This window comes from Lepidochelys kempii, chromosome 3, assembly GCF_965140265.1.
Source record: "Lepidochelys kempii isolate rLepKem1 chromosome 3, rLepKem1.hap2, whole genome shotgun sequence".
NCBI lineage: Eukaryota > Metazoa > Chordata > Testudines > Cheloniidae > Lepidochelys > Lepidochelys kempii.
The window spans coordinates 155,771,543-156,059,900 of record NC_133258.1 but is presented as its reverse complement, the minus strand read 5'-3'; the positions used below and the strand labels follow the sequence as shown (position 1 = coordinate 156,059,900).

General features: G+C 42.5%; 1 protein-coding gene across 10 annotated transcripts; it reads right to left on the bottom strand.

The window, feature by feature from the left end:
* Nucleotides 1–63,460: 63,460 nt before the first annotated feature.
* Nucleotides 63,461–269,409, bottom strand: LCLAT1 (lysocardiolipin acyltransferase 1). Of its 10 annotated transcripts, XM_073338649.1 has the most exons (8): nucleotides 269,224–269,409; nucleotides 238,713–238,760; nucleotides 231,806–231,888; nucleotides 184,343–184,511; nucleotides 174,873–175,071; nucleotides 160,153–160,299; nucleotides 137,191–137,307; nucleotides 63,461–67,658 (listed from the first exon to the last, which is right to left on the bottom strand). In XM_073338649.1, the coding sequence occupies exons 4-8, from the start codon at nucleotides 184,505–184,507 to the stop codon at nucleotides 67,156–67,158; spliced, it is 1,131 nt and encodes a 376-aa protein (XP_073194750.1). In that variant the 5' UTR covers nucleotides 184,508–184,511; nucleotides 231,806–231,888; nucleotides 238,713–238,760; nucleotides 269,224–269,409; the 3' UTR covers nucleotides 63,461–67,155. The 10 variants fall into 10 exon arrangements, with proteins under 10 accessions (XP_073194750.1, XP_073194747.1, XP_073194752.1 ...); XM_073338646.1 differs by lacking the exon at nucleotides 238,713–238,760; XM_073338651.1 differs by lacking the exons at nucleotides 137,191–137,307; nucleotides 238,713–238,760.
* Nucleotides 269,410–288,358: the final 18,949 nt, after the last annotated feature.

The window sequence follows — 288,358 nt, the reverse complement described above, 5'->3', positions numbered from 1 at the left end:
ACACCCTACGGCTGGCGCAGGGGACATGTCCAGGAAAAGGCAATGTGGGCAGGCCTTCCCTGTACTTCAGGGATCTCTGGTTGTCAGAATTGCCTGTTGGAGTCACTGGTCACTAAGGTCCTCTTGAAAGTTGCACTAAGCAGCCAGGCCAGGTTCAGGGGAATGAAGAAGTGATTGTGAACCATTATGGTGCAGACACCAAATATCTCTATTCCTCTAACCCAACGGTCTGCCAGATCCCTCTGGACACATGGTCATGGGCATGTTAACAGAACCAAGGTAGAAAGAACAAGTATCACTGCCATTTCACCCAGGCTGTGTCACAGCCGGTCATCTTCAGCCAAATCCCTCTCCCTATCACTGTTCAGCTAGCCACTAACGGCCAAGTTTTGCAGCTGTTATACCCATGTAAATCTAGAGTAACTATTGGAGCTGGTGGAGTTGCTCTGGAGTTACACCAGTGTGTAACCCTTCTTCCCGTCAGAGTTGGCAGCAACAAGGGCCGGGTTCAATATCTAGGGGTTCCATTCCAATAACACAATGCAAAACTGGCTCGAGCCCCCACCCAGTGACCTGGGACAAATATATACCACCCCCGCTGGGCGCCTCCAAGAGGCAATACTTCCCCTCTCGCAAGCACATAGTCTGAGTGTAGCAAAAGCCTTTTAATAACAGAGAGAAACAATGTGGCATTATGTTGGGGAAACACCACCAACAGGATTCATAACACAACCCATGAGCAAAAAAAAAACCCACCCCAGGCAAATTGGGGCATGCCCTTTTCCCTTTGGTTCTTGAGTCCAGCAACCCCAAATCACCCAAAGTCCCAAAAGTCCAATGCCCCAAAAGTCTCTGTCCCTGGTCAGGGCAGCCCCAGAGTTCGAAAGTTTATCTGCAGAGCTTTACCTCCCAACCTGGGTGGAAATGGGACGGGGGTAAGAGGCACCTTACATGATCTGAAGCTGACCGCCCCATAGCTCCATAGCGGCGCTCCGCTCCGCCAGCCGCCCCACAAACTCCTTCGCTCAGCTGCGCTCCTCTCCGCCAGCCGCCCCACGAACTCCTTCGCTCAGCTGCGCTCCGCTCTGCCAGCCGCCCCACGAACTCCTTCGCTCAGCTCCACGGCCCACAAGCAGCTCCTGCCATCCACACACTGCTCCGCGCCGAACTGCTTCACCAGCCGTCCCGCAAACTGCTCCACAATATATCTTCAGGCTCCCCCACTACTTAACACAACACTCAGTGATTTCAGCTCTTAGGTGAATTCAGCTTGTAGTAGGGGAGCCCCAGTGCTGGTGCACTGTCAGCCCAAAGTGAGCTCAGCAGCCTATAACTAGACTTCTAATGAAATCAAAATTAGCTCTGATATTCCACAGTGGAGAGAGGAGGAGGAAGTGCAATTAGCATGTAAGGCCCTCACCAAGGGGCCCATGCCACCAAGTATTAATACTTGTCCCCAGCCTCTCTCCATTCACACAGTTTCGGAATCCATGACCCTTGCCTAGCGAGTGCTACTTAGTTGATGGTGAATCCCTCCATCATAACAAAAGGCCACGTACAGTTCCAAGCACAGTTCCCATAATCAGGGTAATAACAATTTATTCTTCCTGCCCCAATAACAGAGACACTGGGGATCCCACAGCAGCCAAAGTGACCATTTGGGCAGCTATGGTCTCATTCTAGGCGTGGTGGGTGTGCCTATGCAAATGAGATCGGCCCCTGAAGTTCTTTTCCACAACTTGCCACACCTCACCACCAGATGTCAGGGTGGAGCTCATCCTGACACTGCTTACAAGTGTAACGGAGAGCAGAATCTGACCATGGGAGAATGAGTCTATAGAATATGCTTTTGATTAGATGTAGAGTAGGCTGGGTAGAAGTGGAAAACTATTCCCCCACATGAAGGCTGCTTTATTGTCTGTGGAAATTGCGTTAGGTGGCCACACCCAGTTCCAATAGAAGAGTGTCCACAACACAAAACCACAACCAGCACTAGTAGCCACCCCTTGCTATCATGATAAGCAAAGAAGCCAAGGTCTACTTAGGACTTGGAGAATGAATTCTCCCCAGCCCTCCATCCTCTCCCCCCGCCCCACCTTCTGAATGAGGTTGGGATCAGGGGTGAAGAAATCTTGCATTGCTTCTGCCAATCCTGCATCACTTCTGTGGTCAGAGGACTTCATTCTCTGTCGCTGGGAGAATGGCACTGTCCACCGCACTAAATTCACTTAAAAAAGGAAAGCAAACATCATTTTGAATGTTGGAAACAGCCATCTCTGTCCAGAGGAGAGAACCTTCCTTCTGCCACCAAATCCTTCATTGAGATCCTTTCTCTTGCTGCACAAGGGTGACTGACAGAGGTACAGTGGAAGTGAGTCACTGCTGCTGACTTCCCAGCCACATTGCCACATGTAAGCTGTTGTCTGGTCATCTCCTGGGAACACTTATGATTGAAGGAAGTTTCTCCAAGTGCTGAAATATAAAAGAAGCCAAGTATCTTCTGGGGAGAGGCTGGAAAAGAGAAGAGCCATCATTGCCAGAGCATTCAGACGGCTCTCAGCGCAAATGAAATTTCCCCACACCCATTATTATGTATTATAGCCTATAGTTTTGTTCGACTGAAAGAGAAAGGAACCCATAATTATAGCTGCTGGATTTAGCGGAAAGAACAACACAGAGATTAAGAGTGAGAACTGCTGCTGTGGAAATCAGCCCTCTACATTATCCACATGTATCAGAGGCTAAAGAAGCCTCTTTATTCATCTGTGATGGACAGAAGTTAGGTTGGCCATCCATGGAACAGAAAGGTGTATCATTCACTGAAGGCAGCTGGGATCTCAAAGCCTTAAAACAGTTATTTGTCTAAGGATCCGCTTGTGCATGTTATTCTCAAGACACAGACTCCATGTTGTCTCAGAGGTGACAGGTAGCAGACATGGGGAAGAAGTCTTAACTGGAATGGTCAAGTTGCCTTCTCAGGTTTGGTGTTAAATTGTAGTGTTAAAAGAGAGGGATGATCTTGACTAGGGCTGGTTGGAAAGTTTCCATAATACATTTTTGGTAAAAAAAAATAATAAAATAAAGGATTTGACAAAACTAAGGATTTCATGGAAAGCATCTACTTTCCTCAAAGTTTTTTTGAGTTTTCATTTGAAACTGAACACTTTGGGACAAAAACCCAAGAACTTTTCAGGTTTTAGCAGATGTTTTAAAGTCAAAAGCTATTGCTTTTCCTAAATGAAAAGTCAAAATTTTCCACTGAAAATTCTGACCAAAAAAAAAAAAAGTTAATTTTCATTGACATGTTCTATAAGGTGAGGGAGGAACATGTAGGCGGGGGAGGGGAGGGAATAAAAAAACCAAACAAACCCAACCACACCATTTTCCAGCCAGCCCTAATCTTCACCTTAAAAAGGACAAAGTGATTTGCTGCTATTTTACCAACTCAGTCACACACTATAGCTCTCAGCTTGCCAAGGACCAAGTACAGGTCTAACACGTGTCAAAGCCCCACACTGAGGGCACACAATTATTCATTCAGAAAACATCAAGTGCTGTGGGATTCCTTCTCTTTTGAGTTTCCACAGTATATCAATTCACCAGTCTACTGCTCTAGGCACAGATACATGTGGGGGTGAGGGCAGAATTGCATTAACCAACAGCTTGCCGACCCAAGAGGTTCAGAGAAGGTTCAGCTACATTTTGGGGTTATTATTCCAACCAGCCCTCCAAGCCTTTGGACTCACCCATCACTAATTACAGCACATGTAGCATGCAGCAATCAAGCCATTCCATTCTCTATCCTCTCATGCTTTTCATTTCAGGCATTAAAAAGAAGCCCATGTAGGTATAAGTCTCGAACAGCTCCTGGCCTTTCTTCTATAAAGAATCAGAGATCTCATTCTAAAGCAGGCCCTTAGCCTCAAAACATCCTTCGATATATATTCATATAACATATTCATAAAACATATTCGATAATAGCTTCCCCTGCACCTTTGCCATTTATATCTTCCACCCAACCTCCTGAGCTCTCCTATTTCAGTGAGGGTGGTGCTCCGGTTAGATAAGGTGGTAAATATACACATCCAAGGAACAAAGTCAATCCAGAGCATTTCATCAGAATTCCAACTAGAGAAGGCAAAGGGGCCTGATCCAGAGGCAAATTGATCCTATCAATATCAAGGGGCTTTGGATCAGGCTCTGGAAAGAGTTACAAAGTTCTGTTTAGCAAATGAAATGGGGCATCAGGACTCATGGGTTCTAGTCCTGGATCTGCCAATCAGTTGTTAAATTATCTTATGGAAGTCCTATAGAATGTGGTGTTTCCAGAACTGCTAAGCATTCACAACACCAGCTTAAGTCAAAGGGAGCTGCAGGGGGTCTGTACACCTACAAATCAGGCCTTTATTCTCTGTGTTTTATCTGTAAAATGGATATAATACTTCACCTCTCGGGGGGAGGGTTGTAAGTATTAAGCAAAGACTATTTGTTTAAAGCTTTGAGAGCCTCCAGTGAAAGGCACTATAGAAATGCTGACTACTTTTGTTTGTTTATGCTTCCTTATTTAGTATTAAGGGAATTCCAGAAGTGGCATAGGAAATTATACGTAGGAATTGTGGAGACAAATCACCTTAGTTTACTGGGTTCTGCTTTCTAGAGACCGTAACAGCAGAGAGAAAGGGCCCGGGGGCTTAGAAAGGTCAGCTCACAATCACCACTTTCAGGTGAACTAGATCAGCAAGGTGGAGCTGGAGGGATACAGGTGAGCTATTTACCAGTGCCATCCCTGCATTCCCAAGCAGCCTAGCCTATATGTTTTCTTGGTTAGCAATTTCATGAATGCACTACTACACATCACAGCTGATCAGTGCTGCTTGTCAAAACTTGGCCAACCAGATGTCATGGGTTGCTGAGCAGTATGAAATGTGAGGATTATTGTAGAAGCACCAGCTAAACCTGAAGAGAACAGAGGAGGGCTCAGGAAGCAAGGGGAGTGGTGCCTTAGAAATACCCAAGATGACCAGAGAGAGAGAGAGACAGACAGATCAGGCATGCGTCTGCTCTCAAACCACTCTAACGCCATTGGCTTTATTGGAGTATCTGCTGTAAGCAAGAGGAGAATCAGGTGCCATTCCCAACCAGCTCTAAATAAAGCTTAGACCCTGTCAAGGTTCCTTCCCCACTCTGAACTCTAGGGTACAGATGTGGGGACCTGCATGAAAACCTCCTAAGCTTACCTTTACCAGCTTAGGTTAAAATTTCCCCAAGGTACAAACTATTTTACCTTTTGCCCTTGGACTTTCGCTGCCACCACCAAACATCTAACCGGGATATTTTATTGGGAAAGAGTTCGTTTGGAAACGTCTTTCCCCCCAAAATCCTCACCAAAACCTTGCACCCCCCTTCCTGGGGAAGGTTTGATAAAAAATCCTCACCTATTTGCATAGGTGACCACAGACCCAAACCCTTGGAACTTAAGGACAATGAAAAAGCATTCAGTGTCTTACGAGAAGAATTTTAATAGAAGAAAAAGTAAAAAGAATCAGGATAGTAAATACCTTACAGGGTAATTAGATTTAAAACATAGAGAATCCCTCTAGGCAAAACCTTAAGTTACAAAAAGACACAAAAACAGGAATATCCATTCCATTCAGCATAGCTTATTTTCTCAGCCATTTAAAGAAATCATAATCTAACCCATATCTAGCTAGATTATATACTAAATTCTAAGACTCCATTCCTGTTCTGTCCCCGGCAAAAGCATCACACAGACAGATCGAGACCCTTTGTTTCTTTGTTTCCCCCCCAGCTCTGAAAGTATCTTGTCTCCTCATTGGTCATTGTGGTCAGGTGCCAGTGAGGTTATCTTCGCTTCTTAACCCTTTACAGGTGAAAGGGTTTTCCTCTGGCCAGGAGGGATTTTAAAGGTGTTTACCCTTCCCTCTATATTTATGGCACACCCCATAGTTGGGGATTCCAAAGGTGCAAAACTTAACTCCCTTAAAGAGCCCAGCCCCTGCCTACAAGGTCAAACTTACTCTCTTCTTCAGGCTAGAATTTATTGATAATTCAGTAATACTAGAGCACAAACCTTGACCTGTTCTGAGGGTTTCCTACAGCATCCATCACTGCCCCGGCTCTTTCTGAAATCAAACAGTCACACCCTCCTCTTTTTCAGTCTGTTGGAATCAACAAGCTACACTTGCCACAATGAGTCAGCAGAATTTACTCAACTGGTTTAAGCCAACAGGGTGGGGAACAGAGGAGATTGTATGTGTGGTCAGAAATCCTGCCATCCTGTTACAGGCTCTGCAAAGAATATCTACAATGTGCCAGAGCTGCATGGCAGGTGGATAGAGGCATGTTCTGCCACCAGTCTTTGCTGCTTAGACCTTTTACCTCTTTTCCATTAAACAGCACATTATGCAAGTTAAGCATCTCCCTAACTGGGCTGCAGGAACATTCTTACATAGGGTTACGTGCTTCTAAAGTCAAGTGTTCTGAATGAATATAAGCAGTGAAATTTGGATGTGATAGAACAGAACAGACCTGAACCCTTTCCATTAAATGGCACTTTTGTAAAAGTAGATGGGTCAGTTTCAGCAGTCTTGATGCATTCTAATAATTTAGATGCCCCATCTACAATGTCAACTCAAAAAGGTATTTTCATTTCTTGTCCCAAACTCAAGCAGCATTGCTGAGTACGGTTGAATGCCAGTTACATTACATCCAATAACAGAGGTAACCCCACTTCAGTGGTGAGTGAAATGTGAGCATGGTTATCTTTGCTGAACCAGGAGAGTCCCAATGTGAAAGCAGATGACTATAATCTACTTGTTTGTACTTGTGGTGAAGGAAAGGTTTGGGTAGCTAATGCATGCATGCAGATCCCTCCCAGCTAGTCCTCTCAGTAAGTGTTCTCTGTGTTGTTGTGCCATGCAAAGTGTTGGCACATGTTCAAGAGTGACCCAGTTTACAGGGATCCATGAGTCACTCTTGAAAAATCATCTTTATAATGGCTAGACTGCTACCTCTGAGGTCAGGGGTATTTTTCCCAATGAGACACTAAGAAAGAACGACTAGAAGTTATAATGCATGCAATAATGTACTTAGCTCTTTCATAACAGTATCCATCCATGGATCTCAATGCACTTTCAAATAAATTATCACTATTTTAAAGATGGGGAAATGTAGGCATAGAACGGTGACAAAACCTGCTCAAGGTCGCACAGTAAGTCAGTAGCGGAGCCAGCAATAGAAACCAGGGCCAAGATTTCCAAAAGTGTCTAAGTGACTTTGGTTGACTAAATTGAGACACTTTAAAGAGGCTGATTCTCAGATTGTTGGTACTCAACAGTTTCTGAAAACCAGGGCCCTTTAAGATGTTTCAAGTTGGGCACCCAAAATCACTAGTCACTTCTGGAAACTTGGACCACGTTTCCTGATGATACAGCTAGTTGGATTATCCATCTCTCCAGAAAAAGCTGCACAAACATTTTTATGTGGGAAAGGGTTCATGAGCTGGGAAAAAAATATGTTCTACAGCATTTATGGTCAGAAAATTGACCATGGGGAAATGACACCTCCTTATCGAACTATTTTGCTTCTTCTTGCATTTAGAGTCATATCTGCTTATTTTACCAATTAAAATACATTGGCTGCTTTTTACTCTTGCAGAATCCATGATGTGGGAGAGTGAATGGGCTTCTATTCCATTTCATGCCAGATCAGTTCATTACCAGCAATATTGCATGAGTCAGAAAGCACATCAGTTGGATTTCAGATCTCAGGTTGAGTTTGCAGGGCTGGGATGTTGGAACAAACATTTTAGTTTTACTTGTACACTGGGCAGATTCGGTTTGAACCACTGAGAAACTATAAAGCCTGGAAGCCTATGATGTCATGTACACGTCCCAGGGTCTCCCCTCCCATTGATTTATGTCTGCGATCCCTCAGAGTTGGAGAATGATTGTCTTCCATAAAATGATAGCCAGTTATTGCTGGTGGTACACAGGTGGCTAATGAGACTGATCTGGGATCCACAGATGGGACAGACATTTCCCCATGGAAGGGGTAGATCTGGATTGCTGAGTCGGGCTGTGGCGCGTTCTTTCCGCCTTTCCCATTTTTCCATTTCCTGTTGTTTTCAAAGGGGATCCCTCTGGATGCAGCTATCCAGTCAGGAGAAAGCAAGGCAGACTATGTTTGGGGCACTTTTTCTAGCTCCCTCCCCATGTGGGGTGAGCAGTCGGTCCTAAAAATCTGGTCCAAATGACCATCTGACAGCCACCGCCTCCGTGCCAGTCCGCAACTAAGAGCTTCCGGTCAGCACAGTCCTGCCCCCATCACCACAGGACCGGGACATGAATATGGAAGACACCTGTGCATGATTTGTTTTTAACGTGGAGATACTGTTGGACACCAGTGTCCACACAGTGCTTGACAGGATGAGGATCATACTCCAGTGGGGCAAGGAAACACTGTTTGATTTATGATTCGAATGGTCTATGCGTGTTTCATCTCTCCTTGTGCATTTGCCAGGCAAACCATTATTTTTTCAGCATATACAGTATATGCTCATTTAAAAAAACAAACAAACAAAAAACCCTGTATCTCCCCCATGGAGAATTTTAACACCAACACTTTCTTTGGAACAAACAATGGCTTGTTTAGGCTAGATTCAAAAAACCATTGGCAGTTCAGATATGACCCTGCAGATGGCAGAATTGAACTGCACAGTCAGTGCCCAGATCCCGTTTGGTCTCACAGCGACTAACAAAATACTTTCAACAGCAACAAAACCATGGGCAGCATCTCCTAAACTGAGCAGTGAGCTAAGCTCAGCACACCCCTCCCTTTGGCGATCTTTAAATCCCCGTGACAAATATATTATCTAAGCAGGAGGGATGCAGGGTTGCCAACTCTCATTATGTGTATCGGGAGCGTTACGATTTTTGGTGGTTTTCGTACCATCCGAGCCTCTGGAGTCAAGTGATTACATGAGAATCTCGGCTTTCAACCATTAATCGTGTCCATTAACCAGGCTTGTGCCCCGGTTTAAACAGACATTGCTGTTCTATCTGCAGTGCTATGACAATGCCATCATTAAAGCAAATAGAACAGGAACCGCAGCATCTCACTGAAACTTTAGCTGGTGAAGTGACAAGGCTGACTAACTATTGGCAATGTTTTTTTGTTACTAACAGCCTGGTGCAATAACTGATTAGATACAATGCAGGTGACTGTATCACTGATTGCTCTGGTTTATCCACTCTCTGGCATTGGCCAAAGACCACTTGCAATTATTCGCATGTATTTGACATTAGGATTTTAATTTGGATTTTTTATTTTTTTTTTAATTAAAGGTGATCGGGTTTGCAACCCATTGTCCCCTGGCCATTCTGATAAATATGCACATCTCGTGCATGGACCAGTTATTCAAGGTTTAATGTAAGGAATGTGCAACTATTATGCCTTGTTAAGGACTCATTTGCATATTATATGCATGGTTTTTGAGTCATGCATGGGTAATCCCAGTGCTTTGGCTAACAAGGTTGAGAGTCCTTCTCAAACTTGGCCTTAAGAGCCCCAGAAGTGATGCGTGTTAATTATGACATGCAATGTCTGACACACAGTGAGAAGGGCCCTCATTTCTGACCCTGAAGGAGGTGGAATCAAGAAAAAGGTAAAGGGTTAAGCAGTGTTCAGAGGTGAGAGATGTGTATGTCCCCTGCTCATGAGGTGTTGCTGGGACACTGGAGGTGGGCAAGTGAGCAAAGGGAGAGTCTAAAGACCTGAGGGGGTATAAGGCCTGGTAACAACCAGCTTTCCTCCCACAGGAGGAAAGGAGGATTCCACAGAGCAACACTGGAGAAGAAAGGAGCGGGGCAGTGTCCAGCCATTTCACACAACAAAGCCCAGGACAGTTATTTTTAGGCCCAAATTCAACTGCACTAAAAAGGCAGAGAGGCCTAGTGGCTAGAGCATGAGACTGGGAATCAGGACTCTCTGACACTGACTTACTGTATGACCTTAGGCAAGACTGTTAACTAGTCTGTGAATCACTTCCCCCCACCTGTAAAATGGGGTTAATATTTCTTTTGTGCCATGAGAATGAACTGTTTTAATGTGCTGTTTGAACCACGCATGAAGGGCACTATTAAAGGGCAAACCATTCATATTTATTCATTAGTTACAGAAAATTAACATGCACATACACATATTTCTAGTCACTTTGCTCTGGTCCAACTCAGTAAACCGATACTGAGCCAGATCAGCTGTTTCATCTCATTTTATACTGTAGCTAGAGAAAAAACCCACATGGTGAGAAAACTATCAAGAAAAAAAAATGACAGGCTTGATTCTCATATACCCTCAGGCCCCTTTACACGGCTCTGGCAATGGAAAGGGGCTTTTATGCTCACGCCAACTTCATGGGCCCCAGCATAAATCAGAATCAGGCCAAACTGATGTTTTCTTTTTTCTCATATGCTCTTGGGCAGAGTCCAGTAATTTCATCTACACTCCAATGGGGAAAGAGGCCCAGTCTCTTCCCTAGTCCAGCCTTGGCCTTCAATGTTGGTCCAGTGCTGACTTGGCACTGCAAGGAACTCATGGAAGCATTCGGACCAAATCAAGACAGCAAAGATGGATTTTCCCTTTTGCAGCGTGCACTGGCCTTTTCCCAGGTCCTTTATAATCTCTGCTGTCAGTGCCCAATTTTGCGTTCTCTTAAATTTACTCAAATCCCACGGCTAATTCTTTGTGGGGGGACAGAATTCTATTTATTGAACTACATTTTTATAATTGCATTTGTCTGCAGCCAGCATTCTAATCCTGCAGTCCCAAAATCTGTCATAGTCATGTTGAAATCCATATACCGCTGCCTGTGTATGGGCATGTAAGAGCAAACAAGTCAGCATTAGTGTACTGGTCAAATTCTAACTCCAGTAGCTACGTTCCTCCAGGCTAAATTGTCCCACAATTTCAAATGGGTAAAGTATTTCAGTTCCTGTCCTAAACGGTCATGGAGCATGGCTGTGTGCTGTTAAACAGCTGCCATATTCTATCCTAGAGGCTGCTGCATTTTTCATGGTGAGCAAATGTATTTCTCTACAGAATACCCCATATCTACCTCCCAAGGTAGTATATGATTCATGTTTGTAAGCCACTTTGAAATCTCCAGCTGAGAGGCATTGGAGAAGAGCCAGTTAATTGTTCTTAGTGTGCAGATGTAGACTTGTTTCATTTTGCTACTACAGTACACTTCACTTCAGTCCTGTCTGCAGCACATGAAAAGCTGTAGTGTACACAGACTAGATCCGGGTGAATTCTTCTCAGCAAATGGCAAATTTACCAAACAATACGTTTCCTGAGAACAGAACCTACTTGTGAATTCAGCAAATAGTTTCAGCTGGAAAATATTTTTTTCAAAAAAGTCAAAAGTTCATTTTGATCATTTCCAAACAAAACGTGTTGCCTTTACATTCCAAAACATTGCATTTAACTAAATATTGATACATTTGCACACAAACAGGTAAAAAAACACCCCACGCTTAAATGAAATCAAAGACTGAATACAAAAAATCCCAAATAATTTGTTTGGTTTTGGTGAGGGGGAAAAAAAGAAGTTTTGGTTTGAACTAAACCAAATTCAGGGGGAGGGGGATTTTTTTTGGTTCAGACCCTAAAAACTAAATTATTTACTCAGCTTTAGGTAGGACCAAACAGTCTCTGGAATCAGGTTAAAACCAAAACGTTATCCACCTTTGAGATACAGTTAGGTCCCATTTAACTACAATTTTTAATCATACTGGGCCTGATCCAAAGCCTTGTGAAGTCAGGTCTGGTCTACACTTGGGGGAGAGGGGGGAGAATCGATCTAAGTTACACAACTTCAGCTACGTGAATAAGCTGAAGTCGATGTACTTAGATCTACTCACTGTGGTGTCTTCACTGCGGTGGGTCAACTGCTGACACTCCCCCGTTGACTCCGCCTGCGCCTCTCGCTCCAGTGGAGTACCGGAGTCGACGGGAGAACACTCGGAGGTCGATTTATTGTGTCTGCACTAGACGTGATCAGTCGACCCCTGCTGGATCGATCATTGCCTGTTGATCCAGCAGGTAATGTAGACAAGCCCTTAGAGTGGACCTTTGTCTCAGGCCCATTGTAGTGTAGGCAGAGTAAGCTATCCAGAGGTGGCCTCTGCAGACTATAGAATATGGACATCAAGGGAAGTTTCTATGGCTGGTGCCTTGGCTAAACCTGTTCTGCAGATAACTAATATCTAGCTCTCCAATAGCACTTTTCAAACATCTATCATAAAGCACTTTACAAAGGAAGTCAGTATCATTATCGCCATTTTACAGAGTGGGAAATGGAGGCACAGAGCAGTGAAGTGATTTGTCCAAGGCCACGCAGGAAGCCAGTAGCAGAGCTGTGAATATAACCCAGGTATCCTGCCTCCTAATCTGGTGCCCTGTCCATTGCCTCATACTGCAGTGTTTATAGAGAATTCATCCTGTGACCCATGCTGGGTTGTTTTGTCTGGTTGGTTGTTTTTACAGCATTGGGTATAGCCTGTAGGTCATGTTAGTCCATTCCAGGCTTTGGGTTTTTATTGAAGTTCAGCTAGTTATGGCCAAGGAAGGTGCGTGCTGTGTTCTGCAAGTGGCAGGATTAAACACGTAGTCTGTGGAATCTTAATTTGAACCTATTTACAGTGTCTGTGTGATTCTTTCCAGAAGCTCCTGCTCAGTTACGACACAACACATCCTGCTCTAAAACACTCCAGGCCTTAAGTCTCCATCCCCTTTATGCTGCTCAAGTAGCATACAGTGGCTTTCAAGTGGAAGAACATTACGTTTACACCCCTTTAAGGCTGCTTTGCACAGCCAGAGCAGTGTAAAGGGGCCTGTGTAGAATGAGAATTCAGGCCCTCGGGGACGAGAGCTATCAGTCCAGCATCTTCCTCATGCATTGAATCCAGTTCACACATTAAAATAAAACCTACTGATTTCTGCATGAATAAAATATTTAAAGGGAAAAAATCTGCAGGCACCAGGTTCTGGGCTGGTTCTGGCCACTGCTCAAAGAGAGAAACACAGAGAACAATTCACCAAATCACTGCCAGCCCAGGAGACATTTGTAGACATGGCTCCTTCAATCTGAGCATCAATCATCGCTTCATGCTCTGAATACAGATGCTTTAAAAAAGGTAGATTACTGAGTGGAATCTTCCTGGGAAAGCGTATGTCGAAGGAACAGTTATAATTGTCCTTGTTTGGTGTCACTTTGCCTGCCTACTACAAACGGAGCGGGGGAAATATGCATTCTGTAAAATGCCACGGCTTTCAAAATGAGGTGTTGCCTGTTTGCTTGCTACCTGCTGGCGCCAAGACAACAAAGCAGCTGTTGCACAACACAAAGCTGTGAGACACTGCAGGCCATGAATACTTTATGCTGCTTTTCCTGGTGAATTGTGTGCATTTTAGGTGCAGTAAGGACTTGGTGTTTCACAGTGGGGTGATTTGAGGACTCATGGATAGGGTTATATTTGGTGCCAATCATCTCCTCCAACGGGAGCTAGTTTTCTCAGGCTATCAATGCATATGTAATCTCTCTCTGATTTAATGAGAGGTGGGCTCGTTGTTTCAGTAGGAGCGGGTCACCGAACTGGTTCTCTGTCCCTTTGAAAATCTCCCTTTAGGGGTGGATGAACTTCAGAGAAGTGTCCTTAAAGTTCAAGAGCATATCTGAGTCTCTAAAAATGGACCAGGGGCTTTCACGGCCAAACATAGCTAACCAAACTTTTCTGATTCAGTTCAAGGTTTGGTTGGTCATTTAGAGCAGGCTTTAGCTGCATAATTGCCAGCCCCTGCTTTGCTGCATGCTTCCAACCCCTTTGATCTAGTCTGACCATGGGAATAACTGTCAGGGTTTAGAGCTGATCACAGGATATGCTGCTGGATTCTTCACTAAAATCCCCCTCAATGCTGCTGTGTGGAGCTGTGAGCTTGTCAAATAGCCCCAGCTAAGCACTGGTAGATTGGGTCAGGACTTAGCTGGGAAAGTACCTAATATTTCTTCTGGCAGTGCTGTTGCTGCATAAAAACAAAAGGCCAGATTCCAGTCTCACTTAGCCTGGTGGAGAGTAGAAATAACTCAGTGGAGTTACACCAGTATTAAACAGTTTTAAATGAGATCAGAAGTAGTCCCAACTCCGATTTTTTTTTTGTGGGGGGGTGTCCTAAAATGTGGTAATTGCTAGAGAACCTCCACTCTGGTTAGAAGCTCACCTTCAGGTTGAGGACTGTTGGCCTAGAGGAATCCACACAAGGCTCTGAGTGCTAACCTTGCTGAATGTACGAGTTGTGCAAGGAGTCTGCATGTCCATTAGAAGCTTCCCAGGAGTGAGTTTGTTATTCCCTGACTGGTTGAAGGAAGTGAAATGAAATTCAGGTACTGCTGACAAGAGTCACCATTACTGGTATATAAATCACACTCATGAAAACTTAGGACCAGAACCCTTTTCCTACGGTAGCAAAACTAAAGCCCTCTGACACTTTGGCTAGAAAAGAACCTCTCTACCTGTCAATAGTATCCATGCTGCGATCGCTCACTCATTCACAGCTACTCCATGACAGTGTATACTGGCAGCAGGGGACTTGCTGGGTTGCGACCTGTAAACAATTACCGCATTGCACACTGGTGGGGCTGCCTTTCATCACTGATTAATATTAATATTAGTTTAATCAGTGTGGGATCTGTTAAGAAGGGAAACCATGATATAAATGTAAAGCTATATTGAATAAACCTGGGTAATTGTTAATATTAGAATTGGGATTATTGAAGTTGAAACGGTCAAAGAATTCACCGTCTGATAAGGCTTACAGAGAACAGTAATATAGGTGGAAGGGCTGGTCACTAGAAAACAAAGTTCTTTAACTGACAGCAGAACAGGTGAGAGTAGTCTAAAAAAAGTGAAATATGGCTGCGAGGCCAACTTGGAGCCAGCTTGCTGTCCTCCTTGTAAGAGATCAGAAGCCATGAAAGCTACAGACTCTTTACCAAGTCCTCATGTTCTGCCTTCAGATACCCATGAGAATCACACCCATGTATTTAAGATCAAAATCCATATTCAGCCAGAACCAGGGGACAGATCTAATGATTGTTGTTGAAGTAGACTTTCTTTAACAGACCTTTCTGCAAGTCAACACTCTGAACATTACCATCTGCAGGCCAGTAGAAGTCAGGGATAGAACATGGACCCTCTTTCCGGTAGACCTCACAGTGATATTCCCCAGCATTGGCTCTTAGACAGCAGCTCCTGTGGTGATTGCTCCAGATTCCTGCTGTTCTTATACCAGGCATAAGCAACAGGGGTGCTTCTGTTAAAATCACATGTCAATGTTGTGAGGTCTCCTTCGCTTCAGTTAATCCCCAGGGTAGCAACACCATATACTGCAGGCGCTTCTAAAATTGGGGGCGGAAATGGTATATTAACTAAAGCCTCATCTATGAAAGGCAAGTATGGTGTTTACAGCTCTTATTCAAGCCCCTTGATTGCTTGAAAAAAATCACTTTTGCCTTATCAGCACTACACTTTATTTGGAAAACTTCCATCATTGCATGGACACCAGTGAACATATACTGCTGGTAGCAATCATGGGAGCACTAATGTAATGTAAAGGAGAGGGAATCTGGGTGGCCTGGGCCAGAGTAAACATGGTTTGCCCTACTGGTGTCTGGGGCCAAGAATAGGCAGGGTGGGCAGTGTAATGATATATTTACTACAATATATTATTCAACCACTAGATATCTTTATGTGCTGTCTAGAGTTCCCAGCAAACAGTGATCCCTGGTAAACAAAGGAGACAAAAGCAGAACTCAAGCTGTGTGGAAATGTTGTTTGTGATGGCAGGTTGCTTGCTTTGGAGCCAGTTCTTTTGCAATCCTGCCTGGCTCCTGTCCTGCCTGAGGGAGGGACTCATGGTGACCCTGTCTGTACTGGGCTGTGAGGAAAACTGTTCTCTGCCCACACAGCCAGACATCTCTGTAGGGAGACACCTGATAAGGGCATGAAGCAGAGACAGACTTTTTCCTTTTCCCTCTGGCTTGTCTTATCCTAGTTCTCTCCCTGATGCCTGTAGGGGCACCAACCACTAAACACACTTCAGAAGGGGAAGCAAAGTTGGGCGCGGGGGAGTCTCTCCAAAAATCAAATGCAGCCCTGGGACACAGCTGGGAATTAGACACATTATTGAACTGAATTGTTAATCTAAAAATTTGAAATCCAGTTTGGATTTTCCCTCAGAGAAGCTCTGTAGTTGGGAGGCCTGGCTGAGCCTCCAGCTGCTGGGGAGACAGAGGAAACTGGAGGGAATCCACCCCTTGGATTTTACACAGAGCCCAACATAAGTTAGAACAGGACTTTAATCAGTGTTGGGTGGAGGCCCTTGCGGTCTCAGTGCCTTCCTTTTAAGAAGCTCCCATTAACCAAAAATACATCCAGAGAGCCTGCATTTTTCAGCCAGAGGGACCCCAGAACTCAATTCACGTCAGGGATCAATTCACCCAGGACTAAAATGCAGCCACCTTGGAGGTCAAGTGAGGTATCTGTTTAACCATCCACACATCAGTGCCACCCAGGGATCACTTTCCCAGTGCTGGAATGCAGACATCTCTTGGTGACATATGGCAATTAGCAGCAAATCCATGCAACAGTTTAAGACAGAACCGGAAGAAAGACCGTGTATCCACTTATTGCAGGACAGGGTGGGACAAGGAATTTTAGGAAGGAATTATCCCAATGGGAATTGTACACCTTGTCACCTGATCTTCAACCTCTGCAATAATGGTGTGACAGGACCCTGGCTCTTGGTCCTGGAACCCTGTGTTGAGCTGCAGGGCTGTTTTGCTGACTCACACTGACAGCCAGACATAGGTGGGTTTTAATAGTCCTGAGTTGGAGAGAATAAAAGGTTTGTATGTTTCTCATAAGCAGAAGATAACTATGTTACCGGGGTTTTGTCATCCCAAGCTGGGACCATAACCAGAATATTCTGATTCCAAGGCCTCTAATCACTAGATCACACTCCCTCTCAGAGCTGGGAATACAACTCAGGAGTCTTGACTCAATCTCCTTTGCTCAAACCACTAGACCACACACATTCTCAACACAGGAGTAGACTATAGTCATTTGAAACAAGACAGTAGTGAACTCTGTTTAACAAGTCAGAAATAGGGGATGGGAGACTTTTAAAAGTTAACATCCGACATTAAAAACAACTGGTCTAAAACTTTGCTGATTACTGATCACATTGAGCCATTGTCCATGTTCACGGCTCCAGCCACAAGCTGTAGTCCTGGAATGAAAGTAGGAAGTGCCCTGATCGCTCTTCTGGATCATGCAACATGCCACTTAGAAATTGGGTGCATCCTTTATAGGCAGCATATATCCAAGTGTCCTGTGAGTAATACACAATTGCATTCTGGCCATATTTCCAGACTGCAGTTGTAACATTCTCCTGCCGGGCTTTGGTGTATGAGCAAGGAATTGCCACACAGATGCCTTCCAAACCAAACAGAGGCCCTGCTGGATGTGTTACTCCTCAGCATTGACAGTGGCTGCCTGTAGAAACAGCACAACAATAGAAAAGTCGAATCCAGAATGTCTCTCTTGTAAAAAGAAAAGGAGTACTTGTGGCACCTTAGAGACTAACCAATTTATTTGAGCATAAGCTTTCGTGAGCTACAGCTCACTTCATCGGATGCATACTGTGGAAACTGCACAGTATGCATCCGATGAAAGGCAGTTTCCACAGTATGCATCCAATGAAGTGAGCTGTAGCTCACAAAAGCTTATGCTCAAATAAATTGGTTAGTCTCTAAGGTGCCACAAGTACTGCTTTTCTTTTTGCGAATACAGACTAACACGGCTGCTACTCTGAAACATCTCTTGTAAAAATATCTACTGCCTGTATGTTCTTGTATTACTACAGTATGTAGCCCATAGAGCTAGCTTAAATGTATTTTGTGTGACAGTAACACAAGGAACCTACAGGCCTGTATCCTGTGAGGTATAAGCTTAAGCAATTAGTATAACACTTAAAGGCCTATGAACTTTGGCACAAATAGATGGCCCGACAGTCACTCTGAGTGTTGGGGGGAACTGGGCAAGGTATGTTCAGGGGTTTACCAAATAACCACAAGAACATTGAACTGATACCAGCTTTGGGATAGTGTAACAGGGTCCTCTGCCCGTCCCTCTTGCTGGGGCCCGCTGACTGCTCCAATAAAGCTCAGAGAGGCTTCCTGTTGTGCAGCACCCGTGGCTTTATTTACACACACAGTTCTCCCACCACCAGTGTTCAGCTATTTACCAGGCTTACAGGGTTAGTTCCCTCTTTGGCTAGCAGTCAGCCCGCAGCCAGGAGACTGCCCATTCTCCTGGCAGCCCCCCTTCGTACTGGCTCCCAGCCCTTATAACTGTTGGCTTGTCAGGCCTACAGGTGGAGCCAATCCCCAGGCCAGGCATCATGCCTGTTACACCAGCCCCAGTCTATTTCTCTTGATTGGAGCTGGCTGAGCAGGGGCTAATTAGGTGCTTTTGCAGCAGCACCCTGCTACACACCTCCCCCCTTAAGCTGATGCCAGGCCTGGTCTTCCTCAGCCCCACTTCCCTCGGCTGCGGGGGTTTACTCTCGGGATCAGGCCCCTGCCCAGTGGGGTGATCCCTGGGCTCTGTCTCATGGGGTTTCGGCATGCCCCATCCACAAAAGGCACATTGGGTAAGGGGCGGGGCACCCCACAGGTCTACGCTCACCCAGAGGTCTTCACACCAGTCGCACAGTTGGGCTGGCTGCCCCAGACGCTCCCCTTTGTTCTCTGGTGGGGGAGACGGGTCAGAGCTCCCTACCCCAAGCCTGGCCCCGATCTCATAGAATAACAGAGTTGGAAGGGACCTCTGGAGGCCATCTAGTCCAATCCCCTGCCCAGAGCAGGACCAATCCCAACTAAATCATCCCAGCCAGGGCTTTGTCAAGCCTGACCTTAAAAACTTCTAAGGAAGGGGATTCCACCACCTCCCTAGGTAACGCATTCCAGTGTTTCACCACCCTCCTAGTGAAAAAGTTTTTCCTAATATCCAACCTAAACCTCCCCCACTGCAACTTGAGACCATTACTCCTTGTCCTGTCATCTGCTATCACTGAGAATAGTCTAGATCCATCCTGTTTGGATCCACCTTTCAGGTAGTTAAAAGCAGCTATCAAATCCCCCCTCATTCTTCTCTTCCATAGACTAAACAATCCCAGTTCCCTCAGCCTCTCCTCATAACTCATGTGTTCCAGTCCCCTAATAATTTTTGTTGCCCTTCGCTGGAGTCTCTCTAATTTTTCCACATCCTTCTTGTAGTGTGGGGCCCAAAACTGGACACGGATCGGGCCCTCCACTCCTTGGAGTCTGGGTCTCCCCCTCTTGGGTTTCCCCACTCTGATCTTTCTGTACCCTCTTCTCCGTCTCAATCTGTGGGATCCCCTCCGCCTCCCCTGATGGGTCCTGCCCAGGAAGCCTCATCCCCTCCTTGGTCACTCCCGTAGGATCCCCAACTTAGCTGTGTTGTCGAGGAGTCTCAATTTCTTCCCCTGGAGGTTGTGGGGACTCCGCCCTCCCAGGGCCCACCTTGGTACAGGCCTTGTCCCCTGTCTCCAGGGCTCTCTCTCTTTCCTGTTTTGGGGGTCTCCTCCTCGGGCCCCCTCTCCCCTTTGGGGAAGGGTTCCAGTCCACCCCCAGGACCCACGGGGTAGGCCAACCCCCCCTATTACTCCCACCCGCTTCCAAGCGAACCTCCCCTACACCTCCAGAGGTACCTGGGCCACGGGACAATACTCCTTATCTCTGCGGATGCATTCCACTAGCATCCTTTCACCAGGGATAAGCCAATGCGGTTTCACTAAGTGCCGCTGTATAAGGGAGCAAGCGGAGGCCGTATCCACTAGACCCCTCTGGGGTCTTTTTCCAACCCACACTGGGATAGCGGCCAGCCTGCAGCTCTTTTTCCGCCCCCTAATCTTAGTCCAACCACAAAATTCAGCCGCCCCACATTCCATCACCAGGCAGTTCCGGCTCTTATGTCCTGGCTGTCCACACCACCAGCATATGAGCTTCCCCGAGCGGCTGGGGGGTCCCCTGGGGCTCCTGCCGCCGCTTGTCTACCAACTTCCCCCCCGGGGTGCTTGCGGGTTTTCCTGCCCCCCTCTGTGTCCTGCAGGACCCGATGCTCCCTTGGCAGGAAATTGACCTCTGCATATTCTTCCATTCTTTGCACGACGGCTTCTAGGGTGGCTGGCTGATGTCGCCTCACCCAAACCCGCACACTATTGGGTAGACACCGTACAAACTGTTCAAGAACCACTTGATCCATTATCTGCGGCATGGTGTGAGCATCAGGCCTCAACCACTTCGTTGCCCAGTCTGTTAACCTTTGGGCAAAGGTCCGGGGCCACACCCCCCCACACACACGCACTGGGCTGCCCGAAACTTTTGCCAATATTTCTCAGCCGAAAGTCCGTGGTGGTCCAGGATCGCTGCCTTCACTGCATCGTGGTCCCTAGCTTGGGCCTCCGTCAGGGCCATGTATGCTGCCTGTGGCTCCCCAGCCAGAGAGGGGGCCAGCTGTAGGGCCCAGGTTGCCCTGTCCCATCCCGCGCCCAAGGCCGCCTGCTCGAGGGTGCCCAAAAAGGCATCAGGGTCATCGGCTGGGGCCATCTTACAAAGGCTGAGGCCCAGGTGCCCTCTCCCCCTGCAGGACTCACCAACTTCTGCAGGAGCTGCTGCTGCACCCTTGCCTGCTCCTTAATAAAGTCCTGTAACGCCCCTTGCTGCTCCGCCGGCCACGCGAGTAGAGCTTGCCTCTCCACCTGGTGGGACTGTTAGAACGCCCGAAGTGCTTTCTGCATCTCTCCATGTTGTTCCATGAGCCACTGCAGGGTGCCTTCCACTGCCAGGTCGCCAAACTGTATCTCTGGCCTCAGATCCCGGATGAGCCCCCACGTGTAACAGGGTCCTCTGCCCACCCCTCTTGCTGGGGCCCACTGGCTGCCCCAATAAAGCTCAGAGAGGCTTCCTGTTATACAGCACCGTGGCTTTATTTACACACACAGTTCTCCCACCACCAGTGTTCAGCTATTTACCAGGCTTACAGGGTTAGTTCCCTCTTTGGCTAGCAGTCAGCCCGCAGCCAGGAGACTGCCCATTCTCCTGGCAGCCCCCCTTCGTACTGGCTCCCAGCCCTTATAACTGTTGGCTTTCAGACCCACAGGTGGAGCCAATCCCCAGGCCAGGCATCATGCCTGTTACACCAGCCCCAGTCTATTTCTCTTGATTGGAGCTGGCTGAGCAGGAGCTAACAGGTGCTTTTGCAGCAGCACCCTGCTACAGATAGAAACATCCACAGATATCTGATCACAAGAGGGCCATGGCAACAAATTGACATATGATAATAAACTGAGGTCATTAATAGACCTAATCTATGGGATAAGGGCACCCCAACATTAGCAGGGTGAGGAAATACAAATAAGGGAAGGGGAGGAAACCCCTACTAAATATACATTAGGCATAGTGGCACCAGCATAATGTATTATAAAAGTTGTATCCCAGCCTGTGTGCTTGGGGAGAGAGAGATGGAGCCCTTGGGGGCGTCAGTGCCAGGATGACAGGCACTGGTGATGAGGAAGACAGTGACTAACATTTCGGGGTGTTCTGCAAGGGCTGGAGAGAGTATATGGCTGTTGAGCTGTACATTCTGTATTAGCTGTATCTGCCTTGCTCGGTTAGAGTGTTGGTGACTCTGTGAACAGTACTAATAAACTATTACAGATACAGAAGGGGTTTCCTAAGTGAGAGTGTTGAAACTATGCACATCAGGGTACCCAACTGAACAGTAATTTTAATACTGGGGCTGATCTTGGGACAAGAACCTATCCAACCTCAGAGTATTAACTGGGAAGTCTGACGTAATCAGTACAACTAATACACACTCCATAGATCAGGCAACAAGCGTACCAGAGAAACCATGTCCAGCAATGATAGTGCCGCCTAACACCACACAGGTGCACTGGGGTCAGAGTTGGAAGGTGTGTAGTGAATGAGGCTCGGGATTGCAGGAGAGACAGGGTGGTGTCATGATTAAGGTAACTGAACGACACCGTCCAGCACTAGATTCTTTCCCCGCTCTCTGACACAGAGTTGCCATGTGGTGCTGGGCAAGTCATTGAAACCAAACTGTTCAAAGGTGGTCACGAAACGTGTGTGCCTCATTGTCATGTACGTCATGTACACAGTAGGTTGCAGGGCTGCCACTAGCAGCTCCGACTCATATACCAGAGCTTCCTTTCTAGAGAAATATACCAGTTGTCTCTTCCAAGAGATCCAATGCACTCCTGGCTCAGCTAGTTTTGCGGATACAGACTAACACAGCTGCTACTCTGAAAGCTCAGGTAAGGCATGTGATACCTGACACCACCAAGTGGTAGAACAGGATAATACTGTTTAGCATTCTGTTACGACCTCCAAGCCATCACCCGATTTCTTTTATTTATACAAGCTAAGTTTCATCCCTCAATTATTGTGAGGCAGACACTGTATACTAGAAACCAGCAGAATCCCTGTTCTATGCAGGATATTGTTCTTGCAAGCATTAGATAATATCTGATTTGTTTGATGTATTTGCTCCATGATTGATGGGACTGAAGATAGAGACAAAGAACAGATCCAGATAACATATCTGAGCTTCATAGCACAAGAAATAGGATGTATGTGTGTGGGGGGAGGTTAGGGGGTAAGTGTCAGTTCCCCAGTGACCTTTGCTGAACTCCATTGTGTGTGAGAGATCCTTGTCTGAGTGCAGCTGTGACACTAGGGACCCTGAGCTTGTCTGAGCTCCCAAGCTAAAACACTGATGGGTTTGATTAGAGTTTAGCTGAGAGATCTCTACAAAAACACAGGATGCTTCTGGCAGTTGTGATCGTGATTCATTAAGAGGCATTTCCCTTATGAGTCCTTACTGACCCCAATCAGGACCCCATATGTTTTGGGAGTGGCTTGGGTGGAGCCTGATTTTGCCATTACTTCCAAGGATGAGGTTGGGATGAAACAACTGCAGAGGTCACTGATCTACACTAGAAAATTAGGTCAATTTAACTATGTGGGTCAGGGATCCACACCCCTGGCCAGCATAGTTAAGCTGACTGAAGCCCCTATGTAGACAGAAGAATTCTTCTGTCGACCTAGCTACTGCTTCTCAGGGAGGTGGAGTAACTACAGTGATGGAAGAATCCCTCCCATCGATGTAGGTAGTGTCTACACTGAAGCATTACAGTAGCGCAGGGGCAGTGGTGCAGGTGTGCCATTGTAGTGTTTTAAGTGTAGACAAGCCCTTACACCACCACCACCACCCTCCCATCCCTTTGTGAGGCCGAGAGATTTTATATGCCTAAATCCATTGCTGGGGAAAACGCCACATGCTTCACCCCTTTTATGCTAAAGGAACTCAGCTTCCAGGAGGACTGTGATGATGGCTTGGAATGGAAACATGGACTGTGTCTTCACTGCCAAAAAAGGTGGATTTTTTTTTTTACTGTAAAAAGTCCTAGTGGAGACAAGGTGCTGGAAGTTTTTACCCGAGTGTAGCTAGGTGAGACCACAACTATACCCCCTCCTCCCGACCTCACCTAGCTACCCTGCAGGAAAAACTACAGAACCTTGTCTCTGCTAGCAATGGCACCCACAGCTTTATGCATGTTATGCACGGTGCATACCATTGACAGGAGCAAGGCAACCAATGTGTCAGGGAAGACAATGGGGTAGTTTGTGACCTGGATTACTGAAATTTGGCCCTGTGACACCTCCATCACAATGAAAGGGCTGCTAGGTCAAGCCTGAGTGATGCTGCAATCCCATGCAGCAGGTCACAATGCCACTCACTGACATTTGGCCTGGTGGCCCCAATGTCACAATGGGAGGTGTAGCCAGCTCAAACCTGAGCAGTGCCATGCTAAGTCAAGTGAGAGTGGTTCAGCTGTGTGTTCCATATGACACATTTCTGGGGATGCCCTTATCATCTAGGATTTTACAGCAAGATTGCTGTTAACAACAGGATACCTAACATGTAACACACCCCTTTTGTGGCAGTGAAGGCCTAGCCAGGGATTCTCACTATGGCCATACAAGAAGGTCAAGGCCAGGCTCTCACTCACCAGTGTAAGGAAGCTGTATGTGAGCAATGCCTAGAAATGGACTGAGGGGGCAATGCTCAGATTCCAGATGAAGCTGAGTCAGGGCTAGGGTTCAAATTCAACCATGCCAAAATCTTATCCACTTTCAGCACCACATAGTAGACATTTATGAGCATGTCAACCACCTCTCATGAGCACCCCCTTCCGGTCAGGTGTGTCTGCAGTCTTTAAACAGGCCCAGCCCTGGTATCAGGCTGTACCCCCAGGATTTCCTTCCTGGAGGAAATGGTTTCACCATCTCTAGTCTGTTCTGGCCCCACCTCTACAGGTGGGCTTCTTAATGGTTCAGCTCTCCTTCTGGGGAGTTTATCACTGTCCAATTGTAGGCCACTTCCCCAGTGGCCTACGTGGGGGATCCAGACCCACCTACTACTCCGGGTCCCAGCTCAGCGACCCTAAGAATAGCAGCCACATACCATCATGTCTCTTTAACAAAACTGCTTTCTGTTCCCTGGGCCACTTCCAGACTTCACCAATGTGAACTTCACCCTTACCTCAGGTCTCTTATATGTTCAGGCCCAACAGCCAGCCAAGAGCTCTTCCTCACTCCCCCAGCCCCTGCCAGCAATGAGCTGTCCATGATGCCACAGTTCCCTTTAGCCAGCCAGGAGAACCATATATACACCTCTGACTCCAGCAAGGAACTGCCTGTCTCTGATATTGCAACTCTTTTTTATATGGCCCTCCTGGGCCCTGATTTGCTGCTCCCTGCAGTCTCTCTGATTGGCTAACCCTTTGCAGTCTCTCTAGGCCATTTGAAAGACTTGACTCCACTGGTCCTTTCCTGGATGGGTGTGGCAGAACCCTGAGGCCTCCAGCAGGGGGCCTCTGGGTCCAGTCCACCCAGTCACAGAGACCAACTCATTTTATGATATTTCTGACATAGGCTTCATATAAACTGGAACTAGATTCTCATTTTAGATCCAATCCCAAAACAAAACCTTATGAGCAGGTGTGGGTTTGGGGAATTACAATCCAAGCCCAATACTCTCCAGACCCCCAAATGCAAAGGTATGTCTTATCAGAGCACGTGTGAGATACAACCCTCTGGTTACGTATTTTTTTGACTATTGCTTCATACTGGAAGAAAAAGGTCTTGAAACATCTCTGGGGTACAATTTAGCTGGCAGTTCTGTGCCTGGGCATCACAAAGGCTTTGGGGCATGAAAGTGACCTCATCTCTTTGCTCCAGAGGAAGGCAGGAGGAAAAATAAAATGACCTGATTGGGATAAAATAAGAACGGACTCAACTTTTACCCTAAAGTCAAGCAGGATGTTTTCTGAGGTTCAGCAATGTTCAAATAACGTTTTTTTAACATTATTCATATTGTGCCTTTCTGAGTCCTAGCCAGGCCTGAGAGCAGCATTGCTAAAATATCATGAAAGCCTGCTGAAATGAGATTCCTAGTGCATTGCAGTGTGAACCTGTTTGGATGGTATGGGTAAGGATCCAGAGCTCTGGATGCTTATCTGAACCAAATCCCCAAACCTTTGAAATTCAGCTGATCAGTAGTCTTTGCTTACAGCCCAGTTTCTCTTTTACACCAGAGAAGATCATGGCCTTGTTCTCAGAGCCTTTCTCACTCTTTCAGATGTATCCTGCTCAGTGGTGGCCCAGATTTGCTGGTTGCACCACTTCCTGGATTGCAAGCTGAGCTAGGATGAGATTTAATTTGCAGCCCTGACCTTTTCTCTTATGTTAATGTAATCTTCATCGCAAAGGGTCACAACCTGAATTTAAGACGAAAGGGAGGGAGGATGCAGCTGTTTTAATTTGCAGAACTACAGCTTTGCATTTCTGTAGGCTCAGTGCATTGAAGACGAGAAATGTCAGCATCAACGTGTGAGTCTCCTTGAGGGAAGGGGGTTTCAAAATGCTGGATGAAATCTGTCAGGCTACTGGCGACAGGAAGGCAAGGAAGGTGGGAAAAAAAGAGGTTCATCACCGCTTCTTGGGGTCTCACAAAGAACCACAGCTTTCTTGACATCCTAGAAGATGTTAGAAATGGAAAAGGCCTAAATTTGTTAGAGAGGGACCTGCACTGAAACCCTCATCCAAACACCTTCCTGAGCTTTGGGGGAAGTTCAGAAGCTGGAATCAGATTCAAACTTTGCAGGTGTCTTAGAGGACCAAGCCCAACTCCCCCAGACTTTGGGAAAATCCTGACTGGATCCAAATGCTCTGTCCGTCTATCTGCTGGTATTTATCTGTCTATCAATATCTCTCCCCACGCCCAATATATACATACCTATCAGTATTTACCCATCTATCTACAATGAGGGCCCTTCAGAATTTACCAGTTGTCTAAGATAACAAAGGAAGTATCTGAAGTACTTGAGGTATTTCCCAAAGTTATTACAGAGAAGTATAAAGGAATGTGGCAGAAGGTGAGGTAGATACCTTTATCTATCTTAGGTAAAACTGGCATGTGTTTTAGGGTCAACTATCTAGTTTATTTGGCAAGTCTGGTCATATGTATCTTGGGTCTGTGCTCAGTTGTAGCTTGTTCTAACGCTGAGTTCTGTCACCATCAAGGACTAATGTCAAGCCCAAATTTCTCCATGTTTAGTTTTAGACCGGGGAGAGAAACATACAAGCCAAGGGCTGGATGTGGTCCACACAATATATTTTTGTGGATCACATAACCTATTCAGATTCACCTGAATCTAAGCTTTCATTTAAAATAACAAGCAAGTTTCTAGCCCTCATGGAGACAATGATGACCTCCCAAATGCAAACCAAGTGTAACCGATACAGTGATATCTGCCTGAGTCTGCAGACAGCCTGAAACAATGATATAGAGGGGTGAACTCCCCTGTCCCTATACATAGTGCAAGTTTATAGCCCTGCAATTCCACAGGCCTTTATTAGACACAGAATCTGTCCCCCTCCTCCAAATGAGTTTGACACCTCTCTTTTAGGACAGTCCTCTTTGCATGGCCATCTTCTTCATGGTAACGTGAAGCAAACAAGGAGTCTCACTGACTTTTCAGGTTACGTTGAGTAGGACTTTCAGGTAAGATAACTGACTAACTCTTTGCGCCTCGTTAAAAAAAACCTTTCAAAATTACCTCAGAATAGGAAATGACCTCAGACCACAACCATCACTCAGCTGGGAGTGAGCGGCATCCTGGGTATTTTACAAAATCCTTTTGACTCCTCATGTCACAGTAGCGTCTCGCTTAAACTAAGCCAAAGCCTCTTGGGAACTTGTCCTAGGGAGAGGTCTTTCACTTCCCCTTTTCTTATTACACTGCCTAGCTGCCTTGAAAGCAAGGGAGACCAGCTGGATCATGGGTTTATATAACAGGTAGTGAAGGGGAGATCAGTGCCACCTGAATTGCCTGAAGGAACTTTTCCCCAGTGAGAAGCAGGGCAGTGAGCTTTAGAGCTTGAAACAAGCAGACTGTAATTAGAGAGAGGAATCCAATGCTCCTGCTATGAGTACAGTGCTGGTGTGGGAGAGGGAAGGAGGGAAAGCATTGATTTTCTTGAAGAAAAGAGCTACCATTTGAAGAGAGTGAGTCAGAATGATCTCAGTACAAAAATATCCTGACTCGCTCTCTCTCATGGATAAATATAGACCTATATGTTATCTGAAGACAGCTTTCAAACATGTACAGAATGAGCAGCCTGGGGGGTAAATCACTGCCACTTGCTCTGACCCTTGTTTTCGTCTTTTATTTCCCCAACTCCTTTCATCTTCACCCCTCACTTCCCTCAAAGTATAGGCATCTCACTGACAGCTGTCAAGAAAGCAGCTCAGACCAGTTACACCCTGGGTGCATCTCCATTGACTTCAGCTGATAAATCTGTCCTTTCCTCATCCCCAACTCAGAGCTGCCCTGTTAGGAGTGGACAATGCATTGTTAATATTTGCATTACGTTACCCATAGACTCTTAAACCAAGATTGGTACTCCACTGTGCTGTATAAAAACACAGGAGAGACAGGCCAACACTAAAGAGTTTTCAATCTAAATAGACCCCACAGAAACTAACCCCCATTTTACAGATGGGGAACTGAGACAGCGAGATTAAGAGACTTGCCCAAGGCCACACAGGAAGCCTGTGACAAAGGAAAGGCTAGAATCCAGATCATCTGAGTTGCAATGTAGGCCCTTCATCACATGGCCACCTTCCCTATCTCTAGCCAGTAGTGTCACATTCATGCCATTGGTACCCTTCTTCTCTCCAGACGAGTTGATTGAACACATACCCAGAAGTGTGTGCAGCAGAGCAGACAAGGTCATTCAGGTAATTGTGGGGGGAGGTTTGCTACTTTCAATGGCGGGAACAAGAAAATGAGCTGCAGTTGATCTGAAGTAGTCAGAATTTTACTCACAAATTGTCCTTTGGACTGTTTCCCCCTGCCCACATCATAACACCCCCCAATCACAGGGCTCCATCTTCAGAGCAGGAACTGTCTCTTCCTCTCTGCTTGGAGAGAGTCTGGAACAAATTAGGCACCACCGTAATCTTAACAACTGGTTCCGCATCCACTGTTGCATCAAATTCAAGCTTGTTATCACCACAGTCAAAGCTAACTCTGCCCTTGACACGAATTGCTGTAGATTCTGATCTCACATCTTAGGCAGACAAACGTGTACTTTCAATACATGACGGATCACTCTGCCATAGTAGCTATTTATAGCATATGCTAGCTAGGCTTCATTTGTCTCCCACCTCTCTGCTTCATCGCTATCTCTTTGTTAACTCTTTGTGGTGACCTCTGTCCTGATTAGAGTTCAGGACAAACTGTGCTGCTCAGTAGTACATCTTGACCACCTTCAGCCTACAAGAGGAGGATGAATTATCTTCTCCAGTGCTAATGGAAACATCAAAACCTTGTGCAGCATGTTCCATCATAATAGATCAATCTCATAAGAGAGCTAAGGAGGTCATGACTTCTCTCCTAAGACTGTTTGGAGACCACGGGATTGCTAATGATGCACAACAGCCCTATGCTTGTCCTCAACCTGGTGTAGCCGTGAAAAACAGGAAACTGTTTCCTTCTGGTGAGGGTGAGGCTGGTGAGGGAACCTCTTGGGCACCTCACAGTCCAAGAGAACCACCTTAAAATTGCTCAGGTCAGAATAAATAGTCAAGAAAATACTGACTTAGCTCACACCTGTGTATTTGTGTTTACCAAAGGTGACCCTACTGCTCCAAAACAAATAGGCAAATTCAAATATTTCTACCCTCAGGATTTTTTTAAGAATAATAAAACAGTGTCCTACATTTTCAGAAGTAACTAGTGATTTTGGGTGCCTCAATTTGCCTGACTTGAGACTCTCTGAAGAGGCCTGATTTACAGGGGGAAGGAACTCAGCACTGATGCAAACCAGACCTCATTAAAGGGTCTAAAGTGGAACACCCCAAAACTGAAGCATTAAAAATCACTAGTTATTTCTGAAAATGTAGGGCAATGTATTTGGTGGATTTGTATAGTACTGTAATTTTTTTCCTGTGTGCTCCTCTTTTGTTACCTCTGCACTGACAAAATACTACTATAAATAATAAATACTTAGCATTTATATATACCTGCTGACATATTTACCCTACACCAGCTACAGGAGAAAGCTGCTGAACAACAAATGCCCCTCTATGTTGTCTTTCTCGATCTTAGAAAGGCATTCGACTCTGTCAGACACTCTGCTCTCCGGTGCCTTCTTACGAAGTTTGGCTGCCCAGACAAAGTAATCAACCTTATACGCTGCCTCCATGACAACATGCAGGCCCATGTATCACTGGGGCTAACTCATCTGATCCCTTTCCTGTAGCCCATGGGGTTAAACGGGGCGGTGTCCTTGCCCCTACGTTATTTACTTTGTTCTTAGCTGGAGGGCTAGAAGTCACTGCACGTACCACCGCTACGGGTGTCACTCTAACAACATGATTCGATGGCAGACTTCTAGCTTCGAGGCCAAAAGCAAATCCCAGCAAAGTGAAGTAAAGGATCTACTGTATGCTGACGACTCGGCGTTTGTCGCCCCTTCCGAGAATGACCTGCAACATTTGCTGAATTCTTTTGCCCATGCTGTATCCCCCTTTAGCCTCTGTAATAATGTAAAGAAAACAGAAATCCTGTACCAACCGTCTCCCGGCAGAAACCCATGACCGCCATCACCACCAGAAATACAATGGAACAGCTGCCAATTAAACAATGCCAAGTCCTTCTGCTACCTAGATAGCCCAATTACTGACAACACCAGCATTGACAAAGAACTTTCTGCATACGTAAAGTCCGCTGCCTCAGCCTTCAGTCATCTACAAAAAGAACTATAGACAAGACGGGAGATCAAAGTGTCCACAAAATGCCAAGTTTACAGAGCTGTTGTGCTCTCTGGTCTTCTATAGTCGTTAGAGACCTGCCCTCTTTACTGTCGCCATATCCAAAAACGTAACTGCCGGCAACAATGCCACCTACGCCGCATAATGGGTATCAAATGGTCTGACAATAATCACCAACATGAAGTACTACGACTGGCTGCCATGCTAAGTGTGGAAGCCATGCTAGCAGGGAGGCAAATGACCTGGGTTGGCCATGTCATATGGATGGGTAACAATTGACTACCTAAGTGAATCTGAAAAAGGCAGTAGGAAGGTTGGCCGTCCCAAACTCCACTACTAGGATTGTATCAAGAAGCCCATGCAGTCTGCTGGGCTGGTCTTAATGACTTGGGAGGATACAGCCCAGGACAGCCGAACTTGGCACTCTGCTACAAAGGAAGCAGAACAAGCAACAGAATATCGTCACGCTCTCTTGGCCGACAGTTGGAGAGAAAGTAGGTGCCAGCTTGCCCTGGTGTGTCTCCTGAACCCTACATGTGGAAACTGATTTCCTGTAGTAGTCATACTCTAATATGAGCAGCAGTCAGTATATGTACCTGAGGCTTTCAAAGCATCTTACAAAGCTGAGTAAATATTTTATTACCATTTTACTGCTAGGGAGAATACAGAAGTAGCTTTAAGTTGGGAACAGAACCCAGGTCTCCTGCCACCCCAACCTGCATTAACCACCAGACAATTCTTCCTCTCATTCAAGAGGAAGAAGCACAGGGGAATGAGTAACCAGCTACTTCCTCAGTGAACAAGTGATTATCCTTTCATTTCTTTAATTGCCCAATCAGTGTTAAATCAAGCAATGAAATCAAGACAATCAATGTGAAATTCAACTTTAAAAACATCCTTCAGTTTGTATATATGAAAAAAATCATAAATAAACAGATTAATCTGTGACAACTCTGTAAGGGAGCATATCTGAGGGGGAGAATATTTTCACAGCCCAGTCTCAGGCCAGATCACAGAGGGGAATCTATCAACAATTTGGAACAATGGGGTGGTTCCTCTGCTATGCTGATTTACATCAGCTGAGGATCTGGCCCAATAGCCCCTGGAGAATGTATCTTGCGCTTTGGAGAAAGGGAAAAGCTTGACAAATGACTGGGTAGGGAATCTGTTATAGGATAAGGAGCTTTTCACTGAAATCAGTAGTTCCCAAACGTTTTGGCTATCTGACCCCATTTTGACGCTTTATTAATTCTTGCACCCCCCCACCACAGGCAGCATGGAGGTCGCCATTTTGTAGAGCAAAATGGCATCCTCCACACAGCGTGACCACACCCACACTATCCATGTGAGGTCATGCCATGTGAAGGACCCCATTTCGTTTGTAGAGCACACTCAGGATTGCAGCCCCCTTCTGCTGAAAATGCTACCCCACTTGGCACCACGAGCCATAGTTTGGGAAGTGCTGATCTAAAATGGTCGCTGGCTTGAACCCAGCCCTAGTTTGCAGTAACTGGAATGAATTTGTTGCATCTCAGCCTATCTCCTAGTGGAGAAGTGTCTACCACAAAAAATTTGCCATCACAATATGCTGACAAAGTTGCCAAAAATTTCAGTCTTAACACAGAGAAGCATGAGGACTCTCAGCACCCCTACTATAAAAATTGTTCCAGCATCCCTCCCCCACCCCAGCCCCAGCCGCAGGTCCGCTCCACCCCATACTCTGGCCCCAGCTCAACTCTGTCCTCATTCCCTTTCCAGCTCCAGACCAGCTCCACCTCTAGCCCCAGCCCCTGCTCATCCCCAGCTCTGCCGTCAGCCTCCTCTGCTGAGTCAACTGTGCGGTAATGGGGCCTGGGGCATGGACAGATTGCATTACTGGGGAGGGGGGAGAGAGGAGGCCAAGACAGGTAAAGTTTGGGCACCACTGCCCTACGGTCAGAGGAAAGAGCTAGGAGAACGAGTTGAGAGATGGAACTGAATGGACCTGAACTTTTGCTCAGTGCTGGAGATGCTGAATTTTTCGATCACTGTTATTATTTGTTTCAGAGCAGCAGCCGTGTTAGTCTGTATCCACAGAAAGAAAAGGAGTACTTGTGGCACCTTAGAGACTAACACATTTATTTGAGCATAAGCTTTCGTGAGCTACAGCTCACTTCATCAGATGCATTCAGTGGAAAATACAGTGGGGAGATTTATATTCACAGATAACATGAAAGAATGGGTGTTACCATACATTGTTTCATGTTCTCTGTATATAAATCTCCCCACTGTATTTTCCACTGAATGCATCCGATGAAGTGAGCTGTAGCTCACGAAAGCTTATGCTCAAATAAATGTGTTAGTCTCTAAGGTGCCACAAGCGCTCCTTTTCTTTTTGTTGTTATTTGGTTTTGTAAGTCTCTGCATTTCATTAGTTCTGCCCAGGACTGTGCAGGAAAGGCATTTCCCATAGTATTTGCAGCCTGATTAGAATGATACTTTGCCCATCTCTTGCACCTTCCAGCCAAGGATCTCAAAGCACTTTCAGTTACTGATTTTGTCCTCACAACACTTTTTAGACAAGCTCTTTGCCGCAGGGACCCGCTTTTTGTTTGGTGTTTGTACAGCACCTAGCATAATGGGGTTCTGGTCTATAACTGGGGCTCCTACATGCTGTGGTAATACAAATAAACAACAACAACATCCTTCTGAGATAGGTATCATCATATCCCTATTTTATATGAGACACAGAAGACAAGTGACTTGCCCAAAGCCAGAGATACTGACAGAGCTCGGAATATGATCCAAGAGTCCTGATTCCCAATACCCTGCTCCAACCACTAGGCCATGGCGGCAATGGGTGTAGATGACTCAAGTTTTGTTGACTTACCATGTTGTGCTGCAAAAGGAAGTCAGGAAGAAACGAGAGCAATGGGGTATTACAACAAACATGGACAATAAAGTCCACCAGATGGTGAATGCTAATAGTCTGAAATGTGCACAAAGGAGCCAACGATCTATTAAGGAGATGCCTGGATCTTTCTTTGTCTGGATCGTTGACTTCAGTTCACAAATGTTGCTTATCTTCCAGACGAATTCTGTGTTGGGAGAAAAAACAAAAACCCAAAGGCCTCGAATGCAGTTGTGTAAGATTTCCAGGAAATCAATCAGCCAAACCAACCAACCAAGCAGATCAATTTTGAAGCAGAAAGATTTATTTAACGAGTCCTTTAAAAAAAATGCAACAACAAATCGCCTCCCTGCAAATATCAGACCTGCCCAGGAAATGTGTTTCTGGCCTCTCCAGGCACTGCCGTTGTCACTCCCAGTGGGGAAGCAAACTAATTCAGCTCCCAAGTTTTCTATGAATGAATTGGACAGCAAAGCAATTAGAAAGGAAAGAATAAACCATTCATCCAAAAATAACCACTGAGAGACTAGCTGTTGTAAACACGTGTGTTCCCCACGCACACACATATACCTCCCCCTACGCACATATTGTCACAGACATTTAACTAATCTGAAAGAGCCAGAAAGACTATGAATCACTTGGATATAGTGTATACAGCCAGCTATAGATGTAAGCAGAGTCAGGATGAGTTCCACCCTGACATCTGGTGATGAGTTGTGGCAAGTTGTGGAAAAGAACTTCAGGGGCTGATCTCATTTGCATTTACACCCACCCCATAGCATGAGCCCATAGCTGCCAAAATGGTCACTTTGGCTGCTGTGGGATCCCCAGTTTCTCTGTTACTGGGGCAGGAAGAATAAATTGTTGTTATCCTGATTATGTGAATCAAAGACAGTGGAACTGTACTTGGCCTTTAGTTATGATGGAGGGACTTGCCATCAACTAAGTAGCACTCGCTAGGCGAGAGACATGGGTTCCAATTCTCAATGAATTGAGAGAGGTTGGGAAGAGGTATTAATACCTGGTGGTATGGGCCCCTACATGCCAATTGCACTTTCTTCTCACTCCACTGTGGAACATCAGGGCTAATTTTGATTCCTTTAGGAGTCTAGTTACAGGCTGCTGAGCTGAGTTCACTTTGGGCCAATGGTGCACCAGCACTGAAGCTCCCCTACTACAAACTGAAATCACGAAAGAGCTAAACTTACTAAGAGCTGAAATCACTGAGTGCTGTGTTAAGTAGTGGGGGAGCCTGAAGATACGTTGCAGAGCAGTTTGCGGAACAGCTGCTGGAGCAGCTCATGGTGGGCTGGCAGAGCAGAGTGATTCGTGGAACAGCTGCTAGAGCGGAGTGGAGCCCCATGGAGAGGTGGGGCAATCGACTTCGGACCACGGAAGGTGCCCCTTACCCCTCTCACCTACACCCAGGTTGAGAGGTAAAACTCTGCAGATAAATTTTCGAACTCTGGGGCTGCACTGACCAGGGACAGAGACTTTTGGGGCATTGGACTTTTGGGACTTTGGGTGATTTGGGGTTGCTGGACTCAAGAACCAAAGGGAAAGGACATGCCCCAATTTGCTTGGGGTGGGTTTTGCTCATGGGTTGTGTTACGAATCCTGTTGGTGGTGTTTCCCCAACATAATGCCACATTGTTTCTCTCTGTTATTAAAAGGCTTTTTGCTACACTCAGACTCGGTGCTTGCGAGAGGGGAAGTATTGCCTCTTGGAGGCGCCCAGCGGGGGTGGTATATATTTGTCCCAGGTCACTGGGTGGGGGCTCGAGCCGGTTTGCATTGTGTTATTGGAATGGAACCCCTAGATACTGAACCCGGCCCTTGTTGCAGCCAACTCTGACGGGCAGAAGGATTACAAATAATTGAATAGAAAAGATCTCTCCTACCCTTTTGACAAGTGGCCTCTGGTTTTGAGAGCTGAGGGGTTTGTGCCTACAAATCAGCCTGTGGATTGTATATTAGTGTCGCTGCTAATGACTTGATTGCACCCACAAGAGGTTTACCTGCATTTGTGGGGACAAAACTGCAGGTGCGACACTAGAGGCAGAAATGAGGCAATTTTGAAAATGAGGGCTATGATATAAAGTTTCAGTCCCTTCTAGAACAATGCTTCATCACATGATAAATTAAGGCTACAATTTAGTCACGGGTATTTTTAGTAAAAGTCATGGACAAGTCATGGGCAATAAACAAAAAGTTACGGCCCATGACCTGTCCATGACTTGTACTACATAAATATCCCTGACTAAAACTTAGGTGCTCTGGGAGGGGGGCTCCTGCGGCTGCTGCTCTGGGAGGGGGGCTCCAGCGTGCCACTGCTGCCCCCCAAGTAGCCGCCCAAGTCACAGGGAGCGAAAACTCTCAGCACAACCAGTTTCCACACACACAAATGCAGGCAGTAGTTTGGAAGTTTGGCCCAGAGAGGCAACTGCAGCAAGTCAGGGGAAGCTTGCTGCTCCCCACCTCTCCTCGACCCCAGATTCTAGGGTCGATAGGCCTTTAGAGGCCTCTGCCTCTCCCCTGGCTCAGACCACGCAGAACACATGGGCTGGGCCCGCCAACCTCCTCCCCCAGAGAATAGCCCACAAGGTCCCTGCTTCCCTGGACAAAATCAGAGAGAAGCATCAACAAGAAGGGCAGTGGGAGAAGCCAGGCCAGCTAGTCAAGCCCGACCCTTTCCCAGACCTCTGTCTCTCCCCAGAAATGAAAATTTTTATTTGGAAATGCTGACACATGAGAGTTGTATTTTGGGTGCCTCATGCCCCCATGAGGCGCCAGGCTTCCTGCCTGGCCTACATCTCCCACAAAACACCACAGTTGCTTCTCTTGCTGAGCACAATGGGAATCCCTGGCTGTGGTGCATCATGGGAGATGTAGTTCCACTAGGGAACCTGGCCTGTAAAGGAAAATGGAGGCATAAAGCAGTCAAACCAACACTCCCATGAGGCACTGCAGCAGCATTTCTGAATTAATTGTTTTGTTTTCTTTTGATGCGTTTGGATTTTTTGAAGAAAAGTTGAAAATTTCCATGGAAAAGAGACACTTTTTGAAAAAAATAAATGTTTAGTTAGAAACTCAATTTTCTGACAGATTGAAAATTTTCTGTCAAAAATTTTCAACCAGCCCTGATAACTACTGCATACCTAATCCAAACCACTAGGGCCAAGCAGTGCAGCATCCTGAGCTGATCAGTAGGAGCCAGGTGCCACTCCAAACATATTTCTCTGGGGCTGTGCAAAATCGACACAGAAACAAAACAATGGGATGAAAACTCCAGGAAAAGAATTTTAAGGTGGAAATGGGAAGGAGAAGGAAGAGGAGGAGCCATGAATGAGCTTTTCACAGCAGGGGAGAAGGGTGTGGCGAGAGAGGAGAAGGGCTAGTCACAAAATCATACCAGTGGCAGCTTTTCAAAAATTTGCCAGAACCCCTCAGAGATATGTCCCCAAGGAGAGTTTTTCACATACACAACCCCCGAAAGCGGACAACTAGATATCCAGGCAGGCTTTTCCAGTCCACTTCATATACACCTAGAGCAGCCATCAAATGAGTAACTTGCAGAGTGACCATGGTTCCTGAAAAGCAGCAAAGAGCATCTAGAGTCAGAAGATGATTCATTCTTGGCTCCAAAGCAAACGTTAACAGGAAATGACTATTAAGATCTGAAACTCTACCGGCGTCAGTGCCTAGAAAACTTGCATCCCAGCTGACTGAGAAAAAGCATCACTGGTTTGCTGAGTTGGTTTTCAAGCTTTTCTGTATTTTCCTGGCAAATAAAAAAAATAAATTTTGAGCAATTTTCTTTTTTGCCTTTTGAGCAAACACTGAATAAAAAACGGTTTAGTGAATGCCAGATAGCAAACATTGATGAGGACTTTCTTTATTACCATCACTGACATGCAGGGGCTGTTTGGAGAATGCCGTCTCTAAATAACATACAGCATCCTTGAGAAATGGTCCATGCAGCCACTCAATACAGCTTTGGGAGGATAAAAGCATGCAGATCAAGCTCCTTGTAGTTTCCTTCATCTGCATGTGGATCTGATGAGGGGAAACCCGAGAAGCAAATCTGTCATGGTTCTTCTAATGCACTTCCTCACAGTCAGGCAGTTCTGTGTTTATGAAACCGCAAGTGAGTTTCTTTGAGGTGTTTATTACTATCAGCGCTCCTTAGATGTTGTGGCAGGGATGTGTGGATAATTCAGTCAGGACCCAATCCTCCCTCCCTGTGCAAAGCAAAAGTTAACAGGCTTGGGCTTTCTGTTCTGTTATTGCACAGGGGCCAAATTTTCCACCCACAAACTGGGGCACTGCCCCTCCGCTACTATTATAGCCTCCACTGCCCCTGGGCTCCTTTAAGCAGAGGTATTTGGCTGCTTGATCCAAGTAGTTATGGTTCTACTGGTCATGCCAAGACCCTTCACTTTGCACCTAATGCATCTCCTCTGAGCTAGTGTTCAAGGAGCACAGTTCCATTCCATTCAGGGCTTGCAACCTCTCCCTACGCAGACTATCTACAACTTGTCTCTCCCTCCCCTTCCCACCTGCAATGACACCCAATCACTCCACTGCCTTTCAGGACCTACTTGCTCAGGTGGGGAGGGGAATAGGATTTGTGAATAAAATAATGGTCTCTTCCCAATCTAGTGGGCAGCTTCCTGCCCACGCTGCATTCAAGGCCAGTGAAGTCCTAGACCCAAGAGGATATGGATGTTTCAGGAAATGAGAAATGGAATATTAAGCAAGAAGTAAATCACCAGTTCTAATCCAGTGACAATGACTGAAAGTTGTTACTATTTGATGAGTGTTTATTGACTTTTGCTAAACAAGTTGCTGGGCCACACAGGGGTCCAAAGCACAAAAGCCATGACACTGTTGCGTCTTTTGTTGGTTGTCTCAGCAGAAATGGGCCAGGAGACTGAATCCCTGCCTCCCCTCCCCCATCATCTCCAGGTTGTCTCTCGCGACCATGGTGGAGGCACATTGATGGAGAAGTGTGAAGAAGTTTGCCCTGCCAATGCTGCACCTGTTCTGCAAATAGATTGAGCCACCGAAATTGTGCCTGTATGATCTTGGTTCAATGTTAGAGTCTCAGGATGTGACCAGGCAATCAGAGTATGTTCCGATGTTGTAATGTCCCTATCTTTTTCTCCTCTGGTTGTGTGAGCTGTCCCTGGCCATTCCATTGGACAGTGAAATGGGTGGGGGGGGGTGGTATCTGAAAGCCCAGAATTTTTGCTCCCAGTTTTGCAATTAAAATAAGATGTTTATTAAGCTCACTTGTTATATTTCTAATTTTGCTCCTTACTCTGAGGGACAGATTTTCAATACCTAGGTGCCACATGGCAGGTGCAAAAACATATGGTGTATTGGGCTGTAATAGACTGGCTGAGGTTGTGTGATCATGTCTCACTCTAGTGGACAATCTGAAGAATTATACATTCCTCCTCTTATTCTGGAATCAGTTACTTCTTTAGCTTAAGTGCTAGAGATGCACGTTTAGATCTGTAACTACCAGAATGCTTGGACCATCATCAGAGTTTGAATTTGTGACCGTCTCAACTACAGGTATAAGCTTCCCCTGCTTAAATTAAAGGAGAAATTCCCCTAGCTGACAGCCTGTAGTAGCCTTTATCTTCTTTTATCTTCTGGACCAACCACCAGAGAGGAAAAAGACTCCCATGATCAATGTGGGCTACATGTGCGAATGGCCAATTAGGCACCTAACTGGCCATCTGTGCATGCAAATATCCCATCTGCAGTAATGGTGCACACAAATTCAGAATGCAGCTGCCCCTCAGAATGCTGATATTTAGAAAATGAGACTAATTTGCAAGTGACCCAAACATAATAATAGTGTTAATATGTCCACTAGTCTACTTCTCCCATGGGAAACACGAGGCACGATTTGAGACAACCACAGAAGGTACTTTAGTATTTTACTCTGCTTCTGATCTATTTTACCCCAGATAAACACAATCAACAAAAGATAAACATTAATCAGGACTATAAAAGGGTTCTGGGTATATTAGTGTCCCTAAGCACACTAAGTCTTGGGATCAGAACTAATCTCAGAGAAAATAAACCATTTTATACAGAACTGGCTTCTTCCTCCATAAATCCACACTTCATGCTTCCGATGTCACGGCATAGCCAAGGGGGAAAAAACCCACAAAACCAAATCTCATAGATACATCAAAAAAGATCAGCCAGCACAGGAAACAGGCACACATTTTACATCAGCATGCATCAGGTTGCTAGGGACTAGGAAATCAACGTTGTTGCCATGGTGATGTCACTTCATCACCATTCAACACACAGATCAGATGAATGCAGCTAGAAGTGAATGTGCACAGGCCAGAATAGAAAAGACAGGGAGAAGGAAAGGGTTTCCCACCTCTGGGCAGTGGGTTCTGTAAGATCCCAGGGGATCTGTATGTTTACGTGGCTTTTTGGATCACTTACCAAGTAAAGCTGGGGAGAAACAGAGAGATGTGCTGTATCTTAGTTTTGTCTTCTATTTTATAATATTGCTGACCACAGCTGGGCCCAGTTCTCTCTGTTCTACTTCTGTCCCCTTGATACTGCCTAAGTGGCTTGAAGAATCCAGAATCTGGCCACAGCTGGCTGGTTGAGGATTTGTCCCGTGTGGGTCTCAGCAGCCATAATGTTGGCAGAGCTAGCTTCTATGCCCACTCTCCCCTCCTCTCAGAGTAGGGGGCATGGCAGAGCAGAAGACCAGCCAGCTGGGGATGGATGCTCCACTTGCGAATTCCCAGCTGGTATGCAGTCCCTTAAGGCTCATTGCCATCTGTCATCAGTTATAGCAACATACAGGCTACTGTAACTTGCACTGGAGCAGGGAAAATTTGAGCATCAAGGAGTCATAACTGACTCCCTAACAGCCCTTCCCCAACTAGCTTTCAGCACAGGAGAGACTTGTCCCATGATCTTCACACACACATGAGAACACGAGAGAGAACTCACAAGAATTTTAGCTGCTGAACAGAAAAAGGTCCTTATAAAAATATACCACTGAGTTTTACCATCCTAAACACTGCAACTTAAAACAGTGTTCCTACTGGGCCAAACATGGAAGTACTTGTTTCATTTTTGTTTGATTTGTTCTCTGGCAAACTCCCGTTCATGTCAGTGGGGTTTTACCTCAGTAAAAACTAGTGAAAAACTGAGCACAGACTTCAGGGATTTGGCCTCACTGATTCCCATGGGAGCTTTATCTCTAAGATCTGAGCTTTTCTCTCTGTCCAAACATCAAAAACTCTAATCCTCAATCCTGCCTTGATTTATTGTGACCTCTTCTTTTATTGCCCCTCCCACCATAATCCATGCAAAATGCAGTTGCCAAGGTCATCTTCCCAGCCCCTCGAACTGACTGCATCACCCTCTGTTTGAATCCCTCCTCTGGCTTCCCACTTCTCTACCACATCAGACTCCAGTCATCTTGTCACCCTGCAGAAGGCTCTCCATATCTCTGGCCCTGTCTATTTTGCTGGCGCTCCATGTCCCCCTCCATTCTGCCAGCGAGGACAACATTGAAATCCTGCTCATCCTACTATCCCACAGCCGTCTCCGCCTTTTCTTCCACTCTGCCCCATAGGCAGCCAAGTTGACACACCAGGCTGCTTCCCTCTTATTGGTCAGACCCCTCCCTCAAGCCTGATGTGTCATGAAGCCTCCAAGAAATGACCCGACTCATTGTCAGGAGGCAGGACAGTTGGGGAAAGAACCAAAGTGCGTGCCAGCTGCCACTCCCACCATCCTGCTTGTGTGTTGTGTTCCCTGCCACCACCTTTTGGCTGGTTCTGTCTTGCAGACTCCAAGCTCTTTGGGGCAGGGCCTGGGCCTTCTTACAAGTTTGGAAAGCACCAAGCACCTCATGGGCACAACTGCAATCTAATGATGGTAATCAGGCAGGGATGTGTACAGACTCAGGAATTAGCTCATTGACCTCAGGGAAGTTTGGTCTGTAGGGTCTTTGGCTCACAGCACTTTGGACATGGCCTGTAGGCTATTTCCATACATGGATGTGAGGGAGGAATATCCTGAAATGCCACCAATAGCGCAGGGGCCCTAATTCACAATTTTGTCCTTCTTTTCACCATCTCTGTGATGGTCTCTGGCTATTCCACTTCTCATCACTTCCTTCTAGCCCTGCTTTATTTCAGGTTCTATTCAATGTCACACAGAGGCGTCAGCTGCAGAGGTTCACGGCTGGATAGCAGCCCTAGCAGTGGCAGCTCTAGGCCAGATAGTTAATCGGGACACTGTAGCCACCCTTATCTGCATGCAGACACCGATCACTGTGCCCAACGCTAAGGCTAGGAGCCATAATACACTAAGAGAGTCTGAGCCTGTCCCCCTCCACTGGCTGCTCCACATAAGAGATTTACAGGTCTGCTATTGCTTCCCACTAGAGGATTTAGTCCTTTTGCTCGAGCTATGAAGGCTCTTTTCTTTTTCTTTTTTTTTCAGGTCTAACAGCCCCCACTTTCAACCCTACTGTAAGCCTCGGTGTGGGTTAGCTACATGAGCTCAGTACCTAAAGGCACTTTTGCAAGTGTCCCTAACATATCTGCTGAAGTTGCTGGGTTGCTTAAGTTCTGGCACTTTAATGACGGGCATGCTGCTTTGGAGACCCCCTCGTGGGTCTGGGGCACTGGAGCAGTAGCTCATCCCCAATTCCCTCACATGGATCCTTCCCCTGGAAGACAGAAGCAACAAAGTGAGAAGCTAATAGCCACGAATGGTGCATAGAACAGGGAGGAAGGTAAATGTATTTTACTTGATCATTATTTGGTTATCTTTCTGAGTAGGGCTAGGGCTCCAGGTGCCCCAGTAGCAGATCTGCCACTGAGCTGTGGGCTTTATCTAGACTGGGGGGCTTGCTGCCATTTCAGCCAGCAGTGGCCAGCCAGGGGTTTAGCTGCTCCAGTGCAGCCCCTAGGCAAAGCTGCCTTTTGTACCAGTGGAGGTCACCCCTGGCTGAAATGCTCGGGAGTTGCACTGACAAAGCTATATTGATTCCTGAAATTGAGGCAAAATATCAGTCTAGACAAGGCTTATGGCTAAGAGGATGAAACTGCAGCCTCTCTCTTGAGGAATGAGCAAAAGGGATGAGAGTGCCGATCTTCTAGCTAGTTCTTTTGTCATTGTCTCATAAATAATGTCTTTATGCTGCAGAGTTTCCCCTCCCCACTTTCAAATGATTCAACTCCCAGAGCTCATAACTTCAGCCTCAACTTGCTCCCCTACTACTACTTATAAATTAATTATTAGGCACAATGAGAATTTTTAGGGAGGTGAACGGCAAATGAGTGTATCTGAGCACCTAAAATGCAGGAATTCTGTGGAGGGTTTAACAAAACTGGTTACCCAAACCTACAGAGTTGGTTCGTGGTCAGGATTTAATGGTGACTCATGGGGAAATTTGCAATGGTGGCTTTCCTCTTTTTATGCATCAAGCTCTTGTGGGTTGGGAAGGCTATTTTTTTTTAAATCCCCCATCACATAATACTGATAGATAATAATAATAATAACAGCAGCAAGTAACTGAAGCAACTGTAATTAAATATAACTGTAATGGTTGCCTACATCCAGGAAGCCAGATGAGGCAGGATCCTTTATGTACCAACTAATACAATTCTTAATTCTGTGCTTACTGTCTAGTTACTGCAGTGTGTGTGTGAGATCGAGAGAGAGAGATGTTTGGAATTAAGGATATTGTTGACTTAGCTTGTCCACAGCCTTGGTATCGGGCACAGTGATCAGCAGAGCCCGTGATCACGTTGTAGGATTCAGACTTGTGCAGAAATCAAACAGTCCTCCAGCAGTAACTGTCCCCCAGCTATTAGAAGCAATTGCCGGGGAGCTGAGGAACACTGAAAACACCTTGAATAGCCTCCCACCTCTCTTCATTTGCCAGACAAGCATCAGAGCCACTGTCAGCTGCATAAAGAGTATCTGCTGCAGGTGTCTGAAGAAGGGAAAGAATCACAAGCAGTAAGGGGGAAGGTTATATAGAAGAAAATCTTGCTATGTACATTTAATGGCTAGTTTTGGCCATGAACACAATTGAAGAGATTAGAATTGGTTCCTGCCCAATGTTCAAATGAAAAAAAGGCTAAATTCATCAGCTGATTTATTCTCAACTAACATTTGACCAGCCCTACAGAGGGCAGTAGAACAGGAGACATTGGGAAATACTAGAGTGACCAAAAACACTGCATTGGGTCCTAGAGCATTTAGATACCAAATGTAGATTGAACATGGGCAAGTGCACCTGAGGGAAAAATAATCCAGACTACAGGGATTCAGTGGGCGGGGGGAGCTAAAAACAAGTAAATCTGAAAGGTTAAATCAAAGACGAGGCTGCAACCCAATATGGCAGCAAAAAGGGCCAATGTGGTTCTGGTGCGCCACATTATGGGAAGGATATTTATCCATCTGAAATGCAGCTGTTGGGTCAATTGATGTTTGCAGGGAATGGACTGCATGATCTAATAATTCTTTTCCATCTCTAACACTCAGGATCCCACCGGGTCTGCCTCTGACAGTGGGCTAATGGGGGGCATGGATCAGCTTTCATGTAGTGCTTCCCATCAGTACCCGGCCTGGGCCGGGGAAGCGAATGAGCCAACCAGCGAACCAAATTCAGGGATGAAACCTGGTCACGTGCCACCTGAGGCTACAAAGAAGTGGGCTAATTGAAGCTGTTTCAGAGAGAGGTAATCCACTTTCTGCCTACAAGGGGTGAAAATCACCTCTGTTCAGAGAGGCAGCACACGGGCTCTGCATCACTTAAACCCCAGAGGGGCTATGAGCCAAACACCTTAGTGTAAAGCCTAATCTGAATAGCTTCTGTAGCTGACTTGTACCATAGGCTGGACCAGGTCAGAAGAACCTGCAGTTTGGGAAAGCTCTGCTCCAGGTCCGGCTCCGAGACACACAGCAGCGTCGTTTGTTATGGCGGTAGCAGAACGGCAGCACATCCCTGGCCTACAGACCACTAGCCTGGGCAGTGCAGCAGCTGCACCTGACAGAACCATTTCAAAATGGAGAACATTTTTTCCCTGGTGTTCTTTTGAAATAAGATATTAAACATCATAAAAACAAAATCAATCCAGGCATCCTCTTTCCAGACTCTGGCCAAGTTACAGATGGGAAAAAAATGAGGCATGAACAGGTGAAGTGAGTTTGCCAAGGGTACACAGGGAGTCAGTAGCAGAGCCAGGAACAGAACTCAGGTTTCTGGATTCACCAGCCTGTGCTCCAAGCACAAGATTCTCCTTCATAAGTAAAGAAGGTGGGATGCTCTTCTCTGGGAGGGAAATTGCCTCCCAATAGTGGAATGTGATTGTGCAAGGTTAAACCAACATGGTTCTAATGGATAACCCCTGGGAAAATAATTCTCCAAGTTATTTCCTCCTTTGGATTCCTAGTTGGTCCTGTCCCCTCTGTGTTGGTCTTCTTGATCATAAACTGCTCACAGCAGGACCCATCTTCATTGTGGGCCTGACCCAAAGCCCTTTCCCATTGACTTCGGTAGGCTTTGGAGCTGGTCCTTTGAGTCTTATACAGCACAAAGAACATTTTGAGAATAGTTATTATTACTTGTATCGCAGAGATCATATTCAGGATCAGAGCCCCATTGTTTTAGGTGCTTTGCAAACACATAGGAAGAAAAAAACCCCTGATGATAAATAATAATCCCTGTTCATTGCCCCAAAGGAAGGTAGGAAAAGGAGATTTCCTAAAGAATGTTTGTACTGGAGTATGAATAACAGCTGTTGCTCTGTGGCTATTTATTGTGCCCTGGTATACTGCAGAACTCTAATTCGTCTTTTGTCTTCTCTCTCAAGTGTACAGAGCCTGCATATGTGGTAAGCATGTCCCCAGGAATAAAGAAAATGGAAAAATTCAAATAATTTGCCAGTTAACTCATGTTTGGAGCAGCACACGTGGTTTAGGTTTAAAAATAAACCCCTAAATCTCATTTAATGGCTGCCATCAAAAGCCTATCTGAATCCTAATGCAATTTTTTTCCTTCCCCTTTTCTACATCCATCTAGTCCCAGAGAAGAATGACAAAACATTGTCATTACATGTCCTTCATCTCTCTGTGTAGCTCTGTGTAATTTAGATGGCGTTTGACTCAGTTGTTGAAAGAGCAAATCCTAACACTGCACATTCATGCTTCTTTTTTCACAGAGAAGAAAGAAAAATTGCTGGCATTATACAAAGAGTCTGTATTTTGGTTTCCCTGTGTATTTTCCCCTTTGCTTTCTGTGGCTTTTCAAAACTATCAGACTCACCCAACCAACACAAATCTCTTTTCTTGCCTCTTTTGTCTTGAGGGAGGCTGTGTTTTTCTTTCCACCCTGGAAAGCCACATGCAGCCCGAACAGGCTGGCTTCTGCTACCCCCCTGTCCTTTGAATATGCTCTCCACTTTCCACTGAGAAAATGTAGGCAGTAGAGCAAGAACCGAAGGCATTGGGCCAATCCTGTTCCTCTGCCTTCACTAGGAGCAGAATTGGCTATGCTTTTTACATTTTAGGGGGGATATGGACTGAAGAAACTCTTGTACTGCTGTCACAAAAGCAAAGAAGATGGGACGTACCAAGGTGTTCCCACATCACAGGCAGAGATTGAACTGGGGGAAGTAGTAGTTGGACTTTCCTAAATTGTGCCCACAATCCAAGCTCCACCCAGGTGAGATGCCACAAGGAGATCCAGCTCATAGCAGATCTTGGGAACCTACTCGTCCCTCTTCTTCCTTTGACCAGCAATGAAATAGTCAACAATGACATGTAAATGATCACAGATAGGTCTCAGAGTTAACAACCCACCAGGATGAATTGATCAGTTTGCATTTCTGAGAGCTCGCATTTCAGGCTCTGGGCCATATATTCATCATTGCCAACCCCAAACATTCCAAAATCATGAGTCAGCCCCCCACTTCCCCCCCCAGATAATGGTTTGGGTCTTTTTTATTTGCCATCTAGCTTCACGGGTTGAGTTTTCAAGCTTATCCTGCAGCCACAGGGATTAAAAGCTCATTTTTTTTTTAAAAAAAAAGAATTTCTGAGGTAGTCACATTCTGCACGTCCTGGGGCTTTAAGAAAAACATCACACCCCACTAGATTCCTGATCAACTCGTGACAGTTACACTGAGCTCAGATTTGAGGTCAATCTTCTCAGCTGTAAGGACTAGAGATGCCATTTCTTAAAAATAAAGGCTGAGACTATGGAGCACAAGTGGGCAGCCCCAAAACACAAGCTACTGCAAGTCAGCTCAATGCACCCCCATCCTCATGGGCGATTGATCCATTGGGACACACCCACCGGATCCTAGCAGATGTAGCTGGTTTTGTTACATCTCTACTCATTGCTGCAGGAAAAGGCAATGCCCCCCCCCCCAACACAAGGTCAACAATCCAGGTGGAAATTCCTTCTTGGCCTCAAGTTTAGTAGCCAGCTGAACCCTGTATAGGTGAGCACAAGACATGAAGCATCTAAGCCCAGACTGACCCTGCAAAGCTATCTTTATTGCTATTGTTATTAATTGTTAAGTGCTCCCAATGTGTTTAGACCTGTGCAAGGCAGAAAAAAAGCCAATCCCTGACCCAAAGAGGTGACAATGCCAAGACAGGCCCAGGGAAGACAGAACACACTGGGAAACCCAGAGAGGGGAAGGATTTGGTTTATTAGCAATTTATGCCACATGGTGTTTTCAGAAGCTGTGTTATAGATTCCCCAGGGCCATCACAGAGGAAATGCATCTTTAGCGGGAACTTGAATCAGGAGAGAGCAGTGGCTTGGTGAGTGATCCACCTGTTTGCTCAGATTTTGCACAGGAATGAACAGGGAATCCCGGGAGTTTCACCAACTTTTTTGTAGGCTGTGCAGAGCCACTTTCACTCTGAAACACTGAATAAACTGATGCATACATGTAAAATGACCAACACCCTAGCTACGGAAGCAGCTCTATTTCTGGTAACCAGTTTGATGTCTTCAGCGTCTAGTCCTCATTTCTTTTTTTCCAGCAAATGGAACTGGGTTCTCATTCACACTGGTTTTATGCCAGTGTTGTGCCACTGACGTCAGTGGAGTTCCTCCTGATTTGTTCCAGCTTCAGTGAGATCAGAATCCGGGCCCATTTCTTCTTAAGGAATTACTGGCTGGAATGCAGTACGTGCTTTCAAGTTCATATTGTGCAGCAACCCAACAACACTGCTGAGAAGGGCTGACTCCATTAAAAACCTTTTGCTAATTTATGCCAGTTGAACCACACCTACAGCATGTGACAAGAGGAACAGCACTCTGAACCTAGCCCTTCCCTGCCTGGTTAGTGGCAGCAACCCACACAAAAACCAGCACTTAATTCAAAAATGAAATCAGCTTTGCTATTCACCTATTAGGTGAATCTTTGAATCCCTACCATTCAGGGGAGACGTATTCCCCAACACTGGAGGAGGTCCATCCCTTAAGAACCAGTGGTACACATTATCAGCCAGCGCACTACATCATGACATCTCAACAGAGCTAGTCAGTGGGAGGACAGCAGAAACGAGATGGAATCTAGGGGAACATATTGGTAGAGTGCCTTCATCCATCTCTTTATAGCAGGTACCTCAACACCAGTGTACCACACTGGTTTCTATTTTATGATCTCCAAAGCTTCCTGTGCCATTTTATGGGGAGCCAAAGGAACGTTATTCAGCTGTGCTGACCCCGAGCAACAACAGAACCACCCACTGACCAGGTCTAGCCAGCTGGCAGACTCACTTGACACTTCCCCTGATGGCAAAGAGTGGCAGTGTGGATTTCCTGTGTGCCATATAGCTCCCAAGTGCTCCAACAGGCCATGAAATCTGTGCTGTCAAGCTTTGCACAATAGCTGTATGATAGCAGAGGAAAGCTCAGATATGGACTCACAGAAATGGTTTTCAACAGCTGGCAGAGGGGAAAAATAGCTCTGTCGGTGGATACCTATGAAAAGATTTATATTTAGTACTTTCAAGAAGAAAATTGACTCCATTACAGCGCAGTTGCTTGGTGCCTTCAGCTGTGAATTGCGCGGACACTGTCTAATTCACAGAGAAATGGTTTTGATGGCTTTCAGGACGTTTCTTTATCAGTGTGAGTGAAAGTGTTTGCAGCGAAGGCATTTGACCACCTGCTCTCTGGACCCTTGCCTTCCGCAGGCATGCCTGCCTACATGGGCACACTGCCATTGCTGCAACAATTATTCATTCAGTCATAAATCTTCCCTTGGTTTCTCTGATGTTGTTCCAACTACTTTTGAGACCACAGACCCTCCATCTCGGTTTCCAGCCCGCTGTTCTTGTCCTAGATACCTGAAAGGGCAATTGCAGAGCTGTAAAGCACTTCCAGGACAACAATATATACCATCATTTTCAAGTGGGCCACGGTACACTGAGTTGACCTTGGCTGGAATATGTAGTTGTTTTTCTTGGCTGATAAGGGTGTTTGGTTGTGGGTTTGTGAGTGACCTTTGATGTGGTGGATCAAGGGGTCTCACTGGAAGAAAGCAAAGATAATGGATCCTATATGTGAGGTAGGATTTTTCCTGGTGAGACAAGGTGTCCTTTGTATCACTGGTGGACTCTGAATTCTTTCCCACTATCTTCCACCATGGATGGCCCTGTAGTCTAGTCCCAGCATGCTCCTAGTTGAGAATGACTAACTGAGATGCTCTTTGAAGCCTGTCTGTGTTGCTCCTTCAGTTTCCAGGGATGCTGCTGTTGAGCAGTGAATAGCATATCCTCCCAACTAAGGCATGATAGTGCTACCATCTAGCGCCTGTAATTTGAAGGAGGAGTGGAGCGTAACTGATACATGAGCATCTGCTACACTTAATATACCACTGAATTTCCAATTATAAGAACAACTAGACAACAGAATAAGCTGCAAAGTCACATAAAGGACATCTAGTGTGTCACAATGACAAAAGAGGAAGGAGGTGATCCCTTCCCAAACTTGATGCATTCATCTGAACCTGCCCAAATACCAGTTTAGTTTGTTAGTTCCTGAGCTGTTCAGTCTGTTAAGACCCACCATGTGTTCATCAAGGCTCTACACAGATGAGAGACAGTCTAGATCTGGATATAGATTTCAAACATCCCAGAACGAGAGGTTGATTTGATGGTGAGGTTGGTTTGGTCTGTTACAGACACAGGGGCCATTCATGAAATGTCAATGTGGACTTGAGACTGGCTTTTGCAACACTCCAAATATGAGAGGTGCTGGTGTGGAGATATTTGGTACAAGCCCATCTCTAGTTATAATGGATCAAAATTGCTGTTGGTGTAAGGGGTGCACTGAGGTAAAGTCAACAGAGCTATACCCATTTATAACAGCAGAAAATGTGACCCAGTGTTCAGTCAAATGCCGATTACATATCGGCAAAAGACACTGGATCACGCAGATTGCTGCATTTGAAATAGCCTCTACATTGGCTACCTCCACAATAGGTGTAATTTATTTTTGTTATAGTCACACCTTTCACATCCTGTGACTTTAATCTATCGCAGTGTGTATGTCCACCAGGAATATCCACAGGAAATGGATGCAATTGTTTTCTCCTGTGCAGTTATTGTCTTTCAGAAGGCTTCTGGGGTACAATTATTGATGGAGAATGAGGCTTTGGTTTTCATTTCAGGGCAGCAGTCCTAGCAAGCAGATGTAGCAAATGAGGCTGACATTTAAAGCAACTACTAAGATTACATTACTGAGATGATATTGAATATGAGTGGCCAAATCTTTCAAACCAAATCAAGGTTCTTTTACTTAATAATACTCGCAGCACATTTTAATGAAGGCTCCTCTAGGCCGAGGGCCTATTTGTCTGCAGTCATTTTGTTCTGTGACATCGCTGTCTGCATCAGACCAGGCATGATTTGATTTTCATCTGTTTCTATTGAATTTAGTGCGTTCACGTCTTTGATTTGTCAATTTCCAATATGAATTAATCAAGAGATTCTTAGGGGGAAATATTTCTGTTGCGGGGCGAAGGGGACTTCATTTAAATGTTGCGTCACAGTTACTTTGCATGAACATGCTCCCCCGCCCCTGTTCTGCAGGCATAGAACCTGGTACCTTCAACATCAAGAACACAGCACTCTACCACTTGAGCTAAAGGGTAGTCGGTAGGGTGACCATATTTCTCAAAGTGAAAACAGGACACCGTGGGGGGCTGGCCTGAGCCATTGGCCGAGCCCCCCGCCACGTGGAGCTGGCCCAAGCTGCCCACCCACTGTGCAGGGCTGACCCGAGCTCTGCCATGCGGGCCTGGCCCAAGCCACCTGGTATTGCTGCTCACCCAAGCCCCGCCGCATGGAGCTGGGATCACCGCTCCCACCCCCCCCCCCCGAACATTCCTCAGCACCCCATTAAGGGGGCACGCCCCATTTTTTGGAAGAAAATGGAGCAAATGGGACAAATGGCCAGTTCTGCCAAAAAAACTCAGGACGTCTGGAACAGGGCTTAAAAAGGGGGCTGTCCTGGCCAGAATGGGACGTATGATCACCCGAGTAGTAGATTATGCATGTCCTCTCCTCCACACAGCAGCTGCTACTGCAAAAAAAGGCCCCTTTCACCCAGATTCTCCTGTTTTAATTAGAATGGTCTTTACCAGGGTCACTCCTCATGGGTGCGTTCTCACAGAGTGAGAGGCAAAGGAGCAGAAGGGTTTGTATTTTTTAAGCCGTACGTCATTCACACGAACGCCATGATCAATGCAGCGACGCAGTGTTAGCCTAGCACCCTGCAATCTACGGGATGTTCAGAAATTCAGGTCTGGAGCCACCTGCAGCACGAGCAGCCCTCCGGGCGGGTCTGGAGTCCCATGAGACACAGACGGGCAGGGCCAGATGGCTTTGAAGCATACACAGTCCAGCATTCTCAAGGAAGCAGAGTAGGACAGCAAAACACCTGCAGCCACAAGAGCATGGGGGAGGAGGCACAAAAGGCTCTGTCATTCCAGTGAGTGCAGATGATTTAGGGATGGCTGCACTCCTTTGGATAATACAAGAGCCATCCTGAAAGCTTTACCCACTTAGCGAGCCAAATTCCAGCCTTTTCTGGAAGATGGCAAAAGGTCAGTTCATGAATTAGATCACAATAGACTCAGAGTGAAGTGCCCATGTACTGACTCACCTCCAGCACTTTGAGTTTAGCCATAGGCACAGCTCCAGAATATTCTAGAATACAGCGTATGGGCCCAAAGCCCTGCACTCTCTTTATCCTAAATGGTGACATTTTGCTCCCATATTGTAGCATAGTGTGATATTCTTTCCTCAGGGCTTAGCCAAATCAGCTCAGCCACCCTTATTTCTAGCATGGCGAGTGCCTTTTTTTGTGTGTATTGAGGTTGGGTAGATGTTCCATCTGTCTTGTATCCAAGTGACAAGTGAGTGATCGCTGCATAAGTGACATTCAAGGAAGGGGGGAAAAGGAATAAAGCACAATATGCTGAAACTAGAAGAGCACTGAGGAGTGAAGCGTCCATCCTACAGTGACCGGAGCTGTATAAATGCCATAGATAAACAGATGGTTTGGATAAAATCAGAGGCCTCCCTGAACCTTCACCCTAGACTCAAAGAAAGTGTCCTTGAAGTGTAGGAAATTTGGGATAACATTTGCCCCTCGCCTTTTTTTGATTGACATACAGACCTGGTGAGTCCTGATTCTGGCCACAGCCAGAAGCAAAAGCCCCCAAATGCCGTGAGGCATGCTCATATCCTCTCAAGCTGTATTTACTATATAACCCTGAGCAGGAAGTAGGAGAAAACGTACAAGGAAGCCTTTTGTCATAAAATGTAGAAGCTAATTTTGCAGCTCCAATGAACTGTTTGGTACTTAGTTCAGCCAAACTGAACCTCACATGTTCATTCACCACTGCATGCACAGGAGACAGGGGCATTTGGTCCAAAACAAACCTCCAGGGACGAATGCCTTCAGACACTCAGGATCTAAACGTTGTGGCTAGCCATTCTCTGTGTATACCAGGGCTGAACCAACCCCCCAGATCTGAAGACAACTGACCTTGGGGCAAGCTTGGTTCTGGATCCAACCGTTCATCAGAACTCATTTCCCGCAGGCATCTCCTTGGACCAACGCTGACGAAAGGCAGGGGGCCTGTGAGTGCGAAAGAACTCCTGCGTCAGTGTGTAGGCTGCAAAATTAAAAAGGGGGATTATTGAAATACAGCCTAGAAATAGCAAATAAGATTGCATAGCCTGTAATCTCTTTTCCCTGCAGGAACTTTATTAAAGTACAGTACTAGGAGAAAACCTGCCCGTTGCCACAGGGCTCTGGTGAGAATGTATTCCCCTCCCTTTACCCCTTTGCAGGGGAGAGGAACAGGCTGGTAATTCTTGTTGCTCAGGAGAGACACCCCCATAAGGGGTGAGGCAGCCTCCTGGAATTCACATGCTATTGTAGATGGGAACGGGGCCAGCTGCGTGTCCATTGTGCAGCCACTTCTCCCTCTTTCCTCACGCGTGTCACCTCCCTTTCGACGATCGGCAGTTGCGTCGGTCGGAGACACAAAGCTGCAGGGTCCGCAGACGAACGATAAAGGTGGCTCTTCTGTAGCCCAGGGTTTTAAAAATAAAAAGCAATTTCAGCAGCTGTTGCAGGAAAGGACTCTTTCGTGCTGGGAAAGAGTGGAGGGAGGAGGGGACAACTGAGTTATCTACAGAGAGAATGGAGAGGGAAGAGAAAAATTTGCAGTGAGACCTCAGAATAAATCACATTGCCCAAGAAACATGCACCCTACAGAACAGCTTCTGTGCCTGTTTGAAAGAAAATGCTCGACTCCCATCGCTCTGGAACCAACCCTGCGCCCATGGAAGTCAGTGAAAAAGGCTCAGGTCTGGCAGGCCTGATCCCGTGAGATGCTGAGCAGCCTCGTGGCCTGTGGATGTCCGGGGAAACGGAGGGGCACATAAAGCCTTGCAGGATCGGGCCCGACAGGTCAGTTGTAGTGCACAGAGGGAGCTGTGCAAAGCAGGGTCGCGGCAGCATGGAGCACAGTCCAAGCCTGGCAGGTGCTGAGAGCCCTCCGCAGCCCGGAAATCACCGAAAATCCAGGCTACCTTGCTCGGGTGCTGTGCTGATGCAGCCCTAGGAACAGCAACGAGGGCCTGATCCGATGCCTACGGAAGTGAATGGAAAGAGTCTCACTGACTTCAGCAGGTGCTGGGTGAGACCGTATAGTACAGATCGCGGGCAAACAATGGCAGAGCGACAGAGCTCGATAGGCGCCTAGGAAGGCCTTCTGAACACCCATCAGCAATACTCCACCTCTTCTCCATCCCTTTTCTTCTGCCTGGAAGGGGAGCGAGCAAATAAGAGAGCTGAAGTAGGAGAGCAGGACGCTCCCCACAAAGAGAGAGGAGAAGAGCCCTCGGGAGGAGTGAGACATGTCTGCATGTTTAGTACAGCTTGCTGAAATCTTCATACCCCACGAAGCAGCCAGGGATGGCATTGGACTTCCACAGTGAAGAGGAAGGACGGGCTTGGGCCAATATTTAGGAGATCTTAGCTACTTATATGGCCCTGTCACATTAGGATCTGAGCAATTCACAATCTTCATGCATTTATCCTCAAAACACCCCTGTGAGGTAGGACAGTGCTATTATCTCCATTGTACAGATAGGGAACCGAGGCACAGAGAGGCCAAGTGACTTGCCCAAGGTCACACGGAACGTCTGTGTCAGAGCATGGCATTGACTCCAGGGTTCCCAATTCCTAGGCTACAGCCCTAAGCACTGGACCATCCTCTATCAGGGGTCAATCCCCAGCTCTACCCACAGCCTCCCTGTGTGACTTTGGGCTGGTCACAGTCTTGCTATTCCGATTTCTATCTGGGGCAGAGACAGTCTTACGCTGCATTTATACAGCACCTAGCACAATGTGGCCCTTATCTCTGCTGGGCACTAATTAACAATAGTAATCACAGATGTGGGAGTCCCCACTGATCATTTATGGGGGCTCCCTTCCACCCTGAAACTCACAAGGCAGGACTGATTTTCAAACAGATGTATTTTTTTTCAAAACTTCAAAAAGGGTTTGCGGTTCCTGCTTGGCCAGAATTTGGAGTGGAGGTTTGGAGTCTTTTCTTTTGTATCCCCCAATTAGCAATGAACATTTGGGGTGTCTAATGCCAGTTCGGCCATGACCAGTAACTAACCAAATGGCAGTACAAGATGCCTCGCCTTCATGTGTACATTTTTCAAGGGCCTCATTGCACAGCTGCAATGAATGGCTTAGTGCTGCCCTGTATCTCGCAGAACCAAATCTGAACCATCTTTAATAAATACACTCATTAGCTTGTCCCCTGTGATGGGCAGGATGTTGAAATTAGTTAAGTGGCACCTGAGCTCAGATGGCTGAAGAAATTACTGACAGAAGAACAAGGATGTACAGTGTCTTACAGAGATTTAGAAGATTAGCAAAGACTCGCAAACGACTCTCCAGGGTCCAGATTCTGCTTTCTGTCACAGCTCGGAGGTCAGTGGGTTTGGCCAAGTATAATCAAAGGCAGAATTTAGCCCAGTATATGTAGCTCTGCATACTTAATACTCAGAAGCTTGAAAGATAACATTTCAGACACTAGAAACTGCCCAGGTACAATATAAAACTGCAAAGGGAGGGGTGTTCTTTGGTCTATGTTTGTATAACACCTAGCACAATCAGATCCCGGTCCATGACTGGGGCTCCTAGGAGCTATTGTCTTTCCATAGGCTTTAATACACTTTAAAGGGGGCCCTTATTAAGCGAGAGGTCATCTGAGCCTTGGCCAGATAAAACACAGTGTTCCTCAGGGGTCCATACTGCTCCTGTTCTGGTCAGCATTTAGAGCAGATGCTTCCCCTAGATTCGGTGGCTTTACCTTCTGCCAGTTTGCTGGGCAAAACTTCGTTCTAGGCTCATCCACTTCCGAATACACACTCTACATCTCAGCTAGTGCCACACCTGCCATCTGGCAGTGCCCTGGATCCCTGGGTACTTTGTCTTCTCGCCCACGTACTGTTTTTCGCAGGTTTTCAGTACCCTACCTTGAGATGATCCCTGTTCACCTGTTATTGAGTTGCATCTGGTCACAGCACTCTCCTCACTCTTCCTCCTCATAGTTTATCAGGGGATAACAAATTCCTGTTTGGTTTTCTTGGCCAGGGAATAGGATCACATCTCTGAGCCTGGCAGAAGCTGCATAATTGGCTTACAGGCTTTAAGCTTCAAGGCAAACAGGCCGTACTAGTCTTCATAATATGGTATCTTCTCAAATGCAACATGATCAGACTTCTCGCATGTGGCTCCTTTCAAGTGGGCTGAGCAGCTGTCAAAATGGCTGTAGATTATAGTATGCAGTGTAGTTCTAGCTGTGTTGGTCCCAGGATGTTAGAGACAAGATGTGTGAGGTAACATCGTTTATTGGACCAACTTCTGTTGGTGAGCTTGTCTCTCTCAGTAACAGAAGTTGGGCCAATAAAGATATTACCTCACCCACCTTGGCTCTGTAGGTCATAGGGCATTCCCAACAGGGCGGGACGAGGAGGTACGTAGACAGACACCCAAAAGCATTACCTAGATCACGTCATACCAAGATATAGGATGCTGTAAAATGAAAAGTTTCCTGTCAACAAAGTTAGGAGAAAGGAGCACAGATTGCGCTAATCAATGTCCGTCCATGTTTGTTATGAATCAAAGGCTGTCGTGGTCCCTAAATAAGCTTAATCATACCCTGTGGTACCACAGGCTAAAGAGGAAGTCGTGGCCCATTTCTATTTAGGTTTCTTAGCAGCTTGTGTTCTGCAGAAGAAATGCAGACTACAGGCTTTGCTCTGGGGATCTGCACTGAGATGTGGAGCAACAGGCACCGTGGCACTGATAGTGTCACCAGACGCGTGTCTCCAGCAGACCTGTCACTACAATGCTGCACCTTTCTGTGGTGCTGACCACTAGTCAGAGACTGGGCACGGAACTAGATGAAACCACCAGTCTGATCTGGAATGGGACTTATGTTCCTAAGAATTAGGCAAATCTCGCACTCTTCTTGCAGACCTGCGTGCCATCAGTTGATATAGGTGTGAGATATTAAAAACTACCATGGCCTTAGTAGATGGGCAACCTGATTGTTTTCAGAAAACAAGATGATACTAAATGGTTTTCTCTTGCCATCTAGGATGCCCTGCCCCCAAGAATTGTACAATATAACAGAATTCTCTCCTTGGTTCACTTAGTCACAGTCAGAAAGTACACAGGTAAATACTCCCTCTGCATATAATTCATCCCTGGAGAACCTGCGAAGAGCTGTGATTCTGTCTTCCCCCAAAGGGAGAAGTTGATTAGAAGTGAAATGGAAACACAGTTATGACACCTTTCATCAAAGGCACTGATATGAGTATTTATTTGTATAATGGTAGTGTCTACAAGCCCTATTGTGCTGGGTGATGTACAAATAGCAAGGACCCTCCTGCCTTAAAGAGCTTGCAAGCTAAGTAGACTAGACAGTTGGGGAACTGCTGCACGAAGAGACTAATCAGCTTGCCCAGGGTCTCACAAGATGTATGTGCAACAGCCAGAAATCTAACCCAGAGCTCCGGAGTCCCAGTCCAGTGTCTTAACCTCTTTAACGTCTATGAACATCGAGCAAACTTCACAACATTCATGTAAGAGACTTGTTAGCCTCAATTTATAGATGGGCCAAATAAGGCCCAGAGAAGTTTAGAGCCTCATTTTTCTGAGTTGCTGAGCACCTAAGTGACCTCTCCATGGCCCCAGGTACCAGTACCAGAGATGGGACTAGGACACAGAGTTGTCTTGACATCTAGTCCCCTGCTCTCTGCACTAGGCAATGTCCTTCTGGAAGCGAAACCCCTGTTTAAATTCTCCACTGTGCTGATTCAACGCGTGAAACTAACATTTTCCCCATTTCCGGGTATTTGACTTTCGATCTGCGTGTGTTATACGATCTTGATAAATATAGATTCGCTTAATTAAATATCCTGCCTAATAAGCACCTTCCATGCTGAGTGTGCCATGCAGGGGAATACAAATAGGAAGTAGCTATGCCAAGGGTATGAAGTGAAGCCTCGCTGGCTTTTTGAATACCTTACACTTTCTATGACTTCCTGTCATATTTACCTAATTAATGACTCAGTAAATTCGGTACTCCAGGTTCAGCGTTATCTTTGTGCTCTGTGCAGGAGCAGCAGAGCTCATGTTGGAACGAGACCATGAATACTATAAGCCGATTGATTAAGCTGGGTGACTGACATCAAGATGGAAAATGGAAACACTACAGCTCAAGTGCCATACAGAGACACTGTTTGTTTGTAGGGTTCCCCACACTCTTCCCTAAACTCCTCGGTGAAATGCTTTCTCCCGAGTTTGGGAATACAATTCCTCTACCTCCCTTTGTCTATTTCTACTAGGCCAAGATTGATTTCACTCCCTGGTTTTAAATGCAGCTGAAATTAAAAGTGATCTGCAATAACTTCCAGACACACAGGCAAGCTGGGCAGCTTGGACAAGCATAAGATACACAGCTAGCATCAGGAGGGCACTGTAGCTGCCTCTAGAGCACTTTTCATCTAGGGATCTCAGAATGCTTGACTGACATTAAGCCAGCAAGCCTCACAAATGCCCTGTGAAGTAGGGAAGTACCATTACCCCCCATTGAGCCAATGGTGACGCTGAGGTCCCAGTTCATACAGTGAGTGACAGAGCCAGGAACCTAACACCTTATTAATGCCTCCTGCAAAGAAAACAACCTCAGCCACCTAGAGTGCAATAGTGTGGCTAATTCGGAAGACACTTGACTTCTGGCCTGTCTATTTAGTCTATGGGGCGCATTTGCTCTCTCTGTACCAGAGAGGTGGAAGTAAAGGGTGTGCCCCAAATTCCAAGGCCCAGCCCTGCCCCTGACTCTGTGTAGAGCTGCTGCCAGGCAGCTCTAAGTTACACCAGTGGAGGGTTCGTGAAGAGGAGCTCTGCCATCCCCCTTCTCTAGCCCCGGTGCTGAGGGAGGTGGGGCCAGAGGCACAGGTCCTGGAAGTGGCATAGATGACTCGGGGACTTCCCTTATGCCAGGGGAATTCTCTCTGGGGCATTTGCAGCTGTGTTACCACACAACTGTGCCGCCTTGGTGGCTCACAATCTGGCTGTACAAGCCCACTGGGAACTCTGGGTAATTACCCACAGGACTAGCCTATGCGGAAGCGCACGCTGCCACAGCATCACTGCTCCAGGACATAATCTAGCTAGAGTACAGCTAGGTCAGGTATACACAAGGTGCAGTTACACCCGGCGACTGCAGTGTAGACATTCCCTGAAAGGCAGCATCACAAGTGCTCCCCAACTCTACCCTTGGGCACTTGTTCAGTACTGACTTAGGGGGAATATCGCCTCTTTGGGGGGCCACTGACACCACTTTCTGCAGCATCCTGGATTTTCGCTTGGAGATCTCCATCCAAGCAGTGACCAAGCCTGCTTAGCTTGTGACCGGCTGAACTCACCACTTGTAGTGCTAAGGCTGCAGAAATAGCACACTATCCCTTCGCTTGTTCATTGTTCTTTATTACCCACGTACAGTATATTGGCCGACTCTGACGTCAGAACAGTCCTGAGGTCAGGTTTTCCCTTGCATCCTTATGAGTTGCTAATCCCAGTTAGCTGCGACACAGCTTTGCTGGAGAGGCTAATAAAGATTATCTAGTTCCCAGTGACTAATTCTCAATTCAGGGACTGACTCTCCTTTCCCCCTGCACTCTTCCCCCACTATTATTCTTCCCTAAAGACTGGGACAGGAACTCCGTCTCTGAAATTGTACAAGGAGTTTAGCCACAATAACAAGAAGGGAGAAGAAGAAAAGCAACACTTTGTGAGGGCCTGGCTCAGAGTTTCTCTCGCAGACCAGATGTTCAGTGTTAGCCCCTGTACTTTGTACAACAGCTGCACTCTGCCACGTCATTGAGCGATGAACACCACAGCTAAGGTTTCAAAGGGAAGTTAGGTACAGTTGGTCTTTCGATGACATCTCAGTGGGAGTGGGTGCTTAATTCCCTTAGGTTCCTTTGGAAACACCAGTCTACATGTCTATGGTGACAACATACAGCCCAGAGCATCAAGCCTTTTTTCAAGCTTGCTACATAAATGTATATGGATAATTAATGATGACCTGCCAAGGTACTGCTTTTATCTGTCATCTACACTAGTAATTGTCAATAAGGCTATTGTAATCTGCCTTTCCTAATCAGACACCCAGTTTGGCCATTGTTCTTGTGGAACCCTAGCAAATGATGAAGTGCTTTGCTTTTGTCTCCACTGAGCTGGGTAGCAAGGCCCCCTGCCTTCTCTCCTCCTGACATTTTCTTTCCAGATCTTGCTAATATTGCATCTTACAGACTTTTTCCCCCAAGTCAGATTGGAACAGTGTAATGGGCTAAAGTTTATTCCTCTCACCCCCAATTGCCTGTGCAAAGCATTGCATACAAGAGGCAGGAACACGTTTTTGCCTATCAAAAGATGGGGGGAAAGGAGCAAATAGAAAGGAACGTTGCCTAGATTGTTAGGCATAAAAATTGAACTGCCAAGACAAACAATTCGAATCCTTGCCCAATCTTCACTGCATTTGAACATTTTAATGAATTCTCATGACACTTCTGGAATTGGTATTGTCCCCATTTGAAGTGTGGTGGAACTGAGGCAGAGTGATTAAGGCCTCAATTAAGCAAGGCAGATCAGCAGGTGCTTAACTTTAAGCACATGTTAAAGTCCATCCTTGGGCAGCAAAACATTAAAGCACATGCTTAAAAGCATGCACATGCTTAAATGTGCTGTTGAAGCAGGGTCAAAGCGACTTGTCCAAGGCCACACAGTTGATTGCAGAACTGGGATTAGAATTTGGGAGGTTCTTGGCTTCCAGGCGTCTGCCCAGTCTACTAGACCTCTCTGCCTCTCAAGAGGCCAATGAAATTTGGGGCTGAAAAAGCAGCAGCAAAACCGCAGACAAGATCAAGTCCAGATGCAGAATTAGAATCCTTTCGTCCTTCCCTGCAGCTGATTACCTCATTCACCTCCTCCCCATACTTCACTTTTTCAGTAGCTCTAACTATTAATCTCTTTATTTCATTGCGTTAATAATTTTTCTAACCAGCAGAGTATTTTTTGCTCATCATCAAGCATTCCTCTTGCTAGCTGATCTGCAGGGAAAGTGACTGAAGGAGAGGACCACTGCAGGCAAGTAAGGGCAACAAAATCATTCAGGGTGTTATTCCAGAGTCCGGTCACTGAGGAACATGACAGGGAGTGTCACTCATGCTTTCTCCTTCTAACCCCACAATGCATCTCACTCCCTGCTCCATCCACCTTCTTCTCCTCCTCCCTCGGGATTCTTGTCCATGGAGACACACTGGAGCAAAGCAGCTTTTGTATCCCTCTGATGGCTATGGGATGGGGAGCAGGAGCCAGGGCAGTGGGGAGCTTTTGTCCTGCCTGGTCCTTCCCTCGAAAGGACCAGGGGGTTATTTCTCTTTCTTGCAGACCAGGGGAAGCTTTCTCTTGCCCTCTTCTCCTCCCCACTGACAGACAAGGTGAGAAGGCAATTCAGGCCAGCCGGTTCTGGCCGCCAGAAACGTTGCACTCAGCACTGGTCTCTCCACATGTTCTCACTTCCCTCCAGCCCAGGATCTGCTCCCACTAACCTGACACATACTTGGACAAGGTTCGGGGCAGGAAGGGAAGAAAATGCATTCACTTCCTGATGCTGTGTTGGTGAGCAATCCTTGTTGTAGGAGTGCCAGGCCTGCTAGCACCTGTTCCCAACTCCCGTGCAGAGGTAGCACATCCTGGGTGGGTCAGACAGCCCCTTTTTCATTGGTTCTGGTGAGGTTGCTTTTCGAATATTGCACGCAGTTCTGGGAACCTCAGCACCTGACAGACAGACACACACATTGGATGATAATGAGAAAAAACAACAACATGTAGGGGCTGGATAGATTGACTTATGAGGAAATATATGTAAAAATTAAGGGCCTAGTCCAACTCCTACTGATGTTACTGGGAGTTTTGACAGAGATTTCAATAACAGCAGCACTGAGCCCTCTCTATATATAGTTTGACTAAGCAGAAACATAACAGTTGACAGCTACTTGACCAAAGGTGAGAGAAGACTTTCCTGGCATAGTATAAAGAATGACAAAGTAGGGCTAAGGATTACATTTTTTTTTTAAAGGAAAATTTAGGCTGATTGTTAGTCAAGGTTTCCTAACGGTGAAATCAATGAGGCAGTGGAATAGTCTCCCAAGGAAGTTGTGGCTCACGTAAAACAAGAGTGCAAAGTACATGGGAACATAACTGTAGGGAACAATTCTGAGCTAGCAGTGAGGCATGAGAAGAACAGGTAAGAAAGCATCTGGCTCATGCCCTATTCCCTTGCAATAAATCAAGGAAAGGGTCAGTTTCCTTTTTCATATTTAATGCTGTGGCAAAGTTTTTTTTTAATTAAGAGAAATGTTACTGGAGTCCCGTTGATGATACTTAGAATACAGGGCAGTTGTCAGTCTCAGTGGCTTGTTCATCCAGACGATCTAGGCAATCCTTCCAACCGAGTTAGAGATGGACGTGGAGGCTGGCTGTCATCTTTGTAAGAGCTCAGCAGTCAGCTGGCTGCAGACTCTTGCACATATCTGTGGTTGGGCAACTAATAGGAACCAATTTTTTCCTCCCTCGTCGGGAAGCAACCAACTCCTGTGTGCAGAGACCGACATCCACAAATTCATCTGGGAAACATGTCTGACCTAACCAGTTTCAGTCAGAGCTGATGCTCCTGGGGACTGAAGGGCTCACCTGCTACTGGTTAGCAGCAAGGAATTTTAACAAGTAAAAAGGGTTTGGGGCTGTGGAAAGCGGGACCCCTGGGCTACATCAGTTTTCTTGAATGTCATGTGAAGCAGATGATCTACAGCACCCAAGATGCTACCTGAAACTGAATCTAGGCTGAAAGGGAGGTAGCAGTGTCTTCTCAGAGGTGAGAACCCATTCAACGGTACAGCAGCAATTGCTTTGTGTTGAGTTATTTGAATGCCCTGAACCTGTCAAAAAGTCCCAAGTCATTAGATTTTTTCCGTTTTTAAAATAGCTAGGAGGGTCCTCGTTCCTTCTACTTGAGGGGGCAGGACTCCTCTAATGTGGAATTGCCAGTCATGTCTGTGGTTAAGGATGAGTTTTGCTCTTGACACAGAGATTCAACCCCTTTGTTTTATATGAAGAACACAGTGCATCCCCCTCGAGCACTTACTCTTTGGGTACTGAATTAATTTTCTGAAAATTGACAGGTAAATTAGTTAATTAATTTATGAGTTAAAATGAATTAAAAATGGGGTTTTTAATAATTTTAGAACCTTTTCGCAGACTTTTTTTGTCCCTGATGCTATTGGTAACAATAAGACAGACCCTTTTAACATCCCATAATGAAAACACATTGAAGTCTCATGGATAGGATACATCTGAAACAAGATGCTTATCTGTATGCTGATAGCCAGCATGATCTTCCAGGCCACAGCTGTTTCCTGGCAGTTTTGGTGTCTCAGTCCTGGGAACAAAGCTCAAAAATTGGAGCTGTACTTGTGGGATGCTCTGTATTCTTTTGTGTCGGGTTTCCACAAACAAGTTAAAAGGAAGACTTTAGGTGAGACCGTGTCTCTCTCCGCTTCATATTTATTAACTAAACAGGTATATAATTAAATATCTCAACAGCCATACCCTATTGACTGAGGCTCTTAATAGCAATCACTCTCCATTAATAAAAGGCTGTAGGACTGGAGAGAAGGTTTGTCCCTTAGAGATGTATGTGGAATACTTTCACCCGATATAACTGATATTATGCATAAGAAAACAATTAAATGAAACATGTAAATGCACTAAGCCTTTATTGTTGCTGTACAGAAAGTAACAGATACATGGCTAAAACATTCTAACGTATCGGTGGACTTTGAAAACTAAGGCTATTCTGTAGATTTGTTCTATCCTAGTGTTTGTTTTCATACAACGTACTTATAAAATGAAGCTATAAAAACACAGATTCCTTTTTGGAAACATCTGAGATTGGTGTAGTGCACAGAACTACAGACTACGTTTAGTATGATCAACACAACACGTTACAGACCCACGAATGGTTCCTGTGTTACTAACATTCAACACAAAAAAGATCAGTCTCAGACTGATGAATGAGCTTGGTGACAAACATAGACTGAACAGTTCAACCTTCTGTCTGAGCGAAGAGAAAGAGACCCATAATTCTGATAAGGAAACATTTGACTAAGGAAAATGAAAGCACCCTTAAAGGCAGGTTAAGCACATCATTTATCTCAAGAAATGTATTATCTAACAGACATGTTAACCCAGTAGAGTGACGGTAAAACGCACAGGGCATAGCTATTGGGAGGAAAGAGAACGGTAGCTCTGAGAAATTGTGCTAATGAAGTGAGAGGTCTCTTGCTGCCAATATGCTTCCCTTGAAAGATCAGTGTGTTTGATTCCCAGAGCACCAGAGCCTTCCAATCCAGCAGCAATGGAAACATTTCAAAGGAAAGAGATGTTAAAAAGAGAGCGGTCTGGCAGTTTTTGTGTGTGGAGTTTCAACTAAACAAACAAGGTGGAATGAAAAAAACATCTCTTGGAAGTTGGCCAGATAAAAGTGACATTTCAATAAAAAGTGGAAAATGAATATTTTCCCAAAGAGTTTTCCCCATTTTCTGATCAAATCTATTGAGCAACGCTTCTCCTGCCTCCTACCAACTTTCTCTTTTTTTATTACCTGGGCTCCAAACAATCTCTCCTTCTTACGTCTCAAATTGATCTGGAAATAGATGTGGCTTTCTGGTTAATTTCCAAGTTTGTACATCAGCCTCAGAAATGAGTTCAACTCTGTGAGAAATGGGGTTTTTACTTAACTTGTGCAGCACTGTGTTGTTGGGTCAGGCAATCCTAACATGTAGTATTTACATGCCACTAAACTTGTGGCTCTTCATAAAAATAAATAATAATAATAAAAAAAAAAGAATGGTGAATACATGAGAGAAATTCAAGTTACAATTTGGAGGTTGGTTCCCACATTAAGGAAATATTACAGATTTGGCCTCAATGGGATGTATTTAAAGGCCACTATCCATTACAGTTTCATGTTAGAATTTTGAAGAGTTTTTAACTCTAACAAAATAGACTTAAAAAATGTAGTAGAAATGTGAGCGAACAAGACTCCAGCTTAGGTTTCTGATTCACTTTAAGACATCCCAAAGTTCATGTAAGGGCAGAAAGGAATGCAGCTGATCTGTGTGTTAATGATGAGAAGTCTGCACTCTGCAATCCTCACTCGGGCTCTATGTTACGGCTCTAGGAGCAGGCAATCGTTATTACAGGCATGAATGAAGAGCCCAAGCCTTGGACAGGTAAAAAGCCTTTAAATTAGACAAAAAAGACTTTTTTTTCCCATTGCAGGATGAGATAGCTGGAAATGCAGGGAGTTGACCAAAACTGAGTGTTATCTTAAAGAAAACGATGGGATGTAAATGCAACCAGCAACCATATTTTTGCTAGAATAGAACTGCATTAAAAACATCGCCCCCCTCCAAAGTGTAGAAAGACCTTCCTTTTCTGCTGCATTCATGACAATGCAATGCCAGCTATCAAGCTATTTATTCATGCATTTCTAAATATAACAAGAGGAAGTTTGTTAGGAGACTTAAGCCTCAATTAGAAGCCATTTTTAGAAAGGAAAAAAGGTTTTAAAAAAATTCATGGAGTAAAACAGATGGCTTCAAGTACTTGTGCATAATAACTAATTAGTCGCTATGAGCGGGGATTAAAAACAGCTGTCACCTTGGAAAGGATAGTTAAATATAGGTAGGCAATTTCATCCAACAGTGGCCCTAGATTCAAACGCATTGAAGAACATGCCTAGTATTGAGATTTAAAAGAAAAATGATTTGTCTGCAATGATGAACCAATATTTGAGTGGTTCTGCTTTATACATAACAAACTCTTGATTGCACATGTCTAGATTTCAAAGTAATATAACTCCGCATAGTGAGCCAGACTACCTTGATATAGACAAGCATTTTCGACGTCTTTTGTGCAGCAAGTTTAGTAAGTAAGGGGTGTTCTGTGGCACTGGAATATACAAAGCAATACATTGTTTTGAGGTTGACCGCCAAAGTCAGGCAGGGGAATTTAAGTGCTGGAATTGTTTATTCCATATACTTTGCTGCCATGAATGTTATTCCTATTATCTGACAAGGAACCAGCCCCATCAAAAAATCCAGCATCTGCTACCCTGTAAGGGTCTGAAAGGCCTAAAACCTTTGATTTCTCTGACTTTCCACCAATGCCACATAAAAGGAGAGGGCCGTGGATAAATTTTCAATGGGAGAGTCTAAACAGTGAAAGATTGTGCAGAGGAGTGGCCTGAGTAGAAGAGGAATGACGTGATTGGGTAGTCAAGAAGGATATTGTGTTTGGGAAGAGAAATAGTGTAGCTTGTCCTGTGCTATAATAGGCTGAGACACTTCTCTTGCCATATAACCGTAGATAACCAGCTGTGGCTTTGGCTGAATTTTAGAGGGTCACATTGATGTGCAAACAGAAAAAAGCAGTCTTCCTACTGTAGACATTAAAGATTAAAACGACGAAGAAAACATTTTAAAAGCCAAAGTAGCAGCTTCAACTAAAAGACCTCTCACTTTCTCCAAAAAAGATATATTGTTTTCAGACAAGTTTCTTCTATACAGAGAAATTGTTAACATCTGCTCGCTGTTTAGCAAATGCAACATGCCCCCAGCTGGTTTTGCTTCAGCAGAAGGACCAACTCGAAGTACGACAGTACGTGCAAGTCTCCCAGAGGTAAGGGCTATTACACAGGTGACGGCCATACAGCACACTGAGGGAGCCAAACCCAGAAATGTAGGTCTTGCAAAAAAATCAATTTAGAGTCAGAGTGGGGCAGAGTGGATGGCCCTACCTGCACCACAACATGACACACCCGAGTTAGAATCCCCATTTAGTTTCTCACTTTTTCGCTGGGTTGGGTAGCAGTATGCTCAGTCCTGTTTGGGGAAGTGTGTGGGAAAAGGGTTTAAAATAAATGTGAAAATGTTAGGACTGCACGTGCGCACACGTTAGTTGCTAAATGAGCAAGTCTGGTGCTTAGTTTAGGCCAACGTGATTGTACAGGAACCACAGATCTGTCTCCCTTAGCTGAACAGTTTGGATCTGCAGTTTTAAAAAGTTCAGCGTACCTCACATTTATTAACATCGTAATGATTGTTAAATAATCCAGCAAGTTGTTTCATAGCTACAGTATGCAGCAGTTGCTAGCTGCTTGCAAGAGCAATATAGAAATTACATTCAAAGATAAAAACGATAGTTTTCACACATAGCAGTAACTAATATTTCTTTTTCACAGAATAAGTGCAAAATACCTTTAACAAATAATGGCGGTAGTGTAAAAAAAAAAGACAATTTTCATGCAAACACACTTCCCTGTTTACAAAGTCTGTGGTAAGTCTCAAAAACATCCTTTACCTCCTTCTCCTATAACAGCACTAGACTTATTATTCTGTTTTCCTGCCATATCCATTCTGTCGTTTATTAAAATATTGATGACGTGCAAGTTCAATTATTTCCAGCCCACCAAATATTTTTTGTTGCACAACAAAAATGACAACTGCAGTCACACAATACAATCGCACAAAGCTGTACAAGTACAGCAACACAAACATAGCTAGTGTGAACAATGTCCAGTACAGAAGCGAGATGCATTTAACCACTAGGACCCTGAGCTCAGATTTACAAGGTGGAATTATGCTTCGCCCTGTTACATCAAAGTACTTTTCACCTTCGTAGAACAACTGGAGTCTCTCTTCTTTCTCTTCCCAACGCTTCTGGCACCAGAGCTGCAGCTCTTCCCTGGAAGTTGGCAGAGTCCGTACTGGATACCTACGGACATGAAAATGTATCTCCTTTGGGAAGTTTCCATTCAGAAGGTGCTTCTCTGTTTGCGGAATGTTTTGAGGGTATGCCACAGTTATGTCATGGATAGCATCAAGGTTATTACCTATAGGAAACATTTTTGAGAACAAGATAAATATAGACACTACAATAGACAGTTTCTATGACAATTACCATGGATTAGAGCTTCAGGGTACAACTGAAAACTCAAAATCATGGTAGAATTCACGAAGATTCATTAGCAAGTACAGAGTATTCTACTCATATAAATATAATATTTTAAGGCTAGCAGGTCAATATTTCCTAATCACTGTTCTGTTTTTTCTGTCTCTGGGTTACAGCGAAGACCTGTAGGGACAAAATAACATTCACTAGAAGAAATACTAATCCAGGATTCTAAAACAGAATAGGTAAAAGGATAAAGTCTTATTTCAATGAGAGATTAGGATACACATGCCTGATCTTTTTCAAATCAAAATAGGGTTTGATTCACTGTATTTTACTGTGGTCACATACTTTTGAAGAACATTCATTACATTGCAAACTGAAATTATCTTTGACCTAACAACTGTAACACACAGTACAATAACTATAATGGTTGTAAAAGAATCCAGTTTAAAATTTGACTCAAAGCAGTACAAGTACAATTCTAATTTATTGCCGGTCTTGGGGGGAGGAGAGCACATACAAATATACAGCAGAAAAATGATCAGAAGTTCATTAAATCAGGAGTCTCTTTACTGCATTTTAGAAGATGGGGGACAGCTTTGCAAGGACTGTATTGCAATTAACACAGCCCCTTTACACGTAAAAAGTCAGTGCTCTGAGTGCCAGCTAGAAATGGCCTTTGCTAGAGGCTGAAGACTCTTCATGGGATTCCAGATTAGGAGAACCCAACAACAAAGTACAAACCTGGGAGATAAAGCTTTGGTTAACCTGGGTATAGCTAAGTATTTGAATGCACTTTTAAAAGCAATTGTGGATTAGCAATTAAAGGGGGACACTGACAAAAGGACCCAGCCCTTCTATCATTATGTCTAATCTAATCAATCCACTTGTGTGGACCCATGTTGTTAAGATGAGTTTTACTGCTGTACCTGTGCATTAATACTAATCTTTAGAACAATGCACTATTCCATATATCCTCTCAGCCTGCTGCTTCATACCAGACAACATTCTTTTTAGATTTGATAAAGCAAACTTGGCTAGTCTAGAACTGATCTAAAAATAGGTGCCCAGTGCCCTCGACGTGACATTAAAGTTAAGTTCTGCCAGCACTGTAATTTATCGGGCGTTGCTGCTTTTATTTTGTTGGTTGTCTCAGAGCAGAATAGGCTGAGTTAGAAACTAAAAAGACGAAGGGTTGTTCGTGGGTGCAATAACTATGACCAGATCTGTATCAGAGGAAAGGCCTTAAGGCAAGAGCGCCTGAACACCACTGCTCAATGCGAATCCAACTTCGGAATGGACCCAGCAAAACCCTTAACAGGCAAATACTATACCAAGGAAGAGATACCACTCTAACTGAAGACACAACAGCTCTCCACTCCCTCTCCATCACTTCCACCATGTGTCTGCTGAGCAATCATCACCCTTTCTAGATGGCATGATGCAGATGTTTTTAATAATCAAGATACTACACAAATAATAGATAATATTCCACACACATTGTGACATCGTTTTATTTATTGTACCATGCTGTGTACTAGCCTTTGCTGAATATCCATGTATTATTACTGATGCCCATTCTGTTCTTCTTACAAAACTCGGCACTGCTATTTTGTTAAATTCCCCACCTGCTTTGTTGCATCACGTCTGACATTAGACAGAAACCTTCAGAGCAGAGACCAGGTCTTATCTATACTGCAAAGTGCCGAGCTTGCCTTTGGTTCTGTAAATTAATGATATAGTGCAGATCTCAAAGCATTTTACACAAATGGGACCAGTAATGTTTAACTATGCTGTAGATGGGGAAACTGAGGCAAAGAATGGCTAAAAGACTTACACAGTGACTCAGGCCAGAACCCAACTCTCCTGACTCCCAGTCACATGGTTAGACTACTAGACCACTGTTTCCCCAACATAGCAGGGTGATAAGCACATCAAAGCGACTTCAGAAGAAATGACTCGGGCACTTCAAAGACAGGCTCAACATGCCAAAAAGCATAGAAACATATCAGATATAGGAAATACAGACATATACGATTTAATATGCAGAAGGATTAGAGCCTTCTAAACGTGTCCCTTGTCTTGGAGGGTTTAATTTTCTGGCAGGCCAAGCATGTGGCGATGGCAATTTCCAGCCAATTATTTAATAGCTATTGAAAGGAGCGTGCCTTCTCCTATTATTGTTTGCAGTAAGCTGCTGGATCTACACTGCACACTTTAACAAAAAGGTTCTGAATGTTTTCCACTGATTCATCAGTGACATCTATTAACATGAAAAGGGCAACACTATCACAGCCAGGTGCTATCTGAACGAACCTGCTTTCAAATGTTACTGCAACAGAAACTAGAAAAACCCTTTGGAGGGGGTGAAGCTCCTTTAATGACAGCTGCTAGGGCAGTGAATTTTTGAGCAGGGCACCCACCTCAGCACACTTTCACAGCAACCATTTCCTTATTGCTGCCTCTGTCTCCCCCCCCGCCAATGCAGGCTCATCCCACGTGTAGAGTGGAAACTTACTAACAGCCTATGGATCAGAATGAATGGAAATTGCCCGTCATCCAACAAAAGAAGGAAGGTGACAGTGGACAGAGTGGGGTATCGGAGAGCTGCAGGGAACCAGAAATGGACAAGGCTCAAGATACAATGGGGACATGTCGTATTCTAGAAGCAGCTAAGAAGGGATTACAGTGGTTAAATAAGGAATGACAGATGGGAACAACCAGAAAGGGGAGAGGAGACTACGTACAAAGGAGAAAACTAAGCTGTAGCTCATCAGAATTAATTTTTAAAGAAGGCAGGACACCCCAGGAGGAGAGCGGTATTAGGGCTGAGTACATGGAGAAGTTTTAGATTACTGGGCTTTGTTTCAGTTCATGCATGTTACATCCTATATCTTACCGTATCACTCTAGAGGATGGCCCACATCTCTATTAGTATGGGAAGATAGCAGAGTGGCCTCGTAAGTGGGGCATTAGCAGAATGTCATTGATGAGAATTGAATCAAACTGCAGCTTACTGTTACTATGGGGCACACAACTAGGTTAGTCAGGCAGCAGGTAGTATTTTCCCCCACTGAATTTAAATCCCTTCTTGAGGGACCTGCTTTCGCACATTTCAAGTGCAAGACATAATGCGGCTTAAGAGTCATGTTGCTCTAATTACCACTAAGACTGTTTCCAATGAGACAATAACTGAAAGACAGGACTACTTGTTTATAGCTCAGACTAGTTACCTGTGCCTAATGAGGCAGGCTTGGGACAACTGGCATTTATTAACTTCTGAAGATCCTTCTTTACTTTTATGCAGCTATGAATATTATTACTGGGTGGGGCGGGAGGGGGGAAACCAAATAGGTGTTTCACATCTGAAATCTAATTTTAACAACTCTCTAAATTAAGATAACCACAAAAGTGAGAGTAAAAGTTGATGGACGGGTATTTCAGCTGATCAGGACACACACATAAATTTCAGCAGCTTTCAGAGCCCTCTAAGACAAGGATTCTCAAACTTTTTTTTGCTGGGCCCCCCTTCGAAAATACTTGAGGCTGTGATGACCCTCCTCCCCTATCCCAGGCCACCCTTACTTCTGTGCAGCTGCTGGTGCTCTCTGGTCGCCCAGCTCTGAAGGCAATGCAGACGTAAGAGTAGCAATACTGTGACTCCCCTCCAATAGCCTTGTGGGCTTCATTTGGGCCGGGACTCCCAGTTTGAGAAATACTGCTCTAAGACAATAATTGGAATGAGGCTCCTTATTATCAGCGAGTGATGCTGTTCTCAGTGCATTGGGATAGAAACTGCTGCAGAGAGATGCTAACTGATTCTGAAAGCTTGTTCATCATCATTCCTACACAGCTAAGAAAGCCAAAACAGTTGAGTAATATGTATCTTAGTCTCCAGCTACTTAACAGTTACTAAGCTGCAAAACATCCTGAAAGCCTAGTTCTCCATTTCTTTCTATAAATATTTCTTTGAGATATACTGGTGCTCCACTTAAAGTTGTTCATATGCCAGGATTGACCAGTGTGTGACATTTCTCTTCAAATAACTGCAATGCGAAGTCAATAGCTTTAGGCCTTATAGTCATAAGTTGGTAAAAGTGATACAAGTAATTCCGACTGGGCTTGTGGCCAAAGTTATAGCATCAGCAGTAAAACTTCACTTGCTCTATTTTAAAAAAAGTGTTTTTATGAGGGAGAGAAAAAGGCATTTTTTTCTTTCATTATCCCAGATGCTCGATTCAAATCTCTCTCTTCTCAATCTTTATAACCAAGGGCCTCTTACTAGACTCAAAACAAACTTATCTCAGGCAGAATGATATTACATTTAAATCTCTGTGTTAAATAATGTCAGCCTGACTTCTAGGGAGCTTTTTTTAGCATGAAGACAGAGTCAGGATTTTAAATATTTTAAACTTCTCTCAAAGGTGTTTATCAAGAGAACAACACAGAGCTAGTATAAGTATTGTGAACTGCTTAAAGCAACATTCAGCTCTTAGGGAGGAACCCTCAAGATAACACAATCCAGAGACCATGCAGACATACAGGAGAATGATTCCATGGACCTATTATGTGTGGTATGAGGTTCAACTGGGAGTTCGAGCACCGACAGGAGTTCTTCAGATGTGACTCAGGTTACCACGAGGGGCATTTTTTGTAGATACTTGTAAGTGACCAACACCGAGCTGGTCACTGCGAAGTAAAAGGTTTGTTTTATAAGCAGATATTTTGAGGGCATGCTGAATAGACGTTCTCTTCCAAAGTGCCCTTCAATGAGCCCATAAATTAGAGGTGGACCCAAGCCTAAACACTGGAATGGAATTATTCAAAATGTTAGAGGTTTAAAATCTGAGTCCAAATGCTGTGCAGATTTCTAGTGTAAACAATCACATTGGTGGCTATTCCATCTTCAACCCAGGTGAGGCCCTCAGAGGTTATTTGTCCCTACATTATCTGTCTCTGACACTATGTTCAATTTCAGTCACATATATCATTACTAAGGCTGTGAGTCTGTCACGGAGTGTCACAGATTCCGTGACTTTCCGGGACCTCCATGACTTCTGCAACAGCCAGTGTGGCTGGCCCGGGGGACGCTAAAGTAGCTCGGCCAATCTCTGGGCCAGCAGCACCAGCTGCTGCCACGTGCCCCCCCCCCTCCCCTCAGCGCCCCTTAGCAGCAGCTGGGGTCCTGGGCTGTGTGCTGCAGACTGCCCCTCCCCCAGCAGCAGCGGAGATCCCGGGCCATGTGCTGTCGCCGCCTCCCCCAGAACACCCGCGGCACCCCCTTCCCCAGAGCACCCACAGTGCCCCCAGGCTGCCCCCTGCCCCAGATCACCCAATGTTTAGTCAAAGCTATATAGTACAAGTCATGGACAGGTCAAGGACCATGAATTTTTATTTATGGTCCATGACTTTTACTAAAAATACCCATGACTAAAATGTAGCCTTAATCACGACCCCCCGGGTCAGAGCTGATCGTGATACTTCAGATCTTATTCCAATTTTTCGTTACATCACAACGTGGTACTTGATACATGGTCACGTTGATTCCAATTTGTATGGCTGCAGGGCTCTGCATTGTATAGCTCACATGGTGAAGTCAATGTGTCTGAGTTTTTCTTTTTGCGGGGGGTGGGATTTTTTCTTTTTTCTTGGCTACATTAATGCCATGAACCCTGTGTCCAGATAGGGTTCTTTAGGCACTACCACAATTAAAAATGTATACATATGACTGTCAGATTTAAAAAGTGGAGCTGGTCCATGCATTTTGAGGCATTCCTTTGAACAAACTGATCAGTTACATAATCAAAACATAGATGGTAACTAGCAGAGTGAGGCTAATTGCTATCTGACAATATCTGATTTAAGATTGTTATGTCTTAACTTTGAACCACACACGGTGTTGGGTATTAAAACAAAAGCTATCAAAACCTGCTTACTGGAAAACGTTACTGCCTTGGCTGCTGAAAGACTTTCGGTTATTTTCCTTTATAAACACGGAATCTGAGGGGAGCAACTTCAAGGATTTACAACCACCGATGGATAGTATAAGCTTTGGGAGGATTTATAACTTCAAGCATCCCTCTTTAAAACAGCCATGGCAGTCTGAGTTCATCTCAACCACTTTCAATTCAATAGTTATTGGGATTCTTTTCTGTAGAAACTTAGCAGTCAAATAAGCAAACAAGAAAGGCAGAATGCTAATGCTAGCCTTGATAAACAGAACACAGGAAGTCTCTGTACCAGTCCGGACTCTAGAGCGATCAAGTGAACCTCTTCAGTTTTCCACATCCGCAGCAACATGATGGCTCCGAAGATATTCCCACCCGCCTACAGGAAGGAGTTCGAAGAAATGAGGCCTGTTCTCTTCCAATATGGAAAATTTTGACTATTTTCACTACTGGTGAAGAAGAGGAACTGTACACTTATAAATGTGACTATTATAAACTGTAACTGTATGTCTCCAGACTAGATGTCAACAAAAGATATATGCTATATCCCAAATTTGCCTTGGCTATCAGCATACCTTTGTGCCTGCGTCCTATGTTAAACAAATATAAACAGCATGTAGGCTTTCAGTCTAACACCAGATTTAGCAGTATGTAAATCAGAACTACCTCGGTTTGAAGCCAGCCAGGGGGAAAAAAAGAAAAAGAAAAAAAAAGAAATTATACTAGGAAATTATACTGATTTTGAAGTCCATTATAAAACCCCTCATTTAGTAGATTTTCACAGATTCCAGTATCAGAAGGGACCACTGTGATTGAATCTGATCTCTTGTATAACACAGGCCACAGAACTTCCCCAAAATATTTCCTAGATCAGAGCTTTTAGAAAAACGTCCAATTTTGATTTAAAAACTGTTAGCGATGGAGAATCCACTGCAACTCTTAGGAAGTTGTTCCAAGGGTTAATTGCTCTCACTTGTAAAACTTTATGCCTTATTTCCATTCTGAATTTGTCTAGCTTCAACTTGCAGCCATTGGATCATGTCATACCTTTCTCTGCTAGACTGAAGAGCCCATTATTAATTATTTGTTCCCATGTGATCAGAATGCAATCAAGTCACCCCTAAACCTTCTCTTTTTTAAGGTAGATAGACTCAAGGAGCTCAAGCTATCACTATAAGGCATGTTTTCCAGTCCTTTCATCTTTCTGATGGCTCTTCTCTGAACCCTCTCCAATTTATCAATATCCTTCTTGAATTGTGGTAACCAGAACTGGACATGGGATTCCAGCAGTGGTTGCACCAGTGCCAAATACCGAGGTAAAATAACCTCCCTGTTCCTGCTTGAGATTCCTGTTTATGCATCACAGGATTGCATTAACCCTTTAGCCACTAAATCAAACTGGGAGCTCATATTCAGCTGATTATCTACCAATACCCCCAAATCTTTTTCAGAGTCAATGCTCCCCAGGATAGAGTCCCTATCCTGTAAGTATGGCCTGTATTCTTTATTCCTAGATGCATAGATTTACATTTAGCTGCATTAAAATGCATATTGTTTGCTTGTGCCCATTTTACCATGCAATCCAGATCGCTGATCTGTCCTCTTCATTATTTACCCCTCCCCAAATTTTTGTCTCATCTGTAAACATTATCAGTGATGTTTTTATGTTTTCTTCCAGGTCACTGATAAGTGTTAAATAACAGAGAGCCAAGAATCGATCCCTGTAGCACCCTACTAGAAACACACACATTCAATGTTGGTTTGCCATTTAGATTGATAAAGAGCAATCTGGACCACGTGGTAAGCTTGCACAAGCAAACAGTATGGGGGGTTTTAAAGGGAGGCGGGGTAGCTTCCGGCCTCTATAACCCCTGGGCAGTGGAGTTCACAATTGTGACCAGAGCAGTCAGTGTCAGGCACTGTGGGATGTCTGGTGGAGGACTGTTAGGGTCAACATAGGTAAAGCAGCATCTACACTCACGTCATGTTGACCTCAGTACATCGACCATGGCTAATCACCATTCGGGGAGGTGGTGTTCCTGTGTCGCCGTTACAGGGCACATACTTTAGGGGAAGACAAATTTAAGTGTAGACAAATGCATGACTAGGGCGATGCAAGATGGCTTCCATCAACTTAACTCCTTAGGGGTTTGGAAAGGGTCCCATATGAGGGGAGATTAAAGAGGCTAGGACTTTTCAGCTTGAAAAAGAGGAGACTAAGGGGGAATATGATAGAGGTCTATAAAATCATGAGTGGTGTGGAGAAAGTGAATAAGGAAAAGTTATTTACTTGTTCCCATAATATAAGAACTAGGGGCCACCAAATGAAATTAGTGGGGAGCAGGTTTAAAACAAATAAAAGGAAGTTCTTCACTCAGCGCACAGTCAACCTGTGGAACTCCTGGCCTGAGGAGGTTGTGAAGGCTAGGACTATAACAGGGTTTAAAAGAGAACTGGATAAATTCATGGAGGCGAAGTCCATTAATGGCTATTAGCCAGGATGGGTAAGGAATGGTGTCCCTAGCCTCTGTTTGTCAGAGAGTGGAGATGGATGGCAGGAGAGAGATCACTGATCATTACCTGTTAGGTTCACTCCCTCTGGGGCACCTGGCATTGGCCACTGTCGGTAGACAGGATACTGGGCTGGCTGGACCTTTGGTCTGACCCAGTATGGCCCTTCTTATGTTCTTACGTTCACCTACCATTTACAGAATGAACAAGAAGGCTGGGTTACAGCACTCAATTCAATTTGCTGAGCATCATCTCACTTGTTCTATTAATGTCTATTCCTCTTTTTTTTTTCCTTCGAGAACCTGGGCCTTCTGACCAGACTATAGCCCATACCACGGTCAACTTGCCCACAAGAGCATGCACTGACAATTGTCAGCTTTGCAAATCCAAGCTGCCTTTAGAAATGTACCTCGTGCAGTGTGAAAAAGAGACCCTTAAGGGCAAGTGGGAGGGAAGAGTTTCTGGAGAGTGGTGAGCTGGCTGCTCTGCTGTTGACACAGTGGTTGCATTTATGAGAATGACAACCTGGCAGCTGCACTTTAGTCTTCAGAGCAATACTCTCTCCTTCCTCCCTGTCTCGGAAGTGCTACTGTATGAATTACAGAGCCAGAGCTGATTGAGGCATAAATAAAACACATGGGGAGAGTGTGGGAGGGGGAGGGGACAATAAAAGGAGCACATTATTTTCAGTCACTAAGGATGACCAGGCATAACTAAGTCGCTGGTCTTTACTCTATCACTTGTAAGCTACATTTGTCAATCCCAGATAATGAAAATATCTTGTTTATCCCCCCCATGTTGTGTAATTGCTCTTTCCCAGCCTCCCCTGCTGAATGTCTATTTTACATACATATATATTATAAGGTTTTGTAAGATAAAAGCTTTCATAGCCCCGTTACATTGTCATCTCTAAGAACACAGTATGTCCCTATTACTATCACAAACTAATTGTGGAATGTTCTCTATTAATAAGACGGTGATGTTTTACCTGAGGACTAGTCAGATACTGAAGTATTGGTATACATCTGCCCAACTCTCCTAAGTTTTAATATGAATTGCCTGGCAAACACCCCATAAACTCAGATAAGAATAACTGTGATTAATTCACTTTACTGCAATACAATCCTTGCAAAGAGTCCCCAGATTTACACCTGCACCCAAACAGAAATATTTGTAGAAGAATATACAAAATGAAAAAGTTGAATAAAAAAGTTAAACTGGGAATTCCAGGTATTTTCTTAAAATGCAAGTACTGTAAAAAAACCAAATGAAGAAACCATTCTTCAAGAGTGATAGATGGCTACAGATATTTAATCACTAAGACCCTGACATGTATAAACAACTCAAGCTTATTCTTCGTTTAATTTTGTGAATTTCTGGGAACAATGTCCAGGGCATTACTTTATTCCTCTCTTGTTTTATGGTACTGATTTCAAAGACATGTATTTGGCTGATCAAGTCCACCACCCATTCCGAATCCTTTCCCCTCTGCCAGTGCAACCAGTCACCTTACACCAATAATCCTGTATACTGAATTAAGCTCACAAAACTTTAATGGTACCACTCTTTGGAACTAAAACACACAGTAAAAGTCATTGGAGGGTAATTAAATGGTATTGTTATGCACTTGTTAGAACTAAGAGTTCCACTTTCATTTCTGTCTGACCTCACACTGTTAATGGTTAAACTCAATTGTCTGCTTTGCAAAAGGCTGGATACACAAAGACCGATGAAGTTTTCTTTTCTGAAAAAATTATATAACTGCCATATTAACCATGTTTAAAATCAGAGATCATTTTCACTTTGTTAACAATACCTTTTTTCCACTGCGTGAAAGACAGATCATCACACTGTATTACACAGTGAAAGATAGCTTTTACTGTTCCCAATTAAAATAAGCAGAGTAAAATGGACTACACTTTGTTCTGATTTCCCTGTTCAGTCAATAAAATTGAATTAATTTTCCCCGACTTCCTCCAAAACCACTCCCGTCAGATACAGTTACCTTTTACAGTTCTGAGATCCAGTCACATCCCGGTTAAGAACTTCCTGAGTGTATCTAATGTACATGTACAGAAATGTTTTTTTTTTTAATCAGGGATGACCCTTTAACCTATTTTGTCCCTTGTCTGTTTCAAAGTCATTGAAAACTTGGGGGGGGGGGGAAGTGGGGGCAAGGTAGCAGAACTCACACCTGGAGTTGCAGCTAGCAAGAGATGTCAAGAGTAACAAGAAGGGTTTCTTCAGGTATGTTAGCAACAAGAAGAAAGCCAAGGAAAGTGTGGGCCCCTTACTGAATGAGGGAGGCAACCTAGTGACAGAAGATGTGGAAAAAGCTAATGTACTCAATGATTTTTTTGCCTCTGTCTTCACGAACAAGGTCAGCTCCCAGACTACTGCACTGGGCAGCACAGCAAGGGAAGGAGGTGACCAGCTCTCTGTGGAGAAAGAAGTGGTTCGGGACTATTTAGAAAAGCTGGATGAGCACAAGTCCATGGGGCCGGATGCGCTGCATCCGAGAGTGCTAAAGGAGTTGGCGGATGTGATTGCAGAGCCATTGGCCATTATCTTTGAAAACTCATGGTGATCGGGGGAGGTCCTGGATGACTGGAAAGAGGCTAATCTAGTGCCCATCTTTAAAAAAGGGAAGGAGGAGGATCCTGGGAACTACAGGCCAGTCAGCCTCACCTCAGTCCCCAGAAAAATCATGGAGCAGGTCCTCAAGGAATCAATCCTGAAGCACTTACATGAGAGGAAAGTGATCAGGAACAGTCAGCATGGATTCACCAAGGACAAGTCATGCCTGACTAATCTAATTGCCTTCTATGACGAGATAACTGGCTCTGTGGATGAACGGAAAGCAGTGGATGTGTTCTTCCTTGACTTTAGCAAAGCTTTTGACACGGTCTCTCACAGTATTCTTGCCAGCAAGTTAAAGAAGTATGGGCTGGATGAATGCACTATAAGGCGGATAGAAAGCTGGCTAGATTGTCGGGCTCAACGGGTAGTGATCAATGGCTCCATGTCTAATTGGCAGCTGGTATCAAGTGGAGTGCCCCAAGGGTCGGTCCTGGGGCCGGTTTTGTTCAATATCTTCATTAATGATCTGGAGGATGGTATGGATTGCATCCTCAACAAGTTTGCGGATGATACTAAACTGGGAGGAGAGGTAGATACGCTGGAGGGTAGGAATAGGATACAGAGGGCCCTAGACAAATTAGAGGATTGGGCCAAAAGAAATCTGATGAGGTTCAATAAGGACAACTGCAGAGTCCTGTACTTAGGATGGAAGAATCTCATGCACCGCTACAGACTAGGGACCGAATGGCTAGGCAGCAGTTCTGCAGATAAGGACCTAGGGGTTACAGTGGATGAGAAGCTGAATATGCGTCAACAGTGTGCCCTTGTTGCCAAGAAGGCCAATGTCATTTTGGGATGTATAAGTAGGGGCATCGCCAGCAGATCGAGGGACGTGATCGTTCCCCTCTATTCAACATTGGTGAGGCCTCATCTGGAGTACTGTGTCCAGTTTTGGGCCCCACACTACAAGAAGGATGTGGAAAAACTGGAAAGCATCCAGCAGAGGGCAACAAAAATGATTAGGGGACTGGAACACATGACTTATGAGGAGACGCTGAGGGAACTGGGATTGTTTAGTCTGCAGAAGAGAAGAATGAGGGGGGATTTGATAGCTGCTTTCAACTACCTGAAAGGGGGTTCCAAAGAGGATGGATCTAGACTGTTCTCAGTGGTAGCAGATGACAGAACGAGGAGTAATGGTCTCAAGTTGCAATGGAGGAGGTTTAGGTTGGATATTAGGAAAAACTTTTTCACTAAGAGGGTGGTGAAACACTGGAATGTGTTACCCAGGGAGGTGGTGGAATCTCTTTCCTTAGAAGTTTTTAAGGTCAGGCTTGACAAAGCCCTGGCTGGGATGATTTAGTTGGGGATTGGTCCTGCTTTGAGCAGGGGGTTGGACTAGATGACTTCCTGAGGTCCCTTCCAACCCTGACATTCTATGATTCTATGATTAGAGGGAAAAAACAGCATGGTACAGATCTTCAGAAGAGAGTGATCCTCGCAATTACTGTATCAGTAAAATAATGGAACAAATATTGACCAGGACACAAGAGTCACATTATTCTTTTCAGAAATAGGGTTGCTAACTTTCTAATTGCACAAAACCGAACATCCTTGCCCTGCCCTGCCCCAAGGCTCCGCTCCTGCCCCACCCCTTCCCTGAGGCCCCGCCTCTGCTCACTGCATTCCCCCCTCCCTCTGTCGCTCACTCGCTCATTTTCACCGGTCTGGGGCAGAGGGTTGGGATGTGGGCGGGGGTGAGGGCTCCGGGAGGGGGCCAGAAATGAGGGGTTCAGGGTGCGGGAGGGAGCTCTGGGGCAGAGGATTGAGGTGCAGGGCGGTGAGGGCTCCGTCTGGGGTATGGGCTCTGGGATTGGGCCGAGGATGAGGGGTTTGGAGTTGAGGAGGGGGCTCTGGCCTGGGGCAGGGGGTTCAGGGGCAGGAGGGGGTTCTGAGTTGGGGCAGGGATATGGTGCGGGAGGGGGCTATGGGCTGGGGCAGGAGGTTGGAGCATGGGAGGGAGTTCGGGGTGAGGGCTCCAAGTGGCACTTACCTCGGGCAGTTCCCCAGAAGCGGCGACATGTCTCTTGGCTCCGAGGCGGAGGCGCAGTCAGGCAGCTCTGTGCGGTGCCTCCGCCTACAGGAACTGCCCCTGCAGCTCCCATTCGCTGGGAACCATAGCTAATGGGAGCTGTGGAACTGACACTCAGGATGGGGGCAGTGCGCGGAGCCTCCATGGCTATGCCTCTGCCTAGGAGATGAGGGACATATCGCCACTTCCGGGGAGCCGCGCGGAGCCAGGTAGGGAGCCTGCCTTAGCCCCACTGCACCGTCGACCGGACTTTTAATGGCCCGGCCAGCATTGCCAGGGTCCCTTTTTGACCGGGTATTCTGGTCGAAAAACAGACACCTGGCAACACTATTCAGAAAGAGCCAAGGAATTTTTAACTTCCATCAGACACACAGAAGGAACTTTAGTTTAACACATCAACAGAAGGATGTCACTCTGAATACTGCACTGCAACAATAAGCAAAACAACCAGCCTATGTAGAATTAGATTTTAAAACCCTTCTAGTATGATTAAGTTAATTCCCTAGAAGACTCCAGATATGAACTTCACATTTGATTTTTTTTCTGGATTTTTCTTTTATCTAGATTTCCAGCCAAACTCTTTATCTCTTCTTAACACCTCATCCTTTGCTTTAAACTTCTTTCACTACCCCAAGTCAACCACTAGAGAGTACTCTTTAGCTACCCAGTGACCTTACACTGTTTCAAACCGTGCCCTCTTTCACTGACTGTCCCAAGCCTCACTCAAGATCAGTCTAGCCTTCAGGAGCCCTACAGGGAAAACCTGAATCAGCAGGAAGTTTAGGCACTGCAAATTATTATAGATGGGCTAAAAGCAGTGATTTTCAGACCTCAGTGGTTCAGGAGCCAAATTAGTGATCAACGTTACCTAAACAAGTGGTTAATAACATAGTAAAAAGCATCCTGATTCGTTAATAACTTAGATTGGTTAATAATTAAATCACACAGTGTTTTGAAAGCAAGTGCTGCAAAGAGCTTCAGGAGACACATTAGGGAGCCACTTGCATCTTGCGAGCCTCAGTCTGAGTATCACTTGGCTAGAGGATGTCTACAGTGACATTGCATTTGGCGTACATAAGCAGCAGCAAAAAACACTTTCAGATGCAGAGAGGTCCAATGTTAAAAATATAGCTGATACTGAGTCAAAAACAAACGTGAACTGCTGAAAAAGAAGTAGATGTGAAAAGATGCTAGCAGCTACCTCAAATGTTCACACTGACTGTCTCCACCAATGTCCTGAGCTAATCTGTTGAATTTCATGCCTCACCAATTTTCTCTAATTCCCATTCTTGGCCACAGTGGCCTTGCTTTCATTTCAGCATACGCAGTGAGAAGAATGCAGAACAGCACCCATAATTATGAAAACACAGAGCATAATTTTGGTATCTGATCAATCATAGGCTTATAACATCTCTCTCTCTCGCTCTCTGAATGTATGTATGTATATTAAAAACAGGTCATCTTTTTGCCCTTCCTTCTTTTAAATGCGGTACAAGCATTTTGTTCTGAACACATTCCATACTCTTCCACTAGAAATGCCTCTAAATAAGCACGTCTGTTTAGTAGCTTGAGTTCCCAGCTGAGCTGCATTTACACACAAACAGGCTTATCTATGCATCTCCCTGAATTAAATCAGTTTTAGGCAGATGAAGCACTTGAGCTTCAATTAACTCGCAAACTTCTGGTGCTGAACTAGTCAACAGAACAGATCCTCTAAAATCACTTAACACTGAACTCTATAAAGATATGCTAATGTCAACACACTCCCCCTTCCACCCTCCCACCCCCCCCCCCCGATTTTCCAATGCAGCCATCATTTCTACTCCATATATGCCTTTCTTTCTGATGATTGACTGACTAGGTATATGGTACACTTGCCTGACAATATAGAGTGACACGGAGTACAGTTTATATAACATTGCAGATAAAGGACAGTTAGGTCCATGACAGGATGGACGGAGAGATGATCTTGTCCTTAATCCTCTGGTGCTAAAACAATTTCTACCAGACCACGATACATGAGTGCACAAATCTTACTAAATTCATTCAATCAGTCTGATACTTGGGGAGCCATCTTAATCAGAAAAGCATTTAATGAAAAGCCTCAGTTACGATGAATACTCTTTAATTATGACTGACTAATATTTGTCCACAAAGAAGAATTTGTTTCAAGTTTAGCCCGAGACCTGGAGGAAGCCGAAGACATCAATTTAATAATGGAATGGCTAATTAAACTATAATGGAATCCTAATTGTGATATATTGCTTTGTAGGCACATGATTTATTTAGTACAATTGCTTTTCACTAGGCTCATTAGGGAAAGTAAAACAAAATGCAACACTAAAAAAAGAAAAAGAAAAAAAGTCTGACAAATTGGAGCTTCTAAAATGAATACCATCTGGTGCTAAAGGTTCTCTCTCCCCCCGCCCCGTTATTTCTGTTAAACAGGGCACTGCTAATCCTACAGGTATATTTTTTTAAACCTTAAAAGAGGCAGTGGCTATACATTCATTTTCCTTACTAAAAAGTAGGGCCCCCCACTCCAGCTGCTTTGTGCTTGTCCACAGGTGTAAACCAGCTATAAACCTAGAGGATACAGCTGCCTTAGGATTCCCCCAGCATGGTGGAAATCCACATGTTACAGACACAAACACTGAAATAAGCTTCTATTCTGAAAAGGCGCTATGCAAAAATGAAACTTATTCAACATATATATCTGGATTCCTGTGTATATTCAAAATTTTAACTGTTGTCCTCAGTGACAAATATTTTTTACTTTTCATTCCTATTGGCACAACAGAGCCTAAATATCTATGCAGGATGAGCTAGTTTCTATTTTGGTTCATGCACACAGTTGTTAACTAAGTAGCAATTGAAGAGCCAAAGGTGGACTCAATTTCATTTTTGCAAACTCACTGACGACAAAGTTTCCAAAGGTGTAATTGAGGGCACCTTTTGGAATGTAGAATTTTAATTACTGGTGATGATGCACAAGAAGGAAAGAACCCAGCTTAACTCTCTGATCACTGGCTGAGTTTGCAGGACTAGTAGTTTGGAGGGTAAAGGGAGTGGGAAGAAACAGTTTTACATGTATACACAGCATATTTGATAGGGAGTCATTGACCTAGAGCACCACAATGCTATTTTTACAGAATCACTTTTCAGAGAATTGCACTTTAAGAAGTAAATGAAGACATTGCTATTCAGATTAAATTTTATAAAACAATTTTTAAAATCAAGTCTTAATTTTGGGCCTAGAGCTACTTTTAAATATAAATCCAAAGCTGATGGGATGGTTTGTAGATATTTTATGTTTTTAACTTCTGCTGTTTCTGTTTTTAACTGAATGCAAAGTTCAGTTCCTGGCCACAATCTTTAACTATCGGCACAATAGTCCTTACCAGTTTGATCACCACATGGAAATATGCTATTCAGGGTCATGAGTTCAGATTAAGGAGTTTATTGTAGTGTGTCCTGGTTTTATTTCCATAAACTCTAAAAAGCACCAGCATTAGGAAATCAAACAAAAATCCCCAGTCCACCTTAAGTTTCTGCTACCAAGTGAATTCTCGCCCACATGCAGTGCTGCCAATCCAGCAAATTTAAAAGTCATGAAAGAGATCCCCCACAAAACTCAGGGAATTGGCTTAAAAATCATGATTTATTTTTAAATGAATTTTTGGGGGTCTTTTCTGATTTTTTAACTCTCTGGGTAATTGCTCCTTTGTGTGTGCGCATGCATCCCAGGGGACGCAATCTGAAATATACAATACTCACACAGGAAAACATACACCCCCCTTTCCCTTCTGACTGATTGGAAGGACTTTTCCCCAGCACCTTCCTGTGTCCCCCTGGGCATGTCACCAACGCCCCCACCCTGCACCTGCCCCGAGGACTTTCAAGCTGTTCTTTCCACAGGGTGCTGCCCTATGCCCTGGTTCTGTCCTCTAGGCCTTGCCCTGCTGAGCCCCTTCCCTCCAATGGACTCGGTCTCCTGCTCTGCTCAGCTCTCTTTGTCCCCACCCAGGCCACTGTCCCTGCTCCCTCTCATAGTGGATATTATGAGCCTAGTGATAGTGCAAGATGTGAGAAGAGCACATTTGGTCTGGAAAGGAAGGGGCTTGCTCCTGGGTTCCTACTCTGAACCCCCTCCCCACTAGTCGCCTTTGCTCCTCACTCCCCACATAGTGCTGTACTGGGGTGGGAGAAGGAGCTGCCTTTGCAGCTTCCCCCATGTTCAGCCAGGGCACAGGCGCCGCAGGATCTGGCAAGGGTTAGCTTTCCCTGCTGGCAGCAGTCAGAACTGCACGCCAGTGCTTGCAGCTCAGACTACCAATAGCTGCATCCAGTGATGAGCTGCCAAAAGCTGAAGAACTGGTTCCTTCAGTTGTTCCAGGTCTTTGGCGGCACTGAAGGACCCGCCGCCAAAGTGCCGCCAAAGACCCGGAGTGCCGCTGGGTGAGTAAAAATTAAAAAGGGATTCTCAGGGGAGCCTCCCCGGGTGAGAGCTCAGGCGAGCTGGACAGGACAGTCCCGTGGGCCAGATATGGCCTGCGGGCCGTAGTTTGCCCACCCCTTTAACAACCGGTTCTAAACCGGCTTCAAAATTTAATAACCGGTTCACGCGAACCGGCTCCAGCTCACCACTGGTTGCATCAAGATGCCAGAACTGATGCATTATTTCTAGCTCTGTCAGAAATCCTGAGCTGCAAGAAACCTGTCCTGAGAAAGCAAGGAACCGAGTGGGGGGTAGAATGCTGCAATTCATAGGACCCATGAAAATATCAGGCAGTTGGCATTGCTACCAAATATGTGAATGCGTGATCATAAGCAGTTTATACAAACAGCAGTGGAAAAGTCTGTCTGTGTAGAAAAAAAATATTCTGTCTTTGGTGTGTTCTAACGCAACGTTGCACTCAGCAGTTCCTTTAAATTAAAACAACTGAAGCCTGCTGAGAGTGCCTAAATGGTTATATCTTTACCAGACAGAGGTTAATTTCTGGGCCTCGATCTTCCTTTGTTTTCAAAACTGACACTGTCAGAGTGCCCATCTGGAAAGGAAAGAAAGAGCCTCTATTTCAGTGGTGGCCAAAGAGCAGGTCCTGGGCTAAATATACATCTCTTAGTATGGCCTCATTATTAGACGAGAAGTGGCAAGGCTTAGAGAGACTATTTGTCCCAGTACACAGTGTTCCCTCTTGAACCAAGTGGGTCGGGTTGTTCAGATCAAATAGAATCATTCCCTGTCAGGTCTTACAATCTTTGGACTGTCCCCTCCATGTTAAAGATGTGGGTGGTGCTATCTGCTCCATTTTAATGAAAATTAGTTGATGACTTCAGGCTCTAGCCAAGCTAGATTCACTTGGGAAAATTTTGGGTACTATTGTTCTCGAGTCATCTTCAAACAGAATTCAAAAAAACTTCACTGTGTTTAATGAAAACACTTGCTATAAACTCACATCTTTCTGAGTCCAGATGGGGCATTGTAGCCTACCTGGCTTGGAACCCCACAGCTCTAAAGGTGGTTAATAGCAAAATGTTTATCATATATTTTTCACACAATAGCAAATATATATAGTATACACATATATAAAACCCCTAAATTACTATGAGAGTAAGGCCCTACTTAATTTGCAATATTGCGGATCCCGCAATATTAGGCTTCCATCACAACTTTGACTTTAATTAGCTTACTTTGCACAGTCCACAATTTTGCATACATTTTGAGGTTTGCAAGACACTTTTTTCCCTTAGTACTGTAGAACCCGATTTATCTGAGCTGACAGTGGTGTGGATCCTGCCGTCAGCCCCACACATGACTGTAATATAGTTACAACAAAATGTCTGGTTATCCAAAAAAAAAAAAAATTAGCAGGCATCACATAATACTTGAGTGTTTATATTATTCCAGCAAATTTTTCTTACAACACAGGTCTTCTCTAGCTTTACCAAATTACCGCCAATTACAGACAATAAAAGTCCATTATTACTTTCCATTATTTTCCACATCTTGTTCTCAACTCAGCTGCAATTATTTGACAATCATTCTGCGATTAAAGTAGGGCCTTAACTATAGGTGAAATCAATTTGGGCTTTGATTCAATTTAGTTCATAGCAATTTGAGATGGAAATGTCCTGTTTAAGTTATCTAGTCTATCCTGTTGATGTCGGATTGTTTTCCACTGTCTAGATATATTTAGCTTTACCAAAAAAAACATGTCCAGTGGACATGTGACACTTCCCTGGGGTAATAAGGATCGTGAGGCACCATTCTACCACCTGCCCTTAGTGTGAGGAAGCCTTGTCTGTTGCCTGCCAAGAACCAGCTCTCTGACTTCACCAGCCATGGACACCACAAGTGCTCCCCTCTTAGCCTAGGCAGGCTCTGCTCCTTTGCAGGTTAGCAACAGATACATTGCAACCGTGGAAACTTTGGTTGCTTTGATCTACTTTCCTAAGTGAAAAAATTAATCTAGTTCTGGGGGAAGAAATGTCCAGTTAACAGTGCTGGAAAGGGAAGTCCTCAGGATACTTTCTGCATGAGCAATGGCAATGCAAAGTAACTCCACAATCCTGTCAACATGTGTCCCCTCTGTTTTGGGGGGCACTAAAATAAGAGACATAGGGTTGAGAGAATACTTTTATCTGCTCTCTCATTCAAGTCATTGACATTAGCTGTAATTGTTTTGATTTTATTTTTTCACCGAAGTAATACTGGAGTGATCTGAAACCTGCAAGTGGGGCAAAGGCAATAGATATAAGAGGGACTTCCTAATATTTTTCTTCTCTCATAATAGTATCACTAGAGTTAAAAACAGATAAGTGGTTACAGCAACTTTAGCTATGGTATATGATCTTAAAAATGGCCTTTCAAATGTCAAGGCTGACAGCAAAATCCATTTAGCACACTAATAATTTCTGTTCAAATATCATAGTACTGTGTGTTTAAGTGGACTTCATACCAAAATGACAAATTCTCGATCAGTTTCTAGAATATATTGTATGTCAAATACCATCTAATCAGCATCTAGCTTTAGTGGGGTGAATACGCATTGCTGCAATAGCAGACGTCTCACATAAAGAGACTAGATAATGGAATATTTTTCTAGCATACCAGTGCTATGAACTTGAGAGGTCTTCACAGCATTATTTTTACCGAGTGTGGTAATGAATGAATAATTCCATCAGAAGACTAAAACCCTGGCACATATTTGCATTTTCAAGTGCCTAGTACATTGAATTATGACAGTGTTCATGATGAAATGACCTTGTGGGCAGTAAACCCAAAATGGAATAAGGCTGGCAAGAGTCCATGGGTTTGCACCAACTTTCAAAATAAAAAGTCTTATCTTTTATTTAGTGACACTCTAGATAGACGTTTTTTGCTCAATTATTTCACCTCTTCCCCCGACCTGGGAAGCAGCTAGTACTTTGATAACAATTGCAAAGCTGTCGAGTTTTTGTTGTTGTTATCCTTCGTGACCTGAGATGATGCTGATGATGGTTTTATATCCTGCGAGTACGGTTGTGGCTAAAAGACCGATGCGCGAGTGGCAGTCCTTTCTGCATGAAGTGCCTCGGTAGCTTGATGCTGAGGAAGGGATTGTAATCTGTAACTGCTGAGTCCTACCTCTGTTTACAACTCTGCCTCTGTGACTGAAGATCCATATGGCGGGTAATCTCAAACTCTGTCACCCCATTGTTGCCTACTGCTTGCCAGTGTGAGCTGTCAGTTGCTGATGACTCTCAGTTGTCAACGTTGCACTGTTTCAAGTTTGGCTTCAGTGTGTTCTTCAAGCGTTTCTTGAACGCTGCCTCATATGTGGCGTCCCACTTTCAGTTCACAATACAGCAACTGCTTGGGAATTCTGGTGTCATCCATCCTCGTAAATGACTAGCCCGGCTAAGCATGGCTTCAACCCCTGTGGCATGACTGTGTTCCAGAACCTCATTACTGTTAACTTTATCCTGATACACTTGATACAAAATAAGTTGTACATGGAACTTATCCAGAAGCTTAATGTGATGCCTGTTGCATATATACAAGTTGGACAACACAACCACTTTAGAGATATTTAGCTTAGTTTGAATCTTAATACCATGTTGCTACCAGACTTTGCCAGATAATCTGTCAAATGATTAGCTGGCTTTGTTGATCTGATTTGTCAGCTTCTTATCTATAGTAACATCATTTGGTAATACTTGAAAATTTCTGCATGAATGCCATCAGATCCAGGGGCCTTGCAATTCTTCATGACCCTCACTGCAGTGCTGACTTTGTTAAGGGATGAAGCTGTGTCCATGTTCTCATTACACATTGACTGATCACCTTATTTGTGCCTTGTCTGTGATGTTGGACCACGCATTCAAAAGATCACTGAAATGCTGTCACCACCTCTGAAGGATTTCTCCTTTGTCAGCGATCAGTGTTAGGTCATCCACGCTCTTCAAAGGCACAGTAGTGGTATGTGTAATACCATATACGCCTTTTATAGCGGCATAGAAATCTTTGGTCTCATGATGGTCAGCATAGCACTACATTTCATCTGCTGTGGCATTTCACCACTGATCCTGCATGTCTTTAAGCTTAGATTGGATGTCATATGTCATAACTGTGCCGAGAGGGACATAGGATACAAGAATTGGACAATGCATCTCACCGTTTTTAGTGAGTATCTGTTGAATTTCTGGATCATTCTAGTCAAACCAATCTCAATGATGTCGTTTTGCTGTACCCAAAGTTGTGAGAATATACCAGGTTGAGAAAAGTCGCCCACTCACTATTTACATTAGCACTAGTAGTCAAGCCAGCAAGATCAGACAAAGCTGCTGTAATGTCATTAGAGAGTTGTGCTCATTAGCTTCATCTTGTAATCACTTTCCATTGAGCCATCTGATTGGATTAGATGATGACTTGAGATGCACTAGTCTAATTACTAACAAAAGTTTGGAGGGGATCATGCAATGGTCTGTCCAACAGTTTTACTGTAGTTCCTGTACTCGCCACTGTATTGTCTCTTAAAGGCTATTTTGGCAGCTTCTTAAAGCAGCGAATATATGGCACTCCCCAATGGAGATACCCCTATGCCAGCTACTTAAAAGAGAACTAGAAGAGAAGTAGAATCATCTGGTGACTAAATGAGAGACCAGGAACCAGAACCCCCCTATAATCCTGTTTCAGACTGTGGGCAGGAACTCTTGAGCCAGCCCTCTGGCATGCCAGCTCTAATTAAGGGAGGTAAATTGGAGCTGGCTAGAGAAATCTGCCCCCGATTGGCAAATGGGAAACAGCTGCCAGTCTAATTAGCCTGGGGCTACATACAAGCCCAGAAGAAGGAAGGAAGAGGGGAAGCCAGAGAGTGCAAGGAGAGCAGTAGCTCTTCCCTCCTGCATGCAGAAGCAGAGAAGTCCTTAAGGCTATAACCCAAGCTGTATATGGTGAGAAGGTGGTGGGAGTGCATGCTGTAAATAAACTGCACCAGTGATTGCTGAACCTCAAGGTCTCGGAGTGGTTTTTTAATGCAGCAGAGGCAGGAGCTCCACCCTGCTACGCGACACTAAGTGGTCTTGGACAAGCACATAATCTCTCTGTCTCAATGTTACCATTTTTAATAAAAGTATACTACTTATCTAGATACATCACTGATATACTGAAAGGAATTTGTTTGTACACCACTTTGAAAATATATAAGAGTGTTCCATATTATTGAGGGATATGGGGAGAAGGACAGAAGGAAGTGTGGCTACTTTTCCTCTCCGGCATTGGAAGCTTGCTTCTGTCAGAAGCATCTGAGCTAGCTCAATGAGTTATACATTTGAAATATGCTATAGAAATGAAAATGTTTTACAGAGTTAAGCAACAGAGGAAGAAATTAAGTGTGGCCAGAGAGAAAGATATATGTTGTCAGAAGATATTTGAAAATTGATGGAGAGTTTGAGGACACCATTCTGTCCAGACATCAATAGGTTCTTTAAAAAAAATGCAGACATAAAAGTTGACTTATGTTGATCTTTGATTTATAGCGCTTTTTCCTTAATGATCCATTGTTGTCTGAACTGGTTAGCCAGTAACACTACTTGTCTCATTCTTTGAGCACTTTTTTTTTTTTTTTAAAGTGTGTGTGTGTGAGGGGGAACACAAATACCATTATATGTATGACATTCTGAATTCATGAATCTTGATAAATTCTCAAAGGGCTCACCGTTTAAAAAATATTTACATTTTTGTTGGTCTGACAAACATCCTTTTACAGCAGTTTGTAAAAACAGGAATGGTTAAAAATAGCAATATAGCAATCAAGGAAACCTAGGGCAATAAAAATGAATATGGCATGCAGATTTGTCTGGTTCGGAATAAATCTGCATATAGTGTCCTGCAGCAGCACGTTTTACAAAGGGAATTAAAGTCATGAAATTAACATTTTAATGAAGTAGAGAGACCATTGACGTCAGGACTACTCACTGATTGCTGCTTCCAGGTGGCCTAATGAGATGAAAATGAAGTTTATATCCTCAGCTAGTCTAAGCTAGGCTTGTTTTGTGACTATGATTGAATATAAATGAGAAGATACTGCTGTGTGCAAACATGTCTAGGCTGGTAAGTAGCCTTTTTAAAATATTTAAGTTAAAAAAGGGACTTCAGTCTTATTTCCTCCAACACATTTTTCAACATGTAAACAAAGTCATTGTATGCTATGGAAAATGATAAAGCAGCAGCTCTTCTGGTTTCCAGCAGTCCCAATGTGGGGCTTAACTGCAAGATATGCTCATTCATGTATCAATACAGAGAAACACTCCTCAAAAAGAACAGGAGGACTTGTGGCCTTAGAGACTAACAAATTTATTTGAGCATGAGCTTTCATGGGCTACAGCCCACTTCATCGGATGCATAGAATGGAACATATAATAAGAAGATATATATATATATATATACACATACAGAGAAGGTGGAAGTTGCCATACAAACTGTAAGAGGCTAATTAATTAAGATGAGCTATTATCAGCAGGAGAAAAAAACTTTTGTAGTGCTAGTCAAGATGGCCCATTTAGACAGTTGACAAGGTGGTGTGAGGATACTTAACTTTGTGAAATAGATTCAATATGTGTAATGACCCAGCCACTCCCAATCTCTATTCAAACCCAACTTAATGGTATCTAATTTGCATATTAATTCAAGCTCAGCAGTTTCTTATTGGGAGTCTGTTTTTGAAGACTTTCTGTTGCAAAACTGCCACCCTTAAATCTTTAACTGAGTGGCCAGAGAGGCTGAAGTGTTCTCCTACCGATTTTTGAATGTTATGATTCCTGTCAGATTTGTGTCCATTTATTCTTTTGCGTAGAGACTGTTCGGTTTGGCCAATGTAAATGGCAGAGGGGCATTGCTGGCACATGATGGCATATATCACAGTGGTAGATGTGCAGGTGAACGAGCCCCTGATAGCGTGGCTAATGTGATTAGGTCCAATGATGGTGTCACAGAGCTGAAGTGGGAAATCATAAATCCAAGTTAGCCTCTGTATAAATGACTTTTTTGGCACAGAAAGTGTGTCAGACACTAGGATTGACTGATGGAAACGCACAACCACCAGATACTCTTAAGTGCTCAGCTTCAACATAACCTCAGCATACTATACATAGCACATTGTTCTTAAATGTCTTTAACATTTTATTACTTTTCTATCTTCATAGAGATGAATAAATACATTTGTTCCCAAGCATTAGACTTCAACGTTGACATCAAAGTAATGATGCTGGTGGATACCTTTAAGAATATGGGTGAAACTTAGTGAAGAAATTTTACACTATTTCACCCTCTAGCATATTCTTCAGTCTCACAAAACAGGCTTAATCATTACAGGCCACTTCCTCCCACCTTTCAATTTAAAATTAATTCCGACTCTGTCCCCACTTTTACAGGTCTATGATGATGCAGTCCCAATCCCCCAGTCATCATTTGTCACTTCATGAGGTGTCCTGGCATGCAGTCAGCTGCTGCTACCACAACCAATCAGCACTATAGAATGGAGCATGATAAGAGAAGTAAAGGAAGTTTGTTGATTCACCCATCCATGCCAGGCCCTTTCGAATCTCCACTCTGTAGTGCTGATGAATGGCAATGGTGATATTGCCAGCAAAGTCTATTCTACATGTGGAGTCTTTTCCCTTTTACAGAATAGGGAGTTGTACATTCACAGAGCTGGTATACAGAGAACTGAGCATAGCTTCTTACCAGCTCTTTGCTGCTTTAAAAATTGGATTTCACAGAAAACTTCCTGTGTGAGCCCTGACTTTCTCTGTATGCTATAGCTGCTGCTGTTTATCACCTATAGCAGATTGCTTGCAGGTCTTCCATGGACACCAGTCTTCCAGGCAAGAGCTACCAACGACCATAAGCGCCAACTTTCCCCGGCACTGGTGGATACTCGCGCTCCCCCGCCCCGGCCCCGCCCCGACTCCACCCTTTCCCTGCCCCACCCCCATTCCAACCCCTTAACCAAAGTCCTTGCCCCAACTCCATCCCCTCCCTGCCCCATTGGATCCCTTCCCCAAATCCCCACTCCAGCCCTACCTCTTTCCCGGGCATGCAGCATTCCAGCTCGTCCCCCATCCCTCCCAGAGCTTGCCGCGTGAAACAGCTGTTTCGCGGTGCAAGTGCTGGGAGCTAGGGGGAAAAAAGTGGGCAGATGGCATGCTCAGGGGAGGAGGCGGAGCGGAGGGGGGTGGGGCGGGGAGCTGCCAGTCAGTGCAGAGCACCCACCAATTTTTCCCTGTGGGTGCTCCAGCCCCGGAGCAGCCACGGAGTCAGCACCTATGCCAGCAACTGCTGTATCTTGTGCCTCTGGAGACTGGAGAAATGCTAGCACCTACATCTGCATTCCCCTTCTTTAGAGACAGAGGCAAAAGCACATAGCTGGACTTTAGGATTCAATAATTAGATTTAAAGGACGTCAAGCGTGGTAACATAGCAACATTAATACAATGCCAGAAGTAACTTCCAACATCTGATACCATGCAGTAAAGGGAGATTTTCCTACATGTCAGTTGGGTTTCTGGGATTCTCCAACTCTAGCTAGAGATCTCATTAGCAAGGCTGAAAAAGAAAGTTTGGAAGAAATTTGTGACAATCACATTGGGCCCTGAGATAGAAATTCCAGGGATCAGGGGAAGTGACTATCTGGAGTAAGCTGTCAGGAGGAACAGCTGGGAGTTAAAGGCCTTCTGATGCCAGCTACAGTATTAGTAAAACTACTGATTGTTTACACATGCAGATAAGTCCATCTGACCAATGGATTTCAATCTAGCCCATGGGACAAGCTTGAATGTGAAGTCCTCATATCTGGTGTCCTCATATTAGAGAGCTGAGGCTACTGGGGAGCTTGCTATGTCCTGGATCTCACATCTGTTCAAGTGTGATGTAAATAAAAACCCATATACTATTTAGACCTGTCTTGTCCCACTTCAGAAAACACAGTTTTAAAAATTTACATTCTTAGAATAAAATGCTGGTGGTTGCTTTCACCCCACAGAAGTGCCCCAAAGCCCAAAACATCACTCACTATTGTGGAGTATGATACTGCTGTCCACACATGGTCCCCTTTATCACGGATTTATGTACTTCACTACAGATCTCTGGCAGCGGACGTGGCTAGTGGAGAGAGCAGAGGATTCCTGACTCCCCTTCTCATGCTTAACACTAGCTTACAACACTTGGACTCCCAATCATTTCCTGTCAGCCCCCTTCCCAGCTCTTTTCTCCCCCTCCCGCAACATAAGGCAGAATCCCACTCACCCATTAAGCTCTCTTCCCTCCATCAGCAGTTCCTCGTGATCGGGTCCTGTCTCCAGTGCCACTAGATTCAGCATTTCCAGTACACTCTCACACGATCCCCTTCACCCACCAAAGAGGTTTCGCATTCTGCAAATGTGGGAGCAGCCTGGTCTTTTTATGGCAGGGCATCCAGGCTCCAGCTTGTAGCCTCTGTGCTGGTGGACATAAAGTGCAGAGAGATGAGCAAAACTTTGCTCTCTCCTACAGTGCACCTGGATCTTGAGTTGGGAAACAATTTTTCTTTACTATTTTATCATCTAGAATCACATCTGGAACAAGCAACATAGCTGGAGCAGAGGATGGCCATTAGTGTCATTGGCTCACAAGGCCTGATTTTCAGAGGTGCTGGACATCTGCTGCTCCCAGTGACTTCATTAGGAGTCACAGGGGCTCAATCTTTCTGAAAAATCAAGCCTGTTGTTACTCACACACAAAGCATGTCACTGCATTCTGCACCAGCTTAATCTTCTCGAGGCTTGTCAAGAGCTGCTCCAAGGAGAACATATTATACTATTACAGCCTAGGAGGTGATAAAGACATGAATAAACATGGCAAAATCCATGTCTGAGAAGGAAGGTCACAAACTCCTGACTAGCCACAGATGCATGGGGAGAGGACGGCATTGAGAGCAACTGCTGCTACATTTCCAGAGGCAGTGAAAGATGCAAGAAGCCCCCCAGGCTGCGGACCATAAGAAAAAAGAGCAGCATTCCTTCCCAAATCCAATTGAAGGTGTAGGCACAATCCTATTCCCCCCTCTCGCCCCCACATCACCACATTAACTTTGTGCAAATTCAATCACACCTAGTTTGCTCCCATCCACGTCCAAATCTCAGCACTGAAAGCACAGAAACGAGAGCGTGAGTTGGATGAAAAGGAAACAGGGCTGGGAGGTATCCAATTAGTAGTGATACTGCAGTCCATAATGGTTTGCAATCCAATATCCTTACATGTACATCGAACAAGAGGGGCGATAATTTCAAATTCTGCAATATCCTGCATTTGAGAGCCCCTAGGGAGAAAGTAAAATGGACTAAACACCACCTTTTGTAAACTCTTTATACAAGCAAAACTCCTACTAAAGTCAAAGGGAGTTTTAGGTGAACAAGAAATAAAGACCAGGGCTTCCTGGAAGGAGCTGAACCAAGGCAGAGCTATGTTGTCCCCTCCAAGAAGAAACTGTGCTTTGCCTCAAACACAGTTTGATTTTTGTATATTATTTGATTTAAAAATCTCTGTGTGGGGCAATTTTTCAGGCTTTTCATTCCTGGCCCTTCAGTTGGCAGGGAAAGCTAGGAATGCTAAACTTGCTTCTGTTTATAGTCCGATTATTTTTTCAAAGGCAGTCTTGCAAATTGTGATGTTATGTTACAGGACCGCTTACTATAATTTCTGAAATGTAGACTATCAGCTATCAGTCATCCTAGTGTTTCACTACAATCAATCTCTAACATGATCTGTGATTTAGTGTACCACATAAGGAGTAAACAATGTGATGCAGTTGCAAAAAAGGCTAATGTTCTGGGGTGGGTTAAGAGGCGTGTTGTCAGACAGAGGAGGTAAGTGTCACGCGCTACTTGGCATTGGTGGGGCCTCAGCTGGAGTACTGTGTATTTCTTGGTGCTGCACTTTGGGAAAGATGTGGACAAACTGGAGAGTGTCAGGAGGAGAATAAAAATGATGAAAGGTTTAGAAAACCTGACCTCTGAGGAAAGGTTTAAAAAACTGGCCATGTTTAGTCTTGAGAAAAGAAGACTGAGGGGAGACTGGATATTAAGGGGTGTTATAAAGAGGACTGTAATCACTTGTTCTCCATGTCCACTGCAAGAACAAGGACAAGAAATCTGCAGCAAGGGAGATTTAGATTAGATACTAGGAGAAACTTTCTAACTATAAGGGTAGTTAAGCTCTGCAATAGGCTTCCAAGGGAGGTTGTGGGATCCCCACCATTGGAGGTTTTTAAGAACAGGGTGGACAAACACCAGCCAAGGATGGTCTAGGTTTACTAAAAAAGAAAAGGAGGACTTGTGGCACCTTAGAGACTAACCAATTTATTAGAGCATAAGCTTTCGTGAGCTACAGCTCACTTGCATCTGAGGAAGTGAGCTGTAGCTCACGAAAGCTTATGCTCTAATAAATTGGTTAGTCTCTAAGGTGCCACAAGTCCTCCTTTTCTTTTTGCGAATACAGACTAACACGGCTGTTACTCTGAAACCTAGGTTTACTAAGGGAGCTGGACTTGATGACTTCTTTAGGTTCCTTCCAGAACTACATTTCTATGATTCTGTGTCTATGAAACTAAAAGTAAGTTAATTATATAAAACCCAAACCTGATTCCTCTTGTCCATGCGCTGATCCTGGAGTCAGTAAGCACATGGATGGCCCTCTACATCTATGCAGAGCCGCAATCACAGACCTGGTTGCTAGACTGGGGTCTCAATGCTTGAGGAATACTTTTAAAACCCTCATAATTGTACCTGTAAACTATTATTTACATAAAATCAAATTAAATGACTCGAATACTTGGAAATGGAAAACTGCGCTCTCAACTACCACCTAAGGAAAAAAGCAATAGCATGAGCCAAATATCCACTTTTGAAAAAGAGCAATTTGAAACCCTGTCATGCATTTACATGGACAGCCACCGCTGTCTTGATCACCATGTTATTTCCACTTAGACTGTGTTTACACTACACCCAAGGATATAATTTTCAGCTCCTTTAGACCTATCTGCACAAGCTTTAATCTAGCTCACTAAAACTAAAAATGAGGCCACTGCGGTGCAGGCTTCCAGCACGGGCTGTACAAGCCTGCACAGCCACTGGGGTATGCTTTGCTAGCCCCTGCCACCAAATCCTCACTTTTGTTGTTTTTAGTGAGCTAGCTAGATTAAAGGTAGCATGATTACATCTCCACAAGCTGCAAATCATGCCCCCAGCTCCAGTGTACAAGCTTTAGTTGCTTCTTCATTTGTACTGTTTAAACTACATCTTTCATTTCTCTGTTTTTCCTGTCATTCACAAATAATGCAAAACCTGAAGTAAACCAATACAGAGACAAAAGTTAATGGCAGAGGCATTGAACTGTGTAAATCTTATTCTCTTAAATATTATGTTAGATTTTTGAGGATGGATGCACATAGTTACATATGAAAAAATACAATCATAATTTAACACATAATTTGCATATGCAGTTACTGTCGTTAAGTATGGATTTTGGGTAACTACATGCACAATGGGTCAATTATATACTATTGGCTATTTGTGTGCACGATCTCAGAATTTTCATGTACAATCATAGTAACTACAACTGCAAATTAGCTGTGCAATTTTGAAAGTGTTACACGTTAAGCATACTATCTTTTGCCAGGCTTGATTGTCTCTCAACAAGCTTTACTGCTGGAAAGAATCCTAAACCATTGCTTTTAAATTCATACTCTTAAATTCTATCAGCAGGCAGAAAAGCCTTCTCATCTTTTTTTTTTTTTTTTTTTAGTTGTGCAATGAAAAATTTTAAAAAATGATTTCCTAATCAAATCTTTAATCTACACTAAATGGATCTGTATTAAATCATCAAACCAGACAATGTTGATACACAGAAGCTGAAGAGGAAAAGTTTAATATATATATGATATGATTCAAATTCCAGCCAAAAATGGTGACATTACTCAGCCTCCAACTGGTCTCCTCCCACTGATGGCATACTTCAGTCCATAAACAGGAAACAAATGGTTAAGAATCCTGCAGGATCATATGTTGCAAACATACACATCCTGGCAAATTTATAGCCAGTGTGGTTTTAATAATAGGCTATTAAGCAGTTTACAGTCCTAAATAATGTTATGCTAAGCCACTATTAAAGTGACACTCAATGACAAGTTTTTTAAAAAACAACATTTTACTAAATGTAAATACCAAGTACTATTGGGGAGTACAGGAGGTGGAACACTTTTGCCTAATGATCAGGAGACAAGAAGTCAGTAAGGACATAGCTGGGGATAGGGGCAAGAGAGAAGAGAGGAGAAAAGGCCATTTTCCAGTTTTTAATAGACTATAACACATTTTCCAGAGAACGTAATTCCAAAAGTATTTGGCAAAGGCTCAGGGCATCCATCAGCACAAACAAAATGAGGGTCAGCTGGCCATTCTGTGAAATATGAAGTTGAATATTTTATGAGTCATAAATTTAATAAGATGTGCACGCGCTAAATTTACCCCGCGAAGTCACACCCTTTTTGGTAACCTCTGTCTTGGAGCGATACCCTTCAATACGGTATCTACAGTGGGAGGCCTCTACTGGTAAAGTCAGAAGAAGTAAGATTGAATAAAAACAGACAATACATGAATATTAACATCCCTTTTAAGGCCAAAAAAACCAACCAACAAAACAAAACAAAAAACATAGGAGGAAGACAAGAAACAAATTATTTTGAGACAAAAAAGCAGAACTCTCAGTTGTGGGGCTATAATTGGTGATGGGTGAAGCAGTTTGGAGAAATTAAGAACCAATTCAGATCTTTGCCATTCTCTCAAACACCTTCAGTTCTCATGGTCTTTCCAGCAAGAGTTCAGGCTCTTTGTACGTTTGGTAGCCTCCGCTGGGTATTTAGCAGCTGTTATATGGGATTCTCAATTAATAAATGCTTTTATTCCTTCATACTTCTGGACGATCAAATAGTAGCAGTGACCAGAAAGTGCCTCTTCCATCAGTGTTTGGCCAAAACATTGCAATCTTTGCTCTCAGATGCAGACTCCGCTACTCTGATCAATACCTCGTTATCTCTAGATTAGACTGCTGCCATGGGCTCTACCATGGTCTTGTATCAATTTGGAAACTGAAGTTAGTGAACACAAAACCCACCGTATTCTTAAATTCCTCATAATGTATCTGTGGCACCAGTGTTCCAGGATCTGTACTGGCTGTTTTTTTGCTTTTGGGTGGATTTTAACATGTCAGTGAGGACCTATAAAACCAGAAGTGGCTTGGGACCAGCCTACCTGAGGCAGTCTCTGTGATGCATACTGCCATAGTTAAGATCAGTGGAAACATCTGAGCAAGATCTCCTTTGTTAGGCGAGGGCGTGTCTACACTGCGATTAGACACCTGCAGCCGACCTGTGCCGACTGACTTGGGCTTGTGGGACTCCGGATGCAGGGCTGTTTAACTGCAGTGTAGACTTCTGGGCTCAGGCAGGAGACTGGCTTTAAGACCCTGAGAGATGGGAGGGTCCCAGAGCTTGGGCTACAGCCTGACCCCAAAAGTCTACACTGCAGTTAAACAGCCCTACAGCCTGAGCCAGCTGCTGGTTTTACCTGCAGTGTAGACATACCTTAAGAGAGCTGCTGGAAGGATAGTCTCTGTGAAGGGGCCTCAGATTCAAAATTCAGTTCCCCAGTCTGTTTACCTCCTGGGTAGGCTGCAAAATCCATCTTTTTACACAGGCATTTGGGGAAGAGGGGATATGAACAGTGGGGAATTTTCTTCTACAATGTTTTTCTTACTGACTTGCTTTATGAGGGTGGCAGTGGCAGTGTGCTGCTATTTTGTTTTTGAGCGTCTGGTCTGTATTTTAAACTGATAGCACGGTGCCTAGACCTTGAACTAGGCCTTTTATATGGTTTAATTTGAAACGAATAAAACTTTACTTGTCATCTATGTGGGCAGATTTGTATTTAAGTTGGTTAATTTTAAGAGGACTATAAGATGTTTGGGAAAGGGTAAGGAGAAAGGGGGTTTTGTACTATGCCATTAACTGCTTTAAAACAATGTTTTTTCCCCATATCAGAATGTTTAACTGGTCAAGCTGGGAAAGACAATGTCTTTTTGGTCTCAACTATATTGCTCACCTGCAAGATTCCTTAATATAATAGGAGAAGTTGCTTGGGGAGTTCAATATATGAAAACCTCCGTTGGACAAAAGAAAGACACGAAGAATACACAAACAGCTTTAAAGGAGACAGGAGTCTTCCTAATACAATGGTGATGAGCCAAAGTGAGTTACATAAAGCAGGTAAATTTTTCACAGTCTTTGTTCCAGAGCCTCAAAGCTACAGTCTTCCCTGAAGAACCCAGCGTGTGACAGCTGGAAGAGCTGAACACAAAAAACAGGTTTCAAAAGAAAAACCCGATGCTGAAACTGCATCTGAGTCTGTAAATTGGGCAGCACTGGAAATCAAAGCCTGTGCAACCCCAAAGCATTAAGGACATTTAAATGGGATGAGGGTGGGAGGGGGAAAGAGAGAAGTTATCACAATTTGCACTGGGTCTTACAGATAGTTTAGAGCAGAGGTTCTCAAATTGGGGGTCGAGACCCCTCAGGGGGTCACAAGGTTATTACATGGGGGGTCGTGAGCTGTCAGCCTCCACCCCAAACCCCGCTTTGCCTCTAGCATTTATAATGGTGTTAAATATATTAAAAAGTGTTTTTAATTTATAAGGGGGGGTCACACTCAGAGGCTTGCTGTGTGAAAGGGGTCATCAGTGAAAAAGTTTGAGAGCCACTGGTTTAGAGACAATTTAAACTCAAAAGTGAAGAGGAAGTGACTAGAAAAGGAAGAGTAGTACAGGCTGAAGAGAACCTGTTGGATTCTGTCAATTTTGTATTCAGAGAAGTGAGCAAGTTGGAAAGGAAGGTGAAGAGACAGAGAGAGAGGCCCTAATTCAAGAAGGCAGCTAAGCATATGTTTAAAGTTAGCAGGTATTTAAATGCCTTCCTGACCAGAGGAAGCAAGGAGTTTAAGCAGAGGAAGCAGTTTTTCATTCTTCTCTCCATACATTTCTATATATGGGAAACTGTATTAGACATAGAGTACTTGTGGCACCTTAGAGACTAATCAATTTATTTGAGCATAAGCTTTCGTGAGCTACAGCTCACTTCATCGGATGCATACTGTGGAAACTGCAGAAGACATTATATACACAGAGACCATGAAACAATACCTCGTCCCATCCCACTCTCCTGCTGGTAATAGCTTATCTAAAATGATCACTCTCCTTACAATGTGTATGACATACCTTGTGTATGACATTGTAAGGAGAGTGATCACTATAGATAAGCTATTACCAGCAGGAGAGTGGGATGGGACGAGGTATTGTTTCATGGTCTCTGTGTATATAATGTCTTCTGCAGTTTCCACAGTATGCATCCGATGAAGTGAGCTGTAGCTCACGAAAGCTTATGCTCAAATAAATTGGTTAGTCTCTAAGTTGCCACAAGTACTCCTTTTCTTTTTGTGAATACAGACTAACATGGCTGTTACTCTGAAACCTGTATTAGACATATTTCTTATAGTTGTATCAACTAGTGAAATGGCTGAATTGACTTAAGAAACTGGTTTAAGGAAACAGCTTGCTGGCTGAGGCTTTGAATGACAAGTTTCAGTGGAGAACAGAAAATTGTGGCTAGCTTTTTGAAACTGGAAGAGAAGGAGAAAGTTTATTGCCCTTTTACAAGTTCTCTCTCACTCACTCTCAAAAACCTATTTGTTCCCTTTTATATTCCACTATAACAGAATGTATCGTATTTGTTCAAGAGTCCAAACTCATCACGTCTTTACAAATGAACTATACTGGTTAGCATAAAACCATATGATTTCTTGAATCTCTAGGAGAATAAGAATTGTAAAAAAAAACCAGTAGGTAAGTAAAAATAAAAGTTTACTTTTAGAAGATTGCAAAGATCCTCTGAGGATGATTTTTGATTGGTTAGATACATGGATCATTCAATTTTTGACTGGAAGAGGCACCTGCTTGCTTGGGTCATACAGCCAGATAGGTAAAATACAAAGGGTCCATTGCTTCCACAGAGTTTATTACAAGCACAGCAATTTCGTTTGTACAGATGGGCTGAAATATTATAGAATCTCATTGGTTGATAATCTTTGCAAAAATTTTAACTCTAATTACTGAATATACTGAACGGTTCAGGTAGAACAAGAAAAACAGCGATCTCCTCTGTATTCCCTTTTTCTTGAGAACGACCATGTGAGGTTTGTGAGGTGTGCACAAACCACGTAGATGATTGTATCAAAGTGTTCCTGTGTTGTGATCAGAACAGTGTCTATTGAACAGTATAATTTATGGTTTGTTACCTGCTTATTAATTTCAGTTTAAGTGGTTTTGATGCCTGGATTAACAGTTCCAGAGAACAGAACATTTGATTACTCCAGGCAGTTTCCATAGCTTACCACACACACACACAAAAATCAAATAATACCCCAAAAAAGAATGGATAGCATTACTTGCAAATGAATTTTTTTTTAAAACTACATACAAGCAACAAAATGCCTTTTTATACGTTATTAGTACTGGACAATCTCAAGCAGAGACTAAAAATAAAAATTAAACATCGTCACGAATTACCACTTTCACTTTATTTATGTACTTCAGGAGTAAGATTTACATATTGTTTTTGTTAACTTCAGTAAGAGTCGGAAAAAAGTCTGCCCTGACAAAAGAAAGAAATGGTGACTATATTCAACTGTCCCCAGATCGTATATTTACAATGGTACTAGCAATTTAGAAATACCAAAGTTTGGAACGTAATATTTAATTCTGACTTGCCATGCACTAATGTTTTCCTCTGACTAATACACAAAGCTTTAGAATCTCAGCAACCTCTTCCAACCTCCAGACTGGAGCCATCAGTGAATGCCTGCAACTTCAGGGATGTAGTTAAGGTGGATGAAAAAAATAGGAAGCATAAAAAATAGTTTAATTTTCCACGGGCCAGATTTACAAAGATATTTCGGCACCTGCAAACGCAGACAGTGGGATTATTGAAAGGGAAACCTAAATGGGAGTCAGGTGCCTAACCAATTTAGGCACCTTTGAAAATTCCACTATGTACCTATGCCTTTGTCTGGCTTGGTGATTCAGCCACACAAAATTCTTCAATGAAAAAGTGAATCCTCCCTCCCAAATCGTGGGACTTGTTCAGAAGCAGACAATGAATCTCTTAAACATTGCTTCTTGATTTATATTTGCTTTCCTCAAGCTAAGATGGAAAGTAAAATTAGAATGTTTGTTTTTGTTTCCTAATGTTTTTGTTAAAAGCAAGGGAATGCAAAGCCGAAGGCCACTTTGCTTGGTATAAATCAGCAAAGCTCCATGGACTTTAGCTGAGCTACACCAATCTATCCCTACCCTGAAAGTCTATGCAAGTAGCACAACAGCAGTCCCTTCCTAGAACCAGTGAAAGCTGCATTCGTCTTGGAAGAGAACAAAATAGCTTTACCCATAAAGGGATAACACATTATTAGCAATAAAATTCCTCCCATTCTTTTTATGAAAAGACATTTCATATTGCAAGACAACCTGGCCTTAGATGGTTAGATTCCGTTTGTGTAGTGTAATGCCAACATACAGTATTGTGATCCAGGAGTAAAAATTGTCCACCAGCCCAGATTTGGTGATTTGATCTAAAAATAAAGCTCAAAGAGTATTTTTGTGCCTGTGTGCTACAATTTGCAAATGGCAGCAGCCATCCTCTTCATTGCTGGCCTTTCTGCAACACTACAATGCCACCAAGGGGAGGAGCGCGAAGAAAACAGCTTCTTGGATTTGCTGGTAATGGCTGCTGAAGGAAGATGCAAGATGAGACAGGGTTCCCTATCTTTTAAGAGGGAGCATATCAAGCTTTCACCAGAGTGCTTCACTCGCCTTTAGCCTAGAAGCCCAAATCTACTCCTTGTGGTAGGACTCCAACTTGGTGGAGTCACTGACCAGCTCGTACCTTTCTTGTTATTTATTAGAGGAGCACCCAATAGCAACCATACAGTTAAGTTCGGGTATTATTTTCATGTCAAACTGTTCTCAGGTGTTTATATAACCAGGTCATCAATTTATTCTGGGCTTACACTTCACATACAAGATCTGGACAAATTAAGAAGAACACATTGTATTTTGCCATAGTTATGAGTGTTAAAGCTTTTATTAGTCTAAGCTCTGGTCTACACTATAAACTTAGGTCAGTGTAACTACGTTGCCACACCCCTGAGCAATGCAGTTATACCGATCTAACCCTGGTGTAGACAGCACTATGTCACTAGGAGGTCTTCTCCCGTTGACATAGCTACCGCCTCCTGGGGAGGTGGAATATCTATGCCAACAGGACAAACTCTCCCATTGGTGTAGGTAGCATCTTCACTAAGTGCTATAGCTGCACCACTGCAGCACTAAGTGTAGACAAGTCTTAAGACCTTTGCACAAGCAAGTTCATTATGTAGTGCCAGAAAAATGTGCTCAACAATAGCATATGTAATTCAAAAGCATGTACAACTGCGGCTTTATAGGACACTTCTGGCATCTGAGTGGTGGCTAAACAAATCTAATTCATCAGCAGACTGGAGAGAGAAAGAATGGGAGCAGATTTGCAGTTCCAAGCCGAGCACTTTGTCATAAGCCACAAGTTGACAGCCATTGTTTACATGCTTTTGGTATTTGTATTCAAAATTAAAAGGCCAAGACACAACAGAAGGCAAAGACACACAGGTATTAGTTCTGTAACTTTTTCAAGAGGTTTTTTTTGTAATACACATTAATACACATTTTAAAAACTACCTCAGTATGCACACGAGGGATTAACAGCTCCAAGAGGAATTTAAAAATTCTCAATCTACAATCTAGAGTTGTAACTCTCCTGGAGAGTTACCATGACTTCTTGCAAATAAACACACTAAAACCACAAATTATACTTGAATTTCAATAAAATTATAAGAAGCAACATTCCGAAGTATCCTCCATCCACTCAGTGTTCTGTAGATAGGAGTTAAAGAGAAATAAAACTTTCTTTCAGAACTTTCCTCATTTCCCATGGAGCATCAACTCCCTCAGACCACCTCTCCTCATCCTTTCCCTTTCTTCCCCACTACCAAACACCAGACTGAATCTCCAGTACCCAAGATGGCAGCCTGCCTCCTTCTCCTTGTTTAAATTGTTCTGGATCTGCTTCTCTGCCCAGTGATCCACTGTGGTTCCTCCATATCCTCAGCCTGACCTTGAGTTTAAACAACCTCTCCTGCCATTTCACAGCCATCAGATATTCATGATGTCAAGGCAAAACTAATTCTCAGCCCACCCTATTCCTAGAAGTTGGAAATCCTCTCTGCTCCCTGGTTCCCCTAGTTGCTCCCACAAACCCTGAGAAATTAGCTAGCTACCACATATATATTTTAATTACAATGCAAGCATTTATAATGGTGCCAATCAGTGGTATCTGGGTACCATTTACAAGGCTTCCATTAAGTAATTAATATCTCAAGGAAAGAAACGATTTGTTGGATCACTGCAACAATCTGAATAGATCATCAACCACGGAATTAGACCAAGCTTCCAAAGAGTTAACTTGTTTAGTTGTTTCTAGATAACAGATGCCTCTGGGAAGAGTGCAATCTTAGAGCATGCACTACATGTTAAAATACCTACACACAACAGGGGAAGTTACGGAGAAAGGGTCTACTTCAACTTGGATTTCTTTGCTTTTGCTGCTTTGTGCTATTATTTTAATGCAAAGCAATTTTATTGCTTTGTCTATTTATTATACTACCACCTTAAAATTTACCTAACTTGCATAAAAATTAACTAGACTGTTCTTTTGCTTGCATCAAGTATTCACGATTAGCCATCTATGTATATTTAATATATTTCCATGTCACCGACCACTGCTAGGTAATTAGCTCCTGGAACTCCTACTGGGTTTCAGACAGTGAAACATAAGATGATCTTAACATCAAGTTTCCATTCAATAGATGAGTTGCAGTTTTTCCCCTTCTCTATTTTGCTACTCTTTTTCTTAAGTCACATATCTATAGAAGATGAGTAAATTAAGTGGGTACATTTTATTCACTACAGAAATATCTACAGAATGATTACTCCATCAAAGCTAACGTGAGGATTCAATACAAACAACCTAATGTTGATTTCCCCCCTGCATCTCCTTCATTTTAATTATCATTGAAGCCATACTACCTGGCTCCCATATTGTCCAATATCCCAGCATACCTTACTAACATCACAGCTACGTAAGGCAGGCCAATACACATAGGGTTCAGGTCAGTGAAAACCATATCACATTAAAAATAACCCACATCAATGTCCGTTTTGTTATATGCAAGTATTTTAAAAGATAACTACAAATGGCATAATAAAAAAGTCAAATATCTTGATCCACATTCACCTACCAACCCCCTCACTCCATCATCAGGGTTTCCCTATATTCACAGGATAAAATCCTAGTGCAATTGAAGGCAATGCCATAACTCCCACTGACTTCAATTGGGTAGGATTTCATTCATAGATTTTAAGGTCAGAAGGAATAGTCACAATCATCTAATCTCCTGCATAACAGGCGACAGAATTTCACCCCGTAATACCTGCATCAAGACCATCTCTTGCAGCCTATCTTCAAATCCCTCACTGAGATAGGACCAAACTCTTTCAAATAGCTTTTCTCCTTCCAGGATCTGTCTCGACAGGTACAACCATCCAAGTACAATCCTATTTCTTCATTTACTGGAATTTTTGGGGGGATTACTGGCTGATTTGCTATCATCCCGGGTATACTGCACCTTTTTTTATTAGACTCTCTGGGTCCTCAGAGTAAAAAAGCAACACCACTGTCAGACTGAGTCCAAAGATGATCAAGGAGTAGGAGGAGGAAATCTCTAATAGGCAAGAGTTCTGGAATTTTGTTTACTTTGCTGTTTCCCTTGATTTTTGGTGCTCTTAAATGCTTTTTCTTGGCTCTAAGTTTAAAAAACCCCCACAAGAATGGTGTAGGAAGTGGAGGATAAGGAATGAGAAAAACATAACCAGCTCCATCTTCTCGGGGTGTGGAGAGGTCATATGCACACACACCCTAGTAAAAATCAAGCCCATTCCATAGGCAGAAGTCTGGGAGTGGGCAGTGAAAAGTGATTTGGTGGGGAGGACTGTATTAGGACTTTTGGCCTAGTAGGCAGGTAGGAATAGTAATTGAGTCTAGAGGCACACACAAAAGATCCCACTGGTCTCCCAAGGGAAAATCTGGGCTCTCCCAAGTTCTTGTACATCAGAATGCACAGCAATTCAATTGGGAGGCACTGCTGCCTAGCACAGAGGCAGGTGGACATCAAGCTAACCTTTAAACTCATGGCTTGAGATGGGGTATACTGCAGGAGGTGAAAAATCTCAAAAATGCTACAGGCTGCCAGATGGCCATCTCTGTTTTAGCAGAACAGAGCACTCTGTTCTGAAGTTTGGTTTGGCTTGACCGCTATCAATAAATATGGATTTTTCTCATCTCAAATGTTCTGATGTCTGGGACAATTTTTTTGTTTCAAAAAAAGGCATCCAGTTCCTCATTTTACCCATTAAGTCTTTCATCTTGAGCATGATGCGTCCAGAGAATCTGCTGTAGCTCTCAAGTTCTGCTGATAAACATTAGTGCTTCCAGACCACACGGCTGCAATCTCATTTTACCTTGGTGGATACATCAAAACATTTGCTATCTTTGTCCAGATTTGCACACAGACTATAAGACACCAAACATTTGTTGCTATGCCTTTTTGACCAAGGCATAGTAGTACAGAAAGTAGAGAATAATTCATCTCACATCAGTGTCAGCCATTTAAGGCTTGTAATTTAAAAAATAAAATCAGATCTTAAGAATTAAAGATAGGAATTATTTAAAGTATGCTTTATTTCTATTTAACTGGCCTCCCTAGTGTATTTAGCTGGTTTTGAACATACTTTTGAAATAAACAGAGCTAAAAATTACATCTTATAAATTACAACATAAGAAATTTTTTATCCTTCCACTATAGATAAAAACATTTCCTGTAACAGTCACATTTAGATACTCTTTCAAATCATCCAGAAGTTATATTAAACACCAAAAAAAATTTTTTTTCTAATGAGCAAGTATGTTTAGTACTCAGCATAGCTCATTGTAATGCTAATGAAAACCTTTATTTCAAACTGACTTAGTTGGAGGATATCCTGTCCTTCTGTTGCATTATTAATACAGCCAAACCACTGGAAAACTAAGCACAAATGCCAATCCACTTAGTACTATCATTCGGCTCTACAGAATTTTCCATTTTAACTACAATGACTGACAGACGGAATAAAATATACATGTGCTTTTCAACAGCTTTTGTTGATCTTGTGAAAAAAGGTCTGACCAACATATTGCTCATGTTTTATTTGTTTATAATTGGCTACTTAGAATTTTTTTCAAATGAAAATCCTAGCAAAATTATCCTATTTCAGGCTTAAAGTAAGCTGGTGTTCCGTTTAATATGATGGTTCTCAATGCTGACAGTGGCATTTGGTTACTTGCATAGCAAATTCCATGCAGAAGGAGGCAGGATGAGACTTTTTACCCCATAAAGTAGCAGCACAACACAGTGAAGAAAGTCAGTGAGGAACCAAAGTCACTTTAAAGATAAAGTGTTTTAACAGATAAATCTCTTCCATTTCAAGTTCTATTAATTATCTTATCTTGTCCAAACATTCAGACTAGCATAGGATTATTTCCTACAGTATATTATCTGTTTACCCACATATTTTAAAACAGATTTCTGTGTTAGATTACTGTGGTATAACATCTGGATTTGATAGCAACAAAGATTTAGGAGCCTGTGTTTTTGTGTGTCAGAGCACACTACTTCATCTCCAGTACTGCAGTCCCGTGGTATCTAGTACTACTCTCACGCTACAATACTGAAGAAATATTAGTACAGTCTTTAAGTAGCACAGTATCTTGGGACAGCATATGTCCAGAAGCAGGAGTACAGAAAGCAATCAGATGAAGGAGCATTTCTGCAGTGAAAATCAGATGTACCTGAAACTAGAGCTGGTCAAAACTTGAAATTCCAGTTCACAAGAAATGTCATTGTTTCAAAATCTGGTTCCAATTCAGACCACAATTGATTTTTTCAAAATTTCCCATGAACCAGAAATTCTGAAATGTTTTTGTTTCAGAAACATGGACATAGTTTTTCTGAATCAACTCCAACAGCTGCTGAGTGAAATTGATATGATCCACGTCAGTTTCACACCTATTATCAATGGTGGCCAGCATGAAACTGACAAGACTCATGCAAATTTCACTCAAATTGTCAGGGCTTCCTGGATCTGTGGCTCTGGGGTAGCCCTGCTTCCAGACTGTCTTGGATTGGAGCCCCCAGGTTGCCTTCCTGTGCTGCCATACTGATACAGGTTGGTGCAGCCCAGAAAGCCAGCTAGCTTCACAGTCTGGAAGCTTTGGGGGGGGTCTGTGACCTGGGGGACTCCACATGGCAGGGCTGCCCTGGAACCACATCCCAGAACTTTCAGGTTCCCGGCTCCAAATGTAGGGAAGCTCCAGGGTCTCTGACCCTAGGATAGCCTGCATGGTGGGGTTGCCATGAACCCTGGCAGAAGGGCTAATGGGAAGCCAGGCAGGATTCTGTTGGAATGCTGCCTGTGGCTCATTAAAGGTTCAAACCAGATATGTTATCATGAAACAGTTCAGGTTTCATGAACTGACATTTTTAGACTAAACTGAATTCCCAACCAGCTCTACTTAAAACCTCTTAATCACGTGATCACAGGTGGGAAATAAGGTTGAATTTGAAAAACAAACTGATCTAACTATTTCAATACAACTCCATGGAGATAGTTCCATCTGATGGAATCTGCTTGGTCTACTTGTTTTTTTGGAAGGTAGAATTGCTCCAAAGCCTAGAAGATAAAAGCCTCTCCATCTAAGTTTACTTTTCACTTTCTTTTTAAAACTTTAGGAAATTAAACACAAAAACTTATTTTAAGGGAACATTAAGGATTCATAGTTAATCACTCCAAAGAAAGGAAATGCCAGAGTTAAACTGGAAAGTACAACCTTAACTCTGCCCCCCAATACCAACCTTCACTACTTGATCAAATGCAACAAACACAAAACCTTTCCCCACCAACTCAGTACTACAAGATATGATGTGTGTATTGTATGCTGATCTATGTATGTCAGGCACAGTATTTTTTAAAAAAGAATATGATAATTCATTAAGGATTATTGAAATGCATGCAGCACAAGGGGGCTGAGTTCCATCTTAACTTACTTTCTGACTTCTGAGCCCTTAACTATGCAATCTAAATGTTCACCTTTTTTTTTTCCTCTTCATTTTACCTTTGAAAGAAGTGAAGCCCCTGGAGACTACTGGCCTTTTGGATGAAGATGGAGCACCTCATACTGGAGCCTGGAATTTCTTTAGGCACCATGATCTGGTCCATTTTATACCAACTACAAGTAACCATGGGCTTCTAGCAAGAGACCATGATAGTTTCCTGTATTGGTACTGATGCCTTGACTTACTCCATCTACCTGTACTGGTTCAATATTTGTTTGCTATAATTGCATTAGTATGTTTTTTCATTTGAGGTCCCTCTTACTGAGCTTTCCAATCCAGACTTCCTAAAGGAAACATCATGCCATTGAAGTCAGTCTCAAAGACTCTTCTATAAATGCACAGCTTTCTTTACAGCACATTGTATCCCTAAAGAGAAAACTAGCATATGAGCCATAGGTTTATTACATTCTTTTAGCATTTAACTGTTAGATTTTAATGAATTTTGTTCTGTCCATTACTATCTATATGAAAAGACATGACAGGAATTCATTGCTGGGTGATTACTGTACACGTCAGGTGGTACTGAGAGGTTCCAGGCTGAATGCAAAGTGAATTTAGCCACACAAGTAGAATAACCCCCTGGAAGTGCACTCTCGTATTGCTCTTATGAAATGGAAATATTTATATATTTTTGAAGTGTGTGGGGGAAACCAGCTGCATTCATTAACACCACAGGTATCATAAATCCTGATGGATCTCCACCGCTTCTCAGTATGACTTGGAATTTATTATTAAAAGGTTTATTAAATATTTGCAGTACTGCAGATTCTACCACTAAGTCATATTAATGACCTGTGAATTCCGTATGTCTGTGGTTGAGACCGGCAGTCTGACCTGGACTATTGGCTACCTCCTGCCACTACACAATACAGATAATATTATTTTATTCATGCCAACAGCATGCTAGGTGCATTACAGACATATGAAAACAAGATCCATACCTTGGATAGTTTGCTATCTACATGAAGTATAAACAAGGTATGAAAAATAATGAGAAACTGCATCCAAATGGCAGTTGAGAATGCACCTTGCTTAGTTCCCTGATTGGTGCTTGCATTTTAATTTTCACTTTCCTAATTCACTAACACTTCCATTCAGGAAACTGGAGTTTATAGGACTTTTGGAAGAGACGCATTTTCAGAAAGGTGAAGGTTGAACTATGGTGGGGGCCGGGTCATGGCAGAGATCCCAAGCAAAAGGGACAGCATGCATGAACCTAGAGAACATGTGGATGCAGACTCCTTTTGGGAAGATTTTTTAGGAGCATATGTCCCACTGACTTTAATTTCTTTGGAATGATTTTTAATGGTACGGTGTGCTCCAAAATCCATCAGGTGCATTTGAAAACCTCCCCTTAGTCTTTTGCATTTATGCTCAACTCCTCCTAGCCATCTCTGTTGCCCCTATGGACAGGTTTGACTGGAATTTTAATTCCTTCCCACTGCACCCTAATTTTAGCTTCTAGGACTGTCAGGCTCCAGTCATTCGTGGACTATCCCAGAATAACACTGTGTGGCCTTCTGACCAACTCATAGAGGGGGAGAAAAACTCATTAGTAAAAAAAGGAGTGTCATTGACTCAAGAGTCATCAAGACACCCCCACAGAAAAAACTGCCACATAGCCAGAACCATTCTCCTTGGTTATCTTATAACGGTCCAGGTTAATAGTCTTTTGACAGAACAGCCATTATTCTGAATGTTCCACTCCTCTTGGACAGCAGTGAGTCAAAGGGTAACGTCTCAAAGGACAGGGGAAACAAATTGACCCATCAGTTCGTTCTCTCAATGGGATAGAGCCAAATGTTCACATTTAAAATAACCTCACAGGGTGGATCCTAGCAGATCAACCTAATTTGTTTACCTTTTCCAAAAACAGGGTGACTGGGATGATGATGGAACAAAGGGAAACTGAAACAAGAAAAAACTAAATTTACCTGTAAGCTCCTAAAGAAAAGGAAGTCTTAAAAGGGTGTGCCTATGCTAGACTTTTCTTTCAAATTTCCCACCATTACAGCTCTCCCAGTACAAACAATGATAAGAGCATTATTGTAGACTGGTACTTAGCATTTTAACCATTGTGTTGCCTAACTTTGCTTTGGGAAATTAGAAAAAGAATAAATGCAGACAAGGTCAAACCTGTTATTAGGCGAAACAAGGATACTCTTTTTATAGCATTCCTATATGTAACTAGGCCCTCTATGTAATGCATACATTTCTCTAAAGGTCTGATTTAACGAACACTTTCAGAGATCACTGCCCTCTACACAGCTGTACAGAGAGTGCTATTACTGTGCATGTTAAATACCTGTACTTGGACTACTGTGCATGTTAAATACCTGTACTTGGACAGCATCGTATTTAAGAGGTACAGTTCTAAGTATTCCTGGAAGTATCAGGGTGCATCATATGGGCTAGCACTAACCAAACAAAATGTCAAGGCATCTGAGACAGGAGTTGGTGATAATATGGTCACACTTTTTGGTAGGATTTCCTATATTTTCAGTTACCATTATAACTATGTTCATAAGACCTACCTTTAAATAAAGAGTTAATCTATTTGGCTGTTATTTTTACACCCTAAGCTACTACAAAAAAACCCAACCCAACAACAAAAAAGCCAACAAATCAAAACAAAAACAAAGCACACAAAAATAAGCTGTTTGCATTAGGGGTGGTATAATTAGTAATTGACCATTGGGATGAATCAAAGAAAATGTTCCTTGGACCAAAAGTCCTAAAACAATTTAATAATTCAGAGAAACCACTTTACAATATTATGCTACAAGGTCAACAAACAAAAATACTAACATTTCTGTACAGATATAAAAATATTAATTGGAAATAGAAATTTGTATTTTAAATTGTAACCATTTGCTTTTAACAATGTAGACTTGGGGAGACAAAGAATATTGTGTGGCCCCTTTACTTGTAAAACTTATATAAATCCAGTCCTCTAATTCATAATTGGAAACTATTGTTTAGAAAATAGAAATTAAGATGAATGTTTTCTGAAGAATCATACTCAAACTATATGCCATTACAGTCCGTAAAACACTTGTCTTCAGAAGTAAAGGTGATGTATAAATATAAGCTATTCCTTTCGCACAGTGCTTCACATAAGCACCATGGCTTATGCATGCTGATGCAATATACATTATGGAAAACTGCTCTCATACTTATTAGTGTTTGTTGAGAACACTCTGAGCAAAGACCTTATTTTGCTTATTGTGCTCCAGCACCCTAAGAAGTTATCAACAGTTCAGAAAAAGGTCGGTAAAATAAAGTCAGAAAGATGACAATATTTCAGATACAATCTGAGGTGGTGAACTAGGTAAAGAGTTGAATTTATGTTGAAGTTTGTGTTCTGAGAAAAATCTATTTTTAAAAAGTTTATACTTTGCTGTAACCTTTTCCCAAGCTCCCCTGCCCTCTATGTTTTTGGCTTTTCAATTCCAGTACCCATAGCAACATCCAGACAACATGAATGAGCCATTGCTCTCAACATCTCCGCAGCAGAGCTCTGCAAATGGCTTGTCAAACTCAAGGATGTGAGTCAGCTCAGAAAACTATAGCACTAGGCTAATTTCTGTGTGCATTGGGAGTAAAAGAAGGACAGAAAAAACAAACCACTAACACAATGATATTTAAGACAAATGTTGCTGTAGAGAAGGTTCTTAAAGAATTCATTTTAGTACTCACTTGGATATAGATTTTGGGGGAAATATTCGTAGTTCAAGGGCTCAAACTTTTTCATAGTGTGGATGTAATTTTAAATGAAACATTATCCCATCTTCCTTCCCATTCACAATTACATAACATCTTTGCAATGACTACAGCAATTATTTATATGAAAAACTGATATCAGGAGAAGTATACAATATACTTGTAGCTGTCTGAATGCAGTTTAACAGCTGAAAATAACAGATGCATCTAGGAGTAGCCTGGTCTCCACAGCATCAATGGTTTATGGAGCAGTTTGAAAATCCCTGGCATAGCGGCTCTCATCATTTAGAATGAGCATGTTCAGCTTCTACAAGCCACTACTGATCTAATGAAGCCATCTGTAAGCACCTTATTCCAATTGAAAATTACAATGGTCTTTAGTATTGGGAAAGTGCATTTAGCCTTCTCTCTATTTGAGAGCTGCTGTTGAAACAATTGTTCTGCCTTAATGATCAAAGCTCAAAACAAGGGAAGTCTTGGCAGATCTTCCGGCGATGCCAGGGGAAATATATTCTCTACCACAGCATTATTATTCCATTTAGCTGAAATAATCCCAACTCCAGCAATAATTCAGTCAGTCATTGCACCCTACCACCACCTATCTGCAACATGGTAGAGCAGCAGCTGCCTGCTAAGGAGAATAATGACTACAACTGAACTTCGCAAAAGATTCAGCTATTGTCTTTCCTGACCACAAGTAGCTACTCTGTTTGTCAAAAAGTCTCCTTAAGATTAATTTGAGTAAATGCTTGCAAACTTCATTAGGACTGAGTCAGCCAACAAGGTGTTGCTGTGAATAAACTCACAAAAAAGAGACTGACGTTCTACAACTTATTGAAGGGTTCACTTCCCAATGGAGTGCTGAAAGCCAAGGTATTTGTTTATTTTAAAGATACTACTGCACTTCTTCTTGCTATACTGTTGTGATGGCTACTGTAGAAAAACTTACAGACAGAATCAATCTTTGAATCAGATGACCTACACTGAGGTGAGTATCAGGTTGAATTAACACAAGAGATAAGCGCTGGCCAAAGTTAAACAAGAATGTATAAGTTGTTAGATTCATTCCCATTCAATTGATCAGGCCAACTCTCTTAACAGCATAAACTGCTGTAATATCGTCGTTTGTTAATGTTTTGAAGAGGAGATGAAGTTGGAGATACAGAGGAAAAATCTTTTCACTTTGTAAGAGATTAATCAGTTTTCCTGACTTCAGCTGCAGCCAACCGAGCAGCCCACTTTTACATGTGACTTGACTAGTAATGTTGTTCCAGACCTTCAGATGAAGCAATTGAAAAGTCAACATTACAACACAGTTATCATATACAGTATTTGTTCTGAATACACAGTCTCAAATACCACAATGTGGTAACTACTGGCAAATGCTGATTTTATTTTTAAATGGAGACCAGAGGCACTATTAATAACCCGAGAAGAGGTAAACAGAAACTGATTTGCCACATGGCGTTTCAGCTACTCACAAGCCAGGATTCAAATATAAAGGAAGCCCAAGAGCATTGCTTCAGGAGACATGTTTTGATTGATTCTACAAAGTTTCTAATGAGCACCTAAAATGTGTGTGCAACAAGGAGAAATGGGAAAATGGCTTCTGTCATACTTTGCAAATATAACTGACAACATCAAGTTGTATCAATCAATATTATACCCTCAAATGGAGTACTGTGTTCAGCGCACAAAAAGAATTCGGTAGAAATAAAAGCAGTTCAGAGACCAGTGAAGAGAATGATCAGGGAGATGGGAAACACTTTTTTGAAGCATGTGTGAAAAGACTGGGACTGTTTGCCTTAGAAAGGAAGCAGATAGGAGTGAACAGGATAAAACTATACAAATTAATGGACAGTAAAGAAAAGACAGTTACCTTTTCCGTAACTGGTGTTCTTCGAGATGTATTGCTCATGTCTATTCCACAATAGGTGTGTGTGCTCGCCACGTGCACCGGTGCCGGAATTTTTTCCCCTAGCAGTACTGATAGAGGGGAGTGCCCCAGTGACCCCTTGGCATGATATAAGGGGAGCTGCGTGCTCCCCCAACCCTCAGTTCCTTCTTGCCAGACAACTCCAACAGAGGGGAAGGAGGACGGGATGTGGAATAGACATGAGCAACACATCTCGAAGAACTCCAGTTACGGAAAAGGTAACTGTCTTTTCTTCTTCGAGTGATTGCTCATGTGTATGCCACAATAGGTGATTCCAAACTATATCTATTGGAGGTGGGTAAGAGTTCACAAGTTTTCAGGATGGAGGACAGCCCTGCCGAACCCGGCGTCATCCCTGGCTTGGAAGAGGATCGCATAGTGTGAGGTGAACATGTAAACTGAAGACCACGTGTGGCCCTACAAATGTTCTGGATGGGGACGTGGACCAAGAAGGCAGCCGACGAGGCCTGCGCTCGAGTCGAGTGTGCCTTCACAATCGGTGGCAGGGGGATACCCGCCAGCTCCTAACAGGTACGGATGCACGAAGTGATCCGGTTGGAAAGCCGCTGAATGGAGAAAGACGAATCCCTCATGCGCTCAGCCGAGGCGATGAACAGTTGAGAGGACTTTCTGAACAGCTTGGTCTGCTCGAGGTAGAAAGCCAGAGCCTGTTGCACATGGAGCGTGTGGAGACAGTTCTCCTCACTGGACACGTGGAGCTTGGGGCAGAGGACCGGCAGAAAAATGTCCTGACCCATGTGATAGGCAGAGACCACCTTCGGGAGGAACACAGGGTGTGGGCAGAGCTGGACCTGGCCCTTATGAAAAACCATGTACGGGGGCTTGGAACTCAGGGCCCTGAGGTCCAAGACCCGCCTGGCAGACATGATCGCGACCAGGAAGGCCACCTTCCACAAGAGGTGGGACCAGGAGCACGTGGCTAGTGGCTCAAACGGGGGCCCCGTGAGACAGGCCAACACCAGGTTCAGGTCCCACTGCGGGACTGGGGGCCTAGCATACGGAAAAAGACGGTCCAACACCTTAAGGAACAAGCCAGTCACAGCATGGGAGAATACCGTGTGGCCGTGCATTGGCGGATGGAAGGCCGATATGGCCTCCAGGTGCACCTTGACTGATGAGGGTGCCAGGCCCTGGGCTCTAAGGTGGAGAAGGTAGTCAAGGATAAGCTGGATTAGAGCAGCCACCAGGGAAACACCCCGTTCACCCACCCATCTAGAGAACCGGGACCACTTCGCCAAGTAGGCACGGTGCATGGAGGGCCACCTGCTTTCTAGGAGTACGTGTTGAACCCCTTCTGAGAATGTCCTCTCCTCCCTACCTAGCCATTGAGCAGCCACGCCATCAGTTGGAGAGCTGCTAGACTGGGGTGGAGAAGGTGGTCCTGGTCCTGGGAGAGCAGGTCCGGGTGGAATGGCAACGGCTGTGGTGGAACAACTGCCAGGGCCGTGAGGGTCCCGTACCAATGTTGCCTGGACCACACCGGGGCAATCAGGAGGACCTGAGCCTTGTCTGTCTTTATCAGGACCTTGCTGATCAGTGGGAATGGGGGGAAGGCATAGAGAAACTGGCCTGACCAGGACAGGAGGAAGGCATCAGAGCAGAACTGGGGACAGCGCCGGTTCTGCCAAGTTGCGAACAGGTCCACCTGGGGAGTCCCCCACACTCGGAAAAGCCTGTGAGCCACTTCCGGGTGGAGAGGCCACTCGTGTTGAGAGGAGAAGTCCCTGCTCAAGCGATCTGCCCACTTGTTCTGGCCTTTAGGCAGATGTGAGCTACACAGAAATCCCACAGCCTGAGGGCTTTGTGGGAGAGGGCAGAGCAGCAGGCCCCGCTTTGCCTGTTGATACAGAACATCGAGGCCATGTTGTTCGTGTGGACCCTGACCACCCTGCCCTCCAGGTGTGAGTGGAAGGCCATGCATGCCAGCCATACTGCCTTGAGTTCCTTGACATTTATGTGTAGGGTCAGCTCTTGAGCCAACTGCAGGCCTTGGGTCTGAATGTTCCCCACATGGGCCCCACAACCCAGGTCCAACGCATTGGACACCAGTTCCAGCGACGGGGCCCTGTCCCTGAACGGGACCCGTTGGAGCATGTTGCTTGGGGCGGACCACCACCATAGGGAGGTAATCACCGAGTCAGGTATGGTGAGGACTTTGCCCATCCTGTCCCTGGCCTGGGAGAACTCCGACGCCAACCAGAGCTGGAGGGGCCTCATCCTGAGTCTGGCGTGACGGACCACATATGTGCATGCTGACATGTGACCCAAGAGCTGGAGGCACGCGCTGGCTGTTGTCACCGGGAATCTTGTGACCGTGTTGATGAGCCCCTTCAGGGTCTTGAACCTGTGCGGTGGGAGGGAGGCTCTGGCCGATGAGGTATCCAGGAGCATTGAACTGGGACGAACATGGACTTGGTGTTGTTTACCAACAGGCCCCAAGTGGTGCATGTAGACAGGAGAAGCATCACGTGATCCCTCACTTGTGATTGGGAGCTGCCCTTGACCAGCCAATCGTCCAGATAGGGAAAGAGCTGGACCCCCCGGTGTCTGAGGTAGGCCGCTACCACCGACATACATTTTGTAAACACCCTGGGGGCAGTGGACAGGCCAAACGGGAGGACCGTAAATTGGTAGTGATTCTGCCCCACCACAAAACGGAGGAAGCGTCTGTGCCCCTCGAATATATGAATGTGGAAGTACGCATCCTGCAGATCAAGGGCAGCGTACCAGTCCCCGGGATCCAAGGAGGGAATGATGGAGGCCAGGGAGACCATGCGGAACTTGAGCTTCACCATGCACTGGTTCAGACCTTGCAGGTCCAGGATGGGCCTGAGTCCCCCTTTGGCACTCAGGATAAGGAAATAGCAGGAGTAGTACACCTTGCCTTTCAAATCCTTGGGCACCACTTCCACTGCCTCTAGGCCCAGGAGCCGCCCCACCTCCTGCTCAGGCAGAGCTTCGTGCGAGGGGTCCCCCAGGAAGGACGGGGGCGGGAGATGGTTGGGCGGGGAGGAAGTAAACTGGAGGGTGTAGCCCCGGGAGAAGGTGTTGAGGACTCATCGGTCCGAGGTCAGCTGCGACCACTCCGGGAGGAAAGCACACAACCAACTGGAGACGGGAAGCTTTACTGAGGGTGGATCCCTGATGAGAACTGGCAGGGTGCCCCTGAGTGTCCAGTCAAAAACGCCTTTCCCCGCCTGCTTGCCCTTGGAGGACCTAGGTTGGAGAGCAGGCTGAGACTGCCTCTGAGGGTGCCTCTTATAGTCCCGCGACTTCTTATGGGCGGCCTCGTATTTTGGGTGGGTGGCCTGAGCGGAAGTCTGCTGCAGCTTGAACTTAGATTTAGCCAGAGCCGGAACATAGAGACCCAGAGTCTGCATGCCATGCAGCCTTGTATCCATTTGCTCTGCAAACAGAGCTTTGCTGTCAAACGGGAGATTCTGCATGGAGGTCTGCGCCTCGCTAGACAGCCCAGAGAGCAGGAGCCACGATGCCCTTCTCATGGACACCGCAGAGGCCATGGACTGCGCAGTTGTGTCCACCCCATCCGAAGCTGCCTTCAGGGTTGCCCTGGCAATTGCTATACCCTCCTCCACCACCGCTTTGAACTCCTTCCTATCTCGCTCCTGGAGCAAGTCCTCGAATTTGGGCAGGGAGCCCCACAGATTGAACTAATATCGGCCCAGGAGAGCCTGGTGGTTTGCCACTCGTAACTGGAAGCTCAAGGACAAATACATTTTTCTGCCAAAGGAGTCCAGCCTCCGTGAATCTTTATTTTTCGGGGTAGGGGCTGGCTGGCCCTGCCGTTCCCTGTGGTTGACCGACTCGACCACCAGGGAGTTGGGCGCCAGGTAGGTGTATAAGTATTCGTGTCCCTTGGCAGGTACAAAGTACTTGCGTTCCACCTTCTTAGAGGTGGGGCCAACGAGGCCGGTGTTTGCCACAGGGCATTTGAAATTTTTGCCACCCCTTCATGGAGACGCAAGTCTACCCTGCCTGGTGCTGAAGAAGACAGCACATTAAACAGGGAGTCCGAGGGCTCCTCCATCTCCTCTGCCTGGAGGTGGAGGCTTGTTGTCACCCTTTTTAAAAGTTCTTGGTGGGCCCTAAAGTCCTCCTGCAGGACAGAGGGGGGCGCGGCCGTAATCGCCTCATCCGGGAAGGGCGAGGAGGCTGGTGCGGTACTCTGGGTGTCCGCTGGTACCAGAGAGTCCACCACCTGGTCGGTCTCCGGGCATGGTGCTGAGGATGTATGTCCCCCCGACTCCTTCCTTGGAGGTCTGGAGAGGGGGTCTGACAGTGCTTCCGAGGCTCCGGCCACTGAGCGAGCACCCACCAGGGGCTGCGTCGGGGTCCACAGTGCCCACTGGTACCATTGGGCCGGCCATGGAGCCTGGTGCCACTGCACCTGCTGTGACACCAGCGGGGCCTGCTGTTTGGCCTGGCCCATCGATGGACAACTACGAATGGAAACCAGGCTGACGTACGACCTGCCGCTGTCCCCGGACAGAGAGGAGCGGTGGTGCCAGGAGCGACACCAACCATGGGACCGCGATCCCGAAGTGGAGGACTGGTACCGTTGTTAACAGCTGCTCTGTGATCGGCTCCGACGGGCAGACCTGCGATGGCAAGACGCTGACGATCGACGCCCGGGATTGCAGAGGTGATGTTTTGACAGAGTCTTGGAGCGGGATTCCGAGCGGGAACAGCGTCGATGTCTGTGCCGTGACTGGCTGCAATGACCAGCTGCAATAAACTCTCTGAGACACGGACTTTTGGTGATGTCTGCCTCGGTCCTGTCGGTATTCGCTCCTTGATGTGGAGCGGGGTGCTGAGAGTCTCAGTCTGACGGAACCCAACCAGAAAGTCTGGTGGGAGTCAAGGGCAATCCACGTGGACTTGCCCTGAACAGTCGCTGGGCAGCGAATGGTGTTGGGAACGTTCCCTGGACCAAGACCGGTACTGAGCTGGAGGTGACTGTGGAGATCCCAGCAGTGGCTTGCCCCTGAAGTATGGGGCCAACATTGGTGGTGCTCCTGGTTCTGGCATAGACATAATGTCCCGGGCCACCTGCAGGGCCTCTGCCGTGGGTGGCATCCAGACATCTGGGGAGGTCTGCTCCGAAGGGGCTGGGCTACTCCGCTCTATGTGAGTTGGAGGCCTAGAGGCCAGTGGGGATCAAGGACCACCCGACATGGGTCTAGCCTCTGACCTGAGTTTCCCTCGGTGTCGCTGTGAAGAAGGTGTCTTTCTGGCCTTCTTGGCATGCCCCGTGGACAGGGAGCGGTGCCGACTGGTTGATTGCACAGGAAGGTTGCTGCGCACCGACACCATGGTGCCCGGTGCTGGCTCGGAGCGGTGCGTCAGAGTTGGGGTCAGCGCCGACTCCATGAAAATGGCCCGGAGCCTAATGTCCCTCTCTCTCTCGGTCCGAGGCTTAAACTACTTACAAAGTTTGCAACGATCACTATATGGGTTTCTCCCAAACAGCGCAAACAGTCTGCATGTGGGTCACTCCCTGGCATAGATCGCCTGTAAGTGCAGCACAACTTAAAACCCGTGGTAGGGGGCATGCCCCGGCCCGGGTTCTCTGACTAACTGAACTAACTAAACAGCTAACTAACTACAGGTACCAACACTGAACGAACGAACAGTTCTGGGGACGAGCTCCAGCAAAGCTGAAGCAGCGTAGTTCCAACGCACCTTCACTGGCGGCAAGAAGGAACTGAGGGTGGGGGAAGTGCGCAGCTCCAGGGGCGCTCACCCCCTACGGGTACTGCTAGGGGAAAAACTTCCGGCACTGGTGCACGTGGCAACCATGCACTCCTATTGTGGAAAATACATGAGCAATCACTCGAAGAAGAAGAGGTAGTTTAGAAACTTGTAATTGCCCTCTCATAATACAACAAGGGAGTATTCAAGGAAATTTAAAGAGGTGTCAAACTCAAAACTGCGAAAAGGAAACACTTTCCCCACACAATATATAATTGAGACTAAGAGATTTTCTGGATTCCTAAAAGGTTTACACATTGATATGGATTACAAGTATACCCAGAGTTATAGCTGTAAACAAAAACAACCCAAGAATTTTGAAAGATATAACCTCATGCTTCAGGGCATACACCAACTTCTAACGACTGGGCGTTGGAGAGAGATTTTCAAGTGCACAGGTTATCCCTTAACTGCCTACAGTAGAGTAACAAAGCAGGGCTTCTCCCCATCTTGTAAAGGATCTGTCGTCACACCCACTCTCTTTTTTAGGCAGTTTTATCGTCCAAACAGCCAGCTCCTGGGATGTTTCTCCTTTATCTATCAGGCTCTCACTGTTTCCCCTACCCAGGGAGTCTGGCAGTCCTGCTCCCGTGCCCGGCTCCCTTTTCTTCAGAACAGCACCTCTCACGTTTTCACTGCCACCTCTCCCAGGAGACCTTGGCATTACTGCTGCTCTTGCCTCCTGCAGCTTCCTAGCTTTGACTCCCTGGGTCTCCTCTCGCCCCCAGAGGCCCGCTGTTAAAATCTAACCTGGTCCAAGCATGCAGCATAGGTGCATTGGCCCTGCTCTCTCTTAAAGGGCAGTGTCACCCTGTGATAGTTTCCTCTGAAACAGTAGGTACTGACTAATGTCAGGACAAAAAAATGGGCTAGATAGATCACTATTCCAACTCCGCATGGCTATTCTTATCTTTAGACGCTGGACCCTTGGCAGTACAGCGTCATGACTTCATTTCTGTACTGTCACATACTTCTTATGTGAAAGGCCAAGGCAATCTAATTACAACTAGCAGCACCAAATGCAAAATATGCAGTCAATAAAATTCAACAGAGTTGTTAGAAAGACATGAAAACTATTATTCACAGTTAACAGACAAATCTGGAAAGCTAAATCCTCCCGTACTTTAGATTATTCAGACAATTTTCAGTGTTTGTAATAAAGCACAACAGCCTGCTTTGAATTTCAGGGACATGCTTAGTGATAAAACGATTTTTTTAAACAAGGTCCTTTTTTTTATGAACTAATCTGTTACTAGTCTTCTACTAAAAACAGAAGACATAACAAGGCATGCACGTTCCAATTTGCAAGCAGATTATTTATATATCTACGGCAATACCGTTTACAGCCGTAGTTCCAGCACTTAAATATGCATCAATCCAATTATGATGACATACACTACAGCTCTAACACCATTCTTTGTACTTGAAAATTACAGAAGAGTATTTATTAAGAACAATATTTGTATGTTGTTGTCATAAATATAAAGGGAAGGGTAAACACCTTTAAATCCCTCCTGGCCAGAGGAAAAACCCTTTCACCTGTAAAGGGTTAAGAAGCTAAGACAACCTCGCTGGCACCTGGCCAAAATGACCTATGAGGAGACAAGATACTTTCAAAGCTGGAGGGGGGAGAAATAAAGGGTTGTCTCTGTCTGTGTTGCTTTTGCCAGGACCAGAGCAGGAATGCAGGTCAGAACTCCTGAAAAGAGTTAATAAGCAGTCTAGTTAGATATGTGTTAGATTCTGTTTGGTTTAAATGGCTGAAAAAATAAGTTGTGCTGAATGGAATGTATATTCCTGTTTTTGTGTCTTTTTGTAACTTAAGGTTTAGCCTAGAAGGATTCTCTATGTTTTGAATCTGATTACCCTGTAAGGTATTTACCATCCTGATTTTACAGAGGTGATTCTTTTACTTTTTCTTCAATTAAAATTCTTCTTTTAAGAACCTGATTGCTTTTTCATTGTTCTTAAGATCCAAGGGTTTGGGTCTGTGTTCACCTATGCAAATTGGTGAGGATTTTTATCAAGCCTTTCCCAGGAAAGGGGGTGTAGGGCTTGGGGGGATTGTGGGGGGAAAGACATTTCCAAGTGGGCTCTTTCCCTGTTATATTTGTTAAGACGCTTGGTGGTAGCAGCAATAAGGTCCAGGGACAAAAGGTAAATTAGTTTGTACCTTGGGGAAGTTTTAACCTAAGCTGGTAAAAATAAGCTTAGGGGGTTTTTCATGCAGGTCCCCACATCTGTACCCTAGAGTTCAGAGTGGGGAAGGACAAATGTCCTATGAGGTGGGAGGGACTCAGAGCTCAGGCTGCAACCTGAGCCTAAACATCTACAAAGCAAGGCAGCTGGCATGGGCCAGCTGTGAGTTTTTAACTGCTTTGTGGACATACCGAAAGATACTACACAAGTACAGAATATTATGCACTAATATTTGGTGCCAACATTAAGTGTATAAATATGCTTTACATACACTGGTGGAATTTGCAAAAGTGTTTCCAGAAAGCATCTCTGAAGTACTGTAGGAATCTACAAAATTGCCAACCAACTGCTCCACTGGAGTCTAACCCTGTTTGCAGACAGGAATTACAGTCTGCATATAAATATCCAAATATATTGCCAAGAAAAGAACACTTTTCTTTATATGTAGGTATTCAGTGCTATCATTGAAAGGCAATTCAATTACTGCTCAGGCAAAGATACCAGAAGATATTGACTTTCATTTCTGAACAGATGAGAGTGTGTATGTATATGAGATCTACTCGTTTTCAGACAAAAAATACTTTTGTTTTTGGACTGATTGTAGAGAGATAGGTGAGATGTTCATGTTTCTTGCTGTCAACAAGCAAGTGAAGTGGAGGAAGGCACATGTTGAATTTGATCTCTTTTGCTTTTTTGGCAGTTGGAAGATCTTATCTGCAGCATGTTCATGTTAGTTTTAGTATGAACCAGAGCTAAAATTTGAAGCGGAAATCCTGAGGTAACCCCATCAGCTATGAATCTTTATACTTTACTATATTTAATGTATGATAACTGAGGCTCTGTGGTGTTGAAATGTGGTTGAGGAGCAAGCGTTGGGTGTGAGGGATTGTTGATGGACAAATAGAAAATGAGCCCTGCCAGTTAAAGTTGTTTGTAAAAACAATTATAAACGATCTATTCAAATTTTTAATAATTATGTTCTAATGATATTTTCACATAATATTTATTTACAACCTTAACTATATCTTAAATTGAATCTGGGAATTTCCTGAGTTTTCAGAAAGTATTTAAAAATCATTTGGTGGTTTTAAGAAAACATTTGTGAACAGCCATTTTATTGACAGACTATTTACAATAATTATAGATGTTATGTCAAGATAATACATGTAATTCAATGAAATTAAACAACACAAAAGTCAAAATCAACTATTATGGACTTTCAATCTCCTTGAAATTGAGCATTTTAACTCGCTGAGACTTCAATGCAACTTGGCTTTAGACAAGCTTTATAAAAAAACCCAGCAATACCCAATAGCCTGTAATCAAAAGTAAACTTTGACCTTTTCAGAAGTAATCGCACATACTAGATCTGGGAAAGAACAATAATAAAACAAAACCAGATTTCAAGCTGTTTCTGAGAGAGAGCTCAATAAAGGACTTTAAATAAAAAAAAAAAAAAGAAGAATGAGTTCCTGTACATCTCATTTTCAAAATCCCATATTTTGGGAGATAAATTTGCCTGACTCAATCCAAGTTCTGCCAAAATATTCTTCAGATAGACCACCCATTCAAAACTTCTTAGCAGGAAGGAATTTTGGAAGCAATTTAGAAGGTACCCAAAACTGTAAATTTACAATGAAAAATCAGTTACAGACTTAATTATGATTCCTATTAGGAGCTTCTTTTCTGACACTCACTCACAAGCACAAAATGTGCCCTGAGGTGGGATCTTCAAAAACACTTAGCATTGGCCTAATTCTGCTCTTATTGCATTCAATGGTAAAACTCCCATTGCTTTCAACAGGAGCAGATATAGACCAACGCTGAGCAATTCTGAAATTCCCACCTTAACATTTTGCCTGTGATGTATTTTAGGCTCAAAATTTAGTTTTGATTAAAAGGATTTTACAAAAACAAATAGAAGTGTCTTCATTTTATTAAAAATAATATAGGGTGAAGAGTTTTAGCTGGATTTAAATAAGACAAATACTCCAGCATTGTTTGTACAAGAATCTTAAAGTGAAAAGTAACTTAAAGTGAGACTACTTTTTTTCACTATGCAAGTCAAGTGAATTACAAAAAGCAAACCGTATATATAAGATGAAAAATAGTATTGTTTGTGTTTTAAAAAAAAATCTTTTCCCTCTGTTAGGAGCATCTTGGATTACTAAAATGGAAATTTGTCATTTTAAAATCCCATGTTTAACCCAATTCAGAACTCATGAGACAGACTTCTTAGAAATAGCAAACCTGGCAGTGTCCCTTGAAGTAAAATAATAAAAAGGCTGCTGCATCAACATACTTGACCCATTTACAATGAAAAAAATCTTGGAAGCAATGATTAGTCGTTTTGCCTAGAAAATTCAAAACAGCAGAGGAAAGCACATTGGTCCAGCTTATTGAATGTGTTAACTTAGGGTTTGTCTACACTATGGAATAAGGTCGAATTTATAGAAGTCGGTTTTTTAGAAATCGGTTTTATATATTCGAGTGTGTGTGTCCCCACAGAAAATGCTCTAAGTGCATTAAGTGCATTAACTCGGCGGAGTGCTTCCACAGTACCGAGGCTAGAGTCGACTTCCGGAGCGTTGCACTGTGGATAGCTATCCCACAGTTCCCGCAGTCTCCGCTGCCCATTGGAATTCTGGGTTGAGATCCCAATGCCTGATGGGGCTAAAACATTGCCGCAGGTGGTTCTGGGTACATATCGTCAGGCCCCCCTTCCCTCCCTCCCTCCGTGAAAGCAAGGGCAGACAATCGTTTTGCGCATTTTTTCCTGAGTTACCTGTGCAGACGCCATACCACGGCAAGCATGGAGCCCGCTCAGGTAACCGTCACCCTATGTCTCCTGGGTGCTGGCAGACGCGGTACGGCATTGCTACACAGTAGCAGCAACCCATTGCCTTCTGGCAGCAGACGGTGCAGTACGACTGGTAGCCGTCCTCGTCGTGTCCGAGGTGCTCCTGGCCACGTCAGCTGGGAGCGCCTGGGCAGACATGGGCGCAGGGACTAAATTTGGAGTGACTTGACCAGATCATTCTCTTTAGTCCTGCAGTCAGTCCTATTGAACCATCTTATGGTGAGCAGGCAGGCGATACGGATTGCTAGCAGTCGTACTGTACCATCTTCTGCCGGGCAGGCAAGAGATGAGGATGGCTAGCAGTTGTACTGTACCATCTTCTGCCGAGCAGCCATGAGATGCGGATGGCATGCAGTCCTTCTGCACCGTCTGCTGCCAGCCAAAGATGTAAAAGATAGATGGAGTGGATCAAAACAAGAAATAGACCAGATTTGTTTTGTACTCATTTGCCTCCTCCCCTGTCTAGGGGACTCATTCCTCTAGGTCACACTGCAGTCACTCACAGAGAAGGTGCAGCGAGGTAAATCTAGCCATGTATCAATCAGAGGCCAGGCTAACCTCCTTATTCCAATAAGAACAATAACTTAGGTGCACCATTTCTTATTGGAACCCTCCGTGAAGTCCTGCCTGAAATACTCCTTGATGTAAAGACACCCCCTTTGTTGATTTTAGCTCCCTGAAGCCAACCCTGTAAGCCGTGTCGTCAATCGCCCCTCCCTCCGTCAGAGCAACGGCAGACAATCGTTCCGCGCCTTTTTTCTGTGCGGACGCCATACCAAGGCAAGCATGGAGGCCACTCAGCTCACTTTGGCAATTAGGAGCACATTAAACACCACACGCATTATCCAGCAGTATATGCAGCACCAGAACCTGGCAAAGCGATACCGGGCGAGGAGGCGACGTCAGCGTGGTCACGTAAGTGATCAGGACATGGACACAGATTTCTCTGAAAGCATGGGCCCTGCCAATGCATGCATCATGGTGCTAATGGGGCAGGTTCATGCTGTGGAACGCCGATTCTGGGCTTGGGAAACGAGCACAGACTGGTGGGACCGCATAGTGTTGCGGGTCTGGGACGATTCCCAGTGGCTGCGAAACTTTCGCATGCGTAAGGGCACTTTCATGGAACTTTGTGACTTGCTTTCCCCTCCCCTGAGGCACATGAATACCAAGATGAGAGCAGCCCTGACAGTTGAGAAGCGAGTGGCGATAGCCCTGTGGAAGCTTGCAACGCCAGACAGCTACCGGTCAGTTGGGAATCAATTTGGAGTGGGCAAATTGGAAAAAGCTAATGTACTCAATGCTTTTTTTGCCTCTGTCTTTACAAACAAGGTCAGCTCCCAGACTGCTGCGCTGGGCATCACAACATGGGGAATAGATGGCCAGCCCTCTGTGGAGAAAGAGGTGGTTAGGGACTATTTAGAAAAGCTAGACGTGCACAGTTCCATGGGGCCGGACGAGTTGCACCCGAGAGTGCTAAAGGAATTGGCAGCTGTGATTGCAGAGCCATTGGCCATTATCTTTGAAAACTCATGGCGAACGGGGGAAGTCCCGGATGACTGGAAAAAGGCTAACATAGTGCCAATCTTTAAAAAAGGGAAGAAGGATGATCCTGGGAACTACAGGCCAGTCAGCCTCACCTCAGTCCCCAGAAAAATCATGGAGCAGGTCCTCAAAGAATCAATTCTGAAGCACTTACATGAGAGGAAAGTGATCAGGAACAGTCAGCATGGATTCACCAAGGGAAGGTCATGCCTGACTAATCTAATCGCCTTCTATGATGAGATTACTGGTTCTGTGGATGAAGGGAAAGCAGTGGATGTATTGTTTCTTGACTTTAGCAAAGCTTTTGACATGGTCTCCTACAGTATTCTTGTCAGCAAGTTAAAGAAGTATAGGCTGGATGAATGCACTATAAGGTGGGTAGAAAGTTGGCTAGATTGTCAGGCTCAACGGGTAGTGATCAATGGCTCCATGTCTACTTGGCAGCTGGTGTCAAGTGGAGTGCCTCAGGGGTTGGTCCTGGGGCCGGTTTTGTTCAATATCTTCATTAATGATCTGGAGGATGGTATGGATTGCATCCTCAGCAAGTTTGCAGATGACACTAAACTGGGAGGAGAGGTAGATACGCTGGAGGGTAGGAATAGGATACAGAGGGCCCTAGACAAATTAGAGGATTGGGCCAAAAGAAATCTGATGAGGTTCAACAAGGACAACTGCAGAGTCCTGTACTTAGGATGGAAGAATCTCATGCACCGCTACAGACTAGGGACCGAATGGCTAGGCAGCAGTTCTGCAGATAAGGACCTAGGGGTTACAGTGGACGAGAAGCTGGATATGAGTCAACAGTGTGCCCTTGTTGCCAAGAAGGCCAATGTCATTTTGGGATGTATAAGTAGGGGCATCGCCAGCAGATCGAGGGACGTGATCGTTCCCCTCTATTTGACATTGGTGAGGCCTCATCTGGAGTATTGTGTCCAGTTTTGGGCCCCACACTACAAGAAGGATGTGGATAAATTGGAAAGAGTCCAGCGAAGGGCAACAAAAATGATTAGGGGTCTGGACAGTGACGAGATCCCAAGACCCCAAACTAAAGCCATTCAAGCAAAAAGTCCCAATCAGAATGGAGCTTTTGAAGATCATATCCTATGTCATACAAAGATGATTAGGGGTCTGGAACACACGACTTATGAGGAGAGGCTGAGGGAACTGGGATTGTTTAGTCTGCAGAAGAGAAGAATGAGGGGAGATTGGATAGCTGCTTTCAACTACCTGAGAGGTGGTTCCAGAGAGGATGGCTCTAGACTATTTTCAGTGGTAGAAGACGACAGGACAAGGTGTAATGGTCTCAAGTTGCAGTGGGGGAGGTTTAGGTTGAATATTAGGAAAAACTTTTTCACTAGGAGGGTGGTGAAACACTGGAATGCGTTACCTAGGGAGGTGGTAGAATCTCCTTCCTTAGCAGTTTTTAAGGTCAGGCTTGACAAAGCCCTGGCTGGGAGGATTTAATTGGGGATTGGTCCTGCTTTTGAGCAGGGGGTTGGACTAGATGACCTCCTGAGGTCACTTCCAACCCTGATATTCTATGATTCTATGAAATCTACTGTTGGAGCTGCTGTGATGCAAGTAGCCCACGCAATCAAAGATCTGCTGATATCAAGGGTAGTGACCCTGGGAAATGTGCAGGTCATAGTGGATGGCTTTGCTGCAATGCGATTCCCTAACTGTGGTGGGGCTATAGACGGAACCCATATCCCTATCTTGGCACTGGAGCACCAAGCCGCTGAGTACATAAACCGCAAGGGGTACTTTTCAATAGTGCTGCAAGCTCTGGTGGATCACAAGGGACGTTTCAGCAACATCAACGTGGGATGGCCGGGAAAGGTACATGACGCTTGCATCTTCAGGAACTCTGGTCTGTTTCAAAAGCTGCAGGAAGGGACTTTATTCCCAGACCAGAAAATAACTGTTGGGGATGTTGAAATGCCTATATGTATCCTTGGGGACCCAGCCTACCCCTTAATGCCATGGCTCATGAAGCCATACACAGGCAGCCTGGACAGTAGTCAGGAGCTGTTCAACTACAGGCTGAGCAAGTGCAGAATGGTGGTAGAATGTGCATTTGGACGTTTAAAGACGCGCTGGCGCAGTTTACTGACTCGCTTAGACCTCAGCGAAACCAATATTCCCACTGTTATTACTGCTTGCTGTGTGCTCCACAATATCTGTGAGAGTAAGGGGGAGACGTTTATGGCGGGGTGGGAGGTTGAGGCAAATCGCCTGGCTGCTGGTTATGCGCAGCCAGACACCAGGGCGGTTAGAAGAGCACAGGAGGGCGCAGTACGCATCAGAGAAGCTTTGAAAACCAGTTTCATGACTGGCCAGGCTACGGTGTGAAAGTTCTCTTTGTTTCTCCTTGATGAAACCCCCCGCCCCTTGGTTCACTCTACTTCCCTGTAAGCTAACCACCCTCCCCTCCTCCCTTCGATCACCGCTTGCAGAGGCAATAAAGTCATTGTTGCTTCACATTCATGCATTCTTTATTCACTCATCACACAAATAGGGGGATGACTACCAAGGTAGCCCAGGAGGCGTGGTGGAGGAGGGAAAGAAAATGCCACACAGCACTTTAAAAGTTTACAACATTAAAATTTATTGAATGCCAGCCTTCTTTTTTTTGGGCAATCCTCTGTGGCGGAGTGGCTGGTTGGCCGGTGGCCCCCCCACCGCGTTCTTGGGCGTCTGGGTATGGAGGCTATGGAACTTGGGGAGGAGGGCGGTTGGTTACACAGGGGCTGTAATGGCAGTCTGTGCTCCAGCTGCCTTTGCTGCAGATCAACCATACACTGGAGCATACTGGTTTGGTCCTCCAGCAGCCTCAGCATTGAATCCTGCCTCCTCTCATCACGCTGCCGCCACATTTGAGCTTCAGCCCTGTCTTCAGCCCGCCACTTACTCTCTTCAGCCCGCCACCTCTCCTCCCGGTCATTTTGTGCTTTCCTGTACTCTGACATTATTTGCCTCCACGCATTCATCTGTGCTCTGTCAGTGTGGGAGGACAGCATGAGCTCGGAGAACATTTAATCTTGAGTGCGTTTTTTTTTCTTTCTAAGCTTCACTAGCCCCTGGGAAGGAGATGATCCTGTGATCATTGAAACACATGCAGCTGGTGGAGAAAAAAGGGGCAGCGGTATTAAAAAGACACATTTTATAAAACAGTGGCTACACTCTTTCAGGGTAAACCTTGCTGTTAACATTACATACATAGCACATGTGCTTTTGTTACAAGGTCGCATTTTGCCTCCCTCCACCCGATGGCTACCCCCTCCCCGTGGCTAACAGCGGGGAACATTTCTGTTTAGTCACAGGCAAACAGCCCAGCAGGAATGGGCTCCTCTGAGTGTCCCCTGAAGAAAAGCACTCTATTTCAACCAGGTGACCATGAATTATATCTCACTCTCCTGAGGATAACACAGAGAGATAAAGAACAGATGTTGTTTGAACGCCAGCAAACATACACTGCAATGCTTTGTTCTACAATGATTCCCGAGTACGTGTTACTGGCCTGGAGTGGTAAAGTGTCCTACCATGAAGGACGCAATAAGAAACCTTTTGCAAAGGCTTTGGGAGTACATCCAGGAGAGCCACGAATGCCAGGGCAAAGGAATCCTTTCACATGCTTGCTTTTAAACCATGTATAGTATTTTAAAAGGTACACTCACCGGAGGTCCCTTCTCCACCTGCTGGGTCCAGGAGGCAGCCTTGGGTGGGTTCGGGGGGTACTGGCTCCAGGTCCAGGGTGAGAAACAGTTCCTGGCTGTCGGGAAAACCGGTTTCTCCGCTTGCTTGCTGTGAGCTATCTACAACCTCATCATCATCATCATCATCTTCTTCGTCTCCAAAACCTGCTTCCGTGTTGCCTCCATCTCCATTGAAGGAGTCAAACAACATGGCTGGGGTAGTGGTGGCTGAACCCCCTAAAATGGCATGCAGCTCATCATAGAAGCGGCATCTTTGGGGCTCTGACCCGGAGCGGCCGTTCGCCCCTCTGGTTTTCTGGTAGGCTTGCCTCAGCTCCTTCAGTTTCACGCGGCAATGCTTCGGGTCCCTGTTATGGCCTCTGTCCTTCATGCCCTGGGAGATTTTGACAAAGGTTTTGGCATTTCAAAAACTGGAACGGAGTTCTGATAGCACGGATTCCTCTCCCCATACAGCGATCAGATCCTGTACCTCCCATTCGGTCCATGCTGGAGCTCTTTTGCGATTCTGGGACTCCATCATGGTCACCTCTGCTGATGAGCTCTGCATGGTCACCTGCAGCTTGCCACGCTGGCCAAACAGGAAATGAGATTCAAAAGTTCGCAGTTCTTTTCCTATCTACCTGGCCAGTGCATCTGAGTTGAGAGTGCTGTCCAGAGCGGTCACAATGGAGCACTCTGGGATAGCTCCCGGAGGCCAATACCATCGAATTGTGTCCACAGTACCCCAAATTCGACCCGGCAAGGCCGATTTAAGCGCTAATCCACTTGTCAGGGGTGGAGTAAGGAAATCGATTTTAAGAGCCCTTTAAGTTGAAATAAAGGGCTTCATCGTGTGGAGGGGTGCAGGTTTACATCGATTTAATGCTGCTAAATTCGACCTAAAGTCCTAGTGTAGACCAGGGCTTAGAAACAAAAAAATCACACATTCCTTTTCTTTTTGATACAGCTTTTTGCCGATGGAAAACCAAATGAAAGCCACTGTGTTTTGAGTATATCAAAGAGTATTTCAGAGGTTAGTCCACTCAACAAAGATCCTCCACAGTACTAAGCACTCTGGCTCCCATCTAGCGAAATGCTCAAGCATGTGCTTTAACCACATGAACAGTCAATGGCACTATTTACATGCTTAAGTGCTTTGCTAGATGGGGTCCAGAGCTCTCTGTATCTTGCAAAATCGATTCCCAGATGTGGCCTGTTGGGAAGAAGAGTTAATATGATAGCTTGAGTGCTATTCATCAACAAAAATCAGTGGAGGCGACAACAAAGCTGCATTAGCTATTGCTGAGACTCAGACATCACCAAGAACACAGTTATTACTATCAGGATACAGATGATTTTTCTTTACTTGAATATGAGAAGTACATATATTCTAGTTGTACTCCACACTTCTTTTTTCCACCTATTCATTTCTCATACAGCTTTCTGCTGCCACCTCACTCATCTCCCATGCCTTCATCTGACAGTCACTAAAATTAAAACTAACAGCATACAGAACCATAGGTGCTGGAACAATTTGTATAGAGGGGGTGCTGTGAGCCACTGAACCAAACTGTAAACCCTATGTATGATGGAAACCACTTCAAGCTGGGGGGGACGGCAGCACCCCTAGTTCCAGCACCTGTGTACAGAACATATATTCTCAGCATTCCTTCAGTTTCCTAATTTGGAACTGCATTTTCTTTTAAGATGTAGAGAAAAATAATGACTGAAGTTGTACTATATCATTCTGCTTACAATTACTGTAGAGTAGAAGCAGAAAACTGAAAACACTTCTCCAAGAATTAATTCAGACTTAAATTTAAGTCTTCCTCATGCTTCAAAAGCAGCAGGAATTGCAGTCACCCCTTTATCAGATATTTCACTAATTATGCATCTAATGCACTCTGTCTATATTTACTCTAGGGTACACTTAAGCTTACAGGAATGAAATTAATACTACTTGAGGAAAAACAGTAATGTAACCTGTTAGAACTGGGATGACAAGATGTCTCCCTCTTATTGGAATTCGATCAGGACAAAAATTAGCAGCAATCTTCAGGTTGTATGAGGGCCTGAGTCAGAGTGAGCTCGGGGTCACTTCCTGTAGCTATAAAAGAGCTGGGATATGCAACAAACGTGATGCATTTACGCTCAGAGGGGAAGCTGCTCTGCCAGAACAATCCTACTTGCCAGCCTATTTTTGTTGCAGCTAGGGAAGGTTAGGTTGGATTTGCGTAGTTCCCATAATCCCAGCAAGGAGTCAGAAACCACATTAGCAGCAGTTTCACATAGGGAGCACATAAGGCAAAGCAGATGTAAGTCGTGGCCACATAAAAGAGAGCTGGGGAAACCAGGAGAGTCTAAAAGTTAAGTCCATGCTGGAAGAAGAAGTGCATTCACATGATTTGGGAGCTGCACAGAAAGTGCTAATAATTAGCGTCCGTAATCTGCTTCCTATTATAAAACTCAGGAAAACCTCACATTAAGACCCAAACTCATGCAAAGAGATGTGAGTAACTTTTTCCTGAAGGTTATTATTTCAGCTTCTTCTCCAAGTACTTTTATTGGTCACAAACAGCTATTTTTATAACGTAACAGGTAATTCATTCATAATACAGCTTGCAATGCATATTAATCAGGGTTCTTGCCAAATTAAATTTATTTTTTCAAAGTTAAAAAGGCAATTAAACTTCACGGCATTTCTCCCCCTCTTCAATGACCTATTTCGGAACTAAATAATGTATTTAGGCTTGAAGTGAAGGCATTTCAGCATGAGGAATGGAAAACTGTCATGAGCCAAAATTTATTCACAGGGAAACCATGGGGCATTAAGGTTGTCATACAGGCGCAAGAATATTTTCAAACACAAACATGATGTTTAAGTTTTCATCACCACCTCCCCAACTTAAAATCACACACCATCCTTCAGTCTGCAATCACAAGCAAGAATGAAGATCCAAGTCTATTTCTGGGGTTATTGTAACTGTTATCCATTACAATCGTGTGGAAACAGTGAAGAAAGGGCTAGCACCTTCACGTTAGGGGTCTTCATTTTCTTCACAACTCTATGCAACTGAAAATAAAGGTTTTATAATGGGAAGTATTAGGCTAGACTACCTAAGAGTTGAGTGCTCTCCCCCCTTTTTACTCCCCCACGGTCCATCTACACTGCAGCTTGGAGGTAAAATTCTCAGCTTGGATAGACATACATACACTAGCTCTGATCTAGCCAGTGTGCTAAAAATAGCAGTGTGACACAGCAGAAAGGGCAGCCGCTTGGGCTAGCCATCCAAGTACATACCTAGACTTCTCAGATGGGATTGCAGCCAGTTGGCTACCCACAGCCATCACCAGCGCTGCCACAGCCGCACTGCTTATTTTAGCTCGGAGCTAGCATGTGTATAGCTGCTGTGTAGACGTACCTACAGCTACATAGATACTTTAATGTTAATGGTGAGGTTGGAAGGACATTTCAATTTAACATTTCATTTGTCTGAAAATGTGCCTCCTATAGAAACAAGTAACACATAAAATTACAGCATCTGAAACACCAGAAGAAAAACTAGTTTTTTCAGGTTTTTTCTCCAACTTTGTACATCTGACAAAACATTCTTATAAAATCACTTTTAGTGTTTTCCCTTTATAATCAGTTGCCCTGTTTGTGCATGTTTTTTACACAGCAACATGAGAGAAAAACAATTTTTTAATACAGGAAAATTACTTAAAACCTCAAGGATTGGGGAGGTGACCTCTCAACAAGTATAGTACCTGAAATGATTTTAAACTTTTTTTTTAATTGACTAGATTTCAAGTTGAAAATCTTGCTTTAATTGAAAAAGGATCCCAAGATAATAGCATTAATACAGCAAAGAAAGACCTAACTGTTGGAAGTTTTAAGCAAATCAAACCTTTAAACTGTGTACGTAACAGTGAACTACATACTACCACAAGTTAGACAAAGAACATGCAATGTATGTGAAAACCTAAGATGCCTACTAAAATTTCAACAATGGTGTGTTGTGACCCACTGCTTATGTTGTTCATAGTAGTCTGTTGTTTTATGCTCCCCTTGATTATTTATTGTAGTCACTTGGTGTCCCATTTTATAGACAGACAATAAGCTCTTCAGAGAACAGACAGTCTTGCTATATGTTTATACAGTGTCTAGCTCAACGGAGCCATGATCACTGACTGGGGTCCCAAGATGCTACTGTAATACAAATAAATACTCCCCCAGGATTAAGTACAGGTACAGACATTAAGGCTAGCCTTACTTAGAGATTTCCAAAGTTATTTTCCTGCACTGAATCATTAACCAAGTCATTGTATTAAAAAAACTTTGGAGCAAGGGGGTGGTTTCTTGTCTCATTGTGGATGTTCTAAATTATATTAATATCTTATAAACACAAGACTGCCGCTATTCTCAGCATACTACAAACCCCGTAATCATGGCAGAAAACAAGAAAGTTGTCTTCTCATATGAGGTATCTATTGCATTTCTAATACTATTTTGGAGTAGTTAGTTTATTGAAGTCAATTATCTGGCTTTCCTGAGTTTAGTTATTTGAAGCTGCAGAGGAGAAAGGTAAATATATATATAAAGAAATGTTACCTTCCCTTAGACGTTCTACTACAAAAGTGAAACCAGTAGTTCGTGGATGCAAGACATATTTGTATTTCCGGAGTCCATTCTTTTCAGCAAATTCATTACTGCGGGCTTTGGTATTGGCTAAAGATTTAAAAAAAAAACATTAACAACATGAATATTAGAAGGAGTTATAAAGTTTCATAATATTATAACAGCCCCCAATACAACAGCAGCACACAGAGTACATCACTGTAGCACTGTTCTGAAGGCAGCAGACTATAACAGTGCTTTTGGTTAGATTCATAATACCATGAGATATAGCAACTTGTGAGGGTTTTTTCCTTATATGATTGTTTAAAAAATTTTTTTTACTCTTTGGTGTACTCTTAATTAACCTGTCTTTCACATTTACCAAAGCTAGATAATGAAAGACATAATAAAATGATTATTGCAATGTACAAGTTACATAAGTGCCGGAAACTGGAATGACATTTTAACTCAAAAGGTACAGTTTGTAATAGTGTAAGCTTTGATATTATGAATTGAGAACCTTTAAATCAACGTTTTGTGTCAAACAGAATTGTTATAAGTACCTTATTCCCAGCTGGGAAAAAAAAAAAGCTTTGTTTTCTAAATGTAGACAAGCAGCAATTAGTCAACTGCACTAGATCAACACCTGACAGTCAGCTTACTCATTTTTAACTTGACAGGCTTTAGTCACTAGTCTAGTCATAAATTTGAGTTGCACTTATATACAGTACATTAGATTTTCAACCAATTCCCCTCTGCAGCAATACAGGCTTGCTATTGTAAGCACAGTATTCACAAGCCACCTGAAAGCAGTTCTGGTGAAAACCTGGTGAAGTAAAGAGTTTCACTGTCTGGCAGCAAGAATCCTGTATGCAAGGTAACTGCACAACTCTTCAGAAATAATTACTACACATCCCACTCAGCAAACCAAAACAGATACAAAAAAGAAAAACTGACGAGTGGACATGAAGCCACTTGTTTTATAGCATGTGTGGGAGAATTCTTCAAACTGTCTGCTCAAATTAAAGTAGCCTTGCTTGCTGCATTCCATTGGTGTCACTGCATCTTCAGGGTCACTAAGACAAAAGACACCTAGGATCTCCCCATGCCAACATGAGGAAAAACAATTTAATTGAATGTATTTATTATACAACACCTTTGGTGTTCAAAAGGGGACAGTCCAGCAACAGAGGTGTGGAACAAGATCTGTGTCTGATCAATACAAAACCCAATGCACGTAGAATTTATTAGAATCAACCACGGCTAACAGCGAATAAAGATGAGAATGCTAATGGAAAGCCCATTGTTGCTTAATAAGCTAGCAAAATTGATCAAGTACAGATAATATCTTTTCCTTTTAATTTCGTCAAGCTTTGTCACCTAACTCATTTGTCAAACAAAAACCAAAGGCATGAGTGTAGAGATTAGTCCCAATCATTGTGTTAGTAAGGCACTCTGCTCATTTGTGCCAAGTCTGCCTCTTTTTATTCTAAACCACATGCTCTCTCTATTGCTCACTGGTAGATATGTTACTTTATACAGAGAACCTCCTGTTGGTTAATGAACATACTATGCAATAGCAATGTGCTAAATAATTTTTCAACTTAACAAGCAAAAATGCATTACATACGATACAGAATACAATCTTTCATGGATGTTGCCCTTAAAAAATTAACAGTGGAGCAGAGGCTTACTGACCACCTAATTTGGAGACAATAATAGCTACTACTCAGCGACCACTATGGCATACTATGGAGTACTTCCAGGGAACAAGTAATTAATGCAACCAAAAGAGTCCAAACATATTTTCTTCCAATTTGCCAACGCATAAAGCTACATTAAAAAAAACATTATAGTTAAAAGAAAAGCTTCCAAACCTAAGAAATCTGAGAAACATTAAAATAGCTGAAAAAAATCTTTCACCGAGAACCCTCATCCACAATGGCTAACTGGTCCATGCTTAAAGAGTTTTAAAACAGTTCTGCTAACTTCATTAATACCCTACTTTTGAAAGAGGTCTAGAGAAACAATTTTAATCTAGGCAGCGTCTCTGCACCAAATGGGAGGGGAATCATGAATGGGTGTTTGGGAAGTTGCAGCCTTCCTATCCTTCCCATATTGCTAAATAAAAGGGGGAACTTCAGACTGATGTGAGGAGATGCCCAAGAGTGGTCCTGGCTTAGTACAGTCAGAGTGCATATGACAACAGAGAGCTGCAAGCAGACACAGAACTGGTTGCTGAGGGTTCGAGCTGCAAGCAGACACAGAACTGGTTGCTGAGGGTTCTAGCTGGTGTTTGACTATTTGTGTTCCTGACATTTTGAAAACTGGAAAACTAGAAAAAGATCAGTCAATGAAAAGGATGATGAGCAGACAATATCTATATATAACATCCCAAAAGAGCTATGTTAAAAGAACTTTATTAAGGTTGCAAGTCAAGCACTCAAAAGTTAGGAAATGCCAGAATTACGGTTGCATGTGCAAACTTAATTTACCCCCTGGTGCAAATGCCTTATGATACAGTCTTTAATTACATGGTCACATACTGCTTTTCCCACTGGAAAATTTGCTCTGAGAATGAGTAATGTCTGTGTATTAAAGGAGACAGCTGTCTCTAGGACCCCTGCTTTATTTGTTGCAGAAGTTGGGAAGTGTGTAACAAATGAGGCAGGGAAATGCAGGGAGAGAAAGGGTGGTCTCACGGTTAAGACAGCTGAATGCTGTCCTGGGGAACTGGATTCTATCTCTGCCACAGAGTCCCTATGTAACATCTGGCAAGTCACAAACCAAACTTTTCACTGGTAGTCATTAATTGTATGTTCTTCCTTTTCTGGATCCCCAACTTAAGACAGGGGCTGAGCACTCAGCTACAACTGAAATCAACGGGAGTTGTGCTTTGAACATATTAAGTATCACATACTGCTATGTAGCCTGAAAAGCAGGCCCCATGCATCTCATATTAGGCACTCAGTATTAGTGGTCACTTTTGACCGTAGTCTCCTTATGTCTCAATTCCCTATCTGTAAAATGGGGATAAATAGTACCTCACCTCACAATTGTGAAAAAGTTGTGGGGTTGTGAAAATAAATTCATTACTGTTCATGAAGCACTCATATTTTAGCGAGACATCACAGAAAAGCCCATAAGGAACTTAACTCTATCTTCAGAGCAGGGTTTGAATAGTGTGCAGTAAATAAGACCTGGGGCCTCCATCACTTGTTACATTTTCAACCAACCACCTCTGTACTTTCTCCCTGGAAGTCCCTCTCACTTGGGAAGAGCTCTCTGTGAACATCCACAATGCTACCTCATTATCCTCCTTCAAAGCCCTCCTTTAAAACTCTCCTTTGCTACAAAAGCCTACAAAAAATTTAATTAACCATTGGTGCATGGATACCATTGCCTTTCAGACTAACCAGTATGAGAAAGTTACTCACCTTGCCGTTACTGAGGTTCTTCGAGATGTGTCCCCCTGTGGGTGCTCCACTCCAGGTGACGGTGTGTCCTGGCGCCGTTGATCAGAGATCTTTGGTAGAGGTACCTGGTTGGGACACACATACTCAGCTGTTGTCTCTCGGTCTCGTTAGAATCTGCCTGAGCGCACGCATCCCGCACCCCCCTCAGTTCCTTCTCTACCGTGGAGAAATCAGTATAGAACTTCAAAGTAGAGGGGAGGAAGGCGGGGAGCAGAGCACCCACAGGGGGACACATCTCGAAGAACCTCAGTTACTGCAAGGTGAGTAACTTTCTCTTCTTCTTCGAGTGCTGTCCCTGTTAAGCAGTACCCACGAAGTACCCTGTGGGTACTGCTCTACTCCAGGTGAATGTGAAGCAGTACCCACTAAGGCTGGTGGGACTTTGGAGTTGCGGCAGTGAGTACTGTAGACAGTACTGTATGGCCTACTATTGTGACTGCCGTGGTATCCTGTGTGATAGCATAATGTTTACTAAATGTGTGTTCAGATGACCAAGTGGCCGCCTTATAGATATCAGGAATGGGTACATTATGGAGGAAAGCAATGGATGCTGACATGGCTCGAGTAGAATGAGTTCTGATGCCTTCGGGTGGTTGAGCATTTTGAATGCAATAACAGGATCTGATGCAGTCAGAGATCCACTTGGAAAGTCATTGTTTAGAAAGTGCCACACCCTTTGATCGCTCGGTAGTGAGACAAATAAGCAGGAGGACTTACAAAATGATTTAGTCCTGTCTGAATAGATGGCCGGTACTCGTCTGACATCGAGGGTATGCAGCATTGCCTTGTGTGAAGTCTTGTGAAGTTTGGGATAGAATGTCGGTAAGTATATTGGTTGGTTAAGGTGGAAGGTTGATACCACCTTAGGGAGAAATTTAGGATGGGGTTGCAGGGTAACTTTGTCTTTGGAGAAGGTTGTATAGGAAGGGAGGCCATCAAGGTGCTGATTTCCCCTACCCGCCTTGCTGATGTTATAGCAACCAAGAAGGCTACCTTCATGGACATAAGAAGAAGAAATGAAGTAGCTAAGGGCTCAAATGGAGGTTTCATAAGACCATGAAGAACGAGATTGAGATACCATGCAGCTGCAGATGGATAAATCTCGGGGTAGAGATTTTGTAGGCCCAGGAGGAAGCGTTTTATAGTGGGGTAGGCAAAGAGTGAAAATCTGTCTAACGAATCATGGAAGGTAGTAAGGGCCGCTAGGTGTATCCTGATGGAGCTGAGTGAGAGTCCATCCTGTTTTAGTTTCAGGAGGTAGTCTATGATGTTAGGAAGGGTCATGATATGGGGTCATAAATGTTTGTTTGAACACCACAAGGAGAATCGCTTCCACTTCTGCAGGTAAGTTTTACGAGTGGAGTCTTTTCTACTATGCAGGAGGCTGTATCGGACTTGCTCAGAACAGGCTAATTCATAGGTCTGGAACCATGCTGTCAGGTAGAGTTTCTGGAGCTGGGGGTGAAGAATTTGTCCATTATCCTGGGAAAGGAGATCTGGTCCGTTGGGGAGAGTCCGTGGAGGACGGGTGGACATGTGGAGCAGGTAAGGGTACCATGTCTGTCTTGGCCAAGACGGGACAATGAGTATGACCTGAGCCTTGTTGTCTCTTTGATCTTGCGTAGGACCCTGTGTATTAGAGGGATCGGTGGAAAGTCATACAGGAGAGAGCTGTTCCACGGGATGAGGAATGCGTCTCCTAGGGATGCAGTCCCAAATCCCGCTCTGGAGAAAAAGAGGTGGCATTTGCGATTCTGGGTTGTGGCAAAGAGATCTATTGATGGGGTGCCCCATTGGGAGAAGAGCTGTTGTAGTATCGTGGGGTGCAATTCCCACTCGTGTTCTTTAGAGAAGTGTCTGCTGAGTGTATCGGCGGTAGTGTTGTGACAGCCGGGTAGGTATGACTCAACAATTTGTATGTGGTGCTCTATGCACCAATTCCATAATCAGATGGCTTCCAGGTAGAGGGAGTGTGATCGAGCTCCCCCTTGTCTGTTTATGTAAAACACACACGCTATATTGTCCGTTAGGACCCGGATAGATTTGTTCTTTATAAGGGGAAGAAAGTGGAGGCAGGCTTGTCTCACAGCTCTGAGCTCTAGGAGGTTTATGTGTAGATGCGTCTCTGGCAGAGACCAGCATCCTTGTGCCACGTGTCCCTCCAGATGCGCTCCTCAACCGATCAGGGAAGCGTCTGTGGTGAGCATGAGCATGGGGAATTGTTGTTGAAAGGGAATGCTTATGCGAAGGTTCTCTGGTCTTGTCCACCATTGCAGGGAAGCTAGTACATTCGCTGGAGGAGTTAGCAGCGTGCAGAGCTGTGCCTGCTGGGTTTGTAGTTTGAGTTGAGCCAACCCTGAAGACATCTCATGTGCAGCCTGGCATACTTGACCAAGTAGGTGGTGATTGCCATGTGTCCAAGGAGCTGTAGGCAAATTCTTGCCAGTATTCTGGGACAAACAGAGAGCGTATGAGGTGTAAGATAGTGAGGAATCTGTTGTGTGGTAGTGAGGCTCTTGTTCGAACTGAGTCCAGGTGAGCTCCAACGAATTAGATCTGCTGTGTTGGCTTCAGGGTGAATTTTTGGATGTTTATTTGTAGGCTCAAGCTGTGGAAGAGTGAGATGGTGAAATGAGTAACTCGAAGCGTCTCGTCATATGAGTTGCCCTTGATGAGGCAATAATCTTGATGGGGAAAAGTATGATCCCGTGTCTGTGGAGGTGGGCCACAACTATGGCTAGGGTTTTGGAGAATACTCTTGGTGCTGTGGAGAGTCCAAAAGGGAGTACCCTGTATTGGAAATGGTTGTGTCTGATTGTGAAGCATAGGAAGCGTCTGTGGGCCGGATGAATGGATATGTGAAAGTAGACATCCTGTAGGACAAGGGCTGTGAACCAGTCCCCTTGTTCCAACGCAGGTATTATTGTGCCCAGTGTGACCATCTTGAATTTTTGTACTCTTACAAATTTGTTCAGTCGGCATAGGTCTAGTATAGGCCTCCATCCCCTGTCTTTTTCTGGGTCAAAAAGTAGTGGGAATAGAACCCTTTTCCTTGACATTGGGTAGGCACGGGTTCCACTACACCAATCCAGAGAAGGTGATCCACTTCTACGCAAAGTAGGTGTTCATGAGAGGGGTTTCTGAAGAGGCACGGGAAAGGGGGAAGGGTAGGAGGGTGGGATATAAAACGGATGGAGTAGCTGGACTGAACTATTTCTAGGACCCAATGGTCCTGTGTAATCTGCTGCCAGGAATGATGGAAAGCCTGGAGGCGGTGGCCAAATGAGCAAGTAGGCAGTGGAGTCAAGGAGTGGTCCTGCAGGCCCTCGACCAATGCTTCAGATTTGTTGTTTATTTCCCAGTGGGTGGGAAGTAGCTGTTTGCGCTTGGTTTTGTCTGCACCTAGGAGGTCTAGGGCGATTCCTAGGCACGTCATAGGGTCTGTTCTGAGGCCGGTGATACTGTTGTGTACATGGTCTTTGGTAAGGTTGATACCATTGTCTCCTGGGAATTGATGGGTAGAAGCCCAGGTGCGTAGGGTTGCTCTAGAGTCTTTTATGGTGTGAAAGATCTTGTTTGTCTTTATCAAAGGGGAGGTCCTCCACTTTGGTCTTCAGATCTTTGGGGATACCTGATGCAGAGAGCCAGGAAGCTCTGCGCATAACCAGAGCAGTTGCGGTATTCTGGGCAGCTGTATCTGCCATGTCTAGAGATGCCATGACTAGAGGGCCATTCTGGAAACAAATTGGCCTTCGACAAGGACTGACTTAAAGTCTGCTCTCCTGTCCTCTGGAATATGGGAGTCAAAGAGTTTATTGTAGTTATCAAAGTCATAGCTTGCAAGTAGGGCGCAGTAGTTTGCAATTCTGAATTGCAAAGTGGAGGAGGTATAAACCTGGCAGCCCAAGGTGTCAAGACGCTTGAGGTCCTTGTCTTGCGGGGTAGGCAGGTAGCGTGGCTGTTCTGTTCTGTGAGCCGCTGCATCCACTACCAGAGAATTTGGTTGTGGGTGAGAGAATAAAAAGTCTACGTCCTTAGCAGGAACATAATATTTGCATTCAGCCTTTTTTGCAAGTTGGTAAGATAGAGGCTGGAGTCTGCCAGAGAGTGTCAGCTGATTCTAGGAGTGCGTCATTTATGGGAAGCGCAAACTTTGAGGGAGCAGAGGGTTGAAGGATTTTGAGGAGTTTGTGTTGTGTCTCCTGGACCTCCACTAAAGGGATGTCTTGGCTGACTGCCACCCTCTTGAAAAGTTCCTAGAACTGTTTCAGGTCGTCCAAATGCTGTGGAGGCGGAGGCAGCAGGGCTCTGTCTGGAGCTGCTGGAGAGTTGGGGTTCGGCGAATCATGGTATGGTCCCTGGCCCACGTCTTCAGAGCGGGTTTCAGGCCCTCTACAAGTAGATGGAGCTGGAGGCGCAGAAGGAACTTGTGGTCTGGTGGAAGAAGCATGAGGGTGAGTGGCAGTAGGAGCTGGCCAAGGGTACCAATGAGGCCAAGGCATTGGATGACAGAAGTTAGGTATAGCCCATGGGGCCGGGGGGGTGGGAGGGGCAGAGTAGGGAAACTGAGGCTGGTGGTTGTTTGCCATGGTCTGAGGTGTAAAAGGATCCGGTGCCGTAGGAGAGGCAGGTGGGGAGAACTCCTGCTGTTGCATATCAGGCTCGCTGTCAGTAAAGGTGGCCAGGTCAGGTGGCGAGAGTGGCTGGTCAAAGAGCAAGCACTGTGTATCCAGGAGCGGAGAGTTAGGCTCAGGTGCCAGTGAAAGACCATCTTGATTCAGGAACCGTTGTTGCTGTTCCCTAGGGTCTGAGTGTGCTGCACGCGGTCTGTGCTCAGAGGCATGCACAGACTTTTGTTTAGCTTTCCCCGGTGCCGTGGGTCTTTTGTGTGCGCCCTGCAGGAGGTCCGCTGCTGCTGCATGAGCAGCGGGCAGACTCGGTGCCGACATTCTTGTTGGCACCGGGGTAGAGCATGCTTTCGGCACTGGGTCTATTTTTGGTGCCAAGGGGTCTGGTGCTGAGGACATCTTCCCTGCACGGGAAGTTGTGTCCCTGCCTCTGCACTCTGCGAAAGCCGCTGAAGTGCTGGGACGGTCGGAGACTCCTGTCTTCGGCGTTAACAGCACTGAGTGTCAGGATCTCGCAGGAGACCCTTTACCCTTGTGGAAGTCTCCACTTTGAGACAGTTGGGCTCCTTGCCCTGCCTGAGAGGATGAAGCCGTGCTCCCAATAGGTTCAGACCTGGCCAGGGAGCCTGAGGGAGAGGGTTTAAAGGTGCCCTTCTCTGGAGGTGGCTGCAGGGATTTCTGAATAAGAATCATTTTCAGCCACAGGTCCCTGTCACAATGAGCCCTGGTTTTGAGGCTTGTGCAATGGAGGAACTTAGCAGGGACGTGTGTGTCACCTAGGCACTTCACGCAGCGTGAATGTCCATTGGACTTTGGCATAGAGTCCTGACAAGAGACACATTTCTTAAATCCTGAAGCCCCTGGCATTATAGAACTTGAAGTGCTGGGGGAGTCTCTCTCCGCGGGAGACAAGCCTGAGGAAAAAAGTTTTTGTTTTTTTGTTTCTGTTTTGTTTTTAACTAAGTAGCTATTCTAAAGGAAGGGAAACAATTGGGATGTTACTAACTACTGCTATATTTTTGTGATTGTTTCCTTCAGAGACCAGGGAAGAGTGTTAGCACTGCCCTGAGTCCTGACTTCAGCCGAGGACGGTTGAGAAGGAACTATGGGTGGAGCGGGACCCACGCACTCAGGCAGATTCTAAATAGACTGTGAGACAGCAGCTGAGCACATGAGTCCCAACCAGGCACTGCTACCGAAGATCTCCGATCAACAGCGCTGGGACGCACCGTCACCTGGAATGGAGCACCCACAGGGACAGCACTCGAAGAAGAACGTCTGTTTCCTTGTTCTCCTTCATCTGTCTGTATCCATGTGTTGTCTCTTGTCTTGTCGTTCAATTATACACTCTTTGGGGCAGCGACCATTTTTTGTTCTGTTTATACAGTGCCTAGCACAAAGATGCCCTGGTCAACGATGAGGGTGGTTAGGTTAAAATTCAACAGCCATTCATTCAGTGAGCACTCTCCATACGTTTGTTGGGGATCAGTATTTATACTAGCAAGTGACAAAGATTGAGGGAGTTTCCATGCCGATTTTGAAGGGTGGTTGGTGATGCTCTTAATATACATAAAAGTTATCATAGAAACTGTAAGCATCACACCTCTGTTATTCTTAGACTCTGCCACTTGGAATACCAGGAATCAACAAGTTACTTTAAAAAAAATAAATAAAAAAGGAAGGAAGGAAGGACGGACAGCACACTATTTGCCATTCTACCCAATGCATTTATTTCGAAATTAAGCGTTGTGTTTTTCAAGAAGTCACTTTAAAATTATATATGCTAAGACCACCACAGAAGTTGGAACTGGAGCTGATTTACTGTCAGACATCCTTTAATTTGAATATTCTGAATTGAAAGATAGAAAAATGTAGTGATCTGATAAACTGCTGAGGCAAAAATATGAATGTTGCTCATTGAGAGTCAGATGTCATTCAGCTATTTAAAAAAATGAACTATTTTTTTTCCAGAAAACTTTGGAGCCTGCGTTGTGCAGGAGGTCAGACTAGATGATCATAATGTCCCTTCTGACCTAAATATCTATGAATCTATGGAGCCAACTAGGGTCTACAGGAATTTTACCCAAAAGAATACTGAAAGATGTAAAGAGTCAAGAAAGGAAAAAGTTGGCAGAAGATAGTATCAATCTCGTGAAACTACAACAAACATCAAGTCTGAAGCACATGGAAATACTTCACACTTGGATTTCGCATTGCTCATGAGATTATGGTAAGATTTGTATGAGAGTCTTTCCTAGCCTTTGCCATATTTTTGCTGGAAAGAAATTCAAAAGTCTTTGCAATCCATCTTTTTGTTGGTGGCCATTCAGCATTTCATAGTTTGGCTTCAAAATAATTTTAAGTACTAACAGTGTAAACTGTGAACATTTAATTTTGGATAATGATTTTTACTGACTCATAATAGCACATGTAAAGGGAGAAATATACACTTGATACCTTACTGCTTCATATTATAGCAATGCTGGGCAACCTGATCCACCTTTCCCACATGCAATATCAAATAGGCCAGTAGAGTTTTCGCAAAGTATTTCTATATATTGACATTTATGGGACAAGACCTACTAGTGTGTTTAGAATACCTGTTGATGTATTTAAAAAAAAACAACGGAGGTACAGACACATACTGGTGATGGATATAGTTTTCAAGTATACCTTAAATGATTTAAGTCACTTAAGATGCTTTTGAAAACTGAACCCAATGGGCTTAAAGGCAGCAGACCTCAATTTTTTCCATGGCTTTCAATATGGATTTCTCTTTCATGTGTCTTTGGGAGAGAAGCACTGATCAGGACTGAGTATACTTTAGAAATTATACTAATGTTATTTAAATGTGTTTAATATCAAATGGGAACTTTAGTAATAAGTTAATCTGAAAGGACTGCAGTTACTTCGGTATTAGTTTCACCATGCCACCTCTCAGGACTCCCCATCACCACTACAATCTTCTATTGTGGAATTACATAACAAAATAATAATAATAAATAATAATAATAATAATAAAAACAACAAAATCAAAGAACCCATTTCAAATGAAACAGTAAAGAAAATAGCCCAAAGCTACTTTTAGGAGTTAATTTTTAGTTGAATGATCAAAAGTAGGTACTAACTTTAAAGTTGTGACATTTAATTTTCCCCCTCCCACCCAGGATCCGTGCAACAGTCATCACTGAATAAATAGGTCATGTTACTGATATTGCCGTCATCCCACCTCCCCTACTCCTTTGTACATCTTGGTACCCCTCCTGGTAATTAAGATGTGAGCTTGGAGCAGGCCTCATGTCCCATCCATACTGAGAGGACACCTAGCATATTCTGGAGGGCTGAATAGGGAGAACAGACTGCCAAACTGTGCCTTAAATTACTAAATAAAGCGCACACAAATTGATTTATAAGTCAAAGACTGAAGAGGGGGAAAAAAGGTTACCTCTGACAGCACAATGATAGAACATATGGTAGTACCTGCTATCACCTGCATTCCCCTTCCATGGGCCAGCAAGGACACTCACTCTAGGCTCCTGGCTCCTCAGCCAACACCACTCTTGGATGGAGACCCATGTCTCTCTGCCTCCTGACTATCTTTTCCAGGCTGCCCAACTCCCTGCCTACACTGTATGTTACCCAGCAAGTCAGACTTGTGGCAACAAAAATATATCAACTCCCCAGGTTCCTTTTTTGGGCCTGTTAGGGTTTGCCTCCTCCCCAGGTCTGGTTTAACCAGTTTGACTCTTCCTTCTGGGTGGGTCAGCTTTGTCCCCATCTCCCTTGATTTTCCTCTCAGACCGTCTGCATATTGGTTAGCTCATTTCCCAGGTTCGGTCACTTCTCTAGTATTCTTGTCTATTAATCATGATTTCAGGGAGCGGGGAGAGAAGAATGGAGCGGCGAGGTGCAGAGTTTATAGAACCGTTCAATGCCTGTTAATGAGTAGGCCTCATTGAGTTTGCACCCCCCCAACCAGTTCCCCATTTCCTTACCTAACCCCTAATTTGAACTGAAACCGCTATCTAACTCCTAATTTGAGCTCATAATCTTTATAGTCCTCTTTGTCCGTATGTGTGAAAATGGACAAGGCTTTTTGTCCCTAACAGTAGTGGAGCTAGATACTGTACCATTCCTTCTGCCCCATCTTATTCAATTTACACCGCATTTCAAAAACCTTCAGAAACACATCCATGTGAACCCCCTTCCTAAAGCAGGGAAGTAATTTGGAGTCCATGCCACCCATTGGGAAAGGCTCCTAGTATCTGGCTTCATCTATCAGACTATAGTCCTGCTGGTGCAGTTTTTACATCTCAAGCTGATGCTGATGATCCTTCTTCTCCCTCTCCTTGTGCTGGCACTGGCTCTCCTGCTCTCCTCTTCTCACGTGAGCTGACATTGTCGCTCTAGCTCCAAGAGCTTCCCTGCCTGCTGAACCCTCTGCCAGTGGGCTCATGTTCCCCATGAACTTGGACCATAATTCCTCCTCTGGTCGTTAGGATACAGCAAGTCGACTAGCTGTGTCTTTGTCCGCTCCGCAGTTTTGAGCTGCTTTTCTTTGCATAGCTCAACCAGCCGATATTTCTTCAGCTGTTCATAATTCATTTTCCCTCTCTCTTTTCCTGCTATTCCTTCCCCAAAAAGACTATCAAGACTTTTCTCTGTGCTATTTCCTTCTAGGATATTTGCTTTCACAGCTGTTGGCATATAATTCACACTGTTACAGAGCCAAATACACTGCCACCATAGTTCAGGGTAACTGCAGCTGGTATTTCCCCTCTATTGTCTAGCAAGGGCACCCATTCTAGACTCCTGGCTCCTCAGCTGTCACTCTCTGTCTCTGTGTCTCCCTCCTGATTTTCCAGGTTGCAGAAGTTCCCTGCCTACACTGTGAGTTCTCCAGCAAATCAGATGCATAAACAGGCCTGCTTTGCCTTTTCTCCGGAAGCTATAAACGGCATAATTGCCCACAGTTAAGTTACCGCACAGCTCCTTCTAAGCAAGCACATTTATTCCTCAGATGAAAGCACAGAGAAAACATATTAAAAACAAGTGTCCCTGAATAAAAGTGTCCCTGAAGCTTATAATACTTCTCAGGGTTTACATTAGTCGTGTCTCCCCCAGAGATGTAACATACAATCCCACAATAATACATGAACATTTTCATTTTTAATATAACAAACTCTTAAGATACATGAAAGTTATTATAACAAGATTTGTTCAGGATATTGCAGGAAATTGCCATATCTATCACACCAGACACAGAATTTCATACCTGTCAATTTGTATTTCATAGCAAGTGGAAACATTGGTAAGAGAAACGTATGAGGCAAATACATTCTATTTAGATGAGAGACTAACATTCAATGTGTACAGATAGACTGAGTTAACATGACCTAACACCTAAGCTGAGAAAAATGGACACACAAATCAAAATTCAATCACCTTGCCTTATTAAGGTGGCTACGGGTCAGGAAAGAACACCTCCAAGATCAAATAAAACTACTGAGTAGGGATTTGACAAATAGGTCTTGGTAGAGGGGCGTAAGGCCTTGTCTACACATGCAAACTGCATTAGTTTAACCCAAATCTGTCAATTTGCACATTTAGACAAGGCCTAAGAAACAGAAAGAGCAAGTGGCTCAGGCTGCCTGATGAAAGGGGAAAGAGTGGACAGTAGTCTCTAGAAATGTAAGGCATTTTCTTTTTTCACTGCAACTAAGCCAGGTGCACGTACTGCACTGAGCTTTGCAAAGAATTCAGATGAGGTATGTTATGCAAAGTTCTCTGTGTTAATTTGATTTTCCCTCTATTAATAATAAAGCTTGTTTTATCAAAAGAATATGACTCAGACTTCTGCTTGGTTCATTTCCAACAAACTGTCCTAGAGGTAGATAAGGGAGGAAAAAAGTGTGTGGAATCTTACCTCCATTCAGAGTAATGTCAAAATGTCATGAACAAGAAGGTGCATCCCCCAAGCATTGCTGCAGCCAGAGTGACATGCAAGGCAACCCTCAAGACGAAGGGAGTGCAAGTGACATTAACTTGGTAGTTCATATTAATGATACTTCCTTTCTATCGAGGCATTATAGTTTAGATAATTAAATACAGGAAGCTCGAGTTATACAGTAAATATTTAAGAAGAAGGAGAGAAGCAATAAGCAGAATGATCTATTTTTATGGAAATCAATGAGCTGCAGTTTCAAAAGTAAAGCAAAACTGGAACTTAATGAATGTCTGGTATGTAAACATTTCAAATACTAAAATGTACAATGTAACTGAGGTTGTCTGCTACCCTTCACCTATCAGATAGCCAAAATGGTTCCCATTCTTTTAAGCCTTTCACCGTTTACAAGTAAAACAGACTAAACATTCCATGGAATTTTAATGACGTCTTTTCCAAGCTAAAATGTAACAGGGATATCCATAAGACTCAATTTGATGGGTATTATGAACTGCAGTCTGAAGTGTTGGCATAAGAACTTCAGATGACAGAGCATTGAAAAAGTACATGGAGTATTGGTTTCTAAGTGAAAATTCTGTTCTGGAAGCTATGAACTATACCAAAATAGATTACAAGAATTAATTATAAAATTTTCAAGTTCACATAGTAACAGAGTATTTCTGAGCCTCCTGTCTACAACTGTCACTGAAGTTAGTAAATGTTTGACAACATAATTAAACATACAGTATGCAGCAGTTTGACTCAAAAGCTAACTGTGGGCTTGTCTACACTTGCAGCACTGCAGCAGCCCGGGTGCAGCTGACCTGCTGTAGTGCTTAGTGAAAACGTTACCTACAGCGATGGGCGGGCTTCTCCTATTGGCGTTAGATCAGTGGTTCTCAGCCCGGGGTACATGTACCCCTGGGGGTACACAGAGGTCTTCCAGGGTGTTACATCAACTCATTTAGATATTTGCCTAGCTTTACAACAGACTACATAAAAAGCACTAGCAAAGTCAGTACAAACTGACATTTCAGATAGACAATGACTTGTTTATACTGCTCAATATACTATACACTGAAATATAAGTATAATATTTATATTTAAATTGATTTATTTTATAATTATATGGTAAAATCAGAAAGTAAGCAATGTTTCAGCAATAGTGTGCTGTGACACTTTTGTATTGTTATGTCTGATTTATGTCTGAAGTAAGCAAGTACTTTTTAAGTGAGGTGTAACTAGGGTGTATGTAAGACTAATCAGACTCCTGAAAGGGGTACAGTAGTCTGTAAAGGTTGAGAGCCACTGGCATAGATACTCCATCTCCCCGAGAAGGAGAAGCCCCACCAGGAGAAGCCCTCCCATCGACACAGCGCTGTGTACACCAGGGCTTAGGTCGGTATAACTACATTGCTAAGGGGTGTGTTTTCCACACCCCTGAGTCACATAGTTATACCTACATAAGTTGGTATTGTAGACCAAGCCTTTAGGATTGTTTCAGTTTCTCTATAAAGTAAATCCTAAAGAAACATGCCCTAAAAACAAAGATGCACATTGCATTTGAGTTTGTGTACTCAAATTGTACATGGGTACGTTCACTGTCTGATAGAAACATACACTGACATTATTTGAGGCTTGCGGGTGTCTCCTGTCAGAGTCTGTTTGCTTCTGTGATGTCTTTCAGTGCGTACACTGTTATTTTTATCTGTGTATATTTTAAAATATTTATTGTATTAAAAGTGTGACTCACATAGGCAGAAATACATTTGACCTAGGCTGTCTAAATGGGTAACTATAAAAGGGAGGGGGTGTCTCTAATGGTTTGAATGCCTCATCTCTAATGCTTACAGTAAATAACCAGGGGGTAAGTTGAGATTACTTTTTCTACAAATTTCACACATCCTATTAGACTAAAAAAAAAGTATCCCCTCTGCCCTTACTCTGATACCTTTGTTTGTCTCATCCAGCTGTTATATCTTGTATTTTAGATTATAAAATCGTAGGGGTAGGAATTATCAGTTTCTCTATGTTTGTACAGTGCCTAGCAAGATGGGACCCAGACTTGTTGAGGCCTTTAGGTGCTACTACAGTATAAATGTTAAATAATAAATAGCGGCATAAGGATCTGGGTATTCTGACCAGAGTCCTATTCCTGGTTCTGCCACTTTTGGAAAGTAGTTTATTCACTATGTGCCTCAATTTATCATCTGTAAGATCGGGATAATTACCTCGAAAGGTGATTGTGGGATTTTGTAAAGCCCTGCACTCAAAGTTTGAGACTATCGTAATGAAATCCACATATTTCACTGAATTTTGTTGTGTTACTCTGGATAGTGTTATATAGGGTGCAACAAGAAATTCATGAACTTTTCAAGAGGCTAGAGGAAGAAATTCATAGTAATCACTCAGGGCTCAATTCACTTTGGGAGCTATGGGCTTTTATGAGCCATTAAGCTGGTTTTACTACTGAAAACCAAACAATGAACAATGTACAAACTCAGAGCATTTTAGCATGCTGACACTTTTCCCTGATAGCTTAATTTTGTAATCCACGATCTACTTTTTTTATGTAACACTCTACATTTCAGGGTCACAGAAAAAGCCTTCAAAACATGAACCATGTGTAACCCATGAGGTTGTGTATGCATAATCTGCAGATTACCTAAAACAATAGTTCCACAACCCCCACCCAGCAATGCACTTAAGCACAGGCTTCACCTTAAACACTTGAGTAGCCCTATTCAAGTCAACAGAACTACTCACATGCTTAAAATTATGCACATTTTTATGTGCTTTATTTAAGTGGAACATAAGAGTTGTGAACTGCCCCATTCATCTGAATTAGGTGTTCAAGCTGAAGTTCAATTATGACCATTTAAATGCAGCTATTGTGATCCTGATCAGAGCAATCAAGAAGGAGGACAGCCATATCATGAAGAGCTGATCAACTAACTGTGAGCGGCATTTCATTCTGGCATCACCAGCCAGTAGAATTAAGTATAGGAGCACCACATTTTTTCCTCCTATCTGGCCTTGGCTGAAAACCCATGCCACTACTCTCAAGACTTCATATACTCTCCAACCATCATTGGTCCCACATAATAAACCTGAATAACTGACCACTCTCAGTTAGGTTTCCCTTTTAATTAAGGAGCTTCATTTATCCATCTATTTTGGGAGGTTGCACAGTGTCCATCACAGTCGTATTTATGCACGGTTAACATTCTACTTAAGGACACGTTGTGCAATTATTCTTATTTTTACTATCTGAGAACTGTTGAAGACATTAATGCCATTTTCTAGTTATTACGCATCAGATCATGTATTACCAGCGCCCTTGAACACATAAGAACATTCACTGTAGTCCCACGGCACGCAGTGCTCAATGGAAAACCATAAAGAGAGGGAACAAATGGGGCACTGCAGTTACTCCTAAGAGAGTATAGCCTGTATTTCATATCATAACACTCCTGAAGAGATCTGGGCTACACCATGCCTCACTAGACCGTTTTATAAAAAGGAGTAATTAAAAATTCTTTGGGGCTGAGGGACAGGGGGCAAAGAGTTCAAGCAAGAGAACACGTAAAAAGGTGGGCTATGCTGAAGCTTCTGAAGCACTGGACATAAGATTCCTTTGAATTCTTGTAGAGCTCTGGATTTCAGAAAGAGTAACTATTTGTTCTTCTGTTATTTGTTAGGGGGTTCTTTTTTGCAGTGTGTTTGCAACAGAATTTTCGGGGGGGGGGGGGGGGAGGGAAGAGAAGAGAAGGGGGAAATAATCTGATGCATTTTGCCCAAACTCAAAGTATTTCAAAGTGGAAATGATGACCAAACAAAAAATTTTCTCCCCAGCCCTTATATATATAGTTTGCAAATTGTTTATGAAAAAGAAAACAGTTACTATTATTCATATTTTTATATAGCATATTTCATTCTAAAAGTGCCCTACAAACTTTATGCATGGATCATTACTTCAACAGTAAAACGCAGCCATGCCTTATATTTATGTAATACCTGCCCAAAAGATCTTAAAGCATTATAAAATTTTTACGTAAGGTGAAGTCACTTCAGCTACCACTGTCATGAAGATAACCTTTGGATGGAAAATGGCAACCATTTAACAGTGCACAGCAATCATACAGCGAAGTACATGAAGATTATTGTATCCAGTTTTCTCTACCTATAATCCCCAGTATCAGAAGTAGCCACCAAACTCATAATTTAGCCAAGACAATGCCTCTATTCTTGCAAAATGTGCCATGGAATCTGTAGTGACCACAAGAGTACAGAAACTCTGTTTTATATCATCTAAAAAATTAAACGTGGGGTTTAAATGAGTGGTGATATGTTAATAGTATAACAACTTCCTGAAAGTGATTTTTCTATACTTTTACGTAACGTTTCATTTAAATGTAATATCACTGATAACTTTCGCATACCTTTTTTCTTGCTCAGAATTAATTGGCAAAGGGGTGTTGCCAAGTCTTCTATACTATCTTAAAATGAGTACTTTAATGGTTCACATAAAAAGACAATCACTGGTAGACAGGGAGAGATATTTACTTTAATAGCAAGAACTCCAGAATGTTTTTTTTTAATATTGTACAAGGTAGCAATCACTTTGGTAGTTTAGAACGCAAGACATCAGGTTTAGCTTTTTAAAATGACTGCTTTGTACACAATGAGACATGATTCTGTGGAATGCTTCTAACTTGTGATTGGAACAACTACATGGGGAAGTTATATCAGTATAAGGCTGGGTGTGGATTTGAAATGCTATAGCTAACCCAGTATAACTGCCCATATAGACGCTCTTATTCTGGTATAAGAGTGCCTCTTCCAGTTTAATTTGGGTCTCTAAACTGGAAAAAAGCCATTCTTACACCAGAATAAGAGTGCCCACACTGGGATTATATCAGTATATTTATAGAGGTCAGACTATAGCATTGTAATTACACCTATATAACTTCTTGTGTAGACATGCTCAGTTCGGACAGAGAAGTAAGATTGTTCTAGAAAAATTTTGGCATAGGGATTTTCTGATTGGTGGAGCGAAGTGTGAAGACTGAGGGTACTAGTAATTCAGGTGCCAATAAGAAACAAGACACACACAGAAAACTATAGATGTGTAGAATAAACATTAAACCATTTTAAAAACAATTATCACTACTAAACACACAGGGCCAGACTGCAAGCCTTCACTGGAAAGCAGTTAACTCACTGAAATCAAAGGGATTACAGCAAGGTGTTGATGAATGGATGCATTTATTTTTTCTATCTTCCTTCCTTGCTCTACATGCAAATTTATTAAATTTAAACAAGAGGATGTCAGGTGAAGTTGTCTAAGTATAGTCAGTCAATTCATTATCCTTTGGGAGCATGGATCAGATTAAGAAAATTTCTATAACCTCCTAAAATCTGATTACGGTACCTTCGGGCACCATAAATGCTCATCTGCCAGAAACATCTATAAACTCACTGGGGATATGGGGAGTGGGAGAAAAATTAGCAATACACTTTAGATACTGATAAATCAAGCAAAACATTTTCCGACCTGGCTTCAAAATAAAATCCAATCAGAGTATGTGGCTGGAGTAGAATCTAGAGCAAAGCTCTTAAATCACATGCTCATTGGTGAAAGACCAGTTTAGTCAAATCCTCATGACTCTGCTACCAAAAGCAACTACTACGGTTATGTCTACATTATCACTAATGTCAGCAAAATTTATGTTGCTCAGGGGTATGAATATTCCACCACCTGAGCAACATAAATTACACCAGCATAAGCGTTAGTGCGTACAGTGCTATGTGGGCAGGAGAACTCCTGCCCACATAGCACTACTGCTGCTCATTGGGAGTGGATTAATTATGTTGATTAGAGTAGATTATGCATAGAGCGTCTACACTATAGAGCTTACAGCAGCCCAGCTGCATTGGTACAGCAGCACCGCTGTAAGCTCCCTAGTGTAGACACAGCCTAAGCCATACCTAAAGAATGGGAAAGTGTTAGGAAAAAAAGAATTTATAAAAAGAGCTATAATATAATCAGCATTTCAATCCAACATTGGTTAGCACCTTACCACAGGACTTCCTAAACTAGTTATATTTAAAAGGTGGTTATTTTTACTGAACAAATAACAAATACTATATACTATATAGTCAGTTCAACAAATACTAACTTCTAATTCAATATAAATTAGTTCAGTGGAGTAGATGTGTTAACACTTGATTTAGAGAAATGCTTTTAAAAAGTTTGCCTTTTACAAAAAAAAGATAGCTATACAATTTTTGTATAACTCTAAGAACAACTATATCCAATATTCTGAGGCAGTTTTTCCCTGTAACACCAAGCAGAGAAAAGTAATGTAATAAGCACTTATCTAGCACTTTTTCTCCATAGGTCTGAAAGCATTTTAGAAAAGGAGGTAAGCATTATTACCCCCACCAGTGGAGAAAACTCAAGAACAGATAGGCCAAAAGACTTACCCTTGGTTGCACAATCTTGTCAGACTTTAAAAAACTACCTATCCTATTCAAAGCATCATACATCCAAATGGAACTGAAAGTTTTAACAGAAGTTTACCAAAAACTCATCTGAAGTAGAAAATACTGGTTAAACCCCGAGTGAAGTCATATATAGTACCAATTTGAAACATACTGGTGCTTATGAGTGCAAATATGACATAACTGGAATATGTTTTATGCTAGATATGCCATGTAACATATCTTTGGAAAGGTTATGTTCTACTAAATGTATTCGTCCTATTTGTCTACATGTATCATTTTTATATCTAAAGTTATGAGCATTGGCTCTATGCTTGTATTTAAAGTGTTTGCTGTAGGAAGCACATAAGGCAGATTTGGTCAACATAGTGTGAAGGGGTTATTCAAGTAATTGGGTGTACTTAGCTAACAATGGACCTTGAAAGACGCCAATCCACATCTGAGCTTTCCTGGGAACGTTCAAACTAACATGTAAACAATGGCATTGGCCGTAAAGAACTGAGTCAGGCATGGACATGTGACTTGCCCATGTGACTCCAAAACTCTGTCTTGTAGCTGTGATTCTGCACAGGAAAACACAAGGGATTTCCACCTACAAAAGAAAGACTGTATAAGGCCCTGGGAAACCCCTCCATTTTGTCTTCAGCTGGCTCAGAAGATAGCCTCTCCACCCCAAAGAGATGCCTGAAAGAAACTGGAACAAAGGACAGTAACTACAGGGGTGTGAGTGATTGCTGGACCCAGACTAGGAGGAAGTCTAGTCTGTAAAAGAAGCTTATTGGAACATCTCCGAGGGTGAGATTTACTGCATTTAGTTTCCTATTGTATTAGGCTTAGACTTGGGTGTTTTTATTTTATTTTGCTTGGTAACTTACTTCGTTCTGTCTGTTATTACTTGGAACCACTTAAAATCCTACTTTTTATATTTAATAAAATCACTTTTTACTTATTAATTAACCCAGAGCAAGCATTAATACCTGGGGGAGCAAACAGCTGTGCCTCTCTCTATCAGTGTTATAGAGGGCGAAGAATTTATGAGTTTACCTGTCATAAATATAAAGGGAAGGGTAAACCCCTTTGAAATCCCTCCTGGCCAGGGGAAAGCTCCTCTCACCTGTAAAGGGTTAAGAAGCTAAAGGTAACCTCGCTGGCACCTGACCAAAATGACCAATGAGGAGACAAGATACTTTCAAAAGCTGGGAGGAGGGAGAGAAACAAAGGGTCTGTGTCTGTCTGTAGTCGTCTTGGCCGGGGATAGACCAGGAATGGAGTCTTAGAACTTTTAGTAAGTAATCTAGCTAGGTATGTGTTAGATTATGATTTCTTTAAATGGCTGAGAAAAGAATTGTGCTGAATAGAATAACTACTTCTGTCTGTGTATCTTTTTTGTAACTTAAGGTTTTGCCTAGAGGGGTTCTCTATGTTTTTGAATCTAATTACCCTGTAAGATATCTACCATCCTGATTTTACAGGGGGGATTTCTTTATTTCTATTTACTTCTATTTTTTATTAAAAGTCTTCTTGTAAAACACTGAATGCTTTTTCATTGTTCTCAGATCCAAGGGTTTGGGTCTGTGGTCACCTATGCAAATTGGTGAGGCTTTTTATCCAACATTTCCCAGGAAAGGGGGGGTGCAAGTGTTGGGAGGATTGTTCATTATTCTTAAGATCCAAGGGTCTGGGTCTGTAGTCACCTAGGCAAATTGGTGAGGCTTTTTACCAAACCTTGTCCAGGAAGTGGGGTGCAAGGTTTTGGGAAGTATTTTGGGGGGAAGGACGCGTCCAAACAGCTCTTCCCCAGTAACCAGTATTAGTTTGGTGGTGGTAGCGGCCAGTCCAAGGTGTAATATTTTGTACCTTGGGGAAGTTTTGACCTAAGCTGGTAAAGATAAGCTTAGGAGGTTTTTCATGCAGGTCCCCACATCTGTACCCTAGAGTTCAGAGTAGGGGAGGAACCGTGACAACCCTGTATAAGCTTTATACAGAGTAAAACGGATTTATTTGGGGTTTGGATCCCATTGGGAATTGGATATCTGGATGTTGGAGACAGGAGCACTTCTTAAGCTGTTTTCAGTTAAGCCTGCAGCTTCTGGGGGATGTGGTTCAGACCTGGATCTGTGTTTGTAGCAGGCTAGCATGTCTGGCACAACCAGGCAGCATACTCAAGTCCTGAGCTGCCAAGGAAAACGGGCTTAGAGGTAGTCTCAGCACATGAGGTAGCAGTCCCAAGGGGTTTCTGTGATCCAACACGTCACACTAGTATACTAGATTATCTATTAACATTTACTGTTCATGAGAATCCATAGTCACTTGCTACTTTTTTTTACATTTTGGAACTATTTCCTTAATACATACAAATTTCTACCTAATTACATCCAAGAGGAGACAACAATTAATTTACCTGTGAGATCAGTTCCTTCAGGAAAGATGAGGAGTTGCAGTGGCTCATGAATGTCACAGAAATAATCCAGCATATTTTCGAAGTGGTTCTTGTCATCTTCCCATTTCCTCTGAATGAAAATAAAGGCAGCAACTTGCATTGCCCAACCTAGAGTAAGTTTAACAATATATATATATTTAGTAACATTTCATTGTATGTTTTTCATTTGCTTGCATCCATGAGGTTAAACTTTTATTTCCCAACTACTGAAGAAAAACTGTGCCTCCAGCTATATGGAATTTCGTAAGAAAAGCCATCTTGTATTGTAATAGGGGCCTTACTTGAAGGGGTGGACTTTCAAGAAGCACTTTGGTGCTGCTGGAAGAGGTGTTCATTACCCATATGATAAAACTCTTCCCTTTATTAAACCCAAGCCCCAGAACAGAGTTAGGGGACACTATGCTGCGGATGTGGTATTAAAGACCTCAATTCACTGTTCACAACAGTGACACTAGTCTTTGTGTCTAAACAATTTCTAACTCTGGTAACCAAGTTCTGCCAACCTATATTTCCACTCAAATTCAATAGGATATTGTATTTTTCACTTTCTGTCTGAAGTTGTTATGCAAAGTTGCTATAACATTCTTAAACCAGAGGTGATTGCTATTCAGTGGTCAGCAAAGTCCATGTCACTTTCAGCTTGTAAAGTGCTTTGGAAGAATAGGCACTATATAAATGTAAGTGGTTATGATGGCACAATGCAAGTTTTAAAGTTTAAGAGCATAATATTTTGTTTAAAACATTTTCTCAATTAAATAAAAAGTATATACAAGTGGATTTCAAATATTTGTAAATAGGTGTCATACTGAAAATATTTATGACATTACAAGAAATTTGTGCTACAAGGTTTCTGATGCATACAACTTCCAATAAATTATTTTATCACTAATAGGTCATAATATAAAGCAGTACTCCCTTTGCACTACTTTATAGCATAATTTGAGGTATAGCTTTCCTCATGCACATGCAAGTCCCAATACAGTTGTGAGGATTTATGCCTAACATCAAGATGATATATTAAACAAGTGGAATTGACATAACCATACATAATCTCCAAGTTAGGGGCCACATGCAATTCTCTTTCAAACCACTTGTGCATCTTTTTGGCATGATTTACTACACAACAATATGTGCTTCAGTGTAGATACTGCCTATGCTGATGGGAGGGGTTCTTCAATTGTCACAGGTAATCCACCTGCCCAAGAGGTAGTAGGTAGGCTGATGGAAGAATCTTAATTACTCCACTCAGGAGTGTGGATTTTTCACACCTCTGAGCAACATAGTTAAGATGACCTAATTTTTTTTCCACGTAGACCAGGCCTTAGTCTACACGACAGAGTCTATGATGGAACAGCTATGCTGGCATAGCCTCCCAGTGTAGATGCAACAAACGCTGGCAGGAAGAACTTCCCAGCCAGTGTGGGGACTCCACCTCCCTGAACGACAGCTGACAGAAGTACTCTTGCATCAGCATATCTGCTTCTACACTGGGGTTTTTGTTGGCATAACTATGTCTGTTGGGACATGGGTTTTTTCATACCCCTGACTGACACTGCTGTATCAGTACCACTGTTCCCTCTAAGCTGTGCGTGTGTGTGCGTGAGCACACAGATCCTAAACCCCACGCACACGGCAAAACACCGCGCGCACAAACATTTGCACAGAAGAAATTTTTTGCGCACATGGCCTGTCAAAAATTAGAGGGAACATTGTTCAGTATGTATTTTAACCGTAGACAGAGCCTAAATGTCCATGCTATACTTTCAGTGACATGGCTCAGGATATACAGAAGAAACTGCTTTCAAACGGAAGCAGTTGTTATACCAATAAAATAAAAACCAGCAGGATCTTATTAAAGGGAAAAAGGCAAAATACCACATTTATTGTGAATACAGAAAGAATCATAGTAAGCAGTTAGTTATAGCTATAACATTCCATTCAATCTCATATTTATTCACACATTCATTCATACAAACACACACCCACACACATACACACCCACACACACAGGTTCTGCAAGGTTGTTATCATAGTTACCAGCCTTAGAGTTGCTCATGCCAAGCCACTGGCCAGGTGGCCTGGACATGAGGAGGGAGCAGGGCCTTGTCAGATGCTCATCTGATGCTCCTGGAAGTTGGTTTGCAGAATCAGACCCCCAAAGTTCTCACTTTTTAGAGTCTATTTTTATAGGAATTTCTTCCTATGCCAGTCTATGGGAATTGCTTCATCATGCTGTTGCTGACTCAATCAGCAGATAGCACATTCCTGACGGCTCCAAGATGTTATCTTGTTCTTTGGTTCTCCCATTCTTGAGGCTGTTGGGTGGATTCCAGTCTGCCCTCCGGGGGGTCCTCTGGTTATTTCCACTTGACGCCTTCTTCAGCCGATGGACACTGGATTCTTAGGCTGGCACCTCCCTGATCATTCAGTTATTATCCACACCAAGCATCCATCCACATGCATCCTCTATCTCTATTTTAATCACAATGGTTAATACAACAAAAGGGCGGGGAGTCTTTGGGTGCTGTTTCTGTTGTTAGAGTATTGCTTTGAGTCTCTCTCTCTGTGAATTGCTTTGAGAACAGACTCTGTCTTAGAATGTACTAACACAATTAGCAGCTTGCAAGTTTCACACATAGAGGGAGAGAAACAGTACCAAAAACCAAGAGACCTCTTAATTAGTAATACCCTGGAATTTAAACTCTGGGGAATCAAACTCATTTGTGATTTTAATACAGAACTTCTTTAATATGATCCAACACAGTCAGCTTTCCACATTGAACGTGAACAACATATTACAATCAGTACAAATTGTGCCAAAACAATGGCAGTTAAGAACAGAGACCTGGTCATATGGATATAATGTTTAGAAGGATCATTTTGGGGTGATAATTAGAAGGACAAACTAAAACAAAATTTTCTTTTAATATACTCCATCACATGACCATGCCCAAATTAAGTTGTAGCTTTATTTACAATTTCTTCTTAGCACTGGCCTTTATTATAGTGTAAGAATGTGCCATAAATATTTTAAATGAACTATTCAGAGCTTAGTTTTTAAACAGTCCTTGTGCTAGTTTCAAAAACCTATTTTCTCTCCCAAACAGGCTAAAAGCTATCCCATTTTGTTGTTCTCATCTCATCTGAACTCCATAATTTGTATACAAGAGTGTACTGAAACTACAAGGATGTACTTAATTAAACGGGGAAAATAACGAACACACTCTTTTTAAAGCCGCTGGTATATGATATTATACAACAAAGAAACTGATGCCAAAACTGGACATTCAGTGTGCACCAGAGGGAAAAGCTAACTGGTGTTGCGCCTCAAAATGCTGCCCAAAATTACTTGCATAATTACTTTTTTGTCACTGGTCAACACAGTGATTAACATCAACTTTGACACAATGTGACAACAAAAGGAGGAGGAGGAGGACTACAGGGTAAGAAGTTGCAAGTTGTGTCTTGCCTGTTACAGGTCCACCCTACTAAGAAAGGGAAAGTTTCAAATTTCTCCCAAGTTCTAGAAACCAACCACACACAAACCCCACAGAAGCAAAACTGGGAATATACGTAAAACGAATACCCTTTGCAGAACTTTGAGGAAGTAACAGGCAAGTGGGACAAGGTGGAAAGAGGCACCTTAATGAAAGAAAAATGTTGCTCTTTTGCTTCTGGTAGTTTTCACTTTTGTGTAATTATTTCAGCCAATACACTTCATACATTTAATATCCTGCTACTACCACCACTAAATTAACTCATACAAAACTACAATTTATGAAATTATTATATTGGTTGGTAACAGAGTCTTGAAACTAGCTTGTCTGGTCTGAGTTATTCAGAACAAGATTTCTCACAGCTACAGAGCCTGAGGAAAACGAGAGGCAAAGAAAGTGCTCACTTGGAGACCTGCTGGTAGTGTGCTGACAACAGCCCACTAGGAGAGACTTATCTCTGGTCCCACCTGCTGCTGGAAAGAGACAGGAGAAAACTTGCCACTAAACCTTCCCCACCATTTCCTCCAGGCAGCTTAGGCCCTAGAAGTTATGTGGATGGTACTAGCTGCGCCTGAAACTCAAAACATCCTGCAGATCTGGGAGGGTTTTAGACCTCTGCCTGGAGTTTAAAAGTACAGAGTTTACAGGGGAGACAGGAAACTAACGGTAAGGTTACAGTAAAAAAAGTAAGGTGAAAATGTGCCATCTTGGTTTTCTTGTCTCCGTCACATGAAGGCAAACGGGCCCACATTGCACCATTGGAAGAACACGTACATCATGTATTTTGGGGTGAAATAGGATGGGCAGATCTATGGGAGGAATTCATTAATGTGTCAACTGATAACTGCTGCTTATAAGTGGTATTTAAAAATAAACAAGTAGGAAGCACCTTCTCATCTGCAGTGTGAGGTGAGGCATGCTGTTCAGTCACCTGTAAAGCTCAGCTCAACATACTGTCTAATAGGCAGTAATTAAATTTTTCTTGTATGGACTATGTTTTTGGTTGTCTGGGACTCCTGGCCATCAGGAATTTTGCTAGTCTGAAAGAAATCAATGTTTATTTTTACTGGAAAGCAAAAGCTTGCCCTTGGGTTTGTAAGTTCACGGGAAAGATAAACGGGAAAATATGGAACACAAATAAACAGGGAAGTTAGTCCAAACCAAATAATGCAATTCCATTTCTTTGCCAAAACAAATACTATGACTGTAATACCTGACATTTCTGATAACTAATGTTAACTCACAGATGTACTCAAAAGCATTCACTAACATAGATTATATAACTCTCGCTAAAGCTTGCTATGTGGTTAGCATTGTAGAAACATGCAGCAGCTGGGCACAATGACCTTTTCAATCAACCTTTTTTTGTGACTCAAAAGATAGACACTGGTTTCAATTCCAGGGTAATTCTGATTAAAGACATTTAACCTTTGTTTTTTGCTAGAGTAAGTAGCACACATATGCTCACAGTCTATTTTTCACACCTATCTTGGTTTTATTGTGGCTTGACTACATACTGTAGTCCGTCACATGATCATACATGCAAGGGAGAGGAAATGCTACTATTGAATTGGAGAAATATATTGCATATAGGCAGTAATTTGCTCTGGGGACTTGGGGTGAGGATAAAACAACTTTAGCATACATAACTCTCCAGCAGTCACACAACATTATTACATTAACAATTCTATAGTTACGACTGAGGAAACATTTTAATTTCAAAGCCCCCTTTCCCCCAAAAAAACATTATTTTCAATGGGTGGAGGGAGACAGGGACAAAACATACTTCAGGATGAAATTTCTCATGTTTGTTCTTAATCCAAACATTTCATTTTTTGTGGGGGGGGGGAGGAGGTGGGAGGAGAGAAGGGAGCACAGAGAGGGAGAAGTTTGGTAAAAAACAGCCAGTCATTCTTTGAAGTTCACTGAACATTTTTAAGACAGTGTCTCAAAAACAGATTTTTTAAAAAATTTTAAATGCCAAAGCCTCCCCTATTGCAACATTTATTGTTGATATTTAACCAGAAAATATGGCAGGAAATTCAAAGTTGTGGTTTTCCTATAGGAATTACTATAACATGATACACCACCTTAAATTTTAAAATGTGATACACAAAATAGTATACATCTTCCTAAATCCTCTCTATTCTGCCTATTCTCTGGCACTGTTAACATTAACCCTCAAACCCACATCCAGGGTATCATCTGACTTGACTCTCTCCAGCAAGCCAGAGATCCAAGTTTTGCTCAAGTCCTGGCATCTCTTTTCTCCATATTTTTCTAAAGCAAAACTGAATCCTGTCCCTATAGCTAGAATTCTTGTCCAAGACCTCATAATCTCACATCTTGGTTACTGCCAACCTCTCTGGCCTCTCCAACCCCCAGATTAGTGCAGACTGGAGGAGGGGGCAAACACAGCCACTAAGTTCGTTTTCCTGGTCTGTCACCCCCACACCTTTCTCCAGAATCTGTTTTCCACCACACCAAATACAAGTTAAGCTCACATTTAAGGCTCTTCACAACTCTGCCTCATCCAAACTATTTGCTTTTTTCTAATCATACTTCACACCTTCCTCCTCCATTCTGTCAATTATGCCAATCTTGAACTGGCTGTCCAATTCGCTCTTGCATGTCTCCATACTTTCTTCCAAGCTGTCCCTTACACATTGAAAGTCTTCACAGAATGAACCCATACAGCCACTACACTCTCTTCTTTCAAACCCCTCAAAAGCCATGAGGTCAATAAGAAACCCAGCAAACCAGCAGGCACTCAGTTTTGGGCCGCTGGGATATCGGATACTAAATTCAAAAACGTTTCCCCCATAAATCAGTGATTCTGACTTACCAAGTTGTGCAGAGAACTAACATATGTAGCTGTGCGATCTTATCACTGTCAGCCATTCTCTCTCTTCCTTTCCCTTCTATTGTTTGTCAGACACACTTGTTGATTCTTGTTTCAAATCAGAAACGCTTTAGGGCAGTAAGTATAAGTTTGTTCAAGACTAGCCCAATGGAGCCTGATTCTAATCCGTGCCTCTGATGTACCACCACCACATAGGCACAAAGATTGGTAGAAGTCACTTGCACATGCCTGATTTCTGTGTACACAAAATATTGATTATAGCAGTGGTTCATTAACAGTTATTTATGTAATTTGTTTCATTGTACTGACAGTTATAAATGGGGCACAACTGTGGATCTCCTTGATTTAAAAGTAACACTCAGCAGCATTTATACTTCCTATTTACAAGCTCTGCCAAAGAGGAGAATGTTATAGTGAAAAAATGTTATCACGTGGTTTTTGAGATGGGAACACAGAGTTGCACTGTATTTAATTCTGATTTGTACAAGTTCTGATTAGTAAAGGAACGTTATAAATAGATTTGAAAAGCCACTTCAATTGAGATATTTAACTGTTTCCTCTAGTTAGTGTCAGCTCTAAGTACCATAATCAAATCACATTTTAAAACATTGCAATTCTTAAATTATTTTTCTAATTTGACGCATGTAAAACATTAATTAAGAAATTCTTCTTGTACCAATCTTTGTGATACAGAGTATCCTCTCATAGTAATGTTTTTACCATGTTCATCTCTAATGCTTAGTTAATAGGTATATAATGAATTGAACAGTTGTCATTTGATTTGGTCCATTCCTTTAATGAATTATCACTCAGCAATTAGTTGAGAGAGGAAATGCATGACTCAGGAGTGTTCATATCACTTCCAGTTGCCTAGTGGTACAGTAGATACTCAATCTCATAATAGTTGTGTTTCTGAACACCAGCACAATCTTGCTACACATTGCCTGGCCCTTTTCACCAGAGTTGAATGTAAAATGCTATTTTCACCCTTGTTTCCAATATATATATTTAAAATTACCTTGACAGCATTATCTTGAGAGTTGCATTTTACACACATGTGCACACACATACAGTAAATTTTGGGTTTTTTAAACTAGAAACGAAGTAACTCCTGTGTTTTTCCCACTCTACATAAAAATTCTATTCCTTACAGGCATATTCCTCTGCAATAGAGAAATTAAAAATAAGTGAGGATTGGTTTGTTTAGTGAATCCACAAAAATGGGTTTAAAAAAAAAAAACTCATCAGAGAAGAGTCCATGACCCTGCACCCTGAATCACCCCTTTCAATTGCTCCTCAGATATTACTGGAGTCATGGGTCTATATTTACTTCTACAGCCCTTTTATGAGGAAAGAGGGAGAAAGGGTTTCTGCGGAAAAGGGATGACTAATGGGTGGGAGATGAGGATACAATTTACAAGCAATCTATGTCCTGTGACTGCACCTTGGTCCCATAGAGCAGGCATTGAGTCCTTTCTTTCCATTCTGCAAGACCAATCATCATCGTGTTCAGGCCACTACAGAACCACCATACTTAGGAACAGGGAGCTAACAGGTCCCTTACTCCGATTATGTAACTGAGCCAAAGGTTTGGTCAATGAAGTGGAAGCATAGTCAAGAGGTAAAGGAAAGGGAGTCTGGGGAAAAAATTTAGTCTTAGTTCTGCTAGATTTGCTGTGTTACCTTGAGCAAATCATTTGACCTTCCCATACATGAGTTTACACATCTTTAAAATGGTGTGTGTGTGTGTCTATCTATTTATAGATAGACACACACCTATCTCACTGGGGTGTTTGGAAACATGGAGTCCTTAATGTTTGTAAAATGCTTTGAGATCTTTGTATGGAAGACCATTTTAGAAGTCAACATAGTAGTACCTGAGTGCTGAATATAGCAATTAGGATTTGCAAATAACTGCCCATAGTGGACACTACTCCTCATTTCTCTTAAATTCATCAATGATGTTTGCAGCACCATCCTCTTTCCTATCATCTGTGAATTTAATCAATGTACTATTTAATCTTTTCTACCTCATTAACAAAGACAAACTGAAACAAGGCCCAATACGCATCCAGGCAGCTGCGACTGGATACCTCGTTTTACTCACTGACATATACTTGGATTATGGTCCTTCAGCCACTTTTCAATTCATATAACTGTGCTCAGATTAAAGCCAATTTTAATTTATTTTTTCGATTAAGGCTTGAGATACTGTACCAAATGCTCCCCTAAAATCCAGGTATCATTGCAGTCCCTTCATCCACTATTATAACCCTATGAAAATCACTGATGGTTAAAATACACATTCTGCTTCCAGCAGAACCTCACTGATTCATATTTGTGAATGGGAGACGCATTCTGAACGTCAGGAGTTTTGAGAACCGGCAAGTTAAGTGAATAAAAAAAGACAGACAATACTTGAAATCATTCTTTGTCCATTTGTTTGATATTACAGTTTACTGCCAATTATTTACAACACTTTACTAAGTAGTAAGTGAATTTTAGTATGCATTCTGCAGTATATTTTGAGAAAGTAATCAAGTTTTAGTAATACGAGACGCCCACCCTGCACTTTATCATTGAATCTGCTATTAAATCTTTGCTAAAAAGCGAGGTGAGAACAGAGGTTTGTATATGCACATTCAGAGGAGAGTTAGGGAAATTCTATTTGATTTTAATATGCAAGAAACTGCCAGTGCTGTTAGAAACCCTCCTAGAGAACTGCGATTGCAAAACGTGCCAGAGTAGTTTTTGATGATGTCATCTGAGACATGGGTTCTCAACCTTTTTTTTTTTTTTCCCCCTGAGCCCCCCTGCACAACATGCTATAAAAAAGCTCCACGGGCCACCTGTGCCACAACAACTGGTTTTCTGCGTATAAAAGCCGGGACCAGCATTAGTGGGTAGCAAGCAGGGCCCCATGCCACAGGGGCCCCCGTGAAGCTAAGTTCGGCTTTGGCCTCAGGTATTGGTGCCCCGGACTTCAGCCCTGTGTGGTGTGGCTTCAGCTTTCTGCCCTGGGCCCCAGTGAGTCTAACACTGGCCGTGCTTGGCGGACCCCCTGAAATCTGCTCACGGCCCCCCCAGGAGGCCCCGGACCTCTGGTTGAGAACCACTGATATAAGAAACTGCAGCAACAGCTGAACAACAGAGTGAATAGTGATTCCTGGGGACCATGCCTTTGGCAAGTAGTAGAGAAATGCTGCAGTAATATTTCTGAAATTGAGATTACTGAAATTTAATATAGCATTTTGGAAACTTTATTGCATGCATTATTAAACCAGAGATATAGTCTCCGGGAACAAAAAGACAATTCATTAAAAAAGAAACAACTCGCATATAATCAATTCAAAGGTTTTTTTGTATATTAAAGTACTGTAAATTAATAATTTGTAAACATCTATAAAAAGTGACCCAAAAACTCCTAATGAGGCATCATCTACCAGCAAAGTAAGTATATAAATTTCTTAAATAGAAAGTCCTTATATGTGCAGTATGCAGTCGTTAAATCATGTTGCAGATATTTTAACTCTGCTCACCTCCAAACATACATTCCTCTGCATATTAAGCCTCCAAATACAAATAAAACCCCAAGCACAAACAGTGCATTAGCTAAAGATGGGGACTACGAATCAGCACTCCTGGGTTCAAGCCTTAGGTCTGCCCCTAATTTATCAGATTTGGGTAATATTCTTAACCTCTCAAATTTATTTTCCCACTCTAAAATTGGGATGGTACTTAGCACCAGGATGTTGCGAGGCTTAATGTTTATGAAGTACTCAGAGATACTCAGATGAATGTGTTACACATAACCCCATGCTGTACACAATTCTGAATGAAATACTTAAAGTACTGATCACCATGTAGCTGCCTAAGAATGAAAACAATTGCCTTTTGTAAATGTATCAAATGCTCTGTATTTGTTTATTTTTAATCAAGTACAATTAGTTCATGTAAAGGTATTCATCTGAAAAGATTAAACTGAAAGGTACTAGGAGAGAAGAATTTATTTTAATTTCAGAATTCTAAATAATTTCTGGCTTGAAATATTATACTTTGACGACTAACAAACGGGGGCAATGACATCTGCAAGGCACTGATGAGGCATTGCATGGATTTCTAAATGGTCTTTCCTTGTGACCTTTAAAAGATTTGGTTAAATGCTAAAGGCTTACAAAATGGGCAAAGGCTTTTTAAAACAGAACTGCAGAAGACTTTTCTTCAGCTATTAGTACCAATTAAAAGCCTTTCATATCACATGGTAGGGCCATGGGAGTAAAATATGAGATTTTCTACACTGCCTGGCTGAATGTATAATTAGACTCCTTGGCCACAATTTCCTACTGATATTTATCACAAGATCTACTGAATATACATTTGCAGTCCTGACATGGATTTAAAAATCTGCACTGAAAAGCAAAGCACAGGATTGACATGAAGCATAAACTGCTCCCACTGATGTCTAACAATCCCTACTCTTCTGTATTTAACCATCACCAGCTTTTGCTGCTGCACTGTGTTTCAGTCAAGTTCCTATAGAAAGTCTCCATGTGCATATCTTTGCTGGATTCATGGATCTCACTTTTCATTCACTCCTTCCCAGATTCTGCACAGCATTTTCTTGCATGCTAATTTAAAGCATCTCACAGCAAGTAGCAAGTACAGCTCCAACCAGCCGAACTGTTGTAAATGAACTCCATTGTGACACAAAACTAATACCCTACTATTAGCACTGCCTTTTTAGCCGTGCATTCGATTTACTAGTCGGTCTCTAAACACAGGGCCAGAAGTATATCCCTTCTATTTTGGGGTCTATTCATTAGCTCATATTCTAATAATTCATCAAGCCTACTTTGAAGATACTCCATGTGGCTCTTCTCTAGATTAATGTACACAAAGAACATTAGTTCTTCTGCAGCTCACGTCAGGAAATTTCTTGGTATAACAGAGTAAGAAGAAAGTTAAGATTTTGCTTTAAGAACAAGAGTTTGATTAAGCTGGGGTATGTATCGCTCTGTTATCTGTTTTAGATGAAAGTGAATACCTTATTGAGTGCTGAGTGTTACTGACCTCCACAACTGTAGGCAACGTGAAGGTGGCAAAGGGTGTCTGAGACTTAATTCTCATTTCCCGACTTTTAAGGTTTTGGTTGCGTGGAGTGCATCCTGCTGTATCCTGAACTCATTAAACACACAGTTTTTGCTGTATGAATTTCCTTTCCATATATCTTACAAAATATGCAACAGTAACTAGTTACGTGTAAAATGGGCAGGAATGAGGGAGAATTCTCACAGGCTAACAAAGGAGAGGAGGCAACTATTTTGAAAGAGGTGCAGTGCCTGTCCTGCTTTGAACAAACCAACCCGCTTTACCCACAGAATTGTCCAAACTTCCCTTTTCCAAGAGTTTGGCTTTAAACTTAAAATTGCACACTTTAAATAAAGCTCTTCCCAAACTTGGCCGTTCCTCAGCTTTCCCTGCAGAACCTCCTCTATGTCAGCTATTAGTTCTCTCTGCCCCCTTAGATAAGGATTGGAAGGAACAAAATCCACTTGCTTGCATGTGTCAGCAGTAAGTATTCGTGACACTCTGTATCTCAAAATAGCACCCTGGAAACCCTATATTCACCACTGTGATATGATTATATGTTTTGTACAGTGCATGCCTTGTGAGGTATCATTTAAGAAGTCTTGATCTGTTGAACATTAATATCCTGTTGAATTGTACATACTATCATTGTATGTGAGGTTATGAAATATTGCTATATGTTTGTTTCTGAAATATGTGGTAAGTGGAAAACGCCCACAGCTAGCCTTTCATTGACAACAAAGGGGCAACTAACACTGACAAGACAGATATACATCAGGACCAGCCAGACATGTGTTGATGGCTCATCAAGAAGAATCTACTCTCCCAGAGATTCCACAGAGAAGGCACTACACAATGGGGGCTACCTAACCCCCACATCACAACAAGGATCTTTCTAGCACCTGCAGAGAAAGTGTAAATGAGGGTCAATTATATCACCACTTGGTCTCTCTCCTCCCCCATCTCAACACCTGGAAGATTGCCTGGAAGACAAGATCTCGAACTGGGGAGACTGGTCCCGGGCTGAGAAGGGAATTCAGCCTGCATTTTAAGAACTGTAAACTGCCCGGAACATCCAGTCGGGTGAGAAAAGCTGTTTGATTCAAATCTTGCTTGGTCTGTGAAAGTTTAGACTGCATTTCTATTTTTATTTCTTATGTAACCAACTTTGACCTCTATGTCTAACACTTAAAATCTATCCTTCTGTAGTTAATAAACTTATTGTAATGTTTTATCCTTACCACTAAGTTTGTCTAGAGAGCGTATGGGGAATCTGCTCAGATTACGAAGGCCGGTGCATGTCCACTTTCCTTTGACAAAGTGGCAAACTAATTAATGAGCTTGCACTGTTCAAGAGAAGGTCTTGAGCAGTGTAAGATGGTACATCACAGGGATGCAAGGGGGGCGGGGGCTTGGGAACTTGGCTGGAGTCTCTCCGTGTATAAATCATGAGTGGCTTAGAAAGCATTCATGCAAGTTAGGTAGATGTGTGCCTCCACATGTTGATGGCTGACTGATCACAGCATCTAGAGGGGTTTGCCGCTTATCACTAGCACAGCATTATGAGAGCGCGCCCAGGACGAAGAGTTTAAGGGGACTCAGAGGTCCCACAGTTTCAGGTTCTACCCCAGGGGTATGTCACAATATTCTGCATTTTTTTTGAAGTGTTCAAGCATTTGAATTTAGGCTGGCTCAGCATGGGAGCCTTGTAATCCTATGCAGAGTCTTTTAACCTTCTATTCTGCTACAGTGTTATATTAAAGTCAGATCATGCACTGAATTAAGACCATCACAACTATGGTGTAAGGTAAGGATGCAGTCTAACTGAAATCTCCTGCTTTGATCAATATGGTGTTAGCTCCATGTCATTTAAAAATAAATTACTGTTCCTGAAATTATAACGGACATACACAAGAGACTGCTATGTGTTTTGGAAGGGACATTTAGATGTGTGGAATTATTGTACACTGAAGACTGGACTGAAAAGCTACCTTCAGAGCCTCCTAATAACCTCTTAGCCTTTTTGTTCACTGACAAACATGACTGGAAGGCATGGATAACCTCCAATCTCAGGATCTGTTCTTCAAATGTATGTTTAGAGAATTCTAATTCTGTCAAACCCTGAATGTTATAAAAATATACAGTACTTAACTGGGAGAATATCCTTTGGATCCGCATGCCTACTGTACACATGGACCATGTCCTAAAATTCCTTTGGAAAATATCATAGAAGCAAACAAACAAGTACAGCTGTCACTTGAAGATAAAAATATGCCCATTCTAATTTACTTCCAAATCATTTTTCAAATTATGAAAAAAATTCAAAATCTTTTGTAATGCAATACAAGAGTACAAGATGCATCTACTATATCCTGACTTATTGTAACTTAAAAGAATAAACAACTATTTACTCTACCACAGAATTTATATATATTGGTCGAAAACATCGCTTACACAGTCACAATTTTATTTAAACCGTGTTTTTTTTTTTAAGTAATTTTGGTGTGGCACAATATGAGAGCTCCCCCTACTGCTCAGCAAATCACTCACTATTCCCAGAATTATATGTACTACTGCCAAAAATTATCTGTTCAAGTACATGGACTGATAAAAGGGAATCACAAATTAGGTTACCCTTTGGACTTCAGAAAGCTGATACATATCCTGTACAAAGTAATTTTGTGAGAGATGTCAAACAAATCTAATAAAAATTAATAAAATGCAAAAAGACATGTTTAGTTCAGATAAATCTGCATATTTATTCTGAAACGACTTGCATGAAAAATTATTTCAAATCAGCCAAAAAAATTATCTGTTCAGTATCTTCAGCCCAAACCAGTTTCTGGCCTACGTCACTGTAACAATTTCAAACAAAAGGACAAAACTAAGCTATTTAATATACTGTACAGTGTATTTCTGTCACCTGAATTTAAAACTACAGCTATTACAAAGAACACTGTTTTCTGACCTGTCCACAAGAAGCTTTAAAAACAAAAAAACCACACACAACAACACCACCACCACCACCACAACAACACACACACTCACTCTTTTGGTAGCACATGCTAGTTAATGAAACAAGAAGCCTGACAAGTGCAGCTGTACAGAGTGGGAAAACGCTGATCTTAAATTTGAAGTAGAAGCTAAGAGGAGGTTAGGGTGGTATTAGAAAAGCAAAATATTGTATTTTATTACTAATTCTCTTTTATCCATTAAAACTGTAGATGACCTACCAAATCCTGGAACGCTTTTGAGACTGGATTTGAGACAGATTTTTTCTAGTCTGAGGTAGCTGTATCGCAGCAGGCAATTCCATAGGAACATCCAGTCCATTCGTGTCCGGTGGTTCATGATGATGACACTTCTTTCTCCGGGGATGAACCCATCACCTGTTATAACCACCTTTGCGCCAAACACCATCTCCAGCAAAGCCTAGAAGAAAGATTTTGATATTATGACTTTCCACTCGAGGCGGAGGGAGGAAGGGAAGCAAGTCTGTTAGTCTATTAACAACAGATATAAATTTTCATTGACTAATTTCTTAACACACAACTTCATTAGAAAACAGTGAACTTCTCTCAACTGTTTTCTTATTGAAGGTCAGTCATTTTTTACACAATAGCTCTCTGCTATTGTCCCTAATTAAAGAGGTGGAATCGATAATCAGAACTTCTCAAATAGCCACTCTTTGCTGATCTGGATATCATATACAAATACCTTTTTTGCCTAAAAATAATCTTTTTTAAAATGAGTTGTGAACCCAATAGTGTATTGCACTGGTATGTGGGAATCAAAATGCAGGTTTTAATGTGATCCAGCAGGGTCTGGAGCATTGCAGGGCAAAAATTCCCTAGCAGAAAAGGGAAAGTGCCTCATGTATCATGTGAGTGACTGAACGGTCAATACTAGCATGGCATTGAAGAGCTCTAGAACGTACCAAGTCATGCCCTCAGCCAGAAGGGTCAACACGACAGCATGCTTCACTCTCATCCCCAAGAATGGCTAGAAGTGAAGACAGAAAATGAGTCTGAAAATGGGAAATCCCAGACAAACTTGAACACACTGTGATGGACTGATTTATGTCAGTTTCAAATTGTGACAATTACAACAGCCTGGTGACCATCCATTAGGGTGACTCAGCCACTTCTATTGCACAATAAAAGAAAGCCTTTTTTTAAAAAATAACCTACCACTCACCTAATTACAGTGAAAAGAGCAATTTGTGAAAAAGTAAAACAACCAAAGTGGAAAAGTGCTTTCAAGCTCATATGTCCTTGATACAAAATGGAAAACTTCGGACTCAAAAAAAAAAAAGAGGCGAGAATGCAAGATTGGGAGTCTGGAGATTCCGGTTTCTGTCTGTGACTCTGCCACTGGCGTGCTATGAGTCCTTAGACAATTTAACTCCTGTGTCTCAGCATGTCTCATTTGTAACACTGGTACAATGCTTATATTTGCAAATAGCTTGAGATCCCTGGATGAAAAGCACTATATAATAAGTCCCAAATATAATGACAAGTGACTCAACCAACTATAGTACAGGCAACTTGTTGGTGTTAAAGGATAGTAATGAACAATTGTAAAAGTAGAGCAAGTTACGTGCCTCAGAGTGGAAAACAGTTAAGATGTATTGATTGCAGTGTGTGATCTTTCTCATCGCTAAAACTAATTTAATTTTCTGTTGGATGGGTTTGATAAACATATTAGATGTTGACCAAATTGATGAAAGTGTGTACATATATCACTTAAACAATAAGAGAGCTGTGTGCTCTCTGCCAGGTGTTATCAGTCTTGAGGAAACCCTGAAGCAGGAGAAAGTCCCTGGGAAGTGGGGAAGAAGGGGCTTAATATAGGCTTAAGGGAGTTAATCAACAAGAAAAAGCAGTCAGTTTGACAAAAATTGTTATCCGCTTTTTCAGCTCCTTCAGGGTTCTGAAGCACAGATTGTGTTTATACATATTTTAAATTAAAAATTCATTTCTCAAAACAAGAAGAAAATTTTGGAAACCCAAGCTATTTTGTGGGTTTGTGAAAATGTTTGGGAAGGTAACACAGAAAAGGAAATTTAGCCAGTCTGCTACCATGCAATAATGTATCTGAAGGAGTCAAACAGATTGTTCCCGCATCCAAAGTAATGGTCAAATTATGATGAATATTCCCTACATAGTAATATTTCCCTAAGGAAATAAGTGCCACACCATGAATTGCTTATAACTCTGAAATACTTATTAATTACTTTAAATTCTATTTTTACAGAATTAGATGAAAACACTAATTATTGGATCATTTTAAAAATAAATCATCTGAACTTCCTGCAATTAAAGTCTATGAGAAACACTAATAGTTCTCTATATCTTATTAATGAGACATTAGCAGCTTTCATTCTAAGCATTTTAAAAACATTCTAAGCAAATTACAATATTGGCCACACACTGTTCTAATAACAATTCTATTTATGAGATTCTTCTCAGACTAAAGCAGCTCTGCCACATCTGAAGAGATGTAGGATAAAATTTTCAGAAGTGCCTACGTGACTTAGAAGCCTAAGTATCATTTTAATAAGTGATTAGAAACTTAAGAACCTAAGTAGAGCTGGTTGGAACATTTTCAACTAAATGGAATTTTGCCAAAAGGACAGGTTTCTACCTTGTGTAGTCACTGGAATTCTTCGAGATGTGTCCCCTTATGGGCATGCCACTTGAGGTGTACACATACTGCATGCGCCTTCAATTAGAGATTTTCAGTAGCAGTGGTCATTTGGCTCGTGCAAACATCCTACACATTCTCCTGTCCTGTACCAAGGATATACAGGGCCACGCAGATTAAATGCCCTCAGTTCCTTCTGCACTGCAAAGCCCCAAGATGAGAATCCGAAGCAGAGGAGAAAGAGGGTGGGTAGTGGAACACCTGTAGGGACACACAGGTTGGAGAACTTCAGTTACCGAACAAGCTACGTAACCTCTTTTTCTTCAAGTAGTGTCCCTATGGGTGTTCCACTTGAGGTCACTCCCTAGCTGCACCCTTTAAAGGAAGGAGGTTCTTTGGAGCTCGGTCTAAGACTGTCTATAGGACTATAGAGCCAAAGACAGCATCTGCTTGGGATGCATCAAGCAAGGCATAGTGTGACAAGTATGTGTGAATCAAAGGCCATGTAGCAGTCTTGCAAATTTCTGTAATAGACGCGCCCTCCAGCAGGGCTACAGATGTGGAGTACGATCTTGTAGAATGAACGATGACTTTGGGGGGCAGGATATGTTAGCATCCACACAAGAGGTGAGTATGTAAACAGAAACCCCCACTTAGAAAGCCTCTGGGTAGTCACAGCAACCCCTATAGTTTTGTTCACAACAGAAACAAACAACCCTAGGGAGGATCAAAAAAGTCTAGTCCTGTCCAGATAATTAAACCAATGCTCTCCTGACATAAAAGTTATGAAGGATCACTTCGTGTTTTGACCAGCGAGGCTTGGGGTAGAATACTGGGAGATGAATTGATATGAAAATCCGAAGTAACTCTGGGTTAAAAGTATGGATGTGGTCAAAGAGAAACCATCTTTGAAAAAGACAGCATATAGAGGATCAGTCATGAAGTGTGCCAAAAGTACATGCTGCCACATGCCCGAGAAGTTGCAGACATCATCAGATGTGACAGTGTAAGGAATCTATTGTCTAGCAATAAACTCTGGCTGTGGAGATGTCCAGCATGGTCCCTATAAACTCTAACCTCTGAATCAGTGGGAAGGAGGATTTCATGAAGGTGAGCTGGAAACCAACTGTTTAACAGAATCATAGTACTGAATGCCAGTCTGATGGTGAAGGAACATCCCTTAAGAAACCAATCAGCAAGGGAAGGGAAGTCTATTACTCCCCACTGAGAAGTTTTAAAGCCACCACTGCCATGAGTTTTGTGAATACCCTGGGAGTAGTGCCTATCCTGAAGGGAAGGACCTGATATTTGTAATGGTCCTGCCCCACCATGAAGTGCAGAAATTCTTGTGAGAAGGGTGTATTGTGATATGAAAATATGAATCCTGAAGGCTGAGGATCACGAAGCAGTCCCCGGGATCCAGAGATGGGATGATGACTGAGAATGTCGCCATCTTGACTCCAAGGTATTCAGCATCCATAGATCTAGAATTGGTCTCCATCCATTCTTCTTTTTGGGAATTAAGAAGTACTTAGAATAATGCCTTCTCCCCTTGTGTGGAGTGGGAACTGGTTCTACTGCTCCTACACAGAGACGGGACAGAGCCTCTTGCTTTCAGAGAGGTACCTGAAGAGGGATGAGGAAAGAGCCATGGAGTGGAACTGAATGGAGTTTCCCAAAGTTATAACCTCCAAGACCCATCTGTCAGAGGTAATCTGCTCTTCTAAGGCGTGAAAATGGGAGAGACCATTCCCAAAAGGAGGAAAGTTGCCTGGTGTAAGATGGTGCAACAAAGGTCTGAAATCAGCATATTGTGGCCCTTGACCAAGGAGTCAAAAGGTACATTTGGCCGTCATTAGCTGCTGAGTCGAGTTTGCTGTAGCAGTTGAAGATTCTCCCCTTTGAAACGCGTTTTTTTCTTCCCTAGGTGCTCCAAAGTTCTATGGAAAGTGGAGAATTGAGAAGGAGATTATCTTTGCGCCACCTGAGATAGATTAAGCCTCTTTTTGTTTACAGGCTTATATATATATATCTATTTATATATATAAATCCAGCAAACAAAGGATCACCCTGGAGAGCTTCAAAGTATTCACCGAATTATACATGGTGTCACTGACCATGAAAGGAACCACTGAAAGGGACTGACGTCTTGATACCCTGCATAACAGCCATAACAATGGAATAAGCTTTCATATCAGCCACATCCAGAGAAGCCTGCAGGGTTGTTCTAGTCAAGAGCCACCCTTCTGCAATGGAGGCTTGGAACTGTTCTTTGTGCTGTTGTGGTAGATGTTCGATGAAAGAGCTAAACTTAATTTAATTAACGTGACTGTATTTTGCCAGAATCAACAGAAAGTTAGCAATTTGAAATTGTGAAGTAGCAAAAGAGTAACTCTTGCACCCCAATACTCCAGGGATTTGTGGTCCTTGTCATGGGGTGTAGTCTCCAAACAGTCGCCAAACCAACCTGATCTCCTTCTTTGAGAGAGTAACAGATTTTTTAGATAAAGGAAACGCAGTGGATCTAATTTACTTAGATTTTAGTAAGGCGTTTGATACTGTGCCACATGGGGAATTATTAGTTAAATTGGATAAGATGGGCATCAATAGGAAAATTGAAAGGTGGATAGGGAATTGGTTAAAGGGGAGACTACAACGGGTCCTACTGAAAGGTGAACTGTCAAGTTGGAGGGAGGTTACCAGTGGAGTTCCTCAAGGATCAGTTTTGGGACCAATCTTATTTAATCTTTTTATTACTGACCTGGGCACAAAAAGTGGGAGTGTGCTAATAAAGTTTGCAGATGATACAAAGCTGGGAGGTATTGCTAATTTAGAGAAGGACAGGGATACCCTACAGGAGGATCTGGATGACCTTGTAAACTGGAGTAATAGGAATAGGATGAAATTTAATAGTGAGAAGTGTAAGGTCATGCATTTAGGGATTAATAACAAGAATTTTAGTTATAAGCTAGGGACGCATCAACTAGAAGTAACGGAGGAGGAAAAGGACCTTGGAGTATTGGTTGATCATAGGATGACTATGAGCTGCCAATGTGATATGGCTGTGAAAAAAGCTAATGTCGTCTTGGGATGCATCGGGAGAGGTATTTCCAGTAGGGATAAGGAGGTTTTAGTACCGTTATATAAGGCACTGGTGAGACCTCACCTGGAATACTGTGTGCAGTTCTGGTCTCCCATGTTTAAGAAGGATGAATTCAAACTGGAACAGGTACAGAGAAGGGCTACTAGGATGATCCGAGGAATGGAAAACTTGTCTTATGAAAGGAGACTCAGGGAGCTTGGCTTGTTTAGCCTAACTAAAAGAAGGTTGAGGGGAGATATGATTGCTCTCTATAAATATATCAGAGGGATAAATACCAGAGAGGGAGAGGAATTATTTAAACTCAGTAGCAATGTGGACACAAGAACAAATGGATATAAACTGGCCACTAGGAAATTTAGATTAGAAATTAGACGAAGGTTTCTAACCATCAGAGGAGTGAAGTTTTGGAATAGCCTTCCGAGGGAAGTAGTGGGGGCAAAAGATCTATCTTGCTTTAAGATTAAACTCGATAAGTTTATGGAGGAGATGGTATGATGGGATAACATGGTTTTGGTAATTAAATATTCATGGTAAATAGGCCCAATGGCCTGTGATGGGTTTTTAGATGGGGTAAGATCCAAGTTACCCGGGAAAGAATTTTCTGTAGTATCTGGCTGATGAATCTTGCCCATATGCTCAGGGTTTAGCTGATCGCCATATTTGGGGTCGGGAAGGAATTTTCCTCCAGGGCAGATTGGAAGGCCCTGGAGGTTTTTCGCCTTCCTCTGTAGCATGGGGCACGGGTCACTTGCTGGAGGATTCTCTGCTCCTTGAGGTCTTCAAACTACAATTTGAGGACTTCAATAGCACAGATATAGGTGTGAGGTCTTTTTTAGGAGTGGTGGGTGAAATTCTGTGGCCTGCATTGTGCAGGAGGTCAGACTAGATGATCATAATGGTCCCTTCTGACCTAAATATCTATGAATCTATTAATCTAAACAGTATTGCCTCTGACACTCATTTACTGTGTTCACATCTAGAGGATTTGGTTCAGTGTGGGGAAAATAAGAAGTTCAAGCCCTTTATATGGGACATAATACTTTTTGTCTGGTCTTTTTGCCATTGGGTGGTGGTGGGGAGACACAATAGCAGGAGACTGACACATGGACTTGGCAGGTTTTAATAGTGCTTCATTTATACGGAAGGCAACCCATGCTGAAGATGATGTCTGCAAGACATCAAGCCATTTGTGCGATGTTTCCTGCACTTCCTCTAATGGGATCTGAAGGGTGTCTGCTGCCCTCTTCATTGGATCTTGGAAGTATTTTAAATCATCAATGTGATACAGGGGGGACAATAGCCTCATCTGGGGAGAAAGAAGTTCAAAGGAGGTGCAGGTTCCAGGTAGTCAAATGTAGGTAGTCAGCAGAACCCTGAACAAAAATTTGGGAATCTGAAGAACCCTCCTCTTCATAGAGTGGTGGAGGAGGAATCAGCCATCTTTCATAATGTATTGGTACCAGGGAGGTAGGCAATCCCGGTGAAAGGGGGGATACCAGGATAATGCTGATTGTGGTACCAGGAATCTTGACTTCAATAGAAGAGACTCAGGTTCCTCGGAAATAAGCAGGTCCTTTGAGAACCGGAACTCTTGCGGTACTGGGTGAGCCAGCATGGTGACTTGGTACGTCCCAGCCATAGAAGTGAGAGATACTGAGTGTTTTATTAACTGTTCCGGAACCTGCTGTACCAATAGTCTAGGTACCGACGAGGCTGTGGAAGATGTGGAGCATACTGCCTTCTTAGTACAGTGCTGAGGATCAGTAGACTCTAGTCCAAGTTTCAATGGTACCAATGGCTTCAATACTGAGTGATGGGTACTGTTCAATGGTACCAATGGCTTCAATACTGAGTGATGGGTACATTGGAAGCAGATGAGGACTTAGATACAGAAGATTCCTCAGTACCGAGACTGCTTGAAGCCTTTGTGGAAACTTTGCAGGGCTTAGGCTCCTTGGAGTCATAGACCTTTTCAAATGGCCTCTCTGAGGAGACCTGGCCCCACTCCTCTTGGATGAAGGTCTTCCAGATTTGCTTGCAGGTCTATCCCTTGAAGACCTGGGGGGACAAGTGAGCCATGGAAGTTGATAGGGCACTGCAGTTGCTCAGTGGCCGATGTCTGGGGGCGGGAGGCGCACAAGGCTGGATATGATGCAGGATGAAGACCAAGCTCCATTATAAGGAGTCAGAGCTTTATTTCTGTCTTTCCTTAAGGGCTCTTTAAGATAGTTCTCAGCAATACTTCTAACTACCACAGCTACTATTTCCAGATACTAAGCTGCCACTCACATTGAAATTTTAATACATAATAGTATTCTAAGTTGAAGGGACATTTTAGGGAAAAAAATCTTAAAAGCAGCTATGTCATAATCAGTATTGGAAACTTTGGAGCTTCTATGGATTTCCAAACACAAAAACACCAACTCTACAATTGAATGGAAATTTGGTACCTAGTTTCTTGAGTTAGCTATTTTAAGAAATCTGGTAGACAAGCACAGGGTCAGACTTCTGACATTATTACTACCAACTGAATTTGAAACATGTCCACAAAAGATTAAAGTGGCCTATACTATTCAACTATTAACGGGAAATGTTTTTGTCCAGCTGTTAATTTTTAATTCCTGATTTTGTAGCATGGTAATAATCCTTGTAATGGTGGGAAGAATAAACAAACTATGAGCTGCACATAAAGTAGCCCAAATACTTCAAGGCAGAGAAAATAGAAACTGATCTGTACTCAATAAAGATATTAATCTTCCTATGGAGGAATGGATGCCTTGGAAGCAACAAAGTGCTGATAGCCATAGTAGCATTTTATTTCAGAAAGATTAAAAGACCTCCTGAGATTCTGTTCATTACCTGAAGGGAAAAAGCCTCTTCACAATTAGGAAACATCAAATGGTGCATTTGCATGTGCAAATGCCCTCAAAAGACAACACAAACTGAGGGAAGGGGCACAAAAAAGCAGAAGAACCACTGTACTGATTAAGCCCAGCCATAGGGACACAGCTAGGTCCTGTCCACAGTAACTTTCAGTACTGTAACAGAGTCAGAGGAAAGTGTGTTGTTAATGGGTCTGCTGACTCTTATAGCTGTAGAGTAACCAAGGAAAAAGTCACTTCTGAGACAAGGTTCCTTTTGCTGACCTGATATTATCTGCCTTTGTAATTTGGCTGGAGGAACTAAAATGCTTGTGTAGATCCTAAAAGGATTAAACTAAGAACAGCTAAGGTCACCAACATGTATCCAAGCATGATTCTTAGGAGCTTGGGGCATGGGAAAGAGACCCTCTCTAGTAAGTTCTGAAGTAAAAAACACCTGTTCACTAGTACTCCAGCCATTCTCACTAAGCAGCATCACTTACTTCCAAGCAGTTAAGTACTATATTATGCTCTGTTCTCTTTGGTTCGCTGAGCTACTCCACCATGTCCCCTCTTACAACCCTGCTTTGGGCCTTGATCAAATCATTCTTTTTCAAAACTCAAAACAGATTTTTTTTAAAAAAAAAGTCACATGATCAGATATCCACTTGTTGTTGTGATTGCAGCTGCACTGCTTTGGGGAGATTGGATGAGGGTTGGGGTAGAGGAAAGAAAGGAAGGAAAAGTAGGAATTAATCACTGAAGGATAAAAGTGCCAAAAAGGAGAGAAGCTTTAACTGAACGGTATTCTCATTGAGAGTAATACTAAAAGTTTGATATGTTGTATGTATGTACGTACAAGAGGGATAGTTCCAATACTACAAGGGAGATACTTTTCATCTTCCCATGGTTCAAAGAGCGAAATCTAGTATAATACAGTGAACTCTGATCCACAGTGAATAATACTGAATAACAGTATAATACAGTGAACTAAGATCCACAAGAATCTTTTATAATGGAAAGTGTTAGGCAACTTAAATACAGGGAAACTAACAGCTCCCCCTATAATAATTACACAGACTTTGCAACTTACCACTGGGAGTGTGAGCCAGGTGGCCACAATGCGGTCCGTGACCCAGCGATACCAGGTCGGGGAGACAAACATCAAAGGTAGAAAAGGACTGAGCATGAAAATGCTCCCAAAAAAACTTGCCAAGAACAGTGCAAGTAAGAAGTATATCCCTTTCCATGACACCATGGCTCTGAAAGACAAAGTGAGCATTCAGTTAGATAAACACTTATAATTACTTTCTGCCTAGAGTACTTAATCTTCAACCATCTCACACCTACAGTTTCAGTTGGATATGGTGCTTTTCATTTTTGTCCTAAAATATTACATAATGTTGTGATGCATTATTAAATAACTGCAATGTTCTACCTCAGATATGGCAACACTTCAGTGGTATTGAGATCAACAAACACAATAATTTTAAGGTGCTTGGGACAGTAAGAGAGCCATAAAATTATATCAACTTTATCTTCAATTAGTTCCTCCATTTAATACAAAATGCGTTGCATTCTGAAGTCTCCTCAATGCTCTTTTATTAAATAAAATTACAAAGAGGACAGAAAACCAGAAGGATATTTGTCCTGTCAAACACTTTTGATCAATTGCCTCTAACACTGCCAAAATACTAAGCTTATTTGATGGGAGAGGTTAGGAGAGGGAGGTTCCTGCAAGGTTTTCCTATTTTCCCCCTTTGCTTTCTCTTCCAAAGTTACAATAACCCCTTTTTCCACCTGCAGAATGAATACATGTGGCTTTCTTCAGAACACATCAACACCCCAAGTAAAGATTAGAGGGATCAGTAAAGAGCAACACAAAGTGTTATTCCCCGTGACACTGTATAGGGACTAAATGAACTTCCTCTGCAACATTCCAAGCCCACTCTGGCCAACGGAGCTTGTGACCCAGTTTGAAGCTCCTTCCACATTTCTACTGGTCCTATCTGTTATTTTCCAGATTATGCCATCAGATGAAGAGAATCATCATCAGAAGGTTGCAATGTCTCACTATAGCTAACTTCTGATCTTTGCATACATAAGAGGGCCTTTGGTTTTATAAATCAGTAGTCTAGACTTAAAATATTCTAGTGTCCATGCTATTTTTTATAAATCTAAACTATATAATGCAGAGAGATTCTTAATGGATTAGTGTAGAACAATCAACGCAAACCCCAAGGGTTTCTGTTGGCTCCGAGCCTTTCCAATTTAGCAGACACCATGCTACGACAAAACAAATCTGGAAATGTTGTCTAAATTAGAATCTAAAAATAGTCTGTTTTCAGCTATTTAGGACCAAATTGTTTGTTTCTGAGATGAACGGTTAAGTAGAAGTCAGATTTCTCAGCCACTTTACTAAATTCCTCTCCAACAGGCAGTTTTAGGAATTATAAAAGAGCTCAGACAGACAATCACTTAGGATAAGGAAAACAGGAAGCTGGACCTTTCAATTTTAAAATGAGCAATGGAAAAGTAAGCCATTAAGCCTTGTACACTGCAATACACATATTTGATGTTAAGCATCTTTTCAAGCCTTATTTATATTCCATAGCAGCAATAATAATCAAACATTAAGGTTGCTCTGTACACAACCTCTAATTAAAGCTTCAGACACCTAGAACTAAACCTAACAAAGACCACAGTACAGTTGTACTGACAAAATTATTAAAGTGCCTATCTTTAATACTTTGATAAAAGAGAATTCATATTAAATGTCCAAGATATAGTGGCACTATTCTGACAGTGACAATACTGAAAGCATACAATAATGAAATGTTACAAGCTGCTACATATATCTAGTTAAGGCTATAAAATTGCATATGTTGCGTTTGAGAAAAAGTAGTGACCATGTAATTAAGGACTGTCATAAAGCATTCACAAAAGAGTGCAGGGTTAAGGTCATGCATGCAAACTTAGCTTCGGTATTTCATGGTGTTGCTCTAAAATTCTACAGAGACCAGGTTTAAGACCTTTTCTTCTGTCACCTTCAATTATTTGAACTGGACCCACAGTTTCACAGAATTTTTTTTCACTCACTCAAGCAGGCGTATCCTGGGGAAATAACTCTGAATTGAGGTTGCCTTCCTGGAGCGTATGCCCAGTCATATAACCAAGATCAATTAAAAAAACAATTTAGGATTAATTCTCAAATTTTAAACTGTTGCTGCTGGTATCACCTGAACAGCACTGTCATGCAAAAGCATCTCCCCATCTACACTGTGTTATGGAGTTTCTCTGTCTTTGAAGAAGCTACACGGGAACAAATTGAAGTAATGGTAGCGGGGGAGATGGGAAAATTAAAGAAGCCAAGGGAAGTCAAGGAAGGAAAGAAAAAAAAAATACAGGAAGCAAAAAAGGTTAGAGAGAGACACACAGAGATGAGAAGACAGAAGTAAACATGCTAACTGTAGTTGGACTGGAAGAAGAAAAAGCTTACTGAATGTTAAGAGCCCTGTCCCCTGTATGGCTTAGATTCCCTTAGCAATATGACAATGAAATTAAAGACCTTGAGACAGATCTTCAGCTTTGCTATGTCTCCTGCACACTCTTCCAGTTGCAAAAAGGGTCTTAAAGCTGCCCAGAGCAGACAGATAGGGATTCCCCAAGCACAGAGATATGCCTGTGTGACATGAAGCTGGAATCAACTCAAATTTCCCCCAAATACTTAAGAGGCAGTGGCCACACTACTCTTTCAGTAGAAAGATTGCTTGGGGTGGAAACTACATGTCCCTCTCTCACCAGCTTGTAGAAAAATTCCAAAAATTCAACCATTTAAACTGCAGTTTATTTCCCATTTTCTTTAGTGTTGGAACAGGTAATTCGTTGGCTTACTCCCACCCCTTTCTAAAATTTTAGGAGAAGTCCTGAACTTTTCCATCAAAACATTTTTGGATTATGCAGATACTATTCTTGCCTTCAGGTATACTTTTCTAGATGAAGACTACAGTCAACCACTACCCATTACTGATACTGTTTTAGTGAGGATTTCACTTCTATCTACATCTCAACATTTTCTGCCCTTCAGTATGCTTCATTGTGTTTATACAGACAAAACACACGCTGATTTTGAAGTCCACTGAAATTGCCTAATTAAAAGGGACAAAAAAGCCTTTTATTTCATTACTTGGATTCTATTTATCTATAATGTGTAAGGCCCCACCAAATTCACGGTCCATTCTGGTCAATTTCATGGTCATAGGATTTTAAAAATCATAAATGTCATGATTTCACGGTGCTGTAATTGTAGGGGTCCGACCCAAAAAGGAGTTTGGGGGGGTCACAAAGTTATTGTGGCGGGGGGGTTGCGGTACTGCTACTCTTACTTCTGCGCTGCTGCTGGCAGCGGCAGTGCATTCAGAGCTAAGCCACTGGAGAGCGGCAGCTGCTGACTAGTAGCCCACATCTGAAGGCAGAGCCGCTGCCAGCAGCAGTGCAGAAGTAAGCGTGACATGGTATTGTATTGCCACCCTTTCTTCCTGGGCTGTTGCTGGCGAGGCGCTGCCTTCAGAGCCAGGCTCCCGGCCAACAGCCGCCGCTCTCCAGCCACCCGGGTCTGAAGTCACCTTATAAGTAAGGGTTGCAATACCACAACCCCCCTAAAATAGCTTTGTGATCCCCCTGCAACTCCCTTTTGGGTCAGGACCTCCACTTCGGGAAACGCTGGCCTCCCCCATGGAAGTTCCGTGACTCGATTTTCATGGCTGTGAATTTGGTAGGGCCCTAGTATGTGGCAACAACATTACCAAACACGCTGTACAAAACGAGTATTGCTGCTTCTGCCCCTCACTTCAGCTGCTCCATTCGACAAGCTTGAGTCTACACCCACTGAAATCAATGGGCCTCCAGCAGGATTTGAATATGAATGGAATTTAAGATGATACGTATGTCAAATACTACGTACAATATATTTGCTGTCGTAAATCAGAGGTTTTACTGTTAGAAGTACCAAGGTATGTAGGTGGCAAAAATGTCTTATTTAGTAGTTTACAGACTACACAAAAAGTGCCTCTGAAGGACAGTATTCTGCTGAAGCTTCCAAGTCAAGTAAACATAGAAAGTTTAAAAGAAAAACTCAGACTATTCATGTTATGGTTATACCAATTCCTGCACAAAATATCATTGGAGGTTAAAATTTTGGGAAGGCTTCTCTTTCCAAATTAAATTAATGTATTAGGATGGTTCTTGGCATCTGGCTATAGCCCCACAGACAATATAGTGCAAATGATAGAGGGCAGGTAGAGAACAGAGAATTGTTTATTTTCCAGAGAAGCCTTTTGCTTACATTAGAATCCGAACACAGTTCAGAATGAGCAATCTAGCTCACAGGTTCTGTTACTACTTGCTATTGATGAAAAATAACTATGGAATCTCAGACAGTAAATTCACTTTATTCATGGATAGGACATTGCTCAAAACACCAGGGTTTCTATCTATATTTGCCTGTAGAAAGACCTTGCAGCCATACCACTTTGCTCTTTGATCTTGTCAGATCATATCAATTAAACAGAAATGGGCCCTACAATATTTGGATGGGAAGCCTTCTATATAAATATGGGATTTTCAATATTTCTTCAGACACAGAATATGAATTTCTAAGATGTTATCAAAAAGATAAAAAGGAAAGATGAGACAATGGAAGTGCTATGGTCACTGCATATTTTTACTGGCTTTACAAAACATAAAATTCTTAGATCGACAAAAAGGAGTCCTTAATCTTAAACAACATATACTAAAATGTATGGAGAAGATTCTGAAAAACACTAAGGGTATATCTACATTGCAATTAAAAACCCACAGCTGGCCCATGCCAGCTGACTCGGACTCATGGGGCTTGGCCTAATAGGCTGTTTAATTGCAGTGTAGACATTTGAGCTTGGGCTGGAGCCCGGGTTCTAGGACCCTACAAGGTCAGAGGGCCCCAGAGCTTGGGCTCCAGCCTTGTGTCCAAACATCTGCACCACACTTAAATAACCCCTTAGCCTTAGCCCTGTGAGCCCAAATCAACTGGCACGGGTCAGCCACAGGTGTCTAATTGCCGTGTAGACCTACTTTCAATCACATGAGAAAAGGTCTTATCCTACAAACCTTAACTAAAAAATATTACAGATAAAGTACGATTGGTGCCATTACAAGGCAGAGTTAAGATCATTTGGATACCTTAATGGTAAATTTTCACGACTTTTACATGTTTGGATTTCTTCTTAGCTTAACCTTATATCTTAATTTCATGAATTTATAATACTTGTTTTTGGAGTTAGAACATTCATATGCTTTTTATCCTGAAATTACTGATATGTATGCTCACCCCAAACTCCAGTTCAACTTTCTTTCTGTTTGAGAACAGAGATAGAGTACGGCCTCTTTAGATCACATTTAGTAGCAGGAAATAGGCACGCAAACAATAGAAAACAAATCTCTAATGTATTCCCTTAGAGTTTTGAAAAACTTCTATATTTCTTTGGTTTAGCCAATATTATCAGACTGTGTGATCACACAACAGACTATGGACTATTAAAAGAAAGACAACATAGCAAAGTACAAGAACACTAGAGAATGTTTCAACAATGGAAGTTAGAGTAGACAAGGGGAATTTTCCTTTCAGAAAGTTATAGTGCTTAAAAAGAGTCCCGATTCTCTGAGAGAGATGATGTAAGCGAGATAATATCTTTTATTGGACCAACTTCTTTTGGCAAAAGAGAGAAGCTCCACAGAGCTCTTCTTCAGGTCTGGAAAAGGTAATCAGAGGTCACAGATAAATACAAGATTGTTAAGCACAAGGAGTTAACACATGCTGCAAGAAACCAAAATGAATTGGGCAATTAATACAACTGCAGCGTAGCCCATAGAATAGGTATTTGCTAGGTAAGGCATAGGTATAAGTTAAGGCAGTAAAGTAATGAGCCTACAAGCTTCAAGACCTGTAAGACAATAGCTTAGCTAAACTAATCAAGGCCTAAAAAGCCTTAGCATAAGCAGCTAGCCACAAGTAATTCTAGATCATAAGGTATCACAAGAAAGAATACTGTAATGACTAAACTGCTGACAGGAAGATGGCACAAGATGCCAGTTGCTATCAGCTTGGGATATTTTAAGATAGCAACACCAGCAGATGTCCAACCACAAGAATGCCATGGCAACGAATTAATATATATGCTAATAAGCTTGAGGTAAAAGTTCTAGTAACCTACAGGAGAAGGGCACCCCAACATCAGTGGGGTCTGGAAGTCCAAATAAGGAAAAGGATGTGCACTAGGCATAGTTACATCAGCGTAACATATTATAAAAGCTGTATCCCGGCCTGTGTGCCATGGGAGATACCAGGCTGACAACCACTGGTGGTGGTGGTGATAATGATGATGATCGTGACAACTAACCCTTAGGTTTTTCTGCAAGGGATGATGTGAGTATATGATGCTCAGATACTCTTTCTGTATTATCTCTACCTACCTTGCTGGGCTGGAGTGTTTGTGATTTTGCTAATTGTGTTAATAAAACTACTGAAAATTCTGAAGCTTTTTCCTAAGTGTGAAGATGTTGCAACTATACATATCAGGATTCCCAATTTACAATTAATTCTAACAACACTGTGCCTGATCTTGGGACTAGAACCTTCCAAACCTCAGATTGTTAATTTGTCACTTGGGGATTCATAAGTAATCGACATAATTAACACACAATGAAAAGACAAGGCAATACAGTCATAGGACAAAGGAGAATTAATAGGTTATAGATTATTGTGATAAAACAAACTAGAGTCCTGGTCTACACTACAAAATTACTGCAGTATAACTATGTCGTTCAGGGGTGTGAATAATCCACATCCCTGAGCGACGTAGTTATACAGACCTAAACACCAATGTAGACAGCATTATGTCGATGAAAGAGTGACTCCTGCCGACATAGCTACCGCCTCTCGTGAAGGTGGAGTTATTAAGCTGATAGGAGAACTCTTTGCCATTAGCTTAGGCCTTGTCTACACTACCAAGTTTTGTCCCCAAAAACTGCCTTTTGGTGACAAAACAGCAAGAGCGTACACACTACAATGGGACTTTTGTTGCGAAAAACGCCGTTTTGGTGACAAAAAACTTCCACCCCTACGAGAGATTTTTGTCTTTACTCCTCCCTTTATTGCCAACAAACAGCCAGTGTAGACACTGCTGATTGTTTTGTCCATAGAACTGGTTTCCATCAGTACCCCACAATGCCTGCCCTGATTGCTCTGCTCAGTGTTTTGATATCTGCTACCCTGCAGGCATGCACCCGTCCTCTTTCAAAGCTCCACTTGGGGAACGAACAAAGAGCAAATAATTGGAATGCTCCTGTTCTGCCTTGCACTAGGAACACAGCAGCATGGAAAGCTCACAGAGCTATTCATGATGCTGCTCGCAGCAGCTGAGGGGGCTGTGGGAGAATTCGGAGAGAATCCCAAGATGGGCAGCGATCAGCTCTTCCTTCCCACAACACTGCACTGTGGGATACATACCCAGGGTGCATTGCTCACCCTGTTGATGGTGTCCCCAATGTGGACATGATCTGTCGACAGAGGGAGCAGGTGTGAACACCCTTCGACAATTTTTGTCGACTTTTGGGTGTTGACACAAGTTTTGTCAACAAAACTTGGTAATGTAGACAAGCCCTTAGAGCAGTGGTTCTGAACCTATTTACCATTGTGGGCCACATCCAATACTACCTGTATGGCCCTGAGGATGTCACATGGGCCGCAGCTGTGCACTGATTGGGCCGCAAGCAGCCCATGGGCCACAGGTTGAGAACGACTGGCTTAGAGCATCTTCACCAGAAGCACTACAGTGGTGCAGCTGTGCTGCTGTAAATCTGGAAGGTATACCTGCCCAGAGTCTCTACTGAGTCCATGATTTTTGGTGTCTAGCAGAGATTTGAATTTAAGCTCCCAGGCTCATCATTTGAAGGTACTATGCAGGTTTCCTTTGTAGATTAGGACAGGGAGGTCAGATATAGCATTCCACATACTTCCTAAAAATATTTTAAAGCCTTAAATATTTTAATCTAGCATTTCAAATTTCAACTATAGCTTTCAGATGTGCATTTCAAAATGGGTATTTTTAACCAGCCATGGGAGTTTGTGATTTTACTATTACAAGACAGAGATCTGGGATAAAATCTCTTCGACCAGCTGGAAGTGGCGTAGAGGCAGCAAGTATAAACCCAAAACATTTGAAAATGGCAGACAATCTTTTACCATTCTGCAAAGCTTCTCTGTCCAATCTAAAACCAAAACACTACACTCTCAATGAACTCACACAGGAAAACGATAAAAGACAAAAATACCATGCAACCTGTGGGCTAACACTTTTCACGAAGTGATCACTCTGTATTTGACTTATCAGTCCTCATCCTCAAAAGAAACCTGCACAACTCTTTTAAAAGACAAGCCAGGAAACTGAAATTCATAACTTTGCTAGAGACTAAAAATCTTGGTTTTGAAAGACACTGGCTTTATGGTTTATTACAACAATTTGTCACCCACTAAACCTCCATTTTTTCCTGTGACTCTAGGGGTGTCAATGGCAAACTTTTCCTTGAATAGTCCCTTAAAATATGTCCCTTATGCTAAACTATCTGTTCAAGCTTGTATTTAGCTGTGACACACTAAGTACCTTTTCCAGACCTGAAGAGCTTTGTGTAGCTCAAAAGCTCGTCTCTCTCACGAATAGAAGTTGGTCCAATAGAAGATACTGCCTTACCCACCTTGTCTCTCTAATACCCTGGTACGCACATGGCTACAACACACCATACAAGAAATACTAATCAAATTCTTACTTCAACTTGGAGAGGTAAGTTTACTAGGAATCTATTCTTTGGTTATCAAAATCTGATTCTCACTTACATACTAACTTCTTGCTACATTGCAAAAACAACTTGGCTACAAAAAATACAGAACCGTTATGTGCCACCCACATTTGGTATAAAACTAGTAGGCAAATTCAAGGCAAAGTTTATAACCACTATTTTAAATTGGCCAGATATTAATGTGTGTTACAAAATCATGGAAAGCATGAATATCTAAACTCCCTCACCACCAAAAACCATAAACTTAAGGCATTACATTTGTAATTCTAAAGGCAACATTTCAGCAGATACTAATAAATGATTCTCCCACCAAAGGGGTTTATATGGCATAGAACAAACCTGTCAACTAAGCTAGAAAAAAGATCAACCATCTTTTTGATGTTACTTTGCATTAGGAGTCTCAGTCTATTGCATTTCTGGATTTGGAGCATATTTGTTTTCCCAGACAGTACCTGCATGGGTCATCATTATGAAGACCGGTTGAACATGCAGTCAACACAAGGCTCAGACAGTTAACATTCAGCAACAGAGAGGGGCCTCTCTCTTGTTCTTTTTAAAAAATATATATTTAGCCCAGAGAACTACGTTACCCATCCATTTCCTTTAACAAACATCGATTCCAGATACAAAATAATGCAAAAACATCAGTTTGTAACTGCAAAACATGATCAAATAACTGTCCCTTCTGTTTTTGACTTAAGAACTAAAAATTGCAAATCTCAAAAAAAACCTAGAAAAATAATTCAATTATTATCATCACTGCTTCATAAGGAAGATGCATGCTTCATGAGTTAAAGGATCAGGAGGGAAGTTCTGTTCCGTTCCTCAGCTAAATGTTTTTCAAGTAGAAAAGTACTTTTTTATTGCTGTTGACAACCATATCTTTCTATGGTAGGAATGATATTCTCAGCACTTCTGATTTATCAGTAATGCGTAAAAGCTTTGGCTTACTCCAAAATCACTTTCCATTTGTGGGGTGGGGGTGCATGCAGAAGGACAGAAAAGGATTAGGTTACGATTCATGTCTGAAGCTGCACACTATTAGAAAGAGGCTACCCTGGTACTGGGCTTGTAATTTTTCACCTATTTTGTGGCAGAACTCCAAGTTATTGGAGTCATTCACATATTCTTGTTGTCACAGCAGAACAAAAATATTTTCTGTCTCCAGGTAACGGGCAACAGTAATTCCTAAAATATAATTTTTGTTTTATATTTCGGTTAATTTTAAACATTCTTTGCTAAGATGGGACAGAAATAACTTTCCAAAACAGTTGCATTTTTGTAAACTTCAGTTTTACGAGAACCCATTATTGAACCACTTAAGAATATTTTATGTGAACAGTGTTTTTTTAAATAATAATATAAAGCAGGGGTATTCTGTTGTGGTCAGTCTTTGGCTCATGTTTTGCCTATTAGTTACATATTTTTGTTCAAGGTACAGCTGAAATGACTGCCAAACCAGAACTTGTTATGATGATGTTTCCAAAATGTTTTAAAACAGGATTTTTGAAAAGTCTATTCTCTGCTACAAACCAGAATTGAGGCGTGAAGAATTCCATGGCTTGGAAGGGAGGAGAGGATGTGAAATATATTCCTATTATTTGGTTAAAAATAAATGGCTCATCTGCTTCTAAAATTAAAGGTGGCTAAAAGTTACACAGTAGTCAAGTCTGAGTTCACATTTCATTGCCAGTTTCTGAATGATCTGAAGTTCTTAAAGAAAATTTTTTTAAAAAAAGTCGAACAGATTAAGCTTCATTGTCTGCCAAATTCACTGTAAACAAGATTTAACCTACAATATGGATCAAGCAACACTGCCCAACAAACAGGTCCAATATCTGAAATTTCACAGTTGACAAATCAAGTTTTATTACATCACTAAACAAACAAAACAATGTTCTTTATTGCTACTAAGGCAACAATGCTAACATGAATTCTTAACAGTCAGCATAATGTTTCAGTTTGATAGCCATTGGCAATAAAACTGCCTGCTTATTAATCCTCTTGATTCGGGGAACACTATGGATTCAATTGCATCCTTTTTTAGTCAATAGTTATTTGACTAAAGGTTATTTAATTAAGCACCCAAATACTACAAACAATTTTCAATTAAAACCAACCAGAGAGTTTGACAGCAAGCCTGGAATCCCTTTCATTAACCCAGTTCACTCTCAATTTACAGCACCTTCCCACAGAAATCTTATCCAGCAGTAGGTGAGTTAGCTACAAATTGATGTTTATTTAGTCCAGCATCTCTTTCAGAAACTATTAACTAGAGCTGTACTGGAATCAAAATTCACCTCTGATAGAGGATTCTGAATTTCTGAAAAACATCAGTTTCAAATCAGAACAAGAGGGAAATGCAATATTTTTCATGGAACTGAAATGTTAGAAAAATTTGGTTTGGAAGAACCAAAACAGGTTTTCTCTTAAATTTCTGGACAGTTCCATGGCCACCTGAGGGGGCAGCCTGCTCCACTCATCTGCTGGGTAGGAAGCAGGGGAGCTCAACAGCCCACCAGGCAAATGGCCAGAAAGCCTTGGAGTTTATACAGCCCAGTAATCCCAGGGAGCTTGCCAGGTGGACAATTCCAGGAGCATGGGAATTGGGCAGCCCACCAGGCAGTCAACCCAGAGATATGGGGATACTGGCTGCCCACCAACTAAGACACGTGGGAGACAGGCAGCGAGGCAGGCTGACAAGAAACCAGCCAGAAAGTTTAAACGGGGTCGACACGTTCCCGTGGAATGTTTCAATTCTGTTGAATAAGCATGTTCTGGTGGAAAACTGATCTGTCAAACTTTTTGACCAGCTCTTTTATTAACCTTGGGGTTAGAACAGGAGACTGGCACCTAGACAGCACCATGTTTTAATGTCAGAATTCCATATAACACTTTGAGAGGAAGAACTTGTTTCCATTTCAAGCTCTACTTCGGCATGTAACTTCACCTCCGTGTCTCAGTTCATATATCTGTAAAATGGATATAATTTATATGGAGAACGTGACAGACAATATTGTTTTGAGATCCTCAAAGTTCTATGATTTCAAAGTAGCATGCCCTTTTGTAAAACACGCAATGGTTTTTACAAACACAGACTGACACAGCAGCCCACACAATGCAACCAAGTTGCTTCGCAAGTTTCCTCAAACCATTTTTTTCCAACACATCTTACTCCTGATCCTGTTCTTTAAAACCTGGCCTTTCCAAAACAGGCCTACCAAGTCTGTTACCCTGTGGTGCAAACTGCTTCTGTGGAATAAACACGTGCCACATCATTAAAACTAACTTCATTTAATTTTTTTAAACCCAGGCATCAGAGATAAAGTAGAGGATTAAGAGAAATGTATCCAGTCCTATATTTTTATAATTAACAGTAAATGTATCTTTGACCCTCTCCCACAGCATAGACACTAGCTTACATTTGCACAAAATAAAGAGTACAACTAACCTCAGTAAATATTAACTCATCTTAAAATGTATCGTCTCACTTTGATTGCCAAGACTTAATCTGACTATTATAATTCAATAAAAAATTCAACAGGATATTTAATTTGTTCTGCTAAGCAATTACATCTCTTTCCAATGGTAAAGAATTCTGGCTATTCTTTGCAATTCAGCCATTAGATGTTGTAAGTAGGTAATTCAGTTGGGAAAAGATCAAACTGGTACAATGTTTTTTCCACTCGTTAGCCTAATGAAAGGTTTTGAAGAGTAAAGGCAAATACAGCCTTCATGAGAGCAACAGGTGGTGAATTAGGGTTGCCAGGCATCCGGTTTTCGACCACACCACCCAGTCGGAAAGGGACCCTGGTGGTTCCAGTCAGTACCGCTGACCGGTCTGCTAAAAGCCTGGTCAGCGGCGAAGCAGGACTACAGCAGGCTCCCTGGTTGCCCTGGCTCCACGCGGCTCCCAGAAGCAGCCGGCATGTCCCTGTGGCTCCTAGGCACAGGGGCAGCCAGAGAGGCTCCACACGCTGCCCCCACCCTGAGCGCCAACTCCATAGCTCCCATTGGCCGGGAACTGCAGGCAATGTGAGATGCAGGGGCGGTGCCTGCAGGTGTGGGCAGCACACAGAGTCTCCTGGCCCCTGTGCCTAGGAGCCAGAGTGGGGCCGGGGACATGCTGACACTTCCGGAAGCAGTGTAGAGCCAGGGCAGGCAGGAAGCCTGCTTTAGTCCCACTGCGCTGCCGACTGGGAGCCCGCACCCCGAACTCCCCTGCACCCCAAATCCCTGCCCCAGCCCTGAGCCCCCTCCCACATCCAAACTCCCTCCCAGAGCCTGCACCCTCTTCTGCACACCAACCCCCTTCCCCAGCCCAGAGCCCCCTCCTGCACCCTGAACCCCTCATCTCTGGCCCCATCCCGGAGCCCACCTGGGAGCAAGGGCGGGGCCTTGGGGAAGGGGCAGGGCAAGCGTGTTTGGTTTTATGCAATTAGAAAGTTGGCAATCCTATGGTGAGAATACAACTGCTCAATTGAAAACTGATTTATGGAAAGAAGCCTATTTTTATTCTTAGATAAATTCACAAAATCTAGTACAATCTGCATTTGACCAGCAGTAGACAGAAATGCCAAGGGAGGAAAAAAACTAATCAAACACGGCTTCTAACTTTTGCTATATAAAACTGCCTAAGTTCGACAGAATCATACATGAACAATTCCAAGTATCTGTTTCACAGCTTTTGAAATACAAACCTACTCTACGCAGGCTACCCTGTAAGTTACTATGGCCTAGTGAGCTTTCATTTTACAAGCATTAGGAAGCAAGAGCCCCCTGGCTGCCCATGCATCAAGGATAGGAAGTTTAACCACAGCAAAAATAGCTACTGTACTAACCCTCAAGGTGTGTTTATTTTTAAGGTTGGAAACAGTCAAAAAAGCTCAGTGTTTACTAAATGTCAGTTCTGAGTGACCTCTAAATAACCTACAGGCAAACACAGAATGAGGGCACTTTCTGAAGTTTTATGATGTAGATAATAGAAGATCTAAGGCTCAAAGCTAGGTCCAGTCTACAGGAGGAAAAAGCTACTTCTGACTGACAGTTACCAAAAGCAAGTCACTCTTCCTCAGATGAATAAGCCCTTAATGTAAATCTAAGTTATCCTTAAACTGAAAGAGGGTTTTACAGCTTTTGCCCCCTAGACAGCTAGAGTCTGTTTCAAAATAATCATAATACATGTATATTAGAAGTAAAAGGAAACAAACTAGTTCTCATAGACGGGCTTATTTTGTACAGTGACGAGATCCCAAGACCCCAAACTAAAGCCATTCAAGCAAAAAGTCCCAATCAGAATGGAGCTTTTGAAGATCATATCCTATGTCATACAAAGATGATTAGGGGTCTGGAACACATGAGTTATGAGGAGACGCTGAGGGAAATGGGATTGTTTAGTCTGCAGAAGAGAAGAATGAGGGGGGATTTCATAGCTGCTTTCAACTACCTGAGAGGTAGTTCCAGGGAGGATGGTTCTAGACTATTCTCAGTGGTGGAAGAGGACAGGACAAGGAGTAATGGTCTCAAGTTGCAGTGGGGGAGATTTAGGTTGGATATTAGGAAAAACTTTTTCACTAGGAGGGTGGTGAAACACTGGAATGCGTTGCCTAGGGAGGTGGTGGAATCTCCTTTCTTAGAAGTTTTTAAGGTCAGGCTTGACAAAGCCCTGGCTGGGATGATTTAATTGGGTATGGGTCCTGCTTTTGAGTAGGGGGTTGGACTAGATGACCTCCTGAGGTCCCTTCCAACCCTGATATTCTATGATTCTATGATTCTAAGACATTAAGTTTTTCTCCTACTTTGCCAGCAATGTTATTCTACAACAAAAAAAGCTGAGCAAACTTCAAGAATTTACAGTAATTCAGAAGATTAAAACAGATAAATAATGGAACACTGACAGACTCATAGAATCAAAGGACTGGAAGGGACCTTGAGAGGTCATCTAATCCAGTCCTCCGCATTCATGGCAGAACTAAGTATTATCTAGACCATTCCTAACAGGAGTTTGTCTAACCTGCTCTTAAAAATCTCTAATGAGGGAGATTCCACAACCTCCCTATGCAATTTATCCCAGTGCTAAACTACCCTCATAGTTAAGAAGTTTTTTCCTAATGTCCAATCTAAACCTCCCTTGTTGCAATTTAAGCCCATTGCTTCTTGTCCTATCCTCAGAGATTAAGAAAAAAAAAATTCCCCTCCTCGTGTCATAAATATAAAGGGAAGGCTAGCCACCTTTAAATCCCTCCTAGCCAGAGGAAAAAACCCTTTCACCTGTAAAGGGTTAAGAAGCTAAAGATAACCTCCCTGGCACCTGACCAAAATGACCAATGAGGAGACAAGATACTTTCAAAGCTGGCCGTGGCGGGCGGGGAGACGACAAAGGGTTCTCTCGGTCTCTGTGTTGCCTTTGCCAGGACCAGAGCAGGAATGTAGGTCAGAACTCCTGTAAAGGGTTAATAAGCAATCTGGTTAGATGTGTGTTAGATTCTGTTTTGTTTAAATGGCTGATAAAATAAGTTGTGCTGAATGGAATGTATATTCCTGTTTTTGTAACTTAAGGTTTTGCCTAGAGGGATTCTCTATGTTTTGAATCTGATTACCCTGTAAGGTATTTACCATCCCAATTTTACAGAGGTGATTCTTTTACTTTTTCTTCAATTAAAATTCTTCTTTTAAGAACCTGATTGCTTTTTCATTGTTCTTAAGATCCAAGAGTTTGGGTCTGTGTTCACCTATGTAAATTGGTGAGGATTTTTATCAAGCCTTCCCCAGGAAAGGGGGTGTCGGGTTTGGGAGGACTTTGGGGGCAAAGACGTATCCAAGTGGGCTCTTTCCCTGTTATATATTTGTTCAATGCTTGGTGGTGGCAGCAATAAAGTCCAAGGGAAAAAGGTAAAATAGTTTGTACCTTGAGGAAGTTTTAACCTAAGCTGGTAAAAATAAGCTTAGGGGGTTTTTCATGCAGGTCCCCACATCTGTACCCTAGAATTCAGAGTGGGGAAGGAACCTTGACACCTTACCTTGTAACAACATTTCATGTACTTGAAAACTGTTATCATGTCCCCCCTCAATCTTCTCTTTTCCAGATTAAACAAACCCATTTTTTTCCAATCTTCCCTCATAGGTCATGTTTTCTAGACCTTTAATCATTTTTGTCCCTCTTTTCTGGACTTTCTCCAATTTGTCCGCATCTTTCCTGAAATGTGGCGCCCAGAACTGGACACAATACTCCAGTTGAGGCCTAATCAGTGCAGAGTAGAGCGGAAGAATTACTTTCCGTGTCTTGCTTACAACACTCCTGCTAACACATCCCAGAATGAAGTTCGGGTTTTTTTGCAACAGTGTTACACTGGTGACTCACAGTTAGCTTGTGGTCCACTAAGACCCCAAGATCCCTTTCCGGAGTACTCCTTCCTAGGCAGTCATTTCCCATTTTATATTTGTGCAACTGATTGTTCCTTCTTAAGTGGAGTACTTTGCATTTGTCTTTATTGAATTTCATCTTATTTACTTCAGACCATTTCTCCAATTTGTCCAGATTATTTTGAAATTTAATCCTATCCTCCAAAGAACTGGCAACCCCTCCCAGTTTAGTATCGTCCACAAACTTTATAAGTGTACTCTCTGTGCCATTATCTAAATCTTTGATAAAGATATTGAACGGAATCAGACCCAGAACTGATCCCTGCAGGACCCCACTCGTTATGTCCTTCCAGCATGACTGAACCACCGATGACTACTCTCTGGGAACAGTTTTCAAACCAGTTTTGTACCCACCTTATAGTAGCTCCATCTAGATTGCATTTCCCTAGTTTGTTTCTGAGAAGGTCATGCGAGACAGTATCAAAAGCTTTACTAAAGTCAAGATATACCACATCTACTGCTTCCCTGCTATCCACAAGCCTTTATGCCCTGTCAAAGAAAGCTATCATCTTTAATGGGAGACATTTTTGAAAGAACTATTAGAATAAGCAGTTCTTCCCTCTACCATAGTACCCTTAGAGCCTCAGCTCACAGCTATACCTAGTAATGGCATTAAAAGTAGCAGTTTCACCATTCTCTGTTCCGCCAGAACGAGGATTTCATTGCTAAACACACACACACAAAGAAGCCCTAAAGCATAGTTAGTCTGAGGCAAAGATTTAAATTTGATGCTCAGCACATTGGTTCAATTCCTAGTGCCAAAGGTCAAAACGAATGTCCCCAAAAACAGTAAAGGATCTTCAGCTCTCCCTTACATACATTGCATCTGAGCCAGCACACATTCCTTAAGCTTGATTTAAGGTTTTGAGTTTCCAAGATTCTAATGCCTTTGCTATGTTTGACCATTTTGAATGTCTGGCTGACAGCTTGTGAAACCATAACTTGCATTTCTCCCCTTTTCGTAATGGTACATCCACGAGGAATTACTTTATTTTTAATAACTTTGCTAAGCAGAAGGTCAACAGGGTGATAGAAGTTTTGAAGCCAGTTTTGATCGGCATTCTATGCTCAGCATTATTAACACAAGAGAATTGGAGAAAATAAAGCCAGGAGTCAGAGCACAGTTCACCCAGACAGTGTAACAGACTATGAAAGCCATCAACCGTCACTGAGGCTGTAATTGTGTCATGGGAAATTTTACTATGACTGCTATCATGTAGCCTAAAAGTGCAAGAGTCATGAAAATGGAAGGGAAGATTTTTGAAGGCACAAAAGGGAGTACGGCAACCTACTCAAAATGACTTTCAATGGAATTTGGGTACCTAGCTTTGCCCCTTCTGCCATACAAAAATTCAAGATCATAAACAAGTACCCAAAATGACCCTTATTTTTTCATTTTTTAATGTATGTGTTTTAATAAATGAATAATTTGGGGATTTAGACTGGTCATACTAGACCCCACCTTTGTAAACCCAACCAGCTCTCATTTACTTATTTTTAAGTCATTTGGGGAGGGATTATAAGAACACTTAAAAGAATTACTGTTAAGCAAGCCCACTGGGCTGGTCCTTTCTGATGCCACCAGCTTAAGTTCCCACTGCCTATTAATTTACCATGTGACAACAGCAATTAAACCCCAATTTTGCAAATAGATCTCTATGGGGAAACCCCTGGCTATGGCACTGAGCCTCAGTGAAGTCAATGTAGAGCCACTTACAGGATCAGGGCTTGAATGGTTTTCAATGTCAAGTAAAATTTAGAGATTGAATAGAAAAGATAACTAAAGACATCTTCACTGATCTCACAGGTCACGCTGACTAAGCATGTTGGTACAGATGGAAGTGCGTCCTGCAGGCCACCTTAATTAACATTTTCCATTATAAGACCCTATTTTTAGTTGCTTTGCCAAACACACTGTTCAGGCTGAAATTTTCCATGTCAGCTAAAACCTGAGACAGACACCCATTTCCAAAAATAGTATCAGAGGAAAAGAAATTATTTTGCCAACATTAAGAAAATTCTTACAACTGTTGCACTGAGAAGCTCTATGCTTTGGAGCAGAAACTTGAAATTTGGCAGGTGGTTGCCAGCTATTAGAAATAAGGCTCAAAAATTAAGCTAAAATGCATAATACTTTGAAACTAAAACTTGTTCCAATTTAAAATAATTTCAAACGCCATGTAAACTGCAATATTTTCCTAATGATCATTTATGCTTAAGAGGTGACTGCTCAGTCATTAGAAATGATAGATTTGTTACTTAACAGCCACAGAAGCAACAGCAAAACTTCTGAAGGAAACTCACTGTTGCTTCATTCCCATGACCAAACAGTGATGGCTTCTTTGCATATGGTCTAAATACTGAGACACATAAAACCAAGGGGGAGTTGTTGGTTTGTTTGTCGTGTGGACAAGGCCAAAACAAAATGGCCAAGAGGATGTATGGATCTGGCATTTTTAGCTAGTATTAATACTTATCTAAATGTGCACCAGTAAATGGTGAAATTTTGTCCTGGGCCTCTAAAAGTTTGTCCAGGAAGAGACTTAATGCATGGCAAGCCAGTGTGTGAATGCACAGCGCTCTAGCCTGCCGCACACTAAGTTGACGCATGGACTCTGCTACCTTGCGCTAAGTTCCGTATCATGCAGTGATATAATGCTATTTGAAACATTGGACCTGTGGGAGAAGAGGCTGTGCAGGCACAGCTACAGAAATGTGGACCTCTGTGAGCAGACTGCATGGGGATGCAGGAGATGGGGCATGACAGGGATCGGCAGCAGTGGTGTGTGAAAGCAAAGGAACTGCAACAAGCACAGCAGAATGCGAGGCAGGTAAACAGTCAAATAGGGGCTGAACTGCAGACCTGCCACTTTTACAAAGTGCTGCACGCCCTACTTGGCAGAGATCCCACCGCCACCATGCAGACCACCCTGGAGCCCAAGACAGACACTTGCCATGTGCAAGACAGGTAGACAACTGGTGAGCCAGACATTTATATATTCTTATTGCTTTTAAAGGTATTTTTCTTTTAAACACTTTGGCTCTAAATAAATTAGTTTGCTTTAAGAAAGCTGTCTGGTCACTGTTAACCACGCCCAGATAGCACAGAACTGCAAGTACTGAACATAACTTGGACCTGCTGACACAATCATAGTTAGTACCTAGAGGCTGCAGTCCAAAGCCTGTTCTGAAAGGAGGAGAATCACATGGCTCCACTTAGAAAGAAGGTGGCAGCTCAAGGCTTTAGACATGGAAGGGGTGCTCTCAGTCCAGGAGGGCTCAGCAGTGCAGTTAGTCTGGTAACCGTGACAGATGCCACTATGACTATGCCGTGAAGGTGTTGAGATAATGAAATGTGAAGCAGCTGATATCTAACTCCAGCTGATATTTGAAAGAGGTATGCCTTCCATCTTCAGTGAGACTCCAGAAATTATAAATTCCCCTGAACTGACACACTCTCACTCCCCTCCCCTACCTATAAGCACTCCTACATACCTTAACTCTCTTATGTATTATTACATTTGCAATGATTATCTCTAGAAGCAAGCAAGCAGCAGCAGCAGCAAGCAAGATAGCTAAGAAGAATCAAAAGCCACCACCCATCATCCCAAGCAGCACCAACCTTCCAGTTTTGCACTGCTTTTGCAACACAGCATCACAGAGACTTCACCATCCATGGTGAGTGGTGCTCGCAAAAGCACTGCCAAGGGATTCGGATTTACATTTTTCTTCTAATAATTTTACCATGATATGGACTAGCTATTCTAGTTAAAAGACACCAACAGCTTCTCCTCAAACACCAAATTGTTTAGACCATTTACTCCTGGAGAGGAGACATAAGCTAACCTTGATAAACAGAGAGAAACAGTAAGATTTAACGTGAATTTAAGATTGAATATTCATTAATGTGCCAGTCTCAAGACTAATCCTTGAGTGGCCTTTTTTTTTTTTTAATTAAATATAACTGAAGTAAGTGTTTCTTCGGTTTTATAGTTAAAATCACTTACCTCTGCCCATTTATAAACTGTTTAGGTTATCCATGATAAACCAGACAGGAGTCACCAACCCCTAAATAAAATTCCTTAGTACATTTATAAACTGTTTCAGTTATCTCTCTTACATTAAGACAGGACTCACTACCCATTTGGGGTTTAATATACTTTGGTCTCAACTTGCCTTGAGAAGAGTTGCCATACCCAGTAGACCCACTCTTACAGTCTAATCTGTCAAAAGCTCTCCACAAAGATACACAGAAGGGATTGTAGTGGAAGTAACCATTGTTTAATGCTTGCTTGTTTTTGTTTCTCTGGACTGTATACTTAGTAATTTTTGTTATTTAAAATTATTTGGCACTCAACAATTTAACACCACTTTCTGCCCCACAAATCATTGCTTCCATTTGTTTCTGCTGTTGCCATATGTTAACGAGGAGGGAAGTAAGTGATAGACTTAAAACAAAGCAGAATTAATGGAACATCTCAATGCCAAAAGGAAAAGATAAAGTGATGGAAAGGCACTGGATCACAGTTACATGAAGCAGTACAATGTGCTCTTTTACACAATCAGCCTGAACTCAATTAACAGTCCAGAAGCTTAATTTATAGTGACTGAGGCACTATATAGATGAACAAAAAAAAACCATGTTCTTCACCCTTCTTTCAATGAATTAGATGAGGGAAAGAAGTGGTGGAATTGGTTGTAAAGGCATAAAAAGTGATGTGACGAGAAAGATATTTGAAGATAAATTGAGTAGAAGTGAATTACTGGTATGCACAGGGTTTCCAACAACATTTAAGATTTACAACTACTGAAAAAAAATTTTCATCATGGATACAATATTCTCCAAAATAAGTCACTGGCATTTATCAAGCAAGAAAAAGATTAGATCCTCAGCAAACACCATTTTCACCCATCCTTGCCAACAATGATTTTAATTAATCTTTGAAACACAATGCACTTAGATACTTACACAAGATAAAATTAGTACTCTGGAGGATACAAGATTAAAACAGACATTATCTTCAGTAAAATAACTAAATGGGATCACAAGCAATTATAACTGTCAGATTTAAGTGGGTAATTTTGACAATTGATTTAAACTATGCAAGAGGCTTGTTTGGATTTTTTTTTTAAAACTAAACTGAGATGGTATTTTTCAGTGATTCCTAAAATATTAAGAGGCTGTGATTAGTTAAGGGTGTTCTAAACATAACAGGGGCAGGACGGCAGGGAAATAGCTCAGTGGTTTGAGCACTGGCCTGCTAAACCTAGGGTTGTGAGTTCAATCCTTGACGGGGCCATTTAGGGATCTGAGGAAAAAATTGGGGATTGGTCCTGTTTTGAACAGGGGGTTGGACTAGATGACCTTCTGAGGTCCCTTCCAACCCTGATATTCTATGATTCTATACCCCCTATAAAAGCAAGTACAGAATAGTTGAGACATCTAACAGTACATACACACTACCCTTCCACCGACTGACACAGACTTCACTAATGTCAAATCCACTACATAGCCCAACACATCACACTACTGACTCTGCTCCTGTGAGGATCCCAGACTTTTAGTACCCAAGTCCCCATATTCCCGTTTCCCTCATCCCAGAGGCAGATTTAAGACTGCAATGTGTGGTGTATGCTGATTGTGCTATTGAAGACTTTCTCTGAGTAGTAAAGAGAAGCAGTAAATGGTACCTACAATATGTCTTAATTGTTCATTTCCTTGCTTTTGTGGTTTATGTTACGTATGTTATATAGAGACCAACCTTAACTGATACACAATATGATGGTTTTGTATACCAATTTCCAAGTTTATCTTTTAGTTTTATCATGTTATCTACCAATGAAAACTCTTGACGTGTTCAGTCCCATCACTTCACAGAATCACTTCACCACCCAACAGAACTGCAGCATGTAAGTTAACTGGAGAGGAATGGCAGTCATTGGCTGAATTACCTCTGATGTCACAACACTACTACTTAATGAGGTAAGCTTCTGCACTGGCCCTGACAACGTTATAAATCACACTGTTCATTATTAAGCAAAAAGTTCTGCTGGCTATTTTTTTCCCCCAAAAAACATGCCAATTCCCAGCCTTTCCACTGAATTCTAGTTATAGGGAAAGTTTGAAGAATTAGTAAGAAGTGTTAGTTTGAAGGGCCCAAAAAACCCATGAGGCTCAAAAGAGTAATTTCTTAAAATTAAAATCGAGCCCTTTAAGAAAATTTTAACTCAAACTAATTCGTACAATTACTTAAAAATATTAAGAAAATTAACAGTCACTTATTGATTACATGCTATAAATCTGAAGAAGATTCTTCCTGCAACACAGAAGGTTCAGTCCCTGCTTTAAGTAAAAAAAACTGAACCCAACCTTAACTATGGAGCTCATTACCAGCACATCCATAATTAAAAAATGGTCAGGCAAATGCTTCAGCCTTTTGGACATACTGACAGCATACACACAGTATTCATGCAAAGTTAACAAAAAAAAACCCAGACCCTACCTCAGGCTTCATCACACTTCCTGCTGTCTGATATAATGCAGCTGCGGGGAAAGCTCACAGTGTAAACCGAAGGCACTGAGGTATAGAAGCTTGTAAAACATGGCTGCAGAAAACAGAAGCTAGATTTTTTTTTTTTTAAAAGCCTTTACAGGCATAGTTTACACAATGTGTTGGATCCAAGACAGCAGCCCAGGTGGCTGAAGATCACTTCCCTACGACTGATTCCTATCTTTTAAGGAGACAAAGTAAGGGAGTAAAGAAAAATCCTTACAGGGCACCAAAATCCTTACACCTGACTGGTAACTGCTCCTGCCCTGCATATAACTTTCTGAAAATATTGTAGCCCTGTTTAAACCCTCTGGAAGTGTGGCGTTTGTAACAGAAATAGAGACTAAATTACAGCAGCAACAATGCAGAAAGCAGACAGTACCATCTCAGCAAAGCCACCCCAAACTTGAATGTGTTAACTTGTAAATGAACCAAGAACACCACCTTGAAACTTTTTCAGGCAAGTAAGGGTCAATGGGAGTCTATATTCAAGATAGACTGCAAATGATTCTGAGGCATCCAGAGGACAACTTGGCATGGAGAAAGTGCGAAAAGTGTCAAGAAAAGCACCTATATAAAAGAAAGATGTCCCAAAACCAAGCAAAGCTCTGGCAAAAGATTAACGTTTAAAATGTTAATAGGATAGTTCTCTTTTTTCTATAGAGGTTTCTGTTTGAGTGAAAAGAAACTTCCTCTCTAATTCTTTGCAGAAAACAAATAAAACAAAATTGTGTGTATATATTAAGAGTTGCTCATTGTCATAAATTCTAATAAGTAATTCAAATTAAGTCTATTTAATGCAAAGAAAAAGTGACTTTACTGTAGGTATTTTTAAAGAAATCTCAAAGTTTGTTTAATCTTAAAAAAAATGTTTTGCTCTGCTCCTCAGAAATATCAGGAATGTTAGCTCTGGTCTTCCCATTTTTTGTTTCAAAGAATTGAATAACTCCTTGTACAAACAGCTGTTTCAGCCCTTAATTGAAAAGGGAGTGGTGTTGATTTTTAAGTAGTGGTTTTCTTACCTTGAATGTTCGGTCCCACAAGGGGAGTGTGAATTGCAAGGAAGAAAGGGGTGAGTAGGGATACACATAAACTGCCTTCATTGTGGTGGAATGAATCATGTGTAGGTGTGAATCATGAGTAGTGTCCAAGTTTCAGAGTAGCAGCCGTGTTAGTCTGTATCCGCAAAAAGAAAAGGAGGACTTGTGGCACCTTAGAGACTAACAAATATATTTGAGCGTAAGCTTTCGTGAGCTACTGAGCTGTAGTTCACGAAAGCTTACACTCAAATAAATTTGTTAGTCTCTAAGGTGCCACAAGTCCTCCTTTTCTTTTTGAGTAGTGTCCAGACCACTACATGCCCATGTAAGAAACAGCTTCTTCTCCAAGCTTTTATGTTAAATAAATGTTAACAAAAACCAGTGAGTTTAGAGAGTCTTAAATTTATTTCATCCTCAATCAGGTTTCACTTTTATTGGTATACACATTGCCATAATCCTACCAGGTGTCATGAGTTGTCTACAGATTCTTCCAGAGTAGACAAGATTTAAATTTTTAATATAAAAATCATAAGCAGAAAAAAAAATGAAAAAGAATGCCAGTCATCTTTATTCATCATAAGGCAACAAACATTTATGTCCCTTAGCAGGTCACTTTTGAACTATAACTAATCATCAGCCATAGGAATCATTACTGGACTGGCAGGAGCAGCTTTGTAGTTAGTCACCTAGCATATGAATTCAGCATGTCCATATTGCAATTTGTTGATTTGAAAACCTTTCACTTTTTTTTTTTTTTTTAATACAACAACTCCATAAGCTTCACCTGCCGAAAGCTTCAGAGGCCTGAAATCCATGCTTCTTAATATTGTAGACTGAGCAAAATCTGCATTCACAATAGGAAAAGTTGAACTGATGTTCATGTCAGGGTTTCCCTAACCATCCCACCTACGTTAGAACAAAATCTTTTCAAATGGAAAATGCCATTATGTAAGTCATATCTTACAAGTCCCATCTGTTTGAAAAGGGTACCCTAACAGGGTTTCCTGTTATTGTTTAAAGGTTTCCCCATAAGACAAATGTAGCTACTGTTGCCTCACACCTACACTCTATGAACCACTGCCATAAAGACAATTTAAGAAAATAATTGGGGTTTCCGATAACCTATTTTTCATATTGTTATTGAGACTAATTTTTGTGATCTGAGTTCTCAGAATAATTACTGACATGAAAAGGATTTATAAGAAGTGCCAATAGCGATCTGCATGGTCTCGTCGGTTTTGTATGTCGGTGGAAAGTACACACAACCAAGTGTAGAGAGTCAGAACAGAAAACTTAACGCAATAACTGGTTTCCAAAATGAGATATTTTTGCAAAAACAGTACTCTGAATTCCTTCCAGCCCAATATTCTTTAAGTTTAATGTGGATTTGTGGTTGGCTATCTAGTTCTCTGCTTTCACAAACAAGAACATCCTTCACCTCTCTGAATTTATGTTAATATGACATGACTGCCTGAAAAGATTTGGAAAATGTTATAATTCTAGTTATTTATTATAATTCAGTTGACATGGGCCTACTCCTTCCCATACTACTTGCAAAAACACAAAGTGAAAAAATACGAACCCTAATACATAGCCATACAAAAAATTATTTTCAGTTTATAAAACTGATATTGAGAGACTGCTGATGATCCTTATTTGCACTCCTGACACTTTTTAAAAAGGCATTCCTAGTTACTTAATAGATGTATATGAAGAAAACCTCTGCATTCTGCCTTCAATTTCTAATTGGCAGTTTTTACAGGATGTAAAATTTTGGTTACTACTGATAATCTCTTCATTAGAATCAGTAACCTGAAAGTGAAAGGCATCTACCTAACTGTAGAGCAGTCTCCAGAGTCATCCAGTTCCTAGCCATACATATATAATTATGTATTTGGAACATCCACCTAAGCTTCGCTTACAAGCAAATTCACAGAGTTTGAGGTCAGAAAGGACATCTGATCATCTGATTTAATCTTCTGTATATAACACAAGCCATTATATTTTATCTACATACTCCTATATTGAGTCCAAGAATTTGTGTTTGACTGAAGCATAATGTGTTTGGCTAAAGAATATATTCCAGAAAAGAAATCCAGTCATGATCTGGAGACAATGAGAGATAGAAACTAGGCACAATTTTTTAACTGCAAGTTTGATTAACCCCTGCAACAATTACCAAAGGAAGTGGTGGATTTTCTAACTTGATTTTGTCAGGCTTCACCTTCCAGCCTCTGGTTCTTGTTATCCTGTTCTGTGCTAAATCAAAGAGCCCATTAATATCCCAGTATTGCCCCCCGTCAAGGTATTCATACACTAAGCCAGTCACCTCTTAATATTCTTTCTGATCACTGTGAAGGATTTTCTCCCGCCCTCTAATCTCTTTTCTTTGCTCTCTTCTGCTCCCTCTCCAATTTTTCAACATCCTTTTTTAAACGTTGACATCAGAACTGAACACCATATTCTAGGATCAGTCTCACCAATGCTGTATACAAATACAAAATGACCTCCTTACTCCTACTCACTACTCCCCTGTTTAAACATCCAAGGATCACATTAGCTTTTTTTGCCACATTATCACATTGGGAGTTCAAGCTCAGTTATCTATTTACTATGACTCCTAAATCCTTCTCACAGTTATTGCTTGTGATACAGAGGCCCATTGATGCCAACTGGCAAAGGGTTCACAATTCTTTAACAGGTTTCAGAGTAGCAGCCATGTTAGTCTGTATTCGCAAAAAGAAAAGGAGTACTTGTGGCACCTTAGAGACTAACAAATTTATCTGAGCATAAGCTTTCGTGAACTACAGCTCACTTCATCGAATGCAACAGTAACTCCTGACAAGCCTCACAAACTCACTACATTCAACACATTGCTTTCACAGTATTTCTCCAAAGAGGGTCAAGTGAAGTCTCTAATACAAAGATCTCTTATGTCAGTGATCCTCATAATTGTTGTGAGATGTATGTACTGATGATATTTAAGGAGTTGTGTATATACTATATACTGTGTATCTGCTATACATATATAATATGTTTTAAAGTCTGAATCAAAGCAGGGTTGTCAAGAAGGTTTTGACCAGACAAAGAATGTATATTCACCTGTCTGCCTTGGTTCACAAGAAAAGTGGCACTGTAAGCTAACACAGTGGAAGGCCATTTGCACACAGCGTCACCGTGAGGATGTGAAGGCAACATGGAGCCAGTATACCATGGGAAATCGTGACTCTGGGGACCAAACTATGAACACTGGGGATATAAGAAGTAGGCAAAACAACCTCTCTTTATCCTTCATTGAAGAAGCAAAAAAGGACAACCCCTTTTGCCTTAGTGAAAGGGGGATCCCACACATGTTGGTGGAAGATTGTTTTAGGTGAGAAACTACTGTAGATGAGGGTTTAGCCTATTAAAGTAACTTTGGATTTTAAGAAGAGTGTTATACTTTTGTTTTATGTGTTTCTTTTTTTAGCCTTATTCACTATCCCTATTACCTTAGCCTTGGATTTAAAAAAAAAACCTCATGACTTTTTGCTATAAACATAATCTCAGTGCTGTGATGTTATATTGGAGCTGATCCTCAGTTAAAGCAAATAAGCTGGTGTGTGCACTGGTCCTTTGGGGACAGCTTACCTGATAATTTCTGAGTGTCCAGTGACAGGGGCTGGACACTGCAGGGGAATGATTTTAGGGGCTCTGGGGTTGGGAGGCATTTGTTGTTAACCTGCAAAGCAAAGTAAGGGCTAGCAAAGACCCGAGGAGATTGGCTGAGTAGCTAACAGACTGCTGGTATCAGGGAGTTGGCACCCAGTTAAACACAGGCAAATCTTCCTCTCGCTGAAGGCAGGGGTAACTCTCAGTCCTGGGCACCCTGAGAAAGTGTCACACTGCTGTTCAGGATACAAGTTTCCCATTCTATAGGCATGGCCTGAATTCCTTGATCCTGGACATCAAACTCTGTATTTGGCTGTATTAAAAGGCATTTTGTTTGAATGGGCTCAGGTTATTAGGCAAACCATCTTGCTCCGTACGACAGCCTTGTCCTCATTGTTATTTACTATTCCGCCAAACTGCAAATTTTCTCAGCAGTGATTTTATATTTCCTTCAAGTTTATTGATGAAAATACTGAAGAGCATTAGGCCTAGTACTGATCTCTGTGGAACCCCTCTGAAAATACCCCCATTCAATGATTCCCCAGTGACAATTACTTTGAGAACGGTCACTCAGGTCTCAATCCATTTAACATGTTCTCTATTAATATTGTACAATGCTAATTTTTTTTAATCAGAATGGTATGCAGAACTAAGGCAACACCTTGCAAAAGTGTAACTATTACACTTATGCACCCTCCTTCATCAACCACACTTATAATGTCAAAGAATGAAATCAGGTTTGTTCGAAGGACCTATTTCCCATAAAATAATGTCAACTGGCATTAATTATACTGATAGCCTTTAATTCTTTAACAAGTGAATCACATATCAAAACCCGTCACTTTTGGTAAGCTGTTATAAAAAGCTTTCCAGACCTATCATTTCATATTAAGCAACTCAGCAGTAACCAGAACCATCTCTGAAAAGCACCATCTAGACTATCAAAATTTTTTATTTGGCTATACAGTTCTATTTTTCAAAAGCAAATGTTACTTAAGAAAATTGGCTGAAGAATTAAAAATGAAGTCACCTAGAAATTAACTGCATCCTACTCCACTTTGTGTCCTTGTCAGAAAATAATCCATTACCCACAACATCCCTAAAGGGGTCACCCAAATCACTGTCAGAGCTCCAAGTACTTTTCCACATACACATTTCATCTTATATCCTAAATACCATAGGGCAGCTATTGTCTCAAAGCAGTTTGCCACTGGGCCATCTCAAGAATGGTATTTTTAATATGATAATTCATTAAAGGGCAATATTTTACATGTCCTTCTGTGTAGGGTCTTGAGTACAATAAGACATCAGTTACTTCTACTTCTCCATGAAACACATTAATGACATAACTTTTTCCTAATTCAGCTACAACTGCATTATCTAACTTCAGAGTATTTGTCATCTAAAATGCACAGAGTAAACACTGACGTAAACTATAAAGCACTTGGCCAAGCTGGGAAATTCCATTTGTTTAATTTAGCGAGGGACACTCCAGGCAGAATGCATTTTATTTACAAAAACTTGGCTTCTCAGCAAATAGTTACATCTGCTTGTATGTTCAGAGACAAACAGGATCATAGGTGCTGGAACTAGGGGTGCTGCCACACCCCCTGAATTGAAGTAGTAATAACAATCCAAATACATGGTTTCCACCTTCAGCATCCCCCCAATAAAAATTGTTCCAGCACCACAGAACAAGATTGTAAAATTCAAGTTTAACAGAAGTTTTTTCTCAGATAAGATTTTTGCTTGAACAGTAGAATGTACAGCAAGCATATCAAAACCAAAAGACTGAGCTAGTTAGAGGCCTGAACATTTATACTTTACATTTAAGCAAAACCAATAATGCTTTTTTAAGAAACCTAACTAGATGGTCAGTGATTTTTGTCCAAGTACAGGTAAAACTCTCTTAAATTAAAACAGAGGAAGCTCAGCCAGCATTGTCACAGTCTAGAACAGGGATTGGCAACTTTTAGCACATGGCCCGCCATGGTAAACCCCCTGGAGGGCTGGGCCAGTTTGTTTACCTGCTGCGTCCACAGATTCAGCTGATCGCAGCTCCCACCGGCCGTGCGGTTCGCCGCTTCAGGCCAATGGGGGCTGTGGGAAGTGGCGGCAGCACATCCCTCAATCCGCGCCACTTAGGGATCATTTTCAGTTGCTTATAACTTCAGAGAAAGGAAGGAATCATTTAATCAAAGATTGTATTAATAATAATTTATACAGTGAAGGGGGCCAATTTAAGGTTGCACAGGCAACCTTCATTTTGTTATTTCCTAACTTTTGAGTGTTTCTTTGCAAAATTGATGTTCTTTTAATGTAGTCTGTGCATGTAATTACATATACATGTGTGTATTTAGGTAGCAGAAGACATTTTTCATTGCTTCATTTCCACATGTGGCTCATCAAGCAGGGACTACAGAAGTGACTTCCTCAGTTAGTAACAGACTCCCCATCAAAAGTAAGGGAGTAAAATAATTCCTAACTCTGAACCTATTCCTTAAATCAACCTCTGCACCAGACGACTGGTGGATAGCTAATGCAACGATTTATTAAAAAGGCTCCAGAAGTGATCCTGGCAATTTCAGGTTGGTAAGCCTAACTTCAGTACCAGACAAATTGGTAAAGAATCAGACACACAGATGAACACGATACATTGGGGAAGAGTCAGCATGACTTTTGTAAAAGGAAATCATGCCTTACCAATCTATTAGAATTCTTTGAGGGTGTCAACAAAGATGTGGACAAGAGTGGTCCAGTGGATACAGTTTACTTGGACTTTCAGAAAACCTTTGACAAGATCCCCCCACCAAAGGCTCATGCAAAGTAAGCAGTCGCTGCATAAGAGGTACAGTCCTCTCTTGGATCAGTAACAGGTTAAAAGATAGGAAACAAAGGGGAGGAATAAATAGTCAGTTTTCACAGTGGAAAGTGGTAGGGTCACCCAAGGAGCAGGACAGGGAACAGTGCTGTTCAACATGTTCATAAATGATCTGGAAAAAGGGTAAACGGTGAAGTGGGAAAGCTTGCAGATGATACAAAATTACTTAAGACAATCAAATCCAAAGCTGACTGTGAAGACTTAAAAAGAGATTTCACAATACTGAGTGACTGGGCAACAAAATGACAGATGAAATTCAAACTTGATAAATGTAAAGTAATGCACATGGGAAAACATAATCCCAATTATACGCTCAAAATGATGAGTGGTAATAGTTAATTTAGACTCAAGAAAGATCTAGGAGTCATTGCAGACAGTTCTTTAAAAAACAGCTGCTCAATGCGCAGCAGCAGTCAAAAATGCAAACAGAATGTTAGGAACTATTAAGAAAGGGATAGCTAATAAGACGGAAAATATCATAATGCCACTATATAAATCTATGGTACGCTCACATCTCGAATACTGTGTGCAGTTCTGGTCACCACATCTCAAAAAAGATATTAGAATCAGAAAAAGTACAGAGAATGGCAACAAAAATGATTAGGGTATGGAACAGCTTCTATATGAGGTGAGATTAGTAAGACTGTGACTGTTCATCTGGTCCATCTACACAGCAAGGTCAACATTAAGGCAGATTATGTTGACCTAATTATGTCAGTGTCTACACTATAGCCTTCCTCCCGCCAATGTAAGTGCCCTATTACACCAACATAACCACCTCCACAAGAGGTGTAAGGCTTACGTCGGTGTAGTTAGGGCAATGCAGTGTCTGTGTAGACACTGCATCTCTTACATCAACTGTTGGCTGTCTTGTCAATTTCACAGGAGTGTCAGTACAGCCACCAGCAAGAGCTCGTGGCTGCACTCTGGGGCCACCAAAAATGTTGTTGTGAGAACTCCAGTTCTAGATGCTTTGAGTGTTTTAAGGAGTTTGACCAGGAGGGATTGGTGCAGGAGCAGTGGATTTTATGGCTCTCATCATTTGGTTTAGGGGGGTTTCTGCAGTATATGCTGGGGAATGAACTGAGTAAGCTAGTATTTTGTGAAACCTCTACAAAACACAGCCAGACTGGACAATGTTCTTTCTGCCATGAAACAGGAATTAAATTAGGGCACCTTTCAATCTGACAAGAGCCAGCTTCTAGACACAAAACAGTCAGATGGAGTTTGGGGGAGTGTAAGAGAGGGATCCAACACACAGGAAACGTGTTGAAATTCCAACGGGTAGCATGAAATTAGTATCAACTGAAAACAAAATTCTCATTGAATCAATAACTATACACTGCACTGAATTCCCTCACATTCCACATTTGCTCAACACAAGAGACTGCAAATATCAGTGGGTAATGGCCGACTTAAATGGGGGTAAAGCCCACTCAATTCCCCATGAGGGTAACAGGTGGAGGTGTCTCACTGGGACTACTTGCTCTGTGGAATCTTGACAGCAGATTTCATCCTCTAGCAACTGTCCAATCTGTACCAACAGGTTGACTGTAGCAGGGAGGGAGTAAAGAAGAGGGCATACCCCTCCTACAGAGGATAGAGAGTAGTATCCAATCACGGTAAGTGGAAGGAGAGCAGCCACACTGTATTCCACAAAGGACCTACCCTTGCAATACTAAGGTCACAGCAGGCAGGCAAAGCTAGCTGTTTGTCACTAAGGACACCTCAGCTTAATGCACTTAATTGAATAGAAGCAAAGAGGGAGTGAGTCAAGGGGTAAATTCCAAAGAAATTTCACCTGTGAGAAGTAAATCAATGAGCAATTTCATAAACATTTCCACGCTCAAACTTCCCGCTAGGGTGTCTGCCCCAGCAGCAGAGGACAAGGAACACAGATCTTCCTGATCCAAGATGAGAAATGTAAAGGCCCCTCCTAGTTTCACATTTTGAGGCTCTGGAGATTTGACCACTGCTGATACTGTGCCTAGAACAGAAAATGCACTATATGCAGTATCATGAACTCCTAGTGTTCAAACACAGTGAGAGTCTGATTCCCAAGGGTCATGAGACTGGTTTACAACAAATAAATTAAAAATTTAAATTAAATTGTTGTTCTTCTACCCTCCAACATTTCAGGACATCAATCAGGAGACCACAGGTTTCTGACTACAGAGAGTGCCCAAGAGGGTTCCTGGACTGAACCCTCAGGTCTACACTACAAATTTACAGCAGCACAGCTGCACCAATGCAGGTGTGCCACTATAGCGCTTCTGATGAAGACACTCTAAGCCCGTTGGCTTAATAACGCCACCTCCATGAGACATAGTAGCTATGCTGATGGAAGACTTTCTTCTACCAACATAGTGCTGTCTACACTAGCGTCTAGGTCAGTATAACTATGTCGCTCCAGGCTGTGGATTATTCACATCCCTGAGCAATATGGTTATACTGAAGGAATTTGGTAGTGTAGACTAGGGCTTAGTTCCCAGGTGGCTGGGGAATTAAAAGTTTAAGAGTTCCAACAAAGTGGAACATCGTCATAGGATGAGGAGCTGAGGACTGGTGAATCATCACCATTCTACACTATCCTTGGCCATTGACATGCTGGTCCCCCAATGGTCCCTTCCTCCCCACTGTCCACACAGAGCTCCTTGGTTTTCTGACACTCAGTGCTCCATAAAGAGAGAAAAAAGACTGATTCAGACAGGATGAAATACAATTAATTCCTCAAGTCTTGTGCTGAGGCTGTATTACAGCCAAGAAAACCTTCCTATCAGCCTCCCTGATGCTGCCAAATCCTGCCTCAAGGAGCTATCCAGGACAGTAAATCATTTCATCAACCTTGAGTATCTACCTACAATCTGCAGATCCAAGCATCAAGTACTGCAAAGAGCTATCATCCTCCTTCACTGAAAAGATCACACACACTCGGGAAGCCTTCTCAAACAGCATCGCTCCGTCGGCACCCACCAAACAACAGCTTATCTGCAGTCCCTGAGTTCAATACATTGACTCATCAAGAGGTTCTGGACACCCTAAAAGAATCCTGACCCAAAAGCTGTGAATCCTATCTCAGGCCCTTCCTGGCTCGTAAAAGAGCCATGAACAACTGATGCCCTCCTTTCCAAAATAACCAACACTTCATACAGATATAGAATCTTCCCTTCCTCCTTCCAACATGCAACAGGCTGCCCTACTCACCCTGGAGACTTCAGTCCTAGCCAACTATTGTCCAGGTGTCAAATCGGTCATTCCTGAGCAAGCTCACAGAGAATCTAGCCAAAAGCCAACTAACTACAGGCCAATGGAACTGAAGCCAAAATTGGTCAATTCAGTCTAATTTAGCAGTTCTCTTGGATTCCTCACGAATGCTGAATTCTCATATAGCAATAGCTGTTAATAATGCTTTCTACCCCTCCAGTTGGGAAGGAACTCTGTCCAATCCTGGCAGACGAAGATGTGGACTCAGTTATTCATGACTCTGTCACCCCTCAGCTCGACTACAGTAGTGCAACATACCGGGGCATGAAACCTGAAGCACTTAGGAAAGTCCAGCTAGTACAAAACACTGAAGAATGTCTCCTTAGCAACAGGCACTACGGATAGTACATCACGCCTTTCCTCTGCTCTCTATATTGGCTTTCCATAGAATTTAGGATTTAGTTCAAGGTCTCAGTCCTTATATTCAAAGTGCTCTATGGCCTGGGCCCAAAGATATCTAAAATGCCATTTAAAGCTCCAGAATGAAGACCGTGGTCAACAACTTCACACTCTGGTACAATGGAACTCTCAACAATAAGAATAAAGCTCGTCTGTGCAGGAGTCAGGACTTTCTCCAGAGCTGGTCTCAGACTGTGGAATGAACTCCCCCAGGAACTAAGGATTATCACAAACTTTACCACTTTCTGCTTCAAATGCAAGGTGCACTTCTTTGACCCTGCCTTCTCCAATATAAACACATAGCAACAGGTATATTTAACCAACACAAAAACAAATCTAAAATCTACCACAAGATGACATTCCACATGCTTCTCCCTCTGGGGAGAAGAGGAGAGAGCAAACACCACATGACAGAGGAGTTGTTACATTGCTCAATGCACTACCAGAAGGTATTCAGATGTGCGCAGTATGAACACCTATATAAAACAGAATAGGATCCAAGTAGCTACTATCTTCATCTTCTGGCAACAAATATATTCACTGAACCACTTCAAGACCAGGCACATGCTCTAGGATTTTTTGGGGGACTGCAGAAGGGTTGGTATACTCTTGATAATTCTTGTTCCTTCTGATACAGATTATGGCCTCTAACCAAATTAGATAATTTAGAGCCTGAAGAAACACTTTTCTCTTTTGTTGATTCTATTGGAGGTTTGATAAAATTATCCCAGGGCGAAGGAAGGAGAAGAACTGTACTAAATAAACTCTTTTAAGTATTGACAATACCCAATTCGTCCTTTGTTATTTTGGCCCATGCTGTTGATGTTTTCGGAGTTTCACTCTGGAGAAGTGAGGGAGATTAGAATTGTCTGAAGGACTCTTTCCTGGGCTGCCTCCCCTACCAGGATATGGAAGACTCTCCTGGTTGATGAAAGGGCTGATTCTGAAATTGAAATCCAACTTCTCTGTGCTTAACAAAAAACTTGTTATGGAGAATGAGGCTCTATGGTGTCTAGAGCTAAAAGACTTGATCTCTTATGCTGTGTTGATGGAAGAAGTGCTTCAGTGGAAGTGACCTGTGGATGAAACATAGGAACTTGACTAGTGGATCAGACCAGTGGTCCATTTACTCCTCTAGTCTGACAGTGGCCAATACCAGATGCTTCAGAGGAAGGTACATGAAACCCTGAAATAGGCAGTTATGGGATAACCTTCCCCCAGAAAAGTTTCGTCCCAGGCTCCATTAGATAGAGGTCATCTTAAGCCCTGAAGCAAAATTACAGGAATGTCATTTTATAAATAGACCCAGTACCTAGAAAAGCAGAAATAAAAGGTATGGCAAATAATTACTGAAAGACTTGAAATATGAACAAAATACTAAAAGCAGATAAACAACCACATAAAAGCATTTTAAAGGTCAGATAGATACCTACAAATTAAATAAGTGATAAAAAACCTAACGTATCTTTGGTACTGAAGCTACTGGTGAGCTTTACTATTTTCGTGATTTCCGGTGAAACAAAGATGTGCTAAAACTCCTGAGGGACTCATTTGTTTATTTACTACAACACTGATATTCAGGTCATCCATAACACGTATCTAATCCCGTCATTCTCATATTTTCCTTTAAAGCAGTATTCACTCTGTCACTGAACAATCTGGATCCACAAAAAAGGACTGTCATCATCAGTATCAGATAACTCACTCACCCAGTGACAAAACCACAAAGTCTTCCCAGTGAAGGTGAAGGATCTGATAGTACTTTCTGATTTTTTTTTAAAAAAGAATACTTAAGGGTCATTAGAGGACACAGTTACTTAAGAGCCCAAAGCTCCACAGTCATCTTTTAATGCTTGATAGTCAATTTAACTAAGCCCAAAGAGTCGGTGGCTTACAATGCTAATGTGCCAGAGAGAAGACTATCGGTAATGTGACAGAAAACTAGCAATGATTTTTACTTTCTGGAATCTACCATGAAAGGCACAGAGAGTAGGGATAACAAGAACTAGCATCTTAATTTTGCTCAGTTTCATTTAGTTTTAAGGGCCTCACCCACTTGTTTAAGTAAAAATTGCCATTCCTCTGGACTATCTTACTGAATGCTGTGGTGGGTCTAGCTCTTGAGTCCTCCAGATTGGCTCTAGGACAAAAGGTGACAAAAGAGACCTGCAAACCAGGGGATGAAGTGAGAAATAAAAGCTTTGATCTCTCATGAGTGATTTAGTTTTTCCTTAGGCTTCTTATAAGACAGAACTAGCAAGGGCAGGCACATAGGAATTGTCCTTTCAAGACAGCAAGGCCTTGTTGGGACTACTGACTGGCTTAAGTCCCAAGTGTTAAGGTTTAACCACCGATAGTGCTGAAAAGTTCCTTTCCTGTGGGAGCCACAGCAGGATAGGGGCGTGGAGCCATATTAGCAGACACTGCTGGTGTGACCTTTCAAGAGCTGTTGGAAGCTACAATCTCAAGCAGCAAAACCACAGTTTGTACAGAGTAGTAGATAGACCACGCCTGCAGTGACTCTTTGCTAACTGGTCATTCGTGGCCTTCTGTAGCTTTTGCTGCTACCACTGGGAAAAGAAAAAAAAAGGAAGCCAAATGGAGAAATCCAGAAGGGAGACGGTGCTCTGCTTTATGGGCAAACAAAGAACCTGTGTTCCTTTAGTCTGTCTCATCAGTACCACTATCCTACCTATCCTTCAGATTGGTGTGGCCAGGACATGGAATAACTCCCCAAAGTGGCTGCACAGTCATTTTCCCCACAGAATCTAGTGAAGTGTAAGAATCAAAGTTATCAGGAAACAATGGTATTTTATGCAGTATTACAGAAAATTTAAACAAAAATTAAGTTGCAATAAACCACAAAGTAAAATTAACATATCTCTGTTTAAACTAATTTCCTGATTTAAAGTTATCACCAATACCTTCAGTATTAAATAGATGTTATATGCTTTATCACTCATTTACTTGTAGATATGTATCTGACCTTTAAAATGGTTTTATGTAGTTGCTTATCTGCCTTTATTTTTTCCCTCATATTTTAAGTCTTTCAGTAATTATTTGCTATACCTTTTATTTGTAATGTGTCTATTTATAAAATTACATTACTGTAATTTTATATACAAAGGCCCACATCATTACTCTCCTACAGTAACAAAGTAGATACATAATGCAGATACCGCTCTATCTGTGAAGAAATATCAAATGAAAAAAAAAAGATATAAACAAGATGGAAGAACACAAATAAAACCTTCTATAAAGGAAGGAAATATTACTAAAACAATCTTAAAAATGTCAACCAGTAGGACTCCATAAAGGTCAAGACACTTTGAGAAGCAAGGTTAATCAAAGGTTTTACTTTGTTTATATTATTTGGTTTAATAATTCAATGCAATCTACAGCAGAAGGTTGTTTCAAGGTCAGAAAGTGACCTTTACCACATTTGTAGAATGTGCACTATCCTAGGGAGTCCTAAGTACTGTTTGAAGATACTGAGTTTCTTGATATGTTCGCTGTCCAAAACTGCATCTCACAGGATTTTCACCAGGGTTAGTTTCTGAAGCCACTGCTTAGCTGCTGAAATATTACTGACGTGATCAGTTTTTAGTGGACTTGCATGTATCAAAATAAATAACAGATGGGCAATGACCCTAGAACTCACGCCATTTATGTTAACGTTATTTAATGTTACTTTTCTCAGTGTTAGCAAATGAAAATAGGTGGGGTGAATATTTTGATGTGCCAATGAAAATGTTATCAAATGAAACAAAAGTACATCAAGAAGGGCAATTAAAATGTATAGGCACTTTTTAAAGTTTACTGAATTTACAGGCACCAAAAGGCTCTATCCGGGTAGGAAAAGGAGTATTTCAGAACAGGGACCTGACAGAGCAGCGACATCCTCACAGAAAGACTGAACAGTTTTTTCTTGAGAAACAAATCTATAAAAGTCATGTTTTCTGCATTTCTTTGCTCTCACTCTTTAATAAAGAGTCACTGTCAAAATGAAAGCTAGCTCTTTTTTAAAACACAAATAAAGTGGTGTCAGTTACTATACTTACTCCTAAACCCTCTATCAATTTTTGTGGTTTTATAACCACATTTTCCTAGGTTTAAGGTGTTTTTCTCTCCTTTGTTACTGTATGAAAAACCCTGTAGCAAAGCAGTGAAACTGAACATACAAGTGCTATCAAATGCACAAACCTGAGAGAAAAATAATTTTCTGCTGTAGCTGAAAGATCAGAAATCTTAAATGTCACTTTTAACAATAGCAGGTAATAAGTTTTAAAACATCATATTTTTAAGTTGCCAGTATATCTAATGTCGTTTGTTTCTTGTAATTTGAGTAACATGAAAGAAATTGCTGGAAAATGCTAATTGATCAAAACCACAACTTTTCAGGGAAACCTACAGGTTTTGATGACTCTTTCGTCAGGAAGGCGTCTCAGGTCCACAATGGAAGATCTGGTCAAAACAAGATAAGAGTACCCTAACCACTGATTAGTGTGGGGTTGGCCTCTTTTATGCAAAAAATTTCCCAAAAGGTCTTGGTTTCGTTCCATATTGGAACGAAAACAAATGTTGAAACCTTACATTTTTTTGCAAAACAGAATTTTCACTTTCCAACCAGCCCTTGCTAGAATGGAATATTTTAGACTTCCGTAGGCATTTATTTTATTAAAGAGTCTGGAAATATTTAAGCCTGTTAAGGCCTAAAATAAAGGTGCATAAAAAGGAGAAATTTGCATATGGTACTTCAAACCTCAATTTTTTAAGAAAGTGGTACATTAAAGTTTGGGAAACACTATTGTAGCCCATAATACTGTTTATGATATTGCAAGAGGTTGTTCAGGGAATAAAATGTGATGTCACAGAGGATCAGGTCTTCAGGGTGGAAATATGAAGAAATCACAGTAAAATGAGACTGTTTTCATTCAACGGTCACTGACAAAAAAACAAACAAGAAGGAATAAAAATAAAATACAAATAGACAGAAATGTTTCTAGTTTAAAAGCTTCTCTAACCTTGTGTGAGGTCTGAATAGTTCTGTATCATAATGCAGCCTAACAAAATATTTTTTTAATGATACTAGTTAAAAGCAGATGTATTTGTTTAAAAGGAACAGCTTATCCAGCTACAAGTGTTGCTGATTTCCTGTATCCACTGTCTGTTAGAAAGATCATAGAATCATACAAATGTAGGGCTAGAAGGGATCGTGAGTAGTCATCAAGTCCAGCCCCCTGAACTGAGGTAGGACAAGGTAAACCTCGGTTTCAGAGTAGCAGCCATGTCAGTCTGTATCCGAGACCATCCCCCACAGGTGTTTGTCCAACCTGTTCTTAAAAGCCTTCAGTGATAAGGATTCCACATCCTCCCTTGGAAGCCTGTACCAGAGCTTCACTAGCCTTACAATTGGAAAGTTTTCCTAGTATCTAACCCAAATTTCCCCTGCTGCAAATTAAGCCCATCACTTCTTGTCCTATCTCCAGTGGACATGGAGAACAGGTCCTCCCTCAGTCTTTTTTCAAGACTAAGCATTGCCAGGTTTTTAACCTTTCCTCATACATCTGGTTTTGTAACCCTTTTATCATTTTTGTTGCTCTCCTCTGGACTCTCTCCTCAGTTAATTCACATTTTTCCTAAAGTTAGGCAACCAGAACTGGACACAGTACTCCAGCTGAGCCCTCACCAATGCCAAGTACAGTGGGACAAATACTTCTTGTATCTTAAATACAACACTCCCGTTAATACACCCCAGAATGATATTTACCTTTTTCACATCTATATCATGCTCTTGACTCACACTTGATTTGTGATCCACTACACCCCCCAGATCCTTTTCAGCAGTACTAGCATCTAGCCAGTTACTCCCCATTTCGTAGTTGTGTATTTGATTTTTCCTTTCTGCATTAAGTACTTGGGCACTTGTCTTTATTGAATTTCATCTTGTTGATTTTAGACTCATTCTCTACTTCGTCAAGGTTGTTTTACATTCTAATCCTGTCCTCCAAAGTGCTTGTAATCCCTCCGCCCCCAGTTTGGTGTCATCCTCAAATTTTATGAGCATCCTCCCCACTCCATTATCCAAGTCATTAATGACAACATTGAATAGTACAGGACCCAGGACTGACCACTGCAAGACCTCCCGAGATACACCCTCACAGCAAACCATTAACTACACTGAGTACAGTATTTCAACCAGTTGTGTACCAACCTTATAGTAATTTCATCTAGACCAAATTTTTCTGAATTTGCTTATAAGAAAGCCATGTGGGACTGTCTCAAAAACCTTACTAAAAATCAAGATGTATCACATCTACTCCTTCCTTCCTATCCACTAGACCAGTAACCCTGTCAAAGAAAGAAATTAGGTTGGCTGATATAATTTGTTCTTGACAAAGCTATGCTGGCTATTATAAATCTATCATCTTCCAGGGGCTTAGAAATAGATTTTTAATAGTTTGTTCCACTATCTTTCCAGATATCAAATTGAGGCTAAGTGGTCTATAATTTCGGGGTTCTCTTTTTTAAAGATCGGTACTATGTTTGCCCTTCTCCATTTCTCTGAGACTTCACCCGTCCTCCATGGAGTTCTCTAAGATATTAATTACTAACCGTTTTGAGATTGCTTCAGCTAGTTCTTTAAGTACTCTAGGACGAATTCCATCAGGCCCTGCAGACTTGAATACACTACGTCTAACTTATCTAAATATTCCTTAACCCACTCCTTCCCTAGTTTGACTTGTGTTCCTTCCGCCTTGCTGTTAATATTAATCGTGTTGAATATTTGGTCATAATCTACCTTTTTTAGTGAAGGCTGAAGCAAAACATGCATGAAACACGTCAGCCTTCTTGATATCAGTTATTTGCTCTCCTTCACCAATGTAATGTCTACTTTTCTAGACAGGTCCACAGGATATAAAAGAAACTATTTTAAGTTCCTTTTCATTTACATATATTTAGCCGTCAGTTTAAAATGATCTAAATGAACAAATACAGACAGGAGATATGGGGTGTGGAAATGGGATAAAGAAGAGATGTAACAGCCAAGAGCATGACAGGTTATATGATACATATTTTATGAAATTATGGGGTTTTTACTTGACAATATTTTCTTTTTCCCCCTCCGCAAGAGTGGATGTTTAGTAATGGAAGCAGTAAAATTTTAGAAAAGACTAGGAGAAGGATAGAAGTTGTTTGGTGTACTGAAGGATAAATCCAAGACTCTAGAATGTAAGCTTTCCTGAAATCAAGTGGAGAAAACTAGTCTGGCATCCCAGTGTAAACTGCCTCACAATCTTTCAGCATCTTGACTTAATCCACAGCTATAGAGCTGAAGACAGGCTGTGTCATGATTACAGGAGGCAACATCTCCCACATCTCAAATAATGACTGCTTGCTTTGTTGGCAAACTAGAAACCCATACGCGTTTCTTAAACCTCCTAGTAACAATGAAAAAGCCTGTAAGACCAGCTATCACTAACAGTTCTGTAAATAGGTTTCAGAGTAGCAGCTGTGTTAGTCTGTATCTGCAAAATGAAAAGCAGGACTTGTGGCACCTTAGAGACTAACAAGTATATTTGAGCATAAGCTTTTGTGAGCTACAGCTCACTTCATCGGATGCATTCAGTGGAAAAATTATGATAACCAAACATGTAGTTAATAGGGAGGGCTCATGGACTGAACTAGGGGGGACTTCTAGTAATCAGGTATCCTAGGGGAAGAATGAACATCCTTTCTATAGAAATTCCTCTAAAAAAGAAAGTTGGTGGGTTTTCGGGTTTGTTTTTTTTTGTATTTTGTACTGCAGTAGTGCCTAAGGGTTCTAATCAGAGTCCCATTGTACTAGTCACTGAACAGACATTTTGTGCAGTGACTGACACAAAGGGGTCCTCATCCCTGATTGGGGCCCTTAGGTGCTACTGCAATGCAATTAAATAAATAAAAGCCCTTTTTAGTGGTAATATTGTAGACAGGTCCCCCAACAGCTACACCAGGGACATGAGAGATTTTAGATATTTCAAAATGGCAGGCTGCAGTTTGAAATTTAATGGTGAATAATAACACCCATTTGTCACTTTTCCTGTGGCACTTAATGAAGTAGAATAATTTGTCTTTTTATTTTCAAAATTCTTTACTTCCAAACTCTCAGATAAAGAAACCAAATATACAGATGGAAAATTACTCCAGGACATATTACATCTGACCTTTCCAAACTAAATGCAGCTTCTGTTACATATTTATTAAGTATAGGAACCAAATCTTGCACTCAAATACTTTTTTTTTTTCATAGCTATTAAGGTCAGAAGGGACCATTATGATCATCTAGTCTGACCTCCTGCACACGCATTCCTGCAATAAACCTCCCACCTATGTCTGTGCTACTGAAGTCCTCAAATCATGGTTTAAAGACTTCAAGGTGCAGAGAATCCTCCAGCAAGTGACCCGTGCCCCATGCTACAGAGAAAGGCGAAAAAACCCCAGGGTCTCTTCCAATCTGCCCTGGAGGAAAATTCCTTCCCGACCCCAAATATGGAGAGCAGCTGAACCCTGAGCATGTGGGCAAGATTCAACAGCCAGATACCCAGGAAAGAATTCTCTGTAGTAACTAAGATCCAACCCCACCTAACATCCCATCACAGGCCATTGGGCCTATTTACCATGAATAGTTAAAGATCAATTAATTGCCAAAATCATGTTATCCCATCATACCATCTCCTCCATAAACTTATTGAATTTAACCTTGAAGCCAGATAGGTCTTTTGCCCCCACTGCTTCCCTTGGAAGGCTGTTCCAGAACTTCACTCCTCTGATGGTTAGAAACCTTTGTCTAATTTAAAGTCTAAACTTCCCGATGGCCAGTTTATATCCATTTGTTCTTGTGCTCCCATTGGTACTGAGCTTAAATAATTCCTCTCCCTGCCACATACTTCAACTGAGCAGAGCAAAGAGACTGCTCTGTAAGCCTTGCATAACTTGTAATTTTGATCTAGTTTTGTGATACAGACTGACCCTTAAAGTGATTTAAATTAACTTCCACCAGCCTTGTAGGACAGAGGCAAAAGCAATGTACAGTCAACTAGCCCTGGTGCAGCTTTTTTTCACATTACGTCTCTAAAGGAAAAGCTTAAAGAAGTCTGACCAAATACAATATTTTGACTGGCAGAGACAGTTCAGTAGTCTTACTCTAATTTACTATCAGAGAAAACTGTAAAGATGATTAGTTTTGCCTTAGCTAACAGCTGAAGAAAAGCTTTACCCTGGGGTCATATGAAGCACTTAGAGATGAGGGAACAAACTAAAAAAAAAAAACTAGAGTACTTCCCTACCGTGTTTAAAAAAAAAATCAATAATTCTCTTTGGATTACAGTTTGAAGAACTCTCACCCTGTTATCACTTTTATTAATAAAACTGTGTTTTGATCCATGTGTCATCTAAATTAAAATACATTCAAATCAAATGTCTGCCATTAGGCTTACCTTAACTTTCAAAGCATGAAAGATGAAGCTAGTTTGACTGGCACTAAATACACAATGAAAATGTATTCAATGCAAATATATGGTTATTAATAAATTCTGAATATAGATAAGCATCCTTCACCTTGACTGGGAAAGAAAGTGAGAAATCACTTCACTTCAGGTTCAAACAGAGTCTTGTTATCCTGGGTGGGTGTAACAGTACTTTTGTTTGAGTACCATCTTCTTTAAAACACTATGGTTGCAAAGAAATGCTTTAAAATGTGACTAAGTCACCTATGCAGTGACATCTGCCTGTTTACTCTACAAGTTTTCTTATTCCACACTCATCACCATAGTATGTAAGCACCTTCCGTTAGTGCATTAAGCAACATGACTAATATCTGCCACATATTTGTTCACTCCCCTAGCGGTGAAGCGTATGCAATAGAGTGCCTGATTTGGGGAGGGTTTTTTGTTTACTTTTTTAAAAAATATCTGGTCACAGAGACCACAAGGCCCCTGTCCCTTTTAAAGCCCCCTGAACTTTAGAGAAGGCAAAGATAAAAAAAAATGCACTTTGAGTGAAAGATGGTGAGGTTTATGATGGGCCCAGTTTTCCCATCATTACTTATTGGGTTTCTATCTTCAGGAAGGACTGAAACCATTTTAGTCACCACTTACAACTCATTTCTGCCCTACCACACATTGCCAAAACTTCCCAGAAGACAGTGCGCTGGACAGTGGCAGACGGCACACTAGTATACCTACCCATAGTGCACCGTACTGTGCATCAACACAAGCACTCCTCATGAGTACACACAGCACAGACAAGGAGCCAAATATGTACATGCACAAGCAATACACTAACAGCAGCATCTTTATTCTAATATAACTTGTGTCAACCTAAGTTTGTAGCGTAGACATGGCTTTCGCTATTTTACTGTTCATCAAAGCATTTGAGAAGCGAGGCAATCGGGAGAGCATCATTACTTTCTCTTTTCAGGTCCAGATCAACTGCTCTATAAAGAAACCCACAAATTAGTTAGCCCTCTTCAGATTCAGTAATGGTCTTATGGTTCTTGACAATTTGTATATGCTGAAATAGTTTGCCTAACCATGCTCATTCTTTGGAACAGAGAAAACTCCATCTACAAGTTACATGAGAGATTTCTCTAGACTGATCATGTTTATGACCATTTCTAAGGCAAGCTTCCACAGAATGTTTAGTCTGAAACTGACCATTCTAGGTTCGATATACCACCATCCAGAGTTCAGCATTAGGAAACAATAGTTTTAATATCATAACACTGTGCTAACACTGTCAGCTTTAGATGGGTTTAACCTCACCCAACGTACTTGTTTTAAATTATATATTTAGATTACACACAAAAATACATTTAAAGAATATTAAGACTGAGAAAAGTCAAGCAGACATAAGAACGAACAGTATTAAGGCTTCTCTTGCCTATGCATTGTGCTACCGTCTTTAACTACTCAATCAGATTTTATTTTTTCCATAGTATGCCCACCTCATTCACGTCACAGAATGGACCACACTCATTTAATGAGTGGCTATTCAATATTTTGTTTTATCCTCACTAATCACACACTTGGACTATTAAAATTAGTAATTTGTTCATGTTTTACTATAGAGTTATGAGACCCATAGAATCCAAATGCTTCACAATTGTTTATTTTCACAGCCCCTCTGTGAGATGATAGAATCCCCATTTTACAGCTCAAGAATTGAGGCAGAGAGAGTAAGGTCAAAAGACTAATTTTTTATGTCCAATTTGAGATGCCTATGGCCTGATTTTTCAAGGTGCTTAGCATTATATAGCACTTAATGATCAAAGTACAGTGCTAAATGACTTCAGTTGCAGCTGTGCGTGCTCAGCACTTCTGCAAATCAGACACCAAGCTCTAGAGCTGGGCACTCAGAAAATAAGGAATACACAATTAGTGATGACCTGGGAAACATTTAGTTGACATAACTTGCCTAACAACACATAAGAATTCTGGCAGAGCCAGGGATTGAATTAAATGTTCCAGTGTGGCACTCAACTGTTGGAACCAAGAAATCATCCTTTTTCTTCCTGAAATGTTGGACCTCATTCACCACACACCTTCCAACAACATCTGTAATAAATAAGACAGGGGTCCTACAGACAACCATCTCCTTCACTACACAACCCTGATTCATCCCCAGAGCCTGGCCCATCCTGTGTAGTGAATAGAAGCAGGAGTCCTGTTGAAAAAATAGTATATGATTACAGCTGAATCATACTGCATACTGTGAAGAATGTGGGAGATGTATGTAACATTTTATAAACATGTCCATCCGTTTCATTGTTATTGTATTGTTTCATATACAATTACAAAGGGTTAATTCCAGCAGGAGTACTGGCATGCTCCCAAGGAACGGGACCATAGCTTCAGACTGCCCCAATAATCAGTATTTAACAGGAAAATGCAGACATCGTGCCCTTCAATCGCGCCCTTTAAAGTTTACATCTATTCCCGATGAGATCAACTGTCTGGCTGCTGACCCCAGTGGGAGGTCCCCACTTGTAACCTCAGAAGTGGGGAGCCTTCAAGCAGGAACATAGAACAAAGAACTTTGCACTCAGAGACATTGAAGCACAGGGAGGATGACATAGGGACCACAGAGAAACAGACTGAACCGCAGCCTCCAGAATGGGGTACCTGGGAGAAGATAAGCCTACCTAAGCTTTAGGTAAGACAAAGCAGATAGACTATTCAGTTAAAGCCTTTTTTCTTGTAATGCTTTTTTCCTGCTGTTAAGAACAAACAATACTTTATTTTGAAAAACCTGTTCTGGATCACACTGGTCACAGATCTCAAGCAAAGACTATGGACAGCCAAATCCAGTCAGGCCTGCTGAGTAATCACAGTTGGTACACAAGGCGCTGCAGCCCAGTACCCTTTTGAAGTGGAAGAATTGCAAGATTCCACCTCAGAAAGGTAAAAGTCTAAAACCTGGAGAAGGCACACTCAGTGATGCACGAAAATATCAGAGGTGCAGCCAGCTCTGAATTGCAACACATACAAACAAGAGTTACAAATTAAGATTCTACAAGCAACACCAATTCTCGCATCTTGAGTGCTTGACTTTGCAATCTCAACATTCTTTTAACATTAAATACATAGGATATTACGTGGAAAAATAAAAAGCAAGCTAAAAACCCAAGAATTTAATATTGTGGATCCATAACGATCCTCACACAGGTCATCAGCAGAGTCAGAACCTTTAGATTTACAGCACACGCCTCTACAATGCAAGACAATCAAGTAAATGGTAGAAGCAGCAGCAGGCTGTTATCCTGTATATGGGCCAGCCACACAGTGTCCTAGGTTCAATTCCAGGTTCTAGAGGAAATTGTACTCTAGTGGTTACAGACTATTCTGCCCCTACCTCCGACTCCCTGATCCCCAGCCAGCTCATGCCTCACTCTGCTCCTATCCCTCCTTCTCCCCGGCTCTTATTTCTTTCCCCCCAGCTTCTGTCCCTACTACCTCTGCCCCTTAGCCCTCTATATTCCAGTCAGGCTGTTTCCTCCTCCTCCATGCTGTCTGGGCACTAGCAGGTACAGCACTGAAAGCACAGGAAGGAGTCTCCCTACAGTCAGTTCTGCTGCCTCGCACCACAGCAGCCCCTGGTAGTCATGGGAAGGAAGTGCAGGGAAATGCCTTCTCAGCCCCTTCAGCCCTGGGATAGAGCATGCTCAGTCACTCTGTGAGGATGGCGCACACACAGTTTAGTTGATGCATAGATGGTATGGGGGAGCATGTGCTAAGTGAGATTTTCAGAGGCTTATTATAACTTGGACAGATTTTCACAGGGATGGCAAAATGCATTAAACACACAGTCTTATCATGGAAAGCATTCGGAAGCCTTAACGATAGACAGCTACAAACTCTGCCTATAGTTTTGCCCTTTGTATATTTATTTTTTAAAATAAATATCTAGGTACTTACATGGGTCTCGGCACCTATTTTTTTCTCTTTATGCTTAGAATTGTACACAAATGTTTCAGTGACTGGTGCTCTACAAATACCCCCTAGAAAGAAAGAAAGCATAATTTCAAATACCATAAACATATTGAAAAGAGTAAAGCTGATCAAAACAAGCAGATTAATGGGTGCACAAACCAAACATTAAAGCTGTAATTAACCCAAAAGCTTGTGTTTCAGGCTAATACAGTGTAATTGTGTATTCAGAGTATAACCCCTTAACCAACAGTCCAGACTGAACTTAAAAAAGTAAAGGAAAAAAAACAGTAAATCCAATCGTTTTTTAATATGCTTCACAAGCCAATTGTAGCTTTTTATCTAAATCCTAGCTCATTATATTTACATGGGTATCTAACACACTTTGCTATATTCTTCCGCTGCAGCAACACAATACTGCATAGTGCTATTAATTACTCTTAAGGTGCAGATTTAGACAGAAAAAAGGTAATATGATAATACTGAAATTTAATCTTCCTATTTTTTTCTCTTGTTAAAACATTAATTTTATCTTATTTTAAAACTACAAGGTATTGATGAATGCAAATTTATGGAGTTTGAGGATTAAAAGACAAAGCATTGTGACTGTTTACCTTTATGATCTTCCTGCTAACTAAAATTTTTAACCAGATACTCATTTCCTCATTCTGCTGTGTTGGGGGACCACCTCCCAATCAGAACCTAAAAGAGACAATCTTAAGAGAAAACAAAATATTTTTCCCTTAAGGAGAGGTGAGAGGAGGGGGAGAAAAAAATAAGTCCTCTTGATTTTCACATTTATGAGATTTACTTGGAATTTAAGTGACCTTGCTCCAGAGGAGTAGTTGAAATGCTTTAATTAAGCCACTTTTTCTGGACGCATACTTCCTTAAGAATATTTTTAATATAACTCAATATTGGCTACATCTTTCTTGACAGCTGGTATTTCCTTAACAGACTGTCTCAAATGGCTTATATAAAACATTCTTTCTAAAATTCATTTCCTTTCTATGTAAGAAGTTAATACAGCAAGAGAAAACAAGAATGTTTTAGGCCTTGTGGGATATACCAACAAGTTTTGTTTTAAAACTATCTGAATGTTTTTGTAGAAATGCTCACCCAGCTGTAATTTAGTGTTTGAAAAATGGAATGCTTAACTGCAATTCTGCTTCTCTGTAGATCGAATTCCAACAGGATTTTCACTCTTAGTTCTTACCTCTGTAGCATAAGTCTGGTGGAAACCCAACAGCTCTTGATAATGTTAAACCTCGATGGGCAAACAGTAAGAGTAGGGATTTTGCTACTCTGTTACCGTTACCTATGCAAAGATAACATGTCCATGGTTTTCTACCCAACAGGGGTAAAAAGGATGTCCAGGAAAGAGCTCCCATGGTAAGATGAAGAGAGGTGCCCTCATTTCTGAGTGATCAAAGGCCAGACTCTCAACCTGATGAGCTCAATGTTGGCCATTTGCAATAGACTGGTACCTCCTGAACCAGTACGAGGTTATTGCATTCTTCTAAATCACTATCTCTCCTAGCTTTACTAAGACCTTTTATACAAGATGGACTGGCATAGAGAAGCCTTCTTCAGTGGAGAAGCATTTACAGGGGACGGCATACCTGCCTCACACTCTATCCTGATATCTGTTCAAAGTTCTTTTAGAGTTGGGAAAACTCTATCAGTCTCAGTGCAAAGAAACTAATACCCAGGAGTGAGAATCCTGGCAAATGACATATTTACAGAAGGTGGTTATTACAGTCCTTATAGCAGATGCAATTGGTAAGCTTCAGTACAGATTGTGAACATTTAGCTAACTGGCTGGTAGGCTGTAACAGTAAGATCAGTCTTGGCAGAAAGAAGAATTCCCCAACAATAAGTTAAATTTTTTTGGGTGTTGTCCCGTTGGCTCTCATGAAAACATTTTAAGTTTGTTAGATCAGACCATTTTTTCAAGTCAACAGTAAGTGGAAATTTCTCTTAAAGCAATGTTCTACAATAAAAGTCTATATGAATAAAGTGGCAAAGAGTCCTGTGGCACCTTATAGACTAACACACGTATTGGCGCATAAGCTTTCATGGGTGAATACCCACTTTGTCGGATGCATGTGACACGCATCCGACGAAGTGGGTATTCACCCACGATAGCTTATGCGCCAATATGTCTGTTAGTCTATAAGGTGCCACAGGACTCTTTGCCGCTTTTACAGATCCAGACTAACACACCTATCCCTCTGATATAGAAATAAAGCACATGCAATATAGACAAATGAAGCACAATTTCCTAAATTGAAATTCTGCAAAAACTTTAGGTATTTGGTTCCCAATAATTGTTTTATGTTGCCACGTAGAATAGTAAGAAAGCTGCCTTATTGTTCATATGAAAGGAGTAACTTCCACTAAATCCTAAAGCTACCAAGAAGGAGCTTTTCTAAACCTAAGTTTTCCTATTTCTTAATTAGTCAAAGATGTAATGTGCTTCCAATATTTTAGCAAAGAGCTCCCACAAAAATTCTCTTTGGCTGTTACACCCTGTGTTTCAAGATTCAGGGCGGAGAAATAATGAACATGGTGAAATTATTAATCTTAAAAAAAAAAATTTAAAAAAATATGGTCTCAAGCAGAGGAAGGGGGAAAAGTCAGCACTACTGGGCAAACTTCTAAGTGCAATTTGCAGGAAAGAATGAAGGACAGTTACTTTCCCTAGAGTAACTCTGGTTCTTCAAGACATTGTCAGTGTGGATCCCACTATGGGTGCACAGGTGCCTCATGGGTGTGTGATCAGATTTGTTTGAAAGCCATGTCCATCAGTGCAAGGTGTGACAAAGTTCCTGCTCTACCTTGGTGGGTCTTGCGCTTATTGGTGGATTTGCTCACCTTGGAGCTTCACGGCAGCCTTCAGCTTGGCCGTTTTTCTGAATTCACAGTCCAGGTCGACTCCTCCTGTGTCTGACCAGGAGTTGGGAGGATTTGGGGGCAACCTGGGCCTGCCCTCTACTCCAGGTTCCAACCCAGGGCCCTGTGGAATGCAGCTGTTTAGAGTGTCTCTTGGAACAGCTGTGCGACAGCTACAACTGTCTGGGCTACTTCCCCATGGCCTCCTCCCAACACCTTCTTTATCCTCACCACAGGATCTTCCTCCTGGTGTCTGATAATGCTTGTACTCCTCAGTCCTCCAACAGTCCATGTTCTCACTCTCAGCTCCTATCGCCTCTTGCTCCCAGCTCCTCACATGCACCACAAACTGAAGTGAGCTCCTTTTTAAACCCAGGTGCCGATTAGCCTGCCTTAATTGATTCTAGCAGCTTCTTGATTAGAACACCTGCAGCCAATCAGCCTGTCTGTTTTAATTGTTCTGGAACCTCCCCTGTTACCTTACCCAGGGAAAAAGGATATTAGCCCCAGACTAAGTAGATATCTGCCTTCTGTTACTCTCCTATAGCCATCTGGCCTGACCCTGTCACAAAGGGTAGAGCAGCCATTTGAAGCCTGTGATAGGTGAGGATTCCAAAATGTAAGGATGGAGGGCAGGTCACAGGATCTATGCTGACAACTTCTTGAAGAATTACAGTCACTGTAGGAAACAGTAACCATTCTTCCTTCTTGGAGTATATGTCAATGTAGAACCCAGTGTAGGTGACTGGCAAGCAGTAGCTCCTCATTCCCACCTTCTTCAGGAATATCTATTGCATCAGTTGAACAGTGATTGAAGTATTGCTCTTCTGGACTTGGCATCTGACCTAGCAGCTAAGTCCAAAGTACAGTGTTTAAGAAAGTTCAGTGGGTTATTCCACATTGCTGCTTTGCAGATTTCTGATACTGACATTTCTGAAACAGGTGGAGGAATGTTGCCTGAGCTCTGGTGGAGTTAGCCTTGATGTTTGGTGGGAGAGGTAAACCAGCCAACTGATAAGACAAGGTGATGCATTTTTATATTCTTTGTGGTGGGATGGCCTGACCTTTAGATCTCCCAGTCCTAGCCAGAAATTGATGGGGCAACCATCTAAACGGTTTGGTACTGTCAATGTAATAAAAGAAAGTCCTGCGCATCTGATGTGTGCAATTCCTTTACTCCTGGTGCAGCGTGTGGTTTTGGGAAGATGACAGCTAGATTGACTGTTTTAGATTAAATTCAGAGAGATTAGTTTAGGAATTAATTCTGGGTGAGACTTTAGCTCCACCTTCTCTCAAAGGAATATTGTGGGGGAGGGGGGAATATGTTCCGCTAGAAGCACCTGAAGCTAGCTTACTCTTCCAGCCAAAGTGACAGGAAACTAGGAAGACAGCCTTTAGAGAGAGGTAGTGTAAGCAGCATTCTGAGAAAGTTCAAATGGAGTTTCCATGAATCTCAGGAAGACTATACTGAGGTCCCAGGCAGGAGTAGGCTCTCTAACTGGTGGATAAGTGTGCATTAATCCTTTGAGATACTTTGGTATTGTGCTGTGAGAAAAGACAGAACATGACTGCATGGGCAGATGGCAAGCTGAGACCCAGACAAAAGACCACCTTGTTTTAAATGTAGTAAGCAGAAACAATCTTTAGTACCAAGGGCTGTAGGAACAGTCTGTCCGTGGTACTTAGCCAGCCAACAGCTACACCGTCAGATACAGAGACTTCAGGTCTGGATGGAATGTCTAACTGTCCAAACCCGATTTCACAGCACCACGGTCTGGGAGCTAGATTGGAGGCTGAATGGATATCTGTAACAAAACAGTTTTAGCTGATATCTGTCACTATGAAGCTACAATAATGATTGCAGCATTGTCCCTTCTGACTTGGGAATCAGTCAAAAGGCATAAAGTAGGCCTCTGTCCCACTGCAGTAGAGGAAGGCTTCCAGCAACAATCCTGGTCTCAGACTTCCTCTGGAACAAAAAGTTTGACATTTGGCATAGTACTTAGTGGTAAACAGTTTTACAATGGGAATCCCAACTGGACTGAATGCCACTCCCATGATGGATCTGTACAAAAGCCATTCATGACCAGATCAGACTGCCGGCTGAAGATGTCTGCAAGGCTGTTGCTGACTCCTAGAAGATGAAGTGCCAGTGTGTTTACCCTGTTTTGAGAGCACCAAGTCCAGAATTCAATAACCTCCAAGCCGAGAGGTGAGTTTATTTAGTATATGGCTGTCATGTTGTCTGTGAAGATCTGCTGTTGGAAGACAGAGAAGAATACCATACAGGCCAGTTTGATAGCTCCAAGCTCCAGGATGTTCGTGTGCAGTCCCATGTCATCTGGAACCAAAGTTTCTTGAATTTGTAAGTGCTCCAAATGAGCTCCCCAACCCGTCCCTAAAACAGCCGTGATTAGCAGCTTTGTTTGGGAGAAAACTGAAAAAGATACCCTTTTCCATGTGTTTGTGGGTTCCTGCCCCTAAGCCAGTTCTGCAGTGACAATGTGTTACTGTGACCGTTCCGTCTGATATCTCAGAGATTAGACTAACCTGAGCCAGAGCTGAAGGAGCCACAGGTGAAGTCTGGCAAGCGGTATCACTACATGCTCACCCACATATGGCCTAACACTGCAGTGCATACCCATACTATCATAGCTGGTTTGGATAGAACTGAAATATGCGTGTTTGTAAAGAATGGATGAGCTGTCCTCAGGCAGATATGTTTTCTGTGATCTGGACTCAATCCGTTCTCCTATGAACTCTATGATCTGTGATGTGGTAAGTGACTATTTTTCATAGTTCACTAGATGACCCAGCCAGATGAAAAGAGATAGAGGGCATTCCAAGCTCACTGCTATCTGCAACTGATATCTGCCTCTGATCAGCCTGTCATCCAAGCAGCGATAGACATGAAGGCCTTGTCTTCTCAGGTAGGCTGCTCACACTGCTTGGCATTTTGTAAAGACTCTCAGTGCTGTGAAGAATCTGTATGACAGTACCTCTATCCAACAACCATTTGTCTGAAGTGATAGCTGACCATGTCTGAGAGGACAGGGTAAGGTATCTCCCAAAGATGGTTGCTGGTTCCTAATCAGCTCTGATGTGGCTCCCAACACAGTCATCAAGTCTGTTACCTAGTTGAAAGGGCAGATTGGGCAACAGAGAATGAAGATGGGCTTATCCTCGAATATCTGATCACTTCTGTCATTGATACTCCAGCTCTCTACCATGGCTGAGGCCATTGCTTCTGTGGGGGACTGATATTTGTAGGGATTTTTGTGGGGTTTTGGTGTACCAATCCCCAATGACCTCAGCAAACTTCATCCCTTCAAATTGAAAGTCCTGTATATACCGGATTCTCACTCTAGTCTCTTGCTATTTCAGGATTCAGGTACAAACTCCAAGGCTCAGGTTTTTGGCTCTTCAAGTTACTAATATAAGCCCAGGTCCTTGCAAGCTCACAAATACTTGCAACCAGCTCCCGATGTAAATATCTGTAACGAAACAACAAGAACAAACTACAAAAAACAAACAAACAAACAAAAACAGCACACACACACACAAAGTGTGACTCAGAATTCTCTTCCAACCTCTTGAGGGAGGCACGCGGGTTAGTGAATTCAGCAAAGTGAGTGTCTAACATGTAATTATATAGTGTATTTTACAAGTCACCATTTAAAGTTACATATTCAAACTTCTAATTATCAAGATAACATTTTCAGTATATAGTTGCTGAATTTTGAAAGGAAAAAGTAAATTTTATTTTTTTAAAGAAGCCATATTCTCTGGATTTCTACTGCTGATGTCTAACAACCTCAAGGGATGTTTCTAAAATAAACCCTAACTGAACTGAGCAGACACAGCTTACTTAATAACAGTATATTACAATGTTATATTTATACACACAAATGCAACCAAAACAGGTGAGGTTCAACTATTATCTCACAGAATAGAAGGCTCCTCAGTATAAACACTTTATTCATGTCTTTCTTTTAGTTACCTTTGTAAAGACTCAGAGAGCTTGGGCACCCCATCTCAGGAAGAGATTCTGCAACAGACATGACACAAACCATTGGCTTGTCTATATTAGAGCATGAAACCATAGCTAATTCAACTCGTATGATTGCACCGACATAAAGAGCAATCATGCATTGCAGAGTAGACATACTATTTCATCTACCATTCTGTTACATGTCCACAAGCACCATAGTAGTGAGATGGACTACCTTCTGAGTATCCACAGTTTGACAGCTCCCTGAATCATTGGCTTGTGATATATTTCGAAAGGGTTTCCGGGAGGCCAAAGGAATTATGTGAGAATGGGTCAAATTCCCAAAATTCCCTAAGAAATTGTGTCATTTCCACAAGTTATTTTCAAAACAGAGGATTGACTTAACAACTTAGAGCTCACTATTTGTTCACAGACACAGTTGTTTTCTTGAGGTCTTGCAAATTATGTGGCTTCAGTGGTGGTGTAAAGGGTTCTGGCAATAATTCCTGGGGATAGACATAGCCTAGAAATACATGGAATTCATGCTGCAACTCAATGACAAATGTTGTGCTCCCAACCCTAGCCTCAATCGGCTCTGTGAAATACATTTAACAAGCAAAGCACAGCTTTTGAGTGATGACCTTGATTACAGACTTTTGGGACAGAGCTGTAGTCAAGACCAGGATGAGCAGCAGTGGCTGCAGAACTTCAGAAAGAGGAAGGAGACTTTTCTCTGCCTCTCTGGGAAGAAGGTCTAAACACCGCAGTGCCAGACCACAAGGATGAGAAACCTCTCACCATGGAGGGCTGCTAGGCCTCTCAGCACTGACCATTCAGAGATCTGGTGGAAAGGACTTTCCACCAACAAGTCAGTCTGGCACAGCTGGCCAGGCGCATTCATGTGCCCAAAGACACCTAAACCTCAATTCACCTTGAAGATTTTGACTTAGTTGATGACCTACCGCTTCTATATGGACATGGCAGTTGGACTGTAGGGACTATCTTATTGCAAAGTCTGGAGATACTACCAGAGTGCAGGACTCCGCACAGAGGCATGGTTCAGGCTTCTATTTCAAAAAAAGAATCTCTAACATACTTGGGAACTTTGTAGTTATTCTGGAATATTCCACCATAAAGTTTCGGGATACTCAAAAGTATTCTCACACTCTACATATTTTAATATGCTACTGTACCTTATTACATCTTCCATAAGAATTATATGCTGTAAGACGTAATACATTTTAAGAGAATTTGCTAAATCTATCTTCCTCTCAAGAGGAAGGGAGGCAGAACTGAATATACTGATGGTCTACCAATACGGAACAGGATCCTTGGAATGGTGGCTAGTGAATGGTAACTAAATTTACTTTTGACTACATTTAATTTCCGTAACTACAAAACTGTTTTGGTTTCACAGACAAACGATCTCCTAAGTATCCTTCAAATTACCTGCTATAACAAGGATAAGAAACAGCTGCTTAAACCTGGGCATTGCTTGCATGTATTTGTCATTCAAGAGCTATTAAGATGTGTGATTGGATATAACCATTGTTATTTCACCCACAGGCAAGACCCAAATGAAACTTCATTCAATTTAGTTATTTCATTCTCTTACAATTGGGATTTTTGCTTTTTTACTTGCTGAAGTTGACATTATTGTACACAATTACCAGAATACACCTCAACATCTGGCACAAACAGCTATTTGCACCCAGTAGAGTTTCAAAACTAAGATGTCTCTCCATGTCAAGAAATAAGTAAGACATTCTCCCTTCAGATTAGGGGAATTGCAACAGGCACCATGCCTAGCTTTATTACACATGTAAGTATGGAAAAAAAGTTTGCCTCTAGTTCCTATATAAATTAAACAGCTATTTTAAGTCAAGTTTTGGGAACTGAAATCCAAGATAAAACCACTGATGTCAAAGAACAAAATGAACTGAAAATGTTCATATTTCAGTGAAAATATTGCCAAATACAAACAGTGGAAACAGTGGATAATTGTCAAGTTGTTATTTAAAACTTGGTATTCAAGTGGAATAAATTTAAACCTTATGTTCTTAATAAACTAATACTCTGTCCTCTAAGCAAAACCATAATTCTGAGAAATCTTCACTCCCTCTACCACTTGCGATGGTTAGAAAGAGATGATTCTGCAGAAACACTCCTTATAAATCAAATAGACATGAAAGTAGATTTTAAGGAAACTATAGTGTAAAATCTACTTTTCTACTGGAGAGGGCAAGACATACTCAGACTGGTGCTTTTCTTAAAAATTAAAGTCCCAAACTTTACAAAAAGATCAAACATAGACAAGAACATTAAACTCCCACCTTCCCAGACAGTTTGCAGAGATTAATAGAGAGATTAAACCAGGCCAAATACACCCCTTTCTCTAATAAGACATGTTAAATTCAGAAAGCTAACTGCTTCCCGTATTTGAAGATATGCTACATTCAACTGCTCATTGATAATAAACCACTTAATAAATCATTTAAAAGCAATCTGCAAAAGAAAAAAAAAACAAATATGTGGCTTGTGCTCTCTTCATTCATTCATAGAGGTTAAGGCCAGAATGGATCCTTGTATCATCTAGTTTGACCTCCCGTATATTGCATGCCATTAACTTTCACCCAGTTACCCCTACATTGAGGCCATGATCATGTTTTTGACTCAAGTATAACTTGGCTAAAGCTTATCTTCCAGAAAGACTTCCCATCTTGACTTGAAGACATCGAGAGATGAAGAACCCACCACTTCCCCTGGCAGTTTGTTCCAGTGGTTAATCACCGTCACTGTTAAAAATTTGAGCCTAATTTCTTATAAGAATTTATATGGCTTCAGCATCCAGGCATTGGTTCTTGTTTCTGTATTTCTCTGCAAGATGAAAAAGCCCCTTGGTACCATGTATTTCTTCCACATGAAAAGATTTATATGCTATAATAAAGTCACATAATCTCATTTTTGATAAATTGGACAGATTGAGTTAGTTCTTTCAGTTGTCACTGTAAGGCATTTTTTTCTACGCCTCAAATAATTTTTGTGGCTCTTTTCTGCCTCTCCAGTTTTTCCCTCAAATATCCTTTTTAAAACATGGATACCCAAACTATTCACAGTATTCCAGTATTGGTCTCACCAATATGATACACAGAGATAAAAATCACCTCCCTACTCCTACTCACTACTCCCATGTTTATACATCCAAAGATTGCAGTTGTGTTGTTTTATATTCAAGAAATCCACTAGACTTAATTATTCATTGCTACTAACTTAACAACAGTCTTTATTGGATACATACAGAGCATTTTAACTCAGGTCAATTTAGCAGCCTAACCTAAAACCAAAGCCTCTTCTCACTGTCACCTCCCACACTCTGAAGATCCTATTTGTCCTTAAAAAGAAAAGGAGTACTAGTGGCATCTTAGAGACTAACCATTTTATTTGAGCATAAGCTTTCATGAGCTACAGTTCACTTCATCGGATGAAGCTTATGCTCAAATAAATGGGTTAGTCTCTAAGGTGCCACTAGTACTCCTTTTCTTTTTGCAAATACAGACTAACACGGCTGCTACTCTGAAATTTGTCCTTAAAGTTACAGAAACACCACAGTTCCTTTAATTTATTTTTTAAAAGCACACATTTATTCATATAGCAGAAATATCTCTTAACACTTTCTTTAAGTCTTTTTACAGGTCTCCTATGATGCAATAACCGTCTAACTCCTATATTTGCTATATTATAGAAGTTGTTCTTACTACTTAGAGGAATGATAGCATTTTCATTTTCTTGCTGCCCTTCTTGCTGAACTATATCATTTCTTCTTTCAGCAGAGTCTGGTCTTGCAGGTAACAACTGCAAGTATCTTAGATTTTGACTATAGACTTGACCATTATTAGTCATGGCATCATAAGGTCATGACCTCTAATTACAGTGGCTTTCAGAGCTCATTTTGTACCATTATAAATATGTACTCTACCATGCAGTGTCAAATAAGGTAGTTCATGAAATCCTCTATCATAATTATTTTGACACAAACTTGACTGATATTTATAATTATTCTTTTCCTTACATCCTTCTTGAAAAAACATAGGTAATCTGTTTCTAAGCTTTTGTTAAACAACAACTATGCAGGTGATAAACCTTGTTGTAATGGCATAAACCTTGTAATTACAGGATAAACCTGTAATTTAATAATGCCATATATAAAATAGTATTAATTTCTTCAGTTTTTGTTAGTTATCTTTTTACTATTTTAACACCATTTTCAATTAGGCCATTAGATTGTGGATTACCTAGACTTGATGTAATAGCGTTGAAACCATATGTTATTGCAAAACTTTTAAAATCTCTTAACTGTGAAACTGAGTTCCATCATCAGTCATTACCATATCATTCCTTGCAAAAATTTATTTAATTTTATTAATGACTTGTTTGGCACATGCGTTTTCTAGTACAGATATTTTAGGAAAATGTGAAAAATAATTAAGAACTACAACATACTACAACATATGCACATCCTCCTTAATAGCTATGAAAATAGATCCAACCCTGCTTTAAACCAAGGTCTTCAGTTTTCTTGAATAAATGTCATAGGTTGTTTACACTGCGCATTTCTATATTTTTGAAGACGCATTCTTTTATATAATCTATATAATTTATAAACGACAGTAGAACCTCAAAGATACGAACACCAGAGTTACGGACCGACCAGTCAACTGGACACCAAGTGAAACCGGAAGTTACCAATCAGGCAGCAGCAGAGACAAAAAAAAAAAAAAGGAAATACTGTACCTGTATTGCATCTTAAAGGTAGGCACATCTGGGCTGCCTATCCCTGTCCCCATCTCCACTCCCACACACAGGACAGCCACTTACAGCAAGATGCTGGAGCTGCCAGCCCAAGGCAGCTGGAGCCAGACCAGCAGAGTAGTGTCAGGGCTGGGATCTGCACCACTTTCAAACCCCCCGCCTCCCCCGCAGGGAGGGGGATGAGCTGTTTTTACCCCCCATCTGCCAGGTGATGCGCTGTTCTCTCTCTCTCTCTCTCTCTCTCACACACACACACACACACACATTCCTCTGCCAGGAGGAGGATAAGCTTGCAAACTCATGAGGGGGCTGAGTATGGAGCCTCAGCTGCTGCTGAAGCCTGGCCTGGAGTGTCAGCTGCTAGATCTGGAGCCTGAACTGTGCTTTTTTTCAGAGTTACGAACATATCAAAGTTACGGACAACCTCCATTCTTGAGGTGTCCGTAACTGTATTTGAGATCTGTCAGTTAGCCAGTTCTTAATCCATTTCATGTTGCTTTATTGATATTGTATAGTGCTAATTTTTTAATCAGAATGTCATGTGGTACCAACTCAAATGCCTTACAAAAGTTTATTACAGCTACACAGTTACCTTTATCAATCAAACTTGTAAGCTCAATAAAATCAGGTTTGACAAAACTTATTTTCCATAAAACCACATTGACTGGCTTTAGTTATATTCCAACGCTTTAGTTCTTTATCAATTGAATAAAGCATATGGAGTTTTTTACTATTTTACCTAGGTCTGTCATTAGGCTAAACATCCTACAGTTACCTGTGTCATCCCATTGCCCTTTTTGAATATTGGCACAAAATCAGCACTCTTCCAGCTGACAGGAATTAGCTCAGTATTCTAAGATTTATTAAAAAGTAACACCAGCAGGCCAGATATTACACCACACAACCCCTTTAAGATTTTTGAGGGCACATTATCCTGTCCTTTGGATTAAGGCCTGGTCTACACTAGGAATTTACTTTACTGTCGCTTTGCCTCTCGCAGTGTGAAAAATCCACACCCCCATGACACATACAGACCTACCCCACAGTGTAGACCAGCACTGGGTTGATGGAAGGATTCTTCCATCGACCTAGCTACCACTTCTTGGGGAGGTGGATTACCTATGCTGACAGGAGAAGCCATCCTGTAGGCAAAGGTAGTGTCTACATTGAAGCACTATAGTGATGCAGTTGCACCACTGCAGCGTTTTAAGGGTAGACAAACCTTTAAAATGCTTATCCCTAGCAGATGTTGTCTTAACAGTCTCCTTATTTACAAGTGGACTGGAAAGTATTTCATCATCCTCATGTGATAAAAGTACATCATCCTGCATCTTTCCAACACAAAAATATTTATTCAAAAATTCTGCCTTTTCTGCATCATTATCAACAGTTTTACCATGCTAGGATTTATTTTGTTCCTAGAAAAAAAAAAACAACCCTGTATCATCCTCAGTTAGTTTCCAACCAAGAAGGTTAGCTCACCCTCCCCCCCCCCCCCCCACTTGTGAAAGGCAGGCTGCCCTGTTTGTACAGCCCCATCTCCCACTGGAATGTGGCTCAATGCTCCATCACACCAAAACCTACAGATTCACAGCAAAGTTAGGAAAGATTATAGTTGAAAATTTTGAGAATTCTAAAGCAAAAACAGAACCCCCCCCCCGGCAAGCTTTTATACTTTATTGTATCATGAAGAAAAAAGGTACAAGTCTAACTTTTGAACAATTGTTTGAAGGCATATTTAAGTGGAACAGTCAAAGGCCACTAACGCAACAATAACGCCTGCTAGGAAAGGAAAAATTTAAGAAGGGTTCCAAGAAATTTTCCAATCAATTTGTATGATATAAATCATCGTAATATTTTCTACTGCTGTAGTCAAAATGGTATCATGATTAGATTTCTCAAACAATATTCTTTACATTCTAATAGGTAAAGCAACATGAAACGGAAACAATCATGCACCTTTATTCCCAACTATCACATGAATTCCACTTGTCATTGATTGTCTGGCATTGGTCACATGCTTTCTCCAAGGACATGTTTCAAACTTGTAGAAAGTTTAAGAGCATCATATGACTTCAACAGCTATTAGATTCCGCCCAATACTATGCTTAAACCCTGAACAGAGTCCTCTTCTATACTTTTCAGAATGAGACCGCTAAAAAGGCAAAATGTTATTTAATTCCCAGTTAAAATTAACTATTTAAAATATATTAATCCCATTTGAAAGATTGTTCTGCTAGTAGCAGCATATGGTAGAACTAAAGGGAGGGATAGCTCAGTGGTTTGAGCATTGGCCTGCTAAACCCAGGGTTGTGAGTTCAATCCCTGAGGGGGCCATTTAGGGATTTGTGCCATAAATTGGGGATTGGTCCTGCTTTGAGCAGGAGGTTGGACTAGATGACCTCCTGAGGTCCCTTCCAATCCTGATATTCTACATACAACTGATCTCCTTGATAAATGCCACAGGAAGTTAGAGGCATTTTTCTAAAGTTAGGTCATAGACCAGATAGAGTGCTAGTTACCTGAAGAAGAGCTGTGTGTGGCTCAGAAGTTTTCTTTCTCACCAACAGACACTGGTCCAATAAAAGATATTACCTCACTCATCTTCTCTCTCTAACTTACTTCAGAGAGGATCTCTATCTCCCTGATCCCATACCATCACAGTTAGGATCAGGAGAAATACTTGAGCTGAAACTGTTTAGGTATAAGTGAGAGAGGGCTGTTGGCAGGATACACTCTGGGAGGGTCCCTGGATTCACTTGGTCCAAAATAGCCTAATCTTGTTGATTTGGGGGGGTACTATAACGAGTTTCAATTTTTCCTAGTTTTGGGAAAGAGGAAAATGAGGGTGTGGTCACTAGTGGAACAGGATGGGGATTGTTCTAATTTTTATTTTGCTTGGCTATAGCTTGCTGGGAGTCAGGCTGGATTTGGAACTGTGATATTGGAACTGTGATAATAATTAAGAGAGTTGTGATAGCTTTCCAAATCCATTCAACATTGCCATCTGATTCTCTCTTGCTACATACATCTCACTCTTCCCAGAAGAAGAACACATTATATTCAACAGTATTTTTATAAAAAGTTTAGTGCTTACTGTACATTTGCATAGAAACTTTTTTTTAAGAACACAAATAATTTAATTATGCACTAGCTTGTTAAAGCAGGAGCAAGATAAAAATTGAAAATTTAAGAAATGTCTTTAAGATGCTCAGACATGTTTGGAAAGAACTAGACAGGCTTCACGTTGCTTTACTTGGGGTTATAATCTGGTTTTAAGACTAGTGAACCCATGCAGTTTCTTTCTTTCAAACTTCAACAGCAGAGAATTCATGTTTTCAAGCGTACTAATACAAGATTTCTAGTACCATACCAAATTATATTTTTGATACAATTTCTCAAACATTTTTCACAGAAACCATAAAGGCGTGTCAAAAGTGCTGAATATAACCTCATTAGTTTACAAACATCGTAACTTTTTCACTTTTTCATTTTGTACAAAGATATGTGCAATTATGTTCGTAATATATATTTTAGAAAGGGTATGGTTTATGTTAATTTTAACATGCCTGGAAAAGTTTGATCTATACTGATTAAAATCTATATTTATAAAATGAAAGGAAAATTTAGCCACAGAAACCATGCTTAGTTTAGAAAAACAAGCATCTTGCTACCAAATGCTGTCCCACATTTAGATGTCTTACTAAAACACTGTAATTATGAGAAACCAAAATGGATTTCTAAATGTTTCAAGATGAACTAGCCACTGAGTAATTTGCAAGATATGCAATTATCTTCTGAATTCAAATACATACAATGTTAATACTTACCATTAAAAAAATGCAAATTACCCATTTCAGCTTATGCAGGTACTGAGGAAATCAGTGTAGGATGCAGGCCAATTAAAATTTTAGAATATCACCAGACAAGAGAAACCATAATGAAATCTTAGAGCAAAATATACCAAGTGATGTGGAAAGAGTGTGTTAGACAAAAGTATTTTTTCCCTGAAAAATTAGCTTTTCACTGATTCAGCCTGATGGGGTTATACATTCTTGGACATGTTAATCTCTACAGAATGGAGCCCACGGGCACTTAAAGTTTTGTTAAAACTGCAGCATTGACCAGATGATTCATGTCAGTTACCCAGGCTAAATGTCCCTAGCTAAAAAGAGACCAAAAGGAGAAACAAAGAAGTCCAAACAGTTTCCAGCTCAAGTCCTGTTCGGGACTACATCAACATGAACTAGGTACCTTTTAGTTCACGCCAGCAGGGTCTACGTGGGGCAGTTAGAGAACAACACTTTAGAACGCTCTACAATTCACATCCCCATAGTTTGGACTGTGTAGACAAGCCCTTAAGTCTTGATCACTCATTTTAGTATATGCTAATGCCACCTGCTGGGAAAAAGGTGAACTAACTGAAAGTTGAGCATCTTGATTGGCTGGAATGTTCTAGAATAAAAATGGTATCTTCAAAACATTTTGATTGGCTGGAACAGCAGCAATTAAAAATAGAAGTGAATGGCTACTGATTGATTGCAATACTAGAAATACTTCATAATCTAGAGAACATTCCAAAAACAGTGAGAAATTAACAGTAGCATTACAAATTATGCAGAATCTGGGAAAGCCAAAATCATTTGTATAGAAAATTTTTTATTAGACATGGAAAAACTGCAAAGCTAAAGCTAAGTGCAAATTTTGTTCTTTTGAATGTGTGACGCATGTAGCTAGAACGGACAAACACTTGCTGAATTCTTGTGTTGTGTCCAACTACTGTAAAAGCTAGATTACTGCAGTCAAAACACAAAAAAAGAAAAGGCTGGTCTGCATCAAAATTTGTTTTCTTCTGTACATTCTCCTTCCCCGATGTCTTCAGCAGTACTAGTATGAAGCATGCAGTCTTTCAATTAAGACAGTGATGAGTAACAATGAAAGTGAAGCTAATTCCATTTCTTCATCTTCTAATAAGAATTTTGCTACTCTGCCTCCTTCAGCATCGAAAACTCCTACTCTTGCAAAGTCTTCAGATGTTCATCAAACAAAGACAATTTGAACAGAACATCCCGTGACCAGAAAAATTAATTTAACCGTACATTTGCTAGAGGTATTTATAACAGTAATACACCACTTCATATGGTCCAAAATTCTTTACACGCTAGAATTTTTTTTTTTGCAAGTAACATGCAATTTACAGGTTTCAGAGTAGCAGCCGTGTTAGTGTGTATTCGCAAAAAGAAAAGGAGTACTTGTGGCACTTTAGAGACTAACCAATCTATTTGAGCATAAGCTTTCGTGAGCTACAGCTCACTTCATTGGATGCATACTGTGGAAAGTGTAGAAGATCTTTTTATACACACAAAGCGTGAAAAATACCTCCCCCCACCCCACTCTCCTGCGGGTAATAGCTTATCTAAAGTGACCACTCTCCTTACAATGTGTATGATAATCAACGTGGGCCATTTCCAGCACAAATCCAGGGTTTAACAAGAACGTCAGGGGGAGGGGATAGGAAAAAACAAGGGGAAATAGGCTTGAATAGCGACTGGGAGTGGCTAAGTCATTATGCAAGGTAACCTAAGTTAATTGTATCCAATTTGCAAATGAATTCCAATTCAACAGTTTCTCGCTGGAGTCTGGATTTGAAGTTTTTTTGTTGTAATATCGCAATTTTTATGCCTGTAATCGCGTGACCAGAGAGATTGAAGTGTTCTCCGACTGGTTTATGAATGTTATAATTCTTGACATCTGATTTGTGTCCATTTATTCTTTTACGTAGAGACTGTCCAGTTTGACCAATGTACATGGCAGAGGGGCATTGCTGGCACATGATGGCATATATCACATTGGTGGATGTACAAGTGAACGAGCCTCTGATAGTGTGGCTGATGTTATTAGGCCCTGTGATGGTGTCCCCTGAATAGATATGTGGGCACAGTTGGCAACGGGCTTTGTTGCAAGGATAGGTTCCTGGGTTAGTGGTTCTGTTGTGTGGTATGTGGTTGCTGGTGAGTATTTGCTTCAGGTTGGGGAGCTGTCTGTAGGCAAGGACTGGCCTGTCTCCCAAGATTTGTGAGAGTGTTGGGTCATCCTTCAGGATAGGTTGTAGATCCTTAATAATACGTTGGAGGGGTTTTAGTTGGGGGCTGAAGGTGACGGCTAGTGGCGTTCTGTTATTTTCTTTGTTAGGCCTGTCCTGTAGTAGGTGACTTCTGGGAACTCTTCTGGCTCTATCAATCTGTTTCTTCACTTCCGCAGGTGGGTATTGTAGTTGTAAGAATGCTTGATAGAGATCTTGTAGGTGTTTGTCTCTGTCTGAGGGGTTGGAGCAAATGCGGTTGTATCGCAGAGCTTGGCTGTAGATGATGGATCATGTGGTGTGGTCAGGGTGAAAGCTGGAGGCATGTAGGTAGGAATAGCGGTCAGTAGGTTTCCGGTATAGGGTGATGTTTATGTGACCATCGTTTATTAGCACTGTAGAGTCCAGGAAGTGGATCTCTTGTGTGGACTGGACCAGGCTGAGGTTGATGGTGGGATGGAAATTGTTGAAATCGTGGTGGAATTCCTCAAGGGCTTCTTTTCCATGGGTCCAGATGATGATGATGTCATCAATATAGCGCAAGTAGAGTAGGGGCGTTAGAACAACGCTTCCTCAGCTCTCGTCCCCTAAGTCAACCATAAAAATGTTGGCATACTGTGGGTCCATGCGGGTACCCATAGCAGTGCCGCTGATCTGAAGGTATACATTGTCCCCAAATGTGAAATAGTTATGGGTAAAGTCACAAAGAAGGATTCTAGGTGGACTCCTCCTGAAGGTCGAAACAGCAGACTGAACTTCTACACAGAGTGCTTCCGCCGACGTGCACGGGCTGAAAATGTGAAAAAGCAGCATCACTTGCCCCATAACCTCAGCTGTGCAGAACACAATGCCATCCACAGCCTCAGAAACAACTCTGACATAATCAAAAAGGCTGACAAAGGAGGTGCTGTTGTCATCATGACTAGGTCGGAATATGAACAACAGCACCTCCTTTGTCAGCCTTTTTGATTATGATGTCAGATTGTGTGGGTGGGGGGGTGAGAAAACCTGGATTTGTGCTGGAAATGGCCCAACTTGATCATCATACACATTGTAAGGAGAGTGATCACTTTAGATAAGCTATTACCAGCAGGAGAGTGGGGTGTGTGGGGGGGTATTTTTTCACGCTTTGTGTGTGTATAAAAAGATCTTCTGCAGTTTCCACAGGATGCATCCGATGAAGTGAGCTGTAGCTCACGAAAGCTCATGCTCAGATAAATTGGTGAGTCTCTAAGGTGCCACAAGTATGCAATTCACAAAGTCACAAGTAGGAAATGGCTTCCGAATGCCAAAAGCAGAGGGTGTGAAAAAAGTTGCTGTTGTTGCACAAGCTCCTCATGAGTCTCTAGTCAGTGTCTGATGGAGAAGTATTCACAACAAGGGTGTCATCGCTGTCACGGCGCTAACTCCACCCCCAGTGTTTTGCCAATTCCAGTGCACAACTCAGCATCACCACACATCTCAATACATTGCTGATCAGTTTAAACATATAATTAATGAATTGGGTCCACGTAAGGTTATTTCAGTTGTGACTGAAAACACAGCTAATATGAAAGCTGTTGGGCCTTAGTTGATAAAATGAGTATCCACACCTTCCGTCTTATGGAAGTGCAGCCCACACCATGCAGCTTTTCACTGGTGATGTTTAAGATCTTACAACTTTCTCCTCACAAGTCAAAAGTGAACAGCATTGTCAAGGTTTTCAAAAAAAACAACCAAGCATCAGCAGCGATTTTCAGCATCATTTAGTACAGCACTCAATTTCATCCACACCAACTAAGACTTTTCATAATTGACAGGCAGCTTCTATTAAATGTCTCAAAGATCTTCCAATATTCAAGAAGGCTCTACAACCAGTTGCTGTTGAAGAAGGGGTGGCCAGGTGTTGCCCCTGAGTAAATCCCATTGACATTCTTGATGGTGTCTTTTGGATGTGAAACTCAAAATTCATTTCACTACTTGAATCTGTAGCTCAATCCATTCTGAATATGGAAAAATTATAGTTCTACATTGCCTGACGCCAAGAACAAATTACTGAACATTAAGAAACATTTGTGAGAATACTGAACAACCCACTTACAAAAGTTGAAGAGAAACAGACAGACAAATTAATATCATGGAAAAATCAAGTGATCACTCCCACACACAATGCTACCTACCTTCTTGACCATGCTTCCAGAGCCAACTTTTGACCTCAGTGACTACTGCAAATTTTAAAGGCTATAACAAACAAATGATTCTGATGGAGGTAACAAGTTCTAAAGCAAGAAGCAGCCCATTCAGTCATAAAACAATGCAGAGTGCAATCCCAGCAGTTGAATCAAAGCAGCTTGTTTTCTCCTTCATCATGGTGGGAAAGATTGTGTCGTTGCACTCTACAGTGGCACAAATTATTTTAACACTTCTGTGTACTACTACATGTGGAATGAAATTGGTCAGTTTGGGTGATCATATATTCAAAAACCAGAAACAGTCTAAAGACCTCCACTGCTAGGAATCTTGAGACCACATATCACAATTTAAGATTAGTGAAGAAAATGGCACGTGACAGTTGACTCACTATTCATCAGATGAAGAGCAATAAGGAGATACTGAGGAATTTGATGATGACAAGCACAGGTGCTGACTTTTGTTTTTGCCAGCAGGTGCTTGCTCTCCTCTCTCCCTCCCCCTGCAGGTACTGAGCACCCCCAATTTTGGGGGGAAGAGGGATGCATGCTTGAGCCCCAGAGCACTCATGGAGTTGGTGCCTAGGACGAAAAGACTAGACATCCAAAAATATTTAAAATAAATATACCCTATTGTTGTTTAATCGCGTGATTAATCATGATTTTTTTAATCGATTGACAGCCCTAATAGAATATCATTTACATATTTTGGATGTTTTCTACATTTTCAAATATATTGATTTCAATTACAACACAGAATACAAAGTATACAGTGCTCATTTTATATTTTTGATTACAAGTATTTGCACTGTAAAAAAAAATAGTATTTTTCAATTCACCTAATGTAAGTACTGTAGTGCAATCTCTTTATCATGAAAGTTGAACTTACAAATGTAGAATTAAGTACAAAAAAACTGCATTCAAAAATAAAATAATGTAAAATTTTAGAGCATGCAAGTCCACTCAGTCCTACTTCTTGTTCAGACAATCACTCAGACAAACAAGTTTGTTTACATTTGTAGGAGATAATGCTGCCCGCTTCTTGTTTACAGTGTCACCTGAAGGTGAGAACAGGCGTTCTCATGGCACTGTTGTAGCCGGCATCACAAGATATTTACGTGCCAGATATGCTAAAGATTCATATGTCCCTTCATGCTTCAACCACTATTCCAGGGGACATGCGCCCATGCTAATGATGGGTGCTGATATAACAATCCAAAGTAGGGCAGATCGACGCATGTTCATTTTCATTATCTGAGTCAGATGCCACCAGAAGAAGATTGATTTACTTTTTTGGTGTTTCGGGTTCTGTAGTTTCCGCATCGGAGTGTTGCTCTTTTAAAACTTCTGAAAGCATGTGACACACCTCGTTCCTCTCAGATTTTGGAAGGCGCTTCAGATTCTTAAACCTTGGGTCGAGTGCTATAGGTATCTTTAGAAATCTCACATTGGTACCTTCTTTGCATTTTGTGAAATCTGCAGCGAAAGTGTTCTTAAAATGAACAACATGTGCTGGGTCATCATCCAAGACTGCTATAACATGAAAGATATGGTAGAGTGCGGATAAAACAGCGCAAAGACATACAATTCTCCCCCAAGGAGTTGAGTCACAACATTTAATTAACGCATTTTTTTTTAATAAGCATCATCAGCATGGAAGCATGTCCTCTGGAATGGTGGTCAAAGCATTAAGGGGCATAGGAATGTTTAGCATATGTGGCACGTAAATACCTTGCAATACTGGCTACAAAAGTGCCAGGCGAATGCCTTGTTCTCATTTTCTAGTGACATTGTAAATAAGAAGAGAGCAACATTATCTCCTGTAAATGTAAACAAACTTGTTTGTCTTAGCGATCAGCTGAACAAGAAGTCGGACTGAGCGGACTTCTAGGCTCTGAAGTTTTACATTGTTTTGTTTTTGAGAGCAGTTATGTAACAAAAAATAAATCAATATTTGTAAGTTGCACTTTCACAACAAACAGCTTGTACTACAGTACTTGTCTGAGGTGAATTGAAAAATACTATTTCTTTTGTTTATCATTTTTACAGTGCAAATATTTATAATCAAATATACACTGATTTAAATTACAATACAGAATACAATATATATGAAAATGTAGAAAAACATCCAAAATATTTAATAAATTTCAATTGGTATTCTATTGTTTAACCGTGTGATAGAAACTGAAATTAATTGTCATTAACTCTCTTTAGTTAATCGCGTGAGTTAACTGCGATTAATCCACAGTCCTAGACAAGACATAAATGAAGCATTTGAAGCTGATAAAGAAAATAACGAAAACAAGATGCTTGAAGAGTTGGCCTGCTGCCTACCTAGCATAAGTACATATAAAAATGACTTTTCTTTTATATTCACTATGTGTCTGTTTTATTTCTTTAATTTCATTTTCCTTTTGTAACTATTCAGTCTTGAATGATGCTTACATTTAAATGCTAACCTAACACTGCTAAAAATGTAATTATTAAAACTTTATTTCATTGTCTTTTGCATTTTTCTGAGTTAAATAACTATTAAAAGTAACTTGTTTTTTTAGGTTTCAGAGTAGCAGCCGTGTTAGTCTGTATTTGCAAAAAGAAAAGGAGTACTTGTGGCACCTTAGAAACTAACAAATTTATTTGAACATAATTAGCCATAAATATCTAAGGCTAAACTTACTAGAAACCATGAAACCTTGCTCTTTTTTTGGTTAGTTGTTACTGTTCTAGTAAATTAATGCTTTTAAATATCTGACCAATATTTGACCAGTTATTTTTGGACCAGCTCAACCCTATGCCGACAGTTACATTTTGGCCATTAACAACTACCCCAGTCTGATTTGATTAACTTGATGTGGGGGATGGAGAGGGAAAGATGTCCAGAAAGAGAGTTAATTTGTCACTCAAAGGGAAATAACTAAATTAGAACCACACAACTACCTTAATAGGAAGAGATCCACTAGAGAAAGGACCCAAAACATGAAGTTTAGTGGAAAGCCTCCCCTCTAACTACAAAGAAACCAATTTCCAAGAGACTGAGAAGTCACTTCAAGTCTTCTGGCCCCATGCTAATTCTGATCTAGTGTGCGCTTTGGATACAATATAGGATAAAGAAGTTTAACCAGGCATCACATAATGTGTAGTAGACAAATTAAGACTTCAAGGTGGATAAAAATTGATTTGGGAAAAAACCAACAGATTTTTTAAAACGATTTTTTATTTAAATTATAATAGGTTTTTCTTTTTCAAAAAATGCTGTTTAAAAATGAAATATGAATTTAATACAAAATATGTGAAGGCATAAAATTATTATAATCTCTTAAAACATTTAAATAAAAAATAAATATGCTGAATCCATGAACCTCTATCAAAAACTTTAAAGGCTACTTTTCTATACAAAGAAAGAATCGGGGGGGAAAAACATAACTTTTGATGTCAATCTTTATCAATACGGCACAATAGGTCACGTACTGTATTAGGAGCTTGATCCTGTGGGTGGACCCAGGAGCTGTGCTTACTGGGTGCAAGAGACTGGCAAAGTCATCACAGGTGTTGGAACAAGGTCTCTGACTCCAGGAGACACCACCATGCATCTCATCAGGATCAACTATTGTAATGGTCTCTTACTCCTATTTTATAGGTTCTCTCTACCTGAGCTCTGACTGGCTCAGTTTTCAAATTATTACTATTTATGACTCCACCCCATAATTCACCATTTTCTAACATTCTAAAAATGTACAAGAAGAATCTAAAAATATTAAGTTATATAATTGCTTAAATAAATGTATATACATATAGTGTGCCCTCATAGGTAGAAAAAAAAATACACTAGATTTGGTACAAAGGCTCTACATCATTGTAAATGAACCTTTTCTAAATAGCTATATCAACCAAGGAGAATGCACTTTTCTTTAGAAAATAAATGAAGTAGAAAAATAGGAAAATTGATTAAAAACCTATGATTTACATTGAGGCTTTCCATTTGGTGATTTAGATCACCAATTTAAATCAATCCATCCTGTAAGATTCAAAAAAAGGAAGTCAAAGGAAACCAGAGCGCCACAAATTCCCAAAGTAGATTCCAATCGTGACCCAGAGATGTGCAGCTCAGACAACCTCCAAATTTTGACAGTTCTTGTCTTGCAAAATTCTGGTTGTTGTGATTTTACCCAAACTGGAGGGTGAGTACTATGGGAGGGAAGTGAAAGGCCTATTCCCATTAAAAAACTAAATAAAATGAAGGTTTTATTCAATGGAACACCATACACATGCTACGGGCACTCTGCAGACATATGCACATTTGAAACCTAAAGAGGTATTGCCCAAAATGAAAGTCTTGCAATTCTATAAATCACATACAGTAGTACTATCTACTAGTCAGGTTGACTATTCTTTTGCATCTATGATTAAATCCCAATACACTTTTACCAATATATTTGCTTTTCTGAAATGTCATGGCTATTATGAAGTTACAGTCAAACTAGTTCAAAGTTGTCAAAAACATGCTCAGCTGATGTTCAGCTGGCTAGAGAGGAACACGGATCTCTTAAAACTTGACAATTCTAAAATCAGTTGTCCGGTCCTTTCATGTTTTGCAATACTTCTACAATTTTCCGTAATTAACTATGACACAAACTCTTGTGAGAGATGTGGGGTAGAAGTCTGGATTGTCTATTTTAACTGCAAACAGCAAAGGAAGAAACACAGGATTACAGCCTATCAAAGGCAACTGAGAAGGCACCAACTCTCTTTTCAAGTCTTTGCCTTTCAGGTTGTTTTTTCTTAAAACTGATATAGTCACAAATTGATCTTGGCGAACCTGAAGCGTCAACAATGGCAACAGACTGCTCCAGAATGAAGCTGATGTTAAAGAGCTGCTGGAAGGCCAGAACCGGGACATAATCTAAACACAGCCAAGAAAAATTATGTAAGCAACATTATAAAATAATCCAAAGAAATGTCTGTATTTTAAGATGAGCACCAATGCTTTCTATTTTGCCGCTAACAACTCTTGGTAGTAAATTATTTTACAGAAAAATGTACAATCTGTTTTCATTACTTTAATCCATTCAGTTTCTTGTTTCCTACAAATTCCTTCATCTTTAAGCATGCTGATTCAATCACTAATCACCTGTTTGCAGCATGATAAGCCTTCATATTAATAAGGTATAGAAGAGAAACCACCACCTACTGAATCCAACACAGAAAAGTAAACTGACTAGCCAGCTTTTCATTGGAGCATCTTATCAAAAATTCGTAGGGTCTACCAAACTAGTCCATAACTCCAGCTATCCATTTCTTCAGCAGTTGATTCCACCTACTAGCCACATCCTTTGCTTCAACCACTACTGACTCCACCCATTCCTAATGCCTGCTAGGCTGTTCAAGTTAACAAAAATTATTGTTTCCTAATTAACATAACAAAAGTCTTAATGTCTCACTATATCCCTTAACTTGTTAGAATAAAGTTTTCACTTACAGATGGAAATTAGAGCCTAATTTTTCTATATCAAAAACTTTCAAATATATGTTTGTGTAATTACTTTAGAGTGACCTGAAAAACTTCAAAAGAATAAAAATGTAAAGAGAACCCACTAAATTGGGTTCTCTCTTTTGAAACAAAATATAACCTTATCAAAAATGATCTCAAAACATTCTACAAACTGAAATGGATACACAAAGAAATCAAGCAGCCTAGAGGATACAGTAGGAAAGGAAGATGGTGTAGGTGCAGTAACTGTTTAACACTGTACAGCAGTTTTCTGTGCAAGTAGTAAGAATCCCTAAATGCAGGAGTGAATTAAGTACAATGTAATTACCTTAATTTTATTCTGGCTATGGCTTGTCTATATTAGGAAAGTGCACCGGTTTAATTAAATTAATTTTAAAATAGTCTAGTTAAAATGAGCACAATGCCTTAATGTAAAAACCAGTTTAACCCAGATGGTAAATATGGATAGATACAAACCAGTTTAACCCAGATGCTAAACATGAATAGACACATGGGTTAAAACAGTTTAATGTCTCTACTACAAAGTTAGGCAGGTTACAACCACCTTGCATCAAACTAGCTGTGCATGTGTCTACACTTAAATTCATCTCCCACCAATGTAAGTGCCTCATTACAGTGACACAGTAACACCACTTCCACGAACAGAGTCACTATACTAAGATGAACGCAGTGCAAGTGCAGACACTGCATTACCTATGTCGACCCCAACAGTCCTCCAGCTGCTGTCACACAAACTGATTGTCCAGCATGGTGAGCACACCTAGCAGCTCTCCACTGTTGCGTGCAGCTGTCCAGCTGACCACGCCAGCTACACGGTCCAGACGCACTCTGGACTGGCACAGGCAGGAGATACTGGATCTCCTGGTCCTCAGGGAGAAAGGCACAACTACAAACCAGACAGAAATGAGGACATCTGCAGGCAAACCACAAGGGAGATGTAGGAGAAGGGGAGTGATGGGGATCGGCAACAGCGCTGCATGAAAGTGAAGGAACTGAAGCAGGCATACCATAAGACCAGAAAGGCCAAAAGTCAACCCAGTGCCAAGCCACAGACCTACCACTTGTACCAAGAACTGCATGCCATACTTGGAGGAGAGCCCACCACCATACTAGAGACCACCGCGGATATCTCCAAGGGCAAAAACTCCTGCTATGAACAGCAAGGACAAGGAGAAGGGACATGGGACTAGGGGTTCCAGTTATGCTGCAAGTCAGGACCTGTTTATGACTCCACTGCAGTCCAGTCAGTCAAGCATGGTACCTTGGAGGACCCTTCAGGTAAGTGTGTAAATGCATCATTCTAAGGGGAGATACACTCAGCTACCCACTTTTTATTAGAAAAAGTAGAGGTATAACAAAGGGAGGTAGCATTATCAGCTTTTCAATCCCCTGTACAGTTAGGCAGGGAGGGCCATGTGGAGCAGCTTATGTACACAGCGATGTCCCTTGAATCTTCCTGAGAGATCTCAATGAAACTTTCATGGAGGCACTCTGCAATCCTCTCCCAAAGGTTTTAGGAATGGCAGCCTTATCTCTTCCTCCATGGTTGGACACTTTCCCATACCAGCTGGCGATAACTTTGGCAGGCACCATTGTGGTACACAGAAGAGCAGTATTTGGGCCCAGACTGCTTTGGGATGCCAGCAGAACCTGTACTTTCTATGGCTTTGTTACCCTCGGGATTCATATGTTAGCTAAAACCACCTCGGCTTATAAACAATGGTACCAGCTGCAATGGGTTGGATCACTGAAACCCCCTTGGGACTGTCAACCGATGTGCCAAGACAACTTCTGACCCTGCTTTCCCTGCCAGCTTGGGACTCCAGCACCCTGTCTCGTTGAGCCAGACATGCCAGTCTGCTCCAACACACACCCAGGGTCTGAACCACATGCCCCAAAGCTGCATACTTAACTGAAAGCAACTTAAGAAGCGTTCCTGTCTTTAACACTCAGATGCCCAACTCCCAATGGGGTCCAAACCCCAAATAAATCCATTTTACCCTGTATAAAGCTTATACAGGGTAAACTCATAAATTGTTCGCCCTCTGTAACACTGATAGAGAGATGTACACAGCTGTTTGCTCACCCCCCCACCCAAGATATTAATACATACTCTGGGTTAATTAATAAGTAAAAAGTGATTTTATTAAATACAGGAAGTAGGATTTAAGTGGTTCCAAGTAGTGACAGACAGAACAAAGTGAATTACCAAGCAAAATAAAACAAAACACGCAAGTCTAAGCCTAGTACAATAATAAAACCAAATACAGATAAAATCTCACCCTCAGAGATGTTTCAATAAGTTTCTTTCACAGACTGGATGTTTTCCTAGTCTGGGCACAACCCTTTCCCTGGTACAGCCCTTGTTCCAGCTCAGGTGGTAGTTAGGGGATTTCTCATGATGGCTGCCCCTTTATTCTGTTCCACCCACTTATATATCTTTTGCATAAAGTGGGAATCCTTTGTCCCTCTGGGTTCCCACCCTTCCTTCTCAATGGAAAAGCACCTGGTTAAAGATGGATTCCAGTTCCGGTGACATGATCACATGTCACTGTTAGACTTCATTACCCACTTGCCAGCACACACATATACAGGAAGACTTACAAGTAAAACAGGCCATCCACAGTCAATTGTCCTGGTTAATGGGAGCCATTAAGATTCCAAACCACCATTAATGGCCCACACTTTGCATAACTACAATAGGACCTCAGAGGTATATTTCGTATTTCTAGTTTCAGATACATTTATACAAATAGGATGACCACACTCAGTAGATTGTAAGCTTTGTAATGATACCTTACAAGAGACTTTTTGCATGAAGCATATTCCAATTACATTATATTCACACTCTATACGATTTTATAAAAATATGCTAATGAGTGCAACGTCACACCAGAATATGTTGGATCATATTAAAGAAGTTCTGTATTAAAATCACAAATGAGTTTGATTCCCCATAGTTCAAATTCCAGGGTATTACTAATTAAGAGGTCTCTTGGTTTTTGGTACTGTTTCTCTCTCTCTATGTGTGAAACTTGCAAGCTGCTAATTGTGTTAGTACATTCTAAGACAGAGTCTATTCTCAAAGCAATTCACAGAGAGAGAGAGACTCAAAGCAATACTCTAACAACAGAAACAGCACCCAGAGACTTTCATGCCCTTTTGTTGTATTAACAATTGTGATTAAAATAGAGATAGAGGATGCATGTGGATGGATGCTTGGTGTGGATAATAACTGAATCATCAGGGAGGTGCCAGCCTAAGAATCCAGTGTCCATCGGCTGAAGAAGGCATCAAGTGGAAATAACCAGAGGACCCCCCAGAGGGCAGACTGGAATCCACCCAACAGCCTCAAGAATGGGAGAACCAAAGAACAAGATAACATCTTGGAGCCGTCAGGAATGTGCTATCTGCTGATTGATTCAGCAACAGCATGATGAAGCAATTCCCATAGACTGGCATAGGAAGAAATTCCTATAAAAATAGACTCTAAAAAGTGAGAATTTTGGGGGTCTGATTCTGCAAACCAACTTCCAGGAGCATCAGATGAGCATCTGACAAGGCCCTGCTCCCTCCTCATGTCCAGGCCACCTGGCCAGTGGCTTGGCATGAGCAACTCTAAGGCTGGTAACTATGATAACAACCTTGCAGAACGTGTGTGTGTGTGTATGTTTGTATGAATGAATGTGTGAATAAATATGAGATTGAATGGAATGTTATAACTATAACTAACTGCTTACTATGATTCTTTCTGTATTCACAGTAAATGTGGTATTTTGCCTTTTTCCCTTTAATAAGATCCTGCTGGTTTTTATTTTATTGGTATAACATATACAGTGCCATTATCCTATATGCATCGTTTCATGAAACCATGCAATACTCTCATTTCCCTCACCCTGGCAGGCAATACTCACTCTGACTAGTGGTGAGTGGTTCAGCACAAAAGCAATCCAAAGCAGAAGTGTCAAGAAGCAGGTCTTATTTAAAACTTTAGGGAGCAAGGAAGGGAGTTCTGAACCTTAACTTTCGCTTTCCATAATGACTATACTAACAATGGTACGGCTGTGTGTATTACCCGTAGCTGCTGCCATTGTGGTTCCTCCTCACCTGCAGAACACCTAAGCCATATGAGGAAGAAAAAGAAGAGAACTCAGGATGACATGTTCAATGAGATCTTACAAGCCAATGCTGCATCACACTGTGAGTAAAAGGCCTGGAGGCCACCAGTCAGTGCTCAGTTTTCGGGCCCAGAAGAGGGTCTCCACCACTCCAGTTGCTCTGTGAACACTACCAACTACCTTGAACTGATTTTCGCTATTTCCCACAGCAATCCATCCTCCACAAAAAAGTCATGTTCCCCGCTGATGCGGTTCTTCTTGCAGCTCTACCAGTACCAGAGGATCATGTACCCTGAGCTTGACAATAGTGCAGAGCTGTGCAGGTTCCATGTTTCTCTCACAGATGGTGGACAGCAAGGAGGGCTGTGCAGATTCATGGGATTTTTTAGAAAGGTTCAAAAATCATTTCTAGTTTTCTTGTATAAACAACACCCCAATTCTTATGAAAGGTGCCATGGATGCTTTAAAACAGATCATATTTGCTTGGAGTGACTAAATGTCAAAGGGGGGGGGGGGGGGGAAACAGCATTTCCAGCAGTATACTGCCCCGTTTTCATAATGGAAGAACTAGGAGGGAAGAGTGCCACCTACTGAATCACCAATATCACTTATGGCAACGTCTATATGTTCTTTGAAGGTCGCCTATCTGAGAGCTAATACTGATTGTCTGGTAAATTCACAACATAAGCTGAAATAACAACTGCAGTGTTTTCTAATGGTTGGCAAGGGTGTTGAAAGGATATTGACAGAGCTGAACGACAGGGAAGATTGTGAAGAGCCTGTCCACATTGGACCGGCTTTAAGTCAACAGTATTAGGCCCCCACCTTCACAAGCAGCAAATTCACTTTAGTTTCTTTTTTGTCTATTTCTGAATTGTGGACTCTACAATTAAGTGTAAAAGTTTGTCATCTTTTTTACTGGTGCAAGAATATAAATTGATTATCAATAAATTCTAAAGGTTTTATTGCTGAACAATTCGATAATAAATGTCCTTCTGCAGAAACTATGTCATCACAGGAGGATTTTTTTAATGCGCCAGAAGGACTAGTCACAGCAAATTTCAACTTCAGTTACCACTATGCTTGTATTGAGTCAGCAACAAGTTAAATGTTATTTTAGGAGAATTCTAAGTGGGAAAAAAAGATACGTGAAGATTTACTTAGGTTTTTCATTATAAAAAACAAACTCAAACCACACAAAACTCACTAAAGATTCATCCAGTATAAATGCTAGAAAAAGCATGAATCACCAATGAGACAACTAAATCTAATGTATGCCCTTTTAAGTACAGATAATATCAATCGTTTGGGTATATTTACAACTTTAGAAACAAATACCAAAAACTCATCAACTGCCAAATGGATGCTGCTGCTACTGCTTTGGAAGCAGAATGGTCCTAGTTCTTCAGAACGTTCATGTTCAATCATTATTTTGGCAGTTGCCAAAATTTTCCTGAGGAACATAACTGACAGAAAGGAAATAAAGATTAGCAGTTTACAACTCAGCTAAACCTACACAGAATTTCATGGGAAAAAGAAAAGGCAGCCCTCTGGCTAGAGAAGCTTCTTCATGACAACTTTCAAAGTGCCACTGCAAATACTAGAAGTGTTAGAGTTTCTCAAAAAAATTCAAAGAATATTTTATAATGGGAACTAGCTGGCAATCAAAATATAAGGGGAGGTCACGGATTCTGTGACTTTCCGTGACCTCCATGACCTCTGCAGTAGCCGATGCAGCTGGCTCAAGGGCTGCACAAGCCGGGCAGCTCCTGGGCCAGCAGAAGCAGCAGTTTGGGTGCATGGGAGGGGGCTCAGGGCTGGGGCAGGGGATTGGGCTGCAGGGCGGTGCTTACCTGAGGGGGAGGGGTCCCCAACTCCCACCAGCATGCCCCTGCAGCTCCTAGGCTGCGGTTCCCGGCCACTGGGCGCTGCGGAACCGGCACTTGGGGCGGGAGCAGCACACAGAGCTCCCCTGGCCACACCTCCTCCTAGGAGTTGCAGGGACATGGTGGTCAGAGCTGGGTAGGAAGCGTGCCAGCCCCACCTCTCCCCAGGTGATGGCCCAGGGGGTCCTGGGCCATCACCCACCTCCCCCCCCAGCACCAGCGGGGGTCCCGGACACACACACACCCAGCATCCCTGGAACCCCCAGACACACACCCCCCAAAGCACCCATGGCTCCCAGCCCAAGCTTTAGTTAGGGGTATATAGTAAAAGTCATGGACAGGTCACGGGCCGTGAATTTTTGTTTACTGCCCTTGACCTGTCCGTGACTTTTACTAAAAATATCCATGACTAAAATGTAGCCTTAGTTATAATTAATACTGTTGAGCCTAGGGCTGAGTATTTGTAGTATTATTCAAAAGCAACAAGAGTGACACTGGAAATATGCAAGACAAAAGTCAAGAAACTATCAGTAAGTCTACACTAGAAACATAAGTCGACCTACATTAGGCTGACTTGCAGCCACCACAGTAATTACTAGAGTGATGCATGTCCACACTACCCTCCTTGGGTAGGTGGTGAACATCCTGACCAGAAGCACTTCCACCAACCTAAGAGGGGCAGTGTCAGGAGCTAAGAGCCAAGTCTCTCAGCTCAGCTGGCAGCTCCCTGTCAGGAGCTTGTCTGCCCCACAGACTCCCAGTGGGATGCCTCCCCCTGAACATTTCCCGCCTGGAGGTGGGAGAAGCCGCCCAGAGTTTCTTGCCTTTGGTGAGTGGGGTCCAGCTGCCTCCCTCCGTCTGCTACCTGGTGGGAGCTGAGCAGCCTTGTCAATTTCACGACTCTGAGCTGTGAAAGGGCTTCTCACCCTGGCTCCTGCCATGAAATTGACAGGACAGCCAACAGCCCAAGTAAGTAATGCAGGGTCTACACAGACACTGCGTCGCCCTAACTACACCAACATAAGCCCTACGCCTCTCGTGGAGGTGGAGTTATGACCTTGTAGTAGGGAACATATATTGGCAGGACAAGGCAGTACTGTAGACACTGACATAATTAGGTCAAAGTAAGCTGCCTTATGTCAACCTAATTGTGTAGTGTAGACCAGCCCTAAATCACGTTCCACCATAATTTAATGATGCTGCATCACTTACAACTGTAAATGTTGCAATGATTAATTTGATATGTTAGATCATGTTTAATGTAGGATAGAATTGGTTTAGGTTGACACTTCTCTGCTATTGTTGATGTTAAATAAGATCTCACCTTTTTGCAAGATGGTTGATATCAAGAGCAAACTCAGATTAGAATTATTTAGCTACGTTTAAGAATGTATACTTCAGGAGAAGGGCTTCTTTGCATGTAAGTTTTCCAAACACTCTACTGTATGAAATGGGGCAAACAGCTTTATACATTCTCAAAACCACACTGCAGTTTCTTAAAGGTTTACAATAGAGTCCTATGTTTCTTAAAAAGGGAAAGAATGAAATCAAGTGTCAGCAGTATATGGTAACTAAAGGGGTGTGTGTGTGTGTGTGTCTGTCTGTGTGAAAATAAACCAGAATCTCTAAAATTAATCTTTGAGGAAGTGCTTTATTACCAAGCAGAAAGCCAGACCACGAGATTTATATGTACCCGCTGTTTTCAGATACTCTTGAACTTGTAACTCAATCTTGTAGCCTTTTGATTAACAGATCAACTATAAAATACTTTAGTTTCAACAAATAAAGCAGAGGCAGCACATACTTATTGATTTGTTGCCCATAACTAACAAAACATTGTTTATAAATTCAACTTCCCAAACTAATGACTCATTTTGGGGATCTAAATACTAACACTTTTTACAAAATCAGATTCCAAAAGTTATTTAAATTTCTTATGAAACTAACCAAAGCCATACCTATTACTGACAAATTTGCAGTTTATCACCACCAGTTTCATAAGAAAACAGAATGGAAATAATTCTTAACTCACAGAAGGTACTGTAAGGTGTAAATTAAGTTTTGCAGAGATATAAGGCCGTATGGGTCCAATTTTCAGAGGTAGCGAGCAGCTGCTCTTACTGACTTCATCTGTACATGATGCCGACATCCCCCTGTGACTCTAGCCTGAAAAAAAAAAAAATCTGGCCCAAACTATACAGCGAATTCATGTCAAATCTGCAAATAGTTTTGGCTGATCCAAAACTGCATTTTTCAACAAATAAACTGCAAAAAATTTCACACCGCTCTATTTAGGAGATTAACTGTAATGGGCATCCAGGTTTAAAAAAATATCTTGGCCCTATTTACTACTGATGCCATTTTCTTACATTTCACTTGGTTTGAATAGTAAAACTAGCCCATTCATTTATGGTTAGTTTCACTTCATGTTCTCAAGCAGTGGAGCAGAGGTGGGCAAACTATGGCCTGCGGGCCACATCCAGGACCATCCTGCCCAGCCTTTGAGCTCCCGGCCAGGGAGGCTAGCCCCCGACTCCTCCCAAGCTGTCCCCCGTCCCCCGCAGCCTCAGCTCGCCGTGCTGCCAGCGCTCTGGGCAGTGGGGCTTCGAGCTCCTACCGGGTAGTGCAGCTGACTCCAGCTGGGCGGCGCAGCCACCAGTCCTGCTGCTCTGAGCGGTATGGTGAAGGGGCAGGGAGTGGCCAGGGAGGGTGGCAGGGGGGAGAAAGGCACAGCCTTCCCTACCCGAGCCTCCATACAGTTTCGGAACTCCGATGTGGCCCTCAGGCCAAAAAGTTTGCCCACCCCTGCAGTAGTGCAAAGTGTTAGGTCCACAAGCAGTGGTGGACAATGTCTAAAGGTTTTGTAAATTTTGTTTTAAATACACAGAAACCCAAGAATTTTAATCTGAAGTGTTTTTTCTTCTTCATCACCTCTCCACACACCACAACACACACACACACACAGAGCTGGGATACAGAGAGACCTGTGCTCCAGGAGAGCTTCTCCTCTTTGGAGAAGTCAGGGGAAGCTGACTTCGGGAAGGTCCTGAGAAGATTTCTTCTCATTTTACAAGTAATATGCAACAAGCTACCCAAGCATTCCTTAATGCCCCACAAGTCTATTGTGTCTTCAGTCTTGCTGGCTTGCTTCACACTGCATTCAGGAGAGAATAGGAAATAAGTGCATATACAGTAGAACCTCAGAGTTACAGACACCTCGGGAAAGGAGATTGTTCATAACTCTGAAATGTTCGTAACTCTGAACAAAACATTATGGTTGATCTTTCTAAAGTTTACAACTGAACACTGACTTAACAAGCTTTGAAATTTTACTATGCAGAAGAAAAATGCTGCTTTTAGCCACCTTAATTTAAATGAAGCAAGCACAGAAACACTTTCCAAACCTTGTCTTTTTTTTTTTTTAAACTTTCATTTTTTGGGTTTTTTTAGTAGTTTATATTTAACAGTACTCTGGTTGGTTGGGTATTTTTGGGTCTCTGCTGCTGCCTGATTGAATACTTCCAGTTCCAAACGAGGCATGTGGTTGACCGGTCAGATCGTAATTCTGGTGTTCGTAACTCTGAGGTTCTACTGTAGGTTTTCCTGCAGCTACAAAGAGTTCAATTTGCCCTGATAGGAGAGAGGTTGTGGCCTTTTTTGCTTTTTTATAATGTAGAAAAAAAGATTTTCCCTACCCCAAAAAAAACACTAAGCAAGTGCACAGTGAACGAGTTTTTACTCATAGGTACCATGAGAGAACTGTGAGCAGTGGCTACTTATCCAGAAACAAAAGTGCATCTGGTCACCTTTGGAATATTTTATTCATGATTCTTAGGGCTAGAAACTTGTTTTTCAATGAAGGCTTACATTGATGGCTTATTCTCAAATTTCCCCACACCATCTTTGGTGTGCAGACTTTTTTCAAGACCTGCCAAATCATTTAGAAGACAAAACTAAAACATTTTATGGACCCAATACTATGGTTCCACATTTAAAGCGGCAACTGGGATGTTATGAGTCCTACCCCTCCACTGCATACACACAAACACAAGGTCCATTGTCATCAGTAGGACTTTGATTTTATCAGGTAAAATCTCTAAAGATATTCTTGCCGAGCATCTCAAGCTTCTCTTAGCTCCTAACACTGAGCAGACTGTGCATGCACCATCCCTACACAGTAACGGACTAAGTCATCTCCAGCCCAGGGCTAATGCTGGACTTTCCTTGACCAGGATAGAGATGGACAGTGGAAGTGATGCTCAGTTCCTTACCCCTGTCCCCCCAACCTCCCACCCATCCGGTACTCAAAAGGAGTGGAAACTTTTCACCTTAATCTCTGTGCCTCAGCTCCCCACCTATAAAACAGGGATAATACTACCCCATCCTCACAGAGGAGTTGTGACAATGAATTCATTAATGTTTGTGAATCACTCAGATACTACAGTGACAAACACCACAGAAAAGCCGACAGGGAAATTAATTGTGTCTTCAGAGCAGGATTTGGATGAAGCACAGTGAATAAGGCTTCAGGCCACACAGTGAAGTTAAAACAAAATATTCAGTTGCTGCTCACTGAATAAGGACCTTCCATCCTGTGCACTGTATAAGGGAGGGGTCCTGTGGAAAAAATAGTATGTGATCATGTAATTAAAACTGTATCGTAAGACATATGCACAAGGGGGGCTGAATTAAAGTTGCACATTAATACTGGCATTTCCTAACTTCTGAGTGATTGACTTTGCAACCTTAACAACATTTTCAACAGTTTTTATGTGTTTAACAGAAGTAGCTGTTTTAAATGCCTTATTTGTTTTGGGACCAGATTAGCACTCCTCACACACAAAAACCCAGTCAGTGGAGATTTCACAAGTGAGCAGAACTAAATGAATAAATGTCGTAATATTCAAGAAATTTTTCTCTTCCGTGTCGGTATGTGTAAGGCAACACAAACGTGGGAAACTGTAACTCATCTCTATATATACTGTAAATCATAATCAGTGCTTTTAATTCATTTGGAAGAAGAGACGTTATAAAAAAAGATTGTAAACCTAAAACTTCAATTTATTCCTATAAACTACAGTCAGAAATAAGAATATTAAAATGAAAGGGTTTTTTTTTTATTTCATAAGTATAGACTGTATCCCCATTTAATGTCAAGCTCTCTCCTTCAACATTCCTTCATTTGGTGTCTCTGTAGGTTGCAGCCTTCCTAAAGAGAATGTGCCTAAAGAAAAATATGTCTGCAGATAAGAGAATTAAGTAGACAGTAATTATAAATTAATAGATGAAAACTAAGAGGATAAAAAGAATCAAGTACCAGGGGAAATCTGGATGATAGCACATATGACTAAAATACTAAGGAAACAAATAAACTCAGCAATTAGACACCTACCTGGAAATACATTCTCTGATACTAAAGTTTGTCTGCTTATCACAGACAAACTGCTTACTGCTGTACAAAACACAGAAGTACCAGCCCCTTATTCTACTAAATTTACAAAAACCGCAAAAACTCAACCTACCACAGAGATTTAGCATGGAGTCCAAAAAGTTTTAAGAGTTTATTATAAAAACCCAGGCTGCGTAAAAACTGACGACAAAACCAGCAGTGAATACACAGTAAGACTGTCTAGATCAAGCCTCCCGCCACGGAGCCCAACTCCAGAGGGCTGTTTCCCCAGGGCAACAACACCCGCGAGTCACTCGGGCGCCCGCCAAGAGCATGCCAGGCGCGCGGCCGAATAAAGCCTGCAGCGGAGGCCAGCCGGGCCCGGGGAGACGAGCACCCGGGGGCCGGCGGCGGGGGTCTCCCGCTAGGTGTGTCAGTGTCCGCGGCGCAGCGGGACCGGGGGCGGAGCAGACGTGCCAGACGGCGCCGCTCTGGGAGCAGGGGCAGCGAGGAACGCCCCGCAGCACCGGCCCCAATTCCGGGCGGGGCGCTCCCTTACCTGCGGCGCGGCAGCGGGAGGAGGCCGCAGCCCCCGGGGCTCCCCGCCCCCTTCACACCCTCGCAGCCGGAGGCTCAACCCCTCATGGAGCCGGGGGCCTGGTGACAGCGGCCGGGCCGCCGCGGTGCGGGGGAGACAGGCCAGGCCGCCGCCATCTTCCACGAGATCACCCCTGACCTCCGACCTCTTCCCAAAGGTCACTTCCGGGTCACTTGTGCCAGATGGGGTCTTCCACTTTCCCTGCTTAAAGGGACAGCGCCCAGCTCGGGGGCCAGGCGGTCGCCCACCGCGTGTTGCTCACACCCAAGTGCTGACACATGCCGAGCCTGGCCCTCCCCTCCCGGCCCCCGCAACAGACCTGGGCCTGGCTTAAAAGCCATCAAGAGACTTGTCAGAAACAACACTCCGGGGGCTGTTTATATTTGCCTTTGGGGGCCTTGGGGCGGGGAGGAGGGAGGGTGGTCACCGTTTCCTGCTTTTCTCCACAACCATCACCGGCTCCACCCGTATTTATTTTACATGCAAGTTGCGAGTCTCACGTCATCCCCTGACTCCAGACGGTGGGGCTTTAGGAAAATCACCCAACACCGCAAGACTCCCCCTCAAATCACAAGAGTTGGCAATGCAGCCTCAGTATAAAAAATGGAGACACTGGTACTGCCAGGGGATAGATTTCTATGGGCACAGGGGAGAGAAAAGTGTTGCCTTTCTTTCCACTCAGCAGAATGGCACATTCAGACCCAAACTTCCCTGCCATGCTGTGGATTTGATGGTCCAAACAAGCCCAGGTTTATGGATTTGGATGGCAGGGCCCAGATGCTCAGAGGCTTTTAGGTTCATAGATGCCAACCGGGCAGCCCTGCGGATCAACTCATCCCCCTCCACTCCCAGCCCTCCCGCCCACCAGTGGGCCCCACTAATCTGCAGCTCCTCCCAGCACCTCCTGCCCCCCACGATCAGCTGATCAGCAGAGGGGAAGAGGTGCTGGGGAGAGGGGGAGGAGCAGGGGCAGGAAGAGGCAGGGGAGGGGACAAGAAGGGGCAGGGGTAGAGCTTGCGGGAAGAGGTGGAGTGGGGCAGGGTGGGGATCAAGCAGCCCTCGGGGAACTGGGGAACTCGGCGCCGCTGTTTAGGTTCCTAACTTCCACTGAAATAAATGGAAGTTAGGAGCCTAAATACCTTTGAGGATCTGGGCCTATGAGAGTTCTGTGAGGATATTAGGATGGCAACCCCAAGACACCAAGGGGGTGATTGCCCTTGAAATGTATATGCATTCTGAATGTTACCTATGTAGAGGGGAGGTAAGTCAATTTACTCACCAATTCTATGCTACAGAATTCCTCTGTCTGACAAAGTAATTGCACAGACCATGAATTCCTATCTGTGCAAGAGGCCGCAGATGGATTTTCTATAGGGATCACATACTAAAAGTAGATATTATTTAACAGGAGAAATCACTTTCTTTTTTTTCTTAGGAATCCAATACCAGTCTTTACCGTAAGACTATTACAAACGCACGCACGCGCACACACACACAATGATTTCAAATTCCTTTTTATGAACAATACTACAAAAGATAACCTATTACAGCACAGCCATTACAATACACCCTAACTAGACTAACATCACTAACTAAAGATTTGTTATTTTCCTTTAAAATGAAGACCATAACACAGTGCCTAAACCTCCAAATATATACAACACCTTACAAAATAAATATATAGAGATTGGGATTTCTGACAATCGGAGATCTTCCGCTTTCACATAGGGTCGCCTTGGATATTATATTGACAATTAAATAAAACATTTAGTTGTATTACATAGCCAGTTGTTTCAGCATCCTTACTACTGAGCACAGACACAACTTCAAATAAGAAAGAAAAGAAAACTTGACAAATAGTGTAGCCGTTAGGCTCACACACATCTTTGGCGCAATGATGCAGTGCACCTCCTGAAAATATTTGGCCTTCGGTCTGTGGTTCCTCCTTTATGGTGTGTGTGTATGTCGTCCCCTCCCCCACCAGTCTCAATCTTACTGACTTCTGTAAAATTATAGCAAATCTTACTGAGATCCAACTCACAGATTCAGCCTGGGTTACCCCTGGAAGCATTAGGGCAGCTAAGCCTCCCCAAATGGGGCAAGAAATGTCAGATGCAGCACACCTCCCTTTGGAAGTATGCTGGACCACCGCCTTTGGAGCGCTGCTGACGGAAGCTCCCAAGAAGGTGGGGAGCCACCGGCACCCAGACCATGGCCCTGCCCGTGCTCCACCCCGAGGCCCACCTCCCTCTCTGCCTTTTCCCCCGAGACCCAAGCTGAAGGGGAACCCGATAACAGTATTCAGTTATGTTAAGGGCTGTTATAAAGAGGATGGTGATTACTTGTTCTCCGTGTCCACTCAAGATATGACAAGAATTAATAGGCTTAATCTGCAGCAAGGGAAATTTAGGTTAGATATTAAAAGCTTTCTAACTATATGGATAGTTAAGTCCCAAATAGGCTTCTAAGGGAGGTTGTGGAATCTCCATTATTGGAGGCTTTTAAGAACAGGTTGGACAAACACCTTTCAGGGATGTTCTAGGTTTACTTGGTCCTGCCTTAGCACAGAGGGCTGGACTTGATGACTTCTCAAGGTCCCTTCCCGCCCTACATTTCTATGATTCTATGGTTCAATGGTCCTGAGGCAGGATTTGGATGTGGAGCCCACCCTGCAGGTACAACCTTCCAACAACAAATTAGCATGTGGATAGGAGCCATACTGCTAGGAAGCAGGGACATACCCATAGAAAGCCCAGAACATACACTGAGCTCCATCTCTGTAAATAGGACTCCATACCCCTAGCAGACTTGTGAAAATCTCAGGGGATCCATAAAATTGGTAGGCTAAATATTACCTTTTCTTTCTTTTTTTACCACCCTTCTTTCCCCACCAGAAGCATTTAGAGGAAATTCTGTAAAGGGAATTTTGCAGAGTTTCCTGGTCCCCATGCAGGCCAATGTGGTTATGGGAGTGATGATGATGATGATGCAGGTATTTCCATGGTGGGGTATGATCTAGATCTCCATTAGGAACTACAGTTCAGATTTATGCTTCAGTGGTGATTCTATAAACAGTGAGAAAATGGTGTCAAAAAGCCTTACTAAAACCAAGATATTAGGAACAGGCTTCTAAGGGAAGTTGTGGAATCCCCATCATTGTCCAACCTTTTCTTAAAAAGCCTCCAAACACCTGTCAGGGATGGTCTAGGTTTACTTGGTGCAGGGGGCTGGACTTGACCTTCCAGGTCTCTTCCAGCCCTACATTTCTGTTATTCTATATATCACGTCTACTCCTCCCTCCCTCACCCCACCCCACCCCACCCATCCACCAGGCCAGTAGCTCTATCAAAGAGGAAAATTAGGTTGGCTTGGCATGATTTGTTCAACAGCTCCGTTCCGGCTATTCCTTATAACCCTATTATCCTCTAAGTGCTTACAAATAGATTGTTTTATCATTTGTACCAGAATCTTTCCAGGTATCAAAATTAGGCTGACGGGTCTAGAATACTCCAGGTCCTCTTTGTTCCCCTTTTTAAACATAGGTACTGTTTGCCCTTCTCCAGTCCTCTGGGACCTCACTCAATCTCCATGAGTTCTTGAAGACAGTTGCTAATAGTTCTGAGATTGCTTCAGCTAGTTTCTGAAGTACCCTAGGATGCATTTAAATCAGCCCCTGACGACTTGAGTACATCTATCTTATCTAAATATTCTTTAACTTGTTCTTTTCCTATTTGGCAAAATATGAGGAGATGAATCACATAGGTACTCAGGTGTCCTTGAAAAGTGAGTATGTCCCTTTTTTAAAGCCTGTCTCACAGTTCCCATCTCTACCTCCCCACCACCACCACCATCACTCCCTCCCTCCCAAATAAGCTACATTCCATATTTTCCACCTCATCTGGAAACAGTTTTCTTCACTAAGGGAATCACCTGATTTTTATTATCATCCCATTAAAAACAAGTACGTTTCTATAGTTTTTCACTGGGATCCTCAAACTTTATGGGCTTTGGTTTAAGGCTGAAAAGAAAATGGAACCAGTCTGGTTTCCATAAGCCTGCCAATGTAAGAAAAAGTATTGGGAATTAATAACCCTCCCTCCTCCTCATACTTTCTTTTAATTAGTTTTCAGCTAAAACGGATGGGGACCATGATTAATCAAGCCCCATAGTGCTGTATTGCGGGGGTAGGGAAAGCCTACTACTATTAGGCATGGATTCTTCCATAAAATAGTCTGTCAAGTATAAAAGAAATATAAAAATCATCATATAATGATTTCCACTGCCATTAGTATTTTAAAACAAAGTACTGGAGATGGTTATTCTTAACTTTCCCTGAAACTGCCAATACTTTCAGATTTTAATGTACTGACCTTTAGTGCCTTTCTTTGTCCTGTGACTTAATTAACCTTCATTTATTCCTTCCATCCATCCATATTTATGTTACAAAATTAATAAATCTAGTAAAATCCAAGCAACTTGATCTAGGTTGCTGAGAGAATGTGGGTAAGTTACGTCACTTCTTTGGGCTCCAGCTTCCTCATCTGTAAAACTGGGATATTGCTACATCCCTTCTTTTGTAAAGCATTCTGAGATCTACAGATGACAATGCGGAAGTTCATATTAGTTTTGTTTACTAGTAACTGGACATTCTAGGAATTTCAGCCAAAAAAAGGGAATGGTTGGAATTCCATCTCTACTCATTTTGTGTAGGAATGCTGCACTTTTTACGACAAAATACCCATTTGAAGTCTCGGAATGCTTTCAGAGCTGATAAAAAGTCCTCCCCTACACAACCACAACTCTTCCTTCCCCTGCCTGTCTTCTCTTCTCTTTACGTTCGCTCCTCCACTCTGGCAACAATGCCTGCCTCTTCAGCTTCTCACACAACCTTTCTAAATTGTAATGCCACTACCCTCCTCTTCAAGACCTCTCTGCCAAGCAACAGTGTTTGGTTGTGTGTCAGTCAAGGCTGGTTTACTAGATCAGCAGCATCTGGCGGAGCACACGGGGACCTCTTAGCAGTTTTGAAAATTCTGATTGAGTGGCCCGCCCCTTAACCATGCTCCAGACCTGCCTTCTGGGAGCACTTAGTCCTCACATTTCTCAAGAGACTGGGGCATGACTAACAAGCTGTTCTGAAAATCCTAAGTGCCTAACCATGAGCTGAGCCTCAGTTGGAGCACTCAGCAGGCCACTTATGCACACACAGACTTCTGAAAATTCCCACATAAGTGACTGTTCCTAAGATACACAGGGCCTGATTTTGCAAGGCACTGGGTGCCCTCATCTCCCTCTCAAATCACAAGGGAGTTGTGGATGCTCAGCATCAATCAAGAGATGCTCGGTGCCTCACTGCTCAGAATCAGAGTCACAGTAGGATAGTGGCAGAGGTGGGAATGCCACCCAAGAGACCTGGACACCATTAGATCTTATTGTCCCTTCAGTGTCTGTTTATTGCCGAGTTAAATGCAATGTCTATTTATTGTGTAAATAAGAGTGAGAGGATGACAAACTGCAGTATTAGAAGTGGTAGAGAGAAATAGCTAGGGAAAGAAGTGGTATATACAGAATGACTTCAAAGGCACATACACTTTGGATTAAAATGCAAGTGTCAACCATTGATTACACAGGTGACTAATTATAGGCCTCCTGGGCAGGTTCAAATGTGCACCTATGGCAGACAAAGGTCTGCCTATAAAAAGTCAGGAACATTAAACAGTGTGAGAAATTCATTATCTAGAAATTATATTCACTTTGCATGTAAGGGAGGGAGGAGTGGGGACATTTATAATCCATATCTAAGTATTATTTTTCGTGTTTGTTAGGCAGGGAAGGTCACAGATCATCATGGGCCTGATTTGGAGTGACACTGGGTGAAAGTGCTTAGGCTCTCTCAGGATCAAGCCTGTAGGACAAAACAGATCCCTGCTCCCATGGGTTAATAAATCTCTCAGAAATTGATTGCCAAGTTACTGTGTTGCTTTATGATCACAACTGTAACATCTTAACAATTGTGGCCTCTGAACACAAGGCTGGGAGCCAAGATTTCTCATGTGCTAACCCATGCTCTGCCACTTACCCATTGCATATCCTTGGCCAAATAACTGCATGATTGTGCGTCTCCATTTTCTGATCTGTGAAATGGAAACACAACCATCCAGGTACCTGATAGGAGTGGTGTCAGGATTAGTTGATGTTCATAATGTAGCTGGAAAATGTAAGGTATTATAAATGTCTTCTTATTAGAGGGCCAAATCCAAAGGTCCTGACTTGGCAAACTCCTACTGAAATCAGGATTTTGTCCATAATTGAGAGGAAAACAATTTGTCCAGGAAGATTTAAAATAACTTCTTGCTCTGTCTATCATCCTTATGGATCCCAAAGAAATGTCATACAGTTTGTATAGGTATTGCTTTATCCACCACATTGAAATGCCACCTCTGAGGTAGAACATGGCAGATTTTTAACAATTTACAGTAGCACTTTGTTACAGAAAATGAAGTAGAATGTCATATCCAATTGAAAAAGCAGGGCATGTAGGTAAGCACCTAGATGCCTTGTAAATGTACGGTGCTAATTCTAAATAATTTAAAAACTTATTAGCTTCCAATAATATGAATTAGTGCAGCTGTTGCGTTAGAAACCAAAATATCTACTCCGAAATTATATATGCATTTGTAATACCCCTATGGTTTCTGTGAAAATGGAAAGTACAATTTCTACAGCCAAAGACAACAGCGAGGGCAAGAAAAGAATTTTCGGTATTCAGCAAAAAGGAAGGATCCAACTGACTGGAAATGCATGCATAGTTCAAATCGCTTTGTTACAATAATATTAAGGTACTGGCGTCACCCCACAAATGGAAAGCTGTTTGGAGCTGAAGGGAAGCTTTAGACCTGTTCAAAGGTTAACAAATTAATGGCCTGAATCTAGGTTTAATTTTTAATAAATACATAAATAGAGCATGGTGGGGAGGGCATGTTTACTGGACACTGAAAAAAAACATTCCATGAAAACTTGTTTGGGAGGGATTTAAAAATGATCCTGAATTGCAAATTGGGCTAGCCCATGATAAATCATAAGTGAAGTGGGCCACAAATAAAAAATGAAATTGACTTCTGTAGCTTCACCATCCACACATGAAAAAAACCTAACAAATAGCATGGAAAGTATATTAGAATGATGCCCTTAGTAGCACAGGGAAGGAGAGTTTTTACACTAGAACTATTGTGTGTTTAGGTGGCACAGCGTTACAGCTTATCAAAGGGGTGAAAGGGGCAGCTGGTTTGTATAATTTTTGGTGGTGCCCAGAACAGGTCCAAGTCCCGCCCCCACACACCTGCCTTGTAAGCCAATATATATATATATTTTAAAATAATGTAAAAATGTGAGGGCTCTGGGGTGGGGCTGGTGATGAGGGGTTTGGGATGTGGGATGGGCTCAGGCAGAGGGTTGGGGTGCAGGGATGAGGGCTGTGGGGTGGGGCTGAGGATCAGGGGTTCACGATGCAGGAGGGGGCTCAGGGCTGGGGCAGAGGGTTAGGGTGCGGGGGGGATGATGGCTCTGGCTGGGGCTGGGGTTGAGGGGTTTGGGGTGTGGGAGGGGCTCAGGACTAGGGCAGAGGGTTGAGGTCCGGGGGGGGAGGGCTCTGGCTGGGGGTGCGGGCTCTGGGGTGGGGCGGGGTTAGGGATGAGGCATTTGGAGTGCAGGCAGGCTGCCCCAGGGCTGGGGCCAGAGAGGAGGACTCCCCCCCAGCCCTCTCCCCACCAGCAGCAGTGAGCTCTGAGGGAGGGAACCCCCTGTACCCCCCTGGCAGCACACTCACCTCACACCACTGTCACTGCACGTGCTCCTAGGGCCCCTTTCAGGTCCAGGAAGCCCCCTCGCCTCCCCTGTGGTGGGTGCTGGTGGGGGGAGCTGCCATCACATGTGTGCCTCCTCCCCTGCTGCTGCCCCTCACTGTAGCCTCACTGGGGGTGGGGGGTGGGGCTGCCCCTTGCCCTCGTGGGGCAGGAGCGGTGACTGCAGGGGGAGGGGGCTGTGCTGGTGGAAGGTCCCACTGGAAAAGGGAATGGCCTGAGGTGGAAGGGCAGGGGCAGGGTCAGCCTGCCCTGGCACTAGTGGATGGGGGGCAATAGGACCCTGCGGTGGCAGTTGATGAGGGGAGCCAGCAGAGTGGAGGCAGCACGGAGCTGCAGGGGAGAGGCAGGGATGCTCTGGGGCCCCGGGAAAGCGCACGGGGGCAGCAAGTGGGGGCCAGGGGACACTCGGGGGAGGTGCGTGAGGCGGCAGGCAGGGTAGGGGGAGAGACCTGGTCCCAAACATTGGTGGAGCTGGACTCCTGGGCCCTGACTATTGCTGGAGCCTGGGCACCACAGGCCCATATAACTCGCCACCCCTGGGGTGAAACCTGAGAGCCTCAGATAGAGGACCATTCTAGCTGCAGTGTAAAGTTGCTAGCCAGGGTGAATTAACATGTTGCCCCTTGAAGGTTAGGCAGGGAAGGTCACAGATCATCATGGGCCTGATTTGGAGTGACACTGGGTGAAAGTGCTTAGGCTCTCTCAGGATCAAGCCTGTAGGACAAAACAGATCCCTGCTCCCATGGGTTAATAAATCTCTCAGAAATTGATTACCAAGTTACTGTGTTGTTTTATGATCACAACTGTAACATCTTAACAATTGTGGCCTCTGAACACAAGGCTGGGAGCCAAGATTTCTCATGTGCTAACCCATGCTCTACCACTTACCCATTGCATATCCTTGGCCAAATAATTGCATGATTGTGCATCTCCATTTCTGATCTGTGAAATGGAAACACAACCATCTAGGTACCTGATAGGAGTGGTGTCAGGATTAGTTGATGTTCATAACGTAGCTGGAAAATGTAAGGTATTATAAATGTCTTCTTATTAGAGGGCCAAATCCAAAGGTCCTGACTGAAGGTTTCCACTGCCTCCCCTTTCTCCATTACGTTAAATTAAATCTTGGGAGAAATCGTTGCCCTAATGAAGTAATGGGAGTTTTGCTACTGATTTCTGTGGAACCAGAATTTCACTCCTTGTTTTCACCTTCAAGGACTCACATAATTCTGCCCCTGCACCTTTTCCTCCAAACTAGTCTTTTTTTATTTTATTTTATTTTTGTCACCACCTGCTATCCCTACCTCTGGCTTTGCCAAAGAAATCAAAGATGTAAAGATGTGCCTGTGACCTGTTTCCCCCAAAGGCATCTCTGTGCCTGTTTTATATTGTCCCCTATATGTGAAACACTCTCTGTACTTTGGTCTATGAAGCCACTCTCCTCACCTTTTTAAATAGGTCTTCCTGAAAACCTTCCTGAAACTCACCTTTTCCATGATGCCCACAATACAAAGCAGTAATATTCTCTACCCTTCTTATGTTATACATTTCAAAACAAAAGTAGTAACTAATCTCCCAGGATGTGCAAACTGAGTTATCAAATTATTGTGTTCTTCCATCCTATCTATAACATAAATAACCAACATTTATTTAACCAGTTTGGAGACATCAGAACTGACTCAAAGACATCAGCACAGCAGTAAGTAAAGAGCCATCATTGATTCAAAACAGGGAAGGCCATGACCATCCTTACTGTGCTGGAAGCCTCCACTAATGTAATCTGGTATAAACTTTCTGGTGCCAATAAGGAAGGTGCATATCTCTGGAGACACTAAAGATTGTTGTTCACTAGACCATGCATAGGAACAAACAATAAAATCCACTGTTTGTTGTACAACAGATCCAGTGACTGAAACGGGTGGGATAATGAATACACCAGAGTCTGAGAGCAATATGAGTCTAGTGCTTCTGCTGTCAGATTACAAAGGTATCTTCAGGTATACATGTGAGAGGCAGTACAATAAAATAACTGATCATTTATTTAACTGCCCCCCACACGCACACACGCACATCTGTTAAGACAATATGGCTTAATTCAGGAATGTTTAATTGAATTGGTTGCTATTAGACTCTCAGCAAGGGCACTAAAATCCTGCACTGCCTTTTTTTAAAATAGTACAAAGACTTTACACTGCAGCCCTCTCTGGTCATTTTAAATCTGTCTCTCTCCTGTTTCAAATACTAAGAAATTCCATTTGTCATGAATCATAGAACTCTGAAGTGGAAAAGACCTATTAAGTCCTCCATGCCATCTCCCAGGCAATGCAGGATTGCTCCTCCAGTATATACATATTTTTAATGTTTTGTCCAGTCAGTTTTGAAAGGCAAAATTACAAAAGGGCTTCAAATCCAGTCTTCAAACTTGCACACACAAATGCATAGCAATTAGACTTCTAACTACTCCTTACAAAAGGCATGCCCATGATAGAATGTGCAAATGCAAAGGGTCAGGACACACAACAATTTGCAGATGCAAGTTTTGAGGCAGTTTGTTTAGTTTTTAAGTTTGATTCTCAGGTCTCCTATTGTGGGGCTTCCAACAGTCCTTTTAGGAGAATATTCGCGACTAGGTTACACCATTAGAAAATTACTGGTGGTCATATGGGAACAGTATAAAACCATTTCTGTGATTCATCATTTCTCCTCTAAATAATTGGCTGTGAGAGTGAGAACAAAAAAGTGTGAGAAGAGAGTTAATTTGGTTACAGAATAAATGGATCCATTATAATGAAATAGTCACTTTACATTTCATGGCTCAGGATCCCAAAGAGCTTTACAAATGATGGGCCAAATTCTGATCTGAAGTGACACCATTGAAGTTAATGGGAATCATTCCAGGCTGACACCACTGTAAATGAGATCAGAATCCGGCACTCAGTCACAGGAGTGAATTCACTCATCACCCAAATGCAGCCACTTCTGGCATGAAACATAGCAGCTGTTTAACATTAAGAGGTCAAGATATTGACCAGTACCAAAATGGATTATTTCTTCAGAAATGGTACAGAAGGGAAAGGGCTTCCTTCTGCAGAATGTAGATAGTTATCTAGCTACCAATAGAGCTCTACCTTCCTTAGCCTGAGACATATGGCTGGATATCACCCTGTGATAGCATGGGGATCAAAAGTCACAAACATCCTCTTTGATAATTACAGCCTGAATTTCAGAAAGATAAGCAAACAGCTGAGTCAATAGATAACTGTGGTGCATCTGTCTTTACAAGTGAAACAGTTACTGATATCGCAGATCAGGTGCTTCCAGAAATGTCATATAATGAAGCTTACTGATCATAGAGACTGGATCCTGCCACAGGACCCGAAAACAGATATGAAACTAAGACACAAAAACATTAACAAGAGATGCAGAAAGCAGCCATAGAAACAGAAAGTTCATTAAGTTCAAGAGCTGGAGAGCCCTGGATAGAAGTATAGGTGATTGGATTGTTATTACCCAAGCTCCATGACCTAGGTAAGGGCCTGTGGGTGTAGTGAAAAATTGCAATTGAATTATTATAATCCCTTGAGGATATAGCACCATAACAATAGACAGAGAAGGGACAATGGACTGTTATTGCAGAAACTGTTTCTCAAAGTTACACCCAGGAAAATAATAATACTTTGCACTTTCATAGTGAATTTGGCCCAGGAATCTAAAAACACTTCAAAAAGGTGGGAAAATGTTATACCATCATTTGACAGATGGGGAGATCTGAGGAAGGGAACAGAACCCATGGCTCTAGACCCCTCTAACCATTAGGCCACGCTGCTTCCCACATGTGCAGGTCTATGGGACACAAGAAAACTGTCATGTTGGGTGGCAAGTTAGCAAAAGGGCCAGAAATAAATCAGAGCGATTTTGAGTTGGGAAGAGGTGGTTGGTGATGTACAAAAGAGAACTTTGGTTTCCAGAGTTTTATTACCTTTGTATGATATTCGTAAAGGTGTCCTATCCAAGTTTCCAGAGAGTATACTAACAGGAAAGACAAAGCAATAACAAAGGACAAAGCAATCATGCAATAATAATAAAAATAAAAAAAATATTTTGTTTAGTCACCAGGGCAGACGCAGTGTAATGCATCAGATAACAAGCTACTGGAGGAAAGAGAAAGACAGGAAATGTAAAGTCATGGCATGCAACGGCAGTAAAATGAGATAAAATAAGGACCTAGGAAAGGGTGATTGAAGCAAGGACCACCACTAGAATATAACCAGTTCACAACCACCTCAGAACTTCACTGCTGAATTAATGCCAATCATACAGGTGTTTACTATCAGGAAACTTCCATTCATTAAGAACAGGTATAAGACCACTGGCTCATTTCACAAAGCCATCCAACACCTGTCTGGTGGTAACAGCTTTTGGTCACTACAGACCTGGACTGGATTAAGATCAACATCCTAGAGATGGAAGTCTGTGCATCCCATGTCCAGTCATCTGAGCCATCCTGTGCTGGTAGGCATTTAAGGAGTTAACATTGGAAGCCTCACTACACCTCAGAGTGATACAGATAGTGAGCATTGCTACTGGGTACAGTGAGACCTTCAGTGCCTTACAGCACATCTTCCCTCTTTTTATCAGATTTGCTGACAATATTTTGTTCAGTCCTCGCAACAAGCTACTAAATGGGTAGGGCAGCAGTAAGCCTGATTTATAGCTAGATTTGGAAGATCAGTTAGTGAGCCATTTGTCTGTCTCACTCTGTGTGTCCATCATTATTTCTATGTAGACAGAAAGCTTCACCGTTTGCCTTCAACTGACTTCATATCCTTTGCATCAGGATAACCACTCTCTCGAGCGTTCTCACCTATCATACCTACTGCGTGCAGAAAAACTTTGTTCAGCGCAGGGGTGCTGGAGCAATTTTTATAGTGGAAATGCTGAGAGCCATTGAACCAAACTGTAAACTCTGTATATAATGGAAACCACTTCAAGCCAGGGAATGCGGCAGCACCCCCAGCTCTCCTAGTTCCCGCACTTATGGTTCAGGGCGAACTTAAAGGGCTTTTATCTGTGGAGACCCAAGTTCAGAGTTCAGTGTTTTCTGTGTAACAGGTGGTAACTAGAGATGAGCCAAAACCTCAGATCCAAATCGTCCTCAAATTTGGGGAATTTTGGATCCAGATCTGAAGTTGATAACAGAAAACACTCTGCATCCCTCCCTGGCCTTAAGGAAGTAGGTTTAGGTGTTAATGAGATTAGCAATAAGGGGAAATACAGATCCTGGCAGATATGAAATCACTATTATTATTTTACTTTTCTATTGCCATGTTCTATTCAAGAATCTCAAAGTGTTTAACAAGCACAAATGATTTAAATGTTACAACACCGCAGCAAGATAAGTATTATCCCCATATATGGATGCGTAAGCTGAGGCACAGAGAGCTTAGAGCCTACATTTTCAAAAGGATCCATTAATTTTGGATGCCCAGCTTGAGACACCTAGAGCCTGATATTCAGCGGTGCTAATAACCTGCAGCTCCGGATGCTCCCTGGATAAAAAACACTATAATCAGGCAAGGTATAACATTATTGTTAATTTTTTAATGTACTGACCTGCCAAAGTTGCTGAGGGGGCTTCAGTAGTAGCTGCAGGTACTCAGCTGAAAATCAGGTCCTTGTTATCTCAAGCTGGACACTGAAAAAAAATGAGTCCAGTGCAAGACCTAACTGATTGGCCTGTGATCACAAAGCAAGTCCTTAGTCCCAAGTCCCAGCTCTGCAAGCTCACTTATCTCCTCATACGCAATTATGCATGCAGGTTGCTATCAATCTGCTGATGTGCACAGTTTAGCCCTCAACATCTGCATTGCACCCCCACACATTGGTGTGGAGGGGGGGCTTTAATGGTAACTATATTATTACTGACAAAATAATCTATATGGCCCTCTCTTTCCTTTTTTTGTTGCTGCAGCACATCCGTTTAATTTCTGCTCCCTTCCACTCCTGTCCTCAGTCCCAAAGACCAAGTTCTGGACCCTTGCCAACTTGTCACCAGTATGGGTGCAGCAGTCTCCACCAGGGATAGCCCCTCTCTGAATAGCATTCTTGCTAGGAGGAGGAATAATCCGCACAGGATGTCTGTGGGGAGCACTGATGGGTCAGGAAAATGGTACACTGAAAACATGAAGAGCATATCTCCAAATCACCTCTCCGTGGTTCAGTTTATGAATGGCCTTTGAAGTAGACTCTGTGTGGGTTTGGAGGGGAGCAACAATGAGGCAGAAAAAGCTCCATCCATCTTTTCCCCCCTTAGTCTGTGGCTTTTCTGGAAAAGCTATAAATGCAGCTGCCAGCAAGAATTTGTCCCTGGTTGTATGAAAATCTAGCTTTGTTTGGTCTGTTTCAATCTGACATCCTGAACTGTTTTGAAGGTAGTTCTGTTCTAGCTCATCTGATACAGGATCTAGTGTCCTGAATGAGAGAGAGAACACCAGCCAAGTGAGGTGCTGGGGGACTTTACAACTGCAAGCTGGCTTCAGAATAGGCATGTGGCTTTTCAAACAAACTGCAATCTAAAGCAAAACCAGCAGTTATGACATGCTGTGAGCAATAAACAATGAGCTTTGTCAGCATGTCCAGAGGAATTGAGAATTCCCAGAGTGTGAATGATGAAATTTTAACCAACATGGAGGCTTTGGATTGCACTATGGTAATGAGGCATGTGTATATCAGTGGTCTGGGAAGGGTTGTTTTAATTTCTCTCTTCTAGTGTATTTTATTTTTACCTATACCTCTATTAAAAGGTGCAGGCGAGAGCAATATTCTGCTCTCAGTTACACCATCATAAGTCTGGAATAACTGCACTGAAATCAATGGAGTTACCTCAAGATTTACACTGGTGTAACAGACCTACACCTTGGCCCTCTTGTCTCTTCATCACCTCTCATCTTGAATATTGCAGGTCATTAATGGACCCTCCCCACTGGAATTAATTCCTGTGGGAGAAACATCTAAGCCCGAACCTGACCAAATTTTAAAGCTCGTTCCTAATGAGATGTCTCTCTCTCTTACCCAGTCTTTGCACTAACTGTGAGTCCTGTTTTCCTGGGCTTTTTGAGTTAAATCTAAAGCCTAGTGAAGTCAATGGGAGTCTTGCCATAGACTTCAGTGAGCTTTGGATCAGAGCCCTAGTCTAAGGCTTTAGTTTTCTCCAACTCTGTCTTCTTTTAGTGACAACGCTGCAGAGAGTAATGATTTTTTTCCCTTTATTTGTGGAACTTTAAGTACACTCAGTCCAAACCATGTGAAGCATGTCCAGTTGCTGCAGATAATGCTGATAATCAATAATAATAACCTAAAAAACAATCAAATTCTCTCTCTATGGGCTCCCAGCATACTGAATAACCTATATATATCTATATCTATCTTTGTTGCATGTGAAATTCTACTTCTTAATAACTTTTTCCTGATGCACCATATGAAACATGTGTAACTTTGATCTTGCTCTCCAGTGAAATGCAGCCATTCATCCTGGTTCTGTTTTAAGAAAAATGGCTTTCAATTCCATTATTCAGTGTTGAAAAGAATATATATACACCAGTGTTCTGCTAAGGCTAATGTTTTCCTCAGGCGTTTCTGGCATGTTTTTGCCATAAATTTATTTTACATGTGGCCAGGAAGAATAACATCTTGTTGCATCATGTAAGAAAATACCATATTTCTTCCCTGTTGCTCATTTCCAATCTGTATAAGAAGACAGCTGAACAAAGACAAAAGGCCTGTCGTTACACAGAAGAATTCAACCCACAAAGCAATTATATGCATGAGTCTCATCTTAAAAGGCCATGGTCAAATCATTTTTATTCTCTCTTCTTCTCCCCACCACTTTTAACAGTACCTGTTTATATTTCCTTGACATGATAATATTTTCCGTTTCCTCCACAAATTGCTTTTGTCTTTTTCGCCTTTTGGCAATTTATTTTTGGATGGAGATAAAAATTAGCATTGCAGCTTCACTGAATGAAACCAGCATCTTCAACTTCTCTAACAGTTTAGTCTACAGCATAAACTTGTCCATGCTATGATGTGTCCTACAACTACAACAATACTACAACAATACAACAATAAAGGGCCAAAGACTCCCACTTACACTACTGATGCAGCAGGTCTGGGGCGGTTGCTGTAGAATACAGTGGTATTTATTACAAGGGCACTGAATTATTAAAGGAGTACTCTAAGTCTTCAGTAAGCACAGCGCTGACTCTTGTACCCTTGCTCTCTGCCCTGTCTCTTTGTCCCATGAAAGAAGCAAACCCCCTGACTACTGCTCTCATCACTCCCACCACTATAATGCTGGAACTCATCTATTATGAGCTGGTGGAAAGAACTGTATAGAGAGAGCCATTTGCAGTGCACAAGAAGAAGTTTGACTGGGCCTACAAAACCCAAGAACTATACTCCATGTTCTTGAGCATCTTCGACTGGCGCCTTATCAACTAATATATGCAGCATACTCCCGTTTATCCAAAACCCTTTTCTATGAACCTCCACATTATCTGAATGATGTCCTTGTCCCCAGCCCCAGCATGAGATCCATGCTGCAGAGGACATGTAGCTCATGCTGGGGGATAAGGAAGGGATTTGGATATTGTAGAGGTTTGGATAATAGAGCAGAGCCAGGACTTTGAGGAAGAGGAAGACGAGTCCCCAGCTGTGGGGGAGGCCACCTTGCTGCTGAATGTTTCCTGCACAGCACAAGACGTCGTCCTTAGCCCCACTGTCACGGAACCGAGTGAGTGGGTCTGTGAGAGCAGAGCTCTCCCTGGACTGCTGCTGGCCTGGTGATGCCCAATCCCTGGAGGCGCAAGGTGCAGGGAAGGCTGCCGTCTCAGCAAGGGGTCTCTACTCTGCCCCTCCAAGATCGCAGTCTCTCTCCCACACATTGTGCCTGCAGCAGCATAGGCTGCATCCCTGTGCAGCCCTGCTGTTGGGGGCTGAGCGGGGGAGAGCAGAGATCCCCAGTCAGGACTGTGAGGAGGAAGAGGAGGAGCACCCAACTGCCAAGGAGGCCACCTCATTGCTGAATGGCTCCTGCCATCTCAATTGTTGTTCAAACAAAATCCACATACCCCGTGCTATTCAGATAATCAAAAGTCTACTGTAGAGACCCAGAGCACTCTCATAACAATGTCCCACCCGTCAGACCATTCGCCTCACAATCACCTCCCATCTTACATTGCCGCCACTTCTGGCTCCATGCCACTTCTTCTCTTGACCCCATTCTCATCTCCTGAAGCAACTTTGTCTGGTTGGGAACTGAGAGGAGGGTAAGGTGGGGCACGAGGAGAGGCAAGTCCCAACCTGCTGCATCTCCTAGCAACCAGAAAAACTTCTGCATCAGCACACCACTCTTAGCAGAAGCTGATAAAACCTAGGAAATTAGCCAGCTGCAATTACTGTAACTCTTCTGCCAGGTGGTTAATGGCAGCAAAAAGAGCCAGGTTCAAAATATCTAGGTCCCTCTTGACAAATAACTAAACTCAAACCTCCACCCAGAAACCTAGGAACATTAACCACACACCCTTGGGGATCCTTACCTGGCAGCACGTCCCTGCTTGCAAGCATTCCAGCCGTATACAAACATGTAAATCGTTATTAGGGGACAGGAAATGGTGTCAGAAACTTGGGAAAACACAGCAACAGAATATAAATGCAAATAGAGAGTAAAATACCTCCCCTTCCACTAACTTCAGCCACAGTCCATCTAACTGCCTTCTCAGCTACCAGGGAGAACATCCCACAGATAATAGGGCCTTGGCCACCTCACCCATCTACCAATCCCCATATGACAGAGTGCTATTAGCAACACCTTGATCACTGAGGTTGCTACACTGTGAAGAAGACTGCAACCTCAGCTGCGGGCAACTACACACTTTCTGTTGGGGGATTATGAGCACCAGCATGGTAATCATTGGGCGAATGACGTAACTGGGGGATATCAGTAGAAGGAACAGGCAGCAAGGGGAGCTCATGGGGGAAACTCAGAAGGTGAGCTGTCCTGAGAAGGAAGGCTGCATGGAAAGCTCCTGCTACAAGATGCCCATGTTATGGTCTGTGTGTAAAAGTGCAGAGGAATAAAAGATACACACGGTGGAAGGCAAACAGCCTGGGCATGTTTGTGAGTGTGAGGCACCAGAACAGGACTAGGCAGCATGGCACACCGGGTAGCACCGGGGGCACTTTGTGTCATCCCACTCACAGTTTGGATCAGCAAGTAGGAGTACTCCAAGTGTCAGTCTCCAGTCCAGTCACAAGGGAGTTGCTTGCTTGGACCTGCCTGGAGGCACCACCACTGAACCAAGCTTAGTGGTGCAGCTTTATTAGGGTGCTGGATAAGAGTCGACTGAATGTAATGCCTAAGAGTCAGGCAGGTCAAAGGGCAGTCCCAAACAGCCATTGAGTTCATACAAGTCATTGAGTTCATGCCAGGCAATCCAACCCAAGGGGAAGGTACAGCCAGGCAGCTGGTGGGGTCAAGGTCAGACAACAAGGCAGGGGGAAGCAGGTACGAATAGCAACTAGCAGGCAACGACTTATTGCTCAAACAAAGCCACAAGGGAAGCAGGAAGTTTATATATAATCATCAGCCAATCAGGAAGTGGGTTTCAGAACCCTAGAAGTTGGCCTACCCATGTCTGTGAATTCCCTGGTAATCCAATGTGTCAATGTGGCGCAATGACCAGGGCTACTTCCCAAAAACCCAGTGAACCTGGTTTTAAGAGCTGGTCCTGATGCTCAGCTCTATGGCTATCTTCTATTCTTCCTTTCACAGCAAAGTTGTTAGTCTGCATTGTCTCTTCCCGTGGAGTCCTCTGTACCATCTCTCATAACAAAATCCTCAACCTGCATTACCTCCTGCAGTAAAGCCCCCATCAAAGGAACCCAAGAGCACCTACAACCCTGGCTACTGAGAAATAAGCTCTTCACCATAACTTATAAATGCCTCTCTGGGAGCCCACAGCCCACAAAATTCTAGTTCATGTATAATTATGGTGATTCTCCAAGTGTCACTAGAGAAATTGTGGGTAGGCAATCTATGCAAATGAAACTCTGTATGGCAGCACTTTCCCCTTTTCACCAAAAGGGTTACTGGAGAGCTTTTTCCTCTCTGGAGTTTATGGTCATATGTTTACATAATAATAGTTTGTATTTAATCCCAAAATACCTTATAAATG

What these genes read in the sequence shown, in the direction of transcription:
- LCLAT1 (XM_073338649.1), bottom strand. Translation starts at nt 184,507, where the DNA reads ATGGTGTCATGGAAAGGGATATACTTCTTACTTGCACTGTTCTTGGCA. An exon ending in TGAAGGAACTGATCTCACAG is followed by an intron (nt 137,308 to 160,152) that starts GTAAATTAATTG and finishes TTAAATCTTTAG; the next exon opens with CCAATACCAAAGCCCGCAGT. An exon ending in AGTAGAACGTCTAAGGGAAG is followed by an intron (nt 67,659 to 137,190) that starts GTAACATTTCTT and finishes TGTTTCCTATAG; the next exon opens with GTAATAACCTTGATGCTATC.